This window comes from Neofelis nebulosa, chromosome 5, assembly GCF_028018385.1.
Source record: "Neofelis nebulosa isolate mNeoNeb1 chromosome 5, mNeoNeb1.pri, whole genome shotgun sequence".
In the NCBI taxonomy this organism is placed as follows: domain Eukaryota; kingdom Metazoa; phylum Chordata; class Mammalia; order Carnivora; family Felidae; genus Neofelis; species Neofelis nebulosa.
This window is the reverse complement of record NC_080786.1, coordinates 6,415,693-6,700,782: the sequence shown is the minus strand read 5'-3', so window position 1 is coordinate 6,700,782 and position 285,090 is coordinate 6,415,693. Positions and strand designations below refer to the sequence as shown.

General features: G+C 50.6%; 4 protein-coding genes and 1 long non-coding RNA gene across 19 annotated transcripts; 1 reads left to right on the top strand and 4 right to left on the bottom strand.

Annotated features, from left to right (window-relative positions):
* The first annotated feature begins 20,319 nt into the window (after nt 1-20,319).
* SCN5A (sodium voltage-gated channel alpha subunit 5) lies at nt 20,320-114,332 on the top strand. Of its 9 annotated transcripts, none has more exons than XM_058729447.1 (28): nt 20,320-20,524; nt 35,754-36,068; nt 38,814-38,934; nt 45,712-45,799; nt 47,129-47,257; nt 54,108-54,199; nt 57,563-57,793; nt 59,474-59,537; nt 60,918-61,059; nt 61,590-61,787; nt 63,104-63,280; nt 63,935-64,306; nt 69,200-69,332; nt 70,203-70,441; nt 78,379-78,552; nt 79,818-80,174; nt 83,732-84,178; nt 85,464-85,625; nt 88,119-88,239; nt 89,159-89,313; nt 97,167-97,340; nt 100,221-100,343; nt 102,588-102,869; nt 104,839-104,892; nt 105,510-105,647; nt 106,285-106,389; nt 107,874-108,144; nt 114,177-114,332. In XM_058729447.1, the coding sequence occupies exons 2-28, from the start codon at nt 35,796-35,798 to the stop codon at nt 114,212-114,214; spliced, it is 4,860 nt and encodes a 1,619-aa protein (XP_058585430.1). In that variant the 5' UTR covers nt 20,320-20,524; nt 35,754-35,795; the 3' UTR covers nt 114,215-114,332. The 9 variants fall into 9 exon arrangements, with proteins under 9 accessions (XP_058585430.1, XP_058585425.1, XP_058585426.1 ...); XM_058729442.1 differs by lacking the exon at nt 114,177-114,332 and adding an exon at nt 110,918-112,646 and having other exon boundaries at nt 20,321-20,524; nt 85,467-85,625; XM_058729443.1 differs by lacking the exons at nt 54,108-54,199; nt 114,177-114,332 and adding exons at nt 53,882-53,973; nt 110,918-112,646 and having other exon boundaries at nt 20,321-20,524; nt 85,467-85,625.
* Nucleotides 112,442-113,800, bottom strand: LOC131511608 (uncharacterized). The gene is made up of 2 exons (XR_009261619.1): nt 112,703-113,800; nt 112,442-112,659 (listed from the first exon to the last, which is right to left on the bottom strand). It is a non-coding gene; the product is annotated as an uncharacterized LOC131511608 (long non-coding RNA).
* Nucleotides 114,333-134,697: 20,365 nt separating the features above from the next.
* EXOG (exo/endonuclease G) lies at nt 134,698-161,213 on the bottom strand. Its single transcript, XM_058729438.1, has 6 exons — nt 161,022-161,213; nt 158,881-159,030; nt 155,531-155,670; nt 153,959-154,035; nt 151,349-151,463; nt 134,698-135,524 (listed from the first exon to the last, which is right to left on the bottom strand). The coding sequence occupies exons 1-6, from the start codon at nt 161,182-161,184 to the stop codon at nt 135,057-135,059; spliced, it is 1,113 nt and encodes a 370-aa protein (XP_058585421.1). The 5' UTR covers nt 161,185-161,213; the 3' UTR covers nt 134,698-135,056.
* Nucleotides 161,214-164,400: 3,187 nt separating this feature from the next.
* ACVR2B (activin A receptor type 2B) lies at nt 164,401-204,878 on the bottom strand. 3 transcript variants are annotated; one of them, XM_058729437.1, is made up of 11 exons: nt 204,671-204,878; nt 181,864-182,071; nt 181,339-181,448; nt 181,026-181,177; nt 180,799-180,942; nt 180,115-180,258; nt 179,620-179,768; nt 177,185-177,299; nt 176,333-176,471; nt 176,107-176,237; nt 164,401-174,502 (listed from the first exon to the last, which is right to left on the bottom strand). In XM_058729437.1, exons 1-11 carry the CDS (start codon nt 204,720-204,722, stop codon nt 174,308-174,310), a joined length of 1,539 nt encoding a protein of 512 aa, XP_058585420.1. In that variant the 5' UTR covers nt 204,723-204,878; the 3' UTR covers nt 164,401-174,307. The 3 variants fall into 3 exon arrangements, with proteins under 3 accessions (XP_058585420.1, XP_058585419.1, XP_058585418.1); XM_058729436.1 differs by lacking the exon at nt 204,671-204,878 and adding an exon at nt 198,825-199,089 and having other exon boundaries at nt 181,026-181,153; XM_058729435.1 differs by lacking the exon at nt 204,671-204,878 and adding an exon at nt 198,825-199,083.
* Nucleotides 204,879-207,806: 2,928 nt separating this feature from the next.
* On the bottom strand, nt 207,807-278,593 carry XYLB (xylulokinase). 5 transcript variants are annotated; one of them, XM_058729430.1, is made up of 21 exons: nt 278,453-278,586; nt 277,668-277,750; nt 266,489-266,558; nt 264,661-264,741; nt 261,942-262,028; nt 261,193-261,321; nt 260,345-260,410; nt 258,952-259,024; nt 257,007-257,125; nt 252,888-252,969; nt 249,353-249,393; nt 248,702-248,817; nt 247,829-247,944; nt 246,878-246,951; nt 245,321-245,417; nt 230,848-230,906; nt 229,024-229,111; nt 225,804-225,898; nt 218,499-221,486; nt 212,363-212,625; nt 207,807-208,636 (listed from the first exon to the last, which is right to left on the bottom strand). In XM_058729430.1, the coding sequence occupies exons 1-19, from the start codon at nt 278,507-278,509 to the stop codon at nt 221,358-221,360; spliced, it is 1,662 nt and encodes a 553-aa protein (XP_058585413.1). In that variant the 5' UTR covers nt 278,510-278,586; the 3' UTR covers nt 207,807-208,636; nt 212,363-212,625; nt 218,499-221,357. The 5 variants fall into 5 exon arrangements, with proteins under 5 accessions (XP_058585413.1, XP_058585412.1, XP_058585416.1 ...); XM_058729429.1 differs by having other exon boundaries at nt 207,807-212,625; XM_058729433.1 differs by having other exon boundaries at nt 207,807-212,625; nt 219,590-221,486.
* Nucleotides 278,594-285,090: the final 6,497 nt, after the last annotated feature.

Sequence of the window (285,090 nt, the reverse complement as noted above, 5' to 3'; positions counted from 1 at the left end):
GAAAATCATGTCACCTACAAGTAGGGACAGTTTTATTTTTTTCTTTCTACTCTGCAGGTTTTTTTGTTTGGGGGGTTGGGGGTTGTGATATTGCCTTATTGTAATGGTGACTTCCAGTATAATGTTGGTTGAACAAGTTTGGCAAGAGTGGACATCCTTGCTTTATTCTTAGTCTTAGAGGAAAAAGTATTTGGTCTTTCACCATTAAATAGGTGAGCTGTAGGTTTTTTGGTAGATGTTCTCTATCAAGTTGAGGAAGCTCCCCTCTATTCCCAACTTGCTGGGAGTTTTTATCATGAATAGGTGTTAGATTTTGTCAAATGCTTTCTTCTGCGTCAGTTGATATGATCATAACATTTTTCTTTTTTTAATGCCTGTTGATATGGTGATCACATTAATTTATTTTCAAAGATTCAAATTATTTTTCAGTCAGCTTTGAATACCTGGAATAAATCACACTTGGCAATGGTGTATGATAATTTTCATACGTTGCTGGACTAAATTTATTAAATTTTTTTGAAGATTTTGCAACTAAGCTCATAAAAGATATTGGTCTCTTTGTGGGTTTTGTGGGGGGTGGTGGTACTATCTTTGGTTTTGATATCAAAGCAATACTAGCTTCATAAAATGAGTTGGGAAGTGTTCTCTCCTCTTTCACTTTCTGAAAAATAGGTAAACATGATTCCTTTTTAAAAATGTTTTGCCATTTGGGAGCACCTGGGTGGCTCAGTCAGTTAAGCATTTGACTCTTGGTTTAGGCTCAGATCGTGATCTCATGGTTTGTGGGTTCAAGCCCCTCAATTGGTTCTGCACTGACAACGTGAGGCCTGCTTGGGATTCTCTCTCTCTCTCCCTCTGCCCCTCTCCCCCTCTCATGCTCTCTCTCTCTCTCAAAATAAATAAACGTTTAAAAAAAAATGCTAGTTGGAGGGGCGCCTGGGTGGCTCAGTCGGTTAAGCGGTCGACTTCGGCCCGGGTCATGACCTCATGGTTTGTGAGTTCGAGCCCCGCATCAGGCTCTGTGCCGACAGCTTGGAGCCTGGAGCCTGCTTCAGATTCTGTGTCTCCCTCTCTCTGCACCTCCCCGGCTCGTGCTTGCACTCTGTCTCTGTCAAAAATAAATAAACTTAAAAAAAAATTGCTACTTGGAATTTCTCTTCTATAGACTGCCTCCTTGTATTTTTGTCCACTTGTCCCTTGCACTGTTTGTCTTCTAAATTTGTGAGAATTCTTTATGTATTCCAGATATAAATTCACTATCTACTATATAAATTGAAAATGTCTACTCCCGCCCTATCTTCTCCCTTTCTAGTCTATTTAGAAATGAATGAAGAGCAGTATAATGTGGTGGTCATGTGTCTGGCTTCTGGCACATGACTGCCAAGGTTTAAGCCCAACTTCTACTACTTATCAGGCCTATGACTTTGGGAAAATGACATAGCCTGTCCCTGCCTTCATTCCCTCATTGGCGACAGGCAGATAGCAATGGCACAGACCTCACAGCATTGTTTTGACCATAAATATGTGATAACTGAAAAGAAATTCAGAACAGTCACTTGCAAAGAATAAGCCCTCACCATACACGTTAGCTACTATTTCTTTATTGTGATGGTTCTTGTAAAAAAAAAAAAAAAAAAAAAAAAAGATTTTAATCTAAACGTACTCACGTATGCCAATGTTTTCCCTTTTTATGATTTATCCAAGAAATTACTTCTTACAGAATAGAAAATATAAAGATATTTTTCTACGATTCTTCTAGAGGTTTAAATTTCTGTGTGTTTTGTTTTTACATCTTGGTCTATAATTCACCTGGAATTTTATTCTTTGATATATGAGGTCTAAGTCTGGGTTGGTTAGGATATAGCCTGGGTTGCTGTAAACAGAGAGAGCCATATTAATAGAGGTTCATTTCCCTGCCACGTAAAGGTCCAAACAAGAAGTGTAGGACTGGAGGGGCGCGTGAGTCGTTCAGTCAGTTGAGTGTCTGACTTTGGCTCAGGTCATGATCTCACGGTTCGTGTATTCCAGCCCTGCATCGGGCTCTCCGATGTCAGCGCAGAGCCTGCTTCAGATCCTCTATCCCCCTCTCTCTCTGCCCCTCCTGAGCTTCCAATCTCTCTCTCTCTCTCCCCAAAATAAATAAACATTAAAGAAGAAGAAGTGTAGGACTAGGAGGGCAGCTCTAGAGTGCCCAGGAGCCAAGTCTCCTTCTATCATGCTGCGGTAACATCTTCAGCTTGAACCTTCCCTCTGTGGTCCAGAAGGACTGCTCTGGTGCCCACTGTTACGTCCGCATTCCAGCCAATGCGAAGCAGGAAAGGGAAGGGCACATTCTCTCCTCTAAAGGCGTAATTGAAAGTTGCCCACAATTCTTCTCTCACAGTCCCTCACGCAGCTACCTGTTGCCAGATGGCTAGGTTCTCTAACAAGAACACCTTCCCTTTCAGGTTCTGGGCCTCCATCACAACTATCCATCACAGACGACCAGCTCTGGATGCACCTTTAGGCAACAGCACACCAGCCATTAAGTCACTTCTACGGGTCAGGTCTGGCCCACCCACACAGACACCCAATGGTTACCAATTCTGAAGACCAACTCCAGCCCACACGCTACGGTATATTTCTCTACCACCCACGGGCTGTGTGCTCCTAATAATTTCTCCCCACTATCCCTCTGTCCTGTGGTGGCTACTTGTCACATCTGCTGCTTTGGGACCCATTAAAGTCTTCTTTACTACTTTTAGTAGCTAAGCACTACCTAATTTATAATGCTTTGTATTTTCCTTATGTGAATAACTAATGTGGTTTCTGTCTCCTCAGAGGACCTTGGGTGATAAAGTGGCAGTGTGCCCAACTGAAAATTCTATTACTTTGAAAACAGGAGAATGGATATTGAAGGATAACCAATTATCTCTATCACAGAATTCAATATTTTTCTATATTACTTATCATTTGTTCCAATATCATTTTTTTCAAGAGCCATTCACTCCCCAAATGATTTGAAATCCCACCTCTGACATGCATAGTATCAAGTTCCTAAATATGCTTGTATCTGTGGGCATTCTGTGCAATCCCGCTAAGCTACTTCTGTTTCCCTATACTGGTAATGTACTATGTAAATTACTCTAGCTCTCTAGGTACTCGGGCAAGCACTCTCCCTTCCCTGGTCTTACTCAGAATTTTATTACTGTCCTGGCCTTTTCATTTTCCATATGAATTTTTGAATTAGTATTTGTTCCATAAAATCACCTGCTAGAATATTTATGAAAATACACTGAATTCATAGCTTATTAGGAAAGAACTGACATCTTGAAAATATTCAGTCTCCCGGTCCAATATCAAGATCTATCTATTCAGATATTTATGTCCTTCAATAACATCTGAAAGTAATTTTCATAAAATACTTGCATGTTTTTATTATATTTATTCCTAGGAAATATTGAGTTGCTATCATACAAATATCTTCTGTTCAGGCTGCCATAACAAAACGCCATAGACTGAGGTGCTTACAGACCACAGAAATTCGGTTCTTACAGTTCTGGAAGCTGAAGTCCGAGATCAGGGTGCTAGCATGGTTGGGTGAGGTCTTCTTCTGGATTGCAGATTTCTCGTTGTATCCTCACACAGAAGAAGGGGCTAGGGAACTCTCTGGAGACTCTTTTGTAAGGGTTCTAATCCTACTCCTGAGGGCTCCACCCTCATAACCTAAGCACTTCTTATGACACCCCCTCCCATTGCCATCGCCTTGAGGATTAGGATTTCAGCATATGGATGTTAGGAGGATACAAATATTCAGATGATAATGGAAGGGTAACATTTTACCTTTTATGAGTATCTTCCATGACTAGTTTTTGTTATTGGATAGGAATACTATTGGTTTTCAAATGTTGATCTTGTATCTGGAAACCTTTCTGGACTTTCTTATTAGGACTACATTTGCACATTCTCTTAAATTTGCCTTGTAGACAGCCATGTCTTTTGTAAATAAATGTTTATCTCTTCCTTTCACCCTTTCAGTCTCCATTCCCCTTCTTCTCTTAATGCGCTGAGTGCCTCCTGCGCAATGTTGATCAGTGACAGTGAGAGTAGGCATCATAATCCGGTTCCTGACTTTAGCAAAAAAACCTGAGAGAACTGAGGATACGGGGCAACAACTAACCCAATATCTGGATTGAGACAGGCTCTATAGAGAAAAAACAAGACCTGAGCATTTGTGTAACAGCAACAGATCCTTGGAATGCCATGTATGCCAAAAAGAAGCTTGAACTGGAGACTTTTAACAAATTGTGAAGGACGAGGATGGGCTAGCATGAGAGTGTAGAGTTCTTGAGGGGCCCAGAAATAGGGGAGCTCACACTCTCTTTCATCCTTTTACTCCAGGAACACCATCTGACTTTCACAGGAAAGGTGAGGAAGAATCTTGCTAAAGCTCCCTCCCTCGGCTGGCTGGGGAACAGCAGCCACTGCCAGAACTCCCCCCCCCCCCAGACCAGTATTCTCTTATCTCCCCTTAAGAACAAAGCTTTATTCTACAAGGGGAAGAACAATAGAACAAGAGCCTAAGAGCGTGATGGAAACCCACTATAGCTGGGAGAGACAAAACAAACAAACCAACAAACAAACAAAAACAAGGAAAAACTCTCTGGGGATGGAGGCGGGGAGACGGGAATATACGGGGAGGCCCAGAATTATATGGAGAGGCAGGAACACTTTTGGAGGCTACCTTCCCAAGACCCAGGTTCACATACCCTCCCAAGACTGAGGTTAAGTCAATACATCAAAGAATGTTTCCCTTCCTGCCCCCCACCGCCATGCTAGCAAATGTCCTATAAAAGTCACAGTGGAATACAACTGAGAGCTGCAGGAAGTGGACTCCCTCGGAAGGACAGCACAAAGGGAAGACCTAAAGTCAAATAGAAGAAAGTGTCAAACTCAGCCCGGCCACTGATTCAACTGCCACCACCCCTACGACCACCACCAGCTGACAGCCCGCAAAAGGAAAAGAAATGCCCAACTGTGCCACTTGGAGTCAATGGTGGCCTACGTTTAATAAAGCTGAGATGATAGAACTTCCCTAACATAATATTAGGAAGTTCCCTAGCATGAAATGTTGGGGTAGATTTATTATGCGTGAGCTGCATATCAGTCCTTTCTGATCTAACCCTCAAGATAGCCAAGGAGACTTCCCTACTGTAATGTATTGAAAAATACACTAGTGGGGGGGGGGGGGTGGGGAAGCAGCATCTTTAAGAAGTTTGTGGTGTCTGTCCTCTGCAATCCAGGTCTAATGATGGCATATGCTATCAGTGACCTGGGTGCCTTGATTTCAGGGGGATGATGTGTTCCAGAGTAGCAGAGGCCAAATTGCAGTGCATAGCTGCCTCAATTAAAAAGACAGGTGGGTGTACCTTTACTCTAATAGGCAGCAGAGGAGAAGAGGTAATAAAAATAACTTGAGACATAGCACTCACTGAGAATGGCTAATTGATGGAAATGAAATAGACGGGAAGTCCACCAAAATTCACTGGATCTACTTAACAGGAAAAACCCCAGATCCAGTGGCCAGAAACACAACGTGGGTCACTACAATTAAGAGTCAAGCCTCTCTCCCTTAACGACTTCACAGACTAAGGTCCCTTTGCTTGAAGGGAAGACAAATTCTCCTTAAAAGAACGGTATTACAGAGCTCCCATAAGTGTAAATGCTGTAAATCTTCCATCAGGCTTTCCCCAAAGGGACCTGAAATTGTTTTCTGTAGTAACTGTGCACTGGGGAAAAGGAAATACTCAGACCTTTCAGAGATTACAAAACACTGGCTGGGTTGACACTAATTTGCTTCTATGCCCTACCAGTCAAAACGGGGGCCTATGAGGGTCAGGTGATGAACAGAACTATGACTCAAGGTCAAATCATAGTAGATCCAGTAGGTCCACTGACCCCTTCTCTACTGAATCTAGATCTTTGTAGTTCAATGTAGTCACTACTAGCCACATGTAGCTATTTAAATTTAAATTTCCACTGTCTCCATATGCTCTTTTGGGCAGCATTGGTGGAGACCAGGGATTGGCAAATTATAGCCTGTGAGCCAAATCTAGCTTGCTTTTTGCCTTTTTGTTTTGCTGTTGTTTCATTTTGTTTTGTTAGTTTTATTTGTTCTTTGGTTGGGGGGGGTTATAGCCTACAAGCTAAGAAAGGTTTCAACCTTTTTTTTTTTTTTTTTTTTTACATCCCTGGAATAAATCACATCTGATCATAGTGAATGATTTTTTTTAAGTTTTTTTTTTTAATGTTTATTTATTTTTGAGAGAGAGAGACGCACACAGGGGAGGAGCAGAGAGAGGGAGACACAGAATTCGAAGCGGGTTCCAGGCTCTGAGCTGTCAGCACAGAGCCTGATGCGGGGCTAAAACTCATGGACAGCAAGATCATGACCTGAGCTGAAGCAGGACATTTAACTGACTGAGTCACCCATGTGCCCCAGTGAATGATTTTTTTTAATGTTATCACTGGATTCAGTTTGCCAATATTTTTTGGAGTAGTTTGAGAATAATAGGTATTAAGTCTTCTTTAAATCTTTTGTAGAACTCACCTGTGAAGCCCTCTGGTCCTGGGCTTTTGTTTGTTGGGAGTTTTTTGATTACTGATTCGATTTCATAGCTAGTAATTGATCTGTCCAAATTTTATATTTCTTCCTGATTCAGTTTTAAATTTTTTTTTTTTAATTTTTTTTTTCAACGTTTTTTATTTATTTTTGGGACAGAGAGAGACAGAGCATGAACGGGGGAGGGGCAGAGAGAGAGGGAGATACAGAATCGGAAACAGGCTCCAGGCTCCGAGCCATCAGCCCAGAGCCTGACGCAGGGCTCGAACTCACGGACCGTGAGATCGTGACCTGGCTGAAGTCGGACGCTTAACCGACTGCGCCACCCAGGCGCCCCTAGTTTTAGAAGGTTATATGTTTCCAGGAATTTATCCATTTTTTCTAGATTGTCCAATTTGTTGGCTACACTTTTAAAGGGTTGGGAAGGAGGAGGAGACAAATAGCTGTCCCACAAAGCCTAAAACATTTAGTAACTGGCCCTTTACAGAAAAAGCCTGCTGACCCCTCACGATTGAAATGGCATAATTGACAACAGGCAAAATCCCCACACTGACTCTTGGGTATATGGTGTAAGAGCTATTATAATAGAGCCAAGTAGAAGGTGCTTGAACTCGCTGTTCATCCAGAGAGTAAACCAAAAGCAATATCACGTCCCGGGGGAATTTAAAAGATTAGTGCCACCAACAAAGAGTTTACAGATGTAGAGGTAATGACATCTATCACTTTCCATTTAACTCACTAGTTTGGCCTATGCAGGAGGTAGACGGATCTTGGAGAATTACTGTGGATTATTGTAAACCTAACCAGGAGGTGGCTCTAAGGGCAGCTGCTGTTTCAGACACAGTATCTTTACCGGAATAAATCAACATAGCCCCTGGTGCCCATACGGAGCTATTGACCTCGCAAATGCTTTTTCCTCCGTATCAATTTGTAAAGATTACCGGAAGCAGCTTGCTTTTACCTGGCATGGCTAGCAATACTACTACATGGTTTTGCTGCGGGGCTAGTAAACTATCTCTGCAGCGATAGTCTGCAGAAATCTTCATCTTATTGGCATTCTACACAACAGCACGCTTCATTCTTGATATTGTGCTGATTAGATCTGATCAGCTGGAAGTAGCAAGTTCTTTAGTTGCCTCAGCAAGACAGATGTGAACCAGAGGATGGAAAATAAACTCCATTAAAATGCATATAACCTCGGTAAAATTTCCAAAGGATCTAGAGCCTGTTGAAAGATTTCCTCCAAAGTGAAATACAAGTTAATTTTTTTTTTTAAATATACAATAGCACCAACATTAAATACATGGCATAAATATAACAAAATAGGTACAGGAGATGTAAGTTGAAAACTACAAAACACAATGTAAGAAATCAAAGAAGAAATAAATAAATGTGCATGATCTGAATTGTTCATGAGTTAGAAGACTCAATATTGCTAAGATGTCAATTCTCCCTCAGGCTGATCTATAGATTCAACACATTCCCAATCAATCCCAGTGTAATTTTTTGTAAACACTGATGAGCTGGTTCTAAAATGTATAGGAAGAGGCAAAGAAAGTAGGATAGCCAAAACATTTTTCAAGATAAACAAAGAAGAAAGTTGGAAAATTCTCATTACCTGATTCATTCACCATAAATCATTAGTAATTAAGAAGTGCAATATTGATAAGAGAAGACATATGTAGACACATTCTGTTAGGGAACAGAATAGGGAGCCCAAAAATAGATGCATGTATGTATCCTACGTATGGTGAATTGATTTTTGACAAAGGCAATTCAGTGGAGAAAGAAGGAAATTATAAATGGTGCTGGGACAACTGGACATCCATACAGAACTTTGATCCACACTTTGTATCATATATGAAGATTAACTCTAAATGGACTGTAAACCCTAGAGCTACAAAACTCCTAGAAGAAGATACAGAAGAAATATATTTTGACCTTGGACTAGGCCAAGATTTCTTAGATAAAACACAGAAAGCAATATACATAAAAGGAAAATAAATAAAGTATACATCATTAAAATTTATTGTTCCTATTCTGAAAAAGACACTTAAGACATTTAAGAAAAGACAATCTGGGGCTCCTGGGTGGCTCAGTCGGTGAAGTGTCCGACTTCAGCTCAGGTCATGATCTCGCGGTCCATGGGTTCGAGCCCCGCATCCGGCTTTGTGCTGACAGCTCAGAGCCTGGAGCCTGCTTCAGATTCTGTGTCTCCCTCTCTCTTTGCCCTTCCCGCACTTGTGTTCTGTCTCTCTCACTCTCAAAAGTAAATAAACTTTAAAAAAAAGAAAGAAAGAAAAGACAATCCTGACACTGGAAGAAAATATCTGCAAAACACAAATCTGATAAAGGACTTAGGTCCAGAATACATTTTTTAAAAACTCTCAAAATTCAATAATAAGCAAATAACAACCTAATACCAAAAAAATGGCAAAAGATTTGGACAGATGCTTTACAAAAAAAAAAAAAAAAAAAAGATATAAGCATAGCAAAAAAGCACATAAAAAGATACTCTACATCATTAGTCATTAGGAAACTGCATATTAAAACTACAATGATTTACCATACATACAGAGTTAACATTTTATTTTTTTAATTAAAAAATTTTTTTACGTTTATTTACTTATTTTGAGAGAGACAGAGCACAAGTTGGGGAGGGGCAGGGAGAGAGGGAGAGAGAAACCCAAGCAGGCTCTGTGTTGTCAGCTTAGAGTCCAACGTGGGGCTCGAACCCATGGAACACGACATCTTGCCTGAGCCAAAATGGAGAACCAGGCACTCAACCCACTGAGCCACCCAGGTGCCCCAGAGAGTTAACATTGTGAAAGACCACATGTTAGTGAGTATGTAGAAAAGGAAGGTAAAATGGTACAAGCACTTTGGAAAACAATTTGATAGTTTCTTAAAAAGTTAAATATACATCTACCATACGATCCAGCCATTTCACTCCTGGATATTTACCCAAAAGAAAAAAAAGCACATAATTATACGAAGACTAGTATCAAATATTCAGGGCAGCTTTATCTATGAAAGCTAAAAACTGAAAACAAATCAAATGTCCATCAACAGGTGAGTGGATAAACAAATTCTAATACGACCATACAGTGAAATGCTGACACATAGAACATGGGTGAATCTCAAAATAATTATGCCTCAAGGAGCCAGACAACCCCTGCCCAAAAAAAAAAAAAAAAAAAAAACCAGTATGGTATGAGTCTCTTTTTTTATAAACTTCCAGAAAAATGCAAACTAATCTATAGTGACAGAAAGCACCAGATCAGGGGTTGCCCAGTGATAGGGGTTGGGTGTAGAAAGGGTTAAGAAGGGGCCCAGGGGCACAAAGAAACTTTTGAAGGTAATGGATACATTCACTATTTTAATTGTGGCAATGCTTTCCTGTATACATGTGTCAAAATTTATCAAATTGTGCACTTTAAATTTGATTCTATGTAAATTGCATCTGGGTGTTGTATGTAAGCAAGGAATCATGGGAATCTACTCCCGAAGCCAAGAGCACACACTGTATGTTAGCTAACTTGACCATGAATTATATTAAAAGAGACAGAGAGAAAGAACTCATCACAAACTGTGATCCGAGGATCAGTGTTTGAGTTGTCTACTGCTACGTAACCACCTAGCTCAAAAACTTCAATGGCTTAAAACAGTTGCCATTTAATTTGTTCATAAGTTTGAGGATCAGGCACCTGGGCAGGGCTCAGCTGGCTGGTTTGCTCCTGTGCCAAGGGCTGGGGTCATTCACTCAGCTACATTCAGCTGGTGGTTGGAGGAGCTAGAAGACCCAAGAAGGTGCTCCTTCACACGGATGACATCTTTCCACCGGGCAGTCTTGGGCTTCCCCACAGCGTGGGAGTCAGGCTTCTTACGTGGTGTTTTGTTTCCAAGAGAGCGTTCCAAAAAATGAAAACAGGAGCTGCAAACCTCTTAAGGGGCAGTCCCTGAGGTTACACAGTATCACTTCTGCTACATTCTGCGGGTCAAGGCAAGTTGTCCTGTGATCCTTCAGAGGAAGGAATACATCTGTCTATCCCGTGATGAGGTTTTGCAAAGAACGTGCTGCCATTTTAATCCACCACAATCAAGGAGCCACAGTGTGCTGCCTGTGCCTCTTCATACCCACAGATCTGGTCCCAGATCACTGGAATACTGACGGAGCAAAGCCCCCACCTCTCCCTGACCATGCTTGCCAGGAGTAACAGCCAAAGCCCTAGGAACCTGGAGCGTATCTCATTGGTGGAATCTAAATTCCAATCCAGAACTCTGTCTGCAAAAGAATCTAGGAAGTCTAGTTTCTGGCTTGGGTACAGAAAGGAGCACCAGAAAAACGCTAAAGTGGAAGCTAAGTGCCCTGCCCACTACGTCCGCAGGGACTGGAAGGCACCAGAAACCATCAGACGGCTCTATTTTGCTCCTAAGTGTGAGCCAACAGGTATGTGAGCCAGGAGGCAGATGGGGGCTGCTCGCTGCTCTCCACCCCCAGAGGCCTGGATACACCCCTAGAAGGTGTTCCTGTTGGATGCTTATCTGCCTGGGAAGGGCATCCCAGCTGGCAGCTGGGGGCTGGGGTTGCACACTGAAGATATTCCAGCTGAGGTCTTGGACTCTGGGGACAAGCGAGAGCCATTCCACAGGGATTTCTGAAAGAACAAAAGCCAGGCCAGTGCTCACCCTCATCTACCCCTCTAAAGGTCTGCTGATAAGACCGTGGCCCTGATGTCAGCCCAGGCTGAAGCCAAGCTCCCTAGGAAGTGTGATTGGGTCCCCAACATTCATCTCCCAGAATGGGGGTGGCCATACAGATCCTGTCTCCACAGCCCTTAGAAATTATAAGGCTGCCTCCATCAACAGACGAGCCCAGAGCAGCCCCACACTCCCACAATGCACATCCGGGGTTCCAGGGCCCCAGACGCTCCCCCAGGGACCCCAGCAATGGCCACAGCCACTCACAGGCCCTAGGAGGTCACTGCTTGTCCTGGGCCTGTCTCCCACTGCGAGCGGGGAGTCTCAGCCCCGGCAGCCCGGATGGTCTGAGCTGGTGAGAGTGGGAGGCAGCTCTTGTGTTCTCCTGTCAGCGCTCACTCGAGAAGCCTGCACTCCAGCCCTTGCCTCCTGCGCTTGCCGACAAGAGGCGATTTTTGTCAGTCCCTGCCAGTTCTGAGCGTTTTTTCTGGCCCGAAGCATTCACTTCCGGTGAAAAACCCAATTTCCCAACAAAGTCTCCTGAATTCTCTGGTCAGGTCTGGCACCTTGGTTCCTCTGCTTCCCTTGGGAGCATGCCGACGAGGCGAGGTAGGCGGCCTGCCGGCCAGGGCCACCCGAGACCCGTGTCACCAAGGGCGGAGATAAGGTGGGTAGCCCCGGGGCAGAGTTCCTCCTTGGTCCCTGTGGACTGAGGGGCTGCCTTCCTTCATTCCTGGGACACGCTTGCTGAATGTTAGAAGGGGACTTCACAGTCCCGTCTCCTAGAGATGGGGAAACTGAGGCCAGAGGAGTCTGGCCGTGGGTCTGCTCAGCACTAGTCAGTTGGAGTCGCCGACCCCACAACCAGCCCCCTTCCCACAACCATCGCAGTTTTGTATTTTTAGGAAACTGCGAATGCGGGGCGGGGCAGGTGCTGGGGAGGCTCAGAGGTTCCCTAAGTGTGAGATAGGGACCTATCCCCTGGCTGCCTCCCTCTTCTCTACCCCCACAGTACTGGGGGAGGAAATGTCTGACTGGAAAAACAACAAGCAGAAGCAAAACACAAACCAAAAACAAAAATTAAAAAAAAAAAAAAAACCCACAGTCTTTCGCTTCTAAGTCCATGACCCGTTTCTGGGCAACGGAAGCCTCTAGTTCAAGCTCATATACAGAGCAGTGGAGATTGAATACCTAAAGTCCAGGGACTACTCCAGCTCTCTGAGGCTCCGAAGAGCAGCTCTGACCTCCATCCTTCAAAAACCACACACACCTGTCTTCTCTTCCGCTCACACACCCACCGACACACATTCCTGAGGGAAGTGCCACGTCTGTTGGAAAAGGTAAAGATGTCTTCTTTCTTTCTTTCGGAATTTGTTGCTTATTTACGTTTTAATTCACATGCAGGCAAATCCATCCTTTTTGGTGTACAATTTTATGAGTCCTGACAAAGGCAGGGCCACCAGGATGGTCAAGGTACAGATAGTTCCGTCGTCCTAAAGCATTCTGTCCCTCATGTGGTCCCTTCGTATTGAAGCCTGCCCCTCCCTCCACACCCAACCACCTGGCAATCACTGTTCCTTTAAGCTTCCCCTCTCCAGAATGTCATATAAATGCAATGATATAGTATAGGTAACCTTTTGAGGCTGGCTTCCTTCACCGAGCAATAACACACTCATATCCATATTAATATTCGTCCAATACATCAGTGTATGAAAATGAACTGTGCAGAAGAGTCAGTGTCCATCTGGTGGGGGGGGGGGGGCTCCAGCAATGAGCACGGCTCCCCAGCTCCTCTCTAACCAGCATCATCCTCCCCACCAACACGGTCCCGTTCCGGCCCCTGACCTGCCTGATCACCACGACCCGCAGCCCGCCCTAGTTCACGTGACCCCTAGTTCATCGGCTGCTCCCCAGTCCTGTCGGGGCTGCTGGCCCCTAATCCGGGAGGGAGAAACCCAGACACCCGCAGAGCCATGCAGGTAGTGTTAATAAGCCTGATGCAGTCAGGAACGGTGGCAACCCAACACAACTGGAGAGCGAACATCCCAGCGAAAGACATTCACGGTAGTAGACACTATCTGATACACTGTTCCTGCCCCACCCCCGCAAAAGCTACAACATCTGCGGGCCGCATTCAGGTGCGGGGACTCTGCCTGCCGCCTCTGAATCTCTCGAATGGAGCCTGTTCCGCCACTCCACCACTGCACCGCTACGAACTATGACAGCACACAGGGCGACCATGTCACCGTTCTGCAGGAGGCAGAACTCAGGGTGACCACGTGTCCCCCACGGAATGCAATGGAACGTGGGGAAGCAGGTGACCCTCTGCAGACTTAGGATACGTCTATGGGATCTGCTTTGTGCAGGTAAAGCTGTGCGAGAGGCCAGCTGAGTGGAAGGGATGATGGCAAGGAGACCCCCCCCCACCCCACCCCAGTCACAGCAGCCTGGTGCTTCTTTACAGTAACATTCTTCAGGGTACAGATTGGCCATCTTTGGCTCTTTCCTTACTCTTGCCGTGTCCCATCCACCAAGAACAGCACAACCCCCCACATATACAACCAAGGGGAGGGGGAGGTGGCGAGCTGCCCAGAGCTGATAGCTCACCACTGTGCCCTTTCCTGGTGTCGCCCTTCGCCCAAGGTTATGGCCGCTTGGCAGGTGCAGCCTACGACCACAACCGGTTGAAGTCGACGTAGAAAAGCCTGCTCACTCTCCTCTGCTCTCAATTTGGAACCACTCCAAGGGGCCATCCAGCTCCAGACCCTTCTATGGGCTTGGACGAGGTCTGTGCTGCAACCGCATTGGAGGGAATTTCTCCCCCCCCCCGACCCTGCTTCGCTCAGGCCCTGCACATCGGCTTCCCAAGCACATCCCTAGAAACTGCTTGCACACAAGCCTCCACCTCAGAGTCTGTTTCTAAGGAACCCAACCAAAGGCAAAGGGTGAACAGGCTTTAGTTAGTACAAATATCAGAGTCACCTGTAAAGTATTTACTCCATCTCTCAATTTTCCAGATGTTATTTCGTTTGATCCTGCAAGCAACTCAAAGAGGTGGGTGGGTATATAGTTACTCCATTTATACATGAGTAAAGTAAGGTCCAGAAAGGTTGGGTGTCACATCCAAGGTCAGTCACATGGACAATAATAATCGGATCTAAGCTTCTGACCCTCCAAGCCCTGCTCTCTAGTTCACTACAATGGCCGGAGCTGTTGGGAGAAAGACAGCCCTTTATAGGGACGAGATGGAACAGGTGGGGGGTATGAGCAGGCTGCCACGTACACTTGGGCTTCACACAATCGTGGGGCACGATGCACATTCCTAGACAACAGAGTTTCACGTCTATTTTCTCTCATCTCTCCAGCAGATGGCAGTCAAGTGACTTTAGGAAGGGGCAGCTCTTCATTTGCAGACCAGCATCACTTGGGTTACTGGGGAGCCAGCAGAGGCAAGGGACGTGTGTGTGTGTGTGTGTGTGTGTGTGTGTGTGTGTGTGTGAGAGAGAGAGAGAGAGAGAGAGAGAGAGAGAGAGAGACAGCGAGACAGAGAGAGACTAGGGCAGAGGGTACATGTAGGAGACAGCCAATCCCACCAGACAACAATCCCTCAGATATGAGCTAACCTGTTCATTTAGGTATAGGAGGGATCAGGTCACCATCTCCATGGAGGTCCCTTCGTGCCCTTGACCACGAATACATTTCTCCTTTTCTCTGCCCCTCCTAAGATAGAAGGTCTCAACTTCAAACCGCTCAAGCTTCAAAATACAGCAAAGTCTCTTCTGAGGAGAGCTCTGACAACCCACGAGGGTCACCTGTAATCACTTCTTAAAATTACCTGGGGTGAAAACTGAAATGGAGGACTGTCTTCAAAATATAGCAGGGGCGCCTGGGTGGTTCAGTCAGTTAAGTGTCCAACTTTGGCTCAGGTCATGATCTCAAGGTTTGTGAGTTCGAGCCCCGCCTCCGTCTCTGAACTGACATTGCGGAGCCTGCTTGGGATTCTCTCTCTCTTCCTCCCTCTATCCCTCCCCTACTCTCTCTCTCTCTCTGTCTCAAAGTAAATGAGTAAACATTTTTTTTAATTTTGCAAAATACAGCGGAGTGAAGATACCTCTTAAATTGTCACTTAAAACGGCAGTGCAATGATTTAAAGAGGCATAAACACCACAAAAGTGTGGAAGAGGTAGCAACGGTAGTCGTGACAACTTTTCGGACGTTGGAGCAGCAAGTGACCTAGCAGAGCCGGAAAGCTGGGTTCGAAGTGCTCGCAGAGGGAGGGGTGCCAAAGGAAAACCAAGGACACCCTCCTCCTCGAAACCCTAGAACGTTCCTGGGATTCCGGCACTGGCACCAGGCAGCTTTGGAAGTGGGGGAGGGGGCGCGGCTGAAAAAAGGAGAGGGCTGGGCAACAGTTTGTATTCAGAGCACCTGGGCTTCCAGATCCCTCGCCACCAGACACAATCTGGCTACATCTTCAGAGAATCAGTGTCATTCGTTCACACGCAGAGTGAAAAAGAAGTATGAAGGTGTGGGCTTGCAGTTGACTGTCCCTGGGGCCAACCTCTGCAAATCTCCTGGCCTTACCCCCACGCTCGTGCAATGGTTTTGCCGCTCCAAGCACGGTGGCCTCGTTCAAGGCAGGAAGAAGGGGAAGAGGGAGAGAGCTCATCCAGCTGCCCCTGTCCTCTTGTATCAGGAAAGCAAATGCCTTCCCAGAAACCGCCCCGCCCCAGCCAAACTTTGCTCATGACTGGTGGCCATCATGCGGCCACATGGCCAGCCCTGGGTACAGGAGAAATGAGGAGGCAAGTACTTCTCTTGGACAGCCTTCCTGGGAGAGACAGGCAGGGAGAAAGGGTGAGGATAAGTGTGGAACGAGCAGAGCTCCCGACAGGTGGGCTTTATGGTGGGGACGGTTGGGGGCCCAGCATTAGAGGTCTTGTCTCTCGGGCTGGGCATTTTCTCAGTGTGAAATTCTCCAATCCTTTGCCAGAGTTCTGGCACCTAGCAGAGGTAGGAAACCAAGGGTCCCAGGAGATCTTACTCTCAGTAAAGCCCCTCACTTCCGCCAGATGCCCCCTCCCAGAGTCATATGGTTGGTCACAAATGGGGGAGGACCAGCCCCTGGCTGGGAGGGGCAGGGAGAGGCATCCCTCTGGGTCCTCCTGGCTTTTGTGTGAGCTTTCCACCAAGCCTCCCGCTTCCAGCCCCGACCTGCACCTCCGCCTTCCAAGATGCCTAGTCCTGAGTGTTTATGGGTTCTGAGCCCCAGACCAGCCTGCCTCTTCACCTGCCCTTACCCCAGGCATTAGCAGAGGGAAGAAAACAGAAGCACAAGCTCGTTACCACTCTTCCCTCTAATTACCATCTCCTATCCTACCTGTTGTCCATCTCTAGATAGGACAGAATGGATAGGGAAATGGATAGAAAAGCTGTGGTGTGTGTGTGACATAGAATGCTCTGCAGCTGTCAGAGCGAGGAATTAACTGCCCACACTACAATGTGGACAAGAGCTCCCAAGCAGAGTGTTAGGGGAGACACAGAAGAAGAAGAATGAAAGTTAGAACAATACCCATTTATATAAATGAAAAGCACATATACACAAATGGCCAATAAACCATGAAAAAGTGCCCGATTTCATTAGTCATCAGGGAAATGCCAATTAAAACCACAATGTGAAACCTCTGCGCACCCACTCGAGTGGCTAAAAGGAAAAAGATAAAAATACCAAGTACTGGGGGTTGCTGGAGGGTAAACTAGATTCTCATATAGTCGCTGCCGATGGAGTATACGTTGGTGGAACCACTCTGAAAAACTCCTCGGCAGTGTCTACTGAAAGGGAAAACGCTCTCTCCCGTGACCCAGCAGTTCCTTCCCAGAAAGGCACGCTTACGTTCACCAAAATCCATATACTAGAACACTCGTAGCAGTGCCGTCCGTGGGAACCCTGCAGGGGAAACTACCAACCCCCATCAGCAGTAGAATGGATAGATGGTGCTAGTGTCATCCAATGGAATTCTAAAAAGCAATGAGAACAAACACACTGAAACTACAAACAGTGGTAGGGATGGTTCTTCAGAAGAAACCAGACACTAGGGTTTATGCTTGCTGATTCCATTTATGTTTTTTTAAGATTTTTATTATTTTTTTTAATTTTTTAACGTTTATGTATTTTTGAGAGACAGAGCGAGACAGAGCATGAGCGGGGGAGGGGCAGAGAGAGAGGGAGACACAGAATCGGAAGCGGGCTCCAGGCTCCGAGCTGTCAACACAGAGCCCGACGCGGGGCTTGAACCCACGAACTGTGAGATCATGACCTGAGCCGAAGTCGGATGCTTGACCGAGTCAGCCAGGTGCCCCTCTATGATTCCATTTTTTTTTTTTAATATCAAAAGTAGACAAAACTAACATGGGCAGCTCCATTTGAGTGCGTGTAGCAGTTACCCACAGGGAGAAGCTGCAGTGACAGGAGGAGGGTGTGGACAGGGCTTCTGGGAGGCTCGTGATGTTTGGTTTCTTGATGTGTGCACTGGTTACACACAGGTTTTCAACTAGCGACCACCCTTGAGCTGAACATTGAGGGTCTGCACTCTTTTCCGTGCGTAAGTTATAATTCAGTAGAAGTAACACAGAGAAAGAAAAGCCTGGGGCAATAAAAACAGAAAACACACAGGTGCGAACCATATTACACATTTTACAGATCTCCTTTTTCTACTAGAGAGGGAAACTGTGTGGGCCAGGGAACGACGTGATGATGGGAGCAAAGGGAAGAACTAACAGGAAGTAATATAGGAGAAGAGTCTTGACCCGGTGCGCGACTCCAGTGCCCTTAACTTTTGAACCAGAAGTGGGGGAGAGGGGATGGAATAAGGAAAACACTAGTCTTAAAAACTTTGATTGTTCTCAGACTCCTGACCGTATGTTCCTGCTTTAATTAAATGGGGTCCTGGCAAGAAAAGAAAGTCGCCCAGATCTTGGCAAGGGCTCCTCGTAGAAGGTCCCAGGCCTGTGCCCTTTCCTGACCCCCTACGGGCCCTCTCAGACCACTAGATGTGTTAGCCGAATCTCCACGTGGTCAGAATTCTGATTCCTCCCTCCCCTGGGCTTCTCTCCCCTGGTTTACAACTGTGGCGCGTCTAGATTCATGCCTTAACCTACCTCTCCCGCGCACCAGCCAAATGCCCAGCGCTAAGGAAGACTCCGAATACTCCAGTCTGCGACATGCAGCTGAAGCAGGGGACCTCTCTAACGATCCCCCCACCCCCTCTCCCCCGCCCCAGCAGCCTCCGCTCCAGCTCAGTCTCCTGCTTGGCCCAATGCCCATTTGTAAGTTCCGATCTGCCTTCTGGGGTCTAGAAGCCGGTGGTGGAAAACCTCGGGAGGACCCCCATTGTACAGCCCTCTCCTCCCGCCTAGGAGGGGAGAGCTCAGGGAAGGCGGTGGGTCCCGCGCCCCCGGCTGCCCGTTGACACTGCCTGCACTTCCCGCTATGACCGCTAGTGGGAGATGCTGGCCAACCTGAGGCCCGTCAGGGGGCTAGAAGCCGGCAGGCTGTCTGTGATTCATCTGTCTGGCTAGGAGCCATCCTACCCAATCCAGGCCCAGAAAGTGTCCTGTGTCCTAAACTTTCCTGCAGACAGACTTCCTCACCGATCCCCCCACCCTGGTCTAGCCGTCCTGAAAGCAGAGATAGCTCCTCAGTATATATAGAAGCCACCAGGGGACACCTGGAACCCCACACGCAGGTCCCAAAGGGACAATGGCCTCAGGGTGACCTGTCCAATATCCCCGTGGAGGGGCAGGTCACAGCCTCTGAACTCTCAGACCCAGCACCTTGGTGCTTTCTGAGACACCAGGACCCGTTTTGCCCTCCAAGAGCAGCTTTAAAGTCAGGAAAGTAAAATGCTACTGATAAAGAAGACAAAGGCTGTGCGTGTGTGCGTGTGTGCGTGCATGTGTGTGCTTGTGTGCCTGTGTGTGTGTGTCTGCGCTCCTGCACTCCTGTGACAGCTCTGGGCAGTGGTCACTGCACGGGACAAAGCATCATCCCTTCCAATTATCTTACCGGCCTTTGGGAAAGAGCTCGTAGCCTGTCTTGTTTTAAAAAGGCGTGTGTTCCCGGGCATGTGTCCCTATGGGTCAGCCCAGGTGCCCAAGCCCTAGTTTGCAGGGTAGTCTCTGTCCGTGTGTGAGAGGCAGTGTCTAACTCAGTGTCCCCACGTATGAGTGTGTGTGTGTGTGTGTGTGTGTGTGTGTGTGTGTCGAGGTGCAGGTTGCGTGTGCCCCAACGAGGTGGGCGTACGTGAGCATGTGTGGGTGTCTGTCTATTTGTTGCTTGTGTCCCTGTCTCTGGTCTGCGTGTGTCTGTGTGTCGGTGCAGGCGTCTGGTACCGTGCGGAACTGGGTGCTGCCCGTGCTTCTGCGGGCCAGTGTGATCCCCGTGTGAGCGTGTGCGCCTCCGCGGCAGCGTGTCAGGGGATGTGCGTCTCCGAGTCGCCTGTCGCTGAGTTCATCAGAGTGTGTCTGCCGATGTCCATGTGGGTGTCTGTGTGTCGGTGCGTGTCTCTCTCACTGCGCAGGTGTGCGTGTGTCCAGTGCGTCCGCGTGTGTCGTGAGGCCGCATCAGGGTACGTCCCTGTCCAGGGGGCTGAGTATCCCTCGTGGGGTCCCCAGGTCGGTGGCGATGCCTGTGTGTATCCGCCGGTGCGTGCCGGCGTGTGCCCGTCCCCGTCCGCGTGGGTGGCTGCATGTGGCGAAGCGTCCCGGGGTCGGTGAGCGTGCACCCCAGCGTGTGCCCGCGTCTGCGTGTGCCTGTCCGTGTCCGCGTGGGCGGCGGTCTGCGGCCGGGGGCCCCCCCGGGGCAGCGTGGGGGCGTGCGCCCCGGCGGGCGCCCAGGGGTTCACCCTCTGAGCGGGCGGAGCGCCACGTGCGGAGTCCGGGGCGCGTCGCTCTGGGGCGGAGCCAGCCCGGGGCCCCAAGCCCCAGGCCGAGCCCAGGCGGGGCCCGCCCCCGACCCCGCCCCCAGCCCGAGCCCGCGCCGCCCGCCGAGCCCCGGAGCCCGAGCGGAGCGGCGGAGCCGAGACGGCGGCGGCGCCCGTGGGATGCGGGGATCGCGCCCCCGGGGCCGCTGAGCCTGCGCCCAGTGCCCCGAGCCCCGCGCCGAGCCGAGTCCGCGCCGAGCCTCAGCCGCCCATCCCGGGGCCCGGGCCGGGGGACCAGCAGGTGAGCGAGCGCCCCCGCGCCCGGGAGCCCCGGCCCGGCCGGAGCCCCCTCCGCCTGCCGCCGCCCAACTTTCCTCCCCGAGGGTCGGACCCTCCAGCCCCTGCGCACCCCCTCCCCTGCCCCGGGTGCGCCCGGCAGTTCCCTCCCCCATCGCTGCCCCCCGAGGCTGGGAGGCGGGAGAAGAAAGGGTGCAGATCTGCCGGGCTGGAGGGGACCCCCGGGGGGGGGGGGAGGGGGGCGTCTGTAATCGCCTTGCGCCCCCTCCTCATCCTCATCCCTTTCCTTCCGGGTTTCCCGGTGCGCTGTCGAGGGCCGGGGGGGGGGGGGGGGGAGGAGGAGCCGCGGCCCCGGCTTCCCGGCCGACCCTGGCGCAGGCTCGGGGAGGGTCTGGGATTGGGACCCGGATTCCCGAGGCCGGAGACCCCAAGGTCAGAGCGGCGACTAGGCGCGCAGTGAGTGTGGTTCCAGAGAGCCGGGGAGCCGACCGAGCAGGGCTGGGGATGGGGGAGGGGGCCAATCACCCCCTCTCTCTGGGCCCCGCCGAGCCGTCCTCTGAGGGTATCCTCCCTGGGACGAGATCTCTGCCCGTCCTGACCTGGGAAAGATCTCTGCGCCCTGAGGGGGCAGAGATTTATATGTGTGTCCTGTCTCTCTGCGCGCTCCGACCACGAAGAGATCTCTGTGCCCTCTGACGCCCCAACGGGGCCGCATCTGGTCTCTTTGTGCCTTGAAGGAGGGAAGAACTCCTTGTGGCCTCAACAGAGGAGATCTCTGTGCGCTGGGACTGGCGAGAGTTCTCTGCCCTCCTCGCTCTGACCTGGGCAGATCCACTCGCCCTGACGGGAGGGAGGCGGCTCTCATTCTCTGCGTTATTTGATCGTCTTTGGTGGCACCGGGAGGAAGTCGTGGTGGCTAGCCTTGTGGAGGCCAGAGATGTGGAGAGTGCTGGTGGTGGGGGGATGCTGGGGACGAGGCCCCGGGCATAGGCCCGCCTTGCAAACACCTGTTGGAGGCCGGTGCACAGATGAATCAGGAAGCCATGACTGAGGTTGGGGCAGGAGTCAGTCTTCTCTCCTGAGAGCCCCGAGACCAGTCCCAGGAGGGCAGGATCCGTCTCCTCTTGGGGTCCTGGGCTGGCATTCCATCCCCCCAGCTGTCTCTCCCCAGCTCCTGCTGAGACCCTCGTCACTTTCCTCCGTGAGCCTAGACAGCTCAGTGGAGACAGACACACCATATGACCCCACCGCGCTGCAGCACCTCAGCCTTCTCCCTGATTCCCGTCAAACCCCTCAGGATCTACGGGGACCTTGAGTAGCAGAGGCCCAGGCCACTGGGAGCCCAGCCCTGGGTACTGCTGTCCTCAACTCCCATCTCCTTGCCCTCGACTCCTCCCAGTTGGAATTGGGCAGGTGCACGTGAGTGGGTGGTAATGGAGCTGGAAGGCGGAATGAGGGTGGCACAGGCTGATAGCTGAGACCATGCTGCAGTCACAGGAGCATCGGAAGGGGAGGGTCAGGGCACAGCCAGACCGTGGAACGCAGATTTTATGCTAGAAGGTCCAGCTCTGTGCTGCAATGAGCCTCGTTGAAGTTTTAATCTAATCCTGTCATGACTGCCACATTGTACAGGGGGAAACTGAGGCTGACGGTGGGCCAAGGACTTACCCAAGGTCGTCTAGAGAGTCAGTGAATTTGGCACACCACCTGGGGTGAAGATTCCTTGAGAGCCACTTCCTGGGGGCCAGAAGGACCTAGGACTGACCAAAGAGGATCTGAGCAGACAGGGAAGGGGCTCTGGAGTGCCGAGAACCAGCATTCAGCCCAGGGTGGTGGGGGCAGCTGCTGTGCCTCTGAGGTGCTTGGCCTGTCTCTGTGTGGTGCTCAGAGCTGCTCTGGAAAAGTTCCAGGATTGACTCACTCAGCATGAAGACTGAGCTCGGAGTGGTGGGAAGCATCAGAGACAGCTGACAGTTGTGGAGCAGAGGAGGCTGGTGCCCCAGCAACCCAAGAAGGGAGTCCTGGGAACGTCCTGGGACAGAGGTCAGGGGCGGTCTCCGTTCTGCTCACAGGAGGCTAGTTCCCGCTCACCCATGGGAAGGTTATCGGAAAGGTGTGTAACGACAGGAGTGAGCCCCCTTGCTCACCTGAAAGAGGGCTGATTATCTTCCAGCCGGAAGAGTCAAGATTATCTAACAAAAATAACCTTCCACATGGGTTTTGAAGGATGCATAGGAGTTTTCTAGATGAAGGAGCTACAGTCTAGCCATCAGGACCAGCTACCCAGTGCCGATTTGTGAGACAACACAAATTCAGTTCAGCGACCCGTTTGGGTCTCATGGTGTGAGGGAGGGAAGAGCAGAAGCTAAAGCCAAGGTCACAGTCACGGGGGCCCTTGTGAGCTCTACTCAGGAATTGGGAATTTATCCTCAGTAATGGTACTAAAAATAGCTAACATTCACTGAGTGCTTTCTGCCAGCCAGGCATGGCACTAATCACTTTATAAGGCTCATCCCCTGAATCCTTGCGTCAACCCTGGAGGCGGGGGACCATACTAAGGACAGTATTGCAGGTGGTGAGACGGGAGACCCAGAAAAGTTAAATAACTTGCTCACACATCTACTAAGTCACACATCTGCTAAGTAGCAGGCCTTGGGTTTGAACCCAGGTGTCCATATATCTGCTCTAGACTGTCCTACCCCTCTAGTGCAGACCGTGGGTGCCACCAAAAGCCTTTCAAGTGAAGGAGAGGAACAGTCAGGTTACCACAGGTGGTGGAACTTGTCCTGTTCCAACTTTCTTCTCTGTTCAGGGACTCGCCACTTCTCCCATCCCTAACTTTGATTGCTCATTAAGTGAGATTCCCCACCGCCCTCCCACACGGTGAGCAAAGTTTAGGTTGGCAAGCTTGATAAAGGACAAAGGAGAAGCGACGGATGTTGCGGGGCCCTGACTGGAACCGTCGGTGCTTCCAGAGAGAGATGCCAACGTCCAGCAGTCATTTGGAGGGGAGAGTCCAGCGTTCAGGCAGGAGAGCTGGGCTGGCGGTGGAAACTTGGAAGCATCTGCAGAGGCCGGCCATGGGATCCATGGCAGTGAATTAGACTGTCCAGCAAGAGTGCAGACCAGAGGTTCTCAACCCTGGCGATGTTAGCATCTCTCGGAAAGCGTTTTTAAATTGAAAAAAAAAAAAAAATATATGCCCAGGCTCCACCCCCAGAGGTTCTAATTCGTCTGGCACCAGAAATGTTGAAAGCACCTAGGTGATCCTAATGTGGGATAGAGGGTGCAACACAACAGGGTGGGGGCAGTCCAACAGTCAAGGCCGGAGAAGCCTGCAGAGGAGCCTGAGAAGGAGCAGTCCGAGGGTGGGAGGCAGGCCAGGAGTGGGAGGTGTCACAGAAAGCAAGGAGGGAGCCCGTCCTGGAGGAAGGGGTGTCTTCCGTTTCCTTCTGCCGAAGAGTGAAGAATCTTTCGCATTCTGAGAAGTTCATGGATAGATCAAAAAGAATGCATAATTTCAAAACGAGTGTCTGTTAGATTGAGCAACAGTAAGGGTGCCCGTGACCTTGGCAACAGAAACTTCCTTAACACCTACAGAATGTGGTGCCCAGCGCAGATGGACAGTTGTTGAATGAATGAATGAATGAATGAATGAATGAATCAGTGAGGGTAGGAGCTAGTTTGGAGTGGATCCAGGAATGAGCATGAGGTGAGGAAGTGGAGACAGCATGTGTAGACAGCTCTTTGCAAGAGTTTGATGGTTTAAGAGGGAGGGAAGAGATAGAGGGGAGCTGGCCGGGGGTGGGGTCAAGGTCGGGGGGGGGGGTTGTAGGGAGAGCCTGAAGTGGACTCTAGGCATGTGTGTTCATGCGGTGCACCCACGGGCAGTGCTTATAGGGAAAAATACCTTTTCCTCACAGGGAGGGGCCAGAGGTCTCTGCATTGACCTTGTGCCCATGGGGCCTCAGTTGTTCTCAGAGGGGGATTTTGCGGGCAGGCACTGTGATTCCTCCTGGGGGTGGGGGGCACGAAGGAGAAGGAAATCTTGCTGTGAGGAGAGAAAGGTGTTCCAGAAAGCAGTATCTGGGGACACGATGAGGTTGTATGGAGCAGGTACCCAGGAGTAGGGGGGCTAGCGTAAAACTCCCGTGGCAAACTCTACAGAGGAAGCAGAGAGGAGAAGGGGTGAAGCCAGGGGCAGCCTATGGAGAGAGGCTGGACGCTGCAGGGAGCAGAGCAGGCATGGGGGGCGGGGGCGGCTGCAGAGGAAGCCGGGACTGGATGCCCACTGTCTTCTGCCAGCCCAGGCTGGCCTGAGGTGGAGGTCTGAGGCAGAGTTCAGCCTGAGGTGGTTGGGGAGAGCCTGGATAGGACATTCAGGACCTACTCTGTGCCATGGAAGATTCTAGAAGGTGTACAATTCAGACACAATAACCGCTCTCATGGAGTTTACCTGCAACTGGGGAAAGACAGTCTGGATACCACTTAACAAATAGATACAGAAGATAATTTTAGATCATGACCAGGACTATGAAGGAAGTAAAACAGGATGATGTGATGGAGAGACAAGAGTGGCCCTAGACTGGCTGGTCAGGGAAGGCCTCTTGAAGGAGGTGATTGAACTGAGACCCGAATAACAAGAAAGAACCAATCCAGAGGACATCTGGAGAAAGAATATCTTATAAAGAGGGAACTGCATGTGCAAAGGCCCTGAGGCAGTGACAGGCTCCTGAGGCATGGGTGGCTTAGGTGGCCAGAATAGAGATAATGAGGGGGAGCTGGATGCCTCAGTTTCTGACCCCCACCCTTTCCATCATCTGCCCCCTTCTGATATGCATGGGTTATACCACTGCCTGGGACTGGCAGTGGTTCCTGGGGATGAGACTATTTTTAGACACAACTCTTCTCTTTGTGGGCCTAGAACATACCGTGTCTTTTTAAGATGATCAATATGGAATGGGTGCTATTTATAGAGCCTCCACGTCAATTCTTGGGGCCTGGGACCCTCACACGGGGGAGGGAGCCCAGGAGCAGGCTCCTCAGGAGCAAGCCCCGTGGCTGGCACAGCACTGGGGCCATGTGACTCATGGACTCTTTGAAACTTGTGTCACCTCCCCTGCCAGGCCACCCTCACCCCACCCTGCAGAATCACAGCCCTGGGCTGGGGAGCTGGGTGCCCACGGTTTCCCCACCACCAGCCTCATTTCCTGGAGGAGTATCTGGTGCCCCCCAAGCCCAACAGAAAATTTACTGGTTATTGAAGCTAGAGTCTGGTGGGACAGTTCTGCGAATGTCTCTTGTCCGTTCCTCACTTTTACTACTCTGGATGGGCAGAAAAGGATACCGAAGACCCTCGGGGCCTGGCAGGTTCACCCCCAGGGCCAGAGAGAAGGCTGCTCAGGGCAGAGGAAACACGTGGTTGGGGCTGGGGGCTCAGCCTCCCCAGTGGAGGTCAGCGTGGCCCAGAGGGCGCCTGGAAGAGGTGGGATTAGAGTCCAGCTGAGGCGGAGGCACAGAATTTGGAGAGGTGAAAGCAGGCTGTGCTTGCGGGCCTGTTCTGAGAAGCAAACGTGTGTGCTCTGGGGCTGGAGTTCGGTTCTTCCTCCTCCATTTCGCCTTCTGACCAAATCTCCAGGGAGGCCGTGGGAAGCCGCACCTCCCCCCGCCCCCCAACGCGGGGGTGTTAAGGGAGTGAAAGAACAGGATAGAGGTGCTCTCGTGGCAGTTGTGTGGGCGCCGGAAGGTCCCTCACCCGCTTGGAGATCCCGCTGGTGTCATCTCCAGGGGCCTGTCCCCTCCTTGCAGCCCTGGAGGCCGAGGGCCAGCGCGGGTCAGCCCGTAGGCTCAAGGTCACACGGGCATTGGGGCGGCGCTAAGCCTGGGCCCCTGTCTCCCTCGCCCCACCCAGGCCTGGCCCGGGCAGTCCCCGTGCTTTCTGGGAATGGATTTTGAAGGGTAGAAAGGCTCTTCCTGGCATTAAAGGATGGTAAATGCCTTTCTGGCGGGTATCGATTCCTCGAAGTCCTGTGTGAAGGAAGGGCCTGACTCCAGAGGCAGTGTTCAAAGGGATGGCAAGGCAGGGAGAGGTTTGGCTAGAAGCACTGATTTCAGTTCTCGGGCTACATTAGCTGTCCCTCCATCTGGCCAGGCTGGGAGATCTAAGACGGGGCGGGGGGGGGGGGGGGGGCTGGAAATCAGGCCACGGGAGGGACCAGCCTAGCCCCATCAATACTTGCTGTGTGGCCATCAGAGCCCCAGCCTCATCGACCTGCGCCCATAGCAGGAAAGTGGTCCAAAGAGCCCCTCAGAGCCAGAGTGCCTGCCCTCTGCTGCCCAGCCCTGCTGCCTGCTTCGGGGCCCATCCCCGGGAAGAATCCAGGCCCTTCAGCCCATTCTCCCATCCTCCGACTAAGGGACACCCAGCTGGTGTGGGGGGTGCAGGGAGGCAGAGGGACAGAGGCCTGCCCGCCACAGCCAGACTTGAGCGAAAGAAGGCCCGGGAGCTCAGCTGGCCATTTGCAGTGGCAACCCAGCCACCACCCCCACCGTGGTGGGCTTGGATGAGGCACAGACTGCCAGTTAAATAAAGCGACAGCTAGTTGCTAACAAAACTGGAAACCCAGGGAAAGCCCCCACTCGCTTGCTGAGCTGGGTGCCTGTTAGATGTATAATTGCTGAGTTTCTGTTTCAGGAAATGTCTGAGGGAAGGAGAGAAAAATACTCCCTAAGGATCCCCCGGGGGCGGCCGTCCCCAGAGATAGCTGGACTTTGGGGCCTTTCCAGCCCTTGCCTTTTATGATTGAGTTGTTTCTGAAGGGCTTGTCCCCAGATGGGTCACTTATGGTCGCTGTGCATTGCAAAGGGAACTTAGATGACTTAGACGGCAGTCACCAACAAATACACAGTAAAAATCTCAGAAGCATTATGTCAAGCAAGAACATTCAAGGCCAACAGCCCATACAGTGTGCTTCTATATATGTGAAGTTCTAGAACAGGCAAAACTAATCTGTGCTGATAGAAATCAGAAACGTTGACCGGAAACGGACCTTAGGGAACTCTCTGCGGTGATGGGAATGTTTAGGATCTTAACTGGGGAGCGGAGGGGGTAGTTACACAAGTATATAGATTTGTTAAAAGTCGTTCACCTATAGCATCTAAAAATCTGTGCATTTTCTTGTTTGTATATTATACCTCAATTTCAGAGTATTAAGGCAAAAGGATTGCACATGCATACTGTGTCAACAGACACTTTTGTGGCATAGATTTTGTGTATCTATGGGTGGATTGCCTTATCTCTGAGGAGTAAGGGACCCTACGCTCCCCAGGTTTCACTGGGGGAACTTCTGTCTCCCTCAGTGCACACAGTAGGTGCTCCATAAATGCTTCGGTTGCCATGACATCGGTGCACGAAGGCTTTTTTTTTTTTTTTTTTTTTTTTTAAGCCCAGGTATTGAGCAAAATGAGTTGGAAGAAATGGTGCTAGAAAGAGGCTTAGGATGCTGATTGCTGTCTCTTGGGCACCTGTGTGCCCTCAAGGTGATTCCCAGGCCATAGGTGGGCACCTTTCTGGCCCAACTGTGTGTAGATGCATGGGTATAGATGGTCCAGGGCCTGGGGCAGAAGTGCCCTGGTTGACCGAGCCAGCTCTCTGACTTCTGAGTTCTGTGGTCGCATCGTGGATCATTCAGGTCCCCACCCTGGAGACCCAGGGCCTCTAGGCAGCCCTGGGCCTTGACTAACAGCTCAGTGCCTCCTGGCACAACATTATAGATCCCTGTGCATGGAGCAGTGAACAGGATTACAAGGCAGACTCGGGCTTGGGGGGGAAGAGGATGTCGTGTGCCCTGTGGAGGGGCCCCTGAATGACCTGGGAAGTTTGCAGTTCTCCTGACCTGGCAGTGGGAACACCACTGACCCCGAGATGAATGAACCGCTTCCAAGCCCGGTGGGCCCTGTGCTTACTGTGGGGAAGGAGGAGTTTGAAAAAACAGAGGCTTTGGCTGAATCCAGGGCTCAAGCCAAAGGTGCCCCCGCCCCCATTCCAGCTCTCCCTTCAGCGTCCACTCCAGAGAGCGCCCCCCCCGCCCCGGTCTCAGGGACCCCATTTCATCCTGCCTGGGGAAACACTCTCAGAGCAAGCGGGTGGGGTTTTCCTGTCAGCTGAATTAGCCTCGGCTTCAGCCTGAGTGTTGGAATAAATGAGATGCAAATGAATGTAAATGAGGGCATCCCCAGCTTCTGGGGTGGGCGTGTTCGCCTCCGGGAGGGATTGGGGGGGGGGGGGATTCTGCAGGACTTCCCCAGATTGCTGGGGGCTGGGATAGGGACTAGAGAAGGAAAGCCCCCTCAGGATCCTCACCCCCTCCCCAGAGATAGGGCTCGGACTAGACAGAGTTAATGCGTGTGCAGCCTCAAAGGAGTGGAGCCTGCAGGGAGCCGGTTAGCTGAGGCCCTGCACAAGGACATGCCAATGTGCCTTTGATCCGGGAGCAAGGACCTGAATGCACAGGCCACGAGCACCAGCTGGCACCCCCGCTGAGCTTTTGTCCAAGCTGGTACCCTGGGAGCGCCAGGACTGTGCAGATAATTGCCTGGGCAGGAGGGATGCTGTAGACCCCTCCCACTTCCCCCCTGTCCCCCACCTCCCTCCCAACCACCCACAGCCACTGCCCCAAACCGGGGTGGCCACTTTCTGGTCTGCGGAGGAGGACAACTGCCCTTCAGCCCATCCCTACCCCCTCCCTGCCCCTCCCCTCCCCCACCCCCAGCTAGCCTGAGGCCCAGCCCAAAGCGGGTGGAGTTCTGTAAGGGTTTAGAGCCTGGTGGCCGGGACACCGTGGTCACGCCATCAGTGGAAATATAACGTGAACTACAACCGCAAGTCACATATGCAATGTGAAATGTTCTAGTAGCCACATTTTAAAAAGTCAAAAGTAGCAAGTGAAGTTAATTTGAACATATTTTACTTAACCCAGTACATCTAAAATATCATCTGTGTAGATCGTAATCCACGTTTAAAAGTTAATGATGGGATCGTTGAATTCTTGACCGTACTAAGCCTTCAGAGTCGGTGTGGAGCGTACAACAGCACATCTCGATGGGCACGAGCCACATTCCACGTGCTCCGTGCCATGGGGGCTGGGTGGCCACCCTGTTGGACAGGGCAGTTGGACAGGGCCAGAGCTGGAGAGAGAACCTGCTAGGGAATCATTTCCGACGAGGGAACTGCTGACTCTCTGGGCATGGGCAGAAATAGGCCAGGGCTCCCTGGGAGCATCTGCCCACGAGTGGGCACAGACATGTTGGCCAGCCAGAGGAGGCCAACAGGGACTAAGCCAGGGACTCCTAGCTCTGTAGTGGGGATCACAGACATGCCCCACCCACGGTAGACCTTGCCCCTTCCTCCCCACCCTCTGTGCCATCAGAGGTGGGAGACGAGGTAGGACCTTGGTTAGACCTGGCTTCGCACAGACTGGGGCTCGCTTACTTGTCCTGCGAGCATCAGATTTCCCCTTGTGTAACGGAGATAATAACCTCCCCTCTTCCTGGGATTGTTGCAGGGATGAAAGGTGACCCACAGCAGCACTTAGAGCCATCTAAGTGCTACTTAGTATCACGTGATACTGCTGGCATGGCCCACCCAGCTCATGATTGGGGAAACTAAGGTCCAGAAAAAGGGGGCGTTCTGATGCTGTCCAAGCTCACCGTGTGGGCTAGTGGCTGGGCAATAGGAGGGTTAATCTGGAGCTCATTCACTCATTCGTTCATTCACCAGGCCCTTCGAGGCATCTCTGCTGGGCCGGACTGTGCTTTGGGAGCTCAGGACACAGCCGAAGGCAGACGCAGAACAGAGACAGGGAATCTTCCAGAGAGGGAAGTGGGGGAGCCAAAGATGGAAGCGGAGTTGGGCACAGGGCCCGGCTCTCTGGCCCAGGGCATCGCTTCCTTGCTAATCTCAGCAAGGCTAAGTGGAAATTTCCTTAGAAGCCACCGAGTCACATTGTGGATGGCTCGGACTCATTTTCCCATCATGACCTGTTGATTTAGGATCCATCACCTTGGGCAGAAAAGTACTCTAGGAAGTCATTTGTAGGACCATGCACACAGTGGGTGCTGCTTAAATGTTCACTGAATCACTCAGTTGATAAAAAGGATTCTATGCGTTGAGGTGTTGATTAGTTTTAACTTGTTTTCCTCAAGGAAGATATGAATTCACTCCTGGTGCCCTCCCCTCCACCTGTGGGGAGTGAGCCCTGGCTTCCTGAGCGCCCACATGCTCTCCCTGAGCTTCGTGCTTTAGGACTGAGGAGCAGTGGAAAGCAGGGCCATGGGGCAAGGGCACAGGTTGCCTGAGCCTGCAGGGTGGGAGGGAGGAGCACAGAGCAGAGGAAGCCGGTAGAGATTTTCTAGGAAGCCTGGGAACCACTTCCACGGAGCGCCTTGCATAAATTTACATGGCAAAGAATATTCTTTGCATGTTGTGTTCCAGAGGCTCCGATTCCAAGGCGACCAAAATGCCAGAGGTGACTCAGGATGCTGGAGCATGCCTGCCTTGGGATCCGGGATTGGAACAGGCAGGAAGGCACCACAAGGAGAGGCTGGGCTAGAGTCCGGTCCCTCTTTACCTCTCAGGTGACCGGCCATCCTGGTTTGTCCGGGACCAAAGGGTATCGCATCTCAGGATGCAGAAACCTTAGTGCTGAAACCAGGGAGGTCCAGAGCATCAGTCCCCAACCCTGGACAGTACCCACGGCTGCACCCTGTCGAGTTCCACGTCATGGCATTGTGACCACCGGGAATTGAGCACCAGCTCTGTGCCCCATACATTCAGGAAAATCTTTCTTCAGGGAGGCCACCTGAAGAGACAAAAAATAAGAGACAAGTCTAGAAGGGTCCAGTTTCTGGTGTGGACGCTGGCTGTTCTCCCCCACGGCATCTTCACCCTGTTGTGAATACTGGTACGTATAGGCCAGCGACTCAGAGGAGGGGGGGCCAGACCTTCCCTAAGAAGGGGTTTTCAGGCTGTTGGGTGAAATCAGACTCACCCCAGGGACCATCAGAGAACAGCCGAGGCCAGGAAGCGGGGAAGGGCAGGGTACCCAGAGGAAGGAGGTCAGTGTGCGTGGGCAGTCACAGAGGGTGTCCTGGAGGAGGTGGGTCGGTGAGGAGAGCCCTCAGGGTGGCCCTGCCATCGCACAGGGCAGGGGACAGTGTTTGGGAATGTCTGAGCCAGGGAGTGATGGAGCTGCATGTAAAGGATGGAAGGAAAGAAGGAGGAGGCCAGTGGCTGTGGTGTCAGCACAGTGCCAGCCGGGTGAGGAGGCCTGTCCCTGGGCAGCGGCGGTGGGAAAGGAGGCGGGGGCGTTTGGTGAGGGTGCAGGGGTGTAGCCCGGGTCAGAGGAAAGGATCAGGAAGAACCGATTTGAGAAGGAGGGTTCACGGTCTGCTTGCGTGAAGTCTCGGGAGCCAGCAGAACTTTGGGAGAGATGCCCCCAGTAACCAGAAACTGATAAACTTGAGAGAGGATGGAGTCAGGGGCCCCTTGAGCTTGAGTGAAGCTGACAGAACAGGGGCAAATGGGCCGGGAAGGGTGATCGGCTGGGAGAAGCCTTTCCAGCCTTTCCAGCCTTTCCAGGGAGTGGACAGACAAGCTGTCCCGGACGAGGGGAGAGTCATGGGCGTGCTGTTTCCAGAGAGCATACTCTTGGAATGAAACCAGGTCTGGGCTCCCCCACACGCTGGAGCTGTGCAAGACAGAGGCCCCCTGCTCCTCCCAGCCAGAGGTGGGGCCTCCCTGGAAAGCCAGGGGCCTGACCTCCCAGGCCCGAAGGCTATAGCCAGGCCTGAGCCTGGAGCGTCCTTGGCCCACCCCCAACCCCTCCTTACCTTGGCTTCACCGGAAACCTTGCAGCCAGGGCCCAGTGGGTCTCGGCCACCGGCAGGGCGTGGGCCCTGAGCTGCTGAAGGAAGGGCAAGGCCAAAGCCAGGTGCAGGCAGGGGAAGAACAAGAGAGAAAACAGATCCATCCTGCCCACCCACCACGCACCGCCTTCGGGGGCCAGAGACAAAGGACACTCTTGACTGGTTTACTTTGGAACCTGAGGCTGCCTGGCTGAGGTGGGGGGGGTGGGGCGCTGGCAGGGAACTTCATCTGGAATCTGGTTTCAGAAACCACAGACTTCCCAGACTTCCTGGGACAACACCCTTCCTAAGACCCAGGCCCCCATCGTCAGCGTTCTTTATGAACGTGTTAAACAATAAGATCTAGCAGTGGGTCTAATAAGCATTGTAATTTTGAAGTATCGATAAGCGTTCATGATATTTGAGATGCCTGCGGCACCTGTCATGGGTCCGGGAAAGATCTGCAAGCTTCTACTGGTCACAGGTACCGCTCACGCTATCGTTTTGCTACCTGCATTCATAATTGAGGGAGGTGCTTAATTGCAGTGAGAAGTTAGTGAGAATGAGGTGTCGTCGTTTCCCCTGCCCTGAACTCTTTCCCGAACTCCATAGACGAACAGAGGTGTCTCTGATGTCACAGTCGGAAGAGTGGTCGCCCCGCCCAGGGAGGTAGTGACGGGAGGGGAATCTGAGTCTGGGGGACCGGAGACAATTATTTTTCTTGACCTGGGTGCTGTTACCAGGTTTGTTTTGTTTACAGACGTTCATCCACCTGTACACTTAGGAGACGCGCCCCGATCTGCGCGAATCATCGATTTCAATATGCGTTTTAAAAACACCTTTACTGGGGCGCCTGGGTGGCGCAGTCGGTTAAGCATCCGACTTCAGCCAGGTCACGATCTCACGGTCCGTGAGTTCGAGCCCCGCGTCAGGCTCTGGGCTGACGGCTCGGAGCCTGGAGCCTGTTTACGATTCTGTGTCTCCCTCTCTCTCTCTGCCCCTCCCCCGTTCATGCTCTGTCTCTCTCTGTCCCAAAAATAAATAAAAAAACGTTGAAAAAAAAAAAATTTAAAAAAAAAAAAAAAATAAAAAATAAAAACACCTTTACTGGAACAGACGTATATGCAGGTGTCAGCTTGTGCGTGCATGCACACTCTCTCTCTCTCTCTCTCTCTCTCTCTCTCTCTCTCTCTCTCACACACACACACACACACACACACCCCAGTATATACCGGTGAGCCTCTGCAGGTCCATGGGCATACATGTGTCTCCAGAACCTTGCAGGCATGTGGACACAGATGGATACAGTTGAGACAGAGAACACTATTTTTAGGAAATACTTCCAAGTCAAAGAGGAGGCTTCCTGATTTACTTGACTGGTGATTGCTGATGGTGGAGAGAATTGCCCTGCAAAGGGCTGTTGTCATCCAGGCTGGCTTTTTTTTTTTTTTTTCTTTCTTTCTCCTCCCCCCCCCCCCACCTTTTTTAAAAGAAAGACTAATGACTTTATGGCTTTTGTGAACATAATACAAGATCATCCTAACTAATTCAAGCACTAAAGGAAAGTACAAAAAGGAAAGCGTAAAATTACCCAAATTCTTACCAGCTAAGGGGAAAAAAATCATTCATCTTTGGTGATGAGTATTACAGACACCTTTCTTTGTTCACTCGAAGATGGAAGCTACACAGAGATCGCTTTTAGAAAACGGGAGCCCACTCCCTCACTTGCTATTTTTAACAGAGATGCTCCTTTAACTTGACTTGAATGGAACAGAAGAACAAGACACCGAAGGATGGGGTGGTTCTTACAGTGCTGGGTCCTAGGACCTCTGCTCTGACTTTCCCTCCACACATTCCTTGCTGCGCTTCCCTGGGGAAGGCTGTGTAGTGCTTGCTCACTGTTTACCTGTCACCTGGCCAGGTGCCTGCCTCACAGCAATCACGGTGCCTGGTCCTGGGCTCTTTGCGGGCTGTGTGCGAGGGCCGATCACTGGGGTCACTGGTGACATGTTTCTCGGGAGTGAGATCAAGGCAAAGCCTGCCTTTGGTTGGCGGAAAGGGATTCTGTCCTGGCAGGGATCTCCAACAGGTGTCCACCCTGCCCTCTTGAGCTGGTGCCCGGCCATTCCTGGGTTTGATGTGGTAATTAAGTGACACTGCCTCCCCCTTCCCGGTGGTGTCCCAGTCAGGAGCTGTGCCTACCACATCCTGTTTTGCTGGGACAGTCAGGAGCGCATTCTTTGGCCTCCATGTCATAGGCAGAGCCTGTTCGCACCAGGTCCTGGATCGTTTGAGGCCACTGGGGCCCACATTCCCCCGGTCTGGCGTCATACATGTGTGCCGGTTGGACACCCGCGTGGATGGTGGTCACTGTTGTCTGCTTCTGCTGTCACTTGTTCAGATATGGGAGGAAGGGAGCAGGTGGGGAGGTGTGAGGAGCCTGAGATGCTCTGCTGCAGCCGTATACACCAGGGGGCCAGCACCTGCATGACTGTTACCCTGCTGTTTCCAGAAACCCGTGGGATTTGCCTGCATCTCATTTGGCAGACACAGATGCCCCTTCAGTTACCAGAGGTTGGCACCCCCGTGCCCCAGGAGAAGTCTGGGCAGCCTTCCCCTGCAGGCGCGTGGTGCTGTGGGGAGACAGAGTGGCCCCCACCCTTTGGCCCCAGCGCCCAGGCTGCGTCTGCCTGGAAAAGAGACCCAGAGTTTGGGCATCGGCCCAGGAGGCCTGTGATCACCCTCCACAGGGCCCCAGGGGTCCCTATAGAAGGGACGAGCTTGAGAGGAGGGATGGCACTGGGCACCTTCTCGTGCCCTTCCCTCACCTATGTGTTCTTCATGATTCCCTCCATCACTCGCTTGTTCAGGACCAGCCCTGCCACAGACCTGCGATAAAAAGATGACAGGCCCCATCCCTGCCCTAGGGAGCGTCCCTCCTAGTCCAGAGAGTGTCAGCACCTTGGTGGGAAGTATCTCAGTAGGCTCGGGTAAGGAAGCAACAGGTGCAAGGGCTCCCTTTTGTGTCGAGTGGGGCAGAGCAAAGGGCTTCGGTGAGGCAGCCACTCTTGCCTGCTTGCCATCAAGCGTGCTCGCTGGGATGGGAAAGGGACTGTCCCGCGGGTCCCCACGCGCAGCCCACAGTCCGGAGGACACGGGGTTTACCCAGGCCAGGGTCGCCCAGGTGTGTCTCTGGAGAGGTTGGGAACTGCGCCCGGGACCCTGCCCGCCGACCCCGTCCTCCCCTCCCCGGCAGGAGCGGCCCCCCTGCCCCCTGGGTCCGGGCACCACGTCAGGCGCCGCGTCTGTGTCTTCTGGCTTCCCCACAGGCCACGCGAGAACCGCCTGTGCCCCAGAAGCAGGATGAGAAGATGGCAGGCTTCCTGTTACCTCGGGGCACCGGCAGCTTCCGCAGGTTCACCCGGGAGTCCCTGGCGGCCATCGAGAAGCGCATGGCGGAGAAGCAAGCCCGGGGCTCGGCCGCCTCGCAGGAGAGCCGGGAAGGGCTGCCCGAGGAGGAGGCTCCCCGGCCCCAGCTGGACCTGCAGGCCTCCAGAAAGCTGCCGGATCTCTACGGCAACCCGCCCCGAGAGCTGATCGGGGAGCCCCTGGAGGACCTGGACCCCTTCTACAGCACCCAAAAGGTGACGGCCGCCCACCCCTGTGCCCACGCCTTCCTGCGGCTCCCTGTCGACAGCAGATAGGGAGGGGGCCTCGCCTCCACGTGGGGCTGCGTGCGGGGTAGGCTCCCTGGGCTTCGAGGGAGTGAGTCATTGGTGATCTATATTCCGATCATCTGAATTTTGTTCCGGAATAAAAGCCAGAATGACGCAGCCTGATACGGTTTGGTGTTAGAAGGGAAGGGGCGGGCAGAGCCGTGGTTGTCTCGCCTCCTTGTGGAGTGCCCTATTCTGGAAGTCATCTGTGCTTAGACTTCCCCTCTGGCAGACTTCTCCCCGTCTGGGGTCCCGGAGCACAGCACGTGGTCCCCTCTCCTACTAAGGACACCCTGTGGCCCGCACGCTCTGGCGGGAGGGTTTGCCGGGCGTTGGCCGTGCCTGGGCAGCTCAGGCTGGGGGCCGAGGCAGTGGCTCCTGGGCCTCGCAGGCTGGCAACGGGGACTGTGAGGGCCGGTGGGACATCCGAGAGGGGTGGGGAGGGAGCTTACCCTGCCATTGTCCCCCTGAGTGTGGGGCGGGGAAGTGGCTTTTGTCCACCGGGAAGGGTGACTCAGGCTTCCTCCCAGTAAGCATTTGCACCCAAGAGGTGAATTCCCCCCATCTGGGTACCCTGCCCCGGCCTCACCTCTCAGACCACCAGCAGACATTTGGTGGAGGCCTTTCCCCAGACGGCCAGGTCCTAAGGAAGAAGGTGGCTGGAGGGCAGACAGAGTCGGTGTTCACAGGGCAAGTATGAGCATGCGGCAGTGTAAGTCCTGTGTGTCTGTGTCACCAGGTGCCAGTGTGTGTGTGAGTGTGTGTGTGACCGTGCCATGAGACTGCATTTAAGAGACCAGGAACCTGAGGGTGGGCGTGCTGCACAGTTGTCTCCATGTGTGATGTGAGTGGGTGTGCGGGTCAATGGGTAAAGGGAGAGCCCACCCAGTCGACATGCGCAGTGAGAGAAGACACCTCGCACCTGCTGGCACTTGCCCCTGGTTCAAGTGACACACGTGAGGTTGAGGTCGAAGGCTGGGGCGACAGTTGGGCTCAGAGTAAGGCTGGAAGCTGGGGTCCGTCAGGGTAGGTGGGCCTAGGTCCCAGTTGGCCAGAGCGGGAGGTAAGAATTAGGGTGAGGGTTAAGGCCAGAGCTGCTGGCCAGTCCGGGTTTCAGTGGCAAATGAGAGCGGCAGTTAGGTGGGAGTCAGCTGGGACCGGCCGGAGCCGTGGCAGGAGGACCCAACTGAGGATGGAGGGGAGACTGGGCTGGGCTTTGGGGGACCGGGTAAGAGTTGAGGCTGGAAGCGGCTGGGGACACTGGCTTCCATCCCTGTGATCAGGAATACTTGAACCATGGCCTGGGTCTGACTGTGGCCTCTAACCTTCTGTCTCTCCTTGCTGCCCCCTGGCCACACTGCCTGAAGTCCCGAGGGGTGACACAGGTACCACAGCAGAACTTTTTGTCCTGACACATCCAGTCAGCTTATCTTTCCAGCTCAGATTAAATAGAACTTTGTCTCACCAGCTCAACCTTCGCAGAAGCACAACCCCTGAGCCACCTCAGCTGTGCTGGGCTTAGCCTGGGTAGCTGGTGGGGGGGGGGGGGGGGTGAGCTGCTGTCCTCAAGGGCTGTATCTGCACGTGGCTTAGCCTCCAGCACCTCCTGTCCACTCCCACATCCCACGGTGCTGTGTGGACAGTGTCTTCTGGAAGCCTGCAGACAGGGTCCGCCTTGGGCTGCTCAAGACCCCCCCCCAGAAAGGGGGACACCCGGGTGGCTCAGTCAGTTAAATGTCCAACTCTTGATCTCAGCTCAGGTCTTGATGTCAGGGTTGTGAGTTCAAGCCCCACAGTGGACTCTGTGCTGGGCGTGAGGCCTACTAAAAAAAAAAAAAAAAAAAAAAAAAAAGAGGGGCGCCTGGGTGGCTCAGTTGGTTGAGTGTCTGACTCTTGATTTCAGCTCAAATCGTGATCTCATGGTGTGTGGGATCAAGCCCTGAGTCCACCTCTGTGCTGGTGGCAAGGAGCCTGCTTGGGATCCTCTGTCTCCCTACTCTCTGCCCCTCCCCAACTCGTGTGTGCATGCACACACACAATAAATAAATAAATGAATAAACAAACAAACTTAAAAAAGAAAAAAGACACCAACCCCCCCAGTGGGGGGAGATGCTAGGTCATCGGTCATCTCCTCTGGTGGGGGCTGCAGGGCTGACACCTGTCCTGGACTCAAGGAGACAGGGCCTCAGGGCTGGGGTCTGCGTTTTGCCATCCCTACTTCTCACCTGTTACAGTCTTCTCGAGGACCAGCTCCCTCATCAGTCCCTGTGGCCCCAGCAGGCAGGGAGGGGTCGGCAGGGGGAAGGGGAAGGAGCTGATCCTGGCCAGATCCTGGCCTCTGCTGTGATAACAGCTCGGCTGGGCGCATGCGAGGCCTCTTCCTGTTAAGGCCGTAATTTTGAAACGAAACTAAGTCCTACCCAACCTGGCATTCGCCTAAACTTGACCTGATCCCACTGCAGCCGTGGGCAACACCGTGAGGGCCCATTGACCTGCCAAACACACCAGCTGCCTTCCTTCCTCTCCCTCCCCCTCTCTCAGTCCCTCTTTTTCTCCCACCCCACCCCTTAGCCAGGGTTCTAGGGCTCTGAGCCAACACCTGCCCCCCAGAATCCTCTCTCCACAAGGGCCGAGGGGCCACCGCCCCAACCTAAAACACCTCTCTGTTCACAGACCTTCATCGTGCTGAATAAAGGCAAGACCATCTTCCGGTTCAGTGCCACGAATGCCTTGTATGTCCTCAGTCCCTTCCACCCTATCCGGAGAGCGGCTGTGAAGATTCTGGTTCATTCATATCCTTTGCAGTCGGTCCGTGCTGTGCATCTTCTCTGGGCCCCACGAGGAGGTGGGCAGGGTGTTTAAGGCTGAGAGCAGGGCCGTCCCGAGGGCCCAGGCAGCACAGTCATCACCTGGTGGCCGGTTGGATGGGCAGGCTCTTGGGCCCCACCCCACACCTGCCGAGTAAGCCTCTGCGTTTCAACAACCTCCCAGGGGATTCTCAGGCACGGGAAAGTTTGGGAAACCCTGCTTCTTCAGGAGAGAAACGTCCTGGAAGCCAAGCTACTAAGGGATCCTTAGTAGGGATCCTACTAAGAAGACACAGGCCTGTCAGGGTCCCCTGACTCCGATATTGGCTCCAAAGTCCCCTCCCGCTGCCTCCCCACCCCCTTGCAGGGATGGCAAGCAGGTCACCGGGGCTCAGCCAAGAAGAAACCGCCTCCCGGTAAAGAGGCCTCTGGTGCAGTCACACGTGGGCATCCTTCGAGGGAGGCGACACTTGCTTTTTGATTAGGTGTTGACAAAATGTTTGCAGTTTCAGAGTTATCTCAAAGAACTCCGGTTAGCGTTAAATTATATAAACCGCAGCCTAAAAAAGCTGCCGGCTGTGGAGGAGCGCTCTGGGACTGCTGCAGTGTAATAAGGGACGGGACTGGCCTCGGGGCCCCAGGGGGGCCTCGTTCCGCCGCGTGGGACGTGGGACGTGGGACGTGGGACGGGGCGCCGGCACTCAATCGCAGCAGTTCTGCGGACTTCGGGAAAGGGGCCCCACAGATGGGGAGGTGGGCAGGCGGGGGTCCGGATGCAGCCGGAGGCATCTGCGTCTCAGTGCGCCCGCCTGGGCAGCCTTCCTTGGGCTGGCGGCTGGCTGGGCTGTTAATCGAATCAGGGCCGCTGGGCTCTGCGGCGGTGCGATGAGTCGTGGGTGTGGCAGGCGGGCCCAGTAGCCCTCCCCGAGGGCCCCGCTCCGTTCCCCACTCTGGATGGACCTTTTCTGAGGCCAAGGCAAAGACCCGTTCACCTCTGGGCAGGGCAGGAGGCTTCGGGAAAACACCCTGCCCCGTGTCCGCTAAGAGGCGGACAGCTCAGGGGCTTCTCCTGCCCAGGCGGGGATGAAGGCTGCTGCTTCCTGGCCCCACTTGCTGCCCACTTGTGCCTGAGCCTCACCCCAGGGGTTAAGCCGAGGGGCGCTTTGCCAGATTTGCTCTCTGCACGCAGCCGCGCTCTCCCCTCCTCCCGCTGGCTCCTGCCTTTCTCACAGGGCTCCAGAGACCTGTGTGTGTCCAGGGAGAGTCTCACCCGCAGCCCCAGCCGCGGCTGTGGCAACTGCAGGGTGGTCTCTAGGGTGGACAGACGCCGTGGGGGAGGGGCCATATTCCGGGGACCGCCTGCCCTTCAAAGCGAGGCGCCAGTAGCTCGAGATTGAGTTTTGAGCCGTTCTGCCCACTGCTTCTAAACGCCCCGTAGATGCCCGGGCACTCTGCTGGGCACCGGGGTGTAGGGAGCTGAATAAGACTCTGTCCTTGGCCCCTTGGGAGTTTTGCAGTCCCCCTAAGAGTGATAAGACAGCTACAGGAACGGTTGTCATTCCTGCCAGCGTGTGGGCACAGCCTGGTGGGGGCAGTGCAGCGGGAGGGAAGGCCGGCCTTCTTGCTCACTCTGAGCTGGTCCCCGCCTCACTCCAGGGGTGGGGCCTCCCTGAAAGCATTCTCCGGCTCCCACCTGGGGCTTCTCCTGCAGGTATCTAACCAACCCAGCACTGTTTGGCAGCCGCAGCGGGCCCCCAGGGATGCGACAGCAGCCCCAGGATTCCTCCTGCAAGGCTCTGGGCCGGGCGGGGGCAGGGGTAGGCAGATGAAGCCAGGGAGGCAGTCGGGACACTGGAGTCCCCAGCCTGGCCAGTGTCCATGGAGCAGAGGCCCAGCCTGTGGGGTGCTCGTTCCACCCAGCGGGACCCACCCTGAGGCCTCAGCGCCGGCCTGTGTCCCCCAGGGTCGCTGCCCCAGGGAAGTGGCTTGCCATCATTGAGGCCCCGCGACGGTCTCCCAGGGGCTGCCTTGACAAGCCACTGCGTGGGGATGGGAGCGCTCTGCTGGTGCGCCCCCTGGTGGGCTCAGTGCAGCGGGGGAGAAGAAGGGTCCAGATCCACAGGATTTGGGAGCAGCCTCCGTGCCCTTGAGCCTTGCCATTCAAAGAGTGGGGCACAGACCAGTGACGCCCGCATCATGAGGGTCTTGTAAGACCTGCCAAATCTCGGGCCCCACCCCACCCCTTGCATTTTCGCCAGGGCCCCGTGATTCGGGCACACGCCGCCCTGGGCAGTCGTTTACAAGTGTTGGTCTGTGAGGGCCCCATCATTTAAAATGCTGATTCCTGGCCCTTTCCAGACCAGAATCCCCGGTGGGAGGCCTGGGAGTCCACTAGCTTTCCGTGTATTCCTTTTCTTCGTAATTGAAACATAACCCACATGCCACACAATTTATCATTTTAAAATGTACCATTTAGCGGATTTTAATGTATTCCTAAGGTTGTGCAACCATCACCGCTCTCCAATTCCAGCACATTTCATCACCCCAAAAAGGAACCCTGTGCCCATTAGCAGTCGCTATGCGTTTCGAATGCACACAGATTTCGTGTTTTGAATAGTGAGTTTTCACTCTGCTGACATTCCTTTGTATTGTGGTAAAACACACACACACACACACACACACACACACATACACAGACCCCAAAATTTAGCATCTCGAGCCATATTTAAGTATACAGTTCAGCAGTGTTTACTATATGCATATTGTCACGCAGCAAAGCTCTACGTAACCCTTCTGCGTCTTGCAAAACCGAAAGTCTGCACCCATGGTCGGCTCCCGTTTTCACATCCGCTGACACCCACCGAGCCACACAGTTGCGCATTTCTGCGCCGGGCCCTTCGGAAAGGGCAAGGGAGCAAAGACAAACTTAAGACAGGGCAGGAGGGCAGCCCCTGCTCTCAAAACCCACTCACTAGTAACAGTCCGGGCACTCACCGGGACGTGCTAGCGAGCGCCCCGTAATTCAGTCCAGCTTCGCTCTGTGCTCCGCCCTTGCAACGCGTCCCTGGGAAGTGGCCTACAAAGTAAATATGGGTATGTAGAATTATTTTTTTCCAATGTATTTTTGTTATAATCCTGCAGGATGTGTTCCTGCCAGAATCAAATAAAAGAAACCAACTGAACCCCCGATTGCACCGCAGCCACATTCAGAGAGGCCTCACGTTCACGCCGAGAAGCTTTCTGCCTTCCTGGGTGCACAGGATCTGTTCACAAAATCCTCCCACGTTTCTCTAGCAGATTCAAATGGGCAATCAAACCACATGTGTGTGTGTTTGTGTGTGTGTATGTGTGTGTGTGTGTGTGTGTGTGCATGTTCATTGAATAGCACAAATATATGAACATGCCCCCCACGGCATCCCTTCTGTTTGGGAGGGTTTTGGTTTTTTTTTTTAACTCCCCGGGATCTGAAGATAGACGGGCCAAGTTTCAGGCATTCCCCACCACCCAGGCAGGCAGTCCTTGCTGGCATTTTAATCATGAGGCTGGGAGTGGGTGTTTGGGGACAATGACACGACAGGATTGAAGATGTTCAGCTGAGCTCAGACCTCGAGAGCTGGCCTTTGCCTCTGCCCACACACGGGGCCGGCTCAGTCAGTGGCCTGAAACTGCCAGACGATGCAAGCAGGTGTGCCCTGGCCGGCTGTGCCCCTGACTCATCTCTCTGGTATCGGCTGCACGCTGAGCTCCATGGGGGACCTGGGGATGCTCTGGGCAGAGTCATGTGGACTCCAAGCACCTCTAGGCAGGAAGAGACCACCCCTGCCCAGCCGTGGGTGCCCGTCTAAATGACTCCTCCAGGAAGCCTTCCTGCCCGGCCAGGCCAGAGGCGGGTGTCGTTTCTCATACCGTCCTATCTCGGAGCTCTTCAGACGCCTCCCTGTCTCCCACCCGGGGCCAGGTACACGTGCTCCTTAGGTCTGTTCTTTAAAATGGCAGCTAATTGCGATCCTCCCCCGGGTGGCAGTCTGCTCACACTTTACAGAGCCCGTCACTCATTGGCTTACTGCCCTGAGAATGGCAGAAGCCAAGTGCGGGGTAGCATTCCCCCTTGGCGGGTGGGGACCTGAGGCAGCAGGACTCCCCCCAGCCCTTCAGGCTGGACCCTCGGTGTCGTCACGCAGAGACAGGGCAGCCGGGCTCAGCGTGGGGGGCTCTGTGCTGGGCCAGCCGGGGCTCCAAGCCAGGCCGTGCATTGACCAGCTTTGCACCAGTCGTCTGTGGCTGCCGCAAGGAATTACCACAACCGTAACGGCTTAAAACAACTCAAATTCATCATCTTCCGGTTCTGGAGGTCAGAAGTCCGAGAAGTTCTCACTGAGCTCCAATCAGGGTATCAGTGGGGCTGGTTCCTCTCTGGAGGCACCAGGGAGAATCTGTTTCCTAGTCATTCCCGGTTTGTAGAGGCTGCACGGACTCCTTGGCTTGTGGCCCCTCCGTGTGCAAAGCCAGCAACCGCTGGTGGAGTCTTTCCCACCTGGCTCCTGTGTCCCTCTTCCACTTAGAAGGACCCTGTGCTGACATTGGGCCCACCCAGACAATCCAGGGTAATGTCCCTTCTCAAGACCCTTAATTTAATCATACCCACAAGGTCCTTTTTGCCATATAAATTAACATTCGTGCTTGTCAGGGATTAAGATGTGGTTGTCTGGGTGGTGGGGGGTGGAGGGCTGCTCTCCTTCCTGCTGTAGTCACTAGCAGCCTAGCCTTGTGCCTCAGTCTCCCCCCGTACGAAAGGGAGACCAAATCCCCCCTCATAGAGTTGTGGGGAGAATTGAATTCGTTAATGGTTGGTTACAGAGAGCAGAGCCTGGCCCCTAGGAAGGGCTCAATAAATATTTGCTCTTCAGGGTCGTTCCTTTCATATTCCGGCAGTCACCTGGGATCCCCAGTAGTGGATCCATGGGGGTGAGTAAAGCTGGCTGAGGGGCGAGTTACCTGCCCAGTAAGGAAAGCCTTGGCACAGAGCCAGGGTGTGGGGAACGTATGCATGTGTCAGGGAGAAGGAGTTAGGCTCGGCCCTGGAGACCTGAACACAGGCAGAGGGATGGGCAGCTGTCGGGCTGAGGGACATCCCTCCCCCACCCCCCACACACTCCCACCCCCATCCCCGGAGGGATGTCCTCCCACCAGGGAGGAATCAGGACTTCCTGGAGCCACGGCTCTGAGCTGAAAGGCTCTGCTTTAACTAAGGGAGATTCCCAAAGCCTGATCTTCTTTTACCTCAGGTGAGAAATTGGAGAATTCATTATAAACTGGGGGTGGGGCTTGGGGTGCTATTTCCTAGTCCCCTAGATTCCCTAGACAGACGACTAGAAGCGCCGAGGGCTCGCACCTAGATTCTCCGAGAGGCCTCCCTCGCCTCCCCTCCCTCCCCAGCTGGGGCAGCGCCGCACTCCCCCCACAAGTCAGCACCCCAGCTCAGCCCAGTCTCCAGTCTGACTGCACCAGGCTCCGGCTCAGACCTTGCAAAAGGGTGGAGCTCTACTGGAGAGGAAAGAGGCAGGCCCCGAGGGCTCAATTACTTCAGCTCCCTGGCAGCCCGTGGGGATCCTGGGGATCGCAGGCGGCCAGCTGCTGCACGCGGGGCTGGGGCCGGGTCGTGAGTCTGGGGGCAGCCAAAGGGAGCCGCGGTCTCAGCCTCTCTTCTTTGGCTGGGGAGGGAATTTGTGAGAGTACCAGAGTGTCCCTGCTCTGGATCAGGCCCCTTGGGGGTGCCCTAGCCCGTAAGCGGCCCAGGGCCTGCCCCTTGCTCCTCCATAGACCTTGCCGAGGTGAGAGAGACCGTGGGGGTCAGTTACAGCTCCCTCCAGCTTGACACAGCAGAGAAGTAGCCAGAGGGTCGGGGATCACCCAAGGCCTGCGGCAGTTCAGTTCAAGGCCAAGGGCCCAGAAGGATGCCCAAGACGCAGTCCCAACATTTGAGGAGCTCCCCTTCTCCTGGGGAACAGATGGGCATTGCTATTTTGGGAGCAACCGCACACGAGAAGAGATGCCCAATGCCCCGGGGTGCAGAGGCTGCATCCACCCAGTAGTCAGAGCAGGCTGCTCAGAAGGGGTGCTCCTGCTCAGAGGGCGTGCTCCTGCTGAGGAGTTTCTTGACAGAGGAGGAGGGCACTAGGTGGAGCGTGTGCAAAGGCGGGAAGCAGTTCGAGAAGCCGTCACCTGCACCCTCGGGCAGTGTGTCCTGATGAGGTATGTGAGTTTTCGCAGCCGAACGTTCCTTCAGCGAAATCCTAGGCCCAAGGCGAAAAGCCTTTGGGGCAGTGGGGGAGAGACCTGGGAGCCCCACTGCCAGGGTCCTCCTCTCCCCCCAGCCGTGGCCCCCGAGGAACAGTTTATAAATCCCACTTCCCTGTCACGGCGCTGAGGACAGCACTCCGACGCGGCCGTGGGTGAAAGCCTCCGTGGTCTGGGTGTCTTCGCCCCTGCCCTCCAGGATGGACCCTCCATGGAACTCTACTAAGGGTGCGGTGTCAGCTGCCGGGTCCCTGGCGGGGGCTGCAGGGAGGGGAGGGGACAGGACCCGCCTCGGTGGGAAGAGGCCGGCAGGGACTGGCACAGCCCCAGTGTGTCCCCCTCGGGGCCCCCGCCTCATCGATCTGGTGGCACCGGCCTGGCGGTGACAACCCCAGGGGCAGGACCCTCGGGTGGGAGTGGCCCGGCCGGCCCCCTGCACGTGGCTTTCCTTGACCTCCGCGCCACATTCTTCAGTATGCTCATCATGTGCACCATCCTGACCAACTGTGTGTTCATGGCCCAGCACGACCCCCCGCCCTGGACCAAGTATGTTGAGTGAGTATCTTCAGGGCCTCTCTAGCCGGCCCCGCCCTCCCTTCCTTCCCAGCCCCTACGGGGGCCCCTGAAGTCACCCCAGTAGTCGCCCGAGGGACTTGCCCACCTGGAGGGTCCTTGGCCCCGCCCCTTCCTTCTCTGGCCCCTCCTGGTCCTGCCGACTTCTCCCCTTGAGCTGTGTCGTCAGGGGAGGAAGCCCTCCGGGTTAGCAAAGTGGGAGATTCCTCCCTGACCCGCCCTAACAAGGACTGAGCACACTGGGGAAGGCTCAGAAATAAAATCCTAATAATTTATCGAGCACTTAGTGTATGCCGGGCCCTGCCACAGAACGGTAAGCCTCATGTCCTTTGACCCTCGGGGCAACCCGATAGGATGGGTACGGCCACTGTCCCCCTTTGACAGGAGAGGAGGCCGGGAATGGGAGGCGCACCTCATCCGACGTGGCGTGGCTAGGGGGTGTGGCAGCCGGGCAAGGCCCAGCACGGTCCCCATTTCCTCCCTGTCTGTACTGCCTCCTGTGACCGTTTGCAGTTTCAGAAAACTGCCTCTAGTCCTTTCTTCTCAAATGACAGTACCTTGCCCACAAGTTCTAAAGAGACCTAATAGGCCCTTGGGGCATTCGGTGCTGGTTTTCGGGGAACTGACAGAATGTTAGGGAAGCCTCTCTTACCAGAGTGGCTTGCCTTGTGCCTCTCTGTGTTCACACAGGACCCCCAGTGTCCTCGGTGCCTCTGGGATGAGGGAGGTCGCACCGGGGTGGGGCAGCTCCCATTCCAGTCCGTGGGCCACAGCCCTGGCATCCGGGCATTGGGATTCTTCAGCCCAGCCCACCCAGCCTCAGGTGCTACAGCCTCAGCCCCCTTTCCCAGCCCACCCTGGACCGTTGTATACACCCTCCTGCAGGAAGTTGAGGATGGGCTGTCTCTAGCCGCGGAGGAGCCGCAGCAAGGGGGAGGGAGTGACGTGATCTGAGTGTCCTCCCAGGGCCGACCCAGCGGCCACCATTTTCCCGGTGAGGTACATGACCCCCAGGTCTGGGGTGAGGAGGGGAGTCGAGGGCCTTCTTTGGCCAAGACAGCCAAGGGGCAAAATGGAAAGTTCAGGTGGGCACACGGCGGGCCCTCAGCAGCGTCTAAGGAGCACGTGGCTGTAGAATCAGCCCGATGTTTGGAACAAAGCTCCCGCTCACGGGGCGTGGCAGAGGCCCCGGTCCGAGGGCTCCGTAAGAGAGGGGCCATCCAGGGCCCGTGGCACGCCTGTGAGGAACCTGGCCGCCCTGGCCTGCGGGCTTCGGCCGCCCTGAGAAGCCTCGCCGGTCTCTCCTCCCAGGTACACCTTCACTGCCATTTACACCTTTGAGTCTCTGGTCAAGATTCTGGCTCGAGGGTTCTGCCTACACGCGTTCACCTTCCTTCGGGACCCATGGAACTGGCTAGACTTCAGTGTGATTGTCATGGCGTAAGTACCTTGCTCTCTGGGCCGCGCCGTGCCACGCCAGGCCGCAGAGAGGGTCGTGTGCACCCTCCCTGGCCCCCGACCGCCAGGCCCTCTCGGCCCCCTACTCCAGTCCGTGTAGAGCTTTGCATTTCTGTAGAGCAGGAGGAAGACAGGACGGACGCCCTGAGCTCATCCTGGTGGGCCGTGGCGGGCAGCCTTACGGGCGCCTCTGTGGCCCCGTGGCAGCCAGGGACATCATTAAGATTCAGGCTTAGCATCCTCTGCCCTTTCCACCAAGGGAAACCAGTGTCACAGCCCCAAATCTCTGAGCCACTGTGAACAATGACCTGGATTCCCTGGGGATTAAGAATGAATCAGCAGGAAAGAGAAGGAGCCTGGAGAAGTGACCGGGCATCCCCAGGAGCCCGTGCCAGGCACACCAGTGCCGTCTCCACTCAGAGACTCCCCATGTGGCACGTTCTAAGGCACCGGTCACTGACATGATCCAAGGGATCCTCACACCGGCCAGAGAGGTATCGCAGATGGGGATTCCTTGTCCCCATTTGACAGATGAGAAAACAGATGCCAAGGACACACAAGGAGCCTTCCAGAGAGTGAGTGTGAATATCCGCGGCCCTGCTGCCGTGCAGGCTGGGGCCTCGCTTCTCTGTCTAGAAAGAGACCCTTGCTGAGGCTGGGCTGACGCGTTCCACTCGGGGTGTGCCGGCGACGGATGCTGCATTCTGGTGGGGGTGGCTGATCAGGGCGGGCCTCCTGGGCAGGGGTCGTGGCCCGGGCTCGGTCCTCAAGCCCTTTCTGAAAGCCTGATGTGTGCACAGGACCCCGTGTGCCCAGGCCTGGGCACCACACCTTGGCAGGAAGCGGAGCCTCCGCTCCCCAACTTTTGGAAGCACAGTGTTGGCCCGGCTGGAATCAAAGGTTCAGTTCAGCGCCCACCTTCTCAGACTCTCAGATTCACCGCATCCGCCCGTTCGCGACAAGGTCCGCTTTGCCCCGGATATGAGCAGTCCTGCTATCAGCTCAGCCATGCCATGGGGAAGGGAGGGGAGAGTGGGCAGCCGGACCCTGCTGATGGGGCACTTTCCAGCTAGCTGGAGAGTCTGGTGGTTAGAAAATGCATCAGGACCTGTGTTTCTAGGTGCATTGCTTGCAGACCGACTCCAGCTCACCAGTTTACAGGTAGGGGAACTGAGGCTCAGAGAGGTGCTGCCCCTTGCCCAAAGCCAGTGTAGACCTCGGCCTGGGCAGAGCTGAGTGAACAAGGGAGAGCGTAGTGGGGAAGGAAGCAGGACGGCAGGGGACAGCCGTGTGGCTTTGCAGGCCATCCTGCAAGCCCCGGGGGGGGGGGGGGGTGGGAGCCACGGGCAGTTGAGAGCAGGGAGTGACATGAGCTAAGCTACATTTAAAAACATTTTTTTAATGTTTATTTTATTTTTGAGAGAGAGAGAGTGTGCGAGCAGGGCGAGCGAAGCAGGCTCCGGGCTCTGAGCTGTCAGCCCAGAGCCCCGATGTGGGGCTCGAACCCACAAACCGCAAGCTCATGACCTGAGCCAAAGTCAGATGCTTAACCGACTGAGCCACCCAAGGGCTCCCTGAACTACATTTTATAAGTTCACCCGGAAGCTGGGAGGCTGTTTCAGTAGCTGGGAGAGAGACAGTGGCTGGGACGAAGGTTTAAGTAGAAGAGCTGAGGAACATAGTCAGATTCTGGATGTACTTCAAGGGCTGAAAGGAGACCCCAAGGTGGTTTCGGTTTGGGCAGCTGGGTGAACAGGGTTACCGTTTGTTAAAATGGAGGGTGAAGGGAGGAGCTGGCTGAGGGAGGGAGGAAATCAAGAGTCCAGATCAGAATGCATTAAGTTTGAAAGCAGCCAGGGTGAGATATGGAGCAGGCAACTGGATATTCCGGTCTGGAGATCAGGAAAGAGGTCCAAGGTGGAGGTATATATTTAGAAGCCATCAGGGTGCAGATGATGCTTGCAGCCGGGAGACCAGATGAATCATCTAGAGTGAGCATGGCTGGGGAAGGGACAGCGCCTGGGGACCACACCATGGGACGCTCCAGCATCTCGAGGTCAAGAAAGAAGGGGTAAGCAAAGGAGCCTGGAGGGCACTGCCAGAGGGGGTGGAGGAAAGCCTGGACAGAGGACTGTCCTGAAAAGCCAGCTGAGGAGCGTGACTCCACTTGAAAGAAGCCCCGAGAAGGCTGAGGAAGGTGAGATCCACGGCAGGACCGTTGCAGTCCACGACGTGACACCGCCGATGACCGTGACAGCATTGATGGCCTTGGCCAGAGGAGTGAGGGGACATACGCCTGATTAAACAGGGCTCAAGAGAGAGTAGGGCACGTGTAGACATCCACCTTGTGGGGTTGGCTATAAACAGGACTGCACATAAGATGCTGGCTGGGCTTGGGGAGACCGGCAGAGGAACACGAGTAAAGAAGGGAGGTGTCTTTGTAAGGGGGTGCGCATGATCCGGAGCGGGGGGAAGGGAAGCTTGGCGTTGGAGGGGGATGCGTCGCAGGAGCAAAGCCCTTGAGCTGGCCCGAGGGCTGGGAGTCCAGGGCCCAGGTGGAGTAGGGCACTGGCCTTAAGAGCCGGGAGGGCAGAGTTTCAGACGGATTGGTAGAGTCGGTGATGAGAGAAGAGGAATTTCTCTTCCGATTGCTTCTATTTTCTCCACGGTGAGAAGCGGGATCATCAGCTGAGAACCCAGAGTGGGGAAGAATGTCTGTGGTTTGAGGAGAGAGGGAGCCCTCTCCACGCAGAGCTGAGACGTTGCACTGACTTGGGAAGGGGGTGGGATTCCCATGCCAGGCCCAGGCCCCGGGGTGCCCTGTGGGAGGCGGGCAGTGATCCATGGGCCCCCTGAGGGCCTGGTGTCACAGGAAGGGGGCTTTGGCAGGACAGGACACGGCATCTGCGTGAGTCTTTCCGACCTTCCCATCCTGGAGCCCGAACAGGACTGTGTCACAGCAGCCGTGCTCCCAGACCCTGGGTCTCTTGTTTGACAGTGGGAACCAGGCTTTGGCCTGTCTTCAGCCCATGTCTCTGGGAGATGTTCTGCACGACCTCGGGCCTTTAGCAAGCCCTGCTGCCTCGTCTCATGAGAGAATCTCGGTCTCGACCCCCGGCCCCCCCCGCCCCCAGGACACTGCCTCTTCCGCTTGGCATCATAGAGCAGCTAGGTGTGCCTCACCGAGGCCTGCCTGCCTCCCCTCTGTACCGGGGCCAGCGGTGACAAAGCAGAAGGGAGCCTCAGAGGCCAGCAGGCTATTTCCAAGTTCCTGAGCATGTCACAGAAATGGCACTCACTTCCCCTGGGGCCGCATGGACCCACCGGAATGTCAGGTTTCTGCTCTGGGCTGGATTGGCCTGGCAGCTTTGAATGACGGCGGTTCTGCCTTATGAAAACAGGGACTGCCGTGGTGATGCAGCGGCATGCATCCTGCCGCAGCCAAAGGTGTTCGGGAACGTGGGGCTCCCAGGATAATCAGAGGAGCCTTGGGTGGCGGAAATGTTGGAGTCAATGAGACTCCCCATCCTCCGTGGTGCAGATGGGGAACTGGGGCTCCGAGGGAGCCTACCACTTGCCCCAAATTATGAAATGAATCAGCAGCAGTGCGGGAACTAAAACCAGGTCTCCTTACTGGAGAGGCACGGAGGTCTGATGTTTCCGGCCAGGTTTCCACCTGATCCCTCCCTCACTCAGTGTAGAGGCTGTGGGAGGGTCCGGGTTGCCGGGAAGCCTGCCAGGCGGCCCCCTCCCCCCCCACCCGGCCCCAGGCCAGAGTTCTTCCCGGTGCCCCTCCCGGCTGGGCATTACCTGCCAGTTAGCACAGCCTCCTACCTCCTGGGGTTGTTATGGAAACCGAACCTGGAGGGGAAGGGAGGCAGGGCAGAGAGGAGAGGGTGGGATCTACCTCTGCCCAGCAGCAGCCCTGGGATGGGGGGGGGGGGGGTCTGCATCGATAGGAGGGCTACACCGGAAGGTGGGGGTGGAGCGGGAGGGGGGCCAGGGGGGCCCTTGCTCTCGGTTCCTCAGCTTCCAAAAGGGCATCCCCCTGCCCTCGGGCTGGTGTGTCAGCGGGAACCCTCACCCAGCACCCTCTGCTCTTTCAGGGCCCACGATCACCACCCCAGCTGGCCGCCCCTGCCCGGCAACGTGGCCAGAGCACAAAGAATAGAGTGGCTTGGAGGAACGCTTTGCCAGCCTCACAGGGGCAGAGCTGTAGCCCCAACCCTGCCACTGATGAGCCTGGCCCTTTGCCAGACACAGGGTCTCTCACCACAGACCTCGGGGCCCCAAGAGAGGCCTTGTTGGAGGTCTAGGGCCCCCCCCCCATGGGACGCAGCCAGGCAGAAGGAGCCAGGGCACATAAAAGGGACAGCAGCCCCCCATGTCATAGACATGGCCAGAGACACGCAGAGCCCTCACCCAGCCCCACGTCTCACCTTCGAGACTTCCTTCTCAGGATTGCTCTCCCACACGTGTGCTGCCTTCACAGACACACGGCCACCAGCCCCACTCCCGTTCTCAGCCACTCGGCCGGCCTTAAGCCTGCCGGGAGGGAGCACACGCCTCGGGATCTTGGCTCCTCTGTGCTCAGTACCAGCTGCTGAGGAGGCAGACGATGAATGGAGGGCGAGCCTGAGGGTGTGGGGACAGCGGGACAGGCACAGACAGGCAAAATCCAAGCTTCGCACAGACAGGGCTTCCCTGGAGACGTGGGGGGACACGCGGGACCCGTAAGGGACGAGAGCGGAGACGCAGGGACGGTTGACTCTCTCCGATCTGCACGGCACTTTGCTCACTCCCTGTGACCAGAAGAGACAGCCTCGAAACCACTGTCCTGAGCAAGAAGAGCTTTTGGCCCCGGCCACGCTCACTTGTCCGGCAGCAGGAAATGGGGCCCAGAGCCACCGGCAGGCTGAACCCGTGGACTCCATGTGATGGCAACCTCAGCCGTGTTCTAAACCTGACAGGCTTGTGACAGCACCACATCTGGATGGAGAGTCCAAGCCTGAGAGGAGAATGGGGGGCAGAGGTTTGGGGATCTGCGTCATCACGGAGAATGGAATAGCCGTTACAAGTAAAGAGGGAGCTTGGACCAAATGAGTAGGTGTAGATGGGCCAGAACAAGGGAGGTGACGTCTACTCCGCATCGGATGTTGGGGCTGCCTCTGATTGCCGCACCAGAGAAAGATTTACAAGCTGAAGTAGCTCCAGGGGGAGGCACCGAAACCACACCACAGAAGGGATCTGGTGTAGCCAGAGGGAAAGCTCTGAGAATGTGTCTGCTGACTTCCCATCTCCGAAGGGATGTGGTGAGTTAAGGAGGGAGCAGGCATGGGAAGATGGGAGGGCCATATGAGCGAACATGGAGGAGGAAGCTGGTGTGAACCTAGCGTCCGAGCTGGACCAGGCGGGACCCGGCTGGCTCCAGGACTGTGCCCTGACACAGCCGACCGAGTCCTTCCCTGCCGACATCCACAGCCCAGAAGCAGATTCAGAAGCTCTGAGCGGATGGAGGGGCCCGGAGGTCCAGACTGGTGGACGGATTCCAGCTGCACTATCAGCCCACCCTTGACACTCACCTGGCCTCGCTGGCCTGACATCCTGGGTCTGATGGCACTCAGCCACCAGGTCAGACACACTTGGTTAAAAATCAGATATCCTGAGTCCCCCGTCCTTTGTTAAACATCAGACACCGTCGCTTAAATGTCAGATACCCTGGATGTGAACTCTTTGGTTAAATATCACAAGTCGCTTGCCAAGGTCCCGACGGCCCTGGTCGCACACCGTCCACGCAGCTCTTAGACACCCTGGTCACGTGGCCCATCCACGCATGCCCTCACACTCTGCTTGGGCAGTCCCCTGCCCCCCAGAGACCGACTCCTTCCCTCTGTGCCCGTGAGGACCACGCACGGATGTCTGTCCAAGCTGTAGGTAGGATCGCCTCTGTCACCCGGCCCTGCCGAGTGTCCCTCGGGCCCAAGCAGACCTAGAAGGCTGCTCGCTCCTGAGGCCGCTCCTCCTGTGAAGACCCAGGGCCATCCTTGGGAGTCTCCGGAGGGCTTGGGGTGAGACTTGAGGGGGCCTCGGCCCTCAGAGATGCTGCTGTGCCTCCATGATGATCTCAGCCAGGACCCGAGGATCCCACGGCTCAAGGCAGCCAGGCACCAGCTGATCACAGATCCCAGAAGATGCGGAACAAAACCAGGACCAGAAACTGGGCTCCCCTGTCACCTGGCCTGATACCCTGGAAAATGGTTTCCCTATCCACCCTGCTGTGTCCTCAGCCTCAGACCCCGCCGTGTGGCTTCGTGTCGGCATCCCCAGTGACATGGACAGTGAGGCAGGGTAGTCGCCTCCTGGAGCCGGTTACGGGACCGTCACCGAGAGAGCCGCCTCCTGTGTGGGGCTTCCCGTGTGGACATCCTTAAGTCACCTCACCGAGGTCCTGGCGTCAGGAGGGTTGAAATGAGGAGGAAAGCTTGAGGGAACCCTGGGCCATCCGGAGCCCTCCCTGTGGGAGGGGGAGAAGGGAGCGGGCTGGTGGGGGGGGGCCGGCTGAGGTGCTGCTTTGTAATTCCCAATAACTGTGGTTTGATTCTGCAGGTATGTATCAGAAAATATAAAACTAGGCAATTTGTCGGCTCTTCGAACTTTCAGAGTCCTGAGAGCTCTAAAAACTATTTCAGTTATCCCAGGTAAGATGCCCAGGTTTGCCTCTCAGATCTCAGCTACAAGTGACTCTCTCTCTGTCTCCCCTCCCTCCCTCCCAACCGTGTGTCTCCTATTGGCCTGTTGTCACTGTCTTGTGTGTGACTTTCCCTTGTTACAGATACACAACTGAATTTGTGGACCTGGGCAATGTCTCGGCTTTACGTACCTTCCGAGTCCTCCGGGCCCTGAAAACTATATCAGTCATTTCAGGTGAAAATCAGGTTAAACGCCAAGGCTGGAGGGACACACTCAGGCCTTCCCAGCCACCCGGGGGCCAAGGCAACCGTTGGGAAGGCCCCTCCGAATGTGCCTGTCACCAGAATACCTTTCCCAGAGCTTGGGTGGGGGGGCTGTCGGCGGCGGATACGGCTGTCCCCTCAAAGCCTCACAAAGCGTCTTCGGGGCTACCCACCCCGGCAAAGCCCACCTTCACGGATGCCAGGGGGGCACACGGCACCCCTGGCAGGTCCTGCATTGAACCCAAATTCTTCCCGAGATAGTGATGTCCTTCCCAAAGTGAACTCAGTGCTTTGAATAGCTAAACGCTTGTATATGAATTGCTTCCACTTGAAGCATCGTCCTCCAATAAGGAAACAAAAAAACTGGACTTGAGAGAAACCGCGCACACACACACACACACACACACACACACACACAGAGCCAAAAAGGAAAACTCAGGGCTGAGTGCCCGGTCTGACATTGTGCCCCCTCTGGTGACATAGCAGCCACCGCCGCTGCAGCCTCCTTTTGTGAGACAGCGTGTACTCTGTGGACAGGTGTCATCGGGCCTTGGCGTCTAACAGCCCTCACTGCATGGTGCGGTAGAGGTTTAGCAAACCGTGCATGGTAGCCTCAGGAAGAAATTCTCCTCGACAGATGTTGGCAATTGTACCCGGGAAATCTAAGCCCGGATGGCCTCTCTAGAAAGCCAGGCCACCCCATCCATCCAGGAAGGCCCTCAAGAGGCTTATGATGATTTCACAGCCCAGAGGGCAGTGCCCAGAGGTTCCTTCCAGGGCCTTTTCTGGATGCAGCCACAATCAGAACTGGAGAAGGCACTTGGTTTAAGAAGGCAGCTAGAGACAGGTTGGATGCCGCTGATCTGGGGAGGTATCAGAGCCGAGGGTAGAAGTAAGTGAACCAGATGGCCGCATCCATTGCTGATCTGGAAAGCCGTACGTCCTGGGCCCTTGATCTGGGCCCATGGAGCCGTAGCGGCCCCCAGGGAGGCAGGGGCCCTGCTCTGAGCAACCTGGAGGAGTTCAGACTCTCCTTTGGTGGGGCTAATTACCTTATAGGAGGACCCCCCACTTATGCTGGGTTCAAACTGAGCCTCTGAGTGCTCCTCCTAGCCTCTGGAACCCCATGGGATGTGCACAGGGCCTCTTGTTGCCATGCTCCCCGCGAGTGGCCCAGACTCCTGCTAAGAGCCAGTAGCAGGTGGGGCGGTCTGTGCTCAGTGCACGGAGCCACCTCCATTGGGACAGGCATTGTCATTGGCCTCGGCGCCCACATTCATGCTCAGAAGCCTCAGGGCCTGTCCTCTGGGGTCCCAGGGACAACCTCGCATCACATACCCACAAGATTCGAGGAGCACACTGACCACGGCAGTTGAGAAAAGGCAAGTTCCAGTCTGTTTTATAAGAAAGGCTAGCAGAGGAAAATAGTTCTCGGTCCTAGGGAAAAGGAGGAAGCCTGCCAACCTCAACCCAGCCCCACCAGGACCTCTTCGAGGCATCCAGCAATCCAGTGAGACAGCAGGCAACAGACTCTGAATGTGGCCATTAGAAAAATGCTGTGGTCAGCATGATGGAAGTCTCCCTGGAGGAGGTCCCCTGAGCCGAGGCTTAAAGAGCCTTGGCCCTCTCCAGACCTCGGTCTCCTCTCCCACAAAATGGGAATGAAATCGGAACGGTTGGGGCTCTTTGCCCAGCCTGTTAGAACCTCGGTGGCAGGAGAGTTTCCCAGTTGATCCCCGGGACTCTTCCCTTCCTGGGTCTTTTCAGAAAGAAGTCCATTGCTTCATTGGACTCATTCTTGCTGCAAGTGAACTCTGTCATCAATGACAACTATTTAAAGGACTGGATCCTGTGCCTCACCAACTGATTGTCCACACGGACACCATGTCCACAGACCAGGAGGTGCTTTGCTGGGCCTTGAACTGGATGCTCTGGACCAAAGATATTTTAGCCTAACAGCTGAGGCAGGGTCCAGTCTGGGTGTGCAGGTTGCTGCCCATTACCTCTTGCTCTGTGCCTCCCGCCACCTACAGGACGGGCAGGGTCCCCGGGCCCGGTGAGCAGGACCAGAGCGCGCTCACTGAGGTGTCCCAGAACCTCTGCTAGAGGTGAGGGGTGCTGGGCGACAGCACGGGAACCCACCCCCACCACTCCAGGCCCGGACCCCCGCAAGGTCCGCGCCTGCCCGGGGCGGTTGCCAACATCTGCCAGGACGATTTCCACAGAGCACGCTGAGAGCCTCTGAGCTGTGGGCAGGCGGCAGCTCCAGTGGCACGGTGGGAGGGCTTCCTCTCCCCCTCTCCCGTTTGCCCCTCGCTGCCTCCCTGTCTCGAGGTCATGGGCACAGCAGCTGTGGGCACGGCCACCACGGGTGCTCCTAACATATTAACCGGCTGGACGACGGATGGATGGAGCTTAATCTGAGATCTGGCCGCTTTGATGCGGGGTGGGGAGTGGGGGTGGGAGGCAGGGCCCTGCTGCTGGCAGAGAAGCCCCCTCACTCCCGATGCTCGGCTCGAACTTGTCATAGGACAGTAGCTCAGTGTCAGACCAAAGGCGTCTACACGTGCTGTTCTGTCACCTCGCTGTGTGGTGCTGGCTTCTGCAGGGAGCTGGGCCGTGCAACTAACGTGTCACGGCCTCTTGGCTTTGGGGGAATGGGATGCATGGGGTTGGGTCCCAGAGGGACAGGGCAGAGGAGGAAAATGCAAATTAGGTCAGCCCCTTTCTTGCCCGTGAACCTTTCCCATGGCCAGGACAGACCCCTTAGGACATTACCCACCATGACCTTGCCACACCTCTTGACAGCCCCCCATCCACCATGCACACACCACATTCCTCTGCCAGGAATGGCTTGTGTCTCTCTATCTCCGGGATCAAGGCTGATGCCTTTCCATTGCCCTGGAATGGGCCTGGACCTCCCACAGGCTACCTTTAAGCGTCCTTCCCAAGGGTCACATTTAAAGGACAAGGCCTCGCATACCTTGGGACCGGCCAGGTGGGGACAGGCTTTGGGCGTTTTCTTCCTCAAGAAACCAGCATTTCCCACACCCGTTTCATATATGTGGCTAGTGAAAAGCGAAAAGAACGGGGCCCTCTGAAAATACAAGGCCAGACTGGACTTCTGCCCTGGGGGAATCAGGGCAGAATCTCAGTCGTGGAGGAAATGGGGGTTTGGGTCTGGAAAGCCCGAAAGAGGCTTCCCTCACCTGCCCCCACCTCAGGATTGCCCATCTGGCCCAGCACCCCCTCAGGCCTGGCCCCCACCCGATGGAGCGGGGAGCACGGTGCCCGTGGGTGACCCCCCCCCTCCCGCTCATTCTTGCCTCCCCAGGTCTGAAGACCATCGTGGGGGCCCTGATCCAGTCCGTGAAGAAGCTGGCCGATGTGATGGTCCTCACGGTCTTCTGCCTCAGTGTCTTCGCCCTCATCGGCCTGCAGCTCTTCATGGGCAACCTGAGGCACAAGTGTGTCCGCAACTTCACGGCACTCAACGACACCAACGGTTCCGTGGAGGCCGACGGCCTGGTCTGGAAGTCGCTGGACCTCTACCTCAACGACCCAGGTGCAGGCTTGGTCTGTGGCCCGGGGAAGGGCTTTGTGAGGCCTCACAGGCCTCGCCAGGGGGCAGACCTCCCCCGGGGCCGTTCAGGCCCTGCTTGATCCCCCGGAGACCCAGAGGTGTGCTCAGGATCCAAGCCCCTGCCCTTCGGACCTCCGGGAGAGGACGGAAGGGGAACAGACTTTGGGCCTGCCCTTGTGAGTTCTCAGGCTCGATGGCAAGATGCTGGAGGAACAGGACGGAGGGAGTGAGCTGGAGAGGCAGACAAGGGATGGCAGCTGCCATGGCTGGAGGTGGGACTGACCCTAGAGAATCGAGAATGGGGAGAAGACCGGCCTGCCTGCCGAGAGGAGGGGTACTGAGCTGGGGTAGCGTGTGAGGCTTCCGAGGGGAGGCCCCGCCTGCCCGACATGGGATGTTTCAGCTGACAACGGTGTTCCGTGCCAGGATGTTGATTCCATACACCTGCCCCCCAGAACCCCGAGAGGGGGTGGGAACAAACTCAGTGATTGCACAGTTTCGTGCACGCCCCTCCTGTCGTTCCACTGATACGTGGTTTTCTGTTCTCCAGGCTGATGACTAGCACCTCTCTTACCCGGTGCCGTCAGCCTGGATCAAGGGTAGACACTGGTGCGAGGCCAGGTCCCAGGCCTCAAGGACCCCAAGGGGCATTCTGAAGTCAGGGCCTCTTCTGTACCCCAGACATCCACTCTGGAAAAAAGGAACAGACAAAAACGCAGTGACTCCGTTTGCTTGCGATTCAGCTGTGGCCGCATAGCCGTGGTTCTCAAACTTCCATGTGTCCCAGTCACCTGGAGGGCTCCGGAAAACACTCGCCGCTGGGCCCCAGCCCCGGAGTTCCTGAGTCAGTAGACGGGGGGCGGCACTCCGGGAAGTCACGTTGCTAACCAGGCCCCGAGTGGTGCTTGATGCCGTGGGTCCAGGAACCACACTTAGAGAACTGCTGCAGAAAACTAAGGCGGGTGGTGGCGGGTGATGGGGACTGACAGACGGCCACAGAGAGGAGGGGACAGGACTGGTGGCACGTACGTCACCCGGTCCAGGCCAGCCCTGTCTGAGCAGACCGAGGCATGCCACGGTGAACGTAACAGGTATCACTTGCACCACCTGTGCACAGAGAAGTGGGCCCAGGCAGGGGTGCCTGGGTGGCTTGGTCAGTTGAGTGTCTGACTCTCGGTCTCAGCTCAGGTCTTGATCTCGGGTTCATGAGTTCAGGCCCCGAGGCAGGCTCTGCACTGGGTGTGGATCCTATTTGAAAAAAAAAAGCGGGCCCAGACAGAGCTGGGCAGTAGCCTTCCAAGAGCATGCAGTGACTCAGCTCCTCTGGTTCAGGGCCTCTTTTGGCCCCAGTTGTCCTCCTGAGTGGCTCAGGGCAGGGTACGGAAGAAGCTCCCTGCGGGGACTTCCTGGGTCTTCTGGGACTGTGGGGACCACTGGCAGCTGAATGTCTGAGGAGGAGAAGAAGCAGGCCAGGGAAGCAGCTGGAATTGCCTCAGGCCTAGCCAGGCGGGGGGGGGGGGGGGCGTGGGGCGGGGGTCAAGGGCAGGGGCAGAGGAGAGACCACCAACGGTGTCTCTACCTCCCCAGAGCCCTGGGTGCCAAGCGAGAACCCTGCGAGTCTGGGCCACGCGTGCCCTTCACCGTCGGATGTCTCTCTTTCAGAAAATTACTTGCTCAAGAACGGCACCTCCGACGTGTTACTGTGTGGGAACAGCTCTGATGCCGGGTATGTGGCACCCCTCCCCCGGAGCCACCTCACCCAGAAGGGGTGAGGTGAGGTGAGGGAGGCGGGGGCAGGGGGAGGTGTCCCCCGGTACTTTCTCAACTGACTGTGCTTTGAGTGTATGCCCTTGACCCCAGGCCTCCCCCTACCTCTGTTCCCTGCCGGAGCCCTGGTATCTTGTCCACCCCACCCCCACCACAGGGAAGACAGCTATCAGGGGATTAAAAAAAAAAAAAAAAAAAAAGGCAGGGGGCTCAGATCTGCAGGGCGGGCGAACAGAGCCTACAGTGCCTCCCACCAGCCCGACCCTGGTTCCATTCCTTTCCAGAAGCCCCCCGCCCCCCAGGGCCGCTCTCTTCCCCTCCAGTCTTTTACTCCCTCCCTGCCCATCTGTCCTCTGGGTCAGGAGTGAGTATGACTACCCCTCAACGGCCTAGACTCTCCACCAGGACAAGCAGAGCCTACACCTGCAGGCTGAGTGTAGTGCCCAGAGATGCCCGGTGACCATGTGCAGCTCCCAGGGCCCTGGGCATACGGGGTCTGGGTCAGCGTGACTGTGCCACAGTTGTGAGGAGAAGGGGACACACAGGCTTACCTGGCGAGGGAGGGGCTCTGTGGGGCTGCTCAGTACGAAGTTCCAGCCCTTCCTGTCCCTAAAGAGATTGTCTGGAAGGTCTTAGGACGTTAGCAAAAGGCACGGAGGCCCCTTGCAGCAGCCTTCCACTCGCCGAGTCCCCCTTCCCCCCCACCTCTACGTCTCACGCTCATGAATCCAGCCCAGCAGTCCCTCTGAGCAGAGAGGCTGTCCCATCGAGCCCCGCGAATCATCAACGTGCCTCACTCTGTCTGCGTGTGCAGTCATGCAAATGGGCATCTTCTCCGGACGTGGCCAGGCCCCAGCCCGTCCGCCCCAGAACCATCCCTCGGCCCCGTGGCCTGGCATTCGCCCTGGGCTCCATGCTGCTCAGCCAAGCCTCCCTGCCCTCCCCCCACCGCATGCCTGCTCTGTGCCCATCTCCCTGTGGGGTAAGCAGCCAGAGGAAGAGACTTGTGAGCCAGCCCTTGGCACTTCCTCTGTGAGAGGAGAGGAAACTCAGATAGCAGCGGGGATGGTGTATTGTGTGGGCAGAAGGGAGCTGGATTTAGGCCCAGCTGAATACAGATGGGTAGGGAGAAGGGGAAGACGGTGTCCCAGGCTCGAGGCACAGCACGAAGAGTCCCGGTGTCAGGCCCGGCAGTGCACTACCAAGTTCGTGAAACTCGGCCTCGTGAAGCAGTGGGGCCTCTGCTGGGCTGCCCAGGGAGAGGAGTCCGGCCCAGGGAGCATCTCAGGGGGAGGGGGCCCCTTACAGCATGGGACAGAGTCTGTGTGTCTGACTGCAGGACATGCCCAGAGGGTTACCGCTGCCTGAAGGCGGGAGAGAACCCTGACCACGGCTACACGAGCTTCGACTCCTTCGCCTGGGCCTTCCTCGCGCTTTTCCGCCTGATGACGCAGGACTGCTGGGAACGCCTCTACCAGCAGGTACGTGGGTGCGCGGACAGCGGGGGGACACCGGGAACAGGCCAGGGGCCCACTTACAAGTGATCAGCTAGAAGTGACCCCGGCAGCTTCTCCACTGGCAAGACTAGAGGAGGCTCAAGGAACGGGGGACAGGGACGCTTGCATCTGAGGGAGGGGGACACAGTAAGCCAAGGAACTTTCTTTTTGCTGGTGACCAGGTACCCATTCCTTCATATGGGATACTCTGTGCTCTGTGAGGGGGACCCTTCTCCACCCTGTGTGATGGAATAGTCCCGTCTGTGGATGCAACATTTCCTCCGTTGACTGGAACATTCTGCCTCCCTATACGGGTGGGACACTATCCCCTGTGCGTGGGTCGTTCTTCTCTGTGGGTTAGAACACTTGCCTCTCCGGTAGAATATGCTCCATTCCCTCCCCAGGCTGTGGCCTTTTGAACCCCTGGCACAGCCAGACCGGACACCTTGAAATTCCGCGATCATGACCCAGAAGGGGCCCCAGTGAAGATAACCTCTCTCCCCTTACTCCCTCAGACCCTGAGGTCTGCAGGGAAGATCTACATGATCTTCTTCATGCTGGTCATCTTCCTGGGCTCCTTCTACCTGGTGAACCTGATCCTGGCTGTGGTTGCCATGGCCTACGAGGAGCAAAACCAAGCCACCATCGCCGAGACCGAGGAGAAGGAAAAGCGCTTCCAGGAAGCCATGGAGATGCTCAAGAAGGAGCATGAGGTGGGTGAGCAGTGCCGCCAGGAAGCCTCCAGACCAACCCCTCGCCTGACCGTGGGTGCCTGTGGGCATGACATCTGCTGGGTAAAGCTGAAACCTGTTAAGTGTGGCATCTGCGGGATAAAAGGCAGGTCCTGCTGGGGGAAGCTAGTGCCTGTAAACCTGGTGCCTGCTGGGCAAAGCCGATGACCACGGGCATGGCGCCTGTTGAATAAAGCTGGGGCCTATAAAGCGCAGTGCACGCTGGGTGAAGCTGCTGTCTGTGAGTGTGATGCATGCTGGGTAAAATGTGCCTGTGGGCATGGCTCCTGCTGCATAAAGCTGGTGCCTGTAAGCGTGGTGCCTGCTGGGTGAATCTGGTGTGTTTAAGCGTGGCATCTGCTGGATAAAGAGCAGTTCCTGCTGGGTAAAGCTGGTGTCTGCTGATAAAGGTATTTTATGTATTTTATGTGAATGTGGTGGCTGGTAGGTAAAGCTTTGGTATCTAGGTAAAGACGGTGCCTGCTCATGAGGTGCCTGAGAGGTAAAAGGAGTGCCCCCCAGGTAAAGGTGGGCCCTGTGAGTGTGGTTCGTGCTCAGAGAAGCGCTCCCTATGACCGTGGTGTCTTCTGAGTGAAAGTGGTGCCTGCTGGGTAAAAATGGTGCCTGTTGGGTCAAAGTGGTGCCTGCTGGGTAAAAAATGGTGCCTGTCGGGTAAAAATGATGCCTGCTGGGTAAAGGAGCCTATGCATGCCGGATAAAAGAGAACCACGTGTCCAAGGACTGAGTTTATCCTAGTTAAGGGATGCCTCTGGTAGCTTAGTGAGGAAGGTCCGAGGTTGGAGGCCTGAGCCAGCTCAGAAAATAAGCCCTGGCGGTGCTGCCGTGGTTACTCATAGTTCCACACACAGGTCCTGGAGGCTGATTACAGAGCATGCCTGTTAGAAGCCATGCGGACATCCACTTTCTTCTCCCTGCCCTATGCCACCTCCCCCCAGCCCCTGTTTTAGCCAGCTGAACCTTCTAGAAGATCTCCTGCCCTCTAGTTCTGTCACTTCCTCTGCTCATCAACATCCTCCCCCCCGGCTGTCCCTCACACTCCCCTCTTCCGAGAGCTGCCCACATCAGCCACTTCTTTCCTCTTCCCGGGACTTCGATTTCTCTGAAAACAGCCTGGGTCTGTTTGGGCTCATCTCTCCGTGACGCCCTTGTCTGGGGTGAGCGTTCAAGCCCACTTCCTGATGGGGAAACAGATACTGAGAGTTGCCTGGCCTGCCTTACTTAGCCTGAGGCTGCGCAAAATCTCAATAACCCAAACATCCCCCTTCCACCTTTTCCAGGCCCTCGCCATCAGGGGTGTGGATACCGTGTCCCGCAGCTCCTTGGAGATGTCCCCTTTGGCCCCAGTAACCCATGAAAGAAGACACAAGAGGAGCAAACGAATGTCTTCAGGGACAGAGGAGTGTGGAGATGACAGGTTCCCCAAATCCGACTCAGAGGACGGTCCCAGAGCAATGGTAATCCCCGGCGGGGGCTCCAGCCCTTTCCGGGTGGGTCTGGCATCCAAAGCCCATCATGTTGGGCCCCTGGTGCAGTCACAGCCCCTCACAGCTGCTCCCCGAGGAGAGTATCCTCGAGCCCCCTCCCAGCACTTCCTGTTTCCCATGCCCATTCTTGGAGTGGAGGGTGTCTGGGCAGAGAGCCGAGCTAGATCTGGGTGTCATGGTGTCCTCAACCTCAGCTAAGTCCCCAGCGTTGGGGCTAGGGCTGAGACTAGGGCTGAGACCACACCCTGTGGTGTGGACCGGAGGCGCCCGAGGACATGCCCATGTGAGTCAGGTGCCTGGCCGACCGCCCCAGGTCCTGCTCGGGCCGGGCCTCTTTGCACCACGAGGAGCTTTGCTGCCTCCTTCTCCCCGGGGCCCAGCCAGAGCCCCATCTTCAGCCCCAGCTAAGCTTGAATGGCGAAGGCCCCGTGGCACCAGCTTTAGGTGAGCAGAGATCCCAGGTAGCGCAGGATTGTGCTCTGAACGCACCCTGCCGCAGCCCACCCAGTTCCCGTGTGGCCAGCGAAAGCCCCGGATGCTCTGAGAAGCTCTCTCGGTCTCAGAGAACACGGCAAGGGATAGGCTGTGAGCACATGAAGAGCGGGCTTCTCCCTGTGCCCCCAGAACCGTCTGAGCAGCGCCCATGGCCTCAGCAGGACTTCCGTGAAGCCACGCTCCAGCCGTGGGAGCATTTTCACCTTTCGCAGGCGAGACCTGGGCTCGGAGACAGATTTTGCAGATGATGAAAACAGCACAGCGGGGGACAGCGAGAGCCACCGCACATCACTGCTCGTGCCGTGGCCTCTGCGCCGGCCTAGTGCCCAGGGACAGCCCAGTCCCGGGACTTCGGCTCTCAGCCACGCCCTCAATGGTAAAAGGAACAGCACCGTGGACTGCAACGGAGTGGTCTCCTTGCTGGGGACAGGCGACCCTGAGGCCACCTCCCCGGGGAGCCGCCTGCTCCGCCCTGTGATACTGGATCGCCCCCCAGACACGGTGAGCCAGCCCCGTGATGCAGCCCCAGGGCAGATCTGGTCTCCCAAACTGGCCACCAGTGCCAGGTCCAAAACACTCACCTAGTATATACCGAGCACCTGTTGTATACTGGGCTCTGGGGGGTGAATAAACCTAGCAAAAAAAAAAAAAAAAAAAATCTCTGCCCTCACAGATTTTCCATGATAATGGGAGCAGACAGGCAAAAATCAACGAAAGAAGAAAAATAAGTATATATGTATACGTGGTATATAACGTTGATAAACGGGGGTAATAGTTAAATATGTAGCAACTGGTAAAGCTCGGGCACCGAGATGCCATGGTGACACAGGACTCGTGTCCTGGAGGCCCCGTGTGTGCCAGCTCTCAGCCCGTATTGTTGCTGGATCCTGCTTAATGCAGGGGGTTCTGGGAAAGGGGCCAGAGTGGCAAAGGGTTACTTACAGGGTTCTGGGCAACAGTAATTGACCAAGCCTGAAATATTTCAGTAACTTACAAACTGGTCAACATTAGCCCAACTAAGAAGTGCTGTTGTAGGAGGGCAAATAAGTGCGGAAAAGCGGGAGCCCTCACTCATGAGGAGGCATTTAAACAAAGACCTAAAGGAGGCAAGAGTGGGAGCCGGAGGCTGCTTTCTGAAACTCTGGGGGGGGTGATATAGCACCCAGATTCTGGACACAAACTGGGTTTCAATCCCAGCTCATAGCTTACGAGCTGAATGGCAGTGGGCAAGTTACTTTCTTTCTCTGTATGTCTGTCATCTGTAAAACGAATTTAAAACACCCATCTCGTCTTGTCATGGGGACGAATGGGCTCATGTGGCTATGGATATCAGGACATCATGAGCCTGCTGATGCGGTGATAATGTCATAATAATATACCATCATTATAGCATCTGAGGGAAGCATGCTCCAGGCCTAGAGAACAGCCAGTGCAAAGGCCCTGAGGCAGAAGCATGCCCACCCTTTTGAAGGAAATGCCATGAGGTCTGAATAGCTGGAACCCAGGGAGCAAAGAGGAAGGGAGTTGAAGTTACCATCAAAAAGGTAGTGGAGGGACCTGCCAAAGTGTGAAAGGCCAGCCAGAGCTCTTATCACTCGGTCATCTGAGCCCGTGACCGACCGATGACTGCCCAGTCAGCCCTGGAGTGTCCTTGCTGACCCTTGCCCCCCAACACAGTGCCCAGGGCAGCCCACCCAGGAAAAGGGCAAATGTGTGGCTTATACGCCAGGGCCTGCAGGAGACAGGGGAGGGGAGACTTTCTAAGGAAGCTAGGACAAGACCGGAGCCTTGATCAGGAAGGTGAAGGTGGGGCTGAAGAGAGAGGCCTCACGGCCAAATGGCCAGTTTTGCTCCAGCTCAGACATTGGCTCTGGCTGCGGGACTTGATGTAGGTTAACGAATCTCTCTGTGCCTCAGTTTCCTCATCGCTTAAGTGGAAATAAAATAATATCCACGTCAGCAGGTTGTGGTGAGGACGAAAAGGGTTAAAACCTGTCTGGTGCTTTAGACCTGTACTTGCCTCAGGTTCGAGTAATTATTATCTGTTGCCATTACTATCCAGGAGGAAGGAGTAAAGATTCCTGGGGTGCGTTGCAGTATGCCAGAGGCCCTCACACTCCTCTGGAGCAGGGGGTCAAGGACAGGGTCCTGGGAGTGCCCTGGGGACAGATCACAGCGTCTGGGAGGGCCTGGGAAGGCCCTAGCCATCACCTGGAAGGCGGGATGTCTGGCCTCCCAGGAACACCCGATCCTGGTGGTCTAGGCCTCCCCTGCAGGTCCAGCCCTGGAGTCTCAGCCTTGTGGAATCAGATTCAGCAGCCCAGAACACTAATAGAATTTCCTAATCTCATTAGGGAGAAAATCATCTTTATTGTGCTGCACACGTCAGGAGGAATCCAAGTTCAAACACTTCATTACTGGGAACTCTGACTTCACCCTTTCTCACTTCTGTGGGGCCCATTTGTAACCTCAAAGGGATTAGCGGGCCAAGGGGCTTATTTGCAAAGTTAAAGGAATTAGCAGACCAGGATGGAGACATTGTAAAGTTAAAGAGATTAGCAGGCATAGGCCCCTGGGAATGCCTTCACAGCTTCCGCCGCCGCATCCGATTGAGACACGTCTGCTCACTTCTAGTCTGAAAACAGGGTACAGTGTGGGGCACATAGTGGGTGCTCAGCCAACACAGGAGAGGGGAAGAAGGGCCAGCCCAACAGACAGCTCATGTTTAATTTATCCCGATTGAGGGGGTGGAGGGTGAAAATGTATTCTGTCAGCTGTCTATATGAGAGTGCCTGTCCCAGAAGGCCAGATGGGGGTGGGGAATGGCCATTCTTCTTCCTCCACAGGTTAGACTGCATCCTCCTATCCCCTGGTCATCTGGCAAGTTATGGGCAGAGCTAGAACTAAACCCAAGCCCCTGATTCCCAAGTAATTATTCACCCAACCAACATTTATCCAGTGCCAGCCTTGCTGCGTTGAGTTGCAGGCTCCAGGAATATAGCAGTGAACAGACAAGAGCTCTGAGCTCATGGAGTTTACACTGTGGTCAGGAAGACAGATGGCAAACTGGTCAATATTTCCAGATAGCGGTAAGGGTCATGGGATAGAACGTTGCTAGGGGGAGGGTTGGGGATGGCTCTTAGAATACTCAGGAAGTCCTTCCTGAAGAGGTGACATTCAAATTGGCAGGCAAATGATTTGGGGAGCAAGCCACGAAGATACGGAAGAGAAGTGTTGTAGGCAGAGGAAGCAGCAAGTACCCAAGAAGAGTAGGCTTGCCGTGTTCGAGGCATGAGAGGGCCAGGCAGGGTCAGGTGTGGTGGAAACAGCAAGAAGGGATTTGGGCTGTGCAGCACCTGTAGGCAATAGAGTGTGGGTTTACTCTAAGATGGGAAGCGTGGGGTGAGAGGAGGAGAGAACTGTCATGACTTGATTCACTTTTTAAGGGAATCCCTTTCTGCTGTGTGGAGAATAGAGGGAAGAGATGATAGACTGCACCAGGGTGGTGTATCGGTCAGCTATTGCTACAATAATGCTGTGTAACAAAGTACCCCGAAAGTCAGTGGCTAACAGTAAGCCTTTATTCTCACGCTCACTTATCTGCAGGTTGGCCATGGTTTGACAGATCTAGGTGGGGCTTGGCTGAGCAGCTCTGCTCCGGTCTGCACACTGTGGGGCAGGCTCAGCGCTGCTCCATATGTCTCTGTGCCGAGGCTCAGGCCGAAAGGGTGGCAGCTACCTGGGGAGACTGTGTTCATAGACGGTTACCGGAGCGCAAGAGCAAGGCAGACGGCGTTTAAGGTGCTCTTGCTCACGTCACGTCCACTAACATCCCATTGGCCAAAGCACGTGTGTCATCAGTGGGACAGGGACGGGTACTTCGCCCCACAGTGGCAGAGCAGCAAGTAAATACTCACTAACTGATAACTCGGACTATTGCAGAGTGTCAAGGAGGAGAAGAGAAGCTGGCAGAATTTAAGACATGCTTGTGGGTTAAGGGGGCCCTGTTTGTGGCTCCACTGGGCCAGAGCCACTACTGTTACAGCAGCCACCGCGGCCCTCTCAGGAGCCTCTGCTTGAGTACTTCCCCGACTGGGGAGCTCACTCCCTCCCGAGGCAACATTTCAGGCCAGTCCCACCGATCGCAAAGGTTGACTTTGGCCTGAGCGCGGATGGATTTGGTAGCCACCCCAGGCCCTGGCTCTGCCGCCCCGGGAAGCCCAGGCCATCTTGCTTCCGACCCACAGAGATCGTAGAGCCTCACCCTTGCATGCTGAACAGCCCGGTGCCTTGCGCAGCCCCGGCTCGGGCTCATGGACCCCGGTCACGCAGGGCCATGCCGCCGTGGCGGTGTTGTGGGCTCCCCCCGTGACACTGAGAGGCGGGGCTCTGAGCCGGCCCAGAGTGCCTGCTGCTGCCTCCCCTCCTCAGACACCACGTTTCCATGTCTAGATCTGCTTCTTTCACTTACCAAAACGGTGCAGGTGCACTGCGACCAAGTCCCCCAGCGCAGAAGTGCAGAGGTGAAGGGCAACTCCGCCCTCTCCTTGGCCTCCCCCTCTCCTCCCAACCCCAGCCCCCAGAAGCATTCCCTTGAACAACTCCGTGTGTGTCCTCCAGACCTTTTTCTTGGCTTTTCCACAAACTCTTCGTCTCGGAGGGGCTCCCGTGGGAACGTACACGGGACTACGTCGTTGTCTTTATTGTCCGTATCCGAGTCCAGAGTTGGGTTGTATCCATAATTGATCTTAGGATTCTTTGCATTGATTAGTTTTGTTTTTATGGTCTTAGGAAGCATGCTGCAGTGAACATCGTTGCGTATATATTTTTGGTGCACGTGTATAATTATTTATGAAGGTAGATTTGCTCGATGAGGAACTGCAGAGCCAATTTAACATCTTCTTGGCCGAGAGAGCCAAGCTGCCTCCACAGAAGCTCCCACCAGCTGTGTCTAAGCATTGTGCTTTATGCTTCTATTAATGTCACCTTAGAGCATGGGAGATTTTTTTTCTGTTTCTTTATGCTCTTGACTCTAGGGACCTTGTGGTCAATTAAGACTCCCAGATTGGTTTTGCATGTCCTAATGTATAATGACAGCATCTGGTTACATGTAGTTTCCTGTCCACGCTCAAGAATCACCACTGACGAGAGCAGATGACGAAAAGCAGAATGAAGGAGATAATGAGTGGCGAGAGGGATGGGGGAGTTAATAACAGGGAGGGAGCTCTCTGGGAGCAGAGAAACCCAGCATCCGTGTCCCATAAAGACCCCCATCCTGTCTCCCTGTGGCCCCCGAGACCCGAGTCCGGGACAGATGCCCCAGGCCCAGCAGCTTCCCCAGGTTCAGCAGGACCCTGGCGCCCAGACTGATGCCTGTCTGCTGGTTGCACCCAGACCACCCCGTCGGAGGAGCCGGGCAGGCCCCAGATGCTGAACCCCCACGCTCCACGTGCCGATGGCTTCGAGGGACCAGGAGAGCGACAGCGGGCGCTCAGTGCAGTCAGTGTCCTCACCAGCGCCCTGGAAGGTCAGCACCCCCGGTGTCATCCAAACGCTCCTCCTTAGCCTGACCTGAGCCGAACATCCCCCAGCTGCTTGGCTTGCCTTGGACGTCCCCACAGCTGGCCCAGGCTTTCTGGTCTCTGTTGCCTGTCCGTCCTCACCACGTCTGTGTCTCGTCCAAACCTCCCCCTAGCTGTCCTGGCCTGTCCCAGGTGCTTATCAGTCTCATCCCGTCCTCTCCCAAGCATCCCCATGCCTTCCTGGGACCACCCTGGCCCAGCATGCCTGTTCTAGACTATTCCCAGCCATTCCATGCCTACCACAGGCTATTCCAGGCATCCCACATCTGTCCCGGCCACTCCCACCCTAGGCAACCCCCAGCCATTCCAGTCTGAACTTGGCATCACTCCCCAGTCTTGTTCCCTCCTGTCCCATATGTGTTCATCTCTCTTCTGGCCCGTTCCAGGCACCCGCCATCTGTCCTAACATGTCCCAGATGCCCACGTCTGTTCTTCTGTTTTGCGTGTCCTTAGATCTGAACTTGCCTATCTCAGATGTTGTCTCATCCTCTCCAGCTTGTCCTCCTCTGAGCGTCCCCATGTCTATGTGAGACTGTTGTCTCGAGGGAGCCCAAATCTGTCCTAATCTGTCTCGTCCCAGTTGTCCCCACATCCATCCTGACCTCCTGTCCCTGTGGCCCTCCACTCTCATATTTCCAGAGTAAGGGGCCAGGACACAAGCCACACCTTTCCTTGGCCTTCCGTGCCCCTCTCACGGTCCCCCTGTCACGTAGCAGCCCTGCCATCTCCCCAGCTAAGTCATAGGTCTTTTCTGGAATACCAAATTATATGTGAGCCAGTCCACAAAAACAAACCTGCTCACTGGCTACCCCCAGAGTTGGAAGAGTCTCACCGCAAATGTCCACCATGCTGGACCCGCTTCGCCCAACGCTACCTGATCTGGGAATGCTGCCCGCTGTGGATGTCCATCAAGCAGAGAGTGAAGTTCATGGTCATGGATCCGTTCGCTGACCTCACCATCACTATGTGCATCGTGCTTAACACGCTCTTCATGGCACTGGAGCACTACAACATGACAACTGAATTCGAGGAGATGCTGCAGGTTGGAAACCTGGTAAGGGCCACTGGCAGCCGACTCTCAAATGGGCATCCTAGTGTGAAGGGCTCTTGGCCAGCTGGCTCAGCCTTCGTGGATAGCGAGGGGGGATTCAGAGCACAGCAGGATCTTCTGAAGGTGGGAGTCATCATGGAAAACATCTTGGAGCAGGAAGTGTCAGGATCAGGTTTTAAGGAGCTGAGAGATGTAGATGAGAGTGAGAAGTTGGGGATAAAGATGCCCAGAGGCTAGAAAACAAAAGTGAGTTGGGGGAGAACTTGAAATATGCAGGGACGTACGGCCATTAGGATTGGAGGAGGAGCCTATGCAATAAAAGGCAGTTCTCTTAGGGAAAGGATGAATGGATGGAGAGGTGGGAGGAAGGATAGAAAGATGGATGGATGGATGGATGGATGGATGGATGGATGGATGGATGGATGATGGACTGATGGATAGTTGGGTGTAGTGAATCAATCAGGCAGAGCCAGATTTGCATTCTGACTCAGCTCTTACTATGTGACCTCAAGCAAATTACTTAGTCTCAGTCATTGGCAAAATAAGGATTTGTTTAATTTAATAAATGTAAAATTAGTATGACAATACCAAGCTCATAGGAAGCTAATGAGAATTGAATAAGATAATGTGTGTAATGTGCTTGGCTCAGAGTTTGATAAACAGTAAGCACTCGAAATAAATGATAGCTGTGGTCTGTGGTTATTGTCACTGTTGATGTTATTAAAGAGACTGCCCCTGGAAGTCAGAATGTCTGGGTTCTGATTCTGATGGTTTTTTTCCCCTGGAGATCAAATCAGTTCCTACCTCTTGATTCTAAAGATGGGAAACTGAGGCTCAAGAGGTGACATAGTAGTGGCAGAGCTGGGCATGTAACTACTGTCTCCTGACTCTGACAGGCAGGGCCCTACGGGCTCTGCCCAGCTAAGCACAGTCAGCCATTCCCAGGGGGTTCCAGGTGAACTCTGGCAAAGTGTCCAGTGGCCTCTGAAAGGAGCTCCTGGGATCATCACTGAGGTTGGGTGAAGGAGAGGGTCATTCAGCCCAAGTGTTCTCTTACTACAGAGACCGCCCTATCTTGGTTTCACAGGTGGTGCCCCCCACCCCCACCCCAGGCAGGCAGGTCTCCTACACCATGGACTGTGAGGATTCTCTTCGTTTATAACTTCCCATATCTAGAACTCTAGATAGTTACCTTGGGGTCTACTCAAATTTTTTTCGCAAACGTGAGTCCATTTTGCTATAATTGTACTTTCGTTCCTTCTTCCATATGCAAATAGAAAGCTATATTATAGTCTGTAGGTGTCTCACGGAACAATTGTGCCTGGCTCGTGTTGGGTGGTCTTCAGGTGGGTTGCAGTTGAAGGCAGTTTTATTGGAATGTGACCAGCTGAGTTGGGCCGAGCAGCAAATCAAGGTGATAAAGAACACTGGTGGCTTCCCTGGATCACTGAGTTGTGACTGAAGCGAAGGTGTGTTAAACTTGGGGCTCTGTTATTAGTAATAAGTCACGTAATTGGATTATAGCTGCATTGTGTTTCATTTGGATAGCTTTATTGCTGCTACGTAAGGTTTTGATTGTCTTGAAGCTAATATATCCTCAGTGGTTTAAATGTTATATGTAAAGAAACAAACCATAAAGATAAGCATGGGAAAATAACCTCGGTATGGGAAAAACCTTTGCAAGCATGTCGTTAAAGACCAATTCCATAAAAGAGAAGATCGCGAGATTTGACTTTTAGCCCATCACTTGGAGAGCAAATGCAACTTTTGTTCCTAACACAGTGAACCAAAAATCCTGATGAGTCTCCTACTAGGAAACAACTAAAAATATAGGACGTATTCTTTGAAATGCATATCAAAGCTCATGAGAAAATAACAAAAATCCCCAAGTAACAAAAACAGAAAGGAACTTAAAAACCATAGCAGTTTACAGGTGAGGTGTTTCTGTAGTTCCCCGGGTGGGGGTCGGGAGCAGGTGATATTGCTGATTTGGGTAATCTGGGGATTTGGATTTCAGTGAACATGTAGAGACAAGACAAGTCGTTAGACATTGTGAGTAGGGGTTGGAACTGAGTAGCCCCATGAGAATATAGCCCTACATTTGGCAGAACAGTGAACCAGAAAAAAACTCCTGGCACTGAAACTGGGAAATGATATAGAAGGAAGCTTGTCAGTCTCAGCCAGGACTGAAGAGGAGGAAAAAGTAACCCCTGGAAGCTTGTGACAATGAATTTGGCCTTCTGTAGATGTGGAGTTCAGGTTTATAGCTGAGTGTTTCTGGAACCTATGCCTAAAGTTTAACAGATAAAGTGATCCTATGATATGTTGATATGTTGCTGCAAGAAGCAAGCACAAAACTTTTCTGAAAAGACACACTTTTAACCCGGGCCAAGTGTATTCTCGAAATTACAAAATACACAAGGAAATACCCCACTATGAAGAAGAGTCAGCAGACACACACACACACACACACACACACACACACACACACAGAGGCTTATCCCCTTAAGAATGTCCCATGATATAACTGTCGAATAGAGATTATAAAGTAAGAATGTTTGTAAAAACTAAGGACATAAAAGAAAGAATTAAAGGGGCACCTGGGTAGCTCAGTCAGTTAAGTGACTGACTTTGGCTCAGGTCATGATCTCACAGTTCATGGGTTCAAACCCTGTGTCGGGCTATATGCTGACAGCTCAGAACCTGGAGCCTGCTTTGGATTCTGTGTCTTCCTCTCCCTCTCTGCCTCTCCCCCACTTGTGCTCTCTCTCTCTCTCTCTCTCTCCCTCTCTCAAAAATAAATAAATAAAACATTAAAAAAAGAAGGAATTAAAAACATAAAAGAATAAGACAGCTTTGGAAAAGAACCAAATCAAATCTCTAGAAATGGAAAACAGTCATTGGGATTAAAATCTCAATATATAAATCAAATAGCACATCCATATAGCTGGGGAGAGAATTAAATTAATATAATTTTAGATCTAAGGAAGTTGCCCAGAATGTAGAACAGGGAAGTAAAGAGACAGAAATAATGAAATCAAGGTTCAGAGACACGGAGTCAGAATGAGAAGGTAAAGCATACAGCTGATAGGAGTTCCAGAAGGAGAAAGTAGGAGAATGGGGGCAAAGGAATATTCAGGGAAAGAATAGGTGAGAACTGATAAAAGAAATGAACCCTTAGATTCAGGAATTACATCCTGCACAGGATAAATAAGATATCTAGACATGCTGCACATCAAAAGCAAAGACATCATACAGCAACCAAAACAAGAAAGATTGCCTACTAAAGGAACAACAGTTAGAAAGACGGCAAAGTCCGCAGTTGCTTCAACAAAATCCAGAAGGCAGGGACATAATCATTTCACAATTCAGGGAGAAAACACTAGACACCCTAGAATTCTATACCCATCATCCTACCATTGACAAAGGTATGCTAAACAAAGACCAAGAGCCTACTACACACAGACTGTCTCTCTTAAACAATAACAAAAATTTATACTTCAGAAAGAGGTAAAATGACTGCAGAAATAGGATTTGAGAAGATCCTGAAAGGAATAGTAAGAATATGGGAAAAACCAAGCAAGCATTGACTGTAAATACAATAATAATAAGGATTGCTGATTGGAGGGTATAAAAAGTAGGAACTAAAATATTGAACAACAGCAGCATCTAAGATAGGCATGGAACAGGGATTGGAGGTAGGATGGCCTAAGTTCATGTACACTATGAAATATTAATTTAGATGTTATGAACTCAAGACTGATTGTTAAAACTTTTTAGGGCCACCACTAAGAGGATAGGAATGGAAAGTCTTAACTGCCAAGCCAATAGAGAGGAAAATAGAGGAATTTTACGATTTTACAATTCAACCTGATAGAAGGAGCAAAAGAAAAAGAAATAGAAGCACAAAATAAAATGAAGACGTAGGTCCAAATATACCAGAAATCGCAATAAATAGAAGTGGGGACTGCACTCACCAGTTAAGAGACCGATCGTCAGTTTGGTAAAGAAATTACACACAGCTATATGTTTTTTTTACAAAAGATGCCCAAACATATTTTGGGAGACAAATCCCTAAAAGGGATTGAAGAAAAAGAAATGGAAAAAAGATAGAACAGTCAAATACTATCAAGAAAATTAATAGAGTTATATTAATATCAAACAAAAAAATACTTTAAAGCAGAAAGTGTTATTGAGGGATAAAGAGATCCAAAACATAAAGACGGAAGAACGATTCACCAGGAATATAGAACTCTAAACCTTCATGCACCAAATTACATAGCTTCTAAATATGTAAAGCAGACAGTGAGATCAATTTAACAAGACCACAATCTTAGTGAGAGGCCACCCTCCATAACTGATGGGTCAAGCTTGCAAAAGATCACCAAGGATCTAGAGGACTTGACTAACAGGAATAAAAAGTTTCATTTATTGAATGTGCAGAGCACAGCACCCAACAATCAAAGAAAATACACATGAAACATTTACAAAATGACCACATTTTATGTCTCAAAGCAAGTTGCAGCAAAGACAGGGTATCATGCATTCTTCAATCTCCAACCACTGTGCAATTAAATTAGAAATATATGTGTCAGAATCTCACTGACTATGCACTTCCATCTCCAGAAATTTATCCTAAGAACAGAACTGGGCAAGATGTTTTAAAACATGTATGTGGATGGATATTTATTATGGCAATGTATTTAATAGGAACAAAAGAATGGCATATCTGTACAGTGGAATATTCCACAACTGTTCAGGGAAGGAGGAAGAAAGGGAGGGAGGGAAGGAGGAAGGAAAAGGGAAGGAAGGAAGGAAGGAAGATGCCATAGATCATGTTTAATTGGTATTGAAGGATGTTTACAAATAATTAAATTGTAAAAGCAAGTTTAGGGTTCCATCAGCACTGCGCAGTGGCCCCCCTGCCAGGAGTCAAGGAAAGCACGTCCCCACCCACACAGCCTCTGCCTACCAGATCCCAGTGAGGCTATAAAACAGGCAGAATTGAAGGCAGACCCTACCTGGGCCTGGCACTCTTGGCCACTCGCATCCATCATAATAAAAGCTGCTGATGACAACAATAATGGCCCTCTCGTAGGAGCCTCTGCCTTGCATCCATTAGCTCTAACCCTTAGAGATCTCCTATGGGGTTGTTATTATCCCCATTTTACATATGAGGACACTTGAGGCTCCGGGAAATGAGGAAACTGGCCCAAGATCATAAAGTGGCAGATCCAGCTTTGAAACCTGGGTCTGGCTGCCATTCTCTGTGTGTCTTAAACCATCAAGCTTTGATCACAAGGCCTTAGAAAACCCGAGCTGGTCCTTTGGAAGGAAGACTCCGGCACCAAAATGTATGCATTTGTAAAGCAATGGTTCACAAGCTTAGCCGGATGTTAGCGTCACCTAGGAAGTTAAAAACAAAAACAAACGAAAGACAGCTAAATACCTGGGCTGCACTCCAGTCCAATTAACGAGAATTTCTGGGAGTGGGACCCAAGCATCAGTATTTTTAAAGCTCCCCAAGTGACTCAAGTTTGAGAACCAGTGTTCGAATCACCTGGCAATCTAGTCAAAATGCAGGTTCTGCTTGAGCAGATCGGGGCTCTTCAAGATGCTGCGTGTCTAAAGAGCTTCCAGTGATCACTCCCCCAAGAGGCATTCCCCAAGAGCCTCTGCTGTCTTTTTCTTCTGACTTCCAATGCCAGCTAATATCTGCTCTCTTGCGGCCAGAATAGCCTCGCCCCCCGGGCAAAGTGAGGCAGGGATCTTTCCTGAACTCCTTTCCCAGAAATGAGTGTTAGCATCCGTGGGTCTGTCGAACAGGCCTTAAGAACCCACCTACCCTGGCGTGCTCAGGCAGGTGATGGGGGAGACCAGAGGGCCAGCCGGGGTCAGAGGAAGGGGCTTCCCAGGCCCCCCCCCTTAGGGGTTCTCAGGGACACCCAGTGCAGGGAGTGTGGCTGGCAGGACACCGGGCACTGCAGGAGCTGAAGGTCGGAAGCCCAACCATTTGTGTGTTTATTCGACAAATATTGGTGGACTGCCCGCTGGCCGGGCACTGTTCTTGTCGCAGTAAGACAGAAACGGTCCCTCCTGTGGAGATTCCAGTCTAGCCAAATCCGCAGCCACATACACAGTATGTCGGATGGTGGTAAGTGAGGGAAAGAAAAATGGAGCAGGGAAGAGGGATGAGGAGTTTGGTGGGAGAGGGTCATGATTTTAAGCATCAGGAAGCCTCATCCATCAGGTGGCTTTTAAGCCCAAACCTGAAGGGAATGAGCCCGGTGATTGGGGGAGGGGGGGATGGCCCAGGGTAAGGGAGCGGCACATACAAAGGCCCCCGAGGAGGGAACAGCAGGGAGGAGACCAGCGTGGCTGGAAGAGCAGGAGGAGAATGGAGTCAGGGGGATGGAAAGGTTCTGCGTACAGAACCCGGAGACCGGCTTGGGTGCTGAGGAAAGGGACAGAAGAACCCCAGGATGTCTCCCCACATGTGAGGGCAGCCCAGGCATCGGAGCTGAGGCTGAGAGATTTGGGGGGCCCTTCCTTCCCCAAGACCACAGCTGGTGGGGGAACAGTTCCCTCTGGGACCGCTGAAGTCTTGGGGCCCGCCCACCTGTCATCTGGTCCCCGCTCCACCCACCCCACCGCTGCCCCACCCCCCACCCTGGCCAGTAGCAATCCCTGCCCCCAGCCCACCCCTTATCCAGACAGCAGGGGAAGGGGCTGGTGCAGGTACCCCTCCGTCTCTCCTTTCGGCTCAGAGCCCCCTCAGGGTGCCGAGGGCTAGGTGATCCCCTCCCGTTTACTGACCCCGGCAAGCTACCTCAGGCTCCCATCCCTGGCCTCTACCTCCCTCACAGCTGCTCAAGCCCTGGTACTGTCCCCAGGGGTGGTCTGGCCCCTCGCCCACAGAACGCCCCAGTGCCTCCTCACTGCCCTCACAATAACCCCCTCAGCTCCACGAAGGCCCCAACCTCCTGCCAGCCGTGCCTGCACAGGCCATCCCCACCTCCAGGAGCCACGTTCCCGTCGAGGTAGCTGGCACATTGCAGAGCAGTTGGTAATGATCACGGCTGCCTGGCCCACCACGCGATGGGCTCCTGGACCGCGGGGCTCTGCTGGCCCAGGTTGGGTGGCTCCGAACTGTGTCAACGAACCAAGGGAAACCCAGCCTCTGCCTCTTGGAAACTTTCTTCAGGAGGCAGAGGCGGTTCCTCTAAATCTTGAAGCACAACACTGAGTTCATTTCCTGCTTCTCGAAGGTACCAGCTACGTGTCCCCGAGCACATTACTTAACCTCTCTGTGTTTCCGTTTCCTCGCCTGTAAAATGGGGATAATGATACTTTCCTCGTCGGGTTGTTGGTTGTGTTAAAAGGAGCGTTCCAGCCCGGGGCTGGCACATTGTCAAGGCCTCAAGAAGGGGGGTGGCTGGCTGTTACTGCAGTGACGAGAGTTCAGTGCGTGGACAAGGCAGAGCAGGAACAGCAGGGGCAAAGGCCCTGAGACATGAGAGCCCTGAGTGTTGGTAGGAGTGCGTGTACTTGGCCCTCGCGGAAGGAGAGCGCTTCCGGCGGTGACACGGGCTGGAAGGTGTCAGGCTGGGTGGTGTCACCCCCACCTCGGCCTCCCCTGCCCCCAGGTGCCTCCTAGAGCTGTGAGTCTGCCTAGAGCCTGAGGCGGGCCCGGCTGTTTCCGAGGGCCAGGCCAGCGGGTCGCGGGTGGTGAGCTGAAGAGGGAGCTAGGGCCGCAGGTATCCCCGAGGGGCTGGGCCGTGGCCGAGCGAGCACCCACTGGGAGCCGGGGTGCAGCCAGAGCTGGCAGCCCGGTGAGGGGGGGGGCCGGGGCTGCAAGAGTCAGAAAGCAGGGCGCCCCTCCTGGCCAGAGGGTCTTTCCAGCCCAAACACTGGGCACCCCGATCTGTGTGCCTCCCCAGGTCTTCACGGGGATCTTCACGGCAGAGATGACCTTCAAGATCATCGCTCTGGACCCCTACTACTACTTCCAGCAGGGTTGGAACATCTTCGACAGCATCATTGTCATCCTGAGCCTCATGGAGCTGGGCCTGTCCCGCATGGGCAACCTATCAGTGCTGCGCTCCTTCCGCCTGGTACCCGGCTGGGCCCGCTGCAGGGAGGTGGGGTGAGGGCCCGGGGCACTGCGGCCACCGCCCCCCCCCCCCGAGGTCACCACTCAGTTACCCCTGCTCGGACCCATCGTGCTTTCGCCCAACAGCTATTTGCTGGGTACCCCAGCGCTGGTGACGTGGGGGGTCCGGAGAGGGGCAAGATCGGAGAGGTTCCTCTGGGGGGACTATTGGGGTGGCGTCCTAACGACTTGCAAAGCTCTTTGTGGCTCACCGTGCCTCCTTTAGTCCTCATAGAATCCCAGGACAGGAGCTAGTATTACTGCATACCCATTTCACAGATGAGGAGAGCAAGGCTTAAGTGAAACGAATTTCCCAAAGCCACGTGGCAAGGGACAGGTGGGAGGCGGGTCTGCCGACAGCTCCCCTGCCTCCTGGTTTCAGAGTCAGCATGTGGGAGCCTCTAATGCACATACAAATCATCTGGGGATCTTGTGAAACCACAGACACTCGTTTAGTAGGTCTAGGGTGATGCCAAACTGCTGCTCTGTGGACCACTCTGAGTGCAGAATGCCGGAGACGTCCACGCAGGGGGCTGGAGGAGATCAGGGAAGGCTTCCTGGAAGAGGTCTGGGCAATGTTGGGTTCACTGGGGGCTTGGAAGGCAGGGTGTTAGGGGCAGTCGAGAAAGTGGAAGCTATGAGTTCTAACCCCGACTCCACTGCCATGATCCAATGGACGCAGACAAGTTGCTGCACCCTTCAGGGTTGGCTTCTTCATCTGTCAAAGGAGGTGAGTGCCGGCCTCATGTGGTTATTGGGAGCTCTGAGTGAGGTGAGCCATCCTAAGCCCCGGCCTGGCACAGCAGGTATCCAGTAAGCGCTAAACGCTTGCCCCCTTTCTCCGTGAGAACTGAGAGGAGAGAAGGTTGGAGGCAGTTGGGCAAATCAGAGATGGTTTGACCTGATGTGGATGAGTCTGGAAGAGGAAGGGCATTCCAAGCTGGAGGAATCTGCTGGGAAGTTCCTGGAAGTGAGCCTGAGTCGGAAGCCGGTGTAGGGACGGAGAGCAGGGCTGATGGGGGGGGGGGGGTGATCTGGACACGGTGACCTGACTCCCAGAGCAGCGCCCAGGGAAGTTGCCCTCAGGCTGTAGAGGGGAACAGCAGTGTGCGCTCTTGGGGACACGTGCCCACAAGCTCCCTGGGTTTTCAGGCGGGAGCTAGTGGGGCAAGGGTGTCCGGGGGCAGCGGGGACTAGAGCCCCTCACAATGACGCCTCCCTCCCCAGCTGCGTGTCTTCAAGCTGGCCAAGTCGTGGCCCACGCTGAACACCCTCATCAAGATCATCGGGAACTCAGTGGGGGCGCTGGGGAACCTGACGCTGGTGCTGGCCATCATCGTGTTCATCTTCGCCGTGGTGGGCATGCAGCTCTTTGGCAAGAACTACTCGGAGCTGAGGCACCGCATCAGCGACTCGGGCCTGCTGCCTCGCTGGCACATGATGGACTTCTTCCACGCCTTTCTCATCATCTTCCGCATCCTCTGTGGGGAGTGGATCGAGACCATGTGGGACTGCATGGAGGTGTCCGGCCAGTCACTGTGCCTGCTGGTCTTCTTGCTTGTTATGGTCATTGGCAACCTTGTGGTAAGTTGGCCACACATACACCACACACACACTCACCCGCCCGGTCACCCATCTGTCCATTCACTTGGCCTTCCTCCCATCCATCCACTCGTTCACTCGGCCTTCCATCAAACTATCCATCTACCCATCAGTCTCGCATCATCCCTTTACCCATCCATCCAGCCCCCTGTTCGTTACCTGTCCTTTCGTCTGTCTCCTCATCCACCGCCTCTGTACCCATTTACTCATCCCCCTACGCGCTGATCACCAGTCCATCGGTTCACTTATCCACTCATTCTTCCATCCCTCTGCCCGTCCATACACCTCCCGATCCAGCCACCAATCTACTTACCAGTCACCCACCCGCCAACTCGCCCATCCATTTGTCCACCTCTCTGTCACTCTGTCTACCCAGTTACCAGTCCTATCTATTCATTCACTCCTCCAGCCATCCCCACTTCCTCATTCTTTTACCCCTCCACTTCTCTGCCCATCCAAACCCATCCATCAACCCCTATTCGTTCATAAACACACACGCACACCCCTACCTATTCGTCCATCCACCTGTCCATCCATCTGTCCATCCATCCATCACCCACACTCTTACTCTCTTATCTGTCCCTCCACTCATTAATCCACCCCCACATCCATCTGGCAACGCACTCATCCATTCACTCATTCACCAGTCCTATCCATCCGCCCATTATCCATCCAGCTCTCTCCTTACTCACTCACTGATCCATCCATCCATTCACATCACTTTTCATTTGTTTTTTCCTTCAGTCACCCACCTCTTTACCTGCTTATTTATTATATACTCGTTTTACATCCATTAACTTATTTATTTATTCATCTACCCGCTATTATATTAGTTATTTACGACCAATGATGTATCACATCGTTTTTCAGTTCAGCTTAACAGCCATTTACTGAGCCCCTGCTGCATACAAAATATTGTGGCAGATGCCGTTGGGCATGCAGAGGTGAATGTGGCCCTGACATTGCTCACCAATGGGAGAGTGGGGAAGTGGAGAGTTCAAACAGGCCGGAAATAACTGTCAATCTGGTTAGAAGGATCAGAAACATTAAGGAAGAGCCCATGGGCACTGATCCCCTCCAGCAGGGGAAATCAAGGAGGGCTTCCTAGAGGAGGATTTGGAGCAGACCTGACAGGTGATGCTAGAGTGGGAAGGAGCAGAGGGAGTAAAGCACAGCTGTAGCAGGTGGTGGCCCAGGTAAGGCAGGGCCCATGGGAGCTCATATGTCATCCTGGGTAGCTATGCTGGCAGTCCCTGCTACCCTGTCATGAGGGACGCAGGCCTTTGTTCCCATGTCCACCTGTCTGTCCTAGAACATGGGCTTCTTGCCTTGTATCTTTAAATGTGGGGGATTCTGGAGTTGAGGGAGATCAAAAATCCAAATGCCAGAGAATGAGCTCTTGGAAGAGGCGAGTGAGTGGTTCAGGAAGAAGTCACTGTCCACTGCGGACATGAAGCTACCTGCCTGAGCACATAGGTGGTCCGTACGTGCTCAGACATCACACCCGCACGGTCTGACTCCTGCTGTGTGGGCCGTGTAGACTCACAGTATAGGGCTTGTGGTTGGCTCAAGTACCGTGGGCTGTAGGCTCCAGAGCCCTTCCCCAAGCCTGCCCGCTTTCTCCTCCAGTGTGCCCTAACCATGCAAGGGTGGGCCCGGTTCAGGTTGGGATCGGGCTTCCCCCAGCCCCACAGGTGGAGCCCAGAGAGGGGGCAGGGCATCAGTGCACAGTGCACCCCCCTCCTTTCCTTCTGCTGGCCACCCCTCAGGATGGAGCCTCACTGAGTCCTGGCCCAGCCCCGGGGCCACCAGACTGTGTATTCCAAGGAGGACGCGGGTATGCCAGGCTCTCAGCCCGGGGCCAGGCCCGCTGCCCTCACGCATACAGCCCTGTGATTTCCTAGCGGATCTGCCTGGGATGAGAAGATTAGAGGCCGCTGGAGGAGGGAAGCTAACGCAGCCCACACGGCCCCCACCCTGGTCGCCTCAGGAATTGGGCCGCTGCCGGGCGTGGGTGGAAGCGAGATTGCCATTGAAATGGGAAGTCATGATCAGGCAGGGGCTGGGGAGCGGCAGCGTGATTGACGGGGAAAGCACTGGAAGAAACCAAGCCTCAGAAGCAGGCAACAAGGGAGGACTTGGCGCCTGGTAAGGGTGGACAGGGCTGCCCAGGCACCCCCCCTCGCTGCCCCCCAGTCTAGACTCCAGATACCTGGAGGCGAGGCACGGGGGAGGGCAGAGGGTCCAGGCTGGGCAACTGGGAGCAGAAGCAGGCCAGGCCTAGGCCAGTGTGGCCGAGGCCAGCGGCCAGGCCAGAGGTCAGTGTAGACAGCAGCCCTGAATCACATCACGTGCCCCACCCCCCCAGGGGTGACATGAAAAGGGCTGCCAGGTGTCAAAAGTGATCATCTCCCCATGTAGAATGCCAGACCCTGCTTCTCAACCTTCCCATACTGTCCTTGTGAATGTGCACTCCTTAAAGGCGTGTTTCTGACTCCCGGCGCTCCAACTTGACTGCTGCTTTCTTCAGAATTCTCATCCCTAGCTCTCTGACTGGCACGAGGCATGTCTTAGGGGCTTGTGAGAAGCCAGAGAGGGGCCCAGAGTGGGTTACTAGTGAGAACTGCACACACATCGTCACACAGCTCCCTGCCGAGGGGGCCCCCGTTGAGGGAACTCCCTTCTGGGGGCAGCTGGGAGGAGAAAGCACCAAGCCCCAGGTGGGGAGGGTGTGTCTCTGGCCTGTCAGCCTGACGACACGTGTGGGAACAAGCCCACCACCCTTTTCCCTTACCCTCCACGAGGCTGGGAAATGGACCCACGGCCACCCTCTTGTCACTCAGCAAAAGTGCTCTCTTTTTTTTTTTTAACAAAAGCTAAAGCTTTGCACTTGCAGGATGGTTTAACAGCGAGCAATAGTCCAGACCGTGCAAAGAGAGACGGGTTTTGCACACCTCACTTAAGGAGTCTCTTAAGGACACAGGTAGAGTGTGTTCCACAGCAGAAGCCCCAGATTTTCAGGTGTCGAGCCAGTTCAGGGGCCCATCACCAGCTCCTCCTTCGCCAACAGATGTAGAAGTCCCTTCCCAGGAAAGTCTCCGGGAATTCTAGACTGCTTCTGGGTGGGATTCTGTCTTGTCCCTGGTGATCCCAGACTGGATCCCACTTCCCAGGGAGCAACGCTGTGCCCCTCCTAACCCCACAGTCCTCCATTACTCCCAAGGTAGCAAGGCTCTGTCTGCAGGCCCTGTCTGGATGAAGCCATGGTTCTCCCATTGACCCTGGGCCTGAATGCCTTCAACTCAGACTGTATCCGAGCCCTTGGGAAAAGGGATGGGAATTGGTCTTTCATTTATAGCCAAACTCACTATGTTCAAGACAACTGGAGCGTTAGGATGAGGGCCCAGGGCTCGCGCCCAGAGCTGTTTGCCGCGGCAGTCTTTAAGGTCTTTCGGCCTCAGTTTCCCCATAACGGACCCGAGGCCGAATGCCTCTGGTGTGGTGCCCGCCCCGATGAGCCGGATCTGTTGCCTCCACAGGTCCTGAACCTCTTCCTGGCTTTGCTGCTCAGCTCCTTCAGTGCAGACAACCTCACGGCCCCCGACGACGACGGGGAGATGAACAACCTCCAGCTGGCCCTGGCACGCATCCAGCGTGGCCTGTGCTTCCTCAAGCGGACCACCTGGGACTTCTGCTGTGGGCTCCTTCAGCGGGGGCCTCAGAAGCCCGCGGCCCTTGCCGCCCACGGCCAGCTGCCCCGCTGTGTGGCCACCTCCAGCTCCCCACCCCCACCGCCCCCAGAGCCAGAGAAGGCGCCTCCGGCCCGCAAGGAGACACGGTTTGAGGAAGACAAGCGGCCAGGCCAGGGCACCCCGGGGGATACAGAGCCTGTGTGTGTGCCCATTGCCGTGGCTGAGTCAGACACAGATGAGCAAGAGGAGGACGAGGAAAACAGCCTGGGCACAGAGGAAGAGTCCAGTAAGCAGGTGAGTGCCCCCCGCCCACCTGTGCAGCACCTGCGCATACAGGGCCCAGGGCTCTGCTGTCCAGGGATCCCAGCCTCGCTCAGAGCAGCTGCCCCAGCAGGAATGGGATGGAGGTAGACGACAGGCCACTCCCAAAGGGCGGCCTCACACAGGGGTGCTGAGGCCAGCTGTCAACCCTCTCTTCCCAAGCCAGCCCGGAGGGGACCTAGGGACGGGCTGCTGTCCATCATTCATCTGATGCTAGCCATGAGAGCTGATCGCACGGAAAGGGGAACCAAGGTACGGCAAGAGAGAGGCTTGCTAGGAGTTCCTCATGCACCTGCGACAGAGCCAGACATCCTGGACCCCCGACCAGAATGTCCTAGTGGGGAAGGAGTGCAGTCTCCTGACCTCGCCACTGCCCTTTCCCCTCCTCCCAGGCCCAGGGCTAACTCTGAGATTTAAAAATAAGCCTCCCTGAGATGGCAGGTGTCAGAGACAGCACTATCTTATCTCCCAACCTGTTATTTTTAACACTTAGGACCAGAGTCTGGACAAAAGAGACGGTGCCCCCCGCCCCCTCAGTTTTCCCGTGGCCTGAGCCAGGCTCAGATGGCTTCTCCTTAGGTCTTCAGGTCAGACAGTGAGTGGTTCTCTGTCCGGTTGGGCCTGTCCTGGCTGCTTCATTTAGGCCTGCCCTGAGCAGCTTTGCTGTGAGGAACAACAGTTCCCCGTGTGTAGAAGTGAATCTGAGGCTTCAGGCTAGCTTCCACAGCTTTCTGCCTCCCAGTGGTCCCGGAGGCCAGCTTCCGCCCCTTGAGTCAGACCAGGCTGCAGGACAGTGACAGTATGAGTTGGGAGAGGGCAATGTGGGTGTTGCCAGGACCACGGCTTCCAGTTATCTCCAGGATGCTCCTTTTCCTTTTCCTTTCCTTCTCTTGAGCCTGTTGACTCTGGCTCCCTGGGATGTGTGTGTGTGTGTGTGTGTGTGTGTGTGTGTGTGTGTGTGTAAGGAGTGCTGTGGGAACTCATGGGAGAAGTCAGCGTATCCTTCCTAAGTGGAGTTGCCAGCACTTTGGAGCTGGGCGTCACAGCCCAGCTGCACCCTTCCAGGGAATGGGAGGAGGGGGAGATTTATGCCAGGCTGGCCAGGAGCCTCCCAGCGGCCCACTTCCGGCCCTGGAGGCCCTTGATCTTCAGTGAGAGGAGGCCCCATGAAGAGGGCAGGAGGCAGTGTTCCAGTCGCGTAGGCAGGGCCCTGGAAAACACTCTGGCTGGGTGGCTCACGGGCTGGGGGTCTCTTCAGCAGGAATCCCAGCCTGTTTCCGGCAGCCCAGAGGCCCTCCCAAAGCCCAGGGCCTGGAGCCAGGTGTCAGAGACCCCCTCCTCCGAGGCCGAGGCCAGTGTGGCTCAGGCAGACTGGCGGCAGCAGCGGAGAATGGAGCCCCCGGCCCCAGGGTGCAGTGAGGTAACGCACACCTTTGTCCCTGAAGCCGGCCGGGTGCTGCTGCTTGGATTGGAGCCAGGCCGTGAGAGGCCCTGGCACACGCCTGCATTTGCTGGTGGGAACCGTAGCCGCTGTCACAGGCAGTGTGGGAAACCCGTCGGCGGAGGGGAACGTGGGCAGGATGGGGGGAGGGATGGCTTGGGGCCCAGGGCTTCCGGGAAATTCTGGAAGCAGCCAGCCGAGACCCCTGATGCAGGACTAACCCTGCACCTCCCTGTGTTCACCCCTCCTCACTCGGTTCCTGTGCTTTGCTCCTCTCTGCCAAACGTTTGTCCTATGAATTACCCCATCCCAGGGAACTTCAGGGGGCCCTGAGAACAAGTTCTTGGCACATTGCCCACCCTCCTTGACACTGGCAGGAGCCCTCTGGTTTGCCACAGACCCCACTTGCCTGACTTCATTCCAGCACCTGCCTGGCCCCTGTAAGCATTGGAGTCGGCAACCCCTGAGCTAAGGGACCATGGCTCTGCCCACTACGCCCCCGACCCTGCACACCCACCCCCACTCACCACGGAAGGGGGAGGTCAGGCGTTCAGAGACAGCGCTCCGTGGCTCTGGCCCTGCAGCCTGGCCCTGGCCGGCAGTTGTGACTTGCCCCAGCAGAGCACTGCCCATTTTGCTGGGTCCCTGTCACGGGATGGGCTCGTGGGAGGCCTCGCGATCATGGTCATCTTTGGAGCACGAGCGCCCGCTACGGTCTTCACCCTGACGGTGCGGGTCGCACTTCTCCCCTGGAGGGTCTGACACAGAAAGGCACCTGGAAACAGGAGGGGCACAAAACTCGCAGAGAAGGTGGGGGGGGGGGGCTCTCGGACTGGAATGTTGAAACGTCCTCCTTTCCTCAAATCAGTTCGTGGTGGGACCCATCAAAGGGAGAGAGAAGTGGGCTGGGTTTTCCTGGGAGAAGGACCCCTCATCTCACCTGCGGCGGGATCCTGAAGGCTTGGCTCCCACCGGATGCCCCGCGGACTTCACGCAGCTCCGGTGTCTGAAGAAGTAGCACAGAGACCTCCTCGGGCTCGTGCCTTTCCCAGCTCCGCTGCATAGTGAAGCTGGGGGCAGAAGGAGGAAGCCCTCCAAGGCACAGGGACCCCAAAAGGGCCACGGCTCCACCCTACACCCGGGCCCTCTCGACTTTCCCACCGGCGTCCAGCCCTTCCCCATCACAAACACCAAAACTCAAGAGGACTTTGAGAAACCAGAGGAGTGAGTCATGGGAGGAAGGGAAGAGAAAGCAGCTTCAGGAGCAGAGGCAGGCCCCGGACCTCAAACCAGCTCATCTCCAGGAGGAGCTGGAGATGCGGGCTTGCCCACGTAGCTGGGATCCGAAGCCATTGAAGGCTTCCCTTCCTTCTCAGAAGCCCCTGCCTCGGCCGTGCCGTGGCTGTCGGTAGAGCAGGCTCCTAGAAGCAGAGTCTGAGACAGGCTTCCTGTGCAAATGATTTACCGAGGGAGCGCCCTCAGAGAAGCCGATAGGGAAAGAAATGGGAGAAGCAGGGTGAGGCCAAGGAAGAAGCTGCGAAAGGCCAGTGCTGGATTCAGGCCTCAGCCTGGTCCGCTGGGAGCCCTGGAGCATGAGCTGCACATGGCCTTGTCCCACCCCAAGGCAAGGGGCTGGCCTTTTGTGTTCCCATAGCGGTGCAACACTGTCAGCCGCCCCTGGCTTGGGCCGTAGCCCCCACGCCATTACCAGGGACGGCCGCCCCCGGCTGAAGACCGTGCTCTGGAGAAGGAGCCAGCTAAGCAGCCGGCGTTCACGGTGCCGTGGCTAAGAGGGAACTGGGCAGGGCACCAGCAGGCTCCACTACTGCGCCCCTGCACGCTGGAACCCACACGAGACTAACACAGACACTCACAAGGGCAGGCTGGGTGCACATGCCCGGCTATAATCAGGTTATGCAAGGTCAGGGCAGCAGAACCCCGCCTAGCCGGGCAGGGACGTTCCCAATCTTTTCTTGCTTTTACTCCAGACTCTCCCTGTGAACTGGGTGAGAAGTGCGGGCTGGGTTGCTGGCCTGTTCTCTGCGTGTCTGACCTCACACCTGTATGTCCCTGTGCTCCTGGTCCTGACTCTGTTCCCCTTGTGGCATGTCTGTTGGCTCTGTGTGCCAAGCCACTACCGTGTATCCTTGGCCAGATGTGTCGGTGTCGCTGCCCGTGTCCGTTTGTTCCCGGCTGGATGCATTTCCCGTCCCCAGTGCCTTCCCTCCCCACACACCCCCTGCACCCCACACTAGACTCCAGCGCAGACTCAGGACCCCCGAGGGGCCTCAGTTCAGCCCGGGGCAGGTCCCCACCCACCCGTCCACCCTGGGCTCAGATTTCCAGGGTGTGTAATGGAAAGTAGTCTGGGCACCTTCCCTTAGGGAGCCCCCGGCTGCCCCAGACTCTGGGCTCCAGGCTGGAGGCTTCCTCATGGCCCTCACCCACCCCACCCCACACCCCTGCCCACAGACTCAGGAGGACAGTTACTCGGAAGGGAGCACAGCAGACATGACCAACACTGCTGACCTCCTGGAGCAGATCCCTGACCTGGGTGAGGATGTCAAGGACCCAGAGGACTGCTTCACCGAAGGTACTGCCCGGCGTGGCCCTTCGCCCCGGCCTCTGCCCCGCCCAGAGGGGCAGGACGACCAGTAGCAATTTGGGGCCAGGGGCCATGTGGCACCGCACCCTGTCCCCGATGCTTGCCCTCTCTACCCCATTCCTCGTGACCCCAGGGCCCCTCCTCGTGCCCAGGACTTGAATCACGGCGAGTCTGCCCGCGGAGTGCTGGGCTGGGCAGTGTGGGTCAGCGCCACCGAGGACCGGCGACGTTGCGTTCGTAGTCGTAGTGACACTGTGTTGGTAGCACGGCAGGGACGCCATCGTCTTCACCTGTGCCCCCAGGTGGGCACGGTGCCCGGCACACCGTGGGCCTTCTGTAAATACCTGTGGGTGTGACCTGTGGCCGTGCTGGTCGCCGGCGTCTGAAACTCTACGGATGGGTGGTGTATTCGCAAGGCGGCTGGGGCTAAAATGAGAGCTCGCCCTCCACGCGTGGCCTGTCATCTGGGGCTTTCAGTGAGCGGTCTGCCCTTCCCAAGGTTCAAAAACTGCAAACATGGACAAGGCCCAGGGACAGAGCACCCCAGAGCACCCCAGGGGTTCGGGAATATTTCCCCAGGGGGAGAGTTTCCCAGATGAGCAGAGGAGAAGCAGGAGCCCATCTCAGCCCCAGCCTTCCCCCCACCCCAGACCTGCCAGGCCCTTTAGCCACTCACTGGGTGCCCAGTCCACGCGGCCTTTCCCTGGAGTTCCTGCTGAGCGTGGGCCCCGAGGACGGCACCACGGTGCTTCCTGCCGTCCACCACCCCCGCCCGCCCCGTTCTTTACTCCACATCATACCCTCTTTCTCTCAGTCACTCCTTCCACCATCCGACCTTCCGCCATCGGGCGTGGGCATTGGCAGGCCCCGGCCCGGGCCTGACCCCTCCCCCTCCCCACCCCCGCAGGCTGCGTCCGGCGCTGTCCTTGCTGCGCCGTGGACACCACGCAGGCCCCGGGGAAGGTCTGGTGGCGGCTGCGCAAGACCTGCTATCGCATCGTGGAGCACAGCTGGTTCGAGACATTCATCATCTTCATGATCCTGCTCAGCAGCGGAGCACTGGTACCCTCCTGGGGATGCAGGGTTGGGGCAGAGAGGGATGGAGGAGGGGAGGAGGGCGGGGAAGGGAAGTCTCCCGCTGGAGAGGCTGGGGAGGAGACCGGAAACTGGGGCAGAGCCTCTGCTGAAGATGTGCTTCCCCCGCCCCCCCCCCCCCCCCCCCCGGGAGCGGGAGTCAGCCCACAAACTCCCAACACCACGGCACGTACGGAGGTCAGAGCAGGAAGGGCTCACAGAGGTCATCTTTCCAGACCCCCGTGTTCCACAAAAGGGGGGTGATTTGCCCCCAGTTCACAGCACCCAGCTGGCATAGGTCGCAGGTCACCAGCCTCCTACCCCCCAAGCTCCGGTGACACACCCAGCTGCAAACAGCCCCGTCAGGCCGTTTCAGTGCAGTTAACAATGCTGGCTGATGTGACACTGGTAGTTTTACTTATTCCCGGTCTTCTAGGGCCAGAGGCCATGCTCTGCAGTCTACACAGTATCACCTTGGATCCTGACAATAGCCCTTTGTAAAAACGTTAAATGACTTGCCTAAGGTCCCACCTCACTCAGCAGCAGACGTGGTATTTGAACCCAGGCGGTCAGATTCCAGAGTCCTTTGTCTTGAAGCTTCTGTTCGTTCAAGAGGCCTTTTCTAAGCTCTCCTCGTATCTAGGCCTGTGAGCCATGGGGGGCAGCAAGAGGAGGAGACCCCAACCCCAGCCTCAGTGGCTCAGAGTCTAGTTGGGGAAACCAGATTCAGTAGGTTTGGGGTAGAGATCAGCTCCAGAGAGACAACGGAACAAGAATGGAGTAAATGGCTGGGAGGTTGGGGGACTGGAGCGGTCAGGAAGATTCCCTGGAGACAGCAAGTGCAGCTGGACTGTGGAGGACAAGGAGGTTTGACCAAGCACCCGATTCTGACCTCTCAGTCCTTCTAGGAGGAGATGGGACAGCCCCGGAGAGAGTTCTAGAAGATGCTGGTGAGCAGGGAGACAGGTGGTCAAGCAGGCAGAAGAGATAGTAACTTTCCTGGCCCCAGGGAGGAAGCGCTTGATATTGCTGGGGAGGTGAGAACCCCATGGATGAGTAGCAAACAGGGAATGCTTTGAACTGTAGAGCGAGAGAGAGGGGCACTTTGACCCAAGGCTATGTGCCTCCACTCTGTGCTGCCTCCTGCGGGGGGCAGGCCATGGGGAGGCACTGCGGCTGTCACTCCTAAATCTCTGGGCCCACCCCATTCTGTACTGCCCTCCCCTGTCCCAGAGTGGGCCTGGAGCCATGACTTGCAGGCGGCAGGCTGTTTTACCATCGGCAGCTAGAGCCAAATCTCTGTAGGCTTCAGAGAAGGATGATTTGACAATATGTTAACGAGTTTTGTTTTTAAACAGCCACAAACAAGGGCAGCCAGAGCCATGTAGTCTGGGCTGTGGAGGAAAAACTCAGCCTGGCATAAGTGAGGAGGAGGTTTGGCAAGCAAATGGTGAATCTAATCAGGGTAGACAGCCAAGCACAGTTTAAAAAAAAAACACGTCGATGATATATTGAGAAAAAGAAGTCTGAGTGTGTTATTTAAAGTTATAAACTTGTTTAACAGAAAGCAAACTATATATCCCTTCCAAACTGTTGGAGGGAATTTTCTTTTAAAGAAAACAGAGCTCTTACAGCAAAAGATAGGAGAAAAAAGAAGGAACAAGGAAACATGAAACCAGGAAACAGAAAATAATATGGCAGAGGCAAAATCAAATATGTGCTTTAATAATAACAGTAACTGGATAAAATTCATCTTTTAAAAGGAAAGGACTCTGAATGGATTTCTTTTAATACTTATTTATCTATTTTGAGAGAGAGAGAGCACAAGCAGGGGAGGGGCAGAGAGAGAATCCCAAGCAGGCTCCATGCTGTCAATGCAGAGCCCTACCCGGGGCTTGATCTCACGAATAATGAATTCACAACCTGAGCCAAAATCAAGAGTCAGATGCTTAACTGACTGAGCCTTCCAGGTGCCCCTGAATGGATTTAAGACAAAAACAGGGGCGCCTGGGTGGTTCAGTAGGTTAAGCATCCGACTCCAGCTCAGGTCATGATCTCACAGTCCAAGAGTTCAAGCCCTGCGTCGGGCTCTGTGCTGACAGCTCACAGCCTGGAGCCTGCTTCCAATTCTATGTCTCCCTCTCTCTCTGCCCCTTCCCTGCTCATGCTCTGTCTCTCTCTGTCTCAAAAATAAATAAAAACATTTAAGAGCAAAATAAAAAAAAAAACCTTCCACTATGTGTTTTTAAATGACAAACCAAAATGGTGTCACTCAGAAATATTAAATGTAAAATAATAAGATATATCAGGCAAATGTAAATACAATGACTACAAAACTAGAGTGTTTTTGTTTGTTAACATTAAACAAGGTTTAACTCAACATAAGAAGCTTGAGATAAAACCAAGCAGATCCAAGCTATAATTAAAAAAAACTATTATAAATATATTTTTGCTTGGGATTGCATAGCACTTATATCAAACAAAAACCATTAGAATAAAAAGACAAGAAAAAAGTGGCAACAGTGTAACAGTACAGGGAGATTTTACCACACTTCTATTAGTTCTTGACAAATCACATAGAAAGAACAAAACAATGAGAGATCTAAAATATATGTATATATAATTTTATCCAACCTAATAATAGAAATAATAACATTTAAATAGCACCCACTATGTACCAGACCCTGTTGTAAGCATTTTACAAAGATTCATTCATTTGATTCTCACAATAACCCTAAGAGATAAGTACTAGTATTAAGTCTATTTTACAGATAATGAAAGTGCTAGATATGGCAAAAATAGAAATAAAAAAACAACAACAACAACAATCCTTAAAAGTGTAAAAGTCATTCTTAAACTTTGGGTCAAACAGAAAATAGTTTGGTGGTAGGTTCATCAGTGTTCATTATATTAATAAGTAAGTAAATAAGTAAAATATAGAGGCTACTCATGGACCGAAGATGACAGTGTGTTGTAAATCAGAGATTATGATTCAACCAATTCTGTCCGCTTGAGATCTAGAAAAATAAGAAAAAAAATTAGAAGGAGAGAAAAAAAGCTGGCTGGGGGAATAAAAAACTAGAAAATAATAATACTGAGAGTACTGCTTATGGGATGCAGCCAAAGCTGTAATAAGAGGAAAATTCATAGACTTAAACACTTTTATTATTAAACAGAAAGAATGTAAATTGATTAATTATTTAACTCAAGAAATTACAAACATAACAACAAAATCATCTTAAGGAAAATGAGGAAATAATTAATAAAATTTTAAAAACAAATTAATCAGAAAATAAATAATAAAACTGATATGAAATTCCAAAGCTGATTCCTTGAAAAATTAAAATAATAAAACAGATAAACCACTAGCTAATCTGATCCCTCACATCTCCAAGCATTAATTCTTCTGCATTCTCAAGGAAGAAAATAATTCCAATCCTATTTAAAATATTCTAGTGTGGGGCACCTGGGTGGCTCAGTCTGTTAAGTGTACAATCTTGGTTTCAGCTCAGCTCATGATCCCAGGGTCATGGGATTGAGCCCTGTGTTGGGCTCCACACTGAGCATAGAGCCTGCTTAAGATTCTCTCTCCCTCTGCCCCTGTCTCCTGCTTGTGTGCTCTCTTTCTCTCTAAAATGTAAAATAAAATAAAATAATAGAATTAAACTAAATTAAATTTAAAATAAAATAAAATATAAAAATGTTCTAGTCTATGAAGAAAGTCTATACATCCTTTTTATGTAAGTTAAATAATGCTGATTTTTAAAAACCAGTTTTCATACACCATATTTATAAACAGTGATGCAAAAATCCTGAAATACTTGCAAATAAGATCCAACAATATATTTTTTTAAGTCAGTACATCATAGCCAAGTATATTCTAAAATGGCAGAATAATGCCATACTAGGAAATCTATTTATATGAATAGGACAGAGATGAAAACCATAGTTACCTCAATGAATGCCTGACTTTTAAAACTCTAGTAAGAATAGAAATAAAATATATTTCCTTAGTTTAGAGAAAAACTCATTCTCAAATTAGCTTCTATTATCATCATTAGTAGTAAAGCACTTGAAACATTTTTATTAAAGTCAGGACTAGGAAGATGATTTAACTACTTTTTAGCGGTTGTTCCATTATTTAGTAATAATCTTGAAGCACTAGCTGCCCAATTAATCAATAAAAGTAAACATAAAAGATAAAAATTAGAAAATAGGAGAATTGGGGGCACCTGGGTGGCTCAGTCCATTCAGCAATCAGCTTCAGCTCAGGTCATGATTTCACTGTTCATGAGTTTAAGCCCCACATCAGGCTCTGTGCTGACAGCATGGAGCCTGCTTGGGATTCTCTCCTTCTCCTGTTTTTCTCTACCCCTCACCTGCTTGCACTCTCTCTCAGAATAAGAAAGAAAGAAGAGAGAAGAAAGAAAGAAAGAAAGAAAGAAAGAAAGAAAGAAAGAAAGAAAGAAAGAAAGAAAGAAAGAAAGGAAGAAAGAAAAAGAAATTAAGAAAGGAAAGAAAGGGAAGAAAGAAGGAAAGAAAGGGTAGAAGGGAAAGAGAAAGAAAATAGAAGAACTGGAGTTAAGGTAGTCAAGTATAAAATAAGTTAAAATAATAGAAATAAATATAACTGAAGCATTACTTGTAGATAATGATTGCTAGAAAAATTTTAAAACCTATTACATGGCCAGTTATAAAATAAATACACAAAGAATTGTTGCTGCTGTTTTATTCTAACAGAAACCATTTAGTCATAAGTAATATTTCTGGAATAGTCCTTATTTGCCAGACATTGTAAACACAAAATAAGTGGGAATAAATATTGCATGAGATGTATAAGAGGTACATGAAGAAAACTCTAAAACTTAGCTAAGCAGTGCAGAAAAAGACAGACCAATAAATATACTATAAATATACTCTGGTCTTGGGTAGGAAGGTTCCATATTACATCCTAATGCAGTTAATGCATTAGGTGCAATAACGATAAGTTTGCAACATTTTTCAGGGAATTGGACGAAAGACTGCTAAATTTTATCTTGAAGATTACTAAAAATGGCCAGGAAAATTCATATGATATTAATTCAGGACAGCACACAGACAGGTTCAATAAATTTTAGCAAAGACAGAAATTTAGTTTATATGATAAAGTTGACTTCTAATCTGTGGATTGGAAGTGTATTCTTTAATAAAGCGTCATAGCACTGACAAGCCACTCTGAAGAAAATATTAAAATGGATATTTGCTCTTCACCAAAATATATTGGATTTTTAAAGTTGTAATATAAAATAATGAAACTAGAAAGTTAAAAAGAAAAAAGAAGAAAAGAAGGGTCATCTTTTGTCCTAGCCTTAGACTAGGTAAGGGCTTTCTTAACGTGATCCTGCAGGTTTTAGTAGGTGAAAATCATAATGAATGATATGATTACATTAGATATAATAATAAATGAAAATGAAGTATGGAACTTCAGTACGGTAAACAAAAATAAACAAGATTTTTTTTAAAGGTTGAATTTTTTTTTTGCTTCTTCAAGTTTTTAGTTAAATTTCAGTGAGTTAACATACAGTGTAATATTAGTTTCAGTGTAATATTAGTGATTCATCACGTATATACGTGCTCATCACAAGTGCCCTCCTTAATCGCCATCACCTATTTCTCCCACCTCCCCACCCACCTCCCCTCCAGCGACCCTCAGTTCATTCCCTGTCATTAAAAATCTGTTTCCTGGTTTGCCTTTTTTTCCCCCTTCCCCTATGTTCCTTCATCTGTTTTGTTTCTTAAATTCCACATAGGAGTGAAATCAGAGATCTGTCTTTCTCTTACTGACTTACTTCACTTAGCAAAATACCCTCTAGTTCCATTCATGTCATTGCAAACGGCAGGATTTCATTCTTTTTTGTGGCTGAGTGCTATTCCATTGTATAGATGTACCACACCTTCGTTAGTCACCAGGCAATGGATAAACTAAACAAGATTTAAAGGCACACAACTAGGACAAGTTGTATATAACAAAGAATAACGTCTCTGAATAAACCAGACACTCAAGTAAAAAAAAAAAAAAAAAATTAGAGAAGATGAACAGGCAGGTCGCACAAGGAACACTGCCCATATCCAAGGAAATGATGTCAGCATGGCCAGTAATAAAATACATGACAATGTAACAAATTGCAGTTTCCATGCCTCAGGCTAGGAAAAGTGACGAGAAACCCCAGCACCGTCAGTGGCGTGGGGAACAAAGAGCCAGCTTCCTCGACTGTGCAGGGAATGTCTATCGGCTTCCCCTGCTGGGGATCCTGTTCCCCATCTGTACCAAAAGTACACCTTGGACCCGGCACCCCAATTCTGGACATGGATCCTCAACAGATAATCATTCACGTTGTTCGCTGCGATGTTGTTTCTACTAGGGATAGATTGGAAACAGCTGCAATGTTCGTTCACGGGCATGTGAGCTCAGTAAACAAGAGTTATGTGCAAATAATCAAACAGGATGCGGCCTTCTAAAAGAATGCTAGGTAGCTACTGCAGGTCACATTACAGAGTAGGTAAACACAAGAGATTGTTGAGTGGAAAAAGAAGCTTAAAAGCAGAGCATATCTTAGCAAATTGGGTGCTGTCATATGCACACAAGTAGCGAGTGTTGAAAAGAATGTTCACCTAAATGTTAGCAGTGGTTACTGTAATGTCATGAAATCAGAAGGGCCTCCTGCTCTTCTTTAGGATTTCTAGATTATTTAATTTTTTTGTAAGAAGCACACATTTTTGTAATCAGGAAAACACACACACACACACACACCTACTTTTCATCTTGAACAACTCCCAGAGTCCATTTTGGGACCTGAGTTCTCCTGTGTCCTGTCTACGCTGACTGGGCTAGCCATATAGGTGCCTGGGCAGGGCACACCAGGGCTGACAGCGCTGGCCACCGGGGGCCCCAGTGACTCACTTGGGCCCCGCGGGCAGGCAGGGAGGCCCAGAGCAACAGGCGGAGGTGGCTCCCCGGGGCCCCCAGTGACGTGTTCAGTTGCCTAGACTGGGATCCCCTGAGCACACCAAGCGGGGACAGATGGGGACAGGAGGTGCAAGAGGGCAACTGGGACGGGGCAAGGGTTCCTCTGTTGGCTCAGGAAGCGGGGCTGAGGCGGGAAGGAGGCGGTGGACAAAGACACGTTCTAGAGTGTTAGGAACACTCGAGAGTGTTAGCAAGCGGGAGCTTCCCGATCCCCAGGATAATGAGTCGCGCATCCTCCAACCGTCTTCTTGACAAACCGCCTTCACCGGCGCTTACCGGAAATTTTCCTTTGGATCAGCTCTCACTGGCTTTTGTGTCTCTACATAAACGCATTGGAGAGACAGACCTAATGATCGTTACCACTGGAAACCAATTTCATTTCCCGTGAAAAGTAGGTAACCTCGTAAAGAGAGGAACGGCGCAGTGGAATGAAAACAACAAAGAGAGGGTTTACGGTGCTCTCGGCCGAAGGGCCGTGGGCCGAGCCCGCGCCCCCTCACGCTCCTTGTTAACACGGGGGATCAGCACGTCTGAGGAAGGTCTCAACGGTGCGCTGGCTCAGAACTGAGCCTCGCTCCTCGGTGGGAAGGGAGAAGCCTTCTCACCGCACGTTGCGCCTTGCTGTCCACGTGCCCCACGAGCCACCGGCGGAGCGCGCGCTCCCGGGAGAGCGCGCGGATCCAGTCCAGCGTGATCACCCCGGAAGGGCCCCTCCACTACGTGCCTCCCCTCTGCTCCCGCCCCCTCGGGCCGTGATGAGGGGAGGGAGTCTCGCGCGGGGCGGGATCGGCCGTGGTCTGGACGTCACGGGTGCCGCCCTTGGCCCGGTCTGCAGGCCTTCGAGGACATCTACCTAGAGGAGCGGAAGACCATCAAGGTTCTGCTGGAGTATGCTGACAAGATGTTCACCTACGTCTTCGTGCTGGAGATGCTGCTCAAGTGGGTGGCCTACGGCTTCAAGAAGTACTTCACCAACGCCTGGTGCTGGCTGGACTTCCTCATCGTGGACGTGAGTGTGGACCGGAAGGGACGGGAGGAGGGGAGCTCGGTGGCCAGGGTGGGAAGGAGCTGAAGCGGAGGGACGGAAGGGCAGAATGACAGGGCGGGGGGGGGGGGGGGGGGGGGGGGTAGTCCGCAGGCCGATGCGGAGGCACGTGGCTGGGCCGCAGAGCAGGCAGAGAGGAAGGAGGCCACGCCCCCGTCGCAGGAGAGACCCAGGCCCCGCCCATAACGTTCCCAGTCTGGGGGGAATCGGAGCGTGGGTCTGGCCGTCAGCACCCCGGTTTTGGGAGACAGAGGAGCCGGGGGAGGGGGGGGAGACCGAGGCTTCTGGGGGAGACTGGACTCCCTAAGGGGGAGAGTGAGGAGCAGTCCAGGCAGGAGCGCGAGCCAGGGCAGGGGTGGGGCCCCCTCCCAGGAGGGCCGGAAGTCAGGGGGCAGACCAGCCTGTATCAGAGCACCCGCTACGCGTCTTGTGAAGCGGCTGTCAGGCCCACTAGTTAGGTCGCCGGTTCGGATCCTCTGCGCCCACACATGGTAGGAGGCCGTGTGGACAGAGTGAGCCAAAGGCCAGAGGGGACAGGGCCGGTGAAGGGATTCTGGTCAGGCAGCGGGGGATCCTCCGGGCTCAGGTAGAAGGTACCACTTGGGGAGGATGAGAAAGGGGTACAGGAAGGCAGAAAGCCACGAACGCTGGCTGAGGGGTTCTGGGTGGGTGCCCTGGACGACTGGGGAGGCGGGCACAGCTTCCCTGCCTGTCCCGGGAGGGTGGAGGGCGGGAGGCGCCACGTCTTCTGAGCGCCCGGTTGGCAGATGGAGCGGGGGGGGGGGGGGGGGGGGGCTGCCCCACGGCTACCCAGGCCCCAGGACGCTGCCGGGTGCCAAGCACGATGCGTGCAGGGTCCCCCTGGGCTCCTGAGCACAGTGGCGTGTGAGAAGAGCCAGAGAGGAGCCCGAGAGCAGGGTGTGGAACAGCCTCGGGCCTGCACTCACTGAGGGCAGAGGGAACAGCCAGGGGCTCAGGTGAGGGCTCGCCATCTGGTTGCAGCGGGTCCTACAGAACACAAGGTGGGTCCACATCCGAAGCCGGGTAAGAGCTTTCCGGAGGGCACCTGTGGCTTCTGGGCTTGGCCTTAGGCTCCGCCCACCGCAGGGGCGGTCCTTCACGTGGCTGCAGAAGAGGCTCAGGTCTCTGTTCAGTCCCCCCACCCCACACCCCACTCAGAGGCCACAGGGAGGGACTCAGCCTTGCTGGGGGGCCAATCCGTGGGTGGCCGTGACAGGAGAGGCTCTTTGGGTTAGCGTGTGCATGGAGTCCTCAGAGCCTCCCTGAGAGGGAGGAGAGGGCCTGGGAGGCCTCCTGCCCCAGGGCCGTGGCCGAGCCTGGGATCCTGGCGCCTCTGCCCTGAGGCCCCCACCCAGCTATTTCTGCAGCTTCTTGGGAAGCCGGGTCTGCGAGCGACTCCCCTCGAGGAAGGCAGGAGGCGGTTTGCAAAGACTCCTGGGGAAGCCCACCAAGCCCCTCCCACCTGCCACCGTGGGGAGCTGCCCAGTCCCAGAACTGGAGAATTAGCCTGCGGAGAAGGAAACTGAGGCCCACAGCAGAGAGGGGCCTTGTCCGAGGTCAAGGAGAAGGAAGTGGAGAAGGAGAAAAAGAAAGTGGAGAAGGAAAGGGGATGAGGAGGGCCGGGACTCTGGCGAGGGGAAGGTGTAGATTACAACTTTAAATCGGCCGGCCAGGGTGGGTCCACTGAGACGACGTTGGAGCAAACGTGAAGGAAGTTAGGGTCAGCCGGGCCGACATCTGCAGAACCTTCCGAGCAGAGGTTGGAGGGGCCGTGCAAAGGTCCTGGGGTGGGAGTGTGCCTGGCATACTCGAGGAATGGCAAGGGGGCCCGAGTGGCTGGAGCAGACTGAGTGGGGAAGGGAGGTACAGGAGATGAGGCCAGGCTTTAGAACGAAGTGGGAAGGCATTGCAGCGACTCTGAGCAGAAGAGTGACATGTTCCTGAAGGAGCACAGGAGGGGGTGAGGCCCACGTGGAGGCAGGGAGGAGGGTCAGGAGGCTCTGGTGGCGGTCCAGGGGAGAGATGACCGTGGCCTGGCCAGCGTGGTGGCAGTGGAAGTGGTGAGAAATATTTGGACTTCTGATGTATTTTGAAGGCAGAGCCAACAGGAAATCCTGCCGGGTTGGACGCAGGGTGTGAGAGAGGGAGAGGAGGTGGGGATGACGCCGAGGCTCGCGGCCTGAGCAGCTGGAAGGAGGGAGCTGCGGCCAGCTGAGATGGAAGGGCTCTGAGTGGGGCAGGGGCCCAAGCTTTGAAAGCACAGATGACCAGGGTGCCCTGCTGGGCAGACTGGCCCGACCCGGTCCCTGGGCCATAGACACTCCGCCTGTGCCTACCCTCTTTGAAGATGGCCGATGGCTTTGGGGGAAAGCCCCAGGATGGTCTGTCTGCTCACGGTCAACCCAGGACAGTCCTCCCTTCCCAAAAGGAATTTGACTTGAAGGCAAGCCCGCGGGGACCAAAAGCCCAGGCTTTGTGTGCCTGTCCCTCCATGCCAGCGGCTGGCTTTGGAACTCGGTTTTCTACAGGAGAATAGGGATAAGGCATCCCAAGTCCTTGGGTTAGTGAGTGCACAGAGCAGGCCCTTAGTAAAGATCTGAAAGCGGGGACACACTGGCCTCACGCCCAGCCTCGTGGGCCCCAGCAAGGCCAGCCCAGGGCGCGGCAGCCCGGGAAGACGACGCAGCCGGAAATAGCAAAGATTAGACGCGGGGAAAGCCTGCTGGCCCTCTGACACCAGCCGCGCTTTAGGTGGGCCAGGAGCCCTCCCACCTGCCTCTAGCGCTGTCCCCATGGCGCTCCCGCCCTCCTTACCTCCCACAGGTCTCGCTGATCAGCCTGGCGGCCAACACCCTGGGCTTCGCAGAGATGGGCCCCATCAAGTCACTGCGGACGTTGCGTGCTCTCCGACCCCTGCGAGCCCTGTCCCGATTTGAGGGCATGAGGGTAAGGGGAGTGGCTGCTTTCCTGCCAGGGCAGTGGGAGGTGACTCCACTGAGGGGCCCCCACGTTCACCCGCTGACCAAGCGGCCCAGCCCGGAGTTGGGGCTGTGCCCCCCGCCCCCCCCCCCCCCCCGGCCCCGGCCCCAGTTGGAGCATGGTGCAAAACCTCCAGGACAGGGTCAGCTGGGCTCACGGGCACCCAGAGGGCAGAGAGCTGTGAGATCCCTCCCTCGAGGCCTGTCACCTCCAGCCCCGTGGGCCCCGCGAGGGCCAGGAGACCCCGACAAAGGAAAAGAAGTGAGGTCTGGGTGTGGGTTTCTCGGCTGCCGCCCAGCCCCACTGGCCAGGGAGCCCCTCTGCTTCTGCTCTGGGGCGATTCCATGTGCCCGTCTGCACGCCCTGCCCTCCAGCAGACACAGGCTGTCCTCCTTGGTCTGCGACGGGCAGTAGGGCCGTGGTCATGAAGGTCGAGGAAACAGAGGAAGCAGCTATATTCTCAGCACCGGCTCTTAGTTGTCATTTGCTTAGTGAACTCTCACACGGATTTCGTTTTCGTTTGTAATTCTTTTTTACATTTATGTATTTCTGAGAGACAGAGAGAGACAGAGTACAACTGGGGGGAGGGGCAGAGAGAGAGGGAGACACAGAATCCGAAACAGGCTCCAGGCTCCGAGCCGCCAGCACGGAGCCCGACTCGGGACTCAAACCCGCAAACCGTGAGATCCTGACCTGAGCCGAAGTCGGACGCTTGACCGACTGAGCCACCCAGGCGCCCCTACATGGATTTTTAAGTACAGAGCCCTAAGCATTTTTCAGGTCACCAAATTTTACCAAATATGGCCACGCAAGGCAAATTTAAAAGCCCCACCAAGAAAAAAACTTTACCTGTAGTACGTAGCAAGAAAACACGCACGTACGTGTACTTGTGTGCGCGTGTGTTTTGCATTACTTGTTTTTTTACAAAACCTACACAGTTCTGTTGTGGCTTCAGCAGCCACATCTGTGTGCCTGAGTCTCGCTGACCCTGCAGACACCGTCACACAGCCCCCATTTTGTTGGGGTTTTATTTTTGAAGTTCTTTGTTCTTTTCTTTTGATTCTAGTTAGTTAACATAGAGTGTAGCATTGGTTTCAGGAGCAGAATTCAGTGATTCATCACTTGCATGTAACACCCAGTGCTCGTCCCAACAGGTGCCTTCCTTATTGTCGGTTCTGACCTTTGCCCACACCCCCAAGAGAGAGAGAAACAAGTCACTTATTCCTGGTGGGAAACCATTCGCAAGTGAATCATCCTGCCTAAGCCAAAGGTCTCTTGGGAGCGAGGGCATCTGTTTCCAGAGGGACACGGGGCGCTGCGAGCTGCCAGGAACGCCTCTGTTGTGGCCGTTGGCCACAGAGCCGGCCAAGGGCAAACCTGGGGGTTGGGTGTCCCACCCTGTTCGTCACGCCTGCCGGGACCAGGGGCCCTCTCTCATCTGCATGTGTCGCACTGCCCGTCCAGCCCCAGGCCCACCACACAGCCCCGCACCAGCCTCCCTTCCCGTCTGCACAGCAAACACCTTCCCGACTCCCGGACGGCTGGGCGCTCGGGCCCTCAGTGGAGCGGAGTGCCCCATGTGCTTTTGCCGAGGGAGCTTCTGCCGGGCACTGTGAGTTTCGATGAAGAGAACGACACCAGGGCTCCATGGGGTCAGAGAGCCGCTGGCCGCCGGGAGGGAGAGGGGCACCGGGAGTGCCCACGCGCCCTGCCCTCCCCGCTCGGCTCTCACCGCAGCCCCGGAGAGCTGCCAGAGCACCCGCCAGATGCCGCACAGAGGTCCCCTGGGCGTGCTTTAGGGAGAACGCCCATCCTTCCTAGTAGCAGCAACCCCAAAATAAACCAGAAACTTAGCTCAGAGAATGTGTCTCCGGAGGCCCTTTCCCATCAGATCGCCGGCACACTCGACCAGACAGACCCTGTTGAAAATTCAGTTTGAAGGTCATGGATTCAGGGCAGGACCAAAAACATAAGAAAGGTGTCTGTGTGTGTTCTCTCCCCCGCCCCACTCTCCATCATCTCTCCTTTTGCCCCCCCATCAGGGCTTCCTGCCAGGGGTGGCCCTTCCTTGGGGACAGGAAGTGTTCCACCCCCCCCACCCCCACAGGGACCTGCAGGCAACAAGTTCAGGGAGGGAGCAGGGGTGGGTCTCGAAAAGAGCCTATGTTCTGGGCACCCCCAGGAACTGAGCCTCTTCTCTGTCTCCTTGAGGTTGTGGTCAATGCCCTGGTGGGCGCCATCCCCTCCATCATGAACGTCCTCCTCGTCTGCCTCATCTTCTGGCTCATCTTCAGCATCATGGGCGTGAACCTCTTTGCGGGGAAGTTTGGGCGGTGCATCAACCAGACTGAAGGAGACCTGCCTTTGAACTACACCATCGTGAACAACAAGAGTGACTGTGAGTCTTTCAATGTGACTGGCGAATTATACTGGACCAAGGTGAAAGTCAACTTTGACAACGTAGGGGCCGGGTACCTGGCCCTTCTGCAGGTGGTAAGTCCTTCTTCCCACTGGTTTTCCAGCAACAGGCACCTTCACCCACAGTGTGGGCAGGAGGGGGACAGTGGGGCCACTCTGGTTCCTCACGATAGGGTCACAGTGCCCAAAGAAGGCTAAGGATTCTCCAGAGACTTCGTGGCTCCTTGGGAAGTCTCTGGATTTTCCATTCTAGAACAGATACCACATTCTCCCAGAGGCATGGCATTGGGGGTTCAGCACTGACGCAGAACCAACCCCCCAGCCAGTAGTCAGGCGGACAACCTCACGCCATCAGCTTGGCAATGTGATGGCACAGGTTAAAAATCAAAGACCATAGACATGCAGAGTCGGAACTATTAGCCAAGCTGCGACTCCAGCCTTGTGTTATAAAAGGTAATAATACCTCCTGTGTTGTTCCAGAGAACATATTTACTTCTACCTCTGATGCGCAAGATGTGTGATGTTGAAACATACATGACCCTACCCAGTCTTTCCAAAGTTTCCATTGATTTGGGAGGACGGAGGCTTCAGTGAGCCTGATACATGCCATAAACTTAACCCACAAATAGCCGTAACACATACAGCCACAGCTTCTTGCCACCCCGGTCTTGAGACCAGATACCTGTCTCTCGTCCCCAAAGCAGAGGGACACTCAGTGGACTTAATGTACATCTCCTCACTCTTGCGGGCCTCCCTTAAATCCCAGGGGTAGCTCTCTCCAAAGACTCCCCTGAAATACCTCCTAGAGGACAAGATTCAAGCCAAACCCAGAGAGCCTTCTGTTCCTGGGACTTCCCTCTGGACGACAGAATTTGTAGACTGAGAACTGCCAGCCGTTCCAGACAAAGCAACACAGTGGCTGGAAAGAGAGTCACAAGCATCTCATCACCTTGGATGCTCTCCAGCAGTTTCCAGAGCATTTCCAGGCCTCCCTCCACAGGGCAGGGCCTCCTGGCACGGCGAGCTGAAGTAGCCTGCCTCCTCTGGGGCAGCCTCAGTTTCCCCATCTGCCCTACCTGTGTCATAAGAACTCTCAGGCCTGGAAGTGTGTGTGGGCAGCTGTACCCTGAAAGGAGGCTTGGGCAGGTTTGGAACTCGGCCAAGGACACAAGTGAGATCCCCCTGGGCAGTCGGCCTCGCCACCACACGTCTCTCAGGCCCTTCCTGAACCTTCATAGCAGCCCCGACTGGGGCAGACAGTGTAGCCAACACCAGAGCCCCGTTTCGTGCGACCTCCTCCTTTGCCGCTCTGGAGGGCGGGCTGGAGCAGGTTTGTGTAGCCTACAAGAGCTGACTGTTGCATTTTCAGATACTTTGCAAGCCCTGATTAAAAATTAGATTTTATAAACTGATAATTCACTAAATGACATTAACACAAAATCATGGGGCGCCTGGCTGGCTCAGTCGGGGGAGCACGCAACTCTCAGTCTCAGGGTTGTGAGTTTGAGGCCCATGTTGGGTGTAGAGATCACTTAAAATAAATATAAAAACTCAAAATTCACCATTACTGCCTATTACTCTCTATGCTCTTGAGGTTATTTACATGAGCTATAGCTGTACAGTGGAAATACTGTAATGCTAGGCTCCTGTGTGTCTCTTCCCAAGTCTGTGTTCAGTAAGGAGACGTTGATAACTTGAAATTGGCCGTGGGGGGGAGTGTTTACACCGAGAGATTGGCGAACACAACAATCAGGGCTTTGTTTGCTTCTGGAAAGCCATTTGTTAGCCATTTACCAACACACCCATGGCAAGAGGACCCCCGTAGGTACGAGGGGAGGTTGAGATGTTTCAGGACCTTCCTGAAAGGCCCTGGAGCAGAAGCCACGTGGTTCTCTGAGGGACACGGCCAAGGGGGCCAGGTCAGCGCTGGGGCGGGATGCTAGCTTCTCATAGGAGGGTAGTCCCTGGCCTCATCTGTCCAGATAGGAGCCCTGAGTACCTCAATAGATGGAAGTTAAGTGATTTTCTTGTCTTTTCCTTCCAGGCAACATTTAAAGGCTGGATGGACATTATGTATGCGGCTGTGGACTCCAGGGGGGTAGGTAACCACGCTGGCCTCTCCCACCAAGTCAGGCACCTGAGTCTCCCGGATGCTTGGCCACTAGGGAATCCGTGTCCACACCCATAAGCCCACCCCATACAGGCCAGATGTCTCGTGTCAACCTGCAGTCGAGCCTGTCTGGAACGCCCAGGCCTGGCCCTGGGGCAGAGTTGCATGGTCTCCCAAGGAGCCCCAAATCCGCAAATATCTTTCAAATGAAATTCACTGTCATTTGCTTGAATCTTAGTCTTGCCCCAGGAGAGACAGGGTAGAAAGAATAGAAATGCAGATCAAGTTTCTTCTGTGTCTTTGCACCCCACCCAATCACACTGATAGTTCAGTGAACACTGGGGGTGCTGAACAGACTCGAACATCCCGACGGCCCAGGGTGGAAGCCAGACGGCACCACCGTGTCAGCCCTGAGCCGTCACCCTCCTGAACCCCTTCCCCACCCACCCCGGCCCTGCTCTGCACGCGCGTGCACACACAGACACACAGCCCCGTGCTGGTGACCTTCCTGTGGACACACCCTCTCACCCGTGGAGGGGACACCTCCAGCCGGCCCTCCCCCATTCCCGCCTGTCTGATCCCCCTGTCTGATTTCTCCCCCTTAGTTTGAAGAGCAGCCCCAATGGGAATACAACCTCTACATGTACATCTACTTCGTCATTTTTATCATCTTCGGGTCTTTCTTCACCCTGAACCTTTTCATCGGTGTCATCATTGACAACTTCAACCAACAAAAGAAAAAGATACGTAGAGCGCCTGCCCACTGTGGGCTGGCAGGGCCGGGCTGGGGGCCGGGGCGCTGAGGAGCCGTTCTGGGCCCCGGCCCCGTGTGGCCTTCCTGCTGTAGATGGTCCTTTTCCCGCTGCTGCTGGAGTGGGTGGGAGAGGGGGCATCCATGAGGTAACAGGCCCAGTCTGTTGGAGTGGAAGGAGGGGCCCCAGGCCTGCCCTAGTCTACCCGACAGGTGAGGCTCCTGAGAGGAGCTGGGCTGATGGGACTATTCACCAGGATCAGGAAGGTGGGAAAGGGGGACAGTGGCCCCGGGTCAGGCCATGATTGGGTTGTGGGCAGACCAAGTAGACAGAGAGAACCTCCGGGTGGCTGAGCTGAGCCGGTGGGGGGAGGGGGGGAGATGGGGAGTGGATTTGCATCTCACAAAGCCAGAGAACCCTCAAAGTGAAGGGAGACAGGGACCCTGGAAAAGCAGATTTGGGGAGGAATCTCTGGCGAATCTCCAGCAACATACTTTTCTCCAGCAGGAGAGGAAGTGAGGAGGAGGCCGACCGAGGCACCCTCATCAAGGAGGCAGGATCCCTATCCCCCCCCCATACCAGAGCCTCTAGGAACCCCAAAATGAGTCTGGTGCCTGTCTCTCTGCACTTAGGGGGCCAGGACATCTTCATGACAGAGGAGCAGAAGAAGTACTACAATGCCATGAAGAAGCTGGGCTCCAAGAAGCCCCAGAAGCCCATCCCTCGGCCCCTGGTGAGCCAGTTCCCGATTCAGCAAGAGTGGGGAGGATGTGCTGAGGGGGCCTGGGAAGCCCCCCTCCCCAGGACCAGCTATCAAGGCCTCTTCACAGTCTCTCAGCCTAGCCCAGGGCCCTCGGTCAGGCCTCTGACCACACGGAGGCCTCAGACTGCTGGAGAAAGTGAGGAAGGCCTGGGAGGACTGTTACAACCAGGAGCACTCCCTCCCACAGGACTCCCTCTGCCTCCGAGCGCTCCCTCCCCCCCTGCCGGAGTGCAGCCTTTCCCAGGGAGAGCAGGACGGCCTCTGCACACCCACCCGCATTCACAGCCTCTTCCTGGCAACCCCTGAGTGGGACAGACGTGGCCCAGAGTCCCCTGGCACGTGGGCTGACTGACGAAGCCACTCTCTAGAAAAGGGGGTGGAGGACAGTATTCAAAGTAATTAGGTGACACAACCCAAATCACTAGCTAGGAAGTGTCAGGCCCAGTTTTTAAATCCATCTCATCGATTTTATCTAATTCCTACCCTTTCACCATGCTTTATTCTAGGTTAGCTGTGTGTGTGTGTTCACTTATTTTTTTTTAAATGTTTATTTTTGAGAGAGAGAGAGAAAGACAGAGCGTGAGTGGGGGAGAGGCCGAGAGAGAGAGGGAGACACGGAATTCGAAGCAGGCTCCAGGCTCTGAGCTGTCAGCACAGAGCCCGACGTGGGGCTTGAACTCATGAACCGTTAGATCATGACCTGAGCTGAACTCAGATGCTTAACCCACTGAGCCACACAGGCATCCCTGTGTTCACTTATTTGTAATCTTCTGTTTTTCCCCAAATAATCTGAGGTGGCTAACAATTAAAGACATACAAATATGTTAATCGAATAAATAAAATCAATTCCAGGGGCACCTGGGAGGCTCGGTCAGTTAAACATCAACTCTTGATTTGGGCTCAGGTCATGATCTCAGTTTGTGAGGTTGAGCCCTGTGTTGGGCTCTGTGCTGACAGTGTAGAGCCGGCTGGGCATTCTCTCCCTCTCTCTTTCTCTGTCTCTCCTTCTCCCTCTCCGTCTCCCTCTCCCTCTCAAAATAAATAAATAAACAGCTAAAAAAATCAATTCCATAAAGAGTGGAGAAAATTTGTTAACCTGAGGGCCGATCCAATTTCCAGATTGAACTTTAAACCTGACCTTGAGCCATCGGTACAAGCAAAAAGAGAAGCACAGTGCGTGTTCTAAGGAAGCTCAGGGTAGGAGAAATCCCTTCCTGAAGGTGGATCGGGAAGACCTCAGAGAAGAGGGGGCCTGAGGGCCGGGCCTGGAAGCAGGAGAGACCGGCTGTTTCCGTTTCCTGACTCCTCCCCTCACCCTGACAGTCTGGCTGGGGTGTCGGCCTCAGCGGAGGGTACAGCAGGAGGGTGGAAGGTCTGGGCAGAGGGGCAGCAACAGGGGGCCTACTGGCCCATCTGAGGCCCCTGCTGAGCCCATCCTTTTCCCCTCCCTTCAGAACAAGTACCAGGGCTTCCTGTTTGACATTGTGACCAAGCAAGCCTTCGATGTCACCATCATGTTCCTTATCTGCTTGAACATGGTGACCATGATGGTGGAGACAGATGACCAGAGCCCCGAGAAGGTCAACATCTTGGCCAAGATCAACCTGCTCTTCGTAGCCATCTTCACGGGCGAGTGTATCATCAAGATGGCTGCCCTGCGTCACTATTATTTCACCAACAGCTGGAACATCTTCGACTTCGTGGTTGTCATCCTCTCCATCGTGGGTGGGTATGCAAGTTGGCCTTTCCTCCAGTCCCGGGTCTGTACTTAATGCCAAGTATACTAGTCTTCTTCGTTCTTTTCTCTGCATTCCTCACCTCTCCCTACCACACACGCATACACACACAGCCACAGAGAACTTGTCTGGGAAGGCCTACTCAGTCCAGGGGAGCCATCCTGGCAGAGAAGCCGGCACCCCGTCACGCCCCCCCTCCCTCCATGGGACCCTGGAACACAGCTTTCTGCTCTCTGTGAGAGCTTCAAGAATGAGTCTGGGAAGGAGAGCGGGGGCTGGGCAGACTTCCCTGCCCTCCCGAGGGAAAGCCGGCAGCCTAGGTTGAAGGAAGAAGGGGCTTACTCAGGGCGAGGTGAGTCTCCAGGGATGGGAGCAGGTGGCCCTCTAGGGTAGAAGTTATCCCTGGAGATGGAAAATTCTGGAGTCTAGCCACCATTGTGGGCCAGGCTCCTTCAGACATCACTCACCTTGTGCATTCCGCCTTATAAAGTCAGCGGTGAGACGAGGATATCAGGCAACTGGGAACGGAAGAGAGAGGATTCACACTTAGTCTGTTTGGGCTGCTCTAACCAAACACCAGACCGGCTAACTCAGAAACGACAGAAATTTATTTCTCACAGTCCTGGAGGCTGAAAGTCCACGATTAAGGCACCAGCAGGGTCATGTTTTCTGGTGAGGGTCCTTTTCCTGGTTCATAACCAGCACAGTTGCATTGAGCTACAACTCACATACCATAAGATGTACCCTTTAAAGTAGATTTAGTCGTTTTTAGTATATTCACAGAGTTGTGCGACCATCACCGCCACGCCTACTTTTAGACGACTGCCCTCACCACCAAAAGGAACTCCATACCCTTTTAGCAGCCACTCCCCATTTTCCGTCTCCCCAGCCCCTGGAAACCACTAATCTAAAAATTGGAGAGACTGCCAAGCTGGTTTCCAAAGTAGACACATTCCCGTCGTCGATGTATAATGGTTCCAGTTACTCCACGCCCTCGCCAACACTTGTTGTTGTCTTCAGTTTCTTACTATAGTCACCTCGGTGGGCACGAAGTGATAACCACGTTGAGGTTTGGGTTCACACTTCCCTAATGACTAATGACGCTGAACATCTTTTCATGTGCTCGTTGGTCATTTTCTGTGGCGTGTCTGTCTTGGTACGCAACACGGGAAATGTCTTGGAGAAGCCTCTATGCGAATCCTTCGCTCATTTTTTAGTTGGCTTATTTACGTTTTTATCGTTGAGTTGCGAGAGTTCTTTACGTCTTCCGGATACCGGTCCCTCGCCCGATACGCGATTCGCAAATACTGCCTCCCGTTCCGTGGGTTGTCTTGTCACTTTCTTGGTCATCGTCTCTCGAAGCACAAAGTCTTTCATTTTGATTAAGTCCCAATTTTTTTTTCCTCTCATCGCTCGGGCTCAGAGCCCAAACTCTTGACCCCTCCGCCGTGCAATTCTGCCACGAGGTGGCTGACTTTCCTCTTCCTGCCACGTACAGCTTTTGCCTTTGGTGAGCTCAGAGGGAAACACGGGGGCTGAGGCAGCGGCTGTCATAGCCGCAGTGGCAGAGGATGGCCGGAAGCTGGAAGTAGAGTGAGGAAATACTCTGGAAGGTCCCGGGCGAGAGTGAGGGTGAGCACGCCTGGTGGGACTAGAGAAAAGCCTTAGAGAATGCGGGATGTCAGCCGCAGCAGGGGGGCCGATGAGGGACACTCTCAGAGGCTTCAGGGAGCCCTACCGGTCCTGGTCCTTGGCCATACTGCAGAGGCTTGGTTAACGGGTCGACTTGGAGCCAGAGTGTCGGAGCCGAGTCCCAGCGTCTCACTGACTAGGTGACAACATGGGTAAGTTACCTCACTTCTCCGTTTCCTCTTCTGGAAAATGAGGATTATGGTATCAGCTGACTCCCCCCTAGGGTGCCCGGAAGGCCTAAATGGATGGATATAAAATGCTCAGCCCAGTGCCTTCTTGACAGTAAACAGGACACGTGGCAGCCAGTGACATTATCACGTGAGGAATCTGGAAAGGTCACATGGGCCAATACAAAGCAAGCGTATTTCGCTCTTTCTCCTATAACTTACATCCCTGCCTCTTCAAACTGCAAACCCAGGGTTAGTCAATAGAGACGCAGGGGTGGGAAGCCCTGGATGCGAGCAGGGTTGGGAGGGTGACAGAAGCTATCTCAGAGAGGCTGAGTTGTGACAGGTGTGGCGTGGGGGAGAACGCTGACTTCTGGGCCGGTGCTCCTTGCCCTCCAATGTGCCCGTGAATCGTCTGGGCTTATGAAAACGCAGTGGGTCCGGGGGTGGAGCTGAGATCCCACATTTGTGATAAGCTCTCGGGAGATCCCAGGGCTGCTGGCCCTCGGACCGCACTTTGAGTAATGAGAAGCTGAAAAGCCTGAGCTCGGGTCCATGCTAGGCCACCCGGATGCTGAGCAAGTCCCTTCAGACCTCAGAACCCAAGATCTAGAACATGGGCCCCGTCCAGCTCTGCTGTGCAGGTAGTCCCGGAGGACTGAGGGACGAGAGGTCTGGGAAGGCACTTTGCAAAGGATGTGGTGCTTTGGGTCCTCCTTTTGAGAATGAAAGACCAAGAGAGGTGGGGGGACGCAGGGTCCTTGCTTGCCCCGGTCAACCCAGTCCTCCTGAAATGGCCTCCTCCCCTTAGCTCCTGGCTGTACAGAGACCCCCTCCAGTGATGTGGGGCTAAAGGCAGGACAGAAGTGCATGGGTGGCCATGGTCTCTGTTGTTTCCCATAGGCACTGTGCTCTCAGACATCATCCAGAAGTACTTCTTCTCCCCAACGCTATTCCGAGTCATCCGCCTGGCCCGAATCGGCCGCATCCTCAGGCTGATCCGAGGGGCCAAGGGGATCCGCACGCTGCTCTTTGCCCTCATGATGTCCCTGCCTGCCCTCTTCAACATAGGGCTGCTGCTCTTCCTCGTCATGTTCATCTACTCCATCTTCGGCATGGCCAACTTCGCCTACGTCAAGTGGGAGGCCGGCATCGACGACATGTTCAACTTCCAGACCTTCGCCAACAGCATGCTGTGCCTCTTCCAGATCACCACGTCGGCCGGCTGGGACGGCCTCCTCAGCCCCATCCTCAACACAGGGCCCCCCTACTGCGACCCCAATCTGCCCAACAGCAACGGCTCCCGGGGGAACTGTGGGAGCCCGGCCGTGGGCATCCTCTTCTTCACCACCTACATCATCATCTCCTTCCTCATCGTGGTCAACATGTACATCGCCATCATCCTGGAGAACTTCAGCGTGGCCACGGAGGAGAGCACTGAGCCCCTGAGCGAGGACGACTTCGACATGTTCTATGAGATCTGGGAGAAGTTCGACCCGGAGGCCACCCAGTTCATCGAGTACTCGGCCCTGTCCGACTTCGCCGATGCCCTGTCTGAGCCGCTGCGCATCGCCAAGCCCAACCAGATAAGCCTCATCAACATGGACCTGCCCATGGTGAGCGGGGACCGTATCCACTGCATGGACATCCTCTTCGCCTTCACCAAGAGGGTTCTGGGTGAGTCTGGGGAGATGGACGCCCTGAAGATCCAGATGGAGGAGAAGTTCATGGCGGCCAACCCGTCCAAGATCTCCTACGAGCCCATCACCACCACGCTGCGGCGCAAGCACGAGGAGGTGTCGGCCACCATCATCCAGCGGGCCTTCCGGAGGCACCTGCTGCAGCGCTCCATGAAGCACGCCTCCTTCCTCTTCCGCCAGCAGGCAGGCAGCAGCGGCCTCTCCGAAGAGGACGCCCCCGAGCGAGAGGGCCTCATCGCCCACGTGATGAACGAGAACTTCTCCCGGCGCCGCGGCCCACCCTCCACGTCCTCCACGTCCTCTCCACCCTCCTATGACAGCGTCACCCGGGCCACCAGCGATAACCCCCAGGTGAGGGTGTCCGACTGCAGCCGCAGCGAGGACCTCGCGGACTTCCCCGCCTCCCCAGACCGGGACCGCGAGTCAATCGTGTGAGCCGCACCCCAGCCGGCCAGGACGCGCCGGGAGGCAGCCACGAGCCAGCACCCCCTGGGCCCTCCTTGCTTTGGGCTCCGGCGTGGGAGACGGGCCTCGGCCCCACGGATCGACGAGGCGGAGTTCTTTCTGTGGCCGCCACGCCGCCGGCCAGAGGCTGTTGGCCGAGCCGACCAGACGGGGCACACGCCGGTGGCCGGGTCTGGCCAGGCAGCACCCCGGCGCTCTGCGAGGCAGCGCTGTCCCAGCTGCTGAGGCGAAGTACAAAGCTGAGACTGTACGTGTCGTGAAGGGGCTTTCATAAATTTATTATATTTGATATTTTTTTACTCGGGCAAAGAACTAACGTTTTTTCCATGGACGTCGGCAGTAATTCACTCTGCCTTTTCTTCACTCCAAACGGGAGTGTCTGTGGAGCTGCTGGAGGTCTGTTCTCAAAGCAGAAGTGAAACCCAGAAGGGGTTTCCCCTGCTGCTTGGGCTGTGCTGCCAGGAGGGCCGACCCCCTTGCCTCACACGCGCGTGCACGCAGTCCACACACAGAGGCCAGACACGGGCCACGCGTGGCCCCGGCTCCCCTCAGGCACGTGTCAGGCAGAGGGGTTCTTGTCAGTGGGCGCTCACTCTGGCCTTCCGTGGTCCCCAGGGTCCTGTTTGCCGCCCGTGTTTTTATGCAGGCCATACTGGGGTCACGTCTACGAAACGGAAAAGCTTCCAGGAGGGAATGGCCCGGGTCTCAGGGCCGGTCCTGGGCACTGATGTTGCCTTTTCTTCCCAGGAGGGCCCGGTCTTCTGCAAGAGTATTAACATTAAGGTGAAGGGCACAAGGGAACCAGCCCCATGCACAGCCTGGCCCCCAGCTTATCCCAGCTCCCAAACCCGGCAGGCCCTGCCCCACAGGCCGGGAAGAGAAGTCTGAGCCCGGCACCGTTAGGGCTGAGAAGCTGAACAGGCTCCAGCCGTGTGAAGAAGGGAATCTGTTGTCATGACCAGGGCTCTCTTTCCAGACCTTTCCGCCTCTCACCTTGTGTGCGGGTGTGGGGAGGGGGGATCTCCCGCGCGGTGCCCAGCGACGCTCCAGATGGAGCAGGGAGGGCATCACGGGCCCTGTGCCGGGAAGGAAGGAGCCTTGGGGTGGTCAAACTGTTCCCTGCCCTGGGGGGAGCCTGGACTGTGGGCTTCCTTGGGGAAGAGAGCGGCGTGGCCCCGGACCAGCCACTCTGGCTCAGCCTGGGGTCCTGGTGGCACCCGCCCACGGGACAGTCCGGGGCAGGGTCCAGGCCGTCCACGGGTCTTGTGAGAAGGCCTTTTCAGGGAAAAATACTTTTTCTAGTCCAATTCCCCCCGGGGGCCTCTTCAGCTGCTGACAATCCTATTTAGCATATGCAAATCTTTTAACGCAGAGACCTGTCACCCCGCGAGTGACAGTGTTGGCTGGCGGAGCGATCCCAGCTCTCCAGCAGAGCCGCCGCCCGCCTCGCGGGGCAGCCGGGGAAGCCGGAAGCCCGCTGCCCCTAACCTACCTCGCCGAGCCGTCGGAGGGCTGGACGATCGTGAGCTCGTGGCAGTGCTGAGGGGGCATTGCCGGCGAGTCAAGTATTACGTTTCTTTTTGTCGCCCCGAGTTCCCTTGGTGGCGACCCCAGCCCCCACCCCACCCACCCGAGGGACTTCTCTTCTCCCGTGTTCCCCTTGAGTCCAGTGTGGGACGTGGTTTGACCGTCCCAGGCATACTTCTCCGAGTGGAAACCTTATTTTCGTAGCTCCCTATGCTTTGCTCCAGGCTGCGAGAGGCGTGTGCCCCTCCCCGACACTCTGTGCCCACTGCAGGGCAGGAATGCGGGTTTGGAGGCAGGCCGGCTGGCCGCCCAGCTGGCCGGAAGGGGCTGTGGTTTCATGTGTCCGAGGACGGCCCAGGAGCCCTGAGACAGGTGCCCGGGCTGTGGCCGAGGCAGGGTGAGCTAGGCCCGACTCCTTAGCTTTTAGCGTGGCTCTCTCTCTCTTTTTTTTTTTTTTTTTTTTTTTCCAGAACTGCACGATGACCAGCAGGAGGGGAGAGGAGGGTAGGAAGAGGAGGGAGCGTCAAGTGCCAGCTGTTGTCTGAGCTAATCGAGCACTTCTCACCAAACTCCGTGTATAAATAAGATACATATTTTTAAAACAAACCAATAAATGGCTTACATGACCTGGCCTGGGCTCTGTTCTTGTGTTTTGACGAGGATGGCAACCCGGGACAGCGGTGGCGGTACAGGGGGGACGGGATGAGATCCCGAGAATCACGCGGGACTTCCCATTGCTTTCCCGGGAAAACAGCTGGCAGAGTGGCCGGTCCAGGAAAAGTGGGGTCACCCCGGTCCTGCCTTCCAGGACCCCCAATCTGGGGCACTGCAGAGAAGCAGGGCCGGGATTTGGGGCTCCCACGATGGGAAGGGTCGGGAAGAGGGAGGTCATGGAGAACAGCCAGATGGTCTTTGTGTCAAGCCAGGCTTGGACCCAGGACACCGGACCCTGGCTTCCTCGCCCTCACCTCCCCCTGGCTCTTCACCACCGCCCCTGCACCCTACCGAATGCGCTCTGCGGCCAGCAGAGGCCTCCTTGTGTCTGGGTCTCTGTCCCATCTTGCGGGTCCCCTCCACAGCACCTAACTCAGCAGACAGCAGCCCCTGCTCTTCCCGGGCCTTCTGTGGCGCCAGCCCCTCCCGGCTCTCCTCCGGTCTCTGGGTTCGCCTCCCTTGGGGGCACGGCCTCCAGCATCCGCCTGAATGACCGAGGGCGTTAGGCCCTGGGCCCACTTGCAGGAAGAGGGCAGGAAACCCCCTCTGCCCCAACCCCGGCCAAGCTTTGAGTCCTGTCTTTATCTGGAGCCCAGTTTTCTCCACTGAGCCCGAGGCCGGCATATCCGGCTGCCTCCTGGGACATCCGCAAAGCCTTCAAGCCCAACCGTCCAACCTGGGCTCTTCTGTTTCATCCGGAGCATCGACTGCAGTCTCTTCCACGCCCCGTCGGCGCTGCCTTCTCCGTGTCCTGCACTGGCCGCTGCCGGGGTTGAAACCAGGGCAGCTCCTCAGGGGCCTCCCCCCCTCCGTCCTTGTCTATTCCCAACCGCTCAGCTACCACAGTGTTTTAATCCAAGATCATTCCCTCCAGGATAAAACCCTTCGCTGGCTTCCTGTTGCCTCAGGGCCCAGGCAAGCCGCGGCCGGCCCCCGGCCCCCGCCAACTTCCGTGATGTCTTCTCTCCTCAACCCCCAGGGACCCAGGCTCTTCCCCCTCACGGCCTTGCCAGCTTCTGGTTCCCTCCACCCAGAACCCTGGCCTCCTCTCCACTCAGCCCTTAGGCCTCGTCCTAACGTCACCTCCTCTGGGAGCCTTCCCTGACCATCACTTGTCCCCACTCTGGTACTTCATACCCCTCGTTGCAAACACCTGCAGAGCCCGTGTGGGAACGAACATGACGCCCGTGTCATCACACCCAGCCTTTATTTTTGTCTCTCCCTGTCCCTCTCGGTTTTATTCAGTGGAGACAATCGCCGGGGCCCCGGATGAAAACAGGGCCGATCTTGGGGCCGTTCGGCTCAGCCTGGGATAAAACAGCAGCCTCCGGCCGTGCTGTGAATGTGATCTCAGCCTGGTCCCGAGACCGCCCGATCCCACGGACAGTCGATATGGGGTGGCCGCACTGCACGCCACACAGGCAGCTGAAGGGGACTCTCCTCGGGGCTTCTGGGGGATTTTCGGAGACTCCTTGCTGGGCCATCTCCCTGCAGTTTCCTCAGCCCAGGAGGTGCGCTCTCTTCCAGGGGCCCCTGTGACCCCGACCTTTGCCCGCGGGCACCTGTGAGTCCGTCCATGGCCTCCTCCTGCCAAGCCCCTCCCTCGACCCCTCAGGCGGCCCTGCTGGGGTGGCGCCCCCAGGCCTCTCTGCCGCCCGTCACCTCTGGTTCTGGAGAAGCACTCAGAGCACCTGCTTCCTGCCCCACACACACTCTGGGGTGCGGCCATGGCCAGCCGCAGCCTGCTCCACAGCCGTCACCGGAGCAGCCGGCCCGTGACCCCTCTCCTCTGTCCCAGGCAGAGTCAGGCCCCGTCACCTGTCCACCTGCGCTTTCTCAGACCCCGAGCTTTGTCAGCGAGGCCCCGTCCTCTGTGTCTCCAACCTGCTAAAACTCTCCAAGAGGCCCCCTGCAGACCCAGGGAAGAAGTCGGCACACCCCACCGGGCCTTTTTGTACCCTCGATGGGACTGTGGGGTCCCAGCGTCCGGCATCATTTCCCTTGACAACCACCTGCGTACGAGACGGGGCTCGGCGTCCTGACACCCTCGGTGTGCGTCCCTTGGTCAAAACCGGGGCAGAAGCAGGCCACCCTAACCTCCCGTGGCACTTGTTCAGTCGTCTTTCCCCAACGGGACGGAGGCTTTCCAGGGGGCCGGCCACATCCCCGTGGCGTGGGCCACCGCCAGCTGTTTTGAGAATAAAGTCAGATTTTGGAACAGCAGCGTCTCCTCTGCGGTGAGGATTAGTGTGGTCGTGTGCGACCGGCGTTCCGGATAGGCAAGACGCCTCGGGCGGGCGCCCGCGGGGACAGCGGGCAGGGGTGGAGGGGCGGCGCCTCCCGGAAACCCCCGCGGAAACGGTGAGAACGGCCCGAGGACACGGCTCGTGGCCGGTCTGCTCCCCGTGCAGCCGGGACCTCGCGCAGCCGCCGGCCTGGCCGGAGCCCAGCCAGTGCCGGTGGAGGGAGAAAGGCTGGGACACCCACCCTGCACCGTGAAGCCTCGGCCTCGTCTCTGGCAGCCCCCGGGGTCACGGCCGCGCGGTCAAGCCCAGGCCTGGCATCTGGGCTTCCCGGGGGCCCCCCGTGTGGGGCCTCCCCCGGCTGCCCCAGGCGGCCCTTCGCCTGGCGTGGCAGGGGGCAGGCTCCCCCGGAGGGAGGTGCGAGCGGGGCCACGGCTGTCACGCGCCGTGCTGGGGTGAGGCCGGGCTCCAGGCGGCGGGCGGCTCTGAGGGACGGACGCCGGCTTCTGTGTCACGGTGAAGGCATGCGGCCCAGAGAGCTCGACCCTTGGCAGGCAGACAGATGCTCCTGGGCAGACGTCAGCTCTCACCCCGGGGCCACGGCTTCGGCAGACGCCCTGCCCCGTGCCAGCGGCGTCTCCGCCCGCGGCCACGAGACCCGAGCCCTGGTGCCCGGAGGGAGGGAGGGCAGGAGGGACAGCGACAGAGCGGGGACAGAACGGGCGCAGCCGCTGCTGGCTCGGGGAGGCCACAACGGGGTCCGCCGGCACAAGGCGTCCACACCGCTGTGCGGGGCCCTGCGCGCACGCACACGCCTGCTGCGAGCAGGTCAGCGGGAGGGTCTGCCGCACCCACCGGGCCCCTCTTCTCCCCCCGAGTCCATCCTGTCCTCGGCGCTCCCTGCCCCTTCCTCACAGGCAGTCCCACCCGCCACTCTGTGTTCCCCTGGAAGGTCAGGCACGGGGCCATCTGACTCCTCACCTACATGGGGACACACGCGGATCCACACACGTGCACACTCGAGGCACCGTAATCTGGGTCTCCACTCTGGGAGCAGCAGCGTGACATCAGGGAGATGCCTGAAATCCCTCAGATGAGCCTCAGGCTTCCTGTCGCCACCCCGCCCCCCCCCCCTCTCCCCCCTCCCACCAGGGGCCTCGGGACATTCCCAGGACAGAGGCAGGCAGACAGGCCAGAGGGGGTGGCCGAGGGCCTTTGTTCAGATATTACTCTCAAAGGCTGGTGCTGCCGAGTTCTGTCTGGGGAACCCCAGGGGGAACCATGGGGACCCTGCCCGAGGCACCCCTCTCTTGCAGGTGTCCCAAGTCAGTCTGAACGGCAGGGGTGGGGGCTGGGCCAGTTCAAGCCTAGCACGGATGACGATCACCCGGACAAGCACTTCCTCCCGTGCCAGCTCACGGGGCTGGCATCCCCGGGCGGCTGCCAGGCACCTGCTGCCGGAGAGAAAAGCCCCATCATCCCGGCCTTTGTGGAGAGACGGACTGGCTCAGATTCCAGAGAGGCGTGCGAGTGACACGGAGCCCCCCTCCCCGGATGTGGGCTGGCCGGGCAGGCGGTATGTCCTGTCCTCCTACCCTGCTCCGTGCCCAGCCTCTGTGGGCAGAGCCTCGGAGAGCGGGAGCTGGGATCCTAGGTGCAACCAGCCAGGGGGCCGAGCTTGCTGTTCCAGCACTGGCTCCTGGAGCTGTATCTCCTGGGGGACCATCTGTCGGCCACTCACCCTCCCAGGCTGCACCCCCTCTTCCTGGAATGCCAGGCACCAGGCCGGCTCTGCGTGCCCGGCTGCAGGAAGAGCCGCAGAACCGCTGAGGGCCGGGAGGGCTTGAGCAAGAAGAGAGGCCGGCTTCACAGAGATAATTGGGCCTCCTGTATCCTGCATCAATCCATCACATTTATAGTCTCCTCTCCAGACAGGAGGCGATGAGGAAATGACAGAAGCCAATAAGGCTAATAAATAAAGAGTAATAGAATAACCAGCATGTGCAGCCCAGCCCCTGAACCCCAGAGCCAGGAGCAGGGCCGAGCCACTCCCCTCTGTCTCTGTCTTGACTTCAGCCACAGGACCTAGGGGACAGTGAAACCGGTCCCCACGGCGTGGAGGATGGGGGTGGGGGACGGCCGGATTTCCAGCCGCTCAGGCCAAAACGCTTGGCGTCCTCCCTGCCTCCCCTCTCCCTCACACACACCCCACATCCAACCCAGTTGGAAATCTTGTTGGCCCTACCTTTGAACTATATCCCAATCCAAACACCTCTCAACACTGCCACCGCCACCATGCTGGTCTGAGCTCTGCCTGGATTGATACAAGGGCCTCCCAGCTGGTCCTGGCCCCAGACCGCTCCTGACACAGCAGCCATTCGGATCGCGAATGCTCAGCACAGAGCCCCCAGGGACCCCTTGCGCTCAGACCACAAACAGCCGGAGCCCTAGGCAGCCCTCCGTAACACACCCCTGCCCCCCAGTGCCTGTCTGAGCCATCCACAGCCGTGTCCCTTACTCCGCGTCAGCCACACGGCTCCTTGCTAGTTCCTCCAGCAAGGCTGAGTGCTCCTCGCCTGGGGACTTCAGCATGGACTGTCCCCTGCCTGTCACCCTCTTCTCCCAGAGAGCAGCGTGGCCCTCCCTTCCCTCACGTCTCTTCTGTCTCTTTTGCAGTGAAGCAGCCAAGACCATCCTATTTTCTACCCTCTGCGGCCCACCGTTTTTATACTTGATTCAGGTTCGGGGAGGTATGATTTACACACGATAAAATTCACCCACTGAAATGCACGGTCTGATGAGTTTGACGAACGCATAAGCAGTAGAGTCACCACCAAAATCACTCTATCAAACATTTCCATCGTTCCAAGGAGGTCCCCCCACCCTCGTCTCTGGCAACCGCTGAGCTCTTTTCTGTTCCTACAGATCTGCTTTCTCTGGGCAGTTGGTACAAAAAGAATAATACTGCGCGTACCCCGTCGTGTCCGGCTGCTGCCACCCAGCACGGGGCACGTGAGCCTCGGCCATGCTGTTCGCGTCGTCAGCTCCTTTCCAGCGAACGGTGCTCCGTTACATGGATGTGCCACGGCTTAGTTTGCGTTCAATAGCTGGTGTAAACATTTGGGGTGTTTACAAGGTTTTGTCGTCATGAATGAAGTTGCTCTGAACATTCGTATACGGGTGTTTGCGTGGACACATTTTTTTAACCTCTTGGGTAGATCCCTAGAAATCGAATCCCAGGGTCCCACGATCAGCGTATGTTTGACTCTGCACGTTAGCAAACGCTTTCCAAAGCGCGTGCGCGGGTTTTCACCCCTACCGGCAACTGAGAGCCCCTGGTGCCCGACTCCATATCCACGCCACCGTCTGGTATTGTCAGTCTTCCTATTCTTTTCTTTAATTTTGGCCCTTGGAGTGGGTGTGGCCTGTAATTTTAATTTGCCTTTCCCTGATGACTGATGACGTGGAATATCCCTTCATGGCTTATTGGTCCTTGTCCCTTCTTTGGTGGAATGTCTGCCACTGTAGGTAAGGAGCTCTCAACAAACGCTCTACTTATCGACATCATTATCTGAAGGAGCGAAGCCCCCCGGTCGGCGTGGCCACAACCTGTTGCTCTGCCTGGGCGGAAGCAGGAATGTGTGGTCCAGAGTCTGGTCTCCCGTTTCCTCATCTGTGAGATGGGCGGAACAGGAACGTGAAGGGTGGGGTAAATTAGGATGTGCGGAGAGCTTACAGCGATCTCAGGTACAGAGTCAGCGCCTCATAAAAGTCTAGCGTGGTGATGACAGGTATTGTCCCTAAGCAACCCCCAGACAACTTGCTCCTGTCAATGCCATCGCCCTCCCCAGAGCCCTAGGTTTTCTCTGCGAGGGGTTGGGACCATCCCTAAGGCCCTTCTGCGATTCCGAGCTGTTCTCTGCTGACACACCTCTCTCAGGTCCCTTCCTCCACCCAGGGGCACCCTCCAACGGCCACGCACCCCTGGGACCCTCATCACACACACAACACCGCAGAACGGCCTGGGGACAGCTTCTTGGTCACCAGTGAGAGGGCCCGCAAGAAACGGGAAGGACTCTAAGGAATAGCCAGACGACAGATGACGCCAGACAGGACAACAGGCCCTGGGAGGCCGAGGAATGTGGTATGGCCTTGCAGGGATGCCACGCCTGCCCCACAGGGGCTCAGCATGTTCTCCCCCCTGTCCCCCTCCTGCCCCAGCCCTCTCCTCGGCTCAGTTCCAGAGCCAGGCCACCAGGCTTCCCCATGAGCCCGCCCTCGCCCCAAGTGACCTCTGGAGGAGAGCTGGGCCCCCTTCCCCAGACAGGAGCAGGACAAGAGTGACCGGGAAAGCAGACCACCCAGGTCTGGGGCCCGAGCCAGGGCGCCATGGGGAGTGAGGAGGAGGGGCTGAGAGAAGGCCCAGCAGGCCAGGTCCTGCCTGCCAGGCCGGTGGCTGGCAAAGCTTCAAAGGCTTAGGGGCCGGTGGCCAGAGCAGGGAGGATACGAGGCAGTGAGGGGCAGGGGTGCAGGAGGGGAATCTCTGCCGTGCCCCCGCCCCGCCCCGCCCAGTCACTTCCACCGGGCAAGCTCTTCAGGCTCATTGTCACCGCAGTTGTGGGTAGCCCTGCCCAGCCACCAGCCCCCCGCCAAGACCGCCCTGGTACCCTGCTCATGCCCTCCTCCCCCCAGGATGACTCATCACCTCAGAGCTGTGCCCTCACCACAAGCCTGCTGTCAGGCCCCAGCCACATGGCCCCCCGAGCCAATTTCTTGGCTCCCAGGCCCCAGCTGAAGACCACCCAGCCCCAAGGAAAGCCTCACCATGAAGCCCCGTGCCAACCCTACGGGGGTATGACCGAGCCATCCCCGCTTTCTCCTGTGGAGACCACCATGTTTGCAGGATAAACAAAAGCTGAGCAGTGGCCAAGGCCCAGCCAGCAGGGCGGACTCCAGGAGCGAGTGTCAGTAGGCCTCAGAGCCAAAGGCGGTCTCCCCTTCCTCACTCACTCCCACTGATGTCGGCCGACACACAGGACCAGCTGGGGAAGCTGTGACATCTGTCCAGTCCTCCTTTAGCAAACACGCACTGAGCATCTTACAGATGCTGGAGTCCTAATCACGAGCAGAAGCAGACAAGGCCTCTGTCCTCATGTAACTCACAATCGAGCCGGGAAGACAGATGTTAACCTCAAAAGCCACAAACGAGGGCCGTTCAATAGTGACAAAACTGGGTGTTGCTGGGAGGCAGGGGGGAGAGTACTAATTATGTCCGGGCGGTGGAGTCGGGGAAGACCCCTAGTGAAGGCATGGCATTTTTGTTTTCCCGAGATGGGTACTTGCAGGCAGAGGGAGGAGCGAATGTGAAGGTCTGGATGTAGAAGGAATGTGGCCCCTTCCAGAAGGGAAGATGGCCCCTGTGGCTGGACCCAGAGAGTGAGAGGGAGTCCCTCCCGGGAAAGGAGTCAGACGTGCCCCTGGGGCACCGTGGAGCTGTCCAAGAGGCTTTCGGTCTGTGCTTTGTATTATTTGCGGAAGGGCCTGACTGCTAAATGGGTTGAACTTCGGTAAGGCTTACTAATTTAATAAGACTCCGTCCGCCTCCTGCCCTGAGGGAAAGTTTTGTGGGAGGCCAGAGCGAATGGCGAAAATAGGTCGGGGGGGCCTCTGTCAGGAGAGACTATGGTAGCTTGAACCGCGATGAGCACTGTGGAGAGTGAGAGATTCGGGAGCTGTTTAGGATGCAACATGGTGAGACAGAGCACCCAAGAGTGGGTGAGGAGGCTTCCTTGGGGAAGGTGCCACGGGAGCTTCCTCAGGTCCCCTCCTGAGCTGGCTCTCAGGCCTCCTCCATCTGCCCCAGGGAGCACTTGGCAAGTAGCATGGATAATTCATCGGGGGCTTATTCCATTTAGGAATTAGTTCTAGGCCCCATCTTCCCTAATTCTGTCCTATATCCACCATAAGCAGCATGAGCTCAAAAAGACAGCATGTTCCCAGTACCTGCTTGAGGCAGTCACACATCGCCAGTGACGGGAAAAATGTTGGCTTCCCCGGGGACTGTGAAGGCACCTGTATGAACTGCCCCCCCCCCCCCCGCCCCGCCAGCCCCCTGCCTGAACTGCCCCAGAGCACAGAGCGCAAAGGTGGCCTCAGGCGGCTTTCAATTTTTTCTATTAACCAATCAAGGATTTACATGACATATCCCCCCTTGAGGGAACTTTGCCTTCAGCTTGAATTGTTTAAAAAACACAATAGGATTTGGGGTCTCCAGCACTGCCACATCACTATCAAGGGCACTCAGGCACCTCACAGGGCCCAGCCCAGGATACCAGAAGATAGTACCATTCCTCAAAGTCAAGGGGAGCCGGGTGGGGGCCCCTACTTTAACTCCCCTCTAGGCGATGGTCCTGTGGATAAATAACCCCAGTCCCTAGTTGAGAGCACAGGCAGAATCTCAGCAAGGCGGGGCCTCTAGAATTCCAGAAAGAAGCTTCACTCCGTGCCGAAGTCAGCCCTACCCCATGAAACACAGGCGGGCCCTTGCTGTAAACCTCAGCCACCACCCCAGACTCCCGCTGTCCTCGGGATAATTTCATTGCCGAAGGCTGTGGCCCCAGGTCTTTACGGCGGGCACCCTGCTTCTACCCCAGCAGATCGCCTTCCCTTCTCATCTCAAGAAGGAGCAGCTGGATATTTTCTTCCCTTCTGGAAGCTTGGACTTCTTCTGTAAATTGACGCGTTTCCTCCAGGGGCCAGCGTTGCATACCAGCGCTCTCAGGGAGGGGAAGACTCGGATCTAGTCTCAAAACAGTTAACTAACTCCTAAGTGGGGGCCCCTGGCTACCCCGCTCACCCTACATTTGTGTCACGGAGAAAGCCAGTCAAGTGGCCTTCACTGGACTCCAGGCATTTTCCTTTAAATTCTACCGGTACCTGCTACCTATGGACGCAGCAAGTGGGCTGTACTGGGCAATTACTCTTCCCTGCTGGCCCCAGAACCCTGAGGAGGCTTATTAGAGAGCTGACCTCCAACAGTACCCCCTCCCAGCCTCAACACAGGCTTTGGTCTAAGTGTTTTTCATGCAGGAAAAAGGAAAGTTTCCAGGTGGAAATCTTCCAAATGTGTCTTCCCCAATCACCTTGTCACCGGACTGTTCTAAGCAAAAACTTTCTCATAAATTATCTTTGCCTTTGGCTGTTCACACACAAAGGTCACATAGTTGTCTGCCTCTGATATCACACACGTAGCTGGGGAAATGGTTTCAGAGGTTCCCACAGCTGGAATCTCCGGAGGAATTCTGACCAAGAAAGGGGAGATGAGGTCACGATGAAGAGGGACAGAAGGAAAAAGCAGGCGGGCAAGACTCAGACAGTTAGAGAGGGAGAGGGGACTCTCTCCCTCTCTGGGTCGTCTCGCTCCTTTCCCCCTTCCATCTCTGATTTGCAGCTTCCTCAGCGCTCCCCCCACCAACCCATCCAAGTGAACAGACGATAAAAGCAGTTAACCAGAAGCAATAATACACCAGCGTCACTGAGCACACGCAGCACCCAAATCTTTGTTTGTAAATACTATTCTCCATTAAAAAACGGGACTCCTTGGTGGAGTGGCTGATTCACTGTTAGACCAGAGAAAATAGAAGATGGCCCGGAGCATCTAGTGTCAGAAGATAAGTTGGGGCGCCTGGGTGGCTCCGTTGATTGAGCATCTGACTCTTGATTTTGGCTCAGGTCATGATCCCAGGGTTGTGAGATTGAGCCCCATGTCAGGCTCTGGGCTGATTGTGGAGACTGCTTGGGATTCTCTCTCTCTCTCTCTCTCTCTCTCACACACACACACACACACACACAAATTAAAAAAGAAAAAAAAAAGGTAAAAGAGTGCTCAAAGACTGGCCAAATGCCAAAAGACACAGGAACCAGTTTGGGCTGATTAGTGACTTTGGAAGGAATGATGGAGATTAAAATCACCAATGGATGAAAACTAGTGGGCAAAAGTATTTCTCACGGTTACTTTTTAATTGTGAAGAGAAGACAGCAGTTGTACTCAGGGAGAATTTGGCGCATGCCACGTAAACCGAATGACCAGAGGCAACACCTCTAACAAATGGACAATTGGACACTGGGAGCCTCCCCATGTGGTACTCTGAGAAAGACAGTGTCACCTTCATGGCGATCTTGCCAAAATGCATAACCTAAAACTAACAATGAGGAGGGGCGCCTGGGTGGCGCAGTCGGTTAAGCGTCCGACTTCAGCCAGGTCACGATCTCGCAGTCCGTGAGTTCGAGCCCCGCGTCAGGCTCTGGGCTGATGGCTCGGAGCCTGGAGCCTGTTTCCGATTCTGTGTCTCCCTCTCTCTCTGCCCCTCCCCCGTTCATGCTCTGTCTCTCTCTGTCCCAAAAATAAATAAAAAACGTTGAAAAAAAAATTTAAAAAAAAAAAAAAAAAAAAAAAAAAACTAACAATGAGGAAAGAACAAAACAGAATTTGAGCAACATCATTCCACAAAATAACCGGCATGAACTCTTCAAAAATTTCAAGTTCACGAAACACAGAGAGGCTGAAGAATTTACCCAGATTAAAGCAGGCTACAGAAACAGGACAACTAAATGCAGTGGGTGACCCTGGAACAGGAAAAAAAACAGACATAAAGGAGATGTGATTGAGATAACGGATGAAATTTGAATATGGACTGTGGATTAGTAACAGAATTATAGCAATATTAAATTTTCTGTTTTTGATAACTGTATTGTGGTTTTGTAAACAATACACACTGAGTTATTTCAGGCTAAAAAGACATGGTATCTTCAACTTACTCTCAGGTGATTCAGAAAAAAAAATGTGTATGTGTGTATGTGTCTAATGTAGAGTGTATTATATGCACACAAATGCACAGAGAGAATAAAATAAATGGGCAAAATATGAATAATATACGAATGATATATGGGAATTGCCTGCAACTCTTCTGTAAATTTGAAATTATGTTAAAATGAAATTTACATAGATCATAACAATGGCCAACAATTACATGTCACTTACTCTGCCCTGGGCACTGTTCAAATACTTTATGTGGATCAACTCGATACTTAGAGTCCTACAAGGTGCGTTCTGCAGTTTGCCCAAGCTCCCTACCTGGTAAGACAGCAGAGCAGGGATCCTACACCAGGCCAATCCGCCTGGCTCCAGCGTCCGTGCTCTCAGCCAGTGTTAGAGAACAAGCACCCTTTACACACTCACACACACACACACACACACACACACACACACACACACGGGCTGCCTGGCACAGAATGGTTACAACCTGAGAATCAAAATAATCTTCAGGTGTGAACTCAGAAGAGAGCCTTTGAGACAATAGAAGGCAGTTTAGCGCCTTGGGTTTGGGGCGTGCACAAAGACCCTCCTCGGGGGTCCAGGGAGTGCCCTGGACTTTCTGTGGCCCCTGCTCAGTCCTATTTGCCTTTCTGTCCCCTTTCCCAGAGCCCCAAGCCCTGCGTCTCTTCCCCTAGCCTTCCCTGCTCTCCCAGCCCCGATGCCCACCAATGCAGAAATCAGGGATTTCTGGCCTTGGCCTTCTGAACATTGGCTGGGGCCAGACGGAGCAGTGACCCCAAAGCCAAGGTGGAGGGAGCACGACTGAAAGCTGATGGCCACAGGGACTGGAGGAGACCGGACGAGAAGACACTCCTCCTCAAGGAGGAGTAGACTTGAGGCGTGCCCTGCGATAAACGGGGGTTGCCAGGCCTCAGCACCACGGTCACCGCAGGAGCAGGCTTGGCTGGGGGTGGCCATCCTCCTCGGCACTTAGCCACAAGATAGAAGGAGGTCTGTCCCCTACCACCCTGAGGAGGCTCAGGCCTCACGGGCAGGGACAGAGTCACAAAGCCCAAGCGGGGCCGAGCGTCAGGAGGAGGCTCAGGAGTTGGGCCTGTCCGGTCCGGCAGGGAAATGGTGGGGGGGGGGGGGGGGGGGGGGAATGAGATGCTGACGTCTGAATTCAGAAGTGGAGCGGACCCCGCCATCCCCTCCCTGCTGAAGGGCCTGTCACAAGGCGGCCGTGGCTCACACCTGCTTATCAGGGCCGGGGTGTGGAGAGGGTGTCGGGGACGGGAGATAGGGCTGGGACAGGGCTGTCCTCACCGGCCTGCACTGCCTCCCTCATTCACACCTCCTCAGAGGCCCCCCAGTGCACTTATCCGCCGCAGCCTCCAGCCTCCAGCCTCCGTCAGCATGCCTCCCACAAGCCGCCGCTGCAGGCTGCCTTTCTTGAAGGAGTACTCCACCCTGGACAGTTCAGACACCAAACAGGGAGGGACCCTGGAGACCATCTAGGGAGGAGATGCCGCTCACCTAAAACCCTACTGCACGCACACATAGGAGCCAGAGTTAGGCTCTGACCCTAGACCAGAGCGCAGAAGGGTCTGAGCCTTCGCCTGGAGCCCCGTGAGGCAGGGATCCAGGGCCACGGTGAAGGGGGAGTGAGAGGGACGGTCATCCGGAGGAGCGCCATGCCTCATGTACATTGCCTCCAGCACACTGCCCTGGAGCCCGCTGCCTGGATGGACGGCAGCGGATGGCAAGGGATTAAAGGCTCCTTCTGAAGGGCAGAGAGGGGCAGAGAGATGGGGGCACAAAGCACATGAAGCGGGAGGCCGGTGGGAGAAGTCAGGGGCCCGGTGTAGGTGGTGGTAGGAAAGGAAAACATTTGTTCTGCCTGGTGGCCTTGGGCCCCAGCTGTGCCCTGGCCTTGGAGGAGCTGGGGAAGCTCAGCAAAGTCAAAGCCACTGCCTGCCCCTTCCCCTCGCTCCGCTCATAGCCTTAGAGGTCATTTGGGTGGAAAGGCCCGTGACCAGAGAGGCGGGACAGTTCAACTCATGCCTGCGGAGGAACCAGGGCTGAGCGGGGAGGGAGGGAGGAAATGGAAATAATTCCAAGATCCTGGTTTGGGGGAGGGGAAAGGGCGGGATTCCACACCTGCACACAGCTGGAAGACCTAATTTTAGCTCTGCTTCCCCAGGCCCAAACACACAAAAGCCCCTGCTCATACTCTGCCTGCCAACCCCTTGCTCCCATCTTTGCAGCAGGGAGGGCTGCCTCACACCAGACACCAGGCCCTGCAGAGCCTGAAGAAGGGTGCTGTGGGGAGTGCCCCGGACACCCAACCTCCTGGAAGCAGTGCTCGGCACCCGGGGTGTTATGTTATCAGAGACACAGGCCCCTGCTCTGCTCTGCTCACTCCGGACGGGCAAGCACAGAACCAGGGCCTTGGCGGGAGACTAGTACATGTACCTTCCTGCCTCCTCCGAGCCACCTTCCCCACAGCCGTCCTCACTGTCCTCATCTGGTCTAACTGGTCCCCAATGGGACCAGCCGCACCCTAGTCCTTACCTTTCCTGGGTCCCCCCACAGAGACAATGAGCACACGGGACTCAAGCAGGATTGTCTCAACTTTGCAGTTTTGGCAACTGCAAAACATCTTTCGAGCATGTGCTATTTGCAGAACCCTCTGGAGGCCCCAGAAAGGAGCCGACTGCATCATTTGTCTGCTTCTAGGAAGTTAGCAGGGCCTCACAGGGCTAAGATGAGTAAATGCATGAATGACCGACTTACAAAGCAAATTAAAAGAACTGCAACAGCCTTGTGGGGTGGAGGGCACACTATCAGACTGAGAGCCAGAAAACCTTCCTAAGTCATACGCTCCTGGAGCCTGTTTCCTCATTTGTGAAATGGGATGAAGAGTAGCTATTCGAATGGTGCACTGAGTAAGTTCCCATGTGAAAGCACTTTGGAGACTGCAAAGCAGTGACATAGTCAAAGAGCTGGTAGCAACACATTACACAGTCTCAGGATTGGGGAGAGACAGAATTGCTTCCACCTGGTCCAGAGCTTAACGCCATATTAAGGTCAGGCTGTGCCCTTCACCTTCTCAGGACAGGATGACCTTCATCAGTTACGGTCTTGGTCGGTTCCAGCTGCGATAACGGCATCCTTAAGACTGGGTGGTTTACAAACGCATTTTTCTCACAGTTCTGGAGGCTAGGAAGTCCAAGATCAAGGTGCTGGCAGATTCAGTGTCTGGTGAGAGCCCACTTTCTGCTTTGGCATTCATCTGTAGTGTTCTCACATGACAGAGGGGCAAAGGAGCTCTCTGGAGTCATTAATCCCATTCTTGAGGGCGGAGCTATTCACCCTCCAAAGGCTCCACCTCCTAATACCATTGCACTTGGGGATAAGATTTCAAGAATGAGTTTGGGGGGGGGGGGGGACACAAACATGGTCTATGGTCACTGATAACAGGAATTCATAGTAACTGGCTACCATTTATTGAGGGCTTGCCAAGGTACATGTTAGCTTATTCAGTCCTCAAACAATCCTGCCAGTCATCCTCCACCTGTTCTCGGATCAGGAACCTGGTTTGGAAGGATAAACGAGGGCAGTTGCAGAAGGCTGCCCAGTCGGTAGGTGGGAAGGTGGGATGAGGACCCAAGTGCGCCTCGCCTCCCTACACACAGCAGGTGTCCCGAGTGCTGGCCCAGCCGTGCCGTGTGCAGCAAGAAGATTCAGTGGGCACTCTTACTGTCCTGGAGTGACAGCATTGTGCGACTTAGTGTTGCTTTCCCTTTTAAAGACATAGAAGAGAACTGAACTTAGAAAACATCAGAACACATTATTATCATCCGAATCCTACTGGGCGAGTGTGTGAAGGTTGCCATATAAAATGTTTACCAAAGGGATCTTCCCTGGCTCTGTCTCCTTCGATGTTTTTAACAGGCCCGTTGAAGGCTTGTTTATCCAATCTGCAATCTCAAAGCTGGGAGGCAGAGCTAACGTGTCAGATGGCCAAATCAGCATCATCAGGAATGCGAACTCACTCAAGATGGGTAGAAACTACACTAAAACGAAATCTTAACAGTAGGGCATGCACACAACCCCACATTTGCGTTCCAAAACTTGACTGAGTGCATGATGGGAAAGTGACGTGACAGTAGACCACGTGAAAAAGACCTGAAGCAGGTGGCTGGAGCGAGTTCCATCTGGACCGATGGTACAGGAAGAGAAGTGGAGTGTCCCTAACAAGGGAGCACTGAATTCAGCACTGCTATCACCGCATCTGATGCTTTGCCCAGACGTGGCTGCCACACCGTAAGGCCATGTAACATGATGGTGGTGGGTCTGAAAGGGGTTTGTTATCTCTAAAGGACCATCAGCTGAAAGCAGATGCCAGCCAGCTCTGTGTAGCCTGGGATGGCCACTGGGGCCTGTCACTGATCAGTGAGTTACAGGGACAGTTTCAGCTTAATGTTATGAAGCTCAATAATAAAGGAAATTGGGTACTTGGGGACCCAAAGCGATAAAAGAAATTTCTCCCTTGATACTCATGAGCTCGTAGACCACCTTTCAGAGGATTCCTATCTAGGGAACATGTTTGTTGGGGGAGAGTGACAGCAAAATGGGGCATGGTCTGGTTCCAAATCTTGGGAGAATCATCAGAATTACCACCGTTGCTTCTTTAAAAAATATAGACTCCAGGGGCGCCTGGGTGGCTCAGTCGGTTAGGCATTTGACTCTTGATTCCAGCTCAGGTCATGATCCCAGGGTTGTGGGATGCATGCTGAGCATGGAGCCTGCTTAAGATTCTCCTTCTCTCTCTCTCCCCCCACCCCAACCCCTGTCTCCCATTCACAGTCTTTTAAAAGAACTTAATCTTCAGGGTAGCTTGTGAAGTAGCCATCAAGTGCACCATTCTACACACTGGGAGTTTTGGGCCAAGCTCCTGGCTAAGTACAAAGGCTTGAAATGGGATAAAATACTGCAGCTAGAGGAGGTGTAGGCCAAACTAAGGGTGAGTCTGGAAGAAATGCTGAGGATCGCAGAAGATGTTCTTCACCTTGAACCCTATAGCCCTGAAGAGGTCTACAGGTGTCTGGGAATGAGCCTGCAGGAGCTTTGAACCCAAATTCTAAGCCCGAACACTCAAGACGTGCTCATCTTCAAACTCCACCAGCGGGCAAAGCACGTGTACAGCAAGGCTGTACGGGTGCTCCAGCTTAAGATTCGTGAAGAAGCACCTGACAACATGGTCCAGCTCCTGGTGGTTAATGAACTGGAGCCACGTGAGCTGCCGGGACATGTCCGAGTGCAGTTGCCCTGAGCTGGACCAGCTGGTGGACATCTGTTGGAAGTTTGGGGCTCAAGGGTCACAACTCACTGGAGCACTCTCTCTCGAAGCGCTCTCTTTGAAGCTCACTGGGAAGAACGTTCTAGATTAACAAAGACTACACATGACAACAAAATACAATAATCAAATCTTGACTGAGACATGGATATTCAAAACAAAAGTGTAAGACTTTTGGGGAAAACCTAGGTGAATGTTAAGACACTGTTCATTAGATGATACTGAATTCTTGATAATTTTCTTACAGATATGATAACAGCATTCTGGAACTATAGGGGGAAAGTCTTTATTCTTAGGTAATACCGGCCAAAGTATTAAAGAATAAAGTGTCATGTCTACAACTTCTTTTTTTAACCAAACAATTACTTTTATTTTTTTTAATGTTTTTTTTTTTTTTTTTTTTTTTGAGAGAGCAAGAGACAGAGAGCAAGCAGGGGAGGGGGCAGAGAAAGGGGGAGACACAGAATCCGAAGCAGGCTCCAGGCTCCAAGCTGTCAGCACAGAGCCTGACCCGGGGCTCGAACTCACCAACTGCAAGATCATCACCTAAGCCAAAGTTGGGACACTTAACTGACTGAGCCACCCAGGTGCCTCCCCCCCCCCCCCAAGAACTACTTTTAAATGGTTCGAGAAAAAGAGAAAGCAAATGGGACAAAATATCAAGGGAGAGAGCATTCTGTACTCTCCCCTCAACTTGTAAGGACATTTTTCAAAATAAAGTTGGGGGGAAAATCTCACATTCTGATGAGTCAAACATGAGGCCTACTGGACAAGACGGCCTGTTTCATCTGGCCTGAGAGCCGGGAGCTTGACGTCTGAAGCTGACTGCACCCTTCGTGGCTTACAGAGCTAGAGGTAGGTTCTTTGTCGGACACAGTCATGACAGACTCTTGAGTCTTGCAGTGTGGCACGAGGCCACAGTGACCCCTAGAGGCACTCTGCACTCGGGGGCTGACCAGCCCCTAGGCCATGACGGCATGTTCAGGAACACTAAAGAGAAGTCCATTCACCACATCCCCACTGCACACCCCAAATTACACAGGCTCCACACTGAGGTCCAGTTCCTGCACTTGGTCTTCTCCAGTGACCTGCGGGTTGGTCCCTGGAGGTGAGGCTGGACCTGAGAGGTGGGGCGTGGAGGCAGGCAGGAGCAGGAGTTCCGGGCCAGATGCGAGGCCCCCTTAACCACTTCCAGCAGAATGAACTGAAGGATCAAGGGGGAAGGCGGAGTGTGCCCAGGACAGGTAAGGGCACACAGGGGGAGGCTGTGCAGGAGTGAGCAGGGACAGCTTCAGGGACGGGCTGCTGATGTAAGTGACACTTACATGTTCCCAGGGATGAGACAGAGAGCACAGGTGACGGCAGCACTCAGTCATTCCAAGAGTGGGGCTGCTCCGGGCTGAGCCCAGCCCTGCAGGCGTGCTCCCTCAAGATCACACTGTCTCTCCTCTGTGTGCTTCAGAGGCCTGATGGAGGGGCAGAGGTTTGCAGTTGTTTGAAGGTCAAGGTACAAGGCAGAAATGCTAGCCCGCAGTAAGGAGCTGGCACACCCATCCTACCTCTGCCGCATACAACACTGGTCAAATATTCTCAATCCGGAGACCAAAGAGCCTGGAGTCTCAAACAAAGATGTCCCTGGGGGTGGGGACATTAGGGAGTGCTCCTCACCTACAGATGGGGTTGCTGGCAGCAGAGCCCGTGCAGATGGCTATTCTTCCACAGCAGCCTTCCCCTTGGCCAGGGTACTCCCCTGAGCATCAGCGGACAGAAGGCAGAGGCCCAGACCCAGCCTGAGAACTCAGCAGACCCCAAGGAGGGACCAAGAGGATGGTTACTTGCTAAGGTGGGTAATATGAGCTTATGTGGTCAGAGGGGACAGACCTGGTGCTGGGAGTGGCTTACGGATCTCCTGCACTGCGTCCAAATAATCAGCAGGCCTACCAGGGGAGTCCCACCTTCTCTGCCCCGCATGCCTCCTACCTCTGTGAGTTGGAAAGGGGAAGCCTGGACAAAACGCTTAAGCTCCCTAAGCCTTAATTTCCTCGTGTGTAAAATGAGGACAGTGGGATTCACCTCGGAGAGTTGCTGAAAGATAACACGTGTAAAGCATCGATCTGATCCAGGGGAAAATTCTAAGCTCTATCTAGTATTCACATTTCAGTTTGTTTTGGAGGGACTCTTAATGGACGTGTTCAGACAATTCAAGCCTCACTCCTGTAGACCAACACAACTTCTCCATGTTAAAATGAAGACTGGGAGACTGCATTTTTCGTTATAAGCATTTCTACTTTTCACAATGACCAGGTAGCACTTTTCATACTAAAAACCCAAGGCACCTAAATTTACTGATCTAAAAATCAAGATTCTCCACCGTCTAGACGGAGGGTTAGGAGGGAGAAGAGCATGGGAAGGAAGTCCAAGGCTGAAGGAAATTCAGGCTAGAACAAGAGCACAGTGCCAGACGTGGGGGAAGAAGATGGGAGCTCACCTCCAGAGATGCATGCTAAGCGCCCGGGACTTCTCCCACAGAGCCGCCCCCTCATGCCGAGAGAAACACCACACCGGGAGGCCCCACCATCACCTCTCCAGTGAGGAGAGAAAGTAACAGATTTTGTGGTCACAGTGACATTTTGGCTCTTCATCCCTGAGGAGAGAGGACTGGCATAAGCTAATGGCGAACAGTGTGATAAAACACACTGGATTCGTCAGGCTACTGTGTTCTGACCCTCCCAACTTCTTTGTTTTTTGCCCAAATAAAGGAGCAGAACAAGGTCAATCACCACCATCTTACCTTTAGCTTAAAGCCTTGCATTTCTGTTAGAGATGAACACACCGAACACCACAAAAACTGTTCTCGTAATACCACACGGAACCGACCGACAGGACACATTTAGACGCTCCTGTGCCCTATTTTAAGGTATTTTGCGGCCTATACTTATGGTAGTCCCTGAAAGGATTCCATGTAAACCCAAATCTAGAGATCTGGCTCAGAAAAACAGCCGTCGTTTTCCCTAGAGATAATCAGAATGGTCTCTGAGCCTTTGGCCCCAAGCACCCCCTGTCGTCTGCTGCCCAGGTAGACAAGCAGGCACAAGGGGAGCAAATCATGAGCTGGCGACTCTGTGGGCACAGACCCTCGTTAGGCCGCTTAATCTGTGGAACAAACTGCTCACCTGGAAAGCAAAGAACATATCAGTTTGGCACCATTTGGTCACTAAGAGAACTGCATCCCTGGAGGCAAGTAGGGGCTCTGATAAGACTCCAAAAAAGCAATGCGCCCTAACTTTCAAATATCTGTGATTATTTCTTCCCAAAGAGCTAAGGAGGGTTTAAGTCGGAGGACATTCAAGATTTGGTTCGATGGCAGACAAGCAATCTCTTAGCAAGCAGGCCCAGGATCACCAATCCCCATGTGTGTATGCATATATTTCTGAGTCAAAAGCCTCTGTGTGAGGATTATTTGAACCTACCTCACGCTGTGAGGTTTCTTCTCTGCCCCACATGCCTCCTACCTCTGTGAGTTAGTTCTTTGGAAAGGTGAAGCCTGGACAAAACACTTAAGCTCCCTAAGCCTTAATTTCCTCATGTGTAAAATGAGGGCAGTGGGATTTACCTCGGAGAGTTGCTGAAAGATAATACAAGTAAAGCATTGAGCTTAGTACACAGAACATACTAAGCGCACAGAAAACGTAGCCGAGGGCTTCTGTGTGACACCCGTGGAGGACCAGCAGGTCTGTGAGAAGAAACAAATCTATGCCACTATAACACACGTGGACAGGACAGCGCACAGAGGACGTCTAAAGGCCACCTCAAAGAGCAACTGGGGTCCTAGAGAAAGAAAACACACAACACTGGACTTGAAGACAGCTGAGCAGATACATCACACGCAGTGCGTGACCTGGAGGCACAAAGACAAAATGCGTTCACGTGCTGACGTCCAGAGGGACACAAAAACAATGTCATCTTGCGGTCAGAGTCCTGTGAACTGACACAAGATCAGCACACAACCTGCAGACCTCACGGTTTCCTTAATTAGTTCCCACGTCAAATAAAATACTGATCTCTCATCTTTTGGATCTTTTATCTCTGGAGAGAAATTTAGTCTTACGTTTAGGAGTTCGTAATTTCTTTAAAGCCAAGCCACGAAAATACATTAGCCTGGAGAGGACACACACGCTTCGTTAGAGGTGCTCTCGCACGTCTTCCGAGATGGCAACTAAGATGGCTTTGTCTCCCCAGTCAGGGGTCCTGACTGCTCCTTGGCTTGGAGTTCTTCTAGTTTCTTCTTGTAGCGGTTCATGAAGTAATCATCTGGTTCAACCCCTGCGTTCTTCAAATTTTCCATGACCTTTTCCAGTCTGGATACTGATCGGGCTCCCTCAATCTTTCTCGTGCTCAGGTACAGGGTGAACTCCTGGAAATCCAGGAGTTTACAGGTGTCCACAGAGCAGATATTCCTGATGCCACCAGTTCTATCCAAATGAGGAAAAAACACCAGTCCGGATAACTTCTCCAGGTCCTGAAGACTCACTTGGAATTCACTTAGCTGGCGTTGGAAGCCAATGGCTTCATTGGGCACCACGAAGGCCCCTAGTGCCAGTGGTTCAGCGGACGCTGGGCTTCTGCGAGCCAGGATCACCTTATAAAGGTGCGAGGGGACCGCCACATTATCCTCACCGATCACCTAAACACAAAGCAGTCATGTGAGCCATGCTAACTTGTGCTGGCAGTTCCCAAATTTTTCCTGAAAAGATTTTTAATGCATCTCTGAAAAGGCATTTGTAAGCTACCTTACCCACGGATTTAAATTCAACTGCCAAAGGTAAGAATAAACCAAAATTGAGATTCGCAGAGAAGATGAGCACCTAACAGGTCGATTCTGATCACATTCTTTAAAATAATGTCATCCCAAAGAGTAGAGGTCACATCCTCTGCTCTGTTTGTAGGACAAAGGGCAAAGGAATGTCATGAGTGAGTCCTGGGTTTTTAACGGGCAAGAAAAGCTGTCATTTTTCCCTTCATCACATAATCAGAACTTCTGCTGCTCTCTAAACATCCAAAGGTCAAAACCCGGCTTGGCAACTCCCGGCTCTAGAAATAAAAATATGGCTTTGGTCTATCAAATTCACCAGGGAGCTCAACAAATAGCCCTCAGAAAAGCAGCCAGACGCACCACGTCGGTATTACTATCTCCAGTTACGCCTTGACTGTGGCTCATTTTTTAAATTCAATTAAGTAAATGTGAATGCCGTTAGCTCAGAGTTTTGCACACTCCTGGGCCTGTTATCAAACACAGAACTTCAGAATGTCATCAAACCAAGCACTATAGAAAGGTATCCATACAAGAGAAGAGCCAGAGCCAGGGTCCGGCCTGCAAACAACTTGGTTGCCTATGCAGGTTTGCTCTAATAATGAAATAACATTATTATGGAGCCTTTTCAAATTTCCTTCCAACTGGCTTAAAAGCCATATCCGTTTTCTGAAAAAGGAAAACTGAACATCCATTTCCTTAACGGCCTCCAATAAAATGATACGATCCAACTACAATATGCAAGTGTACTACTGGCCCTCCCAGGTCCTTCCTTTGTACAAGTAGGCATTTTGCTCCTGATCAAAGCTGCTTGCTACAGGAGCCCCTGCTGGGAGCCCAGCTAAGGCAGAGGGATGAGAGCTACAAGGATTCTTTTCTGGTTTCCTCTAGCTTCTACCTAAGTGGCACACAGCCTGAAAATGCCATGGCTATCTGCTGTCTGGCACGCACAGAGGTTCCACTGCCAAGACCAACAGCAGGGCTACAGGGAAGCCCCATCTACAGGATCGCTGTCTGCAACTACTGTCTCTGGAGTTACTGAAAGTGGCTGATCGGGGTTCACCTTAAAGTTTATGAAAGCACACAATCTATAGGCACAAAACCCTACACCCCTCCAACATATCACTTATGAAGCTGAGGAAATGAACGAACTCTTCAAGGCAAAAACCATACTGAAGGTGAACTCTATAGAGATCCACAATGAGCCTACACATCACCAACAGATGTCAACTCAACAGAGCAACTCAGAGGCGCTATGGCTGCCACTGCTGCAAACACAGAAAGGGGCAAGCTCTACAATGAATGCAGCTGGTGTCTGTTTTCAAGAAGCTTCCCATCTAGAGGAAGAGTCAACCCCACTGCTTTCACCAGAGGCAAAATGTGGTCAGATGCCAATACGGAGCACAAACAGCACTAAGGGAGTGGCGGCTAGGGAAGCCAGGGACCGAAACTGAGGGCACAGCTGCAGCTGAGCCATGGTTCACAAGGGCAGAAGTTTAAATGGGCTTCAAGTGTTAGCTGGGGAGCCAACAGTGAAGCAAACCCTTGATGCCACCTGGTGGACATTCTCCACCACTGCAGCACAGCCCCACGCCAACGATGAGGCGCCTTCGAGCCCATTCGCTTGATGGTATTCTCTCTCCATGGACTCTTTGTCTACAAACAAATAGCAAATTTCCAGAATGATTAAATGGTCACGCCCATCTAGTGCCAACCAGGGCTTCTAATCAGAGTCTTTAAATTCCAGCCAAAAGTAAAGAAGTTTGACGTTTTAAGATTTATAAAAATAAACCATTTCTATTAGCTTTTCAAAAACACACAATAGCCAGAGGACCTCCAATACTACTATTAAGAATCCTCATGGACACAAAAATTCCTACTAAGAACCACATCATGTGATTATTTCACCCATGACCTTCTCACAATATGTCAACAAGGAGGGGCAAAATACTACCCCTAGAAATAAAGAGAAAAATGAAAACTTAGTCACTATCTTCTCTGATTTAGTCTGCTTTGTTCTTAGGAAGTAAACATCTGTAACCTGTTTAAAATAGGAACCAGCAACATTCGGAAATTCTGAAAATCCACTCTTTCTTCCTTGAATTTAAGACTTTTAAAAAAATCGTTAAAATATTTTAGAGCTATCATCTTTGTAGACAACTCAACCTACACAATAAAATTATCCCAATTCTGGGAAAACTGGAAGTCTTTCACAAAATGTTTGTAGAAACTGCTAGGGACCGGGGCGCCTGGGTGGCTCAGTCGGTTGAGCGTCCGACTTCAGCTCAGGTCACGATCTTGCGGTCTGTGAGTTCGAGCCCCGCGTCGGGCTCTGGGCTGATGGCCTGGAGCCTGCTTCCGATTCTGTGTCTCCCTCTCTCTCTGCCCCTCCCCCGTTCATGCTCTGTCTCTCTCTGTCTCAAAAATAAATTTAAAAAATTAAAAAAAAAAAAAAAAAAAAAAAAAAGAAACTGCTAGGGACCGAAACCCCAGGGACTTGGTCAAGTCCTGGTTTTGCCACTAGGCTGCAAGTCATGTCCACTGGTACCTTCTTTCCCCCTTCATAAAATAAGTAGTAACTATCTTCATGCTGCCCATCTCACAGAATGGTTATAAAGGTACAAAGATATGTTACTTAAAAAAAAAAAAGTTTCAAAATCTGCAAGACCTATGTAAAAAGTAATTTTTGTAGTGGAGGTCATTCAAAAGATCAGATGTAATTTCATTTGGTACAAAAAACAGTTCTGCTGAGGGACTGTGGGGAAATATGGGATCAAGCAAGATTAGATCAGTTAAAGGTGAACAATAGGGTTTCAGAAGGAAGCAGGATGGACACAAATGAGACCCTCGACAAAAGGCTCGGGGCTTAACATGACCTAAGTCTTCAGTAACAGTAAATCAGCACAAATCCTTGTCGTAGAAGATTTAGGTGTAAAAATACTCTACAAAGGAAACCCTCACTGCTGTTAAACCAAAGAGCATAGAACTCTTGTCAAGACTGTAGCAAAACTGGAAATCAATTGGGTGTGACTAGGAAACAAAATACAGACAACAGCCATAAAGCTGGCACTCACTCGCGACCTAAAGTTAGTTTTTGTACCTGCTGGCCTGAGGTGTCCTTCCGTCCAAGAGACAGAAACGACAATTTGCTCTCGCTGCCCCAGCTCCACACACACAGAACTGGAGTGCCAGAAGAGACAGGCAACACACAATACTCGGGCTAAGGCTGCCATTTGTCAGGTCACAAACATACACCTACTGGGCCTTAAATAAAATTAAGCAGCAGCATGAAGAAAACACAGGTACCTGCTAGAATCAGTATATATATCTGGTTACATTCCCCTGGTAAGACAAAAAAAGAAAATCTAAAAGTAAATCTGTTAGACCCATCAAGAGACCAAGCCCTTAAAAAATCAAGACAATTGGGGTGCCCGGGTGGCCAGTCAGTTGAAGGTCTGACTCTTGATCTTGGCCCAAGTCATGATCCCAGGTTCGTGGGATGGAGTCCTGCGATGGGCTGCGCACTAAGTGTGAAGCCTGCTTGAGATTCTTCCTCTCACTCTCTCTTTCTCTCCCCCCGCGCCCCCACTCTGCCCCTCTTCCCTGCTCACACTCTCTAAAATAAAATAAAATAAAATAAAATAAAATAAAATAAAATAAAATAAAAAATAAAATTAAATAAAATAAAATTAAAATAAAATAAAATTAAAAAGTCAAGCCAATCAAGTGAAAGAAAGAAACCATGTCAGTGTGATAAACAGGGACTCCACACCTTTGAGGACAGACGAAGAAGGAAAGGAGGGAGTCAGAACATGTGGCAAAATCAACAGGCAGACAGCCAACCCTTGTGTTAGTGTTAAGCCCGTGCAGGAGCTCGGGCAGCAGCACAAAGCCCGGGAGACAGTGCTGCGCAGGCTGGGCACCTGCTCCGGGTAAGGATGGGGAACCGCCAAGTCTCAGTCCAACCAGCACCACCTTCCCACTGTCCATTCTACTTGGGAGATTTAGGGTGGGAGGAAGGAGATACTTCACCAGTAAAATAATTTATTTTTGAATTAAAACAGATACGGACATGAATAAAAGCTCTGCCTAAAGATCAAACAGGAAATTCAAAAGAGAAAAAAAAATTACTCCCTGATCACTTCAGGTGATGCCTCAAGATTCCTGAAAGCATGTTTCCCCTTTCCTCCCCCTCTAGGAATCGGTTTGGAATGAGTCTGGAAAGTAATGCTGTAGAATGAAAACGCGGACTGTTGAGTACTTCTAACATTACCACCACCACCACCGAGGTGACAAATTTGAAGCTCACATTCTTGTCAGGTCAACTATAATGTTCAGGCCAGAATCTTCAGGTATGTTTCACTTGTCTGGAATCAATCTCTTCTTGAAACAGGCACGTCAGAGAAAGCACATGGATGACCTCAGCTATAATAAAGGGGGTGATTCTGATTAGAGCTGTCAGATGACTCACTTCTGATAAAATCACTGCGACTAATCCTCCCTTGGGCCCACATTCACTCAAGTCCTATGACGCTCTGATCCTTTCCTGCATATTCTAACAGACATTTCCGCCTGGCTAGCAGGGATCCTCCCCTTGGCCCATTTTCTGTTATTTTTGCATGCTAGCAGATATCACTTGCAACTGCTCTCCATTTTCACCATCTTTTACCTCCTGGCCTTAAGCTGCTGTGCAGGAAGAGCACAGCAGTCCCTTGACTGTAGACTTTTGAGAGCTTCAAAGAACAATGCTATGAACGACTGGCAGTTCTCATACACGTAGGCAGACCCATGTTTGGATCTCCCCTTTGACAACTACTAGCTGTGTGACTTGGACTTGACCCCTTAAAACCTCAATTTCCTTGCCTATAAAAAAAGACAACCACTACTTCCTTGTAAGAACTGCTTATGAGGACTGAATGAGATAGAAGGTCTAAAACTGCTTATATACCGTGTGGTAGGTCCGGCCCTCAATTGATACCAGTTCATTTGCTTCACTTCCTGTACAGTATACACATACATGCCTCATTGTCTAGAAAGAAAACTAAATAAACACCATTTTTATTAGCTATATGCTCCTAAAATAAGGTTCAGAACATAGTTGTAAACAAGCAATATTAAATGGCTGGGTCTGAGAAAATAAAACACTTTCCAGGCATTCTGAACTGCCATACATAATTGCAAGATATTCCCTTGAAAACAGGAGTTCACAACTCAAATATTTACCCTGAGGAGAACAAACCAGTCTCTAAGGCTGGGCAGTGCTGCACCCCCTTTCTCAGCATCACTAAACGACGTGGTTTTATCCACAACTATTTTCTTATGAATAGCTAGAGAACAGCCCGAATGTTTTTTAGCTGGGCATTTAAGGCTTCAAACACCTGGCTCCAACCTTTCCTGTTATTTTTGTCTCCTTCCCTATCTGAGCGCTTTATCCCAACTGTCTGCAGAACTTACTGTTTTCCAGCACATATCCTACCTTCTCCTATCTCTTCCCCTTGCTGGCTTTGCCTTCCATGTCTCCTTTCTTTAACCAAATTCTCCCAAGTTTACATGTGTGTATATATGTATATGCACACGTGTAAAATTTTGGCCCAACTGAATTCTTGAAATGGCAAGCTGAAACATTTTTTCCTAAATAATTTACTAAAGGATCATATTTTGCTTTCATGGTAATAGATACACTACAGGCTTCTAACTTTAAAATTCCACCTGAAGTCGTTTGATCTGAAAAAATAATGCCATGTGTAACAAAAGCTGTATTACTACAGAGAAAATGTTAGTGAAAATACAAATATAAAAAAGTAAATCACTTCGATATGAATCTTAAGAAAATGAAAACCTATATCCCTCCCCAGGGATATAGATTCCTATCAACATTCAACTGTACATACACATACATAATACACGGAGTTAAGTGCTTTATTTATCTCCACAAAAAAAAAAAATACAAAGGAGCAATGAGGATGGAGAAAGAAGGTCTTCCGAACAGTGAGCCACTAAAGGCATTAGAATTTGTATACTATGTTCTTCGGGGCTCTCTCCACCCACTTTAAGCTAAAAATAAATGTGGTGAACACACATGACAAGCCAACAGCAGACGAGCACTCAAGAATCAACTTGCCACCCAGATCCTGGTTTCTAAATACCAATCCCCATTAAAAGGAACCAGGGCTGTGGAGAGAAGGCTGATCCCAGAGTCTGGCCAAGATGAGCCTTGGAATATCACATTATTCCAGAAAGTAGAAGCACTAAAAATACAACGAGGATGTGTCAAAGCACACGGGAGACAGTCTAAAGGGGCTCCCACTGGCCAAATCAAAGACAATTTGAGCATCAAAATGAATACACAGCAGATCGATTAAAACTCACTGAATAAGATAAGAACCCATCAATTCGCACTGATAATAAATAAGAAGGAAAAGCTCTTCCTTACAGCAGAACATCAACTAATAAAAGTAGAAGGAAGAAGAATTAGAAAATCATTACTTGGCAACAATTACAGCATTAATTGATTTAGGCCAGAATCTTCAATGGATCGAAGACTAGCAGGTGACAGTTTGAAGAGGAAAAGAATACTTAACACGGCCTCAAAGGACTTCCACAGACAGCTGATTAGATTCAAAGGAGCAATGCTAACTTAGCAGTGAAGAAATCTCGAGAGAACCACCTTATCAAGTGATCTAAGGTGAGATCACCAATAACAGGACAACCCGACAGCACACGCATCCTGCGATGATGCACCGAGGTGCACACAAGCTCACCTCTGAGGTGTTCCGCCAGAAACAGAACTGAATTTAATCAGAGGAAACGAGAGATAAACTCAATTTGAAGAACATACTACAAAACAACTGGCCTATATTCGTCAACGTCAACATCGTTAAAAGACAAAAAGGCTGAGGAACGAACTGTTTGAGATTAAAGAAGACTAAAGAGACATGACAGCTAAATGCAATGCATGATCCTAGACTTCATTCCCTATCAGGGAAAAAAGGCTGCGTGACGAACATTATTGAGGCAACCGGCAAGATGTGAACATGGACTGTACTGTGGATACTATTCTTAGATGCCAAATTTCATGAATTTGATCACTGTACTGTGGTTATGTGAAAGAATGGAGTACTTAGGGGGAAAGGGACAAGATATCTGCAATGACCTCTCCAATGGCTGAGAAAATCCTAAGAATAGGTGCATGCATACATAGAGAAGAGGGTGCAAACACTGCAGAGAGCTAACAAGTCCAGGTGAAACAGGTAGCAGAGTTCTCTGTTCTTGCAACTTTTCTACAAATTTGAAATTCCTTCAAAATAAAATGTTACAAAATACCAACGTGCTCTGCCAAAGGCTGTGCAAAAAACTAATGAATAAGGATTAAAGGAGGTTTCCAGTTCAAAATGGCAACCTGGGCTGAAGCCTTTGCTCCTCTCTCCCCCAATTAAAAAAATATACATATATATATGCCACCGGGGGCTCAGTCAGTTAAGCGTCCGACTCTTGATTTCAGCTCAGGTCATGATCTCACGGTTCATGGGATCAAGCCCCACGTCCAGCTCCATGCAGACACTGCAGAGCCTGCTTGGGATTCTCTGTCCCTCTCTCTCTCTCTCTCTCTCTGCCCCTTCCCTGCACTCACTCACACTCTCTCAAAATAAATAAACATTAAAGAAAAAAAATCTAAACCAGCTTATGTCACTATCCTCATCAAACAGCGTCGTCGCACCTCCCTGAATTCGATCCGGACCTCTCCCCATTGCCTCCCTCTAACTGCCCTCCTCTTCAGTGCTCACTCTGCTCTAGCCACGTTGGCATTCTTGCAGCCCCCCGAATACGCCAAGCTAGTCTCACCCTCATGTCTCTGCACTTGCTGGAAAACTCCCCATAGGTTGCTCTCTTACTTCACTTAGGTTCCTGCCCAATCTCATTTCCCCTTAGCAGCCAATCCTTTCCTTTCCAACTCCGTGTTTTCTTTTGCCATATGGCACTTTGTTTATTGTGTATGTCCTCTCCACTATACATTTGTTTACAGCTGTTATCAGAAATACCTAGAACAGTGCCAGGTACACAGTAGGAGCTTAATAAATATTTGCTGAATAAAGGGAAGGAAAGAAGGGCGGGTGGGAGAGAAGGGTTGGAAGGCAGGAAACAAGCAGTTCGTATTAGAACAGAAGTCAGAGGGCTCCAAGAATGATGTCTTCAAGAAGAAACTGATTAACCTTTTTAAAAAATAGCATGATGGTAAGGCTAAATGGTCTGAAATAGAGAGGAAAAGTACCGTATTCCATTCTTTAAATGGAATAAATTTATTTGTTTTTACATTTATTTATTTTTGAGAGTGAGACAGAGCATGAGCAGGCGAGGGGCAGAGAGCGAGGGAGACACAGAATCTGAAGAAGGCTCCATCCGGGCTCCGAGCTGTCAGCACAGAGCCCGACACGGGGCTCGAACCCACGAACCCACGAACCGTGAGATCGTGACCTGAGCTGAAGTCAGACGCTTAACCGACTGAGCCACCCAGGTGCTTCATTTAAATGGAATAGATTTAAATGGCAGCAATTATAATACCCTGCCATCTTTATACCCCACTTCTCAGATTTTTGTTGTTTATGGAAAACCTCTCTCAAGTGGCACAACTTAATAATACAGGATTATAGCTACTTCTCCACAGATCCAAACATTCTACTTAAACATTCAGAGTACTATATGTGCTGCTTTTATACTTTCAACGGAGTCAGGATTCTAAAACTCAGAGACCAACGAGGGCGAGACAGGAAATATAAATGGATGAAATGGACCAGGTGAGGAGTACGGTGAACGGAAAAAGATGTGTTCCATTGAGAGAGAAAGCTGCTACTACATATGCCCTACGGGAATATGTGCCAAGTGTTTGAGTCATCTGATTTTTTTTAAGAGAAGCTAATACCTGGATTTTTAAAAAAAATTTTTTAAAGTTTATTTATTTTTGAGAGAGAGAGGGAGTGAGAGAGTGCACACGAGCAGGGGAAGAGCAGAGAGAGAGGAGAGAGAATCCCAGGCAGGCTCTGAGCTGTCAAGCATGGAGCCCAACGTGGGGCTCAAACTCACGAACCGTGAGATCATGACCTGAGCCGAAATCAAGAGTCAGATGTTTAACCAACTAAGCCACCCAGGTGCCCCTAATACCTGGATTTTTTTGTGAAACCTCCCAATTATGAAAAATTAGCAACTAATTCAAAAACAACACACTGTGTTAACCAAATCAAATAATCTACATGCCGGATGTGCCACAGAAGGCCTCTGTCTGAATCTCCGCTATAGGCGAAGCTCAGACCAAATTATAGCAGCAAACGCAAAAATAAATGCCATAAACCTTGACAATACATAAGTAATAGATTAAGAAGTAAAGATTTAAGTATATTACATAAAGTTTATGGTGCAAAGTTTACCGACATCAGAACTAAAAATATCATGAATGACATAATGGGACAGTGTGTGAAGTGAACCAAAGAAAATTCATGCATTTCATAGTGAAAGCATCAACAGAGACCATTTAAATTGGGCAAATCAAAATTAAGAAACACAGTTTAGCACCCATTATTCTCAGACAGGTAGATAAACAGCAGAAGAACTAGGAAACTGGACAGTGGGGCTGGGACGGGAAACTGTCCCTCTCATACCTCTTATACTATCTGATTTTCATTACTGTGCACATAGAGTTCCATAACAATAAATTTTTAAAGTATGGATTTAAGGCTCATTAAAAGATTGTTTGGCAACTATGGCTTCAACATGAGGGGGGAGAAAAAGCATCAAGATTAAACTATGTTTAATATAAGCATCTAACTTCACAACTTCTAACATAACACATAATTTATGAAAAATAGATTCAAAAGTTGTTTGGGTTTTTGGGTTTGTTTTTTTTTTCTTTTTTTGAGGTAGAGTGAACGAGCATGCCTGTGAGCGGGGAAGGGGGCACAGTGGGAGAGAGTGCAGAGTCCAACACAGGGCTTGACCCCACAACCCTGGGATCATGACTTGAGGCCAAAATCAAGAGTCAGATGCTCAACCAACCGAGCCACCCAGGCACCCGTCGAAAGCTTTAAAATTAACAGAAAGGCATCTGCTCTCTAAGGTTCTGTGGATGAGAAAAAGGAAAAGAAAAAAAAAAAAAAGAAATTCTGCCTTACTAAAAACTTCCTTACTAATTCCAGGACCGTGCCCCATGCTTTGATACACATCAAATTAACACACATGTCAAAATAATAACCTTGTATAATTCAGTCCAAGTGTACTGTATCTTTCAGATATTATTTGAAGTTCTTGATATGACTATGGGCATTTCCTGATTTCAGTACAAATGAAGTTTACTTTTCTGTTCTTTTGGTATTATTGATTTCTGATGGTTTTAGGGATGAGAAAAGTCATGATTTCTGGACTCCAGACGGACTGGCACCAACAGAACCGGAGGCAGAGAACGTCACTGGAGGACTCTGCCACATCGCAGGTGTCCAGAGCTTCAGCAAAATCTGATTAAAAGTTATTAAGAAAGTTGTTGACTCAAAGAAGTGGAGAGAGAGGACTCACAGGATGTGAAATCCAGGGAAGAAGGGAGAAAGCAATCAAAAGTGTAGTTTGAGGCATGTCATTTACAATTCTGTATACATCCTCCTCCCACATGACAGGCACTTGAAGGCTTGCTAGATTAAAGATTTGCCAGTGAGCATGCATAGATCCTATAAATTAATATGGATATGGAAAACTAACAGGACAGGTCCAGAAGCCCAGAACTTGAAAAAAAGACCTAAGACCAATAGGGCTTTAATACAAAAACAAGAAAACAAGACTATTACTCAAAGTATACCCTTCAGGAAGCTGACTGTGACTGCTCTCACACATTTCATCACCATGACACTAATTTGGGTGAAGACAGATGACGGGTCTCTTTTGAAACTCTCTTTAAGGCCTGGATAGCAGTCACTATTTAGGAGAAGCGAGGTAAGTCTTTTTAGTGGTTAGTTTTATATATTCCAGTGTAATGAAGAATTCTGGTCTAGAAAAGATATATTGAAATACGTGTACATATACATGTTTCATCCTAATTTCAAATTTAGAATTTGCGAGATTAGCACAAAGAACACCTGTGTGTCCTTCACAGCTTCATCAACTGTTAACATTTTGCCCACTTTGCTTTATTACATTTTTCCCCTCTGTATTTCTCTTTTCCCTAAACCCTTTGAAAATAAATCACAGAACCATCCTTCAGGATGCATTTCCTAAGAGCAAAGACATTCACTTACATAATCACAGTACAACTATCAAAATCAGAAAATTAAACACTGACAAAATACAATTATCTAATCTACAGGCCTCAAACGTTGCCAACTGTCTCAATAACGTCCTTTTTAGTATCATCTGTTTCCCGATCTAGGATCTGATCTGAAATCACACAATGCATTCTGTTTTCATGACCGATGGAGCTCCATTAATCTGTAATATTTAGTTGCTCAAGCTTTGTCTTTTACAACGCTAACATTTTTGAAGAGTACAAGACAGCCGTTCCACAGAATGACCCTCAAAGGAGTTTGCCTGCTATTTCTACACAGTGAGACTCAATGCTATGCTTTTTGGCCGAAATATCCCAGAAGTAACATTGCATTCTTCTCAGTGCATCACACCAGGAAATACAGCTTATCAGTAATCCCATTATTGACAATATTAACCTTGATCCCTCGGTTAGATTTCTCCACCGTACAGTTACCACTTCTTGCTTTGTTATTAATAAGTAATTTGTGGAGAGGTTCTTTTAACTATATAAACTTCCTACTTCCCTTCCCACAAAACTTTCACTCACTAGTTTTAGCATATCTACTGATGATTCTTGTCTGCATCACTTATTACCATGATGGTGGCAACACGATTTTTCAAACTCATTCTTATAAATTTATTAATTGACATTCTACAGTCAGAAGTTTTTCCTTACACTCATGTATTTACTTATTTATTAGAAGTAAAAACTCTCCTCCAGTTCAAGAGATGTACAGGCCATTATACTGTGATATCAAAGAGCCCCAGACACAGTAAGGTGGAAGGCCTGCAAGCGGACTTCTATGTCCTTTTGACGTGTCCTTACCATATAAGCACTTCTTGCTTTCTGGCACAAGATGTTCCATTTTGTACTTTCCCTGTACCAGGCCTGGAATCAGCCACCTTTCCACATGCCCAGTTCTCCCGGTAGAAGATGGTTTTTTATTTTTCATTTAAGGATTATTTTAGGCTAGCTTTTTTTTTTTTTTTTCAGTTTATTAATTTATTTAGAAGAGAGAGACCACATGCAAGCAGGGAAGGTGCAGAGAGAGAGAGAGGGAAGGAGAGAATCCCAAACGGGCTCTGAGCTGATAACTGATTACTGATAACTGACATCATGGAGCCTGACACAGGGCTCAAACCCATGAACCATGAGATGGTGACCTGAACCAAAATCAAGAGATGCTTAACTGACTGAGCCACCCAAGTGCCCCATTAAGTTTTTATTTTGAGAGAGAGAGAGAAAGCAAGCACGGGTTGGGAAGAGGGGGAGAGAGGGGGAGAGAGGGGGAGAGAGGGGGAGAGAGGGGGAGGGAGAGGGGGAGGGAGAGGGGGAGAGAGGGGGAGGGAGAGGGGGAGAGAGGGGGAGGGAGAGGGGGAGGGAGAGGGGGAGAGAGAGGGAGAGAGAGAATTCCAAGCAGGCTCTGTGCTGTCAGTGTGGAGCTAGACATGGAGCTTGTTCTCATGAACCATGAGGTCACGATCTGAGCCAAAATCAAGAGTTGGACACTTAACCCTCGGAGCCCACCGAGGTGCCCTGAAGATGGTTCTTTAGAAACAAGATCTGGTCTCAAGGTACGCTCACTGCTGATAACATATCACTGCTTTTAGGCCCGTTCAGCAAAAAGAGCTGGCAGATATTTTTATAAGCTATATTTTTAAAAATTATACCCAATTTAAGGAAAAAAATATACTTTCAGCAAAAAATATACTACAGCATTTGGCCAACCCGTATTTAAAAAATATCCAGCCAAAAAAAACCTAAAAAAAAAAACAAAACCCAACTGTTAGTAAATGCTATTACTGGGTTAATTTTCCTTTCATACTTTGCATAAATTCTTCTACTACACAGTAAGCTAGTCATATAAATCTTCCAATTTTATGAAAACAAAGCACACATAAAACTAACTTCATCACTTAAGGTTTGAAAGTCAAAGTTAGGAGAACCTCTTTTCCAACGGCAAGAGTAAAGAGGATTTAACAAAGCTCAAGAATAATTAATATTTTAGGGGCGCCTGGGTGGCTCAGTCGGTTAAGCGTCCGACTTCAGCTCAGGTCACGATCTCGCGGTCTGTGAGTTCGAGCCCCGCGTCGGGCTCTGGGCTGATGGCTCAGAGCCTGGAGCCTGCTTCCGATTCTGTGTCTCCCTCTCTCTCTGCCCCTTCCCCATTCATGCTCTGTCTCTCTCTGTCTCAAAAATAAATAAACATTAAAAAAAAATTTTTTTTAAAGAATAATTAATATTTTAAAAATAAGAGAATACAGGGAGCCCATTTTTTTCTGCTACCAAAAGAAAAAATACTAAAATCAAATTAGCAAACTGATCGGAGGAGAGATTAACCTGTTTAACATACGAACTCCTGTGCCAGTCCTTCCCTCCCATAAGAACTGCTGGAATACTCTGAGGGCGTGAGCACCTAGGTGAACACTCTGGATACTCATACATCACTACGCGCTGATCCAGACGGGCAGATAATAAGCAAGTGCGACAGGACATGCCCTAAAGTTACTTTTGTTATCCTAAACCTGTTTCTCAGGTCATTCAATTCTATCACAGACTTTCTAACCAAACCAGCATTTGCTAAATATCTGCTTTCTTCCTAGAGCTGAGCTAGGTGTTCCCTCCAAACACATCTCTTGGACCTACAGGGAAGTCCTTCAATCCCTCTTTGCTCACTCTATCACCTCTTCCTCTCCAGCCCACCCGGTTCCCTGCCCTGGAGGCATCTCACAGTGTGTCACTGTAGGAATTCAGCTACCCTCTGGCCGCAATCCCCACACCCCTTACTCTCATACCACACGCAGGCCCTCACACCACTTATTCTGCTCTTACGGTTTAACCTCTCTTTCCGTCAGTCCGTAGAGTTCTTAAGTATCTTGCATGTAAAAAAACTTCACCTTTTTTTTTTTTTTTTTCAACACTTTTTATTTATTTTTGGGACAGAGAGAGACAGAGCATGAACGGGGAAGGGGCAGAGAGAGAGGGAGACACACAGAATTGGAAACAGGCTCCAGGCTCCGAGCCATCGGCCCAGAGCCTGACGCGGGGCTCGAACTCACAGACCGCGAGATCGTGACCTGGCTGAAGTCGGACGCTTAACCGACTGCGCCACCCAGGCGCCCCAAAACTTCACCTTTTTTAAAAACTCTAGCATCTACAAGAAAAGCCATTCCTCCCACTTACTCTGCTCACCGCCCCCTAAATATCATTTGAACTTTTTCCTCTCCTCACCAAAAAATCAGTTCAGGGTTACTCTTTCCCATATTCCTCTATCGTCCTCCCTCCAGCGGCTTGTGTGGCGCCGTGTCTGTTCTCATATGGACGGACCACTGCAGTAATGCCCCATTCGCCTCGCCTCTGACTTCTCTTTCAAACAGCCCTTCCTCCCTACTTTCTACATAGTGCTGCCAGAATACTCTTCAGAAAACCCAAAACAAACCAAATGTCTCCCACACTTAAAACAAACCTAGGACTTCTCACTATCTAAATACTAAAATCTAAGCCTTCATGGAATACAAAGCCCTCTACTTACTATCTGGCCCCTGTCTTACCCGTACTTGTAGAAATCATCCCCTCTGAGCCACCCATACCTGTGTTGAGCCCTAAGCTGCAATCTTTATTAATGATACCAGAATTGCAGACCTCTGCTGTTAATCCCAAATGTCCCGTGCTTGCACTGCTCCGTCTTTTGAACTCCCAGGCTCCTTCCTGACTCAGTTTATTCTTTTTCTCTCCCATCTTAAAAAATTTTAATTTGGGGCGCCTGGGTGGCGCAGTCGGTTAAGCGTCCGACTTCAGCCAGGTCACGATCTCGCGGTCTGTGAGTTCGAGCCCCGCGTCAGGCTCTGGGCCGATGGCTCGGAGCCTGGAGCCTGTTTCCGATTCTGTGTCTCCCTCTCTCTCTGCCCCTCCCCGTTCATGCTCTGTCTCTCTCTGTCCCAAAAATAAATAAAAAACGTTGAAAAAAAAAAATAAAATAAAAAATTAAAAAAAAAAAATTTTAATTCCAGTATAGTTAAGATACAGCGTTATATTAGTTTCAGGTGTATGATACAGGGATTCACTGACTCAGTTTACTCTTACTCATCTGTCAAGATCTAGCTCACAAACCACTTCCTCTGTTAAGTCTTCCCAACCCACACAAATAGAGTTGGTCAGTCCTCTTGTGATGGCCCTTCACCACGTATTTATCTCTGCTGCAGCATATCACACTCTAATGTGATTAACTTATAACACGTCTGTCTCCCTTTCTAAACTGTGGGCTCCCTGAAGTCAGTGGTTACTTTTCAATCCATCATTATATCCCCGATGCCTATGATTCCAACAGGTGTTCAATAAAGGAAATTAGAAAGTAGAATACAGAATGAAATTATAATCTCATACAAATAACATAAGCCTGAATGTTAAAACATGCCCCTACCTGGTAACTAACTGTTTTCTTTCCATCACTTCCAGTCTGAGGTAAAGTCAACGGACCAGATACGATCCAAACATCTTCAAACCTCTCCGTCAGTTCTCGACAGTACATTTCCATTCTGAAAAACAAAGCAAAAAAAAAAGGTGTGATACTCTCACAGACATAAATACAGAAGAGAAGCAAACCATTATCAAATCCCTAGGAAAGACATCAGGAAAACTCAATTTCACAGATGAATGTGAACAAGACAATATTGCACAAAACATCATACGCATATAAGCAATAATTGTCCCAGTTCTTCACTGCACAAAACTTAAAAATTAAACACATTCCTACAACTATCTACATTTTCCTGTCTGTGCACGGAGTATATATTTTAGAACTGAAATTGTCTTCTCCCTTATCTTTCTGTGTTGTAATTCTCAATCATTTTTCAAGAGTTATCTATCATTTCATCAAGTTGATACACCTTATTTATTTAACCATTCCTCCTGTGGGGCAAATGGGTTCATCCTAACATTTCTTACATAACACAACATTCCTTAGGATAAACTCCAAGGGCCAGAATTACTTTACTGAATACATATTTTAATAACACTTGATTATATGCAGCAGCAGTATTTTTAATGGTATTGTACCAATTTACTCTATATACTCCAAAATACGACCCTGCAGTTTCACAACAATCCTTACCACTGGGATTTATCATTTAAAAATGGCTGCTAATTTACTCGATAAAAATGGCGAGTTTAATATGCATTCTTACACTGCAGTTGGCAGACATTTATGAGAAATTACAATGTATGTCATCGTCCCTCAGCTTCCATATCTAAAAAATAAAATCAACGGTACTGTACCTCACAGCATATATGCTTAATCATCAGGCAAATTTTCCTCCCAAAAATATATCCCTTAGGAAAGGAAAATGTTAAATGCTTCCACAGGTATGCAACCAGCCAAAACAAAAAGGAAACTATAAGACAAATATCCCAGGTCTTCAACAAATAATTGGTAAGGATTAAAAAAAAAAAAAAAAAAAAGGATTAGAAAGCAAACCTACCCAAACCAATCAACCAGAAAAAAAAAAAATTAAAGACAGAGAAACTTGAACACTAATTGTAAAATTGGTAATAAGGAATTACTGCTAAATTTTTAGGAGTAATAATAGTGCTTTGCTTCCATTTTTTAAAAAATCCTTATCTTCTAGGGGCCCCTGAGTGTCTCAGTTGGTTAAGCATCCAACTCTTGATTTCGGCTCAGATCATGATCTCACAGTTCATGAGTTTGAGCCCCACATCAGGCTCCTCACTAACAGCATGGAGCTCACTTGGGACTCTCTCGCTGTCCCTTTCTCTCTAAATAAATAAAAAAACTTATTTTAAAAACCCTTATCTCTGGGGCGCCTGGGTGGCGCAGTCGGTTAAATGTACGACTTCGGCTCAGGTCATCATCTCACAGGCCATGGGTTCGAGCCTCTCGTCAGGCTCTGTGCTGACAGCTCAGAGCCTGGAGCCTGCTTCGGATTCTGTGTCTTGCTCTCTCTCTGCCCCTCTCCCGCTCGTGCTCTAGGAATGAATGAATGAATGAATGAATGAATGAATAAACGTTACAAAAAAAATTTTTTTTAATAAAAAACAAAAAATAAAAATCCTTATCTTCTAAAAATATATGGGAAAACAATTATAGATAAAATATAGCTGTCACCTGCTTAAAATAATGAGTGGGGGAAGGGAGGGTATGTAGACAAAACAAGTGTGGAGCTATGACTGTAACTGCTGAAGTCTTTCAAGTGTGGGGTGTTCTCCTAATTATTTTAAACCACAAGTACTGTTTGAGAAAAATGCAACAGCCTGGAACAACTTCAGTCAGTGGTAGTTTTCGATGCTTAAAGAGATCCCCTGGTAGAACTGGTTAAGTGTCAAAAAACTGCAGAAGGCCCAGATTTTTTTTTTTTTTTAAGTTTATTTATCTTGAGAGAGCATGCATGTGTGCACAATCAGGAAAGGAGCAGAGAAAGAGGGAGAGAGAGAGAATCCCAAGCTGACAGCCTGTAGCCTGACATGGGGCTAGATCTCACCAACCGTGAGATCATGACCTGAGCTGAAATCAGGACGCTCAACCAACTGAGCCACACAGGCACTGCTCCAAATTCGATGATTTAAGTTAGGTTCTATCTATCTATCTATCTATCCATCCATCCATCTATCTAAAACTGGTTAACAGTTATGTTTAACTGTACCAAAACTTTAAAAAAAAAAAAGCAAAGCAAAGAAAAGCAAGCTCAGCAACTCTTGAAATACACGTAGAAAAAAGTACAGTGTCCTCTGGACATACTCAAAAATTTCTTAATGCTCCAGTAATATTCTGAGTAGTTTCTTCCAAAATTTGGCTTTTGACCAGTGACTTTTGCCACTTCAAAATTGCTGGCTGCTTTGAAGTCTGTACTCCCACAGATAAATGTACTCCCAAGACCACCACTAGTCCAAAGTACTTACCTTCAGTGGCGTTAGCCTTTGAGAAAGAAAGAGAAACAGTTGACGGGCGCACTAGTACATTCTCCTGGCACATCATTCATCTCCCACAGAATCACATTTTAAAACTCTCACCCCTCACCTGTTCCAATATCCAGCATTATTATCAAAATTCTGAGGCACAATATTAGAAAGGTAAAAGGTTTCAGCCATGGCTTGCTGTGAAAAGAAATAAAAATAGTAACCTGCACGGAAATGCCTTCCCCTTTGAGATTTTACAAAGAGACACAAAAAGCAGTTCCTTATACGTTAGCTCTAGGCAATTACAGTGACTACTTGTTTAAATAAATGAGAGCCACGGTTATTTCAGGTCAGAAAGCCCAATACAGATTATTCAAAATAAGGACTGTAACAAAATAAGTAGTTTGGTATCCTAGTTTTCTTTATAATTCTTACAATTCAAACCTGTTACACAGACTCTAAGAACTAAGTTTCCAATGTAAACTAAAGGGTAAATTTTCAGCCTCTGGCAAAGAATTTCTACATAAAGGTCAACTTTCAGAAACTTTATTTAAGTAATACATTTTAGTAAAAAGTGGCAGAGAAGAATTCCTTGCTCTTCTGAATTTCGGGCCACTAGGTGTGCATTCATTTCACATTTCCGACCCTAAACACAAGGCTGTCGTCGTATCTCCTTCCACTGATCTATATTACCATCAATTACCTTCTCTTCAAGTAGTGGTTCTCAACCTTGAATGCACACTGGAATAAGCCAGAGAGTTTTAAAAATATTGGTGCCGGGTTCCACCCCCTAGAGTTTCTGACTTAACTGCTCTGGGTCTGGGCATCAGGATTTTTTTTAAAACATCCCTAGGTGATTATGAGTATCTAAGGTTAAAAACGACCACCTTAATGACAATAATCACCAAAGTTGATGCAATACATGTCCATGTCATAAAAGACATTTCTCTCCTTTTTTTGGCAGAGAACTTATTTTACTTAAAGTAAAGGACACTAGGAAGACATGATAACTAAGTGTGATAGGCGATTCATGACTGAATATGGAACAAAGAAAGTTGTAAAGAATGCAACTGCAACAATTTGGCAAATCTGAGCATGAACTGTATATTAGAGAATATTATTGTACAAATACTCAAAAATACATGTACACACACTTCTTGGTACAATGATACTCTTGTCATACATACATATATCCTCATTTCTTACATGATACAATCTCCTGAGCAATATCTATTTAGGGATAAAGTGTTATGATGTCTGCAACTTACTGCTGATAGTGAAAAAAGAATTGTATATACATATATATGTATGCGCACATAAAGAAAACATATCAAAACGTATTGGCTATACTGTCTTTTTAATTTTTCTACAGGTAAAAATGTTTGTGCTGTATTCGTTACTTTTCTACAGGTCTGAAGTCTTTCAAAATAAAAGTAAATAAATAATAAATAAATAGCTCCTAGTGGCTCTCCAGTTCTTTTACATAGTAATTAGTTTGACTTTTCAACCTATTTAAGAATGTTTTACCATCTAAGCAAAAAAACCCGAATTAAAGTCAGGAAGAAAAATGCAAAATAAGAGTATAGAAATTCTCAAATACTAAGGTTTGACTCCTGTGTTCTTAAAGTCCAAGTCCATTGGTATACAGACCACCAGCCCTGTATTCCCATCCCTCCCAAAAAAATATGCCTACAGATGAAAATTTGTTATTTCCTGCTGGAGCCATGTGTCCTCGTGACCACCCACTCCCAACATAGTCTTCATTGAAGGCACTGAAGGTTGGAGGGATGTTGGGATCAGGCTTAAATTTACAATGTTTTCTGTCGGCATCACCTACAGAAAAACACACAAAATGGGTAAGTTATCAGTGGATAAATATTCCTCAAGATTCTCTAAGCAAGGCAAGCTGTTTGCTGCTGGCTAGTATCGCTCTGAGTAGCTAGTACTTAGTGATTGCGTGCATGTCTCAAGTTCCTGGGATAGTTCAGATACCTCATCTGAATTTAGCAAGGACTAGTCTAGGAAAGAATGCTTTTTGTACAGTGTAGCTATCTCATATTCTTTTGCTTCTAGCCTTTCAAATTAAAGGAGAAAAATCCTCTGGGTAGTATTTAAGTAAAAACAACGACCAAATAGCTGAACTATATAAAAAGCTTACTACTAAATAAACTCTTGCTTTTCAAAAGACCCTCACGCACTGTATTTTGTGCAACTGTATTTGATAAGTTTACACGTACTGAAATAATGGATATATATAGACACAAAACAATTTGTCCTGGGCAGGCACAGTCTAGGGGAGGGTGAAAGTGTCTCTGATATCTTGCTTGTCGCTGCTTAAGCCATGACAAAACAAACATTTACGTTATGAGTTCAACCCAGAAATTTCTGAAACAAAGTATCTGAGTACCACATGAGAGAAAAAAATCTCAATTTATTTCTATTCTAATACTGCCAGGATAGTTTGCCACAACAGACACCAGCAAATCCTAACAGTACATTTTCCACTGTCATTAGGCCAGATCTTGTTAAACTACAAAAATAATGGGGATAAACGGAACATACTCAGGCTGCTATTCAAACAAGTTTAAAATGGAGACCAATGAAGTTACTGATTCTAATGTCGTTTCACTCAGCCAGAAAAATCTTAAATGATCCCAAGACTCAGAATAAATTACCTACTACCTGGCTTTTTAGAGCCATGTCGTAAAGAAAAAAATAACTGAAGAACTGATAGTAAACTTCTCTTAAGTGTCATTAGCACTGGAATCACTTCTTCACATGCCTGGTTGTCTCGAAAATTCATTTGTGGGAATTTCCAAAGGCCTATGATGAAGACGCCTTCCTTGAGATGGATATAAACCTGCTTCGATCAGGCATCTGGGGGCACTGCCAGAGGAAGACCACGCTGAACCAAGTTCAGGACTTAAGGACTTAATCCATCCAGGCTACGTGGCTTTGGGCTGTAAGTGTGCAAGATAGCCAGTGTGTGGCCTCAACTTCTCCGGAACAGGTTTTTTATTTTCCTTTTGACCCTTTCCTGCTCAGTGCCAAGACAATCTCCCATACAGTCCCTGAAGGTGAGCAGGCAGGTTTGTTCTGGTTCATCCTTCCTCCCCCACGGTGTAGCCCTCTGGGGTTCCAGGCTAATGTGGGAGGGTCTCCTATAAGACAATCTACCTTGGGTGAGCCCCAGGTCTTGCCTTTAGTCCCCTTCTCCCTACTACAAAGGTGTGGCACCAGAAGCAATGTGGCTTTGGTTTACCAGGATTGCCCTTACCTCTCTGGATTCTAGCTCTCCCCCAAATACTGGCTTGGCAATTCACTATCATGCTGACTCATGTGTGTGTGTGTGTGTGTGTGCGCGCGCACGCGCGTGTGACTTTTTCCTACATACTTCTTACATACTACTACTACTAACATTTCCTGTCATTTTTTAGCAGAGAGTTAATGGGAATAATTTGGTGTGTCATTCCTGAAAACAGAAGACTCTTTAGACTAAAATCAAATAAATCACAGGATCCTGCTTCCTGTTCTCAAATATTATTTTGCTTCCTCAAATTACACAGCTCACAGGATTTACAACGTGAAATGCCTTGTTTTTCTTATATGCCTCTGAAAATGGTAACAGGAGGATAAAATTAGTACAACTGAAATTCCTTCCATCTTGGGAAAAGTCTTGTATTTAAAGGAAACTCATTAGGCTTGAGACTAACTAAACCAAATGAGTTTCTCTCGATGTAAATTTCTAATCAACTCTCAACTGCTATCATAAAGTTTCCAACTACCTAAGTTTCCTTCTAGCAGCAAGCAGTCCAAGACTTCTGCTAGTGTGCTGGTTGGTTGCGCTCCAGACAGGCATGCACTCATATGAGTATCAGCATTTTAATATATGTAAACATAACATGCACTGTAAAGCAAAGGAGAAATAATGTGTGGGCCTTACAGCAAATTAACAGCTAAATGAAATATGAGTAAACAACTATGACAAAAGGTAATACCTTATTACATAAAAGAACTCCCACAAATCAATTCAAAACATCACATCTCAACTGAAAATGGTAACAGTAACTGACAAAGAATAATTCACAAAATACTGATTTTCACTGGCAACCCATAAATGGAAATAAAATCAGCTATTAAATTGGTAAAGCTCAATAATGCTCATTATGGGTGAGAAAGATAGGACAAGTAGTTAACGGTAGATACTGTAAACTGGAATAATCTCCACAGAAACCAATTTAACATTAAATATCATCTTAATTACAGGAGTGCACCAAGACTTAAAAAACACACAAACATACTTATACACCTGCCTACCTCTCTAGTCTCATTTCACACATTCTCCCTTGTTCTGGCCACTCTGGCCTTCTTTTAGCTCCCTAAAGGAACAAAACTCTTCACATTGGGGCCTTCGAAGATGCAACTGTGCTTTTCTTTCTGTTTGGAATGCTCTTGTCCACACCCCATGGCCCACCCAACTCCTCTGCCTAGGTAACAGTCATCCACCCTCCAGACCATTTTCTGGGGAGAACCCTTGCTAATCAAGACCAGGTTCTCCTATTATCTCTCATCACATTCTTTACTGTTCCTTACTTACACTAACCTAACTTTCAATCACTTGTCCTTTGGAACAGTTATTACTAAAAGCAATTATACATACATGTTTAGTGGTTTGATAGGTCAACCATGTGCCATGAACACAGAGACCATCTGCTCTGGTCCCAAGGCTCAGCATAATGCCAGACACATGGCAGGCACTTTAAAAATATTTGTGGAGACAATGAATGAATGGTGCCAGTTGTAGCAATATTTAAGACAGAGCTTCCAACTCCTATGTCAGGATATGGATCCTCTCAGCCTCCGAGAAAGCTGGGAAGAGTCTGGGGCTCCTCGGCTACCAGGTAGGTCCATTTATCTAAGTGAGTCTTACAAACATCATCATTTTCTAAGTGTGATATAATGTGGAAGAGGTTGAATCAATAATCTTCCTTGTTCTAAATTTAGAAACATCTTTCATCAATGCCATTACTTCTAACCACCTACCCATTATCTTGCTTTTGGATATATGTTCAAGTACCCATCTAGGCACCCGCTTCGACTGATCATAAGACAAGGCATGATTAGTGTAACGCCTAGTCTCTGTTCCAGTTAAAGGGACTCCAAATTGTTCCAAGAGAGCCTTTTCTGCACAACCTAAAGATGAAAAGCGGGGTGGGGGGACAAAAACAAACAGTCAGTGATTCTTACTAGGAACAAGAAATTATAAGTCAAGGGAGAGGGGTGAGACTTACCAAGCACTGGCTCAAAAGTCTAATCAACCAGATCCCATTTTGTAATTCATTCTGGAAACATACTTATAGTCCAAAGCATTTGTGTACCAAAGTGAATTTCAAGAACCACTGGCTCAGTTGTGATCATGTGACATGTGGCATCACCTACTCCTCGTATTGCAAGACATCGCTCGTTTCTCAAGTTAAAATTTACTACAAATGTTTGCTCATCTTGCAGAACATTCGCAGGACAAGTTACTCGCAACCCAAGGTTTTACTGTACTTCCGAGGCAGAGGAGACAGCAGCAGACTTCGCCAGTAATCGGTTGTGTGGTTTTATCAAGGTAAACTGCAGCTATCTCCTTAAAAGTTTTTCTTAATGTTTATTTATTTTTGAGAGAGAGAGACAGAGCACGAGCGGGGGAGGGGCAGAGAGAGAGGGAGACACAGAATTGGAAGCAGGCTGCAGGCTCCAAGCTGTCAGCCCAGAGCCCGACGCGGGGCTCGAACTCACGGACCGCGAGATCATGACCTGAGCCGAAGTCGGACGCCCAACCGACTGAGCCACCCAGGCGCCCCGTAAATAAAGACCTGATCTTACTGGTCTTTCACACCAAATGTCCAAATAGGTGCCCCATAAAGTACTGTGTATACAAAAGCAGCAAAGGAAAAACACGTCATTACTGGTCACTGATACGACTGAGTGGGAAAGAGCCTACCTCCTCATTACATTTTAAGAGTTAGCGTGGGGACAAAAGCACCGCCTTTTATAAGTATTTTAGAAGACCGCCATCCACTGACAGTCGTCTTCAACATTCTGGAGCTGAAGCAGAGATGTGCGCTGCAGCAAAAACAGGGGCAAAACGGGTATTATTCCTCCCAGTGGGAGAAACCAAGCACACATTTAACACGGACTCGGTGAAACTAATCCTCTCCTGATGCCTTCTCCAGGTCTTCAACCTACCAGAGCCGTTCTCCTGCTAACTGCCAAATATCAGAAGGAACCAGTTAAATCGGCAGGTCAGGGAAAGCGTAAACAATGAGCATGAGCTCATTTTCCCTGTTAAATATAAGGGAGCCCTGGCAGCTGCAGGATTTACATACTTTGGAGAACAGCGAGCAGGTGTGAAAATTAATAAAGGGAAACCTCACTAAAGGGGACCCTGGATGCTGGGAAGGGGAGGCTGGAAGGGGAAGCCACACCACTCCGTGTCAGTTACAGGAAAAACCGTCAAGCGGGAAGAATCCTCAACGCCAGGCCCCCGGGAGGGAAAAGATGTACAGGGCGACTCCTACAAGACGCTGACCACCCATGCGACTCGGCCAATGAGAAACTCCTCACCCTGCACTTTTCTCCAACGGACTTTTCAAAACAAACCCTCCCAACTTCCTCGGTCATCGCCATGAAGTTCCTCCCCCCACTTTGGGTGTTGGATTTGCCTGTGGTTTTGCCATAGCTTGCTTGTCCTCAATCGTTAATTCTCTGCTCTTTCCGAATGAGCCCATGTTTTCTGCTGACAAAATAACGTGACACTTTGTAGGGTTAAGGCGGGTCCTCTGCGTTTGAACGATGACAAAATGAGGACCATTAACTAACTCATCTGCTGACACTGTGTGCGGAGTGAACGACCTAATGGAGGCCACAGGCATTAAAACAAACAGACATGTGATAAATATTTCGGTGGTAGATGATGAGAAAACGAAGATGGAGGAGTATGCGAAGGAGGCAGGCGACAGTCCAGGCGGAGCGGGGAGGCCGGGCGGGAAGACTAGGAAGGCGGAGAACCCAGGACCCCCGGGCTCGGGGACGGCAAAGGGAGAAGAGCCGCGGGTCCAAAATTACGATTCACGCCCGAGGTGGGAATCCGGCCCGAAAGCCGGGCCAGGGAAGGAAGAGCAGGCCGACAGACTTACCGTCGGGCTCCCTCACCGCCAACGCTGCCTCAGCGCCCTGACTCCGGAGCACCTGCAGGGCCGTGAACCCGCCTCCCGCGGCGCCCACCACAGCCCCGGCCACGAAGACACTCAGAAAGCGCCGGGAGCCCCTGAGGCGGGAAGCAAAACTTCCCGCGGCCATCTTACCCTAAGGGCCTGCCTTCTACGGCGGCGCATGCGCACACCTGCACGGTCGCCTGAAAGCCAATCGCAACCGCAGGAGCGACACACGCATGCGCAACCTGGGGTCGCCCGGTCCAAGCCCCTCTGGAGTCGCCAGAGGTGAGGGCGCAGGCGCACACGCTCCGCGCTGAGAGTCTCGGGAGCCCCCTGGTGACAAAACTGGCGGCCCGGGTGTATCCCCGCTCCGCCCCTGGTCCCTTTGATCGGGTGATAGGTGGGAGGCATGACATCTGGAGGGCGCAGTGGTGTGCACAGAGAGTCCTGAGAAGAAAATACCTTTAGTGCCACTTAATAGGTGAGGAAACCACCTGCACATGGTTACAGTGAAGGCTTCAGAGCCACGATCCCAACTCCGGTCTCATTCCAAAACCTGTGCCACATTGGATGTCTTCGTGACACCTGGCTGCGAAGTCACAGTATAGGAGTCCTGACTTCTCAAAACAGCTTTGTACATCCTAAGGAGCCTCTTGACGAGACAGGACTCCGTGGTGGCTTAGGGCCGTGAATCAGAGCGCAGGGGTTTGGATGCGCGACCATTTTCCACTTCAGGTGTGTTAACTTCACCTTTCAGGGCTTCTGGTTCCTCTTTGTCAGATGGGAATAATAGTAATAAATTCCATATATTAAATGATATTTAATAAATGTATATTTATTAAATATATACAGAAATTCCATATAGTAAATGAAATTTATTTGTATATATAAACAATAAAATAAGTATGATGAAGGTGATTAGACCATAGGCTTCTGATGAGGATTAAAGATTACCATGCAGAGGGTCGCCTGGGTGGCTCAGACAGTCAAGCGTCTGACTTCGGCTCAGGTCACGATCCTGCTGTCAGGAGCTCGAGCCCTGCCTCGGGCCCTGTGCTGACCGCTCGGAGCCTGGAGCCTGCCTCGGATTCTGTGTCTCCCTCTCTCTCTGCTCCTCCCCTGCTCACGCTCTGTCTGTCTCCCTCTCAAGAATAAATACAAATTAAAAAATAAGATAACATAAAGATTGCCACGTGGAGTTTAGGGAAGAACCTGGGGTATGTCATTAAGTGCTCTGTAAACATCAGCGATTTTTACGTAGTCCTCTTTTGCCTTGATAGAACATAAAATCCAGACTGCTGAATGACGGCTGACAAAGTAAGTAAGGGGATGTTTTATGCACTCCCACTCAAAATACATTTTGCAGTGCAATCGACAGCACTCCACGTGGACTTAAAAGCAGGAGGCCTTCCCGACATCCAGCTAAGGAAGGAAGTACAGATGTTGTTTTGACAGCTTCCGGATTCCATGTCCCCTCCCCAGGAATACCTATTATAAAGTGGTTCCGTATAATCAGTCCCCTACCTCTGACCCTAACTGGCTGAGCTAGGTCAACCAGAATGTTTCCAGGGATTGTGGATCTGCAAGACTCTCCAGGTAGCAGAGCTGTGACATTTGAAACTCTGGCCCTATCTGTAGCCTTGTTTCCCGCTAAGTGGACAAGGCAGGTGCATCTGGTTTTGCGCTAAGCAACACAGGAGGAAACGGAGGGCTGCAGTGCTGTGATCCCAGCTTCCAAGACGCCTGAAGCCCGGTCGCATCTTGCCTTCACCAGAGCTTGCCTGGCCCTTTGCCCCAGGATCCTTCGTGTAACCACCCCCCCCCTTTTTTGTTTAATGGCTTCTGTCATTTGCAATCAAGAGTCCCGACAAATACAACCAGACAGCACTGGTGTTGACCGTAGGTTTCAAAGCTACCTCAGCAACTTGTACCAGAATTTACTACATACATTCAAGAGGTGTTTGTTGCTCAAGGCCTTCCTAAGTGCCATGTGCTGTGATAGACACCAGAGATAAATGGTAGGTGACTGTTCCTCATCCAGATCCTGTATGTGGAAACAACAGTGAACCCCTCACTTGGCCCCCAGAGGTCAAGAGCTGGAAGTAAGGGCTGCCTGACTTAGGGTGGGGTATCTCCCTCTGGGCCAGTTTGCCCACCTTTAAAACGAAGGAATTGGAGCAGTGGTTTTTGAACTGTAACTAGGGGACTGTAACTAGGAGACTTAAGGGAAGGAGTGGAAGGGCAGGCTTAATGGCCCCTGAACCCTCTTGTACTTGCTCACTTGAGCAAGCCTGTTTTTAGAAATCAGCTTCTGTGTCCAGTTCCTTCTGGTGAAAGAATTCCTTTGCTGAAGGAAAAGTGTGACCAGATGACCTCTCTGGTCCAACCTTCCAGTAGTTCTAGCTTTAAGGTCCTCATTCTACAAGGTCAGCCTTTCTTTCCTTCTCTGCACTTATCATTAGAGACATTCACTAGTAAAAGGTGAACTATCTAAATCTGAAAGAGCCGAAAGGACCAAGAGCTGGGCAACTGGTCCCAAAATAAAGGGTCCCTTCATTGAAAATTGCTAAGAGTTCCAAACAGGTTGTTTAATCCTTTTAAAGCATGAATAGAAAGGCATTAACCCTACCAGAAGGAGGATCCAAAGCTGGCATTTCCCTACTTAGCAATTATTAGTCACGGGCCTAAAAAAACCTATGTTACTGAGGAAAGCAGTGATTTCTGGGGCTTTCCCGTTTTCTTTGTTAGACAATAGACACTATCATTGTTTTATTAACAGGGAACCATGTTTTCATCTAGTGAGGGAAGTCAAGAACTCCAAAACGTGAGACCTGGCTTACTGATTCAGATCTGGGGTGGTGCCCCATAACTATATTTTTTTTATTTTACAGGGACCCTGATACTCAGCTGTGTTTAGAAATGGCGGAGCCAGTATTCCGCAGTAATCCAGAATAACACTTATATCCTACGCTTCTCTGCTCCACTTACAAAAATATTGCCCAGAGTTGTCTGCAAAGTATAGAACTAGGGGGAGTGGGTAAAAGTTGGAAATTTGGTAAATATACCCCTACCCTGCAGGAACTTACCCCGAGTCCCAGGACAGTCCATTTAGAAGCCCACAGTGTCTCCAACTAGGTCCTGAGCTTCTGAAGGGCAGAAATGAAGACCCGTGCCGAGCTCCAGTACCACAGGACCATGGTAGACTACGTACTCAACCATTAACAACTGTACGTGTACCACACAGGAACTCACAGGGGTGTTTCTGAGTCAGCCCTGTAAGTGGAAAACACCATTATATTTATTTCTAATCCCCATGAAAAGAAACCTCAATCCCCTGCCACGTGATTAAGAGACAACAGGCTAGTTTAATTATTATTATTTTATTTTCATATACAAAAAGATAAAACTTGAAATAGCTCTAGATTTTTCCTCCTATTCTGTTGGGGTGTGGCTGCTTCTTCACACAGGGGGAAAAAACTACATTCACATCGGTTTATTTGAGGACCCAGTGCAGAGTTCAAGCAGCAAAACCCCAACTTAGCAGATCTAATTTCAAACTTGACACTCATTTCTAAAATTACCACAGTAAAAAGGAACAAAGATCCACTGCAAATGAATGAACTATGATACAATGTTCTTTCCAAAATGTCTTCATTTTGCAACTGTAATTACATGGATGTCTGCTTTAGGCCATTTTAGATGTGTGCATGTATATAGTATATATACGTGTGTATATGCGTGTGTGTTATATATATATATGTGTGTATATATATAAGTCCGCACACTTTTCAAATCCAGACAGGGTAACAGCAACAAGCTTAACTCTGTGTGTGTGTGTGTGTGTGTGTGTGTGTGTGTGTGTATTTTAAACATGATACTTTAGTATAACTTTTTGTTAATTCAGTAGTACAAGCTATTTCTGTTCTATAAATTTTTTTATTTTATAGCTACAAGGGTGAAAGTGACCTATTACATTTACATCTCACATATCCTGGTATACAAACAGTACTTACTGAATTTGAGCCAAAAACTAGAAATCTTTATTTTTAGCACTTGAAGAGCTTCCTCACTTCTACAGCCTTAAGTTGTATACTAGTCACATTTCCAGAGTTTGTAATTATTCATTGTTTTAAACTGCAAGAAACAGGTGAATCCAAACTTTTAATTACAATTGTTATATACAAGTTAGATAACACAGCTCAGTAAGACTTTGCTATCCATCCTAAACCCAACACACACATTCTCCACTAAGTTAGACAAGTCCTTAGGATCTTCCTTCTTTTCCTTACAAATAATGTACAAATTTAGAAGTAGCTGGTAAAACTGATACATAAGATGGCAAATGAGAGGTGACATTTTCTGTCGGTTCCAAAACTGGTCCTGCAAATCTTGTATTCTGCTGTGTTCTTTAACTGTGTGTCTGTTACATGCAGAAGCTCTTTTCACAAGAATGGACATCAGACTCAATGTAAGTTAAATTTACAGTACTGTGAAGTTATCAGATTCAAGGACAAATGTGAAAAAATATTAACAGGTGAAAAATTCGGCCCTTTGATGCTACTGTTAAGATCATGTCAAATTCATAAGCAGATTCTTTTGTACAGTTGAAAAATGGCATTGTGTGGATTTGTGGCATGGAACTGAAATCTAGAAGTATGCTTCTATTCTGCGGTAACCCTCACCCTCAATTCTTAAGTACCACTCAATTTTCTTTGCATTTTTACAGAATTCTAGGGGGAAAAATGGGGGGAAAAAGCTGCTGGCGTTTTAACAATCCCTCCACGCACAGGAGGTCTGAACACTTCCAGGTGGGGTCTCCTAAGCATCTCTGTATGATCACTGGCTCTCAGCCAGCCTTCGACAGGGACTTGGACACTTCCCAAATCAAAACCCAGATGTTGCCTCATCTCTCCTACTCTCACTTCTGTCATCGCGGGTAATGTTTGAATGAGCGCGTTTTTCCCTTATGGAGAAATTATTTGGCTAAACGTACACTTAGCTCGTGGCAGTGCTCTGAGAAAACCCCACTTGGGCTAAAGTAAAGCAGTTGCAGGGACTGAAGTCAACAGTCCGCTGACCAGGGCAGAGACCAAACACTTCAAGGGCTGATCAGAACCCGCTGGGAACACACTGACCTTGGCATCCCATGGTCAGCAGGACAGCCCAGGCAGGCAGCCCACGCTCGTATGGCTGAATTACCACTTTTAATCTTGGTCTGCCATCTATGCCCCAGAGACAAAAATTCAGATGTGGTGACTGCTGGTTAATTAAACTTTTTGAACTGGTAAAAAAGGCTCTTTAAAAATATATATATATATATTTATTTAAAATACATCAAAATGACAAACAGCCATATCCCGCAAGGCCTAATTTCACAGCAACATATGCTACAGACATCTTCCCAGAATGCACCGTGGTGGATGGTGGGTTTTTTAATCCTGCCATTTAAAGGAATGTTCTACATTTGAGTTTTAACGACTGGAAATGTGTCACAAAGAGCTCATCTTTGGAACTAATTTGTGTGCAAGACCAGCCAATTGAATCACTTTGCCTATGCAGACACGAGAATACTGAAAATGGCAGAATTCAAAGAGGAACCCAGGAAGCACCGTTCAGATGACACTCTAGACCCATCCCACCACAGTGCAGTGAAGAGCTTGCCAGAAGCCCCTCTTTCAGTCCTTGGGAAGAGTTGAACTTTAAAACAAGTAAGTGCCCATACTTGGCAGGGTTCCTGCGTGCGTTATGTTACAAGCCTGCAGTACCGAGAGGACCCAGATGGTGACACTGTTCAACATGAGGTCTGAGGTAACTGGTTCTTACAATACCTGGAGCACAGAACTGCATCCAGAAATTACAGCTGGGAAAAAGGAAAAAGGTGGGGTTTCGGGCTACAAAAGACAAGTAGAAAAAAGCTTACAGCAGTTGCTTTTGGGGGGAGGCAGGTGACAAAAACAAAGGCACAACAGAATTACATTCCAAGACGCGTGGCTGGAGAACAGAGAAACGTTCTTTCATGGGGAACAGGGAAAGGAACGATGGGTTAGTTCCTGGAGCGCTACTGGACCTGCTGAAACTAAACTTATTCCGAGTAGAAAAGGGGTAGAGTGTAAAACTTCACTCTGAACCAGACTGGATAAAAACACAGCTGGTTTAAAATGACACGTTAGGGATGCTCCTGACAAAAGTGTCCCAATCCGTGTACTTCTGAGCACAGCGGCGTGGGTCTGGGGAGCAGGCCTTCAGCTGAGCCTCAGAAGTGGCAGTGACGATACAAAGATTAGCTTCATTGTTCACCTTCCCTGTATCCCCATCAAAAGCCTCACCCAAATAACCACCCACATTCTACCCCAAAGTAAAAAGGCTAACATGAAGACCACCGTCCATAACCATGGCAGTCGTGCTGACCTTTGCAGGAAGAGCAGAAGGGCTAAGTGACAGCTAGAAGATGCCCTCTGGTACGGGGCGCCGAGCTTCCTCGGAGGGCTCCTGGCTGTGACTCGCTTGATGGAAGCAGGGAGCTGCCCCAAGCACTCTCACGTCCAGGAGGCCCCGACCAAAGAGGACACAATGTGCCTGGCAGCTCCCCATTTAACTTGATCGCTGCATCCACACAACACCCTCCTTTTCTGAGTAGTTACTAAACTGGAAATTCTGTCTTAAAAACTGGGTAATTTGGTCCTGCATAATTCAGTGTTGTGGATTGCTCAAATCCCCAAACTCTCATTTCAAATGTTTATAGCCTGAACCTTATTCGTCCCAACCTGCCCCAATCTGCACTCCCATATAATTTCTGTCCCTCAAAACACCCTCATACGACTACATCCGACGGCAGGAACGCACAAACTAATTTCTAATCCCAGAACCCTTTGTTCAGAAGGTATCTCAGGAGGAAGCACAAATGTAAAACATACCACAGGCTCTCGCCTCCCAATCCGCAGGGAGCTGAGCCAAAGCATCACCATCCCACACAGCCCCAAGCGGGGTTTTAGCCAAACAAGACCCAGCGACGGCCTCCCATCTGCCAGTGTATCACGAGAGTCCATACAAGCACTAGGTAAAAGCCCCGCACCACCCACACTCCAGTGTATATTTATCCTGAAAGGTAAAGCTCATTACTCTGATTACAAAACCATTCGCATCAAACTCACTAGACTTTATAAAAATAATCTGTGGTATAAAACAATCTCCACACTGTGCAGAAGAATCTGTCAGGTGATATAACTAAATATATATGTAGAGCTATAGATTTCTTAAAGTAAAATTTCAAGTGTCATATCTCTATCATATAACCTATTCTTTTATTTACAACGCTACCTAACAACATTCCGATGCAAATGTGATTGGGAGAAACAGAGAATGATCCCATGCCCAACCAACAGCAGAAGTTCCCAGAACTCGAGACAGAACTCATCCATCTGTAAAAACAAAAACAAAAACAAAAACACGCACACAAAAACCAAAAAACCAAACACAAACCCATCCTCACCTGCCTAAAAAGCATTAGCTAATAATGGGTCATGTTTCTCCTAACTGTGAGCTCAAAAATGTAAACTTTGCAAATAAATGTAACACTTTCCCACAGATGTCCAGAAGGGCCCACGTCTGGATAATCCACTGCATACACACACGTGCCCAAGCATATGCTTCTCTAGGGTCCTGTGGTTGGCATGCAGTGGTTCTCAGAATTGCGTAGGCCCCAGACAGTCCACAGACACTCCCGGAGAGGAAGGGCAGCACAGGGCCCTTCACCACGCACTGGCATTTAGAGACTATGCACTTTAATTCGTGAGGAAAAAACACTTGTATTTATCTCTGCAAGCTGCCACAGGAGCAAATAAAGTATCACCGGTTTTGGCACTACAGGGATTCGTGGAGGACCACAGTCAAAGGTCCTGCTTCATTCACACCTGGAAGATACAGTCACAAAAATGTAAAAGCTTGAATTTAAACAGTGGTAGATCCTTTAAATTCAAAATCTTGTCCAAACCAAAGTTTACAATGGACCCAAAATGAGTATAAAATAGGAAGATTCAAAATATCCCTCTAGATAATTTGGAATTTTATTTGCTGAGTTTATGGGTCTCTTGGACCCACTGTTTTCAAAAGGAAGCTGAGTCAACTGAATTAATTTCCAGGCGGGGGCGGGGGGGGGGGGGGGGTGCATCTTAAACTTCAGTTTCTTTTTGCTACAAAACTAAATCATTATCTTAAAAAACTATTCCAAGCCTTCTAAAGGTTTGGGATACATTCATAGGTGGATTGCTGGTTACAAATCAACTGTCAGGAATCTTACTGAAACAACCATGCATATAACCCTGAATTTATTATATCTAGACTGAGAAGATAAATAGTTCATCAGCTGCATTACTGGGCCCGTTTCTTGACCTAAAACATCACTGTTGATAAACACTTAAACTCGTCATTACTAGGCTGAACACGGATTAGCTACTGTTTTATTAGTTCAGCTTTTACAAACAGCCATTAACCAAGGAATTCATGGCACCCAAATGAGAAGAAAAAACCACTTTGCCCTCTTTCCTTTCTCGATGCTCACCCTGGATGGGGGGTGGGGTGGGGGTGTCGACGAGTAAATTGACTGTGCTTCTTGGAAAGATGTGGCCTAGGAGGCCCTTGAAATGTGAACTGGGTCTGGCCAACTTTCCAAAGATGAGCCATTAAGAACCCAGCAGGCTACTGAAATAGTTGAGACTGAGGATCAAACGAAGTTAACTCCTGGGAAATGGTTTCCAATCCAGATACTCATCTAGTGAGCCAAGTTCTGAGGAATAACACTTGGCTGTTCGACTTCTAGTACCCATTCTAAAACCTTATATAACTTAACACATGCTTACTGTATTGCTAAAACCACCAAATCCTTATATTACCAATGTGCTGAGAACTTTACACTGCATCCTAAGAAAGGCAGAATTCCATTTGCGAGAGGGCCACCCGGTCCTCCTGTTCCAGATAGCACAGCCGCCTCCCTACCCTCATGGCTCAGAGCACAGGGACCACGTGACAGGCTTTCTGAGCTGTACACACAGCAAGTATGCACACGCACACGCGCACACGCACACGCACACACACACACAGCTGGGCTTCCCACCAAAGAAACCCCACACACACAGCCCAAGCGCTCAGTGCAGAGTGTAGGGATAGCAAGGAGCAAGAACATGGCAACTGGAGAGAAAGGTAACCTCGCAGAACTGCAGGAGCACCTGCTTTGCTTTCTAAAACATGACATGACAAGCTTGACAAAAGAATGGCCTGGCCCCTAGGGGCAGTGGAGGGAACTAGCTCAGTGGCCTGGAGAGGACAGATCCTTCACTGGGCTGAGAATACATCAGCAGGAGGCTCAAGCCACCTGAAGATGTTCTGAGCTGAAAAAGACCTCTATTGTCCTACACACATGCCCAAGTCTAGACAGGAGGAATTCTGGGTCAGACACAGCCAGCACACGCGGGGATCCCCTCCCCAGGCAGCACTGATCGCTCCAGGCACTACACCTACAGAACCAATGGGACAAGAAAGCCATGCTAAACAACGAAGGCCGGAGATGCTCACCACTTGCCTTGACAGCCCGCCTCCCTTCCTCCAGAGAAGGCTCCACCTATAGCCCTCACAGAGTAGCTCCCTCGAAGGACTCCTGTGAGGGACCAATGGTCCCAGGAGAAAACCTGGATGATGCTAGTCCCTAAGGACTGTGTCCAGGGCCTCTCCTGGCCCATCATTAAGAGTTCTTTGCAGGACACTGTGACACAGTGGCTTCTGTTCCCCCCCCCCCCCCCCCCCGCCCTTGCTTCCTCCTCTTGCTCATTCCCGTATTTCTCTGGCTCAGGATGTCTTCCCAGTGATCATGTGTGCTTTCGAATAATACACTCTCCCCCAAAGAGCAGCCTACAGCCAGGAGCCTGTGTGGATGGAAGAACACTAGAAAGGAAGGAGCAAGGATCTTTGGCCACTTCTCTCCCCTGACTTGGCCACCCTCCCACCCTAGATGGGGCAGCCTCTCCCACAGACAGGGAAAATGATGCCAGACTCCATTCCCACCAGTCTCCACAAGAGCTCGGGGGGTGAGGGGGAGTGGTTCTCTGAGCTCCCCAGAAGTGGACATTGCGTGACATCTTTGTGGGAAAGAGCACAGGCAGAGGCCCTGCAACCCGATAAACACAAACCAGAGCTCTAAGTGGTTCGCTCCCCAAAGGATACATGACAGCAGACACTTTATCTGAGGCAAAAGACCCACCCAGGCTCCGAGGGGCGTGCCCCGGAAAAAGATCTTTTTTCTTTTTCTGCCATTGGCAGCAGTCAGGGATGCTGCCTGATGGGTACATTTTACGACGCAGCACGAGGGAAAGGCAGCCTGAAGCCCAAAGAACTGGTCCCCCGAGACCCCCCGCACCACACAGGAACCATCTCGACACTTCACTCTGGTGCCAGGACCCCAAAGCCACCACAGCAGCGGAGCCCAGGGTCAGCAAAGAGGGAGCCCACCCAGAGAAAAGGCCTGTAGGCCAACAGGAAGGCCTGCCCTGTCTGTACTGCGTCCTGACCAGCAGGTCCCACGCCTGGGCCACGGCCCAACCCTTCACGGCCAGGCCCAAACTGGTTCTCACAAGGATCAAGCCGGTACATGAAAGAAAACTCACCCACACAAAATCTGAAAACAAATGGAGAGGCAGGGGTTTCGTGTCCCACACTGGCTAGAATGAGTGAATCAGCTACATACGTTAGCGGTTTGTTGGTTTCGGAGGGTGAAAAGCAGATGCCGGAAAAGTAGAGACGCACTGCCTGAGGTGAAAGCTAAAGAAATTAGATATGGCACTTTTCAATAAATATTTTAAAGCTTTTTAAAGAAATAAGTGGAAAAGAAAAGCAACTGCTGTAAGGCCGGTTTTGCTGTTAAAAATTATTCCGAGGGAAGAAAAATACCACAGCACAAAATAGTTTTTAAAGAAAAAAAAGAAAGAAAAAGAAAATAAGAAAAAGAAAAAGAAAAAAAAAAAAGACAACACAGCTTACCAAAAAAAAAAAAAAAAAACAAAAACCCAACAGCAACGACGACGACAAAAGACCTGTCCCCGTAACCACCTTGGCCAGCTCACAGCCTGGCCCATGAAGCAAAAACAGAGCTCTGGGAGGGCCACAAAGTCACCTCCCACAGCACCCTGTGCCCAAACACGCAGAGCAAAGGACACGGCCAAGCGGCAGGCCCCAGAGGCACACGGCGTGCGGAGTGGGGAGCGTGTGCTCTCAGACCGCGACCCCAGGCCGCAGCGAGGACTCCCCACTCTGGACACGCTGCTCCGTCACAGGCTGCCCCGAGTCGCCGCGGTGCTGCCCGCCCCCTCCGCTATCACTGCCGCCCAGGGAAAATTACCTCAAGCGGGTCTAAGGGCCACGGTCTGACCAAGTGAAAGTGGGGTTACCTGTCATTCTGAACACTGACCAATCGGGTCGAGGGAAAGATGTGAACCTCCAAGTAAGTCAAGAGGAGGCACCCCTCTCCCATTCTCACCCCAGTCAACCTCTCCCCAAAACCTCACCAACTCGCCTACCCTCAGGATGAAAAAGATCCAGTTTTTAAATAAAAGTCTCAAGAAACCAGAGGGAAAAGCCTTCACAAACAAGAGTGACGAATGCCCACACGGCCCAGACGGCCAACCGACAGTTGATGACAATTATTTACAAGAGGGCGTTATCAAACAAAAATGGTAGCACTCCCTAGAAGACTCAAACTTTTTTTCTTTTTCTCTATTTCTTTCAAACTTCCTTGTCATAAAAGCCAACTTACGTTAAAATATACTTACTACGAGACAACACAACTAATAAAATATATAATAAAACTTACACAAGTAGAAAATTCTGAGGTATTTCTGGTTTGAGGTGGTCTGTGGTCGTGAAGTTTTCATTCTTTTTACTTTTCAAAATTTAAACCTCGGAAGCCACATAGCAAAGCATGTGTGTATATGCGGACGTGTGTTTCGTTTTTAAAAAAATTTGCATGTTTCATAAATTAAAAAAATTCAAATGTTGAAACAGCAGCATTAGGAACATTCACTGACTAGAGCAAGGTTATGGCATAATAGAGAAACGGTTCTTAGAATATGCACCTCTTCGAGGGGTCTGGAGAAAGCCGTGCGCACGAGCCACGTAAAGGGACAGCAGTGTCACCACACGGGGCAGAGCCAGCGCCGCAGGACTCTCAGGTGGCAGCCCCACCCAGGGAATCTTCTTGCCCTGGCTGTGCGGGGCGCCCCGTGGGCATTTCCCTGAACTGTTCCGGGAGGAAGCCATGTGTTTTAACTTCTTCCTCCATTACACGTATTTACAGCATCGTCTTAAGAAGAACGTAGTCACTGAAGCATGAGGATTTCTACCCTCACCTAACCTTAAAATTAGGGCAGAGAAAATGTTTTGTCCAGCGCCCAAGCCCAAGGCAGGGGGAGAAAACGGGTCAGAGCCGCACCCGCTCTCAGGCTTTCTCCAGACCCCGCTCCGGCCGTGAGCGCGCGGCCTCCACACGGTCCCTCCCCTCGATTCCTGGTTACCTGAGAAGCAGCCTCCTAGCAAAGGATGTTGCTCCGAGTGTGCCCGAGTCCAGTGTCGCTCTGCTCCAAACCCCATCCCCAGCCCTGCCCTCCCCTTCCAACTCCGGTCCAAGCCATCCGCACCCTCAGCCCAGCTCCGCCTCGGTCAGGGCAACACCCGTTAATCCGTGAAAGACACGTCTGCTGTTTCTTAAACTCGCTGTCTAAAAAGGGAGAGAAACAATAAAAGGGAGCGGAGAAGGGGGTGAGGGCAGGGGGAGAGTCCTCCTCGGAGGAAGGTGTGTTCTTATGTAACAGTCTTCAAAGGTTCCTCCAGGTAGAGTTTGCAGCATTAAGTTTCCTAAGACAGGAGATGGGTTTCTTTGTGTCACAGATTCTGAGACAACAGACAAAGAGAAAGCGGGAAAAATGAACCCCAAGGGACAGGAGGTGGCTGAGGCTCTTCAGCATGGCGCTGCCTCTGCATTCACAGCTCAGCACCTCAACGCCTGCTGACGTGCCCGCTGTTTGCGATACAGTAGAGCAATGTGCTGGTAAAAACTGATCCAATCCCAAAAATAATATTAATAATAATAATTATAATAATTATAATAATAATAAAAAGTCAAGGTAAAATAGCAGCTGCATTTTATGTGTTTGTTGGTGTCACGGGTTTTCCAAAACAAAACACAACTTGTTTTTCCTTTCCTCTTCAGATCCACTCGTGTCCTGGGCTTAGATGCTCGACTCCTTAGGGGGCAGGTCCACGTTGGTGACGGAGGTCACCAGGGAGACAAGACAGTCCGAGGTAGTGCCGTTGACCGACCTCCGGATCAGGGACACGCGCTCCTCCACGCAGCCCGCAGACAGGCGAGCCTCCGCGTCGTGGTCCCAGCACTCCTCGATGGTTACACAGAGCTGGGCCAGGCCCTGCACGTCGGCAGGGAGAGGGAGAGGACAGCCTTGTTACTGACGGCGCCCCTCAGTGAAGACAAGCATGGGGGACGGGCAAACTTGAGATGTGACCGAGGGTCAGGCAGAGCCCCCTGGTCCCAGCCCCAGCAGCAGGTCGACTAGCAGAGGCCCGGGGGAGACCGCAGGAATCAGGACGCCTTCCCACCCAGCAGCCGCCATCCTGACCCTACTGGCCTCCCTCCACAGCCTCAACATAGGAAGGGACGGCGGGGGGGTGGGGGGCGGAACCCAGGCCCCTCTTGGGACAGACACAGCTGCTTGCCTTAGGGCAGCGATATTCAAACAAAATCCATGTGAATCCCAAATCATGTAAGGACCCACAGTGCAGCCTCAGTCACAGTGGGGACCACAGGAGGGCTTCATCCCGCCCAACTTCCTACGACCCCTGGACCCCTCCTGAGAGTCCGGGGCATGTAGCGTGACACCCTATGCTGGCTCACACTGAGTGGCGCCAGGAAAGGCAAATGCCCGCATCCAGGGACTCTGGCCTACCCAGCACCAGGCCACCCCGAAACCTCTCTGGGCCTCGGGCTCCTCATCAGGGAACTGGACCGGCCACCCCAGCATGTCTGCCCTGGGAGACTGAGGCAGAAGGCATGGGCTCTGGCCCAGCCTACATCTCCCCATGTCTCAGTTTTCTCCGTCTCTAGCCCCCGGTTCCAGGAGGCAGCACTGCAGCTGAACTTGGCCTCAACAGCCTGACCCCTGATGGTATGTAGGGTAGGGTGCTAGCCTCCAATGGCCTCGAGGCTATCCTGTTTCTAAATTAACCCTGAGGTGAGCAGAGGGAGGGGCTCAAAGGAGCTGAAGGCAAACATCCTTCCAAGAGGGAAATGGCTTACATTGCTGGGGTCTTTTGTACAGTATCCCCAGACTTGGAGGAGCCAAGACTCACGGCTCAGCCCGTGCCCAGAAAATAATGAAGGCAGAGAACAGAGAATATTTAATTAGAGCTAGTCCATATTAAGCATTTACGCGACAAGTATCCTGCCAAGCCATTTACGGTAACCAGTTAAATCTACTACTACCCTAAAGAGGCAAAAGCTCAGAGGAATAAAGCAATAAAGCAATAAATAAATAAATAAATAAATAAATAAATAAATAAAATAATAAGTAATAAATAAATAATAATAATACATAATAAATAAGTAATAACAAAGAAAATAACAAAGAAAGAAAAAAAGCTGCCAGAAGTCACCCAGCTACTGACTGGCAGATCCAGGATTCAAACCCACACCGTGTCAGGGCGAGGGCCAGTCGGCTCCCCTGCACAAATGGTCCACGTGGGGGCGCCCTGATGGACCGGTCAGGCCCCCTTACTCTGGGCCCAAACCCAGAGCCACCTCCCCGGCCAGCACGAAACCTCCCCAGATACTTTCCCGTGGAAGGGAGGCAGGGCACTAAGTGGCCTCTGAGCAGACAGGGGAGGAGAGGACCGTCCGGCTGCCTGTGAGGCATCCTCTCTATCCCATGCTCCCTCGACCTCGGGTTCCTGTCACAAATGGAGGGGCTCCCCTCTCTGTGCCCCTGCAGAGTCACCTGCCACCCAGGCCCCTCACCGGGTGCTTCAGCCAGTGATCCTTAATGGCGGGCCGCATCTTCTTGTGCACGACCACCTCTTGCAGCTCCTCCAGTGATGGGTGCTGGCCGATCTCTTCCTCAAAGGGCAGCATGTACTCGTCCACGGGTCCTGGGGGGGGCGAGAGAGAGCCCAGCAGGGTCACCCCAAGGACTCGCTGCTCCCCGTCCCACGCCCTGCATGCCCGGGGCTCCCGTCCCACTCACCGTCCGCGGCCTTGCAGCGCGACACAAGCTCCCACAGCACCAGCCCCATGGCATACATGTCGATGCGCAGGAAGGCATCTCTCTGGAAGTTGATGGCTCCCTCAAGCACCTCAGGGGCCATGTAACGCCGCGTGCCCACCTACAGGAGGACAGGAGAGGCTGCCAATGGCCACACACGAACGTACTCACAGCTGGACACGAGAGCTACCCCCTGAGTGCACCAGACGGGGCCAGGATGGCAGCATTCAGACCATACCACGAGGGAGGACAATCCGTGATTCGCCACATTCACGGGGAGGTCACAAGAAGTCATGGCGTCTGTTATACCCCAGGAATAACTTAAAAACATCACACTCGAGACAACAATAATCTAATTTGGAATTGCTGCCTCTTTACTCCGCCAGCACAAGGGGCTGCTTAGACGGTGTCTGCTTTACTGAGATTAAGATCAAAAACCAAGAGGGTAAAGATTACTTAAAGATATTTACCGCAGTTGTTTTAGGATGATTTCCTCAGGCTTAACTGTTAGCTACCTTTTCTAGGTTTCTGGATTCTTAGTATAGTTCCTTCTACTTTATACTGCTTAGTAATTCCGCTGAAAGAGACAGAGACCGAGGCTACAAGGCTGAGAGCTGACCCCAATGGAGCAGCTGTGTTTGACAAACCAGGCTCCGAGGCGAGGCCGCCCTCCAGGCCTTGCTTTCCCCACTGGTAAAACGAGCGTTGTTCCTGGAGTTGTCGGACAGCTCTGAGCTCAGTGCCCTTGCCCCTGTGTCTTGCCAGCTGGGCACGAGAAGGGCAGGGTCCGCTCCTGTGCCAGCCCCCATCCTGCACCCCCCTGAGGCTTATTACCTGCCCATGAGTGTCCCCCGGCGGTTTCCCTGGCTCAAACCGAACAGCCAGACCAAAGTCAGCCAGCACGGCTGTGAGGTCGCTCTTGAGCAATACATTCTTGCTTTTAAAGTCCCTGTGGAGACAAGCAGACCGAGATGAAGGTGAACACCGTGGTCCAAGCTACCTTGACCCTGGATCCCCACCGTGACCCCCGAGATACTGGAGGCTATGCTCTAGAGCCCCCACACCAGGGCACCCCACCCTGTTTGGGGGTCAGGGTCTGCACCAGGGTGGAGTTTTATGAAGCCGCACAGGCGAACAGCTCTAGGACATCCTCCCACCCTTCACCCCCCTCAGCGTGAGCATCTCTAACCGCACTTCTGCCACACCTGTCAAAGCAACACCTACCACAACGGCTGGGCAGACCCCATTCCAGTCCCCACGGAATCAAAAGCTGGCCCTTACGTTCTCAGAGTGGCCGAGGTCAGGCATACCGGCCCAGGATTAAGTCTTCTGGGAAAAATGTACGTTATGCGGGATGTGAGTGACGAGGTTAATGAACTTGCCCGGGTTTCTGTGCAGGCCCCTGAAGGGCTCAGGCCCGCCACCAGACCGTGAAGAGCAGGGTGCTGGCATGTGAGTTCAGCGCCACCTCTCACTAGCAGAGACACTTCCGGTCCTCAGTCTCCCCTGTACCTGTCTCAGTCTTGCTGTGACGATTAAACTCAGGGAGTGGCAGATACACATACTTAGGGCCACCCCGGCACACTTAATGGGTACTATCGTTAGGTTGAACCATACGGGAGAGTCAATATTCAACCACTTTTGACCTACAAAAATTGCAGTTTTATACCGTCAAGCTTAAATGTCATTGATGTTATTACCACAAGGGACCCTTGAGCTTGGATTCCCGGACTCCAAGGCTCGTTCCCGTCCCTTGTAGGTCTGATGACAAAATACCCAATTTCCCTGCACTACTGTTGTTTCCTCTGTACAATGGGGCTGGGAAAACAACACCTATCTCACAGACGACAAGTGGCTCACGGACACTCTCCTCAGGTAACGAGACCGACGTGGCCTGGTATTTGGAACAGTGCCTGCGTTTAGCGAGGACTACGATGACGAGTCAACACGGTGGTGTCAAGGTGTAGCCCCAGGACCTCAAAGAGTCCCTGCCACTGCTTCCGGGGAACCGCAAGATCAAAATGTTTCGCATTCATAACCCATCGTTTGTCTTCTTGTGAGGTCATTCTCTCAGGAGAAGAGTTTTCCAGAGGCTGCATACCTGTGATGTTATCACCGACACATAATGGAATGTGTGTGCTCCGCTACAGCAAATACCAATACCCATAACCCACATATACACACGTTCTTCTTTGGAACATAAAGAGGGGCACCTGGGTGGCTCAGTCGGTTGGGCACCCGACTCTTGCTTTCAGCTCTGGTCATAAGCTCACAGTTCGTGGGTTCAAGCCCCACGTCAGGCTCTGTGCTGAAAGCACAGAGCCTGCTTGGGGATTTCTCTCTCCCTCTCTCTCTGCCCCTCCCCAGCTTACTGTCTGTCTCTCTTTCTCTCCCTCAAAAAAAATAAACACACACACACACACACACACACACACACACACACACAGTTGTTTTTTTTTTTTTTTTAAGAATATAAAGAGATCCGGGGTGCCTGGGTGGCTCAGTTGGTTAAGCGGCCGACTTTGGCTCAGGTCATGATCTCGCGGTCCGTGAGTTCGAGCCCCGCGTCGGGCTCTGTGCTGACAGCTCAGAGCCTGGAGCCTGTTTCAGATTCTGTGTCTCCCTCTCTCTGACCCTCCCCTGTTCATGCTCTGTCTCTCTCTGTCTCAAAAATAAATAAAACGTTAAAAAAAATTTAAAAAAAAAAAAAAAAAAAAGAATATAAAGAGATCCTAGGGCTGCCTGGGTGGCTCAGTCAGTTAAGTATCTGACTCTTGATTTCAGCTCAGGTCATGATCTCACAGGTCATGAGATCGAGCCCCATGTCAGGCTCTGCACTAATAGTGAGAAGCCTGCTTGGGATTCCTTCCCTCTGTTTCTCTCTCTCTCTCTCTCTCTGCTACTCTCCCGCTTGCACTCTCTCAAGAGAAATAAATCAACATTTAAAAGAGAAAAAAAAAAAAAAAGGACGTAAAGATATCCTAACCAAAAAGTCTGAGAACTGCTGAACCAACCCTCCAACCAAAGTAATGGAGTCAGCATTCCCTCATGTGGCCACCAGAGGGCAAGAGAAAACCACCCTCAAGGCCACGCCAGGCCCAGGACACGGGTGGAAGGCAGGGGAAGGGGCAAGTGGGCCCATCACAGAGCAGCTAAGCACCTTTATGAAACTGAGACTCCCCACCCCGACCCCAGGCCCTGCTTTCACCCTCCAGCCCTCTCTGCAGCTCCAGACCAAGCACAGGAAAGGCAACTGCTGACCCAGGTACCTGTGGGCAATAGACGGCTTGTGGCCCTCGCCACGGCACCAGGGCACATCCTCATGAAGGTATGAGAGGCCTCTTGACATGGTCTCTGCCACGTGACACAGTTCGTTCCACGTGATGATGTTCCCCTTGAGGTAATCCGTCAGGGAGCCCTAGAGGAGACAGCACAGAACTGGGGCACAGGTTCTGGGTATAGAACAGGACCCGACCCAGCCCGGCCCAGCCCAGCCCTGGGAGGAGGGTCTCGGTGGACCAGCGGCAGCAGGCTGCTCTCCTTGGGAGGCTGGGACTGACACGGAAGGTGTGTGAGGCCAAGAGGGGTTGGGGGGGGGGGGGGGGGCGGGAGGGGTGTCGGCGGCTGTTAATCATGAAGGCACTATGCTTCTTCATAAGAATTCATCCCAGAGTTAGGGGTTCTTATGTCTGCACTTACGAAGGGTCACCTTATGGCAGAAGGCCACCTCATCTCGGGAGCCCCCGTCCGCAGGCATGACTCACCTTGTCATGGAAAGCTGTGATGAGCCACAGCTCCACCTCAAGGCTGGAGCCTCGCTTCTCGGCGGCGATGAACTGCAGCAGGTTCTCATGCTTCATGCCGGGTGTGCTGAAGATCTCCCGTTCGCTCTGCCATGACTGCTTGTCCTAAGGCAGGGATGCGGCTGAACTCCACTGCGGCCACACCACCCTGCGGCAGAACTGCCACCCCCACGCCATCCACGTACCCACCCACCCTCCCTCCCTCCCAGCCTCGGCTCCCTAAAGGAGGCGGGCAGAAGACCAGGACCGAGCTGGGCCCCAGAGCACCGGCCAACAGTGATCCCTGAGATCGCTCGGGGCTAGCACCTCATTTACAAACACGGCCACCAAAGCCCAGGGAGGGGAGCGAGTGGCCCAGTGTCACCCACCACACGAGATGCAGAGCCAGGCCTCACTTTGCTAAGTGTCCTGGGCAACTGCTGGGGTGGCCTGGTGTCCAACGCCTCTAAGCAGAACCTGATGTCAAGAACAAACCCCTGCAAACCAGAACGGATTGAGGTTTTGCAAAGCTCTACCCTGACCCCGCGAGAACATTTCAATGGGGCCCACCTGTCTCTCGTCCCACCTGCACGGGCCCGGACTGCCCTGGGGCGGGGTAGCTCAAGCCACAGCAGTGGATGATTTGGGAGTCCCTCAAACACTCACCTGGAGCGGGAAGATCTTGACAGCCACAAAGTCATTCATGAGTTGTGCCTTCCAGACACAACCAAAGCGCCCCCGGGCCTTGATCTCCAGCAGCTGCAGTGGCTTCAGGCCCACCAGAGGGGATGGAGGTGGAGGCCCAGGGTCCTGGGGGAGATCGAGGATTTAACAGGGTCTGGCCTGCCACCCCACCTCTACCCCTGCCCTGCCCTGTGCCAGCCCCGTCTCACCTCGTGGATGTCCACGTGGCCGTAGGGGGGCTTGCGATGCCGGTACATCCAGAAGGCCAGCAAGACGATGAGGGAGAGGCCCCCAATGGGCAGCAGCGAGTAGGCCAGCACCGTGAGCAGGGTGGGGGCTGTCGGGGGTGGCTCGTACGTGACTGGGGGACACACGGAGCCCTGTGTCACACAGCCCGCCCACCCACACGCCTCGGGGGCCAGACCAGAGAGCCCCGCGGTCACTCCCCCACCGAACTCGGGAGCTGAGACGAGAGCTCCAGGGCCAAGGAGAGGCCCCAGCCTGCCCTCCCGCGGCCCTCACCTTCTGGGCCCCCAGCCTCTGGCAAGTGGGTGAAGCGCTCGTTGCAGAAGTTGCCTTCACAGCAGCAGAAGTACACCTGGGGGTTCTCCTCGGTGGCCACACACTCCTGCCTGGAGGCACACAGTTTCCCAGATACCCCTCAGAGGAGGGACACGCAGCTCACCGGGGCCCACGCAGCCGACCCCTCCCCACAGACAGAAAAGCTCACGGAGAACCATCAGGGGACAGCGTGAACCCACCTGCCCTAAAGTGGGACCCAAAGTCGAGCAGGAATAGCCAAGGGGCCACAGCGAAGAGCCCTCCTTCAGACTGAGGCAGGCAAAACAGCCGCGGGAAAGAGAGGACCCAGGCGGCATCCCTACTTGCCCACGCTGTCTGGAGGGGCTCCTGTCTCCCCCTACCCTTAAATGCCAGGCTTGCTTTCACCGACGTCCCGAGGCCCAGTGAGCACTGCAGCAACAGGAGGGCCCCGGCGGGACTGGGGGGCGGGGGGCGGGGGGTAGGGGAGGCCGGGCTCCAGGGCACCTGTCATAGCAGTTGAAGTCGTCCAGCCAGCAGCCCTTCTTGACGAGCTCGATGGTGCCTGAGCTGTTGCGCCAGGAGGCGTAGCAGTGCAGCCGCTTGTCCTGCTCGCCCTCGCAGCGCTCCAGGCCGCTCTGGTTGGTGCGCTCCAGCTCCCAGTTGGCGTTGTAGTAAATGCACTCCCGGGTCTCGGCCTCCCCACGCCCGGAACCTGTGCCCCGAAGGCGAGAGGTGAGAGAACGGCCGCGCGGTCCACGCGCCCCTGCACCGGTCCTGGGTCCCGGGCCACCCGGAGGGAGGCTGGGTGGTGAGCGGGTGTCAGCCGGATGGCCGCCCCCCCCCCACACACACACACACGCACACACCATCCAGACTGAACGGAAAGTAAGTACCCTCCAGTCCGGTGTCCCTCCTGCACCCAGCAACAACAGCTGGTGCTCAACAGGGCAGGAGAAGCTCCTAAGAATGAGGCCGGCGTGCTCAGGGTAAGGCTCCCAGAGTCACCACAAGCAGAGGAAGGGCTGGCTCCCAGCTGGGCTTGGCCCCCGAAGACCCCTGTGAGCACCCCCAGCATTTCATGCCCTCTTCCACCCCTGGCATGAGTGCCAGCCGGGTGGCCAGGCACGTCCACCCCCAACTGCCCCTTCAAATACTTCTTTCCTTCAAACATGGCCTCAAACATTCACCCAATCTACCTTTCTCACCATCCCTCCCCCAAGCAAGTCCTCAAATCTGCCCCACTGCCCCCAGGCCCTGTAATGGGAAGGAGGAAGGAGGAAGGAGGAAGGAGGAAGGAGGAAGGAGGAAGGAGGAAGGAGGAAGGAGGAAGGAGGAAGGAGGAAGGAGGAAAGGGATTATGGCCCCTAGACCTGACACCTGAGCTGAAGAGCTCTCCAGAACTCCGTTTGGGAGTGCCTTTACGGGGCACCCATGATCAACCTCACTGTCAAAAACCACACAGACGTCCGAGAGGAAACCAGCACCAAGCATCCACTAACCTCTCCACTCTTCTTGGGCTTACTGTGGGCCAGGGACCTGATGATGCCACCCCTAACTGGTATTCCCACCCCAGGAAGGAGGAAGGAAGGGTCAGAGTCACCCCCATGGAAGGACAGTCAGCCAGCCCACCAGCAGCCAGGAGCCCTTTTCACCATCAGCCTGAAAGCCTGGCTGGAAGGGCCAAGGAGAGAAGACCCCACCCCAACCCCAACCCCGGCTGAAGAGCTAAGTGCCCAGAGTCCAAAAGCCCGAAGCCTCCCTCACACCCCTATACTGGCCATGGTGAGCAAATAGTGCACCCAGGGAGGACAATGACTGGCTGTCAGGCAGTAAGGGACCCCCCCCCCCCCCCGCAGGAGTGGTCATTCGCTAGTCACCATTCGCTAGTCACCCCGCCCCTTCTGCATCTCTCTGCAATGACAAGAGTCTCCTTCTAGAGGCCAGGGGCAAGCAGCAAATCTCGAAGCTCCAGGTAGGAGGACCCAAGGGCTCGGAATGTCATCCTATCAGAAAGCCAATGTCTAGCCATGGCTCTGGGCACCCAAGGACACTTAGCCTTTTGATTTTTATTTTTAATTTATGTTTTTTGTTTTGTTTTATATGTATATTTATTGAGAGAGAGAGAGAGAGAGAGAGAGAGAGAGAGAGCAGGGGAGGGGCAGAAAGAGAGGGAGAGTCCCAAGCAGGCTCCGTGCTCAGTGTGAGCTGCATGCACAGCTCATGAACGCGAGCTCATGACCTGAGCTGAAACCAAGAGTCGGACGCTGAACCGACTGAGCCACCCGCGTACCCCTGAGCATCCAAGGACACTTGTAAGAAGGAAAAGAGTGGTCTCCCAACTACCCAGGCAGCTGAGACCCAGCATGGTCCACAGGAAAGGCCTTGGGGTCTACAAAGGGACTTCTGTGGGGGTGCACGCTGGTTTCCCCCAGCCAAGCCCTTCATCGAGCATATAAGGTTTAAGGGGAGAAGCTGAAAAGGATAAAGGATGGAGTGGGCTGCGGATAGGGGTGCCAGCCACCCCTCAATCTTGCTTCCCCCACTGCTGGCACACCGCTCTGCCAGCCTCCTAAATACGCTCAGCTTCTGGGCTTAGCACGAGGGCTACCTCTGGCTGCAAGATCCTCCTCACCTTCTTTAAATTCTGGCTCTTCTCAGGGCGCCTGCGTGGCTCGGTCGCGTGACCATCCGACTCTTGATTTGGGCTCAGGTCATGATCCCAGGGTCGTGGGATCAAGCCCTGCATCTGGCTTCGTGCTGAGCATGCAGTCTGCTGAAGATTCTCTCTCTCACCCTCTGCCCCACCCCACCCCCCACTCATGTGCACGCATGCACACTCTCATGTAACATAAAAGAAGACACTATAAATGTACTTGACAATTGCTTTTTAAATGTCAGCTTTCCCCCATGAGACTGCAAGGCTGGTGAAAGCAGAAGGCTTGACTACCTTCAGTGCAAAAACTAGTTCCAGACACATGATGGATGGCTGGAAGGACCAACGAACAGACAGAAGGACACAGCTGTCACCTGGCTAGGGCAGGATTTCGAAGGGCAGGGACAACAGGAGGCATGGCCTCAGCCCGCAGCCCAAGCTCTAGAGTCCTCAGGGGAGTTAGCATCTCCATGCAGACAATCGCACCAAGCCCCTCTGCAAGCCTAGGAGCCAAAACACTGACAATGGCCTAAGGCTGGCCCAGCTCCTCTCTTCAAGGCCACTCACCAAGTAGGGACTCCTCTGGCCTTTACCATGGGCAGGACCCAAGTGGACAGGGCTGGGAACTCCAAATCTTAAGGCTCAGGGGTTCAGGATATAACTGGACCCCCATCTGACCAGCTCCTCCTACAGACAACTGAGAACAAGGCAGCCTCGAGCTGGCCGACTCTGTCCAAATCCTAGCTCGGAGACTTCCGGGCTGTGTGACCCTGGGTAAGTTACCAATCTACCCCTATGCCTCTGTTTCCTCATGTGTGAAAAGGGGATGATAAGCCCACCTAATTCCTAGGGCTATTCCAGAGTCAAACGAGTTAATACATTCTAAAGGTAGTTAGGATCATGCCTGGCACGTTAGCTGCTGTATTAGCAGCGACAGCCCTTCCGGCTGCCTGTGACAATCCTTCACAGCACAAGTCCCCCGGAGGGCTCCCGGCCCATCAGGTCGAGACTGTACACGCCTACACCTCTAGGAGCTCTGCATTCAGAGCCCAAGGAAGACCTGGGGAGGCTGGGAGACTCCATGCCCCTCCCACACCACACCCAAGCTCGCTGCCAGCTGGAAACCCAGGGCCTCCCCCTTCCTCCCTGCTGCTCTGCTTCTGCACACACTCAGCTATTTATAGCCTCTGGCAACGCTCCAAACACAAGGCAGCCTCCGCCTTTTAATAGACACAGAGTTCCTGCCCGCGCTTGCTCACAGGGCCAGGGCACCCGTGCACAGGAGGCTCCCCTGACCCCCACCCACTCACCCATCCCAGCAGGAGAGGAAGCCGTGCTCCCAAGATGGGGCGTCTGCAGTACCCCCATACCCAGGGGCCCTGAGGGCAGCCTACCTCCGAGATACCAAGGCAAGTGGTTTGCCCCATCCCTGAGCCCCAGCCAAACCGACTTCTGGCCCCCAAGGGCACCACGTATGCAAGTAGCAGTGTCCCCCGACAAGCATTCCCTAGGTTCCCTCCCAGGGGCCTACACCTTGTTGGAAAGACCGCGGTCCTCCCCAAGTTCTCAGTCCAGGTGGGCAGAGAAACCCCACCCCTGGACACACGCCACCACTGAGAAAAACAAAAAAACAAAAAAACACAGATTCCATTCCTACATTCCGGGAGCTTAACCTAAACAGACCAGTTTTGACACTCGAGGACAAGCACCGAAGGTGTTTCCCAGTCCAGCTGGCCTTGCACACAGCCCAGTATGTGCTGAGGGGAAGCAGGGGAAATCCTACCAGGATCCTGCCTATGAGGACTCAAAGCACTACCAGAGAAGGAAGAATGACAGAAGGACAGAAAAACGAGGGCGATTTAGGCAGAGCCTCAGTGGGAGGCTGTGAAGCTAGAGTGGCCATGCCTCGCCTGGGGTTCCCTGAGCTCTGGGCTTGGGGTGCATCCGGCCCAGCCAACATCTCCCAGGGAACTTCAAACCCCAGCAACCAACAACCTGCTGAGCTCCACCCTTGGCTCCTGCAGCCCTTCCGCGGCACCCCACCCTCCCCAGGGAGTAGGTGCCCAGCCCCGGTCACGTGGGCATTACAGACCAGAGAGAAAGGGGTGTCACCCACCACGTCCACTTCGGACCCCAGCTGGCCATCAACATGCCAAGGTGCACCCTCTTCCCAGAAGCCCGCGTGCCTGACAGGTGGCCAAGTGAGGCATGCCCGGTGCCCTCCCTCACGGTCCAGACCCCAGGTCCGTCCAGAGAGAAGAGGCAGCCTTCCCCTAGCCAGCGGCCAGGCTCCCTTCCCGGGAGGCTCCTGTCTTAGGCTCCCCCTAGCCCTGCCCTCCTCAGAAGGCAACCCTGCAGTTAGCTGAGTACTTGCTGCCCCAACAGGTTCTTCCAGAGGAGCCACTTGCTGCCCCAACAGGTTCTTCCAGGGGAGCCAAGAAGGGCCCAGACACCTGAAGGTTAGGTGACCTTATCTGGTATCCAAGTTCATTACTCCACATCCCCCACAACCAGAGTAAGAATGGCCAGGGTGTGGGGACTAAGAACCTAGAAGGGAGGACAGGGAGGTGCAAGGAGGGAGGCTGGAGCGTGAGAGAGAGACACACGGACACACACACACACACACACACACACACACGCTGGAGTGTGCACCCACCGTGGAGTGGCACATATGCAGAGTGGGACAGAAAAGAATCCAAAATGTGTGTACCTTTTATCTTTGAACTTTTACACGAGAAGAACTCTTTGAGTAGGTTTCCAGCAGCCAAACAATCTCTGATTCATTTGCTTTTTTGCCCTGACCCATTTATTTGTGAGCCATCCACATCGACACACATTTATTTAACAAACACGCAGCAGGCACTACACCAAGCATTTTACAGATAGTAATTTAATGCTGAACTGAGGCACCAAGAGGTGAAGTACCTTACCCAAGTTATTATCGAGGGCCAAAACCAGGTTTCGAACCCAGGCAGCCTGGCTCAACGGTACATGCCCTGTGGCCTCCCCTGTAGCTCCGCAATGCATGTGTTCCCGGCGCACACAGTCCACCGTATGACGTCACCACAACTTACGTACCCATCTTCTTGATGAACTTCTAGGTTATTTATAAGAGGCGCTGATTTGATTACCGCCACCATGAAGCCTCTTGACTCCTCTTCTGTGTTTTCTTGTGCTCATGTGAGGGAGGCATTTAGGGTGTACGTCAGAGATGCTGGGTCACAGGGTATGATCATCTTCAACTCATTAGATACTGTCAAACTGTTCTCCAAAGTACCAATCTGGATGTGCCAATTTATGTTCCCAGGAGACTACAGCCCCACTGAGCTACACCCTCACCCCCTGATATTTGCTCGCACGGCCAGTATGAAATGGTGTATTACAGTTTTGATCCCCATTTCCTGATTATTTATGAAACCAATCATCTTTTTGTTTCTACTTCTGAGAAATGCCTGTTCACATCCTTTCCCATTTTTCTGTTGGGGTGCTTTTCCTAGGAGTTGTGTAAGTTCTTTATACACTCTTGGTAATAAAACTTTTCGAACTATATAGTAACCCTCTTCATTTGTTCGTTTGCTCTTTACCAAAAATGCTATTTGATCTGATGCTAACATAGCTATACGACATTTCCTGTGGTTACTATTTTCTGAATTTATCTTTTTCTTTTATTTTAAATCTTCCTGTATCTTTTTTTTTCCAGTTAAATTTAACATTGTCTTTGACCTAGCTTTGAGTACCATTACAGTCATGATTACTGCTATGTCTACATGTTTTTTCTCTACTGCTACCCCCTTTGGATTATCTTTTTTAATTCCTTATCTCAGCCACTTCTGGTCTGAGAGTAATGCTCTATTCTATTACAAGCCAGGCTTTAAACTTTACTGTATACTGTTTATGCTAAAAACCTGAAGTTAATCAACATCTCTACCATCCCTCGTAAGAACTTAACTGTTCTAACCCCAACTACCTCCTTCCAATTACACTTAGTTTAACATAACATTTGTATTATTTAATCTACCGTTGTTCTTCTTATCTGCTTCCCAAAGCAGATATTATCTGTGTTTTATACACTCAGTATTTTCTTATCTGTCCATACATCTGTCAGCTTGTCTGCTCAGCCAACCCTCCTCCTTCTCTGCTCTTCCTTCTGGGACCACTGTCCTTCCAAAAGAACATCGTTCTTCAGTAAAGATCTTTTGGTAGAGAAGCCTTTGTATGCTTTTCTGAAAATGTTATTTTGCCCCTTTTCCTAACTGACAGTTTCGAAGAACATAAACTTTTAGGTTGAGTTGAAAATATTATTCAACTGTCTTCTGATTTATACTATTGTTGCTGAAAAATCTGCTATTAATTTAACTTTGTAGATACTCTCTTTTCCCTCTGGCTACTTTCTTAGATCTTCTCTTTGCAGTTTCGTTATGAGATACGTGTCTATGTTTATTACACTGCTTGGAAAAACATGCTTTTAATCTGATGATTGTCCTCTATTTTCAATTCTGAAAAATCCTTGACTTTTATCAATTTGAGTACTGAATCTCCCTACTCTATGATTCTGAAAATCCTGTTGAAGTGTATTAGACTTTCCTTTTCTATCCATTATTTTAACCCTGCCTTCGTATTTTCCAATTCTGTGTCTAGACACCATTATAGAGAATTCCAATTTATTAATTCTCTCATTAGTTGTGTCTAATTTGCTATTTAGCTCTTCTACTTAATTTATAAATTCAATTAACCCATTTTTTCACTTCTAGAATCTCTACTTTTCAAGAAATCTCTTGGGTTGATTTTGACACTTCTGTTCTTTGTCATACTTCCAAATCCCTGTTTTATAATTCTGTAATTGAATTTCTTGAACATTTATTTCTGCCACTTGTCATTCTGATGATTTTCACTCACGGCATCTTGTTTCCTTGCATGTCTGGAATCTGGGATTCTCGGAATTTTGGATTCCGTTTTCGGGCACAGAGCTTACTCTGTCCATCGGGCCTTTTCTGTGAGAATACCGTACGGCCAAGTTAGAGGGGGCGACCTTCCCAAGATAATTTATGTTTTTGCTTATGCCAAACTTTCTAGGACATGATCAATCTGGAATCACTTTAATTTCGCGACTTCGCGCTTCCCAGAGAACGCTAGTTGCTATCAATTTCAACTCCAAGCTCACGTAAGCACGGGCCTACGGTTGTAAATTCTCAAGGGAAACTACCTGCCTCCCTATCCACCCAGGTCAAGACAATTTTCTTATATACTCCCTGTGTCAGCAAAAGGATCTTTCTTCTAGTCCGTGCTTTCACTGAAGGTATAACCCTAAGGATGTTTTACCACCTGAGGGCCTCAGTCTCCATTTCATACCTTGTCTCTCGTGCCTTACACACTGCTACCAGACCCACATCTCTAAATTAGGCAGAGATGCAAAGTCCCACCAGCTAAAGGTGGAGGTATACAGCTCTAGTTTCCAGCCTCCTCTTGCTCCTCTCTTCCTTTCTTACATATGCAGCTATGCATATCCATTTTAAAAGGATATTTATTATACCTTGTCCGGCATCTCTACGTCTCGTAAGAGGACATTCTCCGGCCGTTTTGCTATTTCGCTACCATTGCCAGAAATGTAAGTCCAGGAGCACCTTCTAAGGGTGACAAGAGAAGCTCTACATGCCTTCACAAGCCCGGCCTAGGAACAAGGAATCGAGCCAGGTCACCTGAATTCGCTTCCAGCTTTAACTCTGTAAACAGGCCCCTGGCACCACCCTCCCACAGAACAAACCGTGGGTCCCGGGCCATCCTCTGGAATACTTGCTTTTATCTAGGCCCCATCATTTCTGAGGAACACTGGAGAGAGAGCTTCCAGATAAAGGTGAAGGACTGGACACAAACACTACTTTTACTCCCTCCTGTAATGCCATGAAAACCACAGCACAGAGGTTTTTTTGAAGGCATAAACCCACGAGGACAAAGAGAACAGCAAAGAATCACAGAAATGAAATTTTGAATGGAAAACAGATACCAAGTGGGTCAATAACCACACAGACTCCTGAGCTGGCTGTGGAGAAAGCTGCAAAGGACCCTCTAACACTCAGGAATTTGTGGCCCCAGATGTCTCTTAAGCCTGGGGTAAAGAGGAGTCCAAAGACAGTACAAGGGGCGGCCAGACCCTCAGAGCTCACCACCACTCGCCATGGCTGGGGGCTGCCTCCCCCAACCCAGCAGAAAGTAGGTTATTTTCCAAAGAAGATAAAATAAAGAACCTCTGGACAGGGAGGAGTAGGAAAATTTGAGGGCACAGGCACCATACTGAAACAAAAGGAATACAGGCTAACACAGCCAATGAAGAAATTCCAGCTCTCCTCCCCCTGTGGTTCCTAGGATGTTGGCAGCCGGGCCTATACCTACTCTCCCCCACCAGTCCCCAAGCAGAAAGCAGAAGATACTTCTCAGGAGAACGTGACCAGCTTCAAAAACAGCCCGGTCAGATCATCCTACAGTTGGCAGATTCTACTCAGGAGCTCACAGTTTTTAATCAGTACCGAGGTCCATCCTTAAATATGAACAGGTCTAGGAAAGCCAAAGCCACTTACCTGAGAGATAAACACAGGCGGGGTTTAGCCAACTTACAGAAAACATATTATGTAGAGAGAAGAGAACTTCAAAAATTCTATCAATACCCTCAGAGAGCTCAAAAATCAATGCATCCATGAAAAATAAATAGGATGTCATTGTTAAAAAAAAAAAAAAACAGAATGGAAGAGCTCTCAGGAATTAAAAATGCATACATATGATGGCAGAAATGAAAATCAACGGAAGGATTAAAAGATAAAATTGAAGAAATCTCACAAAGTAAACACACAAAGATACAGAAAATAAGAGGAAAAGGAGAAAAGACAAGGAATCTAGAGGCCCAGTCCAGGAAGTTCAACACCTAAATTACAGGAGTTCTAGAAAGAAAAAACAAAAGGGAAGAAATCAAAGACCAGCACAGTGGAGGAAAACAGGCCCCCCAACAAGGCCCAGAAAAGATCCCACAACAAATGTCTACCAAGAAAGGTCACCTGGGGCACCTGGGTGGCTCAGTCGGTTGAGGGTACAACTTCAGCTCAGGTCATGATCTCACGGTTTCGTGGGCTTGAGCCCCGCGTCAGGTTCTGTGCTGACAGCTCACAGCATGGAGCCTGCTTTGGATTCTGTGTGTCTCTCTCTCCCTCTCTGCCCTCCCTACTCTCTCTCTCAAAAATAAATGTTTTAAAAAAAATTTTTTTTTAAAGAACCAGATGAAAATTCTAAAACTGAATAATCTGAAACCAAAAATTCACAAATACAGGTTGAAAGTAAACAAATGGAAATAAATATACCATATCAACATAGCTCGAGGGTTACAAGATGAAATTTTGTAACATTAAGACACCAAAAGGGATGACTTCTTCCCCTGTTGAAGCCCCATCAACTGGTACTAATAACCAATATTGAAACAATTTCTCACCTCTATGAAATAGCACTTCAAAAGAACTGAAATGCTTTGACTTTTACTGGAAAAGCTTCCATTTTCCAATTTCTGTGTTGTTCCTTCTTTGCTTAAAGAAGTCCAGATTTCTGGACTTTCTATTCTCTCCCACTGTCTATTTAACTATCTAGCACCAAAAGCTTCCCATTTTAATTACTTTACCTCTATAACGAATCCTGAAATCCAACAGGCGCACCTCGTTCTTTTTCTTCAAGATAGCCTTGGCTCTTCTGGGTCCTTTGCATTTCCAAATTGGTTTACTCTGATTAAAGATTATACCCTACAGGCCTTTTCTGCATCTACTGAGATAATCCTGTGGGCTCTTTTGCTCTGTTAACATGGATTTGCAACTGTTAAATCAATTATGCACTTCTAAGATTAAAACACTTGGTCATGATATAATTTCTTTACATACTGCTGGATTCTATTTGTGAATGTTTTAAAGATTTTTGCATCTTATACTCATCAGGGATTAGTTCTGTCTATCTCTTACTCTTTGTTCCCTTAATCTGCTTTCTTTTTGAGAATTCTCTATTCCATTTGTCCCCTGTATTAGCTTGAAAGTTATCATCTTTCTTTCTTTTTTTTTAAACATTTTTATTTATTTTTGAGAGACAGAGAGAGACTGAGTGTGAGCAGTGGAGGGGCAGAGAGAGAGGAAGACACAGAATCTGAAGCAGGCTCCAGGCTCTGAGCTATCAGCATAGAGCCCAACACGGGCTTGAACCCACCAACTGTGAGATCATGACCCGAGCTGAAGTCGGATGCTCAACTGACTGAGCCACCCAGGCACCCCGAGAATCATCTTTCTATCCTTTAGTGGTTATCCTAGAGATTACAGCATCCCTCCTTGATTTATCAAAACCTAACATTCATAGATAGTTTCATCTTCTTGGTGGCCAATCAAAGAACTTTTAGAACATCCAAATATTATCATTTTCAGTGTTCTTCCTTCTTTTCTGTATCTCTGACCTCCCCTCTAGATCATTTGCCTTCTGCCTGAAGAACACCCTCTTTACTTGAAACCTTCATTCTTGAAAGAGTTTCACTTGTCAAGTTTAGGTTGACAATTACTTCCTTCAGCAATTAAAGTTATCATTCCACTGTCTTCTGGCATCCACTGTTTTTAAGAAGTTAGTTGTCAATATAACTATTACTCTTGTGATCGTAATGCCTTGTTTCCTCTGGCTGCTTTTTAAGGTTCTCTCCTAGGTGTTCAGAAATTTGGCTGGCATAAGAACAGGTGTGGAATTTTTATTTATCTTACTTGGTTCACAGAGCTTCCTGAATCTGTGGCTTAATGTCTTTCATTCATTTTGCAAAGTTCTTTTCTACTTCTTTTATTTCTCTGCCCTTTATTACTGTGGCCCTGATTGTGGATCTTAGGCCATCTCACTGCAGCCTCTCTGTGTCTTTCCCTCTCTTCTGTATTATTGTTGTGTCTTTCCAGGGGTTTAGTCTGTGTATTATCTTCTGATCTATCTTCCAGTTCACTACTTGTCTCTCCACTTTCACTTAATCTCGATAAAATCATCCACTGAGTTCTTAACTTCTGTTAGTGTGCAACACAGATCTGTAACGGACTTTTCATTCGGTTCTTATACATTTTTATGGCTCTCGACTGAAATTCCCACTTCCTTGATCATAGCAAGCACTATTATTCAATATGCATATGATAATGCATATGATATGCATATGATAACAATATGCCAATTTGGCATATTGTTTGCCTCAACTGTTGATGTTTCTGCTGGCTACTTATTTTCAATGATCAGCCAGTCATGATACACACAAAACTGTAAAACAATTTGAGGGAAGGGACGCCTGGGTGGCTCAGTCGGTTAAGTGTCCGACTTCGGCTCAGGTCATGACCTCGTGGTCCGTGAGTTCGAGCCCCACGTCGGGCTCTGTGCTGACAGCTCAGAGCCTGGAGCCTGCTTCCCATTCCGTGTCTCCCTCTCTCTCTGCCCCTCCCCTGCTCATGCTCTGTCTCTGTCTCAGAATAAAAAACATTTTAAAAATTTTTTTAAAAAGTAATAATTTGAGGGAAAGTAATCGGAGGTGCTATACTCCTGTAATGATGTTACATGTGCTTCCAGCAGGCAGCTGAGGGCACCGTTAATTCTAGAACATCTTAATCCTACTTTAAAGTTTATCTTCTTTTGGGGCACCTGGGTGGCTCAGTCAGTTCAGCGACCGACTTCGGCTCAGGTCATGACCTCACGGTTTGTGGGTTCGAGCCCCGCGTCCAGCTCTGTGCTGACAGCTCAGAACCCGGGGCCGGCTTCAGATTCTGTGTCTCCCTCTCTCTCTCTGCCCCTCCCCCACTCATGCTCTGTCTCTGTCTCAGAAATAAATGAATATTTTTAAAAAAATTTTTTTAAGTTTATCTTCTTTTGGTTCCCCCTTAGCCTCATGTCTTTGGGGTTCCAACTCAAAAGGAGGGGTTCACTACCCTCTGTTTAAAGCCCCACAAGGCTATCAAATGAAAATGCAACCCTATGGAAGAACTAAAAAGGACTCAAATGTCAAAGTCACTACCCTGGGGCTCTGTTCTTACACAGATCCTGACTTGGTAGGTCTTCCCTACGTTCTTAGCTGTACAGTGCTTTCAGCCAGAGATGTTTCCCAAGTTTGTCCATCTTTTCCAGGTGCCTTCAGAAAGAGGGTTGGTCCTGGTCATCAAAAGAGGAAGCCTCCACGTCTACCTTTTACCCAGGTTTTAGACTATTTTCAGGAACACATAATACCAAAAGGGGAGACTTCTCCTCTACACATACACAGAAACTACAATCACCTGTCTAGATCAGACTGTCCGTGGAAAGTGTTTAACCAAGACCCGAAGGGCAGAGGTCTGAAAAACAGTAATTTCTACTCCAAAGGGTAACCCAAGAGGGAAACAGAATTCTCTTTCAACCGATTTTATTGTTTCAGATTGTTAGGGACCAAACTATATCCCCCCCCCCCCAAAAAAAAATTCTTAAGTCCCAATGTGACTGGAGAGATAAAGCCTTTAAAGAGGTAACTAAGGTCAAATTCGGTTGTAAGGGTGGGGCCCTAATCCAATAGAACTGGTGTCCTTATAGGAAAGGGAAGGACACCTGTTGTATGTGCACCCACACGGAGAAAAGACGACGTGCGAACACAGGAGGCACGCAGCTATCTGCAAACTCACCAGAAACCACTCCTGCTGGCCCCCTGAGGAAGACTCCCAGCTGCCAGAACTGTGAGAAAATAAGCCTCCGTTATGGAAGCCACAGCGTCCGTGGTATTTCAAAGCCATCCGTTCTATGGCAGCCCTAGCAGTCTAATACACCGTGCACATCACCTGTACGACGTGGGACAGGCGACTGAGACCATCACTCATTCTAGACACAGTACCATAAATCCACTGTCCCCTAAATCCATAAGCAGAGCCTGACAAGTGGGCTTACACAAGGAACCCCAGTGGAACAGCAGCGGAACAGCACGCAGCATGCTGAGGGAGAACAGGAACGCAGACGCTCCGGTGAACAAGTCATTTCAAACTGATCGCGGCAGAAAGTTAAACAAGGGCACACCGCACACACTCAGCCAGGAAGCGAAGCTCATCTGAGCCCCCTTCCGTCATGAGAAGCTTTGGACCAGATTCTAAAAGAATTCTGTAAATATCTCCTACACCACCACCCCCCCCCACCCACCATCATCACCGCATGTGAAATCAGGATCCTGCCATGCCATGATCTTGGCAAATGCACCGGGTTCACAAGGGGTGGGTGCCCTGTTACCCACAGCCCCTCACAACCTTCAGCAAGTGCTTCCCTCGCTCTGGAGGACGGAGGCAGCATAAAACACGGCCAGTGAGCTCACGAAGACGCACACATCCACATCCATCCCAAAGCCAGACCAGCATATACTGGCTAGTCCACTGTACCTCTCCTCTATCGACACAGTAAGCAGGAGACTCAGACACAGGAAGCCGCCTCTCTGGCTCTCCTCAGACACTAGATCTTGCCCGGGCACCCTTCACGAAGTGGGCTATTTCCCACTCCCCCCGAATGCTCTGCAATCGAGCATTTCTAGAGGGGGAGGAGAGGCTCCCATACTCTGCAGAGGGTCACCTGCCATCTCACCCAGCTTCTGCTCCCACTGCCGGCACCTGGGTGGCCTGGGGGCGGGGTGGAGAACAGTATAGCCGTTACTCAATATCAATTAAAATTTAAAATACGTATGTCCTGGGGTACCTGGCTGGCTCCATTGGCAGAGTATGCAACTCCTGATCTCAGGGGTTGTGAGTTCAAGACCCAGATTCAGAGTAAAGATGACTTAAATAAATAAATCTTTAAAAAAAAAAAAAAAAACACCAAAATATACATGTTCTATGAAGCACAGATTCCTCTTATCATCTATCCTCGAGAACCAATCTGCATAAACTATATACAGTCAGAAAGTCCATCAATAGGAAACTCGATAAAATGTGGTCTACATACAAACTTTGAAATATTAAACAGCTATTAAAAAGATCAGGGTTGATCCATATGTATGAGAAAGACTGTCAAAACGTATCTCTGACTTTAAAAGCCATGAACATGCAACAATTCAGATGTAAGTCGCAAACATGGTGAACAAAAAATGGACACAAAATAGTTCACTCTGTTAGATTCCACTCATATAAAGCACAAAAACAGGCAAAACGGACGTGTCCTGGGAGAAGTCAGCAGAGTCGTTACCCTTAGGGATATGGGGGTAGAGACTACGATGGAGCAAAAAAGGGCTGGTGGGGACAGGAGCTGGTAAGTTTCTGATTCTCAATCTAGATGCTGATTACCTGGGCATATTCAGTTTGTAAAAATTCATCAAGCTGTCACTTCTAACTACATTGTTCTACCTGTATTTTATACTCCAGTTAAATGTCTGAAAAGGTACAATACCATTTTAGGTTAAAAACTCTATTTCTTGGGGCGCCTGGGTGGCGCCGTCGGTTGAGCGTCCGACTTCAGCCAGGTCACGATCTCGCGGTCCGTGAGTTCGAGCCCCGCGTCAGGCTCTGGGCTGATGGCTCGGAGCCTGGAGCCTGTTTCCGATTCTGTGTCTCCCTCTCTCTCTGCCCCTCCCCCGTTCATGCTCTGTCTCTCTCTGTCCCAAAAATAAATAAAAAATGTTGAAAAAAAAAATTTAAAAAAAAAAAAAAAAAAAAACTCTATTTCTTTAAGTACTTTGACAGATGCACAGATAAAACGTGTAGGACTGAGACGGGGGCCAGGGGTGGTAAAGGGCCCTGGTTTACCTGTAATGTTTAATTTTCTGCAATTGAATGTATGTGCATTATCTATAAGACTAAAAATTAATAAAACTTAAAATGGGAAAAGAAGTTTGGCCACAGTGACCTCTACTCCTCCAACTACACCCAGGGTGGCTAACCAGGAGAGTCCCGGGTAAGAGGAGGTTTGGAAATGGTTTTTCAGGTCAGGAAAGGCAGGACTGCATTGCCCTGGCTCTCCTTCCCCTGAGCGGCCCTGCAGGACCCACTCTCAGGTGGAGGGTTCACAGGAGGGGACAGCCAGGTGGAAAGGGAAATCAGAAGTCACCTCTGTAACTTTTCCGCCCCTCCATTTCTGACCCCCAGGTCCTCAGGGCACAGAGAAGCTAGACCTCCTTACGAGGCCTGAGCCACAGGGCTCCTCTCCAACCCAGTCCCCGCCCAAACCAGCGGTCTAAGGTAGGCCCTGGTCTGCCTGGCTTATGAGCACCTGAAGGGAAGATCAAAACTTGGGTGACAAGGAAATTCCCCAAAAAACCACAACGAAATAAATAAATAAACAATCTTAACCAATGGCTGTCAGCCCAGGGTTCTGAGAACTCATGCATGCTTTCTGAATTGATTGGGGGGGGGGGGGGGAGGGGTGTTAAGGAGGGTTGTCAGTGACATTAGACATTACATTAAAGGCATTGTCCTCATACCTGAAAACACTGTGCACCACTACACAAGCCAGAAGGAAAAAACATCCCGACATTAACATTCAAGAGAGGCAGCTTCCAAGTCAGCCTCCTGTTACCATTGGCTCAGGTCTAGGAGGCAAGCAGAGGCCCCGCCCTCTCCTCGGACGGACAGACAACAGCTGGTCTGGTCACATCTTCCGAAACGCTTGACCACAAACTCCGGGAAGCAGCCTTCTCCAACCTCCAGCCAAGGGCTTGGGTTTCCAACCAGCCTTCCTTTTCCTTCGCCGGAACTAATTTTAGCCTCCTTGGTTGTCAGAGTGGAACTGAAATAGTCCGCAGAGGAACATTTGCAAACGAGAACACAAGCTCACCTCACAAAACACCTCTGCTCCAGCCCAAAAGCTGACCAGAGAAGTCCCTTTGTGTGGCAGGCCAGGCCCCTAGAGAAGGTCCCCTGGGTGGGGGGAGGGCCACACATCTGCCCAGAGAGGCAGGCTTCCTTTCCAACACCTGCTCCCAATAACCACATGTCCATGAATGAGAACACCCAGCTAGGGCTGCCGATTCCCCAGAGAGTCTGAATAAAAGCACACGTATGCATACAGCAAGACTGGAAAAACCGGGGCGAAGCACGGCGCTGTCCAGAGGCAGGAGGCCGTGATTGATCTTGGGCCAGGAGGAGGCACGGCTTACCCCCAGCCCAATCATCACCTGGTTTCCAGTACCTCGGACAAAGACATCGCTGGGCAATTTAAAACACAGAGACTCAGAAGAAGGCAGCAGCGTCTCCTCTCCCCCATTTCGGCCCCCACTCCCAACTTGGGCATCCAGGAGTGGCACCACCAGGTCCTCAAGAAACAAGCACCTCCGGGCTACGCTGGGCCCGAGTCTGGCGAAGAAAGACCAAAGAGGAAGCCCCAAGGGGGTGGGTATCTATTCTAGAACAAAGAATTGGTGACTGAATGGGAGAAAACGGAAAGAAGAAAAAGAGTTCTGAGAAGGCAACAGGATGGAACGTAGTCTCAACCCCAGTAAGAAGCCCTTTAAAATAAACCCTGGACACACCAGTGAGTGGAGAAGTTGGAAACCCAAGCATTTGGGGCTGCATCTTCTAAGAGCCCAGTGTGCAATCTGATTCCCCGGGCAAGCTGTGTCTTGCAGAGCCTGAGATCAGAGAAGAGCCCCCAGAAAGCCCTCCCTCGCAGAGCTCCGAGCAGGTCAGGAGAGGCGTGGAGAACAGACACGGGGCTGCCTACCTGCCAAGCCCAACACACAGGCGCCCGGAGGGACCAAGCCCTTGGGTCGGGGCCGTCAGGGCTGGCCACGGTGCTGCCCACCCCACCTCCCGGGGCCTGCCCGCCCACTCCCCGAGGCCAGGGTGGAGGCCCGCGCCAGTACCTCGGAGGAGAGGCGGCCCCCCTGCGCTGGCGTCCCCAGGCTCGGCGGGGCGCCAGGTGGCCAGCCTGCTCGAGGGCAGGGGCATGCCCGCGTCCTGCTGCAGCCCCAGAGTTGCTGCGGCCCACCGCCAGCCTCAGCTCCCAGCCGCTGCGCGGGCGGCTCCCTGGCCCGCGGCCCCCGGGTTCCAGGCGGCACCGCGGCCCGGGCAACACGCACTGCCTGACATTCTGCGCGAGTGGGAGGGCGAGGCCCCAGTGCAAAGCTCAAGGCGGCAGGCAGAGGCGGGTGGGCGGGTGCGGGCAGGCGGGCAGGCAGGCTGCCTGGCCACCCACGGCCGCCTCCCTGAAACCCGAACCGCTTTTGGGAAAACTCAAGGACGCCAGGATTCTCCTTGCTGGCTGGCCGAAGTACTCCCGAACCGTTCATTTCCAACCAAACTCTCAAAGCCGAGCAGGCTGAACAAACAGGGATCTCCCTGGCTTTGAGAAGAAGCCAACCTCCCATCCTGAATGCAGGAAGGGGGAGAGGAGGGGTGCCGTAGGCATTAGCCATAACCCCACCTCCCACAACTGTCTCTTTAAAAGCATGGGAACATTCCAGATCACACGTTTTCAACCTGAGGTGATTTGCAACCCCTCCGTTTAGGACATTTTTGTTGTCACAATTAAAAGTGCTATTAGCATCGGGGTGCCTGGGTAGCTCAGTCCCTTAGGCGTCCAACTCTTGATGTCGGCTCAGGTCATGATCTCAGGGTTCTGGAGAGTGCGCCCCTCCTGGGGCACTGCGCTGACAGTGCGGAGCCTGCTTGGGATTCTCTCTCTCCCTCTCCTTCTGCTCCTCTTCCACTCTCTTTCTCAAAATAAATAAAAATGAACATTCAAAAATAAACAAACAAAAAGAAGGGGTCCAGATCAACAATAGTGTTGAGAATCGAGAAACTCTGTTCTAGTCTACCCAGCCAGGACCATGCCTGAGAGCTGTCTATACAGTCTCATTCTCAAAAGTATTCCCCAGACCAACTCCCCCTGAGCCCCCCGATCTCAGTCCACAGTAACAAGCCAGTATCTACAAGTGAATCTAAGCTCTAACTCGATGTCCCTTGGTCCCTACTTGCACCACCCTAAGCTCCTAGGAAGGGGGTGAATGCATTGGCACTCAAGGGGGGGGTGGTGTGCCTGGGGAAGGAAGAGAAGGCAGAGACCAGGGGCTAGCATGGAAACACTATACAGGGATCACAAAAGGCAGAAGCAAAGAAGTCATGTCCAGTGGTTAGAACAAGGAAAGCGGAGGAAGCGATGTGGGAACAAGCCCAGTGCACCCCCAAAGACAATGAATTGTCCCTAAGGACCGGTACAGTGGCTATGTGCCGGACAGCCAGGACTTCACGGAGCCCAGTCCAGGGGGCTCCAGGTTCCTGGTATCCGTGCAAAACAGCAAGTGTGTATGCCCAATGCATGTACCGACCGTCACATGCACATGCTTTTTCTCTTATTTGTATTTTCCCAGGGGGAAGAGTCCACAGCTTTCATCAGAGTCTCAGAGGGGACTCATGATACAAAGGTCCATGCTATAAGATGGGCACTCTTCACTGGGCTCCCTGAAAAGGTAATTTCGTGGGGTGCCTGGGTGGCTCAGTCCAATTCTTGATTTCGGCTCAGGTCATGATCCCACAGTTTGTGAGATCGAGCCCTGCATCGGGCTCATCACTGACAGCGTGGAGCCTGATTAGGATTCCCTCTCTCCTCTCTCTCTGCCCCTCCTCACCCCCATGCGCATGCACTCTCTCTCAAAAGTAATAAATAAACATAAAAAAAAAGAAAGAAAAGGCAATTCCTTAGGCGAAGTGCCAGGGGAAGTCCGGGTGCTATTTGGTGATTCTCGATGCCCAGAAAGCCCTGCAGGGTAGTACACCCAAGCTGTGGGAGACTCGGGGTTCCAGGACTTGTGTGTGCACACAGCTACAGAGCCTGGGAGGCTGGGTGAGTTTCTCTTATCATTTACCTTGGAAGGGCCTCTAAGAGATTAAGGGTGCCCACTCCTCCCAAAGGGCAGCCCATCCAGCCAGCGACTGGCCTAGAGTACCCAGCAGGTACAAGGATGGGTAGCAAAGGACACTTTTCCCTGAGGAATGGCACCAGCACCCAGTGGCTCTGTAGTCTGTGTCCTTAACAGTCACCACTAGACCAAGCCTGAGGGTCCCTACACTCGTCACATTCACACACACACACACACACATACACACACACACACACACACACTTCTCCCCTGCGGAAACACACATCTTTGGGTCAGAGAGTAGCCAGCCTATGAGGACAAAGCGGGCAGTCAAAGCGGGCAGTTCCTGATAGGACAGACAAGGGACAGGTCCTCCTCCCCTAGTGGCTCCTGACATTTCACTCAGAACATTCTCCACCCTACCCTCATTTGAACCGGAAATACAGAGATAGATGTCAAGAGTTCTTAAAAGATATACAGACTGGGGCGCCTGGGTGGCGCAGTCGGTTAAGCGTCCGACTTCAGCCAGGTCACGATCTCGCGGTCCGTGAGTTCGAGCCCCGCGTCAGGCTCTGGGCTGATGGCTCGGAGCCTGGAGCCTGTTTCCGATTCTGTGTCTCCCTCTCTCTCTGCCCCTCCCCCGTTCATGCTCTGTCTCTCTCTGTCCCAAAAATAAATAAAAAACGTTTTAAAAAAAAAAAAAAAAAAAAAAAAAGATATACAGACATGTGTCCAGGATCTCCATTGCAAGGCAAGAACCAAATAACTTACTTTGTCGCAAGGACACTAGGCCAGGCCCAGAACCCAAAAAACTTGCAGAACTAACTGAATAGTGATCTTGTAACAAGCACCATGAGCCATTATGATAGCATAGCAGAAGTTCTGCCTTTTCTTCTAGGCCTGCGCCATCCAATATGGTAAACCACTGGCTAAATGGGACTACTGAGCACTTGAATCGGGGAAAGTTTAAGTTAAGATGTTCTAAAACACACGCTTGGGGCGCCTGGGTGGCTTGGTCGGTTAAGCGTCCGACTTCGGCTCAGGTCATGATCTCATGGTCCGTGAGTTCGAGCCCCGCGTCGGGCTCTGTGCTGACAGCTCAGAGCCTGGAGCCTGTTTCGCATTCTGTGTCTCCCTCTCTCTCTGCCCCTCCCCTGTTCATGCTCTGTCTCTCTCTGTCTCAAAAATAAATAAACGTTAAAAAAAAAATTTTTTTAATAAATAAATAAATAAGACACACGCTGGATTTTGATGATAGTACCAAAAAAAAAAAAAAAAGAAAGAATGTAAAATATCTCATTAGGTGATTTAATACTTATTACATGGTGAAACGATTACTTTGTATATATTAGGTTAAATAAATATACCATTAAAGTTAATTTCATCTTGTTATAGACTGTTTGTGTCCCCTCAAAATTCGTATGTTGAAACCCTAACCCCCAATATGACGGTATTTGGAGCTGGAGCCTTTGGGAGGTAACCAGGGTTTGACTGGTTCATGAGGGTGGGGCCCTCAATTTGGGATTAGCGGAAGAGGAAGAATGATCCCTCTCTACCTGGCCCTTCAAACACGAGGAGAGGGCGTGAGGACGTGAGGACACGGTGAGAAGACAGCAATCTGTAAGCCGGGAGGAGGGCCCTCGCCACATCCCTACCATGCTGGCACACTGATCTCGGACTTCCCGACACTAGAACTATGAGAAATAAATTGTTATTTAGGTCACCCGCCTATAGTATTTAATACAGCAAGTGGTCCGAGCAGACTAAGCCACCAGTTTCTTTTCCCATTTATTGACACAACTACTAGAACATTTTAAGGTATGTATGTGGTTGGTGCTACGTTTCTGTGGGACAGTGCTGTTCTTGACCCTCCTACTGCGTGCTGCAGAGGACGGGGGTAATTCTAAACAGCAAGCCAGGAGCTGGAAGGAAGGGCATCCATGAACTCAAAGAAAAGGAGAGCCAGCTCTCCCCTACCTGTGCCTGAGGCAGCTCTTCCCATAGCTGTTCACAGATCAGGGCAGTGGCCACCAGAAACGTCTAGCGACCCCACCTTCCTCCTAGGGCAGGCCCACAGGTCCTTGGATTCCAGTCTAAGTCTAGCTGCCCCACTCTGCAAGGAACACTGCTCAGCACTACCCAGGCCGGGTGGGGGCAGCAGAGGGAAGGAGGGAAACGCAGTCCTTCCAGGGGCCCCATTCCCCCCTGCCGAGTCTCATCAAGGAGGGAAGTGAGACTGGCGAGACCAGAGTGAGACAAATTAGGATGAGGGTTCCAGGTCTGAGGCTGTCCTGTTCTAGGAGGAGGCCCTCTGTGCAGGCAGGGAGAGGACTGAAAGAGCCCGGGACCTTCGAGAGGGATCTAGAGACAGCCAGGCAGGCTGCCGCGTGCCTATTAAGTCGGAAGCCGGCTCCTCTGGAAGGCAATGCCTTTCTTTCTCTTCAGAAGCATCTCAAAGCAGCACTTAAAAGGCAGAGTTCAACACCATCACTTTGCTTCTACCACACAAGAAATGGCTCCAAAAGAGCCGCGACGCCCCATCCCACACTGGGCCCGGGGACCAATAAGGGGGTCCCCGTCCTCTTGTTCCTGCACTCAGGATACGCAGCTCCAAACTCCACAAGGAGAACTCACCTGCTTCGAGCGCAGACAACTAAGCTGTGATACATTAAAAGGAGGCGGGAGAGTGGGGGTGGGATGGGACGGAGATTCCCCCGTCCCCACCCCCGCAGCAGCGCGGGGATCCCTGCCCCGCCCCTGCAGGCCAGGCCCCGCCCTTCACGGGTTTCCCAGACTCCGCGCTGCTGCCACCGCGGGCGGCAGGGGACCCGCGCTGCATGTGTAATGGGGGCTGGGAACAAAGACTCGCAGGACCCGACGCCCCGGCTGCCGCGCACCAGCCGCCCCGACCTCTCGGGGCTTCTCCCTGGAGCTTCAACGCGCGGCTCTCCACGCTGCTCAGGGCTGCCTGGAGCCACCCGAACTGGAGCGCGGAGCCCATCCCTGCGCGCAGCCCGAGTTGGGCGCGCCCGAGCACCGCTCGAAGAGGAAAATCACTGCTTCGGCCTTGGGGGAAAGCGCTTTTCCCGGCGGAATTCCCACTGTATGCACCCGCACCCACACACCCTCCTCCACGGGCACGCGAGCCCAACGCTAGCCCCGCCGGTCACCCGCCCCCGCCACGTGCTTCCCAGAGGCACAAACAGGGACCTGTTAGTGTTTCATCGCACCCCACCTCTCTTCCCAGGAGCCTCAAACAAAGCGGTCCGTGGGGCGACCGCACCTCGCGTCCCGGGGCCGCCGCAGGGAAAGCGGGCGTAGGTGGGAGCTGGCGCCAACTGCCCGCCTCGCGGGGAACCACGACGCAGACGCCGGTGGGATGGGGTGCAGGGGACTCCTCCAGGATGTGTGAAGCAGCCCCCTTCATTTGGCTACACCTAGTGGCTCTGAGGGTCGCGCAGTCCTGCCCCCAGCCCCTTCTGCGCCTACAATCCCGCCACCTCCGGGTTAGATCTGCCCACCCCGCCTGGCCACTTGCCCCACGCTCCGGTTTCCCTCTCGCTCTCCCCGGGTTCCACGCGCCCGAGAAGCCTGAACCCCGACCCCGAGGCACTGGACCCCGGCCCCGATCATGGGGTCGCCAGGCCGCCGCACCAACAAGACCGTCCCCCCAAGATTGGCGAGCGCGGCGCCCAGCGCGCCCCCAGTCCCCGCCCCGGGAGGTGCAAGCTGGGTGCAGGTGGCGCGGCGAGGAGGCCACGGGCCCGCCCTTTGTTGGTAAACACCGCGCGGCGCCCGAGACCAGCCCCGCGCGCCCTCCCCGCGCCCCCCACGCCGCGCTCAGTCCTTACCCGCGCACAGCGATCCCCAGAGGAGGGCGAGGGCGGCCCAGGGCGCCGTCATGTTCCGCGGCGCCGCCCCGCGGACACCCGGAGCCCGCGGGCAGGGCCGCGCGGCGCTCCCGGGGCGCGCAGGGCCCAGCGGCGGCTGCGCTCTTCTTCCCGCTTCTTCCTTCGGTCTCGTTCCCCGCGCGTTTCCTGCGCCTTCGTCCCCGGGCAGCTTGCAGGCTGCAAGGGCCGGGCGGCGGGGCCGGGCTCAGGGCCGCTGCGGGCGGCGCAGGTTGCGGCCCGGGCTCCGGGGCGACGCGGGGGCCGGGGGGCGGCGGCGGGGCGCGGGTCGGGGCGCGCCCGACTCAGGCATAGCGCGGCGGGGCTGGGCCCGGGCCCCGGGCGCAGGGGCCGAGTCCGGAGGGGCCATGAACGGGGGGAGGGGTGGGGGGAGGGGAGCTGAACCGAGTCCAAAATGGCTCCTGAGCCGCGGCCGCGGAGCCGAGCCAGCGGGGAAACCCGGATGTTGGATACAAAGAGGCGGGCGAGCTGGGCGGGGAGGGGGAGGGGAGGCGGGCCCTCCGGCCGCGTGGTCCGCGCCCCCCTCAGGGGCGGCGCCCTGGAGAAACAACAACAAGGAGGCTCCGCCCCCAACCCGCGCCCTCCGCCCTCCCGGAGGTCGCGAACCACCTCCGGACTGGAGGGCGAGGCCGGGCGAGCTGGCAGAGGTGGCGGCGATGGGCCAGGGACCCCGTGGCCGCCGCACCTGGGATCTTGCTCCGCGCTAGAGCCCACGCTCCCGAGCGCACGCTGCCCTGCGATGCGAGAGTGGGTGGACAGCGCCTGGACTCGCCTGGATTCCCCTCCGCGCCTCCGTTTTCCCACCTTTGAAATGTGGGTCAGGGTGAACCCTGGGAGAGTCGTGTCGGCAGAAAAGGCTATCTTCTCTGAAATGACAGGAGTCCCCACGTCTGCAACCCCACCACACACACACACACACACACACACACACACACACAGGCACAGTTGGGCATCCTGGAGTTGGATCCATCAGTGTGAGAGAAAGCGCCGAGCCCCTCCCCGTAGAGCCGCAGCAGGTGGAAAAGGACCAATGGCAACTGGCTTCCCCAGCCTTACCCTCGTCCTTGGCACCCCCACCCCTCCCCACCCCCGCTTCAGTCTGCACCTTCAAAACTGTTCTCAGTTGCCTCCAGTCCCCCAGTTAAAGATATTGTCTAGCGAATGATTCTGCTGTCCTCTTCACCTGCCACGTTCCTCCTCGGGACCCCTTGTTTTTCACCTCAGATCCTACTCTGTCACACACCAGAGCTTGGGAGGGTCATGATAGGACTCCCAGCTGAAGAGGGAAAGAAAGCCCATCACAACTCAGAGACGAGGTGCAGGATCCTTGGATACAGAAATTGTCCTCTGGCTTCTCCCGGCTTGCCACAGCCTTTCTAGGAGCAGGGCGAGAGCAGCCAAGAAGGAGGTAGTGCCTGGGGGTCTTGAGTTATTTCTCTTCTCTAAGCCTCGGTTTCCTTACTCAGAAAGTGAAGAGGCTCGATTTCTGTGCTTTGCATTTTTCGAAAAGCAGAAACCCTATTCAGAGAAAATAGGAGCAAGTCGGGGACCACACTTTGAAGTCAGTGCCCAGAAAGATTGGAGTCTCCGAGTCCCTTCCAGTTCTGGAAAATCCTGTGGAAAATGACAGCACCTCCTTGCCGCAATCCCTATATGGGCCTTTTAGCACAGAACTGAATGCTGCTATGAGCTAAGCAAGAAGCAGTGTAGTGTGGGATACCCTCTGCGTATAAGGTATTCGGTAATCCTACAGGTGCTACATCTAGAGACACATGATGGCAGGGGAAGGAACTCCATGTTCAGAATAAGTGTCTTTTCTAGGAACGATAAATCACTGCCTCCTCCCTATTGGAAGGTATCAACTATAACCCATTGTGCCAACAATTGAATTTGGCTGGTTCTTCTCTTCTACTCCATACCACGTTAGATATCACAATAAGGGCTCAGGGTGGTCCACGTTGCCAAGACATCTGTGTCTTCCACCTTGATGTCTCTGGGAACTCCAAATTTGTATATCTAACTGCCTACTTGACATCTCCATTTGGCAGCCTATCAGGCATCTCCAACCTGACCTAGCCAAATCAGAATTACCCGTTTTCACTACAAATCTACTTCTCCAGTTGTCCCTGTCTGAGTCGATGGCATAACCAACCAACCAATCGCTCAGACCAAAACTTTATGAGCCGCTCTTGATTCTTCCGTGTGCAGTCCCTCAGCAAGTTGGCTTCAAAAACACATCAACCGTCAAGCCACTTTTTCCATTTATACCATTGCCTCCCAACCTCTCACATCTGGACCACTGCAATAGCAGTGAGCTGGAAGGGGTTGTAACTAGTCACCTGCTTCCCTTCTTGCCTGTAACAATACATCTTCTATATAGCGCCTGAAATGATCTTTTAAACATGGACCTAGTATCACGTCACTCCCGTCCTTAATATCCTCCCATGGCCTCCTGTTACAATGACTAACAAAGCTTTACATAATCAGCCCTTCTTCCTCTCCAGCTATTCATTATCAGCCAGACACACTGGCTTGCGTTCTGTTCCTCGAACACATTAAGGATGTTTCTACCTTAGAGCCCCCACGATCTCCACTGCCACTGCTGGATACTCTTGCCCTGACTCTCTTGGAGAGCTGAAATCCATGTTGTTGAGCTCATGAGATTAGCCTCTATCTCTGCTACCATTTTGTTCGTGAACCAATACTAGGCTGGGAGGGAAAGGTGATGTAGGTATCTGAAAATCAAGTCTGGTTTGGGTTTTCTGTTCTTTTGAAACTACAAGAGCACTAAATACCCCCTTTGGTATTAGACATGAGGTAACTGGCAGCTGAAAGGCAAAACAAACAAACAAACAAACAAACAAAGTAGCAAATGTCTACGATAGAACTTATGGCTGGGAGTTCTGCCATTCAGGAATTCTGTGTTTAGGACCACTGTCCCCCTGCTCTCCCCCCACCCCTTCTCAATGATCATAGTCAGAAACCAAGGAATTGGGAAGAAACAACTGAGCATCCTTCAGTATCAGGCTAATAATGTAGGATGGAAAATTATAGCATTATAATTTGACATGGTATCCGAATAGTTCTAAGGCATTTTATTGTGAGGGTTACATGCATTCATTTGTCAAGATAAACTCTTAAAATAACCACAATTTTTATAATTTGATTTGAAGAACTCTTCACTTTAAAGAAAAGTCAAGTGGCCCCAGCCTCTTTCAACTTTTGAGAGTCACTTGTTAGAGAGATGCTATAGTGGATAATTATGAGAGATATAGGGTAATATATATTAGAACATATTAGTGGGTAATTTAGTTACAGCAGTACCACATTAAAAGATTTCAGAGGGTACTATTCATTCTATATAATGGGGGTGAACCCCACTCTATATAATGGGGTGAACCAAACCTTAGTAAGCTATCTATTTATTTCTAATCTATTCTATGTGCCATCAACATTAAAAGTTACTCCGACAACTCTCCAACTGTTTTTATTTCTTTTCCCCCTTCTCTTCATACTTCTCCCCATTCTGTCTTTCTTAACTTATGGTGGCCATCTTGAAGGCAACTAAATTAATTGGGTTGGGTAGAAAGTTCTCTCAAAATAGATTCGATTATGCAGCGGTAACGGAAAATCTCCAAATCTCGATGGCTTAAAACAACCAAATTTCTTTTTCGCTCATGCTACCTGTCCATGGTGAGTCACCAAGCAAGTTCTACTCATTGTAATAACTCAGGGACACGAGCTAATGTAGGCTACATTTTGACACATGCTTCTATTATTGCAGAGATAGAAGGCAAGAGCATGGTAAATTATATTCAGGCTCTTAAAACTTCTACCAGATTCCAGAAAAGCGGTGGCTAGGCTGGTGGTTGTATAGTTTTCGAATCTTCCAAAATCCTCACAGAGCAACTACATGGAAACAAAAACAGAATATCCATATACATTTGCAACAATACTAGGTGACAAAGCTTCCTCCAAAACACCAAAAATACAAGCAAACGGAGGCAACCTACAAGCTACCAACAGCAATGAAAGCTTCATGGACCAGCATGTGTGCAAGGGGGATCTGAGGAAAACAACAGGGTGGATGAGATTCCCAAGAACAATAGAATCCCAAACAGCTAGGAGATATTCCTCGGAAATCGTGGTTCAATAACTTAAGAACAGTAGGTGAAACTGGGAGGGGTTTCCCCAATCTGACAGCAAGTGAATGCAAGGAGATTGTGGTAAAAATAGAAACAGCTGGAAGAGTTTGTCTCTGTGAACTCTTAAGACTGATTAGCCAGGGCTCTGTTTTATCTATCTATCTATCTATCTATCTATTGAGAGAGAGAGAGAGAGAAAGGGAGTGTGTGCACTTGTAAGTGGGAGAGGGGCAGGCGGAGAGGGGGAGATGGAGAGAGAGAATCCCAAGCAAATTCCATGCCCAGCACAGAGCCCTATGTGGGGCTCGATGCCATGACCCCGAGATCATGACCTGAGCCAAAATCAACAGCTGGATACTTAACTGACTGAGCCCCTCAGGCATCCCCAGTGCTCCGATTTAGGTCAGATTCCTACATTGAGAAACTGCTGGAAATGGAATCAAAATTGAGCTGGGTAACAATTTTCCTCAGGCCATCGCAGAATAAGTGGAATGGCATTTGTCATATGTTATATCTACCATAACCAGAAAAATGGACAAGATATAGGAGGCAATTATTTTTGGACATTATACAAGCTGTAATCCCTGAGAAAAGAAAAAAAAAAAAATGAAGGGAGCCTTATGATTGCCCCTGCTTTATGCCTGGAGACAAATTCCAGTCCACAGTGCAGGAAGTGTATCCCAAGCAGAGCCTGGCAACCTTGCAGAGTCGAGAACAGAGTGAGACTAAAAATCAAGAAGACTATAGCAAACTTAACGGGGCGCCTGGGGGGCTCAGTCGGTTAAGCATCCGACTTGGGCTCTGGTCATGATCTCATGGCTCATGAGTTCGAGCCCTGCATTGGGCTCTGTGCTGACAGCTCAAAGCCCGGAGCCTGCTTCGGATTCTCTCTCTCTCTCTCTCTCTCTCTCTCTCTCTCTCTCTCTCTCTGCCCTTCTCTGCTCATGCTCTGTCTCTCTCTCTCCCTCTCTTTTAGAAATCAACATTAAAAAAAAAAAAGTTTTGCCTAAAAAGAAAAAAAGAAGGCTATAGCAAATTTAAGAGCAAACTTTACTCTGGTACAGTACCAGAGAGAAGGGAACTACATAAAGAAAGCTGGACATCTGCAAAGGAGTCTCCTTGGGTCTTTTCCTGAATTCTGAGTTGCACATACACATAATGAAACTCCATGGGGTGAGAGAGAAAAAACAACAGAAGAGCTGTAAGCTATGAGCTCCAAGAGCTCATACAGGAAAGGGAAGTTTTAAGCTCTTACCATCCAGAGTGGAAAGTCCTCATTAAATACCCAGCACACTCAGAGTGAAGATACAAAGGGTCACTCCACCGTAGCAGAAGTAAACTAGCCAAGAAGAAAGGCTACTGTAAGCCCACCATGCCAAGCCTTGAAATGATTAAGGTGATACATAAGTGACTTAAGTACTCACCAGACAAAAGTTCAACACTTTTTTAAAGGAATTCAACAAATTCTGACTCTCTACAATAAAAAATGTACAATGCCCAACATTTAAAAAACTTTACCAGACATGTGAAAAGGCAAGAAAATGTGACCCACAAGAAGGAGAAAGAATGGTCAATGGAAACAGAAAAGAGATGATGAAATTACAAGTCAAGGATTTTTTTTCAATTGTTATTTATTTTTAATGTTTTTTTTAGTATTTAGTTTTGACAGAGACAGAGCACGAGCTGGGGAAAAGATGGGGGGAGGGGACAGGGACACAAAATCCAAAGCAGGCTCCAGGCTCTTAGCTGTCAGCACAGAGCCTGTCTCGGGGCTCGACCCCAGGAACCGTGAGATCATGACCTGAGCCAAAGTCAGACTTTTGACTGAGCCACCCAGGGACTCTATTTTTATTTTTTTAATGTTTATTTTTGAGAGAGAGAGAGAGAGAGAGAGAGAGAGCAAGCTCACAAGTGGGGGAGGGGCAGAGAGAGAGAGACAGAGAGACAGAGAGACAGAGAGACAGAGAATCTGAAGTGTGCTCTGTGCTGACAGCAGACAGCCCGATGTGGGGCTTGAACCCACAACCAAGAGATTGTGACCTGAGCCCCAACTTTCTTTTTTTAAATCAGGAATGAGTGTTAAGTTTTGTCAGAGGACTTTTCAGCAACCATAATCAAATTGCTTTTTAGATCTATTAAAATGGGGAATTGTATTCACTGATTTTCTAATACTCAGCCATTAAGCTGCACTTGAGTCATGATCGATCATCTTCAATGCCCTGTTGCTTTCTGTTTGCTGGTATTTTCTTTTGGGGATTTTCTTATTGATATTAATCCAATGATATTTGACAAATGTATCATTTATAAATATGATCTTTTTAAAATGTTTAATGTTTATTTTTTTTTGAGAGGGGTGGGAGTGGGGGAGGGGCAGAGAGAGGGGGGGGGACACAGAATCCGAAGCAGGCTCCAGGCTCTGAGCTGTGAGCACAGAGCCCCAAGCAGGGCTTGAACCCACGAACCTGAGCCGAAGTCGGACACTTAACTGACTGAGCCACCCAGACGTCCCTATATCTATGATTTACACTAAATCATTACAAATTGGCAAAATTGGCAATAACTTCATTGCTATGAATAAGAGATTGATATGTAGTTTCTTATTTTGTTTTATCTTTATGAGGTTGGGTATTGTAGCTGTTAACTACTGTTAAAATCACGCTGCCTAACAAGCAACCAGAAAGCCTGAGGCTTACGGCACTAAAAGGTTTATTGCTCATGTGACTGAGGTGCTTCCGACATCGGCTGGGCTAACTTACACATCTGCGGTTCAACCAGTTGTTGGCTGGGAGCACGTGGAAGAACCAGGCTCTGTCCCACGTGCCCGTCATCTTCTTATCGCAGTAACGCTGCTCTTACAAGAAAGAGAAGGCTCACTCAAGCAAGTCATTTTGAGCCTCAGCTTGCATCCCATTTACTGATGAGGCCAAAGCCAAGTTACACAACCAATCCTACTCAGAATGGGAGAGCGTGACAAAGCCGTGCAACAAAGTATGCGGACACCATGAGGCACGTGGGGCCATTTCGGCAGCTGTCTCAGTTTTTCCTCCTGGCCGCAGTTAAACACATCATTTCCACATGTAGAGTACGCACATTCCCATCCCAAAGCCCTCGAAAATCTCAGTCGGGTTTAGGATTTCACCATCTAAGTAAGGTCTGCTTGCGCCTACGCTTGAGCCAAGGACGTATGAACCAGATATAGGAGAGGCTAAGCCTCTCACATGGCCAACATAAGTGGACGAAAACAGAGACAAGATAATAGCAAAAGAGCTATCATTTGGGAAGTGTCAGGATGGAAGCAGATAGCAGTCACTGGCCCATAGCATTCCCAAATCCCACTGGGAGTGTATGAGCAGGTCCCTCTGCTCTATAGATGGGGAATGCTTTGAATTTCTATTGCTGCGTAACAGTAAATAACTAGTTATCACCACAAACTAAAACAACACCCATTTATTATGAGTTTCTGTGGGTTCAGAAACTGGGCACGGTTTACCTGAGTCCTCTGGTCCTCTGCGTCAGAACCTCTCACAAGGCTATAATCAAGATGTTGGCCAGAGTTGGGGGTCTCATTTGAGGCTTGACTAGGGAAGTCATGTGGTTGTTAGCAGGATCCAGCTCCTTGTTAATTGCTGGACTGAGGGCCTCAGCTATTGAATGGTTTTTGGCCAGAAAGTGCCCTCACTTCCCTGCCTTGTGGGTCTCTCCATAGGACAGCTTACTTCATCCAAGTCAGCAAGGGAGAGTCATTAGAGTCCGCTAGAAAGATAGAAATTAGAATCATATGTTAACATAATTACAGAAGTGACGTACCATCACTTTAGCCAGATTCTATTAGAAGCACCTTACAATAGCTTCTCGGCCTTTTGGCTAAGATCTAGTGTAGAAGCACCTTACAGGTTCTGCTCACACCCAGGAGGAGGGAGTTACACAAGGGTGTGACTACTAGGAGGCAGGGGTCATTGCAGGCCATATTGGAGTTTATCTGCCACACTGGAAGTGACATCCCTGTCCATTGTTTCCCAAGGCTCTTGGCTTCACCGTCTACATCTTTCACTTTGCATTGCCCTCCTTGAGCACTTGTGAAGAGAGCACTGGAAAACACGCCTCTGAACAACATCCTCAGCCTGTGTCCTGGCCAAAGAAAGCTGGGGGCCCAGAGTCTTTTTTACATTTAGTCCCTTTTAATCTAGGCTGATGCCACTTTTTATTCGTATAGCTCCCTAAAAAGTTCTTTGGGTCTTCTGTGCCTGATTTAAATCCACTCTCTACACCAAAAGCCATACCCCATCATTTTTGAGATCTTGCTTGCTCTCTGGGTTTAATCACTGATACTTTAAGGTATCAATCAAGCTGCTGAGGGACAGGAATCTCATGTTTCCTCGAAGTCATCTTAATCAACTGGAAAAGTCTATTAGATAATGCCTTGATTCTTTCTCGATGCCTTGATAATGCCTTGATTCTTTCAGAGGTCTTGGCAAAGGGTCTTTCAGTCCTTGACTTTGTTTTTACTTAAAGCTATATCTTAAGTCAGATCTTTTAATGGCTTAAAGGGATGAAGAGGAGTTATTATTCTAGCACCTTTACATTCCCTCTAAATTCTACTTTAAACCTGGCTAATTCTCTTCCGAGTGATAGTTGACATTTTCAACATCCTGCCTAGGAATGTCTTTCCTCAAGCCCAAATGTTCAGTAGATACATTTTCCACCTTCCAAGTTACTACAAGGTGCTAGGTTTCTTTCAGGCATCTTTCAGCCTCCCAAAATAATTTTCTCATCATTTTTCCAAGTTTCACCCACAGCCCAGCTCCAATGCCACATATATATATATATATATATATATTTTTTTTTTTGATTTGGCACCAATTTCTGTATCAGTTGTCCATTTAAAAAAAATTTTTTTTAATGTTTATTTATTTTTGAGAGATAGAGACAGAGTGTGAACAGGCAAGGAGCAGAGAGAAAGAGGGAGACATAGAATCTGAAGCAAGCTCCAGGCTCCGAGCTGTCAGCACAAAGCCCGATGCGGGGCTCGAACTCACGAACCACGAGATCATGACATGAGCCGAAGTCGGAAGCTCAACCGACTGAGCCACCCAGGCGCCCTTGTATCAGTTGTCTGTTATTGTGAATAAATCATTTTAAATATCAATGCCTTAAGATAATAAGTATGTGTTTAGCTCACAAATCCATAGTCTGGTGATTTAGGTTGGACTTGGCTGGGCAGCATTTCTGGTCTCACGTGGACCCACTCACCTGTCTGGGACAGTCAGATACCTTGATTGATCCAGGATGGCTTTGGTCAGGCTAGGTTAGACACAAAATTTTCATAATAAAGGCAGAGAGCAAAATGAGAGAAATCCTCAATTGCATAAGGTATTTTCAAAGCCACGCTTGCATCTTTTTTGTGAAAACCCTATTGGCCAAACTTGCACGGCTGAGCCCAGAGTCAGGGAGGGAGAGCACAACAAAACTCCATTGCAAAGTATGTGCATGTAGGGATAAATGAAGAATTGGGGTTTATTTTGCAATCTAGTATAGGGATCAATGTTGGATTTGCTTCACACAAATAATCTGGAAGTGTTTCTTCTTTTCCAGTGCCCTGGAATACATTATATAGCAAAGGGATTAACTATGAAAGTTTGGCAGAATTATCCTGTGAAACCATCTGACCTAGAGTCCTTTTCATAGTATAGCTCTTCGACAACCTTTTCCATTTCCTTTATGAAAATTAGTCTGCTTAAACTTATCTCTACTGGAGTCATCTTACACATTATGTTTTCCTAGGCCATTACCATTTCATCTAGGTTTCTAAACTTCTTTGTAGGATTGTATAAAATAGTCCTTAAAATTAAAAGTTATTTTGTTTTATTTTTTCACCATTTTACTTTTTTATATTTTTACTTCCTTGCCCTTTTACTTGATTAAGTTTGCTAGTGACTTGTCTATTTTTTCCCAACTAATCAAAATACTCCTAATTTTATTTTCCTGTTTTCCAACGTGTGATTTTATCATTACTTCTAACATCCCCCCCCTCTTTTGTTCACTGTTCTTTTTTTTTTTGAGTTGTACTTTTTTCCATTTTATTTATTTTTTAAATTTACATCCAAGTTAGTTAGCATATAGTGCAACAATGATTTCAGGAGTAGATTCCTTAATGTCCCTTACCCATTTAGCCCATCCCTCCTCCCACAACCCCTCCAGTAACCCTGTTTTTTCTCCATATTGAAGAGTCTCTTATGTTTTGTCCCCCTCCCTGTTTTTATATTATTTTTGCTCCCTTCCCTTATGTTCATCTGTTTTGTATCTTAAAGTCCTCATTTGAGTGAAGTCATATTTGTCTTTCTCTCTAATTTCGCTTAGCGAAATTCCATCTGCATAGTTGCAAATGGTAAGATTTCATTCTTTTTGATTGTGGAGTAATACTCCATTGTATATATACACCACATCTTCTTTATCCATTCATCCACCGATGGGACATTTGGGCTCTTTCCATACTTCAGCTATTGTTGATAGTGCTGCTATAAACATTGGGTGCATGTGCCTTCGAAACAGCATACCTGTATCCCTTGGATGAACACCTAGTAGTGCAATTGCTAGGTCATAGGGTAGTTCGATTTTTAATTTTTTGAGGAACCTCCATTTTGTTTTCCAGAGTGGCTGCACCAGTTTGCATTCCCACCAGCAGTGCAAAAGAGATCCTCTTTCTCTGCATCCTTGCCAGCATGTTGTTGCCTGATTGAGTTGTATTTTTAATTCATTTACGTTTTAGTCTCTCATCATTGTTACGGTACTTAAAAATTTTTGAGTATAGTTGACACATTGTGTTGCAGTATTGTTATATTTCACCTATCACTGCTTTAAATATATCTCACAGATTTCATTATCATTTTTTAAAAGCTCTAAAATTTTGGTTTATGTGTCCCCTTTGCTCCAAGAACTATTCATAGAAGTCTTTCTCCAGGTGGGACTAAGGAATATATTTTATTGAGGTGCCTGGGTGGCTCAGTCGGTTGAGCATCCGACTTAGCTCAGGTCATGATCTCATGATCCATGGGTTCGAGCCCCACATGGGGCTCTGTGCTTGGAACTTGGAGCCTGCTTCGGGTTCTGTCTCCCTCTTTCTCTGCCCCTCCCCAGCCCATGCTCTGTCTCTCTCAAAAATAAGCATTAAAAACACATATATTTTATTCTCATTTTATTGCATTGTGATTAAAGAAGATTGTATTCTCCCTATTTTGCGGCAATTATAGATCTTTGTGATATAATAAATTACCAGTTTTTGTGAGAATAATATATTCTCTATTATTTATTATTATTCCTTATTAGGTGCAAAGTTCAATATATATTCAGAAGATATATAGATTGTTGGAATCTATAGGTGAAATCAAAGAAAATCATTTAACGTTGACAAAAGAAATAGCTGAGGCTGTAACATTCATAACATACCTTCATTGTGAACTGTGGCCTTTAGCATTATAGTGCCCTTCTTTGTCTAATTTTCTCCTGGCTTCTACCTTTGTCAAATAGCAATATTGCAATCTTGCTTTTTATGATTTGTATCTGCCTGGTATATTTTTGCCCAGCTCTCTAATTTTTAGCCTTTGTGGATCAATTGTTTTAAGTGTGTCTCTTGTAAATAAGATAATATGTTGGTTTGTGAGCTAATCTGAAACTTTTTGAAAAAAGGGAGGCCTCAAGTTTAAATAGACTTTTGAGCAAGAGAAAGCATGAGCAAGGGAGAGGGGCAGAGAGAGAGGAAGAGAGAATCCCAAGCAGGCTCCACACTGTCAGCACAGAGCCCTACTCGGGGCTTGAACCCACAAACCATGAGATCATGACCTGAGCCAAACTCGAGTTGGATGCTTAACTGACTGAGCCACCCAGGTGCCCCCCAACCTGAACTTTTCTCAAAGTTTTTATTTAAATGTGTTAACATACAGTGTAATATTAATTTCAGGTGTACAATATAGTGTTCAACACTTCCATACATCACCCAGTGCTCATCACAATAGCACTCCTTAATCCCCATCACCTACTTCACCCATCTCCCCATCCAACTCCCCTCTGGTAACCTCATTTATTCTCTATAGTATTTCTTGGTTTACCTCTTTTTTTCCCTTTGCCCATTTTTGAACTTTTAATAGATGAGTTGAGTCCTTTACTAATTTGACTCTATGCTTGTTATACTACTGTGTGTATATACTATATTCACCGTATGTTTTTCACTATGTGATTTATTGTCTTTACTATTGTTTCTTCGGACATTGAGGGAGATTTCTATTTTTATTCTGGTGATTATCTTCATAATACACTATTACCTTTATATAATTTTTAGTCTTTTTCTTACTTAAGTCCCAACTATTTGCTTTGTCAACTTTAAATGATACTTTGCCTTGTGCGTTGCCTTTGCAACACAGACGTCTTTGTATTGTCCTTTCTCCCTTCTTTTTCATTTATTTCATTGTTTTTTTTTTTTTAACGTTTATTTATTTTTGAGACAGAGAGAGACAGAGCATGAACAGGGGGAGGGGCAGAGAGAGAGGGAGACACAGAATCCGAAACAGGCTCCAGGATCTGAGCTGTCAGCACAGAGCCCGACGCGGGGCTCAAACTCACGGACCGTGAGATCATGACCTGAGCCGAAGTCGGACGCTTAACCGACCAAGCCACCCAGGCGCCCCAATTTCATTGTTATTTCTACCTTGTCAAAGCATATACCACTTGGTACTATTCTTCTACCCTTATCTCTTTTATTTTGGTCTTAGATCTGAAACTAAAGACACTCAAGGCTCACCATCAGTCATTTTGCTGAAGTCCCCCAATCATCTCGTAGTTGGTTGAAGCATGTCTTTTAGTTAGGTCCTTCAGGGTTACAAGTACACTATTTCTTGAGCTCTCACATGATTCTAACTTCGATATATCCTTGATACTTAAAGGACAGCTTAGCTTGATACAAAACACTTATTCTTAGTTCAGTTTTTTTCTTTAAACTTCTTGAAAATGTTGCTCCCCTGTACTTTCTTTTTTTGAGAAATCTGATGCCAACCTGACCTTTCCTTTGTAAGAAACTAGCTCTTTTGGACTAGATGGGTTTTTTCCTCACCTTCAAAGTGTAATAGTTTGCTAGGATATGTCTCAGTTGATCATTCTGGGTCAATTTTCCATGTAACAAAAAGGGGCCCTTTCAAGATAAAGATTCACATCTTTTGCTTTTCAGAAACTTCCAGGGGCAGTTTAAGTATTAGCCAATTCCACTATCTTGAGAAACTTAACAGAAGACCATGGGGAAAGGAAGGGGAAAAAATAGTTACAGAGAGGGAGGGAGGCAAACCATAAGAGACTCCTAAATATAGAGAACAAACTGAGGGTTGATTGGGGGGGGGGGGTTGGGGGAGAGGAGAAAGCGGGCGATCACACTGAGGAGGGCACTCACTGGGATGAGCACTGGGTGTTGTATGGAAGTGATGAACCATGGGAATCTACCCCAAAACCAAGAGCGCCTTGTACACACTGTATGTTAGCCAATTTGACAATAAATTATACTAAAAAATAATCAAAAAATTAAAAAAAAAAAAAAAACCAATTCCACTGTCTTCTCTTTTGGTAGCTTCCAGAAGCTCCCATTTTACCTGTTACTTTACTGATCCTTTTCCTTCTGGACTTTGTCAGCTCTTCCTCTCTATCCTTTGCTGTCTTAGCTTTCATCATTCCCATCTTCTATATGCTCTACTATACTTGAAGACATCTCGATTTTTATTTGAATATGTTGTAATTTAGTCTTCATTCCTATGACGCTTTTAATTTTTTGTTCAAATCCCTTCCCAAGCTTGATCAGTTCTCTCTTCACACACACGTCTGTTGAACCTTCATTTTCATTCTGAGTTTTAAATGCTCTGACCTGTGATATTCTTTCACATCTGCACTTGCACTGAAACTTCTTTTAAAGCTCACACCGGAGGGTTGTTACAATTTACCGTATTTGTCCTTTACTCTCTTTCGTTCTCTTTATTTTGGAGTATTTCATCAGCTTGAAAAATCGATTCTCACTTTGTTTTCTTCCTACATATGTCTATGTGGTAAGTTCCCTTTTCTATTTATGTTGACATGCTTGCAATGACAGACAACTCTATGGGGGCAGAGGTAAAATGGGAAATGGACTGACCGCCTTTCTCTGTTTCTTGGTGTAAGAGAGCCTTTTTCTGTTGGTCAATGTTGTAAAATTTCTTTAATAAGTCAAGTGTAGGTAGCAGGGGTTGGGAAGTTGCCCGTTTTCCTCTGAATCGACTTGCTGTTGACAGGCTGTCACCCTCAGCTTTCTGCTTTCTTCTTCCTCTCATCCACCAAGCCTGCTAAGGACACCACTTCCTTTTGAGATGACTTCACCTCTCTCAGAAATGCTGCTGGCCCCATTCATTTTGCAAACCTCTTCCTTTTGACTCCCCCCTATCTACTGCTCTAACCCACCGGGTCTCAGACCTGCTCTGCAGCATTTTCCCACTCTGGGTGAGACCACAAGGAGCCTGGTTCCACTGAAGTCCCAATTTAGGTGAGGGCCTGCAGCAGAGGTAATCTCTGGGGGATTCTGTAGCAGATCACAGAGGATTTTCTATGTAGGCTTTTGTCATAATTTGAGCAAGGTATAAAGGGGTCCAAGGTAAAACAGGGGGGACGGAGACAAAGGAACTGCTTTAGGAGTTACCAGAGGAATAACCAAACTCACCTGGTGACTCATCTGACGTGGGAAAGAGAGAGGGTATCTGCATTTGGGGGTTGGGTTCCTGAATGCATGGATGCAAGGTGATTCCAATTCACTGAAACAGCAACATGAGAGGAGGAGGTTGGGGGAAGGGCAAGGGAAGATAAGTGGAGTGTGAAGTACCCCTGTGAGAATGCTGGTAGACTCCAAGGAGAGTTCTGGATGGAAACATAGATCTGGAGGTTCCTGGTATGGAAACAGTGGTTGAAGCCCAAGAATAGATGAAATCGTCTAACCAGAGGACAGAATGGGTGAGAAAGAAGGATGAGGACAGAGATTTGGGGCCCAGCAGGAATTAAGGGGTAAACAGAGCAGAAGTATCAGTAAGGAAAGAAGGAATGAAACATCAGGGAAGCAGAAGAGCTGGAGAGAATGGCTAACAACAGAAGGCAAGGACAGAAATATATTACCCCAATGGATTAAAACACATAAAATACGCTAAATGCATCAGATTGACACTGAAAAAAATATCTAGTTGCTGTTAGAGGATGCCTGGGGATTAACCCATTATTTTGAACACTAGTGAACACCGGGAAGAATCTATTTATTCGGCCTCTCCTATATAAACACCACCACTGGGTAACTGGATGGGGAATGTCTCACATAGAAGAATGCCAGGTCATAAATGAAGAGGACTAACAAAACTGGATCCCTAGTGAGCTGATGGACCTGGGGATGAACATCACAACAGTGAGAGAAAACCAGCCATTACGTGCCTCCTGATGGAAGAACACAACACCGTCCTGGTTGTCTGACACAAAAAGGAAAATTGCATTGTGTGTGATCGAGTCTCTTAAGTCAGTGGTTATGAACGAGGGGCAATTTCGCCTCCCCATCCCCACCAGGAGGTATCTGGCCACGTCTGGAGACATTTTGGATTGTCACGACTCGGGGAGAGGGTGACACTGGCATCTGGCGGGTAGCCGCCAGTGATACTGCTGCCCCCCACAACCAAAACTTATCCAGTCCCAAATGTCAACAGTACTGTGGGTGAGGAACTCTGTATTGGATCCAACCACCAATCTTCAGGAAATATAGAAGACAGAGAACATGTCAAACGACACCACAGAAATAGAATAAAAAAATCCAGAATTTGAGAAATTCTCTCTGAAGGAAGGGACGGAGGGAGGGAGGTGCTACCCTGTACTACCGGGGAGAGGGGCCCTCCAAGTGGTCTGGTGTGCCAGGGAGTCAGGCAACCGGTGGGGAGAGCTGATGGGAGGGGACAGGAAGCACGGTCATCAGGTGTGTCAAACTCTTTGGGTGGGAGGCAGTGAGTTTCAGCAGGTGGGCACGGGGAGGAAGAAGAGATCACGTAGGATGAGGGGCAGATGCTGGAAGGACAGAAGGGAGAAACCTTGAAGGAGGAGTAAGCATGGGGAAGACAAGAAAGGAAGAAACCAGGAGGCCATTCAGACACTGAAAGAAGGGAGTCAGGGTTGGGGGGGTGGTGAAATGGGATAGCGGGGTCACGGTATGGGGCGGGGGTGGCTGTGGGTTGCAGTTTGGGGAGGAGTGGCCAAAGAGTCCGAGTTGGAGAAGGGGGTGCTGGGGTCAAGGGATGAGGGATGGCTTTGTTTCCCCCGTGCTGCTGATTTAAGTCCCTGTACATAAAAGTCCCTTGGGTTTAGGTGGTCCGGGGCAGGACTGGAGCAGTGCAAGGTGGGCAGGCACAGTCACTTAGAACAAGGAGGAGGATCCCTGCTGTCCAGGAGCACGTCTCGAGGCGGGATCAGTGAGTCTGGGCAGGCAGGGTTAACAGGGGTGCCTGGGCCTGAGGCATTCCCTCAGGAGGCCCCTGGGTCTGCGACAGGATTCTCTGCTCAAGCTTGGCGTATCGTGGAAGGAGGGCCTCGTAGACCTGGGGGGGCAGAAAGAGCTGGTTAGACTGGGGAGGGGGAGGTGCCTCTTACATCTCTCTGCAACTTACAGTTTTAAAACTTAATACCCCATTTACTTGTAATTGAGGCTTTTGTGCAGGGCAAAAGAAAGGAAGCATCAATTCGCAAAAGAGGAAAAAGCTAGTAGTACTCAAACCTGCAGCCTAAGGTTTTTTAAAAAGGCAAATTAGGACGAACAAACAATTTCCGTTACCAGGTTTACAACATTTTTTAAAATTCCAGGTCCCTGGTAATGCTGTCTCGCGGTCTCTTCCCAGAGCTGGTGAAGTCGGTCGTGCAGCCCTTCCGGAAACCAACTTGACCGCACGCTGGTATCAAAGGGCATAAAAATGCCCACAGCCTTTGACCCAGTTACTCTACTTCTGCAAAGTTCTCCTAAGGAAATCCTACGTGTGGGGGGCCAGGCCTACTGAGGGTCTTCTTAGACACCACTAGACGGCCAGTCCCCTAAGAATACCACAGGCCACACCCTGGCCCTCGAAAGGATACACTGGAGAAACGTACCTGTCGGCACAGTGGCTGCAGGTGGACCTCTTCAACGAAAGACCATGCAGCGGTCCTTACAGCAGTCTGCACAAGTGTCCAGGAAAGGGTCTCCCTGCCGTCTCTCCTCCCTGACCCCCATGTTACAGCTCAGGCGCAAGGAGATGGAACCCACACCATACAGGTGCACGAACCACCCTGGCTCTGGAACCTCCTACCACAGGAGTATCTCTTTGAACAACTCCATAGGCAAGAGACATGCCCCTGAGAAGTCACTGTACTGAGGGAAGCCCTACGAACGACTTCCTGTCAGGTGTATATGGTTTTCCCACTCCAGGTGCAGTGCCTTAATTGAAGGTCACTTTTAACATAAGCAATGTGTGGCCTAGTAATGCTGTTGACATTCCATTTTTATTGTCTCAAAGGAAACAGAGGTAGAAAGTCAACCCAAGTTCAAATTTCCATGCAGAATAGAAGGTTTTGTTAACCTTTTACTCACATAATTGCAATTATAATAATTGAAAACCTAGAAGCAACTGTTCTAAGACATATTAAATGCTCAAGTAAATTACTGGGGGGCACCGGGGTGGCTCAGGAGGTTCAGTGTCCGACTCTTGATTTCAGCTCAGGTCAGGCTCTCACAGTTGGAGCCCCTTGTGGGTTCTGTGCTGATAGCACGGAGCCTACTTGGGATTCCCTATCTCCCTCTCACTCTCTGCCCTTCCCCTCTGTGTGTTTTCTCTCTCAAAATAAATAAACTTAAAACAAACTATTGGTTCAATAGCCATGTAGAATATCATGCAGTCGTTAACAATAATGTGTATGCTCATTTTTTTGGGTTTTTTTTTTTTTTTTTACATTATTTTTGTGAGAGAGACAGAGACAGAGCACGAGTGGGGGAGGGCAGAGAGAGAGGGAGACAGAATCCGAAGCAGGCTCCAGGCTCCAAGTTGTCAGCACAGAGCCTGACGCGGGGCTTGAACCCACAAACAGCAAAATCACGACCTGAGCCGAAGTCCGACACTTAACAGACTGAGCCACCCAGACGCCCTGTGTATGCTCAGTTTTAAGAATACAAACACTCATGTTGTGCTGTAGTGTTTTTTTTTTTTTTTTTTTTTAATTTTTTTTTCAACGTTTTTTATTTATTTTTGGGACAGAGAGAGACATAGCATGAACGGGGGAAGGGCAGAGAGAGAGGGAGACACAGAATCGGAAACAGGCTCCAGGCTCTGAGACATCAGCCCAGAGCCTGACGCGGGGCTCGAACTCACGGACCGCGAGATCGTGACCTGGCTGAAGTCGGACGCTTAACCGACTGCGCCACCCAGGCGCCCCTGTAGTGTTTTTTTTTTTTAAGTGGGCTACAAAATTACATATACAGTATGCTGTGTAATAAACCAAAACCAAAAGCCAACACGGGAAAAAGAGCCAGACACACAACCCCACATTCTTAACCTTCATTCCTTTTTTTTTTTTAAGCTGTTTTCACCCGTGGCTGTTTAAACCTCGCCTGAGAAGGGCAGGTGCATTTCAGGTGAGCACATGTTGTCTTCCAGACAAGCAACACTTACGACCAAGGGACCCAGAGTTTCTTGAGACTCACAAGCACCACCACTAGCTTATGCCAACCACACCTCTTCATTTGGCTTAATTAGCTCCAAAGTCCGGTATTTTAGTAATTGATTATGCAACCACGGCCCACTCTCGGTGCATCAGGAGCAGCTCTGTGAAGTTGACAGAGAACTCAAGGGGAGCTTCGATCTCCTCTCGGAAGAGGAAACTGCAATATCCAGCTGAGCCGAGAGAATATAGTTACAGTTTTGTGTTTCCACTGGAGCACAACCAACTAGGTGCCATAGAGCACCTCCCGCTCCCAACGAGTTTACTAACCGGTCCTCAGATAGGTCATGACACCAACAATCACGGACTGTTGCTGCTTGCGACACCTGGTGTTATGAAGGATTCTGAGGTTACACTTGGGTGTAAGAGTAAAGGGTTCCTTGGGCACCCGGGTGGCTCAGTCAGTTACGCATCTGACTTCGGCTCAGGTCGTGATCTCGCGGTTCATGAGTTCGAGCCCCGCGTCGGGCTCTGTGCTGGCAGCTAAGGGCCTGGAGCCTGCTTCGGATTCTGTGTCTCCCTCTCTCTCTGCCCCTCCCCTGCTTGCATACTCTGTCTGACATTGCTGAACCACTAAATCAACCCTGGCAACTACCTTCAGACTTCTTGTTATATAATCAAGCCATTATAGTCAAGGACCCTTTTTAAGCCTCACAATTAGTAGGTTAAAAGTAGGCAACCCAGGGGTGCCTGGATGGCTCAGTTGGTTGAGCCTCCAGCTGTTGATTTCGGATCAGGTCACGATCCCAGGGTCCTGGGATTGAGCCCCTCATCAGCCTCCACACTCAGCTTAAGATTCTCTCTCTTTCCCTAAAATAATAATAATAATAAAAAGTAGGGAGGACAGATATTGTCCCCACTCCACAGACGAAGAAACAGGTTCAGAGATGAGAAGGGCTGTTCAAGGTTACATGTGAGGGGAATTCAGGATAAGAATCAGAACCCAAAGGCCCTTTATATCAGTTTAGGGTCTTTTTATTACACTGAGCTGGCTCTTAAAGGTAAGGGCACACAATGTAAGGACAAAGTAATAGAAGCGTGGGCACATCTATATGTGTGGGTTCTCTGTCACCTGTAAACTGTGAGCTTCTGCTCCCAGATATGTTGGGAGACAATTCTCCATGGTGTTTCTATATGTCTGGAGACAGCTTTTCTTTCTTTGTTTTTAAATTTTTTAAAAATGTTTATTTTTGACAGAGAGAAAGAGAGAGCATGAGTGGGGGAGGGGCAGAGAGAGAGAGAGAGAGAGACACAGAATCTGAAGGGGGCTCCAGGCTCCAAGCTGCCAGCACAGAGCCCGATGTGCGGCCCGAACTCACGGACCGCGAGATCATGACCTGAGCCGAAGTCAGACGCTCAGCTGACTGAGCCACCCAGGCGCCCCAAGGAGACAGCTTTTTTTGCAGACTATCTTTTTGGTATTTACACAGCAAACAGCCTTGGAAGACAGAGACAGAATCACCCTCTAGAGAAGAGGGAAAACTTACTTGCTGACCAGGATAGTACAGATAATGTCTCCCTTGGGGTCAAAGGTTGGGCAGATAGGCTTTCAGTTCCTTTATAACTTGCGAGTTTCCTAACCTTGGGGTCACTCAGCTGTGACACAGACACAGCATGTGCTCTGGATGCTCCTGGGCCCACCCCACATCATTCCATGGCACTTCAGGGCCAAGGAAATCTGATGCAAGCAAGAAGCTCACGCTGCCTGCTAGATGAGAAATAACACCCCGTCTGCGCGGCCCTGCTCCTAGGCTGCAGGAACCTTCTGCAAGCAGGAACACAGGTGTCACGGATGGCCTGGCATACCACACAGACTGCCCTTCAGGAATGAAGAACTTATTCTCCCAGCCCTCAGCTGACAGTCCCCACTGGGGTTTGCTTTGGCTACAGAGAGCTGCCTTACCCCATCCTGGGGTGGCTTGCATGCAGAGATCGATCAACATGAGGTATAAAGGCCCGGCCCCCTCACCCCAACTGGGTTAAACTCCAAAGAGTAATCTCAGCTTCAGAGATTAGTGGTTAAATTTTTGGGGAGTCAAAAGTTATATGTGCATTTTCATCTCTGCCAGAGGACTGGTGCCCCTCAACCTGTGTTGTTCAGGACTAACTGGGTTAACTAGAGTTGGTTTTCACCACGCAAAGGCTCTGACCAAATTCTGATGGTGTCTCACCTGAGAAGCTCCTGGGGTTGGGGTAGCAGCTAATCTGGGAGGTGGGGCTAATTTCACAACCTCTGAAAAGGGCACGTCTGTTCCAGCTGCAAGGCCTAGAAGAAAAGCTCATTTCACATCAGTGCATGTTGCAAATGAAGACATTAACTGAAAATAACCTTTTATCTCTGGGGTGATACAATATTTTAAAACTGGATTATGGTGATGGTAGCACAACTCAATCAACTGACTAAAAAATCACTGAGCTGTGCACTTAAAGTTGGGTGACTTTCATGTCATATAAATTGTGCTTCAACAAAACTGTTTTAAAAAAAGGGAGAAGAGATGTGCTTAGGTGGCTCAGTTGGTTAAGCGTCCAACTTCGGGCTCAGGTCAGGATCTCACGGTTCGTGAGTTCAAGCCCCGTGTCAGGCTCTGTGCTGACAGCTTGGAGCCTGGAGCCTGCTTCAGATTCTGTGTCTCCGTCTCTCTCTGCCCCTCCCCTGCTCGTGCTCTGTCTCTCTCAAAAATAATTAAACATTAAAAAAAATAAAAATAAAAATAAAAATAAAATAAAATAAAATAAAAAGAGATAAGGGAAGGGGTGCCTGGGTGGCTCAGTCAGTTAAGCCTCCAAATTCAGTTCAGGTCATGATTGCGTGCTTTGTGAGTTTGAGCCCTGTGTCAGGCTCTGTGCTGACAACTCAGAGCTTGGAGCCTGCTTTGGATTCTGTGTCTCCCTCTCTCTGTGTCCCTCCCCTGCTTGACTCTGTCTCTCTCTCTCTCTCTCTCAAAAATAAATAAACATTTAAAAAAAGAGAGAGAGAGAGAGAGAGAGAGAAAGGAGAAATTTCACATGCAGACCTCTCCCCAACAGGGCCTAGTTTGTCTTGCTCACTGTGACAGCACGTGTCACAGCAGGGCAGCTAACACCTGGCACCTGACAGAAGAGGAGGGCTTGCCTGCCCCTCCTCTCTCACAACCCTCCACTCTCATGACTCACTGCATTGAAGCCATCCCAGGCTTCTTACAATTCTTCCTGCTTCAGAGCCTTTACTTTCACCTTTTGTGTAAGGTGTTCCTATCTCCTCTCTTTATGGACCTATGCCCTTCTCCTCAGATAAGCTGCAGCTAAAAATGTCACCTGTTTGGAGGCTCCCTAACCCTCTACCCCTAAGTACCATCTGCTGTCCACGGAGCACTTCTTACCATTTCTGGCTACAGATTCAAGGTCCCTCCTTTGCTGAGCCCGAGCTCTGCGAAGCCAGGGACTGGGTCTCCACAAGAGCCCTGGTGCCTAGCACACACCCGCATACCCGAAGCACTCAATAAATGTTCACCAAGTAAATGAGTGCAGGCCTGGAAAAGAGGAAAGGCTGCCATAGGTGGACAAGAAAAGTGAGGACTTTCTAGGCAATTTAAGAAGTAGAGTCATATTGACAGGGAAACTCAGGACCACCATGAGTGAGGGAGGGTCCAGTGAAGACATGTGGCCCAGTTTCCAACCAGATGCTGGGATATCCCAGCTCAGAGCTGCAGGGGAACGGGGAATGGGATGAGTGGTGGGGAGGCCAGCACGGAGACCAATCAAAAGACACTGGTCCCCTCTCCACTCACCCAGAGACTGGCTATGTGTGAGGTTCATCCTGGATGCAGCTGGGGAAAATAGACATGAAGTGGCTGATACACGTCAGGGTGAGGGCTGGTATGCTAGGACTTAGCTCAGGCTCTGGTTTTGGAGGGTAGAGTGGGGCAGTACCCCAGGTGACCTCTGGCAACAAAATAGGCAAAGAAAAGGAAAAATAAGAAACGAAGTAGGCAGCTCCTTTCCTGCTTCAGCAGCAGAAGGAGCAGGAAGTAGGCCCCAGGCTTCTCATGGGCAACACTAAATGCCGAAAGATTATGGAACAGTATTTTCAAGACGCTAAGGAGAAGTATTTTGTTTTTTTTTGTTTTTTTTTTTTTTTTTGGGACAGAGAGAGACAGAGCATGAACGGGGGAGGGGCAGAGAGAGAGGGAGACACAGAATCGGAAGCAGGCTCCAGGCTCCGAGCCTGACGCGGGGCTCGAACTCACGGACCGCGAGATCGTGACCTGGCTGAAGTTGGACGCTTAACCGACTGCGCCACCCAGGCGCCCCTAAGGAGAAGTATTTTGAAGTTGGGGTCCTTTGCCTAGCCAAGGTAGCATTCTTTTGGAGAGGGAAAAAAAGTCCATGCTGGACATGTAAGGCTTCCAAAATGATCACCTACTGAATTTCTTCTTAAACTTATCTAGGTTGTTATATTTCAACAAAACTATCAAAGAAGAGAAAAAGAAGAAAGAAACTACAGGGAATTCAAAGAGAGAGAAAGAGAAGTTCATAGGGAGGTGCAAATAAAAGCCAACATGAAAAGAAGTTTAATTAATAAAATAACCTGGAAATAAACTGCCCAGTGATCTTGACACAGGAGGTGGTATGATGTGGGCTGAGGTGGGCAGGGTGGAGAGGGAAGGGAGAAAGGAGTAAGTGGTTAATTATTAAGAGAAGGATCTAGTCCCTGATTAATTCTCGGTGTTGACAGAAAAAAGTAAGTTTAAATAGGTGTGTTAAAAAGTTCAGAGTAAATGCCCGAAGAATGGAACCGCTAGAGGGAAGAGAGCCCTTCAGGTAAATGGAGCTGGAAGAGCAGTCCGAGCAGGCAGAGGACAGGACAAACTGACTAAATGGGGCCACTGTGGGCATGGGCTGCTCCCACAAGAACCCGCCTAGATGAGGGAGATTCTTTCATTACCCCGAGTTTCAGAGAGGCCGCCATCGCATAGATGGGCCCCTGTGGAGCTGTCCAGGGTACTGGACTGCTTGGCTCTGAATTTCATCTTTGTCTCCACTTCCTGCATTTGCTGAAAATAATGGCTCTGGACTTCATCCACCTCTCCTGCCCACCAGCCGTCTAGACCCCTGCCCATGCGCCCTCAAGCATGTCCTGTGTCCTTTCCCAATGTCCCTGTGCTGAACCCGACTGTGACCAAGCCTCGTTTAGTTAGGAACCTACTTTTCTTTCCCTATTTTTAAAGAATGGAATAAAGGAACAAAAGGTTTGGGTTGGTTCTCACCTGCTAGGAGGGAGAAAAATGAAACTAAAGCTCAAGACTCTAATGTCCTTAAGACAGGGATTGCCCATCACCCCTTTCTATCCTCCTCAGCCCAGCCAGTGCCCCAACTCTTCCAGAAGCCTCTGTTCCCCATCCATCGACCTACCATGGAAAGCTCGGTACGCAGAGCCCACACAGGCAGAGTTGGCAGTGTCTATGACATACACTGGGGCGCCAAACACATCCGCAAGTACCTGGAAATGACAGAGGTTCTTAATGTCGTAAGTTGTTTCTCAGAAGGAATACAAACACTTTGGTATGCATTTTGCCTTATTTTTTTCCTTCCTTCCTTCCTTCCTTTTTAATTTTTGACAGAGAGAGAGAGAGAGAGAGAGAGAGAGAGAGAGAGAGAGAGATTGATGGAACATGAACAGGAGAGGGGCAGAAGACACAGAATCAAAAGCAGGCTCCAGGTTCTGAGCTGTCTGCACAGGGCCCAAGGCGGGGCTCAAACTCACAAACCACAAGATCATGACCTTAGCCAAACTTAGATGCTTAACCAAGGGATCACGCAGGCGCCACCCCCCTTTTAAAGTTTATTTACTTGAGAGCGAGCACAAGCGAGGGAGGGGCAGAGAGAGGGAGATCCAATATCCAAAGCCACCCAGGCACCCCACTGACATGCATTTTCTAGGCTCTCTTTCCTCATGTGTCTTCTGATGCCTTCCAGTCCACCTCTACTGCCTTAAAGAAGTATAGTTGGCCATACCACCCTGGTAATAATAGAGTCAGGATGACCTGGGGGGACATCTCTAGTGGAGGGCCACAGCTCTCCAGGTTGTCCCTGCACTATTTAACCATTTTATCAAAGACAAGAAGGAAGATTTAGGAAGTATGCTTAGCCAATGGCCAAGGTGGAGATGGCTGGGTATCAGACTAATATCAACAAGCCCAAACAAACCCAAACTAACAAAGGCATGTTTTATAGGGAAAAGGGTAAAATTTCCCATTTAGGTCCCAAAAATAAATTTTATAAATTTATTTTTTATTTATTTATTTATTTATTTATTTTTTAAATGTTTTTTTCAACGTTTTTTATTTATTTTTGGGACAGAGAGAGACAGAGCATGAACGGGGGAGGGGCAGAGAGAGGGAGACACAGAATCGGAAACAGGCTCCAGGCTCCGAGCCATCAGCCCAGAGCCTGACGCGGGGCTCGAACTCACGGACCGCAAGATCGTGACCTGGCTGAAGTCGGACGCTTAACCGACTGCGCCACCCAGGCGCCCCAAATTTTATAAATTTAAAATGGAGGACCTATACCAAGAGGAGTTCACATGGAAAAGACTTGGGAGTCTTAGTTGACCAGAGATGATATAGTGAATGCCACTGATGCCCCATCTGGATCCCGTTACTGGACTGGTGTGCGTCCTTCCCCCAGATGCTGTGAGTATCAGCTGCTAATGACTCACAGCTGCCCCTCCCCAAAGGAATTGTTCTCAGCTGAACAGAGGCTGCCCCTCCTAGGAGGGTTGTTCTCACCTCTCTCCAGGGTAGCCACTTGGCCCCTTACCCAAGGTGGAACCATGTCTGCCATACACATCATGTTTCAGATCTTTCCTATGGGATAGAGCTAGAGCCAAAACCAGATTCTTGCTTATCTTTTCCGCCTGCCCTACCTGCACCCCTCACTCTCTTTCTTCTGGGAGCACCTTCTCAACAACCCACTTCGAATTCCCATTTCAGGCTCTTCTTCAAGAGAACCTTACCTAAGACAGGTAACTTGCAAGTCAATAGTTGATACAGCCTCAGGCTATATCAAAAAATGCTCAACGTCCCAGTAAGATACTGACAGCCTTATGATGTGGTAGCCTGATGGTCAGACATTTGCAAGAGTGGGAAGAGGAAGTCCTTACTAGACCAGTGTCTGGGTCTTAGAAATAACTGACATGGAAGAGGCCCTTCTGTTTAGCCTGCTATCAGCACATACCTGTAAGATGTCTCTGTTGTGAGATGCCCCTCCAGTGGCCAAAATCTTTGTCTTGGGCACTGCAAGGAAAAAGAAAAACCTGAATGGATGCAACAATCTCCCCAAGGCAAAAAATATTGTTTTCCAGAGTTCTTTAGCCAAGAAGGGCTTGTGTTGGGCCAATGCCTCTTGTTCATCACACAGGACTCAAGGAGAGATCCAAAGCTGGCTCTGTCCATGCAGGCTTGTCACAACTAAACTTTTTTTCCCTTAATTTTTTAGAGAGAGAGACAGAGAGAGAGAGAGAGAGAGAGAGAGAGAGAGAATCCTAAGTAGGCTCCATGCTCAGCATGGAGCCCAACTTGGGGCTCAATCCCATGATCCAGGGATCATGACATGAGCCAAAATCAAGAGTCAGACGCTAAACTGACTGAGCCACCCAGGTGCCCTGCAGGTTTGTCAGAAGCAATTTGCTTGTCAGGCTGCTGTCCCACTGACCTCTGTCTTCACTTTTTATCATTAAAGAACAGAATCTCTCAACAAACCAGGAAGAGAAGGGAACATACTTAAATTAATAAAGGCCATATATCCAAAATTTACAACAAACATCACTCTTAACAAAACAGAAGTATCTTCTTTAAGACTGCTGTGCCTCTCAGACCCCCAAAAATGGATTCCAAATGACCCCTGCCTCCAGATATTTTTACTGTCATGTCATTCCCTCTCACATTCAGTAAGGCTGACTCATGTGGCCAGTGGGATATTGTGTAAAATGTGGAGTGTGAGTTCCAAGTCTAGGTCATAAAGGACACTGAGGCTTCTATTATAGATCACTCTTGGATCCCTCGCTTTGGGTGCTACTAATTGCCATGTCATGAAGACATTCAAGCAGTCCCCTGGAGATGTCTACAGGGTGAGGAATTGCAGCTTCCTGTCAATAACAATGTGAGCTGGCCACCTGGAAAGGAGATCCTACTCATTCATGCCTTCAGATGACTACTTCAGATGACTACTGCAGTCGAGCCTTCAGACGACTGCAGCCCCAGATGACATACTGACTTCAACCTTATAAGAGACCTCAGCCAGAACTACTAAATTATGCTAATCCCAAATTCTTGACCCACAGAAACCATGCAAGATAATAAATGCTCATTGTTTTTTGAAGCTGCTAAGTCTTTTAAAAAATATTTTCTTTAATGTTTATTTATTTTTGACAGAGAGAGAGCGAGTGAGCAGGGGAGGGGTAGAGAGGGAAACAGAGGATCCGAAGCAGGCTCTGAGCTGACAGCAGAGAGCCTGATGTGGGGCTTGAACTCAAACTATGAGATCATGACCTGAGCCAAAGTCAGACGCTCAACTGACTGAGCCACCCAGGCGCCCCTAAGTTTCTAAGTCTTGAGGTAATTTGTTACACAGCAATAGATAACTAATAGTAGGAACAAAACAAAGACTCATACTATCTAGTACACTGTTACATAGTACTAGTTATGTTAGCCATACCTATAAGACAAATAAATAAATAAATAAATAAATAATTAAATATTTAAGGATTGAAAAAACAGAAAAAAAACTACCATTATTTACAGACAATAAACTATCTAATTGGAAGAATTTTAAATAAGCAAACCAATTAAAGTGTAATAAGGCTGCCATATACAATAATCAATGGCATTTTTAGCAATAATCAATTAGTAAATGTGATAGAAAATAAATTACTATTCACATTGGCAACCAGAAATGTAATCTAGTGAGGATATACTTTAGCAAAAAATTCAAAAGTCTCTATGAGGAAAGCAATTGAAACTGTTATTAAAGTACAAAAAGGAGGGGTGCCTGGGGGGCTCAGTGGGTTAAGCCTCCAACTTCAGCTCAGGTCATGATCTCACAGTTTGTGAGTTCGAGCCTGATGTCAGACTGTGCTGACAGCTGGGAGCCTGAAGCATGCTTCGGATTCTACGTCTCCCTCTCTCTGCCCCGCCCCTGCTCATGCTTTTTCTCTCTCTCTCAAAAATTAATAAACATTAAAAATAATAATAAAGTACAAAAGGGAATATCTAAGTAAATTAAAAGATATTCCATGGTCTTGGATGGGTTTGAATTAATATCATAGAAGTGTTATTTTTTTTTGCAAATTAATCTATAAATTCATTGCATCCTAAACAGAAATTCCAATTGGACTTTTCTTAATTTTTGTTATTTATTTTTGAGAGAGACAGACAAAACACGAGCAGGGGAGGGGCAGAGAGAAGGGAGACACAGAACCTGAAGCAGGCTCTAGGCTCTGAGCTGTCAGCACAGAGCCCGACGTCAGGCCCAAACCTACGAACTGTGAGATCATGACCTGAGCTGACGTTGGTTGCTTAACCAACTGAGCCACCCAAGCACCCCTTATTTTCTGTTTTTATAAAAAAGATTTTTCTCTACTATATTTTTTACTTCTTTGTAAATTTTTAAATTCTATTTTTACCTTCATCATTTCATTTTATTCTATTTTATTGTATTTTTTTAAATTTTCAAAAGCTTTCTCCCCCTCCCCCCTTTTTCCTTTTCTTATCTTTCCCTTTTTTCTCTAATCTATCAAGCTTTCAACAACCAGACCAAAACACACCTAGGATCTAACATCCTTTATTAGTTTTTTATATGTTTTTTTAATTTTTAATTTTTTTTCTTTATTAATTCCTTTTTTTCCTTCAAAATGATGAAACAGAGGAATTAACCTGAAAAGAAAAAACAGGACAAAATGACAGCCAGGGACTTAACACAGATACAAGCAAGAAGCCTGAACCAGAATTTAGAATCACAATAATAAGAATAGTAGCTGGGGTTGAAAAAAGCATCGAGTCCCTTTCTGGGGAGATAAAAGGAGTGAACTCTAGTCAGGATGAAATTAAAAATGCTATAACTAAGATGAAATCTCAGATCGATGCCATGGCGGCAAGGATGGAAGAAGCAGAGCAATGAATCAGCAATATAGAAGACAAACTTATGAAGAATAATGAAGCAGAAAAAAAGAGGGAAAGTGAGGCAAAAGAGCACGATATAAGAATTAGTGAACTCAATGACTCATTAAAAAGGAATAATATCTGACTCATAGGGGTCCCAGAAGATGAAGAAAGAGAAAAAGGGGTAGAAGGTTTATGTGAGCAAACCATAGTGGAAAACTTTCCAATCTGGGTAAACACACAGACATCAAAATCCAGGAAGCACAGAGAACTCCCATTAGATTCAACAAAATCCAACCATCAACAAGGCATATCATAGTCTAACTCACAAAATACTTAGGCAAGGAAAGAATCATGAAAGCAGAAAGAGAAAAAAGTCCTTAATCTACAAGGGAAGACAGATCAGGTTCGCAGCAGACCTATCCACAGCAACTTGGCAGACCAGAAAGGAGTGGCAGGATATATTCAATGTGCTGAATCAGAAAAATATGGAACCAAGAATTCTTTTTAAAATGATTTTTTTAACGTTTATTCATTTTTGAGATGGAGAGAGACAGAGCATGAGGAGGGATGGGAGGGATGGAACCCAGAGATGGGAGGTCAGAGAGAGAGGGAGACACAGAATCCAAATCAGGCTCCAGGCTCTGCACTGTCAGCACAGAGCCCAATGCGAGGCTGGAACCCACAGACAATGAGATCACGACCTGAGCTGAAGTTGGACACTCAACCAACTGAGCCACCCAGATGCCCCTGCAACCAAGAATTCTTTATACAGCAAGGCTGTCATTCAAAATAGAAGGAGAGATAAAAAGTCTCCCAGACAAACAAGAACTAAAGGAGTTGTGGCCATTAAAACAGCCCTGCAAGAAATTTTAAGGGGGACTCTCTGAGGGGAGAAAAGATGAAAAAAAGAAAAAAAAAAAGACCAAAAGCAACAAAGGCTAGAAAGGACCAGAGAACACCACCAGAAACTCCAACTCTACAGGCAACATAATGGCAATAAATTCATATCTTTCAGTACTCACTCTAAATTTCAGTGGACTAAGCACTCCAATCAGAAGACACAGGGTAACGGAATGGATAAGAAAACAAGATCCATCTATATGTTTTTTACAAGAGACCCATTTTAGACCTAAAGACACCTTCAGATTGAAAGTAAGGGAATGGAGAACCATATACCATGCTAATGGTCACCAAAAGAAAGCCAGAGTAGCCATACTTATATCAGACAACCTAGATTTTAAAGTAAAGCCTGTAACAAAAGATGAAGAAGGGCATTATATCATAATTAAGGGGTCTATCCACCAAGAAGATCTAACAATTGTAAACAAAGATGTTCCAAATATGGGAGTACCCAAATATATAAATCAATTAATCGCAAACCTACAGAAACTCATTGATAATAATACCATAATAGTAGGGGACTTTAACACTCCACTTACAACAATGGACAGATCACCTAAACAGAAAATCAACAAGGAAACAATGGCTTTGAATGACACACTGGACCAGATGGACTTAACAGATATATTCAGAACATTTCATCCTATAGCAGCAGAATACAAATTCTTCTTGAGTGCACAAGGAACATTCTCCAGAATGGATCACACACTGGGACACAAATCAACCCTCAAAAAGATCAAGATCATATCGTGCATATTTTCAGACCACAATACTATGAAACTCAAAATCAACCACAAGAAAAAACTTGTTAAGACAACAAATACTTGGAGACTAAAGAATATCCTACTAAAGAATGAATGGGTTAACCAGGAAGTTAAAGAAGAAATTAAAAAGTAATGGAAGCCGGGGAGCCTGGGTGGCTCAGTCGGTTAAGCGTCCGACTTCAGCTCAGGTCACGATCTCACGGTCCGTGAGTTCGAGCTCCGCGTCGGGCTCTGGGCTGATGGCTCAGAGCCTGGAGCCTGCTTCCGATTCTGTTTCCCTCTCTCTCTGCCCTTCCCCCATTCATGCTCTGTCTCTCTCTGTCTCAAAAATAAATAAAAAACGTTAAAAAAAATTAAAAAAAAAACTGTTAAAAAATAATAAAAAAAAGTAATGGAAGCCAATGAAAATGATAACACCACAACCCAAAACCTCTGGGATGCAGCAAAGGCGGTCATAAGAGGAAAGTATATAGCAATCCAGACCTTCCTAAAGAAGGAAGAAAGGTCTCAGATGCACAACCTAACCATACACCTGAAAGAGCTGGAAAAAGAACAGCAAATAAAACCCAAAACTAGCAGAAGACAGTAAATAATAAGGATTAGAGCAGAAATCAATGCTATCGAAACCCAAAAAACAGTAGAACAGAAAAATGAAACCAGTTTCAAAGAACCATGTTTAAAAGAATTAACAAGATTGATAAACCCCTAGCCAGTTTGATCAAAAAGAAAAGAAAAAAAAAAAAAGGACCCAAATAAATAAAATCATGAATGAAAGAGGAGAGATCACAACCAACACTGCAGAGATACAAACAATAATAAGAGAATATTATCAGCATTATACGCCAATAAAATGGGCAATCTGGAAGAAACTGACAAATTCCTGGAAACATATAAACTACCAAAACTGAAACAAGAAGAAATAGAAAATTTGAAGACCCATAACCAGTAAAGAAATTGAATTAGTAATCAAAAACCTCCCAAAAAAACAAGAGTCCAGGGACAGATGGCTTTCCAGGGGAATTCTACCAAACATTTAAAGAAGAGTTAACACCTATTCTTTTGAAGCTGTTCCAAAAAATAGAAATGGAAGGAAAACTCCCAAACTCATTCTATGAAGCCAGCATTACCTTTTTTCCAAAACCAAAAACCCCACTAAAAAGGAGAACTACAGACCAACTTCCCTGATGAACATGGATGCAAAAATCCTCAACAAGATACTAGCCAACCAGATCTAAAAATACATTAAAAGAATTATTCACCATGATCAAGTGGGATTTATTCCTGGGCTGCAGGGGTGGTTCAATACCTGCAAATCAATCATCGTGATACATCACACTAATAAAAGAAAGCATAAGAACCACATGATCCTCTCGATAGATGCAGAAAAAGCATTTGACAAAATACAGCATCCTTTCTTGATAAAAACCCTCAAGACAGTAAGGATAGAAGGATCATACTTCAAGATCTTAAAAGTCATATGAAAGACCTACCACGAATATCATCCTCAATGGGGACAAACTGAGAGTTTTCCATCTAAGGTCAGGAACATGACAGGGATGTCCACTCTCGCCACTGTTATTCAACATAGTACTTAAGTCCTAGCCTCAGCGATCAGACAACACAAAGTAATAAAAGGCATCCAAATCGGCAAGAAGGAAGTCAAACTTTGCAGATGGACATGATACTCTATATGGAAAACCCAAAAGATTCCACCAAAAAACTGCTAGAACTGGTCCATGAATTCAGCAAAGTTGCAGGATATACAGTGAATGCACAGAAATTGGTTGCATTTGTATATGCCAATAATGAAGCAACAGAAAGAGAAATCAAGGAATCGACCCCATTTACAACTGCACCAAAAACCGTAAAATACCTAGGAATAAACCTAACCAAGGAGGTGAAAAATCTGTACACTGAAAACTATAGAAAGCTTATGAAAGAAATTGAAGAAGACACACACAAAAAAAATAGAAAAATGCTCCATGCTCATGGATTGGAAGAATAAATATTGTTAAAATGTTGATACTACCCAAAGCAATCTACATATTCAATGCAATCCCTATCAAAATAACACCAGCATTCTTCACAGGGCTAGAACAAACAATCCTAAAATTTGTATGGAACCATTAAAGACCCTGAATAGCCAAAGCAATCCTGAAAAAGAAAATTAAAGCTGGAGGCATCACAATCCCAGACTTCAAGCTGTATTACAAAGCTGTACTCATCAAGACAGTATGGTACTGGCACCAAAACAGACACTCAGATCAACGGAACAGAGAACCTAGAAATGGACCCACAAACATATGGCCAACTAATCTTTGACAAAGCAGGAAAGAACATCCAATAGAATAAAGACAGTCTCTTCAGCAAATGGTGCTGGGAAAACTGGGCAGAGGCGTGAAGAAGAATGAACCTGGACCACTTTCTTACACCATATCCAAAAATAAATTCAAAATGGATGAAAGACCTAAATGTAAGACAGGAAGCCATCAAAATCCTCAAGGAGAAAGAAGGAAAAACCTCTTTGACCTTGGTCGCAGCAACTTCTTACTCAACACATCTCCGGAGGCAAGGGAAACAAAAGCAAAAATGAACTATTGGGACCTCATCAAAATAAAAAGCTTCTGCACAACAAAGGAAACAATCAGCAAAACTGAAAGGCAACCGATGGTATGGGAGAAAATATTTGCAAACAACATAGCAGATAAAGGGTTAGTATCCAAAATCTATAAAGAACTTACCAAACTCAACACCCAAAAAACAAATAATCCAGTGAAGAAATGGGCAAAAGACATGAATAGACACTTCTCCAAGGAAGACATCCAGATGGCCAACCGACACATGAAAAAAGGCTCAACCTCACTCATCATCAGGGAAATACAAATCAAAACCACAATGAGATACCACCTCACACCTGTCAGAATGGCTAACATTAACAACTCAGGCAACAACAGACATTGGCAAGAATGCAGAGAAAGAAGATCTCTTTTGCATGGCTGGTAGTAATGCAAACTGGTGCAGCCACTCTGGAAAATAGTGTGGAAAATAGCGGAAAAAACTTAAAAACACAACCACCTTATGACCCAGCAACTGCACAACTAGGTATTTCTCCAAGGGATACAGGTATGCTGTTTCAAAGGGGTCCATGCACCTTAGTGTTTATAGCAGCGCTATTGACAATAGCCAAAATATGGAAAGAGCCCAAACATCCATAGATGGATGAATGGATAGAGAAGATGTGGTATATATACAATGGAGTATTACTTAGCAATCAAAAAAAATGAAATCTTATCATTTACAACTACGTGGATGGAACTAAAGAGTATTATGCTAAGAGAAATTCGTCAGAGAAATACAGATATTACATGATTTCACTGATATGAGGAATTTAAGATACAGATGAACATAAGGGAAGGGAGCAAAAATAATATAAAAACAAGGAGGGGGACAAAACATAAGAGACTCTTAAATATAGACAACAAACAGGGTTGCGGGAGGGGTTGTGGGAGGGGGATGGGCTAAATGGGTGATGGGCATTAAGGAGGTCACTTATTAAGGGATGAGCACTGGGTGTTATACATAGGGTATGAATCACTGGCATCTACTCCTGAAATCATTATTGCACTATACATTAACTTGGATGTAAATTTAAAAAAACAAATAAATAAAATGAGGCCACTAGGTTGGGCTCTAATCCAACATGGCTACTGTTCTTATAAGAAGGACACACAGAGGGAAAACCATGTCAAGTCACAGGCATCTATAAGCCGAGGAGAGAGACCTCAGAAAAACCAACCCTGCTGACACCTTGACCTCAGATTTTTAGCCTCCAGGATTCTGAGAAAATAAATATTTTGTCCAGTCTGTGTTACACAGCTCTGGACAACTAATACAACTACAAAACCGCAGTACATAATAGTTTGTCCCAAGAACAGACCAATAAGCCAGTGGAGTGGAAAAGGGGGTGTGGAGAGAGACCCATGTAGAAAGGTTTCTTTCTTTTTTTTTTTTTTTTAACGCTTATTTATTTTTGAGACAGAGAGAGAGAGACAGAGCATGAACGGAGGAGGAGCAGAGAGAGAGGGAGACACAGAATCGGAAGCAGGCTCCAGGCTCTGAGCCATCAGCCCAGAGCCGGATGCGGGGCTCGAACTCACGGACCGCGAGATTGCGACCTGAGCTGAAGTCGGACGCTCAACCGACTGAGCCACCCAGGCGCCCCTCTTTTTTTTTTTTTTTTTTTTTGCTGTTTATTTATTTTGAGCGAGTTAGAGAGTACTAGGGAGAGAGGGGCAGAGAAAGAGGGAGAGAGAATCTTAAGAAGGCTCCATGCTCAGTGCTGAGCCCAATGTGGGGCTTAATCCCACGACTGTGAGATCATGACCTGAGTCGGTATAAGAGTCAGACATGTAACTGACTGAGCCACGCGGCTGCCCTGAGAGACTCATGTATATATAAAAACCTGATAAATGATAAAGAGGGCACTACAGATAATACAGGAAAAGAGAACTGAGTCACCATATGAAAAAAAATTAAGCCAGAACCCAATTTACACCATTCATAAAGGTGAACTCCAGATGGATCAGAGTCCTAAATGTGGAAGTTACACTAACAGTACAAAATGTAAAAAAAAAAAAACAAACACTTCTGTGGCAATGGTAAAACGTCTTAAACAATATCTCAAAAGCATAAAATTTAAGATGAAAAATTGGTGGGTTTCATTTAATCAAAATTTTGTTCAGTTGCCGACACTATAAATAAGGTTAACAGACAAATGACAGGAGATGTTTGCAACACAGAAAGCAGACAAGGATCTAAGTGTTTGAAGCTCCGACTTTGGCTCAGGTCATGATCTCACAGTTCATGGGTTCGAGCCCTGTGTTGGGCTCTGAGCTGACAGCTCAGAGCCTGGAGCCTGCTTTGGATTTCGTGTCTTCCTCTCTCTGCCTTCCCCTGCTCACGCTCTGTCTCTGTCTCGCAAAATAAATAAATTGTTAAAAAAATTAATTAAAAAAAAAGAGTAAGAAGGGAAATACAATACGGGGAAAATGATGAAGGATATAACCAGCCAATTCACAGAGAGAAAAACCAAAGTTACAAAAGCTGTTCAAACTCGTTATTAATGAAAATAAACACAAATTAAACCAACACTGGGATACTAGTTTCCATCCATCAGATTACAAAAGATTCAAAGGTGCTTAATGCCAAGTGTTGGTGGGGATGCACTGAGAGTAGACCAATGATTTCAGAAATGTGAGACTCAGCCTCTCTGTCTACCCACTTCCAATGAGCAGCAGCAGCACCTGACCTCAAGCTAAAGACCTGCCCTCCAGAGGTGGTACCTGCAGAGGGTGCCTGGAGGGCCTGAGGAAAAGCTGAACTTGAGTAACATTGAGCTGCCAGGGCAGACGTGAAAAGGGACAGACATGCACCCATCAGAGAAATACCCTACATTCACCTTCTAAGCAGAATAAAAAATCCTGCTGATTGCGGCATGTGGAGAGCCTTTGTAGAGAGGACTCCAGCTTCTAAGCTTGTACAATGCTTAGAAGATTCAACTTAAATCTGCCTGTGGTCAGGGAGCCTGGGTGGCTCAGTCGGTTAAGTGTTGGACTCTTGGTTTCTGCTCAGGTCACGATCCAGTGGTTTTGTGAGTTCGAGCCCTGCATCGAGCTCTGCACTGACTGTGGAGTCTGCTTGGGATTCTCTCTCCCTCTCTCTCTCTGCCCCTCCCCGATTCGCATTGTCTGTCTCTCTCAAAATAAATAAATAAAAACTTAAAAAAAAAAAATCTGGTGTCTGTTGTCACCCCATCTACTGTCACAGCCTCTCTAGGCTGCCCTCCTGCTGGGGTAGGTGGGGTGTGGGTGGGGGGCACGGGGCTAAGAAGGGATCTTGCACTTGAACAGGAACCCAGGCTTGCTGTCTAGACTGAGACCCAGTTACTCATTCAGTACTGTGAACCCACAGCCAAGACAGTTGAGAAAAGTATCCTTTTAGTTATTAATTCTACAAATATTTAGGGAGAGCCCAGTTACCACTGGGGAGTGGTTTAAGAGGTGGGAACAGGTGGTCTAACAAGACAGAGGAGACCCTTCCTCTCAGGGAGCTCACCTTCTAGTTGAGGAAGGACAGACCATAAACAGGTAGATAAATTAGAAAATAGAGCATGATAGTGACAAGTTCTGTGATGAAACAAAGCAAAGCAAAATTAGGGCCAGAGGGCCAACAGCTGGTCCAGTACAGGGTGTCTCAACCTTGGCACAGGTGGCATTCGGACTGGATAATTCTTTGCTGTGGAGGGCTGGCATGTGCACTGTGGAATGGGCGGTGGCACCCCGGCCTCTGCCCACGAGAGCAGCACTCCCCGTCTGCGACACCAAAAAGGTCTCCAGATATTGTCAAATATCCTCGGGGGGGCAAAACTGCCTCTGTTGAAAACCACCAGTCAATATGAATTCTAGTAAAAAGAACAGAGAAAATGAAGGGAAAGAAATCATCAGAGAAATAATGTGATAAATTTCCTCAAGCTAGAAAATGTCAGATATATCCTAATGAAATGAGCGCTCACCACAATGAAGGAAGAAGGCTGAGACCTAAACTTTAACTGAGAGATTTCAAAACCCTAAGAAAAGATTCTAGAAGATTCTGCAGAGACAAAAATACCATTCAGATGGGCCTCTCACTGGCAACACTAAAAGTCAGAAGAGGACAAAACATTGTTTTGTTTTGTTTTAAAGTTTATTTATTTTGAGACAGGGGCACTTGGGTGGCTCAGTCAGTTAAGTATTATTTGAGTGTGAAAGCAAAATTGAAGTATTTTCATACAGTCTGAGAGCATCCCCCACACTCCCACATCTACATGAAAGAAGGGTCAAGGATGTCCTGAAGCAAAGATGAAATACAAATACAAAACCGCTTAGATGTGTGATCTAATAAATAGCGGTAATCAAAGAAAGCAACCAAGTGTATAATTTAAGTAATTACTGATGCATAGTGCACACTGAACAGTAACATTTCTGGAACTGGAAAATGGGAGGTAAAGACAGGAGAGTAGAGAGGGAACATAATGTCTTTCAGTGGAGACCATCACCACTGAGTAGAATATAAATTCTAAACACTGATCAAAAGCAATAAATGTGAGTATCTGTTTCGAGAAATTTTTTAAACGTTTGTTAATTTTTGAGAGAGAAAGAGAGCACGTGCGCAAGCACACATGATGGGGAGAGAGAGACGGAGACAGAGGATCTGAAGTGGGCCCTGCGCTGACAGCAGCATGACCCGTGCAGGGCTGGAACTCACAAACTGTGTCATCGTGGTCTGAGCTTAGCCGACTGAGCCACCCAGGCGCCCCCTATGTTGGATTTTAAACGTTGATTACTAGAAAAAGAGGTAGAGCCTATAGGCTCAGGGGCCAACGGTGGAAATGCCTGCAGGGCCAGAAGGGAGTAACCGAGCGCATGAGGCCAGAGTAAGGCAGCACCGGCACCCGCTCGGGCAGAGGTATTTGACTGAATAACTAAACGCTGTAATAGCCAAACGCAACAGGCTCTAGAAACAAAATCCGTACTCAGGTTGTCACTTTACTACCAACACCTGTTACACAGAAGAGACGAAATGAGGAAGAATCAGCCACGGACATTTACAAGACTGACAGCAGCCCACGGTTCCTAATACTGAACCGGCAAGAGCAAACCTACACCACAGAAGACCAGAGAAGTCGATCGTAGCACAAGCACGTGATGGAATACTCCAGTGCAGTGAGAACGAACGACTAATAGCTACGCTAATTCACACGGATGAATTCATGAAGGTAACAGAGTTACAGAAGCAAGTCCCCTAAGAACACGAGGCACTCCACACCACAGCTGGGGGAGAATGATGCCTCGTGTTTGTGCAGCCCTTTCTGGTTGCAAGCATGTTCGTTTACGTAATCTTATTTGGAAGGTGCCCAGCAGAGCTGGCAAGACAGGTTTGATAGCTGCTCTTAAGCTTTTGCTAAGAGGATAAGTAACTCTATGTGGTTTTGCACCAAGAATTCTTTAAAGGCTGGGAATGATGACATTATCCCATCAGCCCTCCGGTGCCCGGAAGGACTTCTCTGCTCTCACGGCCTCTTCCTGCCCACTGTTGGGGACAGCCCCCCACAACGTGTCCCCTCCTGATGGCTGGAGGACCCTCCGTGCCAGGCACTGGGTGCCAACCTCAGCACCATCCCCCGCCCTGTTCACCGATCTCTCTTTTCTGGGGATTCTGGAAGCTTTGGAGACCTTCAGGGAATTTCTTTTTACGCTTTGAGGGATGCAATGGAAAGAAATGGGAATGTGTATAATGCTTATTTTATTTATTTGAAAATCTGTGATGAGGGCGCCTGGGTGGTTCAGTCAGTTAAGTGTCCAACTCTTGGTTTCAGCTCAGGTCATGATCTCACAGTTCGGGAGTTCGAGCCCCACATTGGGCACCATGCTGACCACACGGAGCCTACTTTGGATTCTCTCTCTCTCCCTCTCTCTCTCTCTCTCTCTCTGCCCCTCCCTGGCTCATACATGTTCTCTTAATAAATAAATAAATAATAAATAAAACTTGTGGTGGACACACATCCATCCTGAAAAATGTACGTAACCCCTCATAAGCCGACAGCCTGACGTATTCTCACAAACTCAACACACCTCGTGGAACTCAGGAAAGAGAGCACCACGAGCACCCCAGAGGCCCTCTCCTGAAAGGTAGCTGCTAACTGTCCTGGCTTCCAGTGACTGCAAATCGTGTTGTCTGGTTTTGAGCTTGATGGACACGGAATCCCGCCGCATGCACTTTTGTGTCTGGCTTCTTTTGTTCCACCGACTTACATTGATGAGGTTCGCCACTTCTGCTGCAGCTAGTGGGGGCTGGTTGATTTTCGTTTCTGTGTAGTATCACATTGCATGAATACCCCCCACACACTTATCCTGCCTGCTATCGATGGGCGTTGGGTTCCAGGGCAGGGCTATTAAGCACCGTGCCACGATGAATGTTCTCTCGGACGTCTTCAGAGAACACATGTACACATTTCTGTTATGCATTCGCCAAGAGGCGAGGCTGCTGGAAGGTGTGTGTGTGGCTTTAGCAGATGCTGCACGACAGCTTCGCAAAAAGGCTTCCCTAATGCTTACTGCTATAGTATCCTCGGACTTGGTTGGTTCAAAGACATAAAACATACGACACAGAACTCAGATTGTCCATAAAAGTATCATGAGTTGGAGCTCAAGCAGAGGCTTCAGGTGCCCAGGGGGACAAATACACCCTCCCGGCAGAAGCCCCGCCCTAGGCACTCCAGTGCCAGCAGTTAAGGGGAAGTTCACGGACCTAAAGCTGCCCATTCCGGAGCTCAAGTTCTTAGAAATCCCCTTCTCCCCACAGGTGCCCCTCTCCCCAACCCACCCCGCTCTGCCTTTCCTTTCCAGACCTCTGGTTTCAATAGTGGTTCTGTATCCCCATTCGTCCCCGATAGACCCGCAGTGCTGGACAGGGCCGCCCCAGGGCAGATGGATCCCACCTAGGCCTTTCCCACCTGCACTGCCCATGTCCTCAGGGTCCAGAGCTTGGGGCATCTTGGAGGTTCAGGTTACAGAAAGGTCTCCAAGTGCTACAGCTACTCACCAGGAGGCCAGGCTCATGGGGACAGAGCAGAGAAGCAGAATAGCCTGCCTCCTAGTCCCTGTCTACCCACAGGCCCTCCTGACTCACCTCCCCCCGCCACGGGGGCCAGGCTCCATGTCCCTCCTGCCCTTGTGATGAAGCCACAACAAATCTGTGAGGCCTGGCCTGGAGGTTGGGAAGGGTCTCAGGCACCCCAGGGTATGAGGGTCCGTGCCCCAGAACACAGCCCGCGAGCAGCTCACTTACTGACTCGGTAGCCCAAGCCCTCGGCATGAATCCTCTTGGCCATGAACTGCCCTTCAATCAGTGCTCGGATCTCCACATCCTTGGGGAATGCTGGGACCTGTCCCCAAGAGAAAGCAGGCACAGAGTGAAGATTCCTTGTTTTCCCTTCATTGTGTGTGTGTGTGTTGTCTTTTTAAATGACAGCCCAGATTCAGAAACCGTGACTCAGACCTCCGGTGCGGCTCAACCAACTAAGCATCTGTCACACAAACACATCACTCACACACACACACACTCCCAGCCTCATGCATGTTCGCTCTGGAGAAACAGAGCATCAGAGGGCTAGTCTCAGGCCGCCAAGGGTTCAGCTCTGTGACCTCAAGTAAGTTACGCAGACCTTGCTGGGGTCTTAACAACACTGAGGTAATGTGTCTCAGGGTGGTTACAATGACCCAATTAGACGGCAGAGTCTGGTCTGGGTGTTTGATACTCACTAAGTGACAGCCTACAGCTTACGCTGACGACCCACAGCTGCTGATGGGTGTCAACCCAAGCTCTGCCCATGCCTGAGCCCCTGTGACCAGCATAGACCCTACCTTCTCCCTGTTAGCCCTCGATGGGTTTATGGAAAAGGGAACAAGCATACCTTCTCTGTATCTTCTCTGATCCTTCCTCAGAAAACCGAGATGAACCCCTTCCTTCTACAGTTTATATAAAGCTTCCCACTTATAACCCAATACAGAATGGCTTCATCAGCTACAAATCCAATGCCTACTCTAACTGTAACAGTTACTAGACAGAGTGACTTACTGACCCCACCTAGGAAAGGCCACAGGGTGGAGGAGAAACAAAATAGCAGCTTCAGGGCCAGGGAGGACTGGGGTTGGAGGCCCCCCTCCACCACCCAGGCCCTGGTGACTTGGGCACATGATTTAGCCTCTCTGGACCTCAAGAGGCTATGAGCAGTAAATGAGGGATATAGGAAACCATCAGCACAGTGCTTGGAGCTAAACAGCCCTCAATAAATGTTAGTGCCTCCCGTCCCAGAGGCTTTCCATCAGGAAGGAATTCCTGATCTGGAGACAGTGTCAGTCCTCGGGGGTGCAGGGTTAAGTCGGCCAAGTCAACAGTCTCTATGACTCTCAGTGACAGTCAGCGTGGACACAGGTGATTTGCACTCTGCTTTCTAAGCATGTCTGCCTTAGATCCTGCTGATTCCCCAGCACTAAAATGCACTCTGGCACATCAAAAACATTTGCTCTAGGGGCACCTGGGTGGCTCAGTCGGTTAAGCGTCCGACTTTGGCTCAGGTCATGATCTCACAGTTCGTGGGTTTGAACCCTGTGTCGGGTTCCATGCTGCCGGTGCAAAACCTGCTTGGGAATCCCCCTCTCTCTACCCCTCCCCTGCCTGCTTTCTCTCTCTCTCTCAAAATAAATAAACTTAAAAAGAAACTGCTCTAATAATAGGTGAGTAAATTCATGACGTCCCTAAAGCAGCAGAATCTGATAGGCGATTGTTAAATTTAGTACTCAAAAATGGAGCCAATTTCTCTCCAATACCAATAACCACACGTACCTTGTGGTTTTCTGCACTAAACCTATGGCGCCCAATAATTTCAGGGGTGATCTCCATTACGTCAAAATAAAAACCTGAAACAAGACCGGGAAGAGATTCACTGTCAGGAATCAAAAACAAAAGATAAGCTTCTCAAAGACTTAGTAAAGAACAGGGTGAGGGGCGCCTGGGTGGCGCAGTCGGTTAAGCGACCGACTTCAGCCAGGTCACGATCTCGCAGTCCGTGAGTTCGAGCCCCGCGTCAGGCTCTGGGCTGATGGCTCGGAGCCTGGAGCCTGTTTCCGATTCTGTGTCTCCCTCTCTCTGCCCCTCCCCCATTCATGCTCTGTCTCTCTCTGTCCCAAAAATAAATAAAAAAAAAAAAAGAACAGGGTGAAATGACCCTACATCTGGGTCTGCCAGAAGAGTCAGGGGAATACCCTTGGTTCCCGCTCTCCAGCAGGACAGGAAGAAAGGCCCTGAGCTACATTTTCTTAGAGACGGTTTTTCCTACTCTCACCTGCAGCCCGGGCCAGAGGCGGCTGCCCAACCAGCCCTGAAATGCCAGCCCAGGTTTGATCAAGGGAGACACGTCTCCTCCCCGCTCAGAAGGCCAGCCACCATTCCTAACAGAACCCTGCATCCGGGACAGAAAGCTACATGTGGAGGACACAATGGGATAGAGTAGGAGCCGTGGCTGCCATCCCTGATGTTGTCACCAGGGCCTCGGAGGGGACAGAGATGCAGTTATGGCCTGACTTCCACTCAAAGCATGGAGAACGGCCCAACCTTACTCAGATCATGGGGTCTCACACTAGTCTGGAAGGCCCATGGGGCAGAAGGATAGACAGGTAGGGCTCCTCTTGGCTTCTCCATGGCCCTCACCTCCCCATACCCCCGAGGCCCTAGGCCCTGTCCCTTCTGCCAGCAACCGCTGCCCTTGACAGGCCCAGGCATCACCAAATAGCCTACCCAGGTTCCCGCCGTTCCCCATCTCGGTGGACCGCAGTGCCTCAGAGAACTCACTCCAGGAACAGGAAGCTGACTCATCACGGATCTTCTCTCTCATGAGGGAGCCATTTTTAAAGCTGCAGAAGCACACACACCTCTGAGGGAGGGACCCAGTGCTTGCTGACTGCATCCACATATTTTGGTGAAGAATCCGAGGGAGAAGGGCTGCAGGTCAGGCTGGACCGCAAGGTATCGGGCCCAGCAAAGGCCCCTCGGAATTGCGGGGAAATGCACTGGTCTTGGGCTCTTGTACGGTTGCCACAACCAGCCCTGAAATACCAGCGAGAGACAGGGAGAAATACCAGGGAGAGACAGGGAGCTGTGGCTTCTATACATCATACCACCCGGATGATGGAACAGAGCTGGTAAACTTAATAGACCTATATATTCTCCAATGGTTCCTGGGGCCTGGAGGCTCAGAAACTTCCCTGAGTAGCTTCCAGTGGGTTTCCAAAGGCCTGTGATCAGGGTACAGAGCACACTTCCTCCATGACGACTGTCAGGAGGCAGGATGTGCTTCCTACCATTTGTTGAAGGCCTACCATGTGCGAGGCACGTCACAACAACGCTACGAAGTAAACCTTTTATTCTTCCCATTTCATGAGCAAAGTGTGACTCACATGTGCTGTGACATCTGCACACAAGATATAGGTGTTGAGGATGGGACTGCAATCTGGGTTTGGGGAGGACTCCAGATGCCGGGTTCTTCCCCACCCAGCTCTGCTGTCAGAAGGACCCAACGAGTCCTGGGGTCTCAGCTGCTGAGCACAATGACCTGAGGGCTCCAGATGGTACCGGACCTGCCCACACCACCCTCCTCCCCACCAAGCCTACCAGAGGAGTGCCATGTAGTGCTGGGAGCCAACGGGGTTGCAGAAGATGTGACCTTCCAGGGCGGGCATGGGCTCCTGGAGCCAGAGAAATAGGGTGTCGCTGGTGCCCAGGCTGACCTGGGAAGAAACGGGCAGAGGTGAGGCGCCTCTCTGCTCAGCTGTACCAGCCCTGACCCCCATCATGTCACTCCTGATGCCGTCGACCGCTGATTAAATGTCCCTTCCTCGGAGAAACCTCCTTCTGACCCTCCCACATCAGATAAGTCCAAAGTTAGCAACCAGATTTAGGATCTCATGGAAACTGTAGGCCAGTTTCTTAGAATTTAACCACAATTGCATCTAACTAATGGTTTGGGTAACAACTGATTCCCCAATGACTTTCCCACTAGGCCCAGAAGGGTCAGACCCTTCTGTCACTGCACCAAGCAAGACTGGCCACTGTTAAGGGGACCTGCCAGCAAAGGCCATGACCTTCTAACAGAGGAGATACGAATAGATCCTGGGGCCTAGGTCTTCCTATCCCCTCCTTCAGCTGCCTTTTGGGGCCAGCAGACCCTCTAATAGACAACAAAGATGTTACTGGGGCCCAGAACCCCTGTCCCCTAGGGCAGGAAGAGTTAGCTCCGCCTGTAGGTGTGAGAAGTCACCTTACCGCAATGTCACCTTCCTCCAGCCTCATGCCTGCCAGCGACGCTGAGAATAGGAGGGGAGCCTCTGGTTAGCTGGAAGTCACACGGAGCCACAAAGCAAACCACACTCACCTCCAGGTGGGAGCCAGCCCCTACCTCCTGCCCCAATCCACATGCTAGGGTAGAGGAAGGAACAGGGTGAGTTGAGGGCTCAGGATGGCCCAAGGGAAGGTCCCAGGGGTCAGGGGGTAGAGTCCCTGTGGTCATGCTTCCCAGCTTCTTCTAAAGGGGCCCAAACTCCCCACCATCAGGTGCTCACAAGAGTGCCAAGAACCAAGGGGCCCAAGTCAAGACATCAGGATACACACTACAGAGTATATCACAAGGTGAGGCAGGAGTTGGGGCTTCCTTCCACCCAAGCAGAAGGTAAAGGGGACTGTCCGTCCCCCTTAGACATGAGGCCCCTAAGAGCAATTCTTATCTGCCTTGCTCACTGATGTACTCTGGAGCTGAAAGGTCTGGCATGCAGTAGGTACTCACTAAATGTCAAGAGACTGAATAAGTGAGTGAAAGGAGATGTGGGAAGGACAGATGTACTCAATCACTTCTGCTGAGTACAACCAGCCATGGGTACTGCTGAGTACAAACACATCCAGTGTTTGGATGTGTTCCCAAACACTGGAAGCCCCATCAGCCTCCACTGTCAGGGACTGGGGAAATAAAGCGGGACGACTGGACCGTAGGCAACCATTAAAATGATATTGCACAAAAATATTGCCCGGGTTAGTTAAAATAAGATATGTTTACTTATAAGCATAGAAAGAAAGTTGGAAGGATAGCCATCAAAACTGTAGCTGTAGCTATCTCAGGGTTAAGAGATTATGGATGATTTTTGCATCCTTCCTTTGGTTCGTCAGTATTAAAAAAATTTTTTTTTCCTGCAATGAAGAGGTATCCCTTGTAAGAAAAAGAGCACAAGCGTCTGTTAGTCTGTTTGCTTGTTACCCCTACTGTTTTAATGAGGGAGCAGCTAATACATTATTTAAAACGCCAGCAGAGCGGGGCGCCTGGGTGGCTCAGTCAGTTGAGCCACTGACTTCGGCTCAGGTCATGATCTCAGGGCTCGTGAGTTCGAGCCCCACGTCGGGCTCTGTGCTGACAGCTCGGAGCCTGCTTCAGATTCTATGTCTCCCTCTCTCTCTCTGCCCCTCCCCAACTCATGTTCTGTCTCTCTCTGTCTCAGAAATAAAGAAACATTAAATAAATAAATAAATAAATAAATGAATGAATGAATAAAACACCAGCAGACTAAAGGCCAGACTTGGGGAGGAACCGACTAAAGGGCTACCTGCCTGGGATCTCTAACATTCAGCCTGAAACCGAGGTCCAAGAGGAAGGATCGGAAAGCTGCTTTTTTGTCATTCCTGCTCAAACATGCCCAGAAGCTCACTGCCGTGGTTAAAAAGGCCCCTTCTTCCTCCTGACATGCTTCTAGTTGATAGAGGAGATACGAGTATATACACTGCCTAACGAGACTCAGTGAGGTTATTTTCATTCTGAAAGGAAAATAGACGTGGCCCACAAAACTGTAGAATTTTCCTAAATTGGTGCTCATAGACCAACTGTTCTCTGCTCTTCTCTGACCTCCCAACTTTTCGGGCTGATGGGAACTGGGCCTGAGTGGGCCCTGGGAGCCTGGGGCACCAGAACGCGCACACTGCAGGCTGGAGATGCCTCTCGACCCAGGGACAGAGCATGCGGCTTCATGCCTCGCCACCGTGGAAATCAGGCCACTGTCTACCAGCGTCTACCTCCCTCTCCTTCACCTTTGGACCAGGAACACTGGGATCCTTCCTCCAAAACCCAGTCTGTTTGGTTCTGTGCTTTGACAACAGGGTTCCGCACGATCGTCTACAGAAATTGCTCAGGGACAGGAAGGGCCCTTGTCTGGCTCCTGGGGATCCCCCCAGATACCAGAGCCACGGCTGTCCCGGGAGAGACAGGTCACAGATGCGGCCACAAGCGTGGCGGGGACGTGCTAGCTGTCCCCTCAGCTCCAGAGCAGACAGGCCGGAAGCAGACTGAGGAACACCATGAGTGTTATTTGTAGCAGTGGCTGAACAGCAGTGACTTAAATGTTTTTCCCTCATCACAGAAATATACACAGACACCGCAGAAAATATAGAATCGAGTACTACTGCTAATAATATAGCCACTGTTATTAAGAATGAATTTTAGCCAGGGCCATCAGCTCTATTTCGAGGCATACAACTACACTCCTAGGCACACATGCCTCTCTCTATTTATTTTTGATGATCATATCCTGCTCGTCTACACAGCCAACAGAAGGAAAGTACAGGGAGGCTAGTGGGTGTTGAAACCGGGAGAAGGGCTGAAGTCTGAAAATAGAAAGAAATGTGTTCCAGAGGAGAGTGAAATAGAACAGACAGCCACGGGGTGCCGGGGTGGCTCAGTCGGTTAAGCGTTCGACTTTGGCTCAGGTCATGATCTCACAGTCGGTGGGTTTGAGTCCCGCCCTCAGGCTCTGTGCTGACGGCTGGGACCCTGGAGCCTGCTTTGGATTCTGTGTCTCCCTCTCTCTGCCCTTCCCCTGCTCGCTCTCTCTTGTCTCCCTCTCTCAAAAATAAACATTAAAAAAGTTAAAAAAAAGAAAGAAAGAACAGAGAGCCACGCATGTTCCCTGACCACGGAGGAAAGCAGGAGAGGCTCTGCGAAGGGAAGTCAGCCTCCCTTGGACAGCAGACCCTGGTCCTCGGCCACGTTACTTGACCCTCACTTCCTCAGAGCAGGAGCCTAGGAGGGTGATTTAGGGTAGAGTTGCCAGAGAAAGTGGAGGACACTCAGTTAAATTGAATTTCAGAGAAACATGCTTTGGGACGTACTTACACTAAAAAATCATTTGCGGTCATGTGAAATACAGATATCGCCAGGGATGCACTTATATTACATTATTATTTGTTGTTCCTCTGAAATGGGAGTTACGCTGGGTGTCCTGTGCCTGGATTTGTATTTACCTGGCAATCCTAACTTGGTGGCTCGTTAGGGAAAGGGCTGCCGGGGGTGGGGCTGAGGGGCAGCGGTCTGGTGGTACAGTGTGGCCACCTGGCCTTTCTTCAGAGACCTGATGACCCTCCTGGAGTGGCTGGGGGAGGGAAAGGTGTTCGGATGAGGAATAATTCATATCCATAGAGCAAATGATGGGGAGGAGACCCAAGACCATGTCCCAGAGGAAGGGCTGGAGGAACTGAGAGGTTTAGCTTAGAACAGAAAAGGCAGTTGCAAGGGGGGTGGTGGGCAGGACTACCCGCCTTAGCCACTGATCAGTTCTCACCTGGGGCGGAGGGGGCAGCCCTCAGTGGCTCCAGAAGGCAGAGGCAGAGGCAGAACCAAGGTGAGGCAGGTACAAGGAGGCAGATTACAGGCCAGCAGTGTGGCAGGTGGCCAGGGAGGAAGGGTGTCAAGAGGCTGGACTGGCTGACATTCTCAAATGGACCCAGTCAGGCTACTTGGGAGAGTGAAATCCTGCAAGGTACTCACCAGGGTTGTCCCCAGTAAAGGCCACCACTTGGCACCCTGGAGGAAATCCATAGCGCTGGACGTAGTAGGAAGAAATGGCTCCCTGAGGAGGAGAAGCAAGTACGCCCTACTGAAGCAAATCCCACCTGTTCACAGCCGTCCAAACCTCAGGTTGCAAGAATGCTACAAGCCCCAGGTCACTGGGCCTGCACTCACATCACTCCCAAGGGATGTTGCAACAGGATGTCCCTCCTGTTCACAAAAAGCCAGAGGAACCCAGCACAGGCTTGGAACTATAAATTTAAGGTCATCCCACTACCTTGAACACCAGTGGATTTTGAGAGGCAGCTGCAACACACCAATCCCCAACTTGTACTTTCTTCGTAAGCTCCACATTCTGGTATAACATTAATGGTAAATACATAACCAGTGGACACACAGTAAGCAAATTCACGGAAAAGACATAATGCCTTACGTACTCATTCTATCAGCCCAGCAATCTGATTAAGAATAACCAAACATGCGGGGCGCCTGGGTGGCTCAGTCAGGTAAGCCGCTGAATTCAGCTCAGTTCATGATCTCACGGTTCTGAGTTCAAGCCGCACATAGAGTCCTGTGCTGGCCTGCTTCTGATCCTCTGTCTCCCTCTCTCTCGGCCCCTCTCCTGCTTGTGCGCGTGCTCTCTCACTCTCTCTCAAAAATAAACATTAAAAAAAGAAGAAGAAGAAGAATCAACATGCAAATGCAGAGGTCAACTTTCTAAAGAAAATAAACCAAAAAAATGGCAGTGAGGGGGAGGGAACTCCCCTGAGAAGCATGGCCCCCAAGGCTCCTCCAAGGGCAGCTGTGGGACCAGAGATCGGGGACACCCGCTGGACAGACCCATAGAAAACACAGCTATAAAAGAGACACTTTTTTCCCCCCCGTTCCCTGACTTTACCTTAGTTCCAAAAGTTTGAAATAAATGATGGGCTTTCCTGGGGCCTAGAAAGAAAATTTTGCTCCTTATAGCAAAATTTCGGACTTACATCAGAATAAGCCATCTCCTGGGAGAGAAATGTCTCAGACCCCGTTGCCTCCAAAAACAGAGCCAGAGTCAGAGTTCGTGTGCAGGTGGCTTATTTGGGAAAGCGATCCCAGAAAACGAAAGGGGACGTGGGGAGGAGGGAGAGGCCACCCAAGGGTACATTGTCAAGCTGGTCACCACTGTGGGCAGCGTCCGAGGAGCCGTGTAAAGGATCTGGGGGTTGTCCACTTGGGAATGGGGCGAGGGGCACATCTCCACAGGCCCCCGCTACTGAAGGGTGTCCCGTGGGATGTTAACTCCCTGGACCTCCAGGTTTGCAGAGCACAAACACGGAGTCACAGAAGCCCTGGGCGGAAAGGGAGGGAAATGAGATCCCACCCCGGCAGGCTGCGGCCAGGTGACACTGAAAAGCCACAGCAGCTGGTCAAACAGATGGGTTAGGAGGCTGCAAGGCAGGGCTGGAGAAGTGTCCAATACCATCCATCTCCAGATATCTTCCTGCAAAAAATGTGAAAGCTGCCTGGGCACCACCTTCCGAAGAAGGGATGATGGGAAACACCGGTTCCACTTGTCCCTGCACCCCCCATCACGTGGATGCATCTGTTACAAATGAAAACATGCTTTTCAGAATCGGTTCTTTTTGGTTCCTCAAGCTGCTAGTCTGTGCACGAGCTCCCTCCTGGAGGCATGTGTTCCCGGCATAAGGAAAACAAAGCCTGTTGCCGTGGACAAAACATTGCTTCCCATCTCACACATAAAACCAGAAGCCGTGCATGGAATACCAATCCCAGAGGCTGGGCTGTTTCCTGTTGGCCCTTCCTTATTCCTTCTGCTGTGCTTCAGCAAGGCTGGGTCCTGAACTGTCCCCCTTCCGAGGCGGGGGACACCCCTCCCTAAGCTCTGTACATCGGTGCTGATCTCAGAAAAGTGCTTTTGTGGCTGGGACTCTGAACGGGCAGCACAAGTGGCAGCCTGATCCTTCTCATCACCCTCCTCAGGCCTCAGGGACCCTTCTCCTTCCTTCCTACTGACACCCTCAACCACCCAGCCGTTCTGTGTGTGGCACATGTTCCTGCCAAAGGGCCCCTGAGGGCAGGGCCCAGCTGTCTACTCCATTCTCCCCACAGAGCAGCCTAGAACTAAAGTCAGTTAACTCGGGGAAACCAAGGCAAATACACCCAGCCAGTGTGTATTCTGAATGGGGGTGTTGTGCTAATGGTTAAATGTTCTTCATCACACCGTTTGTCTTTTCACTACAGAGTTGTGTGAGTTCTTTAGATATTTTGGATGCTAACTCCTTATCAGATATATGATTTTGAAAAAAAATTTTTTAATGTTTATTTTTTGAGAGAGAGAGAGAGAGCGTGAGCGAGCATGAGTGGGGGAGGGGCAGAGAGAGAGGGAGACACAGAATGTGAAGCAGGTTCCAGGCTCTGAGCTGTCAGCACAGAGCCTGACGTGAGGCTCCAACTCATGAACCATGAGATCATGACCTAAACCAAAGTCGGACGCCCAACCGAGTGAATCACCCAGGTGCCCCCAGATACAGGATTTTTATGTATATTCTCCCATCCCATAGGTTGCCTCTTTGGTTTTCTGAAATTTATTTGAGAGAGAGAGAAAGAGAGAGAAAGCACGGGGAGGGGCAAAGAGAGAATCCCAAGCGGGCTGTGTATCTCCAACACAGAGCCCCACGAGGGGCTCAAAATCACGAATGGAACCGTGAGATCATGACCTCAGCCGAAATCAAGAGTCAGAGGCTCAACCGAGGGACCCAGGCCCCTGGCCTCTCAGTTTTGTCGATCGTTTCCCTTTGCTGTGTGGAAGCTTCTAAGTTTGATATAGTCCCACTTGCTTTTCTTGCCTTTGCTCTTGGTATCAAATCCCCAAAATCATCACCAACACCTGTTTTTCTCTAGGAGTTCCATGCTTTCAGGTCTTCCATTCAAGTCTTTCATCCGTTTTGAGCTCATTTTTGTGTGTGGTGTAAGAGTGGTCCCGCTTCATCCTTTCCCATGTGGCTGCAATAAATGTTTTCCATATTGCCCTTGGGACCGAGAACTATCCTGAGCACTTTAAATGCGTCAGCTCTTCTCAAAAATAAATAAAAAACGTTAAAAAAAAAAAAAAAAAAGCAGCCGATTTCGGCTCAGGTCATGATCTCACGGTCCGTGACTTTGAGCCCCGCGTCAGGCTCTGTGCTGACAGCTCAGAGCCTGGAGCCTGTTTTGGATTCTATCTCCATCTCTCTCTGCCCCTCCCCTGTTCATGCTCTGTCTCTCCCTGTCTCAAAAATAAATAAAAAACGTTAAAAAAAAAAATTTTTTTTAAATGCATCGGCTCACTTACAGCGCACCTGGGCGGCTCAGTTGGCTGAGCGCGCAACTCTTGATTTCGGCTCAGGCCATGATCTCGCGGTTCGTGGGTTCAAGCCCTGCATCCATGCTAACGACGTGGAGCTTGCTTGGGATTCTCCCTCCCTCTCTCTCCACTCCTCCCCTGTTTGTGCGCTCTCTCTCTCTCTCTCTTTTGAAATAAATAAATAAACTTTAAATGCATCGACGTGTTTATTCTGCACATCAGTCTGACAACATAGAAAGTATCATTATTCCTTCAGGAACAATAGAAATGAGGAAACAGAGGCACAGACTAAAGTCACAAAGCTGGCAAATGGCAGAGACGACATTCCAGCCTGGGCAATACGGGGCCAGGGACTGCGTTCCCCGTAGCTTCCTGGCACCTCTTTCCTCCTACTCTTTCCTCTTACCTCTTTCCTCCTACTCTCTGCCTCCTCCAAGCTTCAGAGGTGGTTCCGACCCCAAGAATTTCAGCATTCTGTGTATTTTTTCCTAACGTATGCAATCACCCACAACTTATCCCTTCAACTTTTCTTCCTATCCTAATAAATTTCTAGCAGAATTTTCCTAAGTCCCCCTACCCCACACCTCACCGCCACGAGGCAGTCATATATACCTGCACCTGAGTACCTGCTAAATGCAAGGCACTGATCAAGACATTCGGCTTTGACTTATGTCAAAAGCTTCTCTTGTACACTGCTTTCCCCAGTAGCTGCCATCTCTTAAAGGAGCCACGCCGCCGGAAAGAGGACCTACCACAACTGAGCAGGACGGTACCGGTGAGCCAAGCTTCTCCTCTAAATGAGGAGCACAGGCAGCAAGGCAGACCCGCGACCAGACTTTGTCCTTGATCTGCAACAAATTCATTCCAGAACCTAAGGGAATGAAGGAAACAAGAAACAGAAACATCTTTAGAAAGGACCTTTTGGGAAAATGTACAAGTGGGGCAGAAAGCCAATCATTCTCTTGCAGCAAACTTATACTTGGACCTCTTCCCACCGGAACGTATACGGTGTGCCTGGGTCATTATGGAGCTGGCAAACACGAGGTCCGCAGGGGCCCTTGGAAACACACGGCCCCACCTCCTCTGCATATTCCTCATGGGCTCGAGCTCCATCATTAGCCTGCAAATCTGCAGCCCTAAGACCCGACAATACGTAGACCAGGCACTGTTCTTTGTGTCCCCTGGGTTCAAGGTGTCTGCTTGGAGGCAGCCCTGTGCTGATGTGGGTCAGCCCTCAGGATTTCCCAATCACATCTAACTTATCGAGGGAAGCTAAGCCTGTCTGAAAACAATCTACTGCTCCCGAGGCTTTCCTGAGGACGGCGAGGGGGAGACGAGCCAGAGCACAGGGGAAGGCCTCCCGTCTTCCTCCTCCCCTGGGTCCAGGTGGAGGCATATAGACGTCGGCCGAGATGCTAATGGAGTCATGCACCCAGGTGAGGAGGTCAGACCACAGGTAAATCAGGGGGTGACTTCTCAGCGGGGGTGAGGACAGCGGCGTGGAGGGCCCGGCTGAGGCTGAAAAACGCGAACCTCTGGACCGCCCCGGGAATGGGGCTGTGACTTTCCCCCCGCAGCACAAACAGCCCCAGGGGAGGTGTGGCGAACACAAGTGGACACATGCTGTTCGAGGCTTAGGGTTCTGCTGGTCTCACTTCTCCGGAGCTACCTGTGGGAACCTTCTCTTCTCCAGATCGTGAGTGAAGCTGGGGGACCGGCTTCCTCTCCCTGAACACTAGAATAACAGCTGGCATACGACAGCACTCAAACACTCCAGATGGAGTCCCAGGAGGCTCTGAGCATTCCAAGACTCCTCTGAAGCCACGTTCATAGGCCTGGGCTCTTGCTCTGCGTTCTGGTCCCCTCTTCTGTTGGCAGGCCTTGCAGCCCGGCCTCATGCAAAAGTGCCTTCGGCAGCCTTGTCCCAGCTTTCCTTCCTCACTGGCATCACCCGCAGTTATTTTGGGCAAGGTTCTGGACTCCAGAAGCTCACCACTCTCTTGCGTCCCCCAAGAAACAACTCCTTGGGGGAGCCAGGCTCCAAGATGGCTCGTGCTCAGCCCTGAGCCCTGGTGTTCACACCTTGTGAGGTCCCTGTCTTCCTATACCTGGGTAGGTCTGTTGTGACCAGTAGGGTGGGGCAGCAGGGGCGGTATGACACTTCCAAGACCAAGGTGTAAAAGATTCTGCAGCTTCTGCTTGACTGCACTCTCCTCTCATCCCTCACCCGGCGGGGGGGGGGGGGGGGGGGGGGGGAGGGGAAGAGGGGGATCCAGCTCCAGTGTCGTGAGTGGTCCTATGGGAGGGCCGCATGGAGAGGAACACAGGCCTCAAACCAGGTCTGTCTGGAGCCCTGGCAGTGGATCCTCCAGCCCCAGTCAAGCCTTTACATGACTAGCCCTGGTTGCCAGCTTGAATGCCACCCCATGAGAGCTCCTGAGCCACACAAGCCAGCCAAGCTGCTCCAAGATTACAGACCTGCGGAAATTCTGTTGAGATCATCAACACTTGTGGTTTCAGCTGCTAAGCACCAGGGACATTCATTACACAGCAGAAGACAATATGCTCCCTTCTCGGCAACAGACGACAGGGCTAAAAGACTAGCACCCAGCCGGGTGGACAGGGCTCACGCTGCCCACAGCCCCACATGTGCACGTGCATACAGAACAGGCCAGCGCCAGGACTCTGAAGGCTTACCATCACTGCAGTCGATAGGAGAGTAAGACCCAAGGAACAGGGAGGCAGCAAAGCTACTGACCAAAGAAATTCTCTGTAAAGGGAAGAAACAGTCAGCTAGGACTCATTTCCATAAGCCACCGAATCCTCTGATGCACACAACATGAGAAGAGCTTTCAATTGAGGAGGGAAGTGGAAACTCGGAGCAAGGTGCCCAGTAATGGTAGTGACTGAATATCTTGGATACTAGAACATCTGAGCATCTGGATCACCAAGACTCCTTGGGAGAGCACCTCACGCTGCAGTTTCTGTTGGGCCATAGAACTCAAGTCCGACAAAGCAAAAAAGCAACAAGCCCTATGAAAAAGCCGTGCTTAGGGAAGTGGCTTTTCTACCCAGAATCCAGGAGGTGTGATGCCTGATCTCCTTCCTCCATTCCTGTGGTCTTTATATCTAAGTCACAAGGGAAGGGGGGATGTGTGGCCACAGGACTCAGAACCAACAAAGACACCCTCGGGGGTTCAGAGCAACTTAAGTGAAAACCAGTCCCTCAGGAGCTGGAGGACTGATAATGGATTTCAAATGTTGGCCTGGGGGTCTGTGCTTCCACGTGGGAATCGCTGGCCCTTGGACCACTGCAGAGAATGCCAGCACCTCCTGTCCCCTGTCCCCCCTCAGGCCACCTTAGTTCCGCACGGAATTTGGAGAGGGTTTTACATCTCTGCCCTTCCCCTCCTCCCCGAAATCTACACAGCACATGCTGCAGAGTCATCTGGAACCCTGAGTCATTAAATAACAAACCGGATGCTGTGAACTCCCAAGATTAAAAAGGCACTTTGGTTGAACATGAGCTGATCGTTTTCTAATTATTCAGAGATGAAAATCACTAGCCAAGGTGTCAAGGCTGCTTCTCAGGCGGCATTAAGTGCCGGCTCTCGGCGACCGTGGTCCAAGGAATGAATCTGAGTTTCTGGGACACAGGCTCCGGTTGAAGGGCCACAGCTAGGGACACAGGGGTTCAGCTTTCCACATTTCTGGAGGAAACACTGAGCCCACACCAATCAAGTGCCTGGTAGCCATTTCCATGCAGGAAACTGAGAAGATGGAGACTAGAGGACACCTGGAACTCCTACTCAGGTGGCCGAAGACACCAGTCCCCACTGCTCCCACCCTGCCCTCTGCCCCCTGGGGTCAGGAGAGGCCCTGACTTCTCTTTCCCACGATTCCATTCATTCCCTCCTCTTTGGAAACAGCTCGACAATGAGGAAAAAAAAAGCCAGACTGAATATATCATTTTCAATGTCTGCTAATCCATGCTTTTGGCCAATGCGCGCAAGATGTATTTATACTAAAGGTTAAGTATTATAAAAGGAATTCAACTGTGACTGAAATCAAAGAGGAACGTTGAACCGACCTCCGTGTGTGAGTAGGCCTCGGGGTTCTGCTGGTAAATCTTCGCGATCTGGTTTCCCGTAAATCGCTGCAGAGAAGAGCGCAAATTCTTAAAAATCCATATCCTATGTGCAATGATCGGCTCTCACAAAGTGAGGTTAGTGTAGCATGCTCTGGATATTAGTACAATGGAAGCTTTCTCAAGGCCTCGACTCTAGAAATGTTTGCTCAACACCCTCCAGGAATAAGCCTCCCTCCTCACCCGCAAGGTGATGGCGAAGCTGACCAAGAGCGCCTGCGCAGGGTATTTTCCTCGCCCCCCTCCATTGTTCTCAAGAGGAGGGGGTCACATGACCCCAGCTGCGCCAATCGCAGCCGGCCCTGGAAGGGTGGCTGAAGGCAGCGGGAACCGAAGCTGGCTTTTTTTTTTTTTTTTTTTTTTCCCTTTTTTGGAACTTTTCCAGGCGCTGCCTTACATGAACTGACTCCTCTCGGGTTCAAAACTGCTCGAAGTGTGGGCGCTATTTTTGGCCCCCGCTTAGAGGCTGAAGCGGAGGTGCCATCGTCGCCCCCGTACAGGGCCGCTCGACACGAGGAGCACAGCCACGTCCACGCCTCAGCTCCCTTCTGCGAAAAGGGCAACAGGAGGTCCGTCCTGGCTCGCCAGCAGCAGAGGGAGGCAGGACAACCGGGAGCAGACCCAGGGGCCAGACACCCACGTGTCTCCTGTGATTCCCCTGGGGGTGGGTCGGCAGCTGTGTCCTCCCAGACACCCAGGGAGAAGGGACCAGAAAGGACCAGAGCCAGCAACCGGACCTTCCCCCCCCCGGGACCAACCCTAATGCCCAGCCCGTGGCAGGTGCGGCGCACCTCGTAGGCCCGGGAGCCTGTGAGGCAGCTGAGAGCCTGGGCTCCGCCCACCGCGGCCTCCAGCAGGCGACACTGGGCTGTGGTGCTGGAGTCCATCCACACCGGGCTGTCGCTGATGGAGAAACAGGCCTGGAGAGGAGGAACAAAGGCGCAGGCTGGAAGGATGCCTGCTGACTCTGGGAGCCACCCTGGCCTTGGCGGTTACACTGCCAGTCACGGCTGTGATTGCATGTGACCTCCCTGCATGTGACCTAAGAAGACCCACGGGCAAGCCCTTCGTGCCCAAATCTTGGCCCGGCTCCGCGGGGTCTCTCCCCAGAAAGCTCAAGGTTGAAGGTTCTAACAAGGACACCTGAGCACTGCAGGCAACACTAGAGATGAGCAGCCAAGTGCAGTGTCACAGAGGCATCCGAAGCTGGGAGGCGGGGAGAAGACACAGCCTGCCTTCCCAGCATCACCAGGAGGCAGCACGCCCCATGGGGAGATCCCCGAATGGGGAACTAGCCAGAGCCATGCCAGACCGGAAGGGACCCTCTGATGAGGACTCTTGGCACCCCACCCTCTGTTCAGACACCAGGGATACCCATTGGGGGGCAGGGCAGCCCATGTTCACAGCACTATTGCCCAAGCCAAGTTCCTATACCCTTGACAACGCACAAAAGCCCCAGACTTCAGGGCCCACGGGGGCTTGGGCCCTTCACCCCACCCCACAGAATTTTCTCAGACTCCCACAACATGGCCACGGTTACCTGCAGCTGCTTATGTAACGGGAGGTCTGGTGACAGGCTTCTCAGCACCTGGCTGGCCCCAGCCTTCCAGTATACGCTTCCATGTTGCTGTCGAGGGAAAACGCACGCACACGTTCACGCGGCTACACACCGTTACCACCTCCTGGAGACACAGAAAGACTCCAGACCACACCCCGAAAGAAACGGGCTCCAAGCCTGCCCCTGCCACTTCTTAGTCACAGAACTCGTCACCTTTGTGAGACTTGGTTTTCATTTCTAGAAAATGAGAGCTCTGCCATGTTCACCTCAAAACTTACAGGAAGGGTCCAAGAAAGAATTATTGGTCTGGATTTTGGTAATTTTGTGAAGTTGTATTTAAATATGTTGCTCATAATATTATCTGAAATTCACGCCTTCATTCACTTACCCATTCATTCACTCAACAAACATTTATTGAGCACCTAGATCATGCCAGGCAATGAGACAGATGAATAGGATAGTACTGTCCCTATTCTCTTGACACGGGGGTTGACGCAGGGAAAAAGACACAAACATACAATTATAAAACCCCATGGATGTGCAGTGGCAGGGCAGCGGGAACACAGAGGAGGGGCATCTAACCAACTGGGAGCACTCATGCGCAGAGGTGGACATGATTAGCAGGAAAGGAGCTGAGAGTTGAGTGTGTGGGTGTTCCATGCAGAGAGCAACCACAGGTGAGAGGTTGGCAGGCGTGGGGAATGGCGGCATTCTTTTTATTTATTTTTTTTTAAGTTTATTTATTTTGAGAGAGAGAGAAAGCATGAGTAGGGGAGAGGCAGAGAGAGAGAGAGGGAAAGAGAGAGAATCCCAAGCAGGCTCTGCACCAGCAGCACAGAGCCCGACGCGGGGCTCGAACCCACACACCACGAGATCACGACCTGAGCTGAAGTCGGACGCTTAATCACTGAGCCACCCAGGCTCCCCGGAATGGTGGCATTCTAAACAGTGGGCTGGGTCTCAGGTGGGAGGTGGTGGGGACAGCCTGAGCACCGGGGCCTTGACGTCCGTACTCAGGAGGCTGGGGTTTATCGGGGAGGTGTGGGAACTCTGGATTAGCAGGGCAGTGACGTGGCCAGGGCTAAATGTATGAAAGGGTTTGGGGGAGTCACAAAGAAGGTACAGGGGAGGCAGGGAGGCTGAAGCAGAGACCCAGAGAAAAATCATAGACGTTCGGCCTGGGGCAACAGAGGCAAAATTGGAGAGAAGGTGGTAGATTGAAGAGTCATGTAACAAATCACTGGGACATGGGGGCCCCCTTGGACATGGGGTCAAGGATGATGGGTGGGTTGTGGCCCTGGGGAAAGACAGACCACTCAGTCTAGCACAGAAGTTGGGATACCTGGCCATGGGGCCGGGGGATGCCCAGGAGGGACAGGGTGTCCCAGCCTGAGGTTTAGGTAAGAGAAGTGGATGAGATCACTCAGAGAATCCATGTAGTTTAACAAGGACAGGAGCAATAAATTCCTGTCGGGGTAGGGAGAGAGAGGGGGAGAGAGAGGAGGTGGCTTTAGAAAACTCCGTAAGCACTCTCTGATGAGGATGTGAAAATAGGCTAATTAGGCATGGAGCAAAGTGATTCAGAGAGTACGGCTCAACTTGGGTCCTGACGCCCCCTCCCAGCAGCTGTGTGACCTGGGGTAGGTGACGTCACCCCTCTGTGCCTCTGGGTTCCTATATAAATGGCAATGATATTAAAAGCAGTAGCTAGGGGTGCCTGGGTGGCTCAGTCAGTTGAGTGTCCAACTCTGGATTTCAGCTCAGGTCACGATCTCATGGTCTGTGGGATCCAGCCCTAAGTCAGACTTCGTGCTGACAGCACAGAGCCTGCTTGGGATTCTCTCCCTCCCTCTCTCTCTACCCCTACCCCACTCACGTGCATGATCTCTCTCAAAGATTAATGAACTTTATTTTTTAAATTTATTTGTTATTTATTATTTTTTATGCTTATTTATTTTTGAAAGAGAGAGCACGAGCCGGGGAAGGCCAGAGACAGAAGGGGACACAGGATCCAAAGCGGGCTCTGTGCTGACAGCAGGGAGCCCGACGTGGGGCTCAAATTAACAAACTGTGAGATCAAATCATGATCTGAGCTGAAGTCGGGCATTTAACCCAGGTGCCCCTTAAATTTATTTTTAAATGTTTATCTCCTTTTGAGAGAGAGAGAGAGACAGAGCACGAGCAGGGGAGGCACAAAGAGAGAGGGAGACACAGAATCTGAAGCAGCCTCTAGGCTCTGAGCTGTCAGCACAGCACCCGATGCGGGGCTCGAACCCACGACCCATGAGATCATGACCTGAGCCGAAGTCGGATGCTTAACCGACTGAGCCTCCCAAGCGCCCCTAGAAGTATAATTTCTAACTTCGCTTCTGCTTCCAGGAAACACAAAAGCAATTCTAGTGCTCCAAGGCAGGCATCCTAAATGCTCGTCAAACGCCTCCCCCCACCCCACCGGAGGACCTCTATCTGGTTCTGCCTGACCCAGTGTCCTGTTCCATATAATGCTTCACAGTACGAACTGCCTCAGATCCTTCAGCAAGGAGGCAAGCTACACCATCCTCCGAGGTAGGAGGGCAGTAGGGGTCTCTACCAGCAACAGCAGGGGTGCAGTGGCTCAAGGACAAGCATTCCCTCCAGGGGAGCCCCACACCACTGCCCCACAGCCGCCCCGCACGCCGCCCGGAGGCTGCCACACACAGACCTGGCCGGCCCCAGACAGGGCGAGGACTTGAGAGAAGTCAAAGCCCGAGGCCTTCATCCTCTCCAAGATGATATCCAAAGCCTGAGAAGACAAACAGAGCCCACCGTGACTGTCCTGAACCACCGAGTCAGGCAAGCCCACGAGCCTCCACACTGAAACGTAAGTGTTCGCCATCACCCCGGAGATGAAAAAGAGCCAATGGCCTGGGGTACGTAAGCACCAGAATAATTAACCAAAGTAGAGATCAACCAAACGAAAAATTGAAGTAGGGTAAACATAGTTTAAATAGACGGAATCAGAAACCCCTGGTTCTCAAATTCTGCTTCTCCGACTTGTGACTTCCAAGCACTTGGCAAGAGCAAGGTGGATCATATCGTGCTTTCTTTTCTCTGCATTTTCAACCCACCAGACTAGTGGTCTGACTTCACTGCAACAGAGAAGTGAAGAGTGACGTAGACAGCCCCGTCAGAGTGGGGACCAGGCCTAGACTCCCCACGTCCAGGAGCACCAGGCTGGAAGGAGTAGGTAGAGATGGCCGCCACTTGTCCCAATCCCCGTTCCACCCTCTACCAATCTTCTTTTTTTGCAAGACCCAAGCGTGGGATAAACGGTGCTGCCCAGAAGAGCCTGACACTTGCCCTAAGGTTTCAGGGCAGGATTAGAGATTCACCCCAGGCTGCATTTCCCTTGAGGACAGAGCAGCCCCTGGAGCTCTGACCCATCCACCATCCCCTCCCTATGCTGGGAGGGCTCCTTTCACAGCCCTGGCTGTGGCTGCCAACTTGGCCCCCCTGGCCAAACCTCAGGCAGGGAGTGGGGCACCCCGGAGCGGGGATTGGCGAAGCCAGAACAGGTCCAATCCTGACAGGCCTGCTCACGATTAGAAATCACGTGGCCCCACCCCCAAGCCTGGCTCTCTATCCAGTGCTCACTACCCCAAGTTAAAGCCTTGGCTTATCACAAGCCCCCGGCATTATCAGTAGAACCTCTAGATCGACTCTTGCCTGTCATGCCCACCGTCCCTTGGTCTGGGGCTCAGCCCTAAGAAGTACATTCTGGCTGGCCTGTCTGGTGGAAATCTGTCCTTTACCCCAATCCTCCAGTATGAGTCAGGGTCAAGTTAATAAAATGTTTAAAAATCACACCAATCGTCCTAACAGAAAGAATTTAGTATAGGGAATTAATTGCTTAGACCAGTGTTGGAGGCCTGAACAAGCTTTGGTGGACACATTAAGGATGGCCTTTAGCTGGCTCCCAGTTGTAGGGTCTTAGGACCCCTGAGGCAGACTCCAGCCCTATTATGCTGGTCTGTACTGGCCATACCCCTGGTCCTGTGGCTTCATGGGTCGCCCATATTTGGCTACAGGTATCTTCCTTTCTTGCTGGTCCTGAGCAGGCAGGCCTGTCTTGGGGTCCAGCGGAACCTGACTGGTCAGGTCATAAGCCACCGTTGAGAAGATCCCCTGCTTCAAGAGCTGAGGATTCTGGGGGCTGAGCACGAAGACACCAGTGCTATGTCTGGATCTCGGGGTAAAAGGGAGGCCACAGGGCCTGCCTGCAGAGTGTTTGGCAAAGGTTTGGGAAGGCGGCATTCTGAAGATGCTTACTCACTGGCAGGACTTGCAAGTTCTCAGCACCAGACCTACAAGCCCTGTGCGTGTCCTCCTGGCTCAAGAGGACCAGTTGAGGCTGAGTCTAGCCTTAGGAACCATGCAGACTCCATTTCCCAGTGAGGACCTGGTCTCAACAGAGGGCTTCCCAGTAAATCAGCAAGTCTGCCAGTGAGACAGGCTGGGGACAGGAGAAGGTCAGGGATCCCTATGCTTACCTGGACCCACATCAGGACTGGAGATGTCACTGTCAGCCCATCCTCGTGAATGTGAACTCCACCCTGAGTCCTACAAGGAGAATAAGACAGAGTGTTGGCAGAGCCTTGGGCAGGGGCGCAGTGGGGGGCAGACCCCGGATCCCTCCAATGGAAGAAGAAATGCCCTTTCCCCAACCTCGATGGGAACTCTAAACTGAGCAAGACTGAACAGTGCTCGCAAGATGGAAAGAGAAGTCCTAGCAATTGCTCAGTGGTGACGATTCTCAGAAGACACCAGCAAAAATATGCCTTCTAAAGAGGAAGGACTCACCCTGGAAGGCAGGCATGGCGTCACTTGGCACTGTGGCCACGAGGGAACTAGCGGGCGCAGGGCTGGATTAAAACCCTCCCAAGCCCACTGGGGTAGGCATGTGCTACAGAAGTGCTGTGTCTGCGGGAGAACTTCTTGGCTCTCAGACCAGGGAGTCCTTGGATTGCAAGCCTGGAGAGTTAGCTGCCTGGGCCCCTCTCCAAAACCCAACCCTTTCAACTATGAGTTTAGAAAAAAAACAAAACAAAACTCAAAACGAAAACAGGCTCCAAATCCATACCAAGATACTATTAGATAACCATGTGATCTGGACATTCTATGCCTAATTACCAGCCAAGAGAAACGAAAGTATACGTTCACAGACAGGTTTGTATACAAGGTTTCATCGCAGCCTTATTTGTAACAGTAGAAAACTGGAGTCAGCTTAGGTATCCCTAAGCAAGTGAATGGATAAATTGTGGTGCGTGTGTTACACACACCAGCAGGGAGATGAATCTCCAATGATCGTGCCGAGTGAAGGAAGCCAGACACAAAAGAGTACATATTACATGACGCCATTTATATAACTTGCTAGAAAATGCAAATCCACCTGTTGTAGTGGTTTTCCAAGTCCAGTCGGGGAGGAAAGGACAGAATGCAAAGGGGCACAAAGAATCTTAGGAGTGATGCAAGATGGTCTGTATCTTGACTTTGGCGGTACTTTCACAGCTATAGGTCTGCCTCTATCAAAAGGCATTGAGATTGTACATTTTAATGGATGCCCTTCTTTGTACACAAGTTATACTCAATAATACTGATATTTTTAAAAAGATACCGTTAGGGAAAAAAGTGAAAAAGAACAGACTTTCCCATAGACAAAAGGGACGCTCAGGTGGCTCAGTCAGTGAAGCGATGACGGCTCAGGCCATGATGTCATGCTTCATGAGATCGAGCCACACGTCGGGCTCTGAGCTGACAGTGTAGAGCCTGCTTGGGTTTCTCTCTCCCCCCCTCTCTCTCCCCCTCACTCGCTGATGCTCTCTGACTCTTTCTCAAAATAAATAAACTTAAAAAAAAAAAAAAAAAAAGAAAAGAAACTTGTTGGGGCTCCTGGGTGGCTCTGTTGGTTGAGCATCTGACTTCGGCTCGGGTCATGATCTCGCGGTCTATGAGTTCAAGCCCCACATCAGGCTCTGTGCTGACAGCTCGGAGCCCGGAGCCTGCTTCCGATTCTGTGTCTTCCTCTCTGCCCCTCCCCAACTCATGCTCTGTCTCTCTCTCTCTCTCTGTCAAAAATAAATAAACTTAAAAAAAAAAAACTTGTTAAAAAAATCATACATTACATAAATTCCTTTATAAGGAATGTTCAGAATAGGCAAACCCATAGAGACAGAGTAGACTGGTTGCCAGGACTGTAGGAGGAGAGATAGGGAGTGACAGCTAATGGATACAGGGCTTCTTTCTTAGGTGATGAAAACGTTCTAAAATTAAAGAGTGGACACTGTTACATAGTTCTGTGAATATATTGAAAACCACTGCACTGGACATTTCATTTCTTTCTTTCTTTCTTAAGTAGGCTCCACGCTTAGCATGGAGCCCAAGGCGGAGCTTGAACTTACGACCCTGAGATCAAGAGTTGGACGCTTAACTGACCGAGCCACCCAGCTGCCCCCTGAATTGTACATTTTATTTATTTATTTTAATTTTTTTTAATGTCTATTTATTATTAAGAGACAGAGAGACACAGAGAATGAGCATGGGAGGGGTAGAGAGAGGAGACACAGAACCCAAAGCAGGCTCCAGGCTCCGAGCTGCCAGCATAGACCCCCGACGCAGAGCTCGAACTCACAAACTGAGAGATCAGGACCTGAGCCGACATTCTCGCCCAACCAACTGAGCCACCCAGGCACCCTTTGTACATTTGAAAAGAGTGAATTCTGGGGCGCCTGGGTGGCGCAGTCGGTTAAGCGTCCGACTTCAGCCAGGTCACGATCTCGCGGTCCGTGAGTTCGAGCCCCGCGTCAGGCTCTGGGCTGATGGCTCGGAGCCTGGAGCCTGTTTCCGATTCTGTGTGTCCCTCTCTCTCTGCCCCTCCCCCATTCATGCTCTGTCTCTCTCTGTACCAAAAATAAATAAAAAGCGTTGAAAAAAAAAAATTAAAAAAAAAAAAAAAAAAAAGAAAAGAGTGAATTCTTTGGTATGTGAATTCTGTCGCAAGAGCGTTTCTTCTTTCCCTTTCTTTCTTCCTTCCTTCCTTCCTTCCTTCCTTCCTTCCTTCCTTCCTTCCTTCCTTTCTTTCGGCTATGATGAGGGATTCTCTGTATTAGTTCCGGAAAAAGCAAAATTTCCATGGCTTGATACAGAGGAAGTTTGCTTCTCACTCCCGTAAAGCATAATCAGTGGCATGATAGGGACAAGGAGGTGGCTCTGTCCCCTGCAGTTATTCAGGGACCCAGGAGGATGACAGCAACTCTCATCTTCCAACTGGTTTCCAAGCCGCCCTGGCCACTCGCATCCAGCCGCAGAGCCGAGGAAGGAACAGGGCAGAGGATCGCGGTGGGGGCTGTATGGATGGGTCACAGTGGGGGCTGTATGGATTAGGTCTTACAGACAGGCCTGTTGACCTTCTCCCAGTTAGGACTCAAGTCACACAGCTGAACATAACTGCCAGGAAGACAGGAGTATACCCAGGAGGAGAAGGAAATAAGTCTAGTAGATCGCTGGTCAGTCTCTGCTACAAAATTCCTCATGTGCATTAGTAAAAAGATACGACAGTTAGAAATAAGTTTACAATTATATGTACCAGGTGGTTTTGCCTTGTCACAAACCACTTCACAACTAAGTGATCTGAAACTACCGAGCTCATTTAGCTCACAGTTCTGTCGGTCACCGGGCTGGGCTCGGCCGGGCTCACCCATGCATCTGGGGTCGGGTGTGAGTAGCCACAGGGCTCCGTTTCTGGAGACTGGCTGCCCCTTCTCTTGGCTGGGATCTGGGGGCAATCCATCCACGTGTCTCTCATTCTCCACCAGGCTGGCCTGAGTTTGGTCACGTGGGGGCTAGACAGGGTCCCAAGAATCAGAGCAGAAGTCAGCAAGGCCTTCTTGAGACTTAGGTTTAGAACTGGCACAATGGTACTTCCTTCACATTCTCTATTGGTTAAAATCAACAGGTCAGGAAACGACTCCATCTCTTGACTGAAGGAGGTACCAAGTCACATTGCAAAGGGCCTGGGGAATAATGGTCTTTTCTGCAATATATCCCAACATGCACAATCCACATGTCAAATATATTAAAACACACGAGAAATAGGGGCGCCTTGGTGGGTCAGTTGGTTGGGCATCCGATTTCGGCTCGGGTTCATGATCTTGTAGTTTGTGGGTTTGAGTCCCGCATTGGGCTCTGCACTGACAGGGCAGAGTCTGCTTGGGATTCTCTCTCTGCCCCTCCCCCACCTCTTCTCTCTCTCACTCTCTCTCTCTCTCTCTCTCCCTTTCAAAATAAATAAATCAACAAAAGAAAATACATGTGAAGTATTCAAAAGAAGCCCCAGACAAATGGAAAGACAAAACGTGCACTTAGCTAGGAAGACTCAATCTCACAAAGCTGTCAATTCTCTGCAAGTTAACTTATAAATGTAATATGATCTCAATAAAAATATTAACAATTTTGCTTTCTGGAACCTTAAAAGCTGATTCTAGAGTACATTATCAAAAAAGAACAGGAGGGGTACCTGAGTGGCTCAGTCAGTGGAGCATCTAGCTCTTGATTTCAGCTCATGTCATGATCCCAGGGTCATGGGAGTGAGCCCCATGTTGGGCTCTGTGCTGAGCATGGAACCTGCTTAAGATTCTCTATCTAAAATTAAGGGGGGGGGGGGGGGGAAGAACAAGAAAGAATGGCCGTGGAAACTGAGAATGAAGAACAATCAAAGGGGACCAACAATTCCAGATATTAAATCATATTGTAAAGCTAGAATAACTAAAACAACATGTTACTAGCTCATGAACAGACCCACCAATCAATGGGCCAAAAGAAAACACTCAGAAAAAGACCTAAACACACACAGAAATTAGCATATAAAGTTGGCATCTCAAATCCGTGAGGTAAACACAGACTTCAAAAAAATGGTGTCAAAACCACTGGAGAGTCATCGGGAAAAGACTGAAGCTGGAAATAAATGACATGCCATGTACTTAGATAAACTCCAAATATTTTTATATAAAACTGAATCTTGCAAGAACCAGAAGAAGAGAACAGCGGTGAATTCCTTCACAATCTTGGAATGAGGAAGGCCTTTGAAACTCTGACTCAACATCTAGAAGCAACAGGAAAAGACTGAGAAGTTCAGTGGCACAGGAAACAAAAGCCCACGTGTGGCCATGACCCATTCACAAATCAAAACAAACAAAAATCTGGGGAACCTATTTGCAATTCATTTAACGAGGAGGAGATCGTTCCTCTAACATTTGAAGAGCTCCTAGAAATAATCAATCCATCAGAAAAATGGGCAAAGGTCATAAAAAACTTCACAGAAAAAAAAAAATTCAACTAGTCCTTCGACATATGAAAAGATGTCACCTTCATGCATAATAAGAGAAATGCAAAGTAAATCCACATAGAGGGACTACTTTCACCTCTCTGATTGGCACAGAACGAAAACTCTTTAACAACCGCACCGCATTTAGGTGCTGTGGGAAACGCACTCTCATGCATTGTTGGTGGGGTACAAATCAATACAATCCCTATGGGAGGCAATCTGGCCACATCTTCCAAAATCATACATCTATTTGCTCTTTGATCCAGCAATCGATTTCCAAACTTTTATCCTGCAGATACACCGGCACATGTCTGTACGGCAACTCACTTTTCACTGCAAAAACCTAAGGTCCTTCAGTTCTATCTACACAATGGAATACTATGCATCCTATAAAAAAGAACACAGAAGCTCTATGTACTGATGTGGAAACACAGGCAAATTATTGCGAAACGAAGAAAGCAAAGTACAGAATGGCGTGTACCGTACTTTTTTATCCGGAAACAAGGGCGACAATGAAAATACTGACATCTGCTTATATTTTGATATAAAACACTGGAAAGATGCACAAAAACCAATGAAAGTTCTCTGTCGAGGAGGGCAGGAGGGACAGATGAGATTCAGAAAAATTGAGACTTGGTACTACATGCCTTTTCTTTCAAATTATGTACCAAGTACCTGCAATGCCTATTAACAAAATAACTGTATTAAAACAACCGCTTTGGAAAAGAATTTGACAGTTTTAAAACCTACCCTACAACGTAACCATTCCTGAGTGTTTCATTTCTAAGACAAATGAAAGCTTATGCTGACACCAAGACTTGTGTGTGAGTTTCACAGCCTCTTTATTGATAATAATAAAAAACTGGAAACGATCCAAATATCCCTCATCAAATGAATGGATAAGCCAACTGTGGTCCACCAAGCAATAAAAAGAACAAACTATTGGGGTGCCTGGGTGGTTCAGTCGGTTAAGTGTCCGACTCTTGATTTCGGCGGGTCACGATCTCATAGTTCTTAAGCTAGAGCCCCATGTGAGGCTCTGTGCTGACAGCGCTGTGTCTGCTTGGGATTCTATCTTTCCCTCTCTGTTTGTGCCTCCTGCATGCGTGCTCTCTCCTCTCAAAATAAATAAATGATCTTTAAAAAAAAAGAAAGAAAGAAAGAAAGAAGAAAAAGAGAAAGATAAAGAGAAAAAAAGAAAAAGAAAAAGAAAAAGAAAAAAAGAAAGAGAAAGAGAAAAAGAGAAAAAGAAAAAAAGAAAAAGAAAAAGAAAAAGAAAAAAAAGAAAGAGAAAAAGAAAAAGAGAAAGAGAAAGAGAAAGAGAAAGAGAAAAAGAAAAAGAAAAAGAAAAAGAAAAAGAAAAAGAAAAAGAAAAAGAAAAAGAAAAAGAAAAAGAAAAAGAAAAAGGAAGGGGCACCTGGGTGGCTCACTTCAGCTCAGATCATGATCCCACGGTTCATGGGTTCAAGCCCCATATCGGGCTCTGTGCTGACAGCTCAGAGCCCGGAGCCTGCTTCGGATTCTGTGTCTCCCTCTCTCTCTCTGTTCCTCCCCTGCTCAAGCTCTGACTCTCTCTGTCTCTCACAAGTAAATAAATGTTAAAAAAAAATGTTTTTGTGGTTTTTTTTGTTGTCTTTTGTTCGTTTGTTTGTTTTTTAAAGGAAGAGCAGGGCACCTGGGTGGCTCAGTCAGTTGAATGTCCAACTCTTGATTTCAATTCAGGTCATGATCTCAACAGTTCATGAGATTAAGCCCCAGGTTGGGCTCTGTGCTGCAGCTTGGGATTCTCTCTCTCCCTCTCTGTCTCTCTTCTGTTCTCTCTCAAAATAAATAACCTTAAAAAAAAAAAAAAAAGAACAAACTATTGATACACGTAACAACCTGGATGAATCTCAAAACGAATATACGGAGTTTTAAAAGTCAGACCAAAAAGACAGGGCACCTGAGTGGCTCAGGGTTAAGTGTCCGACTCTTAATCTCGGCTCAGATCTTGATCTCAGGGTCATGAGTTCAAGCCCCACATTGGGCTCCATGCTGGGCATGAAGCCTACTTAAAAAAATAAAATAAAAGTCAGATAAAAAAGAGTCTATTATTATGATTCCCTTTATCTAAAATTCTAGAAAGTGGAAACTAATCCATAGTGATAGAAAACTTATCAGTGGTTGCCAGGGGTTGGGGTTGGGGAAGAGGAATAAACTCAAAGGGGCACAAGAACACTTTTGGGGGATGGAAATGTTCATTATCTTGATTCTGGTGATAGTTTTATAAAGGAACATCTATGTCAAAACTTGTAAAGCTGTATACATTATACATATGCAATTTATCATAAGTTATATCTCAATAAAATTATAAAAATTAAAAAAAAACAGTGGAGGAGGAATGAAGCAGATCTGTATATATCTGCTTTGAAAGATCTTAAAAATGTAACTGGATAAAAAAAGCAATACTGTATTTTGGGTATGGATGGCTTTTTTTTTTTTCTAATGGAGGGGACTGATTGACTCATTGAGTTGAAGACAGAGTGAGGTAGAATTTAATAACTTAAAAGAATGGAAATCAAATGACTTATGTTTTCATACCGTCATATGGAATTGAAGTAAAAATCCAGACCATAAAGACAGCTGGAAGATCTGGAGGTGAAACAACATCCTTCTAAATAACACATGAATCAAAGAAGTCTCAAGAGAAACTAAAAAAATATTTTGAGGGGCGCCTGGGTGGCTCAGTCGGTTGAGCATCTGACTTCGGCTCATGTCATGATCTCGTGGTTTGTGAGTTCGAGCCCCACGTCGGGCTCTGTGCTGACAACTCAGAGCCCGGAGCCTGCTTCGGATTCTGTGTCTCCCTCTCTCTCTGCCCCTTCCCTGCTCGCGCTCTGTCTCTCTTTCTCTCTCAAAAATAAACATTAAAAAATGTCTATTTTGAACCAAATAAAAATGAAAATATAACATCAAAGTCTGTGGAATACAGCAAAAGCAATTCTTAGAGGGAAATTTATAGCATTAAATGCAAATATTTAGAAAAGAAAAGCTAAGATTAAAAATCTAAGCTTCCACTTCAGGAAACTAGAGAAAGAAAAGCAACGTAAGCTGACAGCCAGCAGAAGAAAAGAAACCCTAAAAAATGACAGCACAAATCAGTGAAAAATGGAAAGAGGAAAACAGAGAAAAATCAACAAAACCAAAAGCTGCCTTTTCAAAAAGATCATTAACGCGATGAACCTCTAGCCAGGCACACTGAGACAAAAAGAGAGAAGACACAAATCATCAATATCAGAATGACAGCAGGGTCATCACTACTGATCCCATAGACATCCGAGGAAAAGAAAGGAATAGTATGAAGATCTCTATGGCCACACATTTTATAGCTTAGATGAAATGGACCAATGCCCTGAAAGACACAAGCTACCAAAACTCAAACACATGTGGCCTGTAGTGATAGAAAATAATACAAACGCAAGATGGTTTCCAACCGCAGCTCAAAGGAGGCACATCAGCTAAGGGGGAAGGAGAGATGGTAACACAACGTGATCAGCAGTGGGTGCCGTGCAAAGAGCCAGCAGGGAAGTGATATCTTTTACTCTAATGTCTATTTATTTTGAGAGAGAGAGCACACATGAACAGGGGAGGGGAGAGGGAGAGCACCCCAAGCATGCGGCACACCTCCAGGGCAGAGTCCAGCAGCACGAACTCAGAATCCGACACTTAATGGACTGAGCCCCCCAGGGGCCCCTAAAGATTTTATTTCTAAGTAATCTCTACACCCAATGCCGAGCTCAAACTCACAACCCCGAGTTCCAGAGTTGCACGCTCCACCGACTGAGCCAGCCAGGCGCCCTGGAAATGATATCTAAACAGTTGTGGAGGGGCGCCTGGGTCGTTCAGTTGGTTAAGCATTCCACTCTGATTTCGGCTCACGTCCTGATCGCCCGGGGTTCGCCCCCAACCCTGCGCTGACAGGGTGGAGCCTGCTTGGGGTTCTCCCTTCCCCTCTCTCTTTGCCCCTCCCCAGCAGGCATGCGTGCACTCTCTCTCTCCCCAAATAAACAATCCTTAAAAAAATAATAAAAAATAAAATAGTCGTGGAGGAACACGTCCACCAGGACCTCTCAGAGCCACCTCAGAATCAACAAGTCCACAGCTGTTGTGGACTGAATTACCGCCCCCCCGCCCATTCCTGTGTTGAAGTCCTAACCCCCAGTACCTCGGAACATGACTGCATTTGGACAAAGAGCCTTGAAAAAGGCAATTAACTTGCAATGACATTATTAAGGTGGACCCTAATCCTGCATGACTGGTGTCCTTATAAAAGCAGCCTGGGACACAAACACAGTGGAGACACCAGGGATGCACAGGCAGAGGACGACCATGTGACAGGCAGCAAGAAGGTAGCCATCATCTGCAAGCCCAGGAGAGAGGCATCGGAGGAAACTAACCGTGCCGGCACCTCGACCTCACACGTCCAGGCTCCAGAACCGAAGGAAAATTAACTTCTGTTGCTTAAGACGCACAGTCTGGGGCATTTCGTTCTGGTAGCCCTACCAAACTTTCACAACAGCCAAACTCATCATCTTCCTCCCCCAGATCAGTTCTCTTCCACAGTCTACCAACCATCCAGAAGGCCAGCCAGAAACCTCACCTTCACATCTCACATTCAACCCTGCACCAAGCCCTGGCAATTTTACCACCCAGCCCTCTCCTCCAAGACACTATCATTTCCCATCCAGAAGATCTGGAGAAACCTCAATGGTCTCTCAGCATGCACTCTGACCAATACTCAACTGCTCTCCCATTGCACCCAGATCTTTTCAAAACACAAACACAACCAGGTCACGCCTTGCCCCCATCCCTATGGCCCTTCAGTGGCCGTCCACGGCTTTTAGGATAAACACAAACTGTGTACCAAGGTTTATGTAGCTGGGCACAGCCCCTACCTCCCTCTCTATTCCCCAGCCACACTGGCCTTCTTCAATTCCCTGAATAAGCAGTGCTCTTTCTTGCTACAGGGCCTTTGCACGCACCGTTCCTTCTGCCTGGAATGCTGCCTCCCTTCCATCACCTGGCTAACCCTACTCACCCAGACCTTGGCTCAAGCACTACGTCCTTAGGGACCCTCCCTGACCACCCCCCCTCCAAGTCTGGGTCACATTCCTTTATAATAAACATTTGGAGAAGTAAGTCCCTTTCCTTTAATAGCGTTCTCTGAGTTTATAAATAAATACTCTTCTGTGAGATTCTTTGATTGATATCAGTCTCCCCTACTCAACGGGAAGCTCTGGGAGAGTAAGCACCACGTCTCTGTTTGGTTCACCATCAAATCCCAGTACCCAGCACGGTGCCTGACACGAAGTAAGTCTCAACTGATACCTACTGCATGCATGGTTAATGAGTGCACAGAATTGGGAAGGAATGGAGGAAAACTCATTCCAGGAACACACACACAAGATGCTGAGAGGCCTACCAAGACTCCTGCAGTTTGATGAAGCCAGATCTACAGATACCAACTCTTAGGTTCTTGGACTCAATTCTAACGTGGCGGGGGTTGGGAGGGGATGGGGATCCCCTACACACAACACCAAACAATTCTCAGACACCAGCAGATGGTCTGAGATAATCAACTTCCGCAGGTTAAGGGTTCAGTCCTACAGGACTGCCCTCCCCACCCACTTCAGATGCCAGGCCCAGGCCCCAGCCTATTACCTTCTGACCAAACAGCTACAGATGGGGGGTTCCAATGACCTTAGGTTCTTTTAATGTGCTTGAGCAGCTCACAGAAGTCAGGGAAATTAAAGGCCGTGATAAAGGACACAGTCAGATGAAGAGATAACATAGGGCGAGGTATGGGGAAAGGGCACCGAGCTTCCATAACCTTTCCAGGCACTCCACTCTGCCCAATCTCCACTTGTCAACCAATCCAGAAGCTCTCTGAACCCAGTCCTTTTGGGTTCTTATTAAGACTTCATTACAAAGCCATTACAAGGTCAATGACTAAGTCATTGGCCATTCAACCTCTGGCTGAAAATTCCAACCCTCTAAAGACAATCTTTAATCTTCTTGGCAACCAGCCCCAGCCCCTGGGTGGGGTCCAAAAGTCATCTTCATTAATGTAACAAAAGACACCTTTATGCCTCTCAACCCTTAGGAATTTCCAAGAGGTTTAGGAGCTGTGAGCCAGGAACTGTGGATGCAGACCAAAGGCACAGGAGAAATATATTTTGACCATCTAAATGACCAAACACGTATTTTTTACAAATCACAATCTCACACCAGAACAGTGTGGCTCAAGAATATAAAAGGTGGAGGGAGGACCCCAAAACCAACCCTCCCCCACACATCCACTGGGTACATACCCGAATTCTAGAAGGTCTCTGTCAAAATGCGCACTGTCCTCATAGAACACATTCAGCTCTGCATCAACAGCAACAACTTTCACCTGGAAGGGATTTTTTTAAATGGTGTATAGAATTTGCCACAGCGAAGGAGCCCCCTGGCACCCCACGCCCAGTCTGAAGGCACCTTTTGACTCTGCTCGCCCATCTGCAGAGCCCTGGGAGCGGCACAACCCGTCCTCGGGCCAGCAGCGCTGGGTACGCCGACCCGGACACGCCGGGGTCAACCACGGGAGGAACAAAGTTCATGTGTACAGCGTGCCCACTCCACTGAAACAAGTTTCAGGCGGTGATCCGGTTCCAGGTCACTGGTTATGCCTGTGTGCCTGTCTACCCGTTTGCGTGTTCTCGAGTCTTAGGCGGCCGAGTTCCCTCGGGTCCCTGTCACTCGGGCGCCCGCACCGACGCGCGAGCCCCCTCCGGGACCCCGGCCGCGCTGCGCGCTTCCCGCTACGCGCCCGCGGGATCCCGCCGGGGTTGGGAGGCGGGGGCGCCCGCCGTTTCCGGGAGGGCCGGGGTCCAGGCCGGGTCGCGGTCGCATCTTGAGGGCGGGCGGCACGGGTAAGGCGTCTCGGTGGAGGGGACGCCGATCCCCCGGGGGAACCCGAGAGGGAAGCGCGCCCGCGGCTCGGCCCCAGGGTTCCCCGCGCCCGGGTCCCGCCAGCCCGGCCCGGCGTCGCGGAGGAGGCGGCCCGCCCCGTCCCGCCCGGCCCGGCCCGGCCCGGCCCTGGGGCCCGCGACGGTACCTGCTGCGTGCTGAAGTCCCAGCCGAGGCAGCAGCGGCGGGCGGCGCGCTCGGCCATGGCTGCGGAGGGGCCGGCGGCGCGTCCGTCCGTCCGTCCTTCCCGCGGCGTGAGTGTCGCCGCGCTCCAGCGCCCCGAGACGCCGGGCCCGCCCCTCGCCCCGCCCGGCCGGACTCCAGGACCCGAGTCACCCGCGGGCTAGCGCTCTGGCGCCGCCTGCGGGGAGACGGTGCAGGGACGCGCGTCCTGCCGGGTCCTCGGGCTTCGCACCTGGGCAACATACCGGTACCCCCTGCGCCACCTTCTCCCTTCCAACCCTCCTCCGGCCTCCTCCCCATCCACGTGTGCTCTCCGCAGAGGCCTTGCCCTAAGGCCGCCTGGCTTCCCGCGGAGGACGTCTGGACCAGAGGTTCCGCCTTTAAGCTGGATTGTGCCTGCCTGTCTCTCTAGTGGCCCTGGAGACTTCTGTGGCTGTCTCTTGGGTACTAAGGCGACTGTCCACTCATGGTGGTGACACAGAGGTCACAGAGAAACGTCCCCTGGGGCTGCAGGCACTGGGATCCGCAGGCCCTGTCATGTCCCAGCAGATCTGAATGGTTACCCCGCTCTGACATGTGCCACATCCCACCTCTGTGTTTAAATGTTCTTTAAAAATTTTTTTTACTTATTTTTGAGAGAGTGAGAGACAGAGCACCAGCAGGGGAAGGGCAGAGAGAGAGGGAGACACAGAATCGGAAGCAGGCTCCAGGCTCGAGCTGTCAGCACAGAGCCCGATGCAGGGCTGGAACCCACGAACCACAAGATCAGACATTCACCCAGGCGCCTCCCCCCCCCCCCCAACGTCTATTTAAAATCCGAGCTCTGGATGCTCCCTACAGAAAGGCTCATTCACACCTGTGGTCAGCTGATTTTGATATTCTAATGTGTGCCAGATGTGGTGAAGGAGGCATGAGAAATAAAATCAGACCCACTCCCTTCCCCCCTAGAGCTGAGGACACCTTCTCTTCCCCGTGCTCCACCTGGCTGTGTCATTCTCATTCCTAGGACTGACTTCTTCCCACTCCCAGGGGCTTCCCAGCCCATCAGAGCCCCTCTCATACTTTTTGCGATGGCCTGATTGATTACCTGCCTGTCTCTCTCGCTGAACTTGAGCTGCTTGGAGCCCAGATGCTCCTCTTGGCCCAAGGTCCCAACATCAGTGGCAGAGCTGGGCCCAACGCCAGCAAGTCTGATTCCAGAATCTGCATGTTTAACCACTAAACAAGCCAATTCTCTGAGCAGCCTTGTGAGAAGGCCCGTGGCAAAACACAAATATCTCATGAAGGCCAAGGCCACTGGCTCCTTTTCAAGCTCTCTTACAGGGTGGCCTTGTCTTGTTCAGGGGTGCCTCTCTCTATGGGCTGTGGCGCCTCTCCCATTCTGGTGACTCATCCTTTCTTTTGATGCAACAGCCTTTTCACCCTGGCCAGAGAAGGCTGGAGGTCCGAGAGGCCGTTTGCCTACATCTGGAAGCTGCACACCCACAACTTACTCCATTAGCAAGGAATGAAGACAGAAATCGTAATTCCAAGCTGTCGATGCCTCTCAGGTTGTCCTCTGTGTTGATGCCCTGAAAAAGCACACTGAGTGGTAGAGGTGGTTACAGGGGACCCTGGGGAAGTGCTGCCGTGGCCTGAGCACAGCTCGTCTTTTGCCTATTTTGCTCCAAACTTGAACCTGGCTCCCTGCACAGAACCGATTAAAAGCCCCTGCACTGACTTCGGAACAAAGCAGAAACTGCCCCGGAGGGGTCTCTCTGCAGTGACCAGGATAACCACAGTCCCCAGCAAGGCTCCTTCCTTCATCCAGGCCCTAACTGCTACCCCAGCCTTAGGGCATAGCAAACCCCCAGAAAGGAAGTCACGTGATCAGAGTTGCATATTAGGAGGATGGTGTGTGGAGAATAGGGGCAAAAGGCAGGAAGGGAAAATCCATTAAAATGTGGTTGCAGGAAGCCTGAGGCAGGGCAGAGGTGCTGATGATGGAGACAAGTAAATGGAGTCACGAGATGTTGGGGAAGCTCCAGGAACCACGCGGACTGAGAGGGGGAGGGGTCAAAGGCAATGCCCAGGTTTCTGGTTTAGGAACTGTTGATGCACAACAAAGCACCCTCAAACTTGGTGCTCAAACTTAAAACAATAATCTCGTAGTCTCCCTCACTTATCAGCAGGTCTCCTGGGGGCAGCTGATCTAGACTGGGCTCGGGCGGAGTGGTTCCACATGTCTCTCATTCTTCTCTTCATGGGGCCAGCACGGTACCCCAGGCCTGCTCTTCTCATGGAAGCAGAGGGGCAGAGGAGGGCAAGGGCAAATCTGTGAGGCCTCTGAAGGCCTAGGTTCAGAATCGTCATGTCGCACTTCCTCCTCTGTGCCACCCGCCAAAGTCTCGTGGATGGCCCAAAGTCAAGTGGTGGGGATGGGACAAGGGCATGGCTGTGGATGCAGGGAGGGGTGAAGAACTGGGCCACTGATGCAATCGGCCGCAGGCCCCCACCAGATGGAGCGTGGTTCCATTTCCTGAGTTAGGAAACATGGGAGGAGAAGCAGCTGGGGGGCCAGGGAAGATGGCGAGATTAGCCAGGACCTGGTAAGTTTCAGGTGCTTGTGGAGACATTGGACAGGATGTTGGATAAGCGGCCTCCAGCTCAGGAAAGAGCTCTGGACCAAAGACAATGATTTGTGAGTTATGAGTTCCCCATAGGAGCGGACTAGCTTGTCAGAAAGGGCTCGGGGTGGGACAGATGGAAAGCCCCAAAGGGAACTGGGAAGGACAAGTCAAAGACAGATGAGGAAGAGATCATGAGAGAGGGGTGTGGTGGAAGCCAACGGAAGAACCTTTCTGGAAGGGGAGGGGCTCACCAGGGCTAAATGCTGCGTGGGAACCTGTCCCCTGGTTTACCAGTAAGATGGCAGGTCATTGAAACTTTAACAAAAACAGACTCAGTGGAGCCCCTTAGGTCTTACTTTTTTGGTGCTTTTTAAAATTTGGCACTGTTTTTACGGTTTATTCATATTGTTATGTGTATACCTACTTTTGTGGTTCCAAAACGGTGCCACGTGAACTGCTAATTTGAGGTAGTTCATAGCTCCAACATTAGATTGTGCTACATTCCTTTCTGGAGCAGACCTGTGCCGTCAACACGTGCAGTGAGAGGCAAGTACTGCAGGGAAATCAAGGCAGAACGGACAATAACAACAACGGGGCACCTGGGTGGCTCAGTTGGCTAAGTGTCTGACTTTTGATTTCAACTCAGGTCGTGAGCTAACAGTTCATGGGGTAGAGCCCCATGTCGGGCTCTGCGCTGACAACACGGAGCCTGCTTGGAATTCTCTCCCTCTCTCTCCGCCTCTCCCCCGGTCATTCTCTCTCTCTTTCAAAATACATAAACTTTAAAAAAAGAAAAGGAGGACAGCAGTGTTCAATCCAACGCCAACGCTTGGGAAGTTGGGCAGTGTCCAACAGGCACGACCATTGTCTTAGTAAGTTATTCCGGTTATTTAAGAATGAAATGAAATAGTATTTTCTCCTCAATTTACGTGCATTACTTTCTTCAGATAGCTACTAAGTTATTAGGACATAAATATATATTAAGCTCTTTGGACCTAACTACTTAATACACAGAATCGTTAGCCATTGCTTCTGGCCTAGGAGTTCCATGGAAAAATTGTTGAAATTCTAAGTGTGCCGTGAAGTAAGAACATTTGGGAACCCATGATCTAGTTATTTCCATCTAACTGCTCCATCAGAGTCAATAGCATGCCAACCCCACATTTTACTGTCCAGGCTCCCAGTGACACCCGAGTGGATTCCAGTTCCCCATTAATGCAAACAACACTGCACAGAACGTCCTCATCCATGGCCCTATGGACCTGTGCGAGGAAATTTTTCTGGGTTATATATACAAGAGTAGGATTTATACTATGTGTGCATAACTAATTTGATTGGAGTGCTGGATTACTCCCAATGTACTTCTATCCCCACATCCTTTTGTTTTTTTTTTAGTGTTTTATTTATTTTTGAGAGAGAAAGAGAGAGAGGACAAGTGGGGGAGGGGCAGGGAGAGAGGGGAATAGAGGATCAGAAGCGGTTCCACGCTGACAGCAGCCAGCCAGCCCAATGCGGGGCTCAAACCCCTGAGATCATGACCTGAGCCAAAGTCAGACATTCAACTGACTGAGCCACCCGGGTGCCCCTTCTTACCCCACATCTTATATAAAGCCCTTGTGAAAATTGGTAAAAGGAAACTTCATTTAGAATAAAGTGCAGAGGCCAGCAGGGGGAGCTCTAACACCCTGCCACTTGTCAATTGCAGACTTACTAGGAAGAGAAGGACCTTGCTCTTGGCTACTACTTAGTCACCACTTTACTATTCCCGCAAGAGGAAGAAAGCCCTCTTCATCCACCTCCGAGAGCCAAGCCAATGAGAGACAGTCAACTCAGCCAATCAAAAGCCACTATATTTCATACTCCCAGTTTCCTCCAATGGACCTTTTGTTTATAACAGCCTCCCCAATTTCCCCATTTCCTCTATAAATGAGTGGTCCTCTCCTTTGTTCTGCCTATGGTTTTGTAGTAGAATGGCTGTCCTTGATTACAGTGCTCTGCTATTCCCAAATAAACCCATTTTTGCTGATAAAATAACTGAGTTTTATTTATTTATTTTTAAGGTTAACACCATCCTTCTAATGTTTGCCAATCTAATAGGTGAGGGACGGTTTCTCGTTACTGTTTTAATTTGCATTTCCGTCATTACTGATGAATTTAAGCATCTCTTCGTATATACTCATTAGACATTTGGGGTTTCCCATTCAGTGGCTTCCTGCTTATGCCTTTTGTCCATTTTCCAGTTGGGAATTTTTGTCCTTTAGTTGTGGATTTGCAGGAGTTTCTTACTTTTCAAGGTATAAATCCCCTGTTTTAGATGTCACAAATCTTTTCTCCCAGTATGTCATTTATCTTCTGACTTTGTCCATCTTGCCCTGTGTTGACTGGAAATCTCTAAGTTAAATAAAATAAAAGCCATCATTTTTTTTTTTTTGCCTTTGTGATGAGGCTATTTGATCTTCTTTAAGTGCTGTTACCCTACTCTCAGACCACAGAGCTATTATCTGACATTTTCTACAAAGATATCAGCCTTCATTTTCTCTTATTAATAAGGTCTTTTATTTTTTTTAAGTTTACTTATTTATTTTGAGAGAGAGAGCACAAGTGGGGAGAGGCAGAGAGAGAGAGAGAGAAGGAGAGGGAGAGAATCCAAGCAGACTCTGCACAGCATGGAGCCCGATGCAGGGCTCAAACTTATGAACCATAAGATCATGACCTGAGCCTAAGTGAATGCTTAACAGATGGAGCTATCCAGGCGCCCCTAGGGCTTTGATTTTTAAACCATTGAGTTTGCTTGGAATCTAGGTGTTTGTCAGCTGAATAAATTACATCATAAGATGGAAATCAGTGAAAACGAATGTCTGAGGTAAGCACTAGATACAAGTGTTTTAGAGGAAGAAAAAACTTTCCATTTAGTACATATAAGCATGAGATTCATTGTAACATAGGAAAATGGAGAGAAGCCTAAATTCGAGTTGGGTCTCTAATGAAACAACACCAGAACATCTCCTCATTCTCTAAAGATGGCAACCACAACAAGGATTTTTCTCAAAATAAATCTTGTTCTTTGCAAAAATCATGAAGTAAATATGCTTTTTTTATAAAGGTGCATTGTGTATAAATTCCAAAAGGTTTTATTTTTTTCATATAAAAATAGCAAACTAGTTGTTTTTTATCCCACCCAGCCTACGGCAGTATTCATTAATACTGACCTATTGAAATCATCCAGGCTTATATATATTTTTCTTGATGAGTTGTTTCAAGAGTGAAAAGTTAGGAGTAATTCATAGCTTTAATTCCTATCCCTTTCACTTCTAAGACAAAAAGGAAAATCACTGAATCAAAAATAATCAGAAATTAGGGAATGAAATAGACAATTATAATTCAGGTTCACTAATTTATTATATGTCTGAAATTTTATAGATTTCATCTTGGGATGTGTTTCGAATTAAATCATTCTTCTGTCATTCTATCGCAAAGGTAGCACAAATTCTTTGTGAGATCAGCGGAAAGCTGTTATGAGAGAAAAGAAATATTTGGAATTTAGCTCCTAGCTGGGCAGACATCAGAGAGATTTATTTGTCTAAGTTTGAGGGTAAAAGTCGGTCCTGCCTCCAGTTAAATAAGTAACTCATTTAGCTTGAGGTTAAGATTTTTTTAAGCTGATTTCTGTGTTTATATCTGGAGAAAAGTTTGATGGACTTTGATGTTTAAGCAGATTGTCAACAGCCCTGAGGAGAAAAGTGCTTATTTTCACCGGAGTGCGGCTACCCCTGCTGTTTATGTGTTTGTACTCACCTCAGAAGCAAATTTGATTTAGGAAAATTAAATGTTGGTGTGGATATCTTCCATTTTTCTGGCTTCGTTGCATTTGTACCTTAATACCTGCCTTTCCCCACCTCCGTGAACATTTGAGGAAGATAATTACACCTGTATACACGAAAGAAAGGCCTGGAAAGATTAACTCCAAGTAATTAACAATTATCTGTGAGAAAGG

Bases quoted from the DNA above. Each gene is read 5' to 3' on its own strand.
- SCN5A (XM_058729441.1), top strand. From the start codon at position 35,796: ATGGCAGGCTTCCTGTTACCTCGGGGCACCGGCAGCTTCCGCAGGTTC. The intron at 45,800-47,128 runs GTGAGTATCTTC...CTCTCCTCCCAG, and splicing joins CCCTGGACCAAGTATGTTGA to GTACACCTTCACTGCCATTT. The intron at 61,060-61,589 runs GTACGTGGGTGC...TTACTCCCTCAG, and splicing joins GGGAACGCCTCTACCAGCAG to ACCCTGAGGTCTGCAGGGAA.
- EXOG (XM_058729438.1), bottom strand. From the start codon at position 161,184: ATGGCCGCGGGAAGTTTTGCTTCCCGCCTCAGGGGCTCCCGGCGCTTT. The intron at 159,031-161,021 runs GTAAGTCTGTCG...TTTCATCTTTAG, and splicing joins GGCGGTGAGGGAGCCCGACG to GTTGTGCAGAAAAGGCTCTC. The intron at 135,525-151,348 runs GTAGGGGCATGT...CTTTGTGTTTAG, and splicing joins AGAAAACAGTTAGTTACCAG to GTGATCGGTGAGGATAATGT.
- ACVR2B (XM_058729435.1), bottom strand. From the start codon at position 198,909: ATGCCCCTGCCCTCGAGCAGGCTGGCCACCTGGCGCCCCGCCGAGCCT. The intron at 182,072-198,824 runs GTACTGGCGCGG...TTCGGGGCACAG, and splicing joins GGGGCCGCCTCTCCTCCGAG to GTTCCGGGCGTGGGGAGGCC. The intron at 180,259-180,798 runs GTGAGTGTTTGA...TCCCTGCCTTAG, and splicing joins TCAAGATCTTCCCGCTCCAG to GACAAGCAGTCATGGCAGAG.
- XYLB (XM_058729429.1), bottom strand. From the start codon at position 278,509: ATGGCCGAGCGCGCCGCCCGCCGCTGCTGCCTCGGCTGGGACTTCAGC. The intron at 252,970-257,006 runs GTAGGTCCTCTT...TCTCCTCCTCAG, and splicing joins TACCGTCCTGCTCAGTTGTG to GGAGCCATTTCTTCCTACTA. The intron at 225,899-229,023 runs GTAGGTCGATGG...CTTTTCTTCTAG, and splicing joins TGCGTACCGAGCTTTCCATG to GCCTTGCAGCTGGAACAGAC.